General features: G+C 45.7%; 2 protein-coding genes across 5 annotated transcripts; one reads left to right on the top strand and one right to left on the bottom strand.

Moving 5' to 3' along the window:
• The first annotated feature begins 4,183 nt into the window (after positions 1-4,183).
• C2PH19orf33 (chromosome 2p C19orf33 homolog) lies at positions 4,184-41,633 on the top strand. Its single transcript, XM_069644529.1, has 4 exons — positions 4,184-4,590; positions 26,038-26,201; positions 31,502-31,570; positions 41,309-41,633. The coding sequence occupies exons 1-4, from the start codon at positions 4,569-4,571 to the stop codon at positions 41,441-41,443; spliced, it is 390 nt and encodes a 129-aa protein (XP_069500630.1). The 5' UTR covers positions 4,184-4,568; the 3' UTR covers positions 41,444-41,633.
• A 92,555-nt stretch (positions 41,634-134,188) lies between these two features.
• YIF1B (Yip1 interacting factor homolog B, membrane trafficking protein) lies at positions 134,189-239,329 on the bottom strand. Of its 4 annotated transcripts, none has more exons than XM_069644526.1 (8): positions 238,654-239,329; positions 192,181-192,404; positions 173,700-173,804; positions 167,552-167,630; positions 166,043-166,100; positions 153,006-153,161; positions 150,740-150,833; positions 134,189-134,710 (listed from the first exon to the last, which is right to left on the bottom strand). In XM_069644526.1, the coding sequence occupies exons 1-8, from the start codon at positions 238,697-238,699 to the stop codon at positions 134,555-134,557; spliced, it is 918 nt and encodes a 305-aa protein (XP_069500627.1). In that variant the 5' UTR covers positions 238,700-239,329; the 3' UTR covers positions 134,189-134,554. The 4 variants fall into 4 exon arrangements, with proteins under 4 accessions (XP_069500627.1, XP_069500628.1, XP_069500626.1 ...); XM_069644527.1 differs by having other exon boundaries at positions 192,181-192,407; positions 239,079-239,321; XM_069644525.1 differs by having other exon boundaries at positions 192,181-192,407; positions 238,654-238,822.
• Between the last annotated feature and the right edge of the window lie 49,029 nt (positions 239,330-288,358).

Here is a 288,358-nt window from a genome sequence, read left to right as displayed (position 1 = left end):
AAACTGCCAAGGCTTAGAAAAACACTGTTGGCCAATCCTTACTCACTAATAACGTTACCCTACACTATGTTGCATAGGCCAATAAAGTTGATCAGAAATGACATGTTTTCACCTGTAACTTTTTTGGAGGTGGTCTCAGGAAGAGCCATCAGATAGAAAGCAGCCAATGAATCTACTAACCCCTATGTAACCTATATGTAGTTGATTCCCCTAACCAATCCCACCCCTCATAGCACATCAGCTGTGATGTCATTCTCCTTTTTAAATAACTGTCAAGCCTGGAGCCATTTGAGAGTACTGAATTTTCCTAGATATCCACTGCTGTCCGTTTTATGTGGTTTGTTAATAAAACAGGTTTTGTCAAATTCTTTGGACTCTTCAGTTTTTTGCTTTTATGGCATGGGATTTCCCCTGGCCTGTCCTCTTTGCTTACCCAGAGAGTTTCCATGCCTCTTCTTCACTACATTAGCTGCAGTCCCCACTTGTTAGACAATCCTAGCTACGCCTCTGGTCCTTTCTCCAGCCGTCACTTGTGCCTTTACACACACTATTTGCTCAGCCTGTTTCCTTTCTTCTGGCCTGAAAGGGACACCACAGGAATCAATGGGCAATGACTTTCACTGGGGTGGAGGACATCACTTTTATAAGCAGGCGTTCTACATACTCGGCAGACTATTGTTTTCCAAACGTGCATCTTACCCTTTCATAGAAAAAAAAGTAATTTCCAAACTTAAAAATGCTGCTCAAACTTCAATTAACTCGCTCTCTATGAAATGTGTTTCTTTTTTTGTCGGACTACCACTCAAATACCCTGTAATTTGTGTGCCCCTTCCTTTGTGTTTTATCACAGGTTATATTTATAAAGATGTTATATGCTTATCAAACTGCTTAATCACAAATAAATGCTTCTGTTCTGCTGACAGCAGTTATTTTATTTTTTTTTATTTGTGTGTGTTCAAAAAGAACTTTACAAAGGTAAAAAGGCTGATGTCTGAAGTGACTAAACAGGGTGGGACCCTGAACCTGGTAACATTTTCATTGTGTGTTCTAGGATTTTTACAGTCGCTAGAAGCCAGGTTATTCGATCTCCGCCGATCAGTCTCTTCCACCATTTCTCTTCGTCCCACCCTCGTTCATCCACTGTTAAGTGTTTGAGGTAGGCCAGTCTCAGTTTCTGGTTTTTCGGACATGTCAAGAGCAAATGTCGGATAGATTCGGTTTCAGTCTCGCACAAGCGGCAGATGCTTGAATCGGAAAGGGCTCTAATACTGCGGATTTCGTTTGTGTCCAATAAATTCATCCTTATTCTTAACAAAGAGTTTTGCGCCCCCCTACTGGGAAATTTTTGTAAGTATCTCATTGGCTCATTGAGCTTGCAGTAAGAGTGAGGCAGATGGTGGAGTAATTTGTTGTTGGTTGCGGCTTCTTGTGTTTGAATCCAATCTAGATCTTTCAGTTTCTTATACACTCTAGTTGGATTTGCACTGAGGTCGGCTTCCGAGCAGGCTACTGACTGGAGTGATGCCCTGTTTGCTTCTTTCCAGGTTGATAGCATTTTCACCTTTCCAGATTGTAACTCCTTGTTTAGCAGGCCGTAAATTTCATCGCTTTCGTCCGTGATACATTTTTGATATAGCCTAAGGGCGTTGATGCTTACTGTGGCCTTTAACGACAAGAGACTGAGTTCTCACCGAATTGCTGCAATGGACGTAGAGGGAAAGGAAAGGACCACCTTCCAAAACTGACTTTCTAGTTTTGGCCAAATTTTGTTTGGAATCAAAGGCATGGCTTCCGCGCCGTAGGTGATAGAAGGGATTACTTTTTTCTTATAGAATTCTATCACTGGGATGCTTGAAACTTTTCCACATTTTGGGTCGATAGCCTTCCCTTGTGATGCCAGCTTCTTTATTTTATTTTGGAAGTTTACCTGCATGGAAGACTCGTGTTTCGAGCTATCCAGCGAAACACCCAGGTATTTGTATTCGGTGACCCTCTCAATCTCGTTTTTCTCTAGGCACCATTTGTGTTTATCTGTTCTTTTTTTCTGGCCGGCTTCCAGGATCATTATTTTAGTTTTCTCTTTCTTTATTTTTAGATTGTTTTCCGAAGTGTAGAGAAGTAGATTAGATAGCTATCTCTGGAGGCCGATCTGGGTCTGATCAAGTAAAATAAGATCATCTGCATACAATAGGTGGCTTATTTTGACATTGGCCACTGACAGCGGAAAAGTGCGAGACAGATCTTCTGAGACACTATAGTCGCCAATGTAGGCTAGAAACAGCGCTGGGGCTAGGGGGCAGCCTTGTTTCACCCCTCGACCAGTCTGGATTTCACCTGAGAGGTTGCCTAATTGTGACAGGCAGACCCTAAGAGTGGTTCCCGTATGCAGAGCTTTTATTGGCTGAAGAATCTCCTGGGGGCAGCACCACCCCTCTAGTTTTTCCCAAAGGCGGTGCCTATCGACTATGTCGAAGGCCTGGGAGAGGTCGATGAAAGCCACGAAGATCCACCTTGCTTTTGAGGGTGCTGATGGTTAGTATGTTAGCCGCCGTGCCAACGTTTCTTTTGAAACCCGTTTGAAACCTGTCGTTACAGGGAGCTGACTTTGAACAAGATTGAAATCTTTTCCGGAGCAGGCTCCCAAAGACTTTTCCGATACAGTCCAAACGGGCTATTGGGAGATAGTTTAGTGGATCTGTAATATCACCCTTCTTATAAACTGGGACGACGATAGCTTTCGTCCACGAAGGCGGGAGGGATTTCTGGGCAACGCATTTTGTAAAGATGGACGCAATGAGCACAGCCCATTCCACTTGATTTGTTTTCAGATCTATGTTGGAAATTCCATCCGGCCCGCCGCTCTGGAGTTCTTCAGCTTTTTAATGTGGTCTCGGATTTCCACGTGGTCGTCCAATTTCAGCCATTTTGTGGCATTCGATTTCTTTTGGGGTAGGTCCATCACTTGAGGTGCTTGAAAAAGGGAAGTAAAGTGGTTGATCCATTTTTGTTCAGCCATGACGTTAATGGTCGAGCTGTTGTACGATGGCGCCGCTGTTTTTAACAAGGACCAGAATTCTTTCACTTTGTTTCCACATATTGCCTTTAGCATGGTTTCTGCATCCTGCTGATATAGTTGGTGTCGGTGATGTTTCGCCCAATTTTTGTTTTTATTGCCATCTTTAGTTTGTCTTTGTTTTGAGGAAGGTTCCCAAACCTTCTTTTCATCCTGCACAATTCACGTCTTTTTGCTAACAATGTGGCGTCAAAAGTATGACTAAGCGCGTTGAAAGTAGAGGATGACGATTTAGATTTTGCCCTGTATTGGACTAGTAGAGGAACATAGTCCAAAATGTCTTTTCCTTCGGTGCTCCCACCGAGCGCATACCTTGCCGACAAATGTGTAACTGATTGCGCTGTTATTAGGAAATTAAACTGTGGGCTCATGGGGCCACCTTTTGTTTTTCACTACAGGGGCAGAAATACCCCCACCTCTACCATGAATATAAGCAAGTGACCAGCCCAACCCATGCCCTGGGCAAACACATTTGATAGCACTTGTTTTTATAGGGAATTGCAAAAAGGTCATAAGATTAACAACCCAAATTTAATATATAACACCTCAGCAACTGTCTCAAAACCTGCTGAGCTACCCTGGTAGCCGTCTATTGTAGGGCGTGCCTCTTAATGTACTAAACATCACTGCATTATCAACAGTATTTTGGGGGCACCACTGCCATGGGGGTGATTCAAAGTGGGATTGATGTACAGGGTGGAGTTTGGAAAAAAAGCAGCAAGAAAGAAATGGAACCATTTTTAAACATTTCGTTTGAATTGAGTTCAGCTGCCAGTTCCGTTCCCTCAGAACTCTGCCCCCTCCTCCAAACTCTGCCTAGACCCCCAGCCCTTGTGGGATCCTCCTTTAAATGTGTTTCGATTTCCACCTCTGCCAAGAAGAGCAGCTCCGCTATTGTGATATTAAAGGAAGAAAATACGAGCAAGATGTAATTTGTTTTGAAAGTAATACATTTTATATTTATATTTAAAAAAACACGGGCGCTGGCTTGGCCCTACCCATGAATTCCCTGGCTCCCCCAGGTCTAGATATTTGCACTGTCACCATGAAGTATACTGTGCGAGCTGATGTTGTGCAGCCGCTATGGAGCCTCTGGTTGTCATGTGAGCCACAAACAGCACCGGGATCTTGATAGCGGGTATTATTTGCACGCATTTCCAGCGGCTACTCCCCTCTCCGTCCAGGGCGAGCCACGCCCGGAGAACACCTGGGCAGGGTGCAGCCGATGCCCAGGGCGCTGCCCCGTCAGCTGCATACCTGACAGGAGAGGGGGCACCGCCCACTCGGCCGTCCCTGCTACAGAGCGGAGAGGTGGGGGTCAAAGATTGATGCCCGCCCAGCGGAGGCTCAGCCAAGCCTATATGAGGAAGACGACGAGGCCCCCGCCCAGCCAACACCCTGCACCCGACTTGAGCACCGGAGGCAGCGAAAACCGCGGGGCCGAGACAGCAAGTTCCAGCTGCCCGCCACATCTGTAAACCGCCCCGGGAGCAGCATGGATTTCAATCTAGCAGCTGGTAAGGTGCCCGCTTAAAGGCAGCTTTAACGCTGCGACAGGAACCCATTCTTTTCATGCGTGCGTGTGTCGTACATTACGCTGCGCAGCACAGTGTACCTCTGCTTTCGGAAAGGAGCGGAGAGGCAGTGCGTGTGCAGAGCACAGAGGCGGGGGGACGCAATTAAAGGCCGCACAGGATCCAAGAGTCTCGCTACATTGCCCCCCACGGAGTCGTTCGGTGGGATTTGCCCTCATCTTGCTCTCATTTTCAGTCAAATGTTTTTGCTAGCGTGGACCTCCGAAGTTTGCTGTCAGTCCTAGGGTGTAGTGCAGGGCTCTGTAACACTTGTGACGTCTCTCTGGTTGTTTGGACTACGTCGCCCGTGATCTCTAACCATTGACTATGCTGCCTGGGGCTGATGGGAGTTCGAGTCCGATGAAACATCTGGAGAGCCAGCGTTTGCTGGGCTATAACTTTTACAGTTTGCCAGCTCTGCATACCTAGCACCCATTCTCTTACTTGCAACGTCCCAGTCCTAGAACACAAACCTTGTTTCTGACCGTAGCATCGTTACATTTGCCGGAACATGATTGGCCAGATTAGAGAGACGTGTTGCCCTAGCTCTTGAAGGGCCATGATCATTGCATGTAGCTATTGCCGGGCTTGTAATGGGAGCGGTGTCCCCCACAGACACATGGGGCTAATGCTAGGGCACATAAAGGCCAGACAGCTGCCTTGGTTGCCACCAGTTAGGGTGGGGTTGGGGGGCTAGGAGTAGGAGGGATATGCTGAGGAGGCCAGGAACAGACAAATTCCACTTCACCTCTGCACTCAGGGCAGCCTTCCTGGCGTCTAATGCAGAAACTTGTAACCAGTGAAAGGGGCAATGTGCACTGTATAAACACCAGGGAAAGTATTGCCCGACTGCCAAAAAAAATAGGATGCCATGTTCATTTCAAACGTGAGTTTCCAGGTGGGCCGCTTCCATTTGCAAGAAGTCCCATCTGTGCAATGTTCAACTTTTGCACCACGCACTGCAAGAGTGGAGACTAGGAGACAAGCATACTTATGTTTACTCTTCCCTTTTCCATTATGTTTTGTGGAAAAGTCAGAATGCCTCCTGCAATTCATATGTTATGTTATGTTACTTTGCATTTATAAAGCGCCTTATGTATCATTGGTATGATCTCAAGGCGCTTGTAGGTTGAATGCCCTGGGGAACCGTAGTTCAAGTCAGTAGAGAGAGAGAGAGTCATAAAGTGCGTGGGTGCACCGGATATGTGTGCAGCTAGTGTGGCACTTGCATGATAGCTGCTTCTTAGCGGAAGGTCTGGTGGTTTGGAGGTCAGGAATATGTGTTCATTCTGGTGGGTTGATATCCAGACTGGTTTCTGGCTGTGTTAGGCCCGAGGAGACGCTTAGGCTAGCGATGTGTGCTCAGCTAGCTGTATTTAATTAGGATGATGTGGAGTATGTGGAAGGTGTTAGTATGAGAACAGCTATACCGAATGTGTCGTAGTATCGCTGCGTTCTAATTGAGTGCTGGTGTATAGGAGAGAGTAAGCGTGTTAGTGTGATGTGGTGGTTTTCAGTAAGGCGCTTGAGATCGAGCGCTCATCTGTATCATCTATTCTATCCGTTTTATTCACTCTGTCCGTTCACTCAGTTTCGTCTGTTCATAGATTTCGTCTGGTTCATCATTTAGTTTACTAGTCTTTCCATCCATTCCATCATTCGATCCTTCATCTACATAAACTACTCCATCCAATCTGTTGATCCATTCCATCCTTATCATCTGTTTAGTGTGTCCCATCTGTTCTATCCTTTTTATTCGTTTGAACTGTTACATGGGTTTTATTCGCTTCATCAGTTACATCCACTCGATCAGTTACATCCACTCCATCCGTTCCATGCACTCCATCCATTCCGTGCACTCCATCCGTTCCATGCGCTCCCTTCGTTCTATGCACTCCATCCGTTCTGTCCGTTCCATGCACTCCATCCGTGGGAGACATGTTAGTGGATTTCAAGCGCGCCCATAGGAATCCATTGCATTACCACCAGCAAACACACACATACTGGTTGCAACGCAGATGCATGTGCTAGACGGAGTGGGAACAGCAAGTAGAAGTGGTATGTCTGTCCGGACCGATTTCAGAAAATCCAGCGAACCAGAAAAAGTGACATTAACCGCTTTTACTGACGATGTTTGTCCCCGAGCTGATAAGGGGCGGTATTAGCACCAGGGCAGGTTTTTACACTGGTGCAAAAATGAATTGAAAGGCATGTTTTTTGAACTAGAGGCATTTTTTCCCTAGTGCGAATACTGTGGAAATGTGCACTTGTGCAACGTTTCTCTTAATGGGCCCCCTGGAATGAACTGCCCCCGGAGTGCAGTTCTGTGAGTATAGGATAACTCACTGAGAACCCCTTAATCTCCTCTCCTGCGACCCCCATGAATCCCTGCGTGTAGCCCCACATTGCTGAAGCCGCCTATGTTTTTAAGATGATTGCGGGTGCAATGCTGGCCCTGCTTTGGCGCTGTAAATACCACCACATGCAGAGCAGCCCCCATATGCCGGCAGGTCCCCTTTGCCACGGCACGTATGAATATGCCACCCTGCTTCTTGACATTCATGTTCCCAGTTAGGTTCTGTGAGGTAGTCGCTTAATATCCAAAAGGGCTGCTTTTTGCAACCTTTGAAAGCGGGATTATTAATGAGTTGCTAAAGGTGCGGCTCCTGAGTAACCTTTGCACCAATATTGCCCTGATAGGTGCTGAAGTACTTGATAAAAAAAAGGTGTAGCTCGTGGACTTTGCACCACATCTGCTGCCTACAAGATAACCAACGGAAGCGTTATAGGAGGAGGTGGGGGAGTCAGGGAATTCCTAGGTTGGGCCGAGCCAGGGTGTCTGTCCTGGCTGTAAGGGCGACACATGAACTGAGCCATCAAAATGGCTGCTTAAAACATGGCCCATTTTACCAATCACACAAATATTTGTGAAAACTAAAGCTAGTGCTGGGAAGACGTGATAAAGTGCCTACATCTCAGACTGGGCACGCTTACCTTAACCAGCATGTGATCCCAACAGGGCCGGCCTTAAGGTAGGGCCGACCGGGCGACTGTCCAGGGCGCAATTAGCCCCCCGTCACACCAGCTCGGGGGAATCTTTCAAAGTCTCCCCTGAGCTGGCGTGGTGGGAGAAGGTGCGGCAGGCGCCCTTTTGCAATTAAATGCACCTCGCTCTCGGGAACAGGCCATTTAATATTTAGTTTATAACATATAAGAAGGAACAGTATCTCCATAACATTGTTTGCCAACTTGTCTGCATGGTTGATTTGCATGGTACTCCCGCAGAGCCCTCTCTGTTGTGCATCAATTCTTATCAAGTGCTGTGACCCTGGGTTCCATGTGTCTTCACCAGCTCGCAGTGTTGTTGGTTTTGGGGAGCAGATGTGGAAGAGACATACTAAGAGATGGGCCCCAATGAGTGCTTCTTGGATCGCAATCTGTTTTTCATGAGACATTTCAGGAGTGGATGTACCTGATCAGGCTAATCATATATAGGGATTAGTATTACTCCTGGCCTCTGTGCTGAGGTGTTGGAACAGAAGTTTGCGTCTCAGGCGTACAGCACATTACTACTCATGCTGTTTGTGGATTGTAAAAAAGGCTTCTTTAATTATTCTTGGTCTACTCCAACCAAGGCCACATCCCAGGTTCATCATACTAGCCAGCCTCGCATGGCAACTAATGCGATCCAGAATATAAACCCCCACCTATAGTCACCCAACCTGCATGGGCTGGAACATGTGGATGCCCCACACATCTCATTGTCCCATTTCTATGAACACTGTCCTACTTCTAAAGACCTGCTGATCACCAATACCCCTGGTGACCCTATACTGAACGCTCTACCAGCTACAACTGACTTAAACCTGCTGGTCAACGCCTATAATGATTCCATGGCTAAAGCTATCGACATCATTGCCCCACTAAAAATGCGCAAAGGGAAACCAAAAGCGCACCTGAATATGTGGTACACCCCGGAGCTCAAAACTCTCCGACAACAAAAAAGTAAACTTGAAGCACTATGGAAATCAGTGCCCTCAGTAGATAACAGAACTAATCTTACCAATATCTCCACCCTCTACAAAAATGAGATCACATGCACTAAGAAAGAATCTCTTAATTCCAGGATCACTCAGGCAGGCTCTAGCACAAAAGAGCTCTTTAACATCCTAAAGGAACTAGAAAACCCCATTCCTCCTGCAGATACCTGCACAAAGGACAAACCATGGTGCACAGGGATCCAGAATGCCCTTGCTAACAAAATCTCAGGGCTCCAAACTAAAATTGAAAACAAACGACAACAACTCACTTATGGTCCTACCTCCAGACCCACCCTTCCTCCACCCACCGCCACTAGCTCTGGCTTCACCTTCAAAAAGGTAACCATCGAACTGTAAGGGGGATAGTTGCCCCGCACAGATCATAAAAGATGCAGCTAGGGATCTTTCCCCCTTCATTACCAAATTAATACATTTGTCACTCTCCAATAACACGGTCCCAAGTAATCTGAAACAATCTTGGGTCCTACCACTGTTAAAAAAACAAACTCTTGACCCAGATATACCCACGAATTATAGACCCATCACCACTGTCCCATTCCTACTAAAAATTCTTGACAGAGTGGCCTATTTACAAATTCAGGAGTACCTTGAGACAAACCAACTACTAGATACTCGCCAATCTGGCTTTTGTCCTCAACATGGAACGGAAACGGCCCTTGTTGACCTCAAGAGCCAGATAGACGAACTCAAAGATAAAGGTAGGGCTGCCATCCTTCTTCTCCTTGACCTTTCCATTGCCTTTGACCTGGTTGACCACAAAATCTTGTGCAACCACTTGTCATCGGCAGCACACTTGTCTGACGCTGCGGTCACATGGATCCAATCCTTCCTTGAAAACAGGACCATGCGGGTCTTCTCACCACTAGCAGTGGCCGACCCTTTTCCCATTACTTGCGGTGTCCCACAAGGTTCTTGTCTCACCCACTTTGTATAATATATTTACAATGCCCCTATTCGACAAGCTGGACCATCTTGGTGTCACCTACACTAACTACACAGATGACACCCAGATACTCTTCACCTTGTCCGGCAATTACAACTCGGACGCCAACCGGATCAGTGAAGTCTTCTCCATCATTCAGGCATGGCCACACATGGCCTCTGCCTGGATGATGACAAGACCGAACTGCTCCTTGTCGGCTCACCTAACACCATCGGGAATCTTAGCCCTAGTTACACCAGCTTCACCATTGACGGTAACATTATTCCCATCGCTAAAAGTGTAAAAACTCTTGGTTTCTATTTAGACATGAATACCAACCTCGCCAACCAAATTAATATGACCGCCTCAGCCACCGCTTACACTGGTAAACTAATTAGGGCCTGCAGACCTCTGATCTCCCCCAACAACTGCCTCATTTTAGCCAGAGCACTTATACAATCCAAAATGGATTACTGTAACAGCCTTTATGTAGGTGCCAACAAGACGGTAATCAATAAACTGCAAGTTCTACAAAACAATGCACTCTGTGCAGCCCTCAATATCCCTAGAAGAGAACATATCTCGGCTACAAGAACTTCATTCAAATGGCTCTCCATCCAACAAAAAATAGACCTAAAAACCATCTGCCTCACTTTCAAAGCTCTCAACCACCTAGCCCCGCCCTATTTAACCAATAAATTCACCTTAAGACAGAATACCAGATCCACCAGATCCTCCAATACACTACAACTGACGGTGCCTAAATACTCCCTCAAAAGAGCCGGTGGATCCAGCTTCCCAGTTCTAGCCTCACAACTGTGGAACACTATCCCACTGGATATCAAATCCACCCCCACCTTCCAACCTTTCAGAACTAAGGTCATCACTTGGTTACTCAATAAATAACCAATTATGCATGTATGCCTAATGTACGAATGTATCCTGTACTATGTCTGCTTGGTACTATCTGCTTTCTTGTAACTATACATATGTTACACAAATGTACAAATGTTCCTCACCATTGCCTGTAACTTGATGTTTAAGCACCCATATACCCCTGGGTCAGGAGCGCTATACAAATAAATAAACAAACAAAACCATTTCCTTCTGACCAAATGGATTTCCCTCTGTCCTCGCCTAACGACCTCTGGATTCCATGTCCACCCAGAAACATGGCTGCCAGATCAGTCACTGCCCCTCAGTTGGCCTAAACATGTTCCGCCTCGTACTAGAGACCTTTTGACTTTCCCCTGTATGTAATTGTGACTGCCCCCTCACCCCAACCAAACCAGTTCAGCAACAAAATGCACAATTGACATAATTTTGTGAAACCTGTTTGGAACCTGACTGCACAGCTAAGACTACACGGGCCCCGTACCCATTCCACAATTCTGAAGTAATACAGGGCTCGTCACCAAAACACGTTGGGGAGCTCTAAGAAATGATCCGCACCAAGTGTGGACATTGCTCCCCCAGTGCACGCTTTCACCCTCTCAATCAATCAGGTGTCATGGAATGCCTGCCTGAGCGGCAATGTCTTTTCATGCAAATCAGAAAGGAAGTGAAGACCCTCTTTGAAGGAGCACCTTCTTCACTCCCTGTAGGACAGCCCCTTCCGCACCCACCCATCCCAGTGCCCTTCCTTCCGGTTCCACCCCAGACCCTCTTTCAGCGTTCTACATTTTCTCCACTAACTGAACATTTGAACCCTTCCCTGCTGCCCTGAATGGTCTCCTGTGAATAAACACTGTGTTGCAAGGCCTGTTCTGCTTGGCATGTGTGCCAGTAACCCTTACCGAGGTACAAAGCTTCGCTGCTTCCAGAGGATAGGTTGGCGCGCAATAAATATCCAAAATTAAATAAAGATAGATGAGCGATATTTGTTGTTTCCCAACTCATGATTCTCGTTTGATTAACCTTGGTGGCATGCATGAAGGGCAGTGAGTGAAAATGAATAGACTCGAGCCTGTGACCAGAAGGTCAACCACTGATCCTCGCCGTGGAAGCATGAGGCCAAGGACTCCTAAACCCAGCTGTCCTTTAATTGCAACTAAGCAACGCACCTCACAACAGGGAAGTATGATGCCCGACTTTTGTGTTTACTTCAACGTTGTGTTGACTCCTCCGCTCATCAACTGCGCACAGCATGGTCGCCACTAAACTCCTCCCATTTCTGGCGACAACAGCATTCCTATTGTGTCTCACCTAAAAGTAGACGTTGTGTATAAACAACAGGTAAAATAATATGACTTGAACAGAGGATCCGATGAACCTGCCGGGCCTCCGGCCTGGTGTGAAAGCCGAGAATATGAGAGGAGACGCCCAACAACCCATGATCATGTTGACTGCTCACCAGCTCACGTGTCTTGTGTCTTTTTTAGCACACATATTCCCTTCCTTACTTGATCTTCCCTTCTTTGCTGTTTTTTTAGAGTTAAGTTTGGCGTTGTGTATGCCAGCTAGAAAACCTGCGTTAGGGACATACCGGTTTTAATTGAGTACAAGATGTTATCTTGCTGGACATGCCAAGCATGTCTTTGCCCCAAGGCTTCCATTCCACCGCCCCTTTGCGACCAGTTTGCCTAGATTTGGATTCAGTGGCCGCTCACCGTATTCCACAAGGAGGCTGCCCGCGTATGCTGCCTATAGGTGCCTAAACTTGCAACGATAAGCAGAAGCTGGCTCACAACCCACTCAAAGGGCATTTTCAGCACTAAGGCTGAAGACCACACGATGCATGGTGGTGCACTGGTGCACTTGCTCTCGCTCCTCCTTTGCCTGCGCCTCCCTCCTTTGCACTTCACATGGCACCCGCACTTCTCCCTCACACTTCTTGTTACTACACTTGCACAATCCAGATATCACAAGGCCTAGTAGGACCGTTATTGTTATATTTCTCCCTATCCCCCACCCTTGTTTGTCTTGTGGGGCCTTGAAACACCATTTGTTGTATAGGCACCTTACAAAGATCCATTAAATTAAATAAATAGTGTGAGGCCACATTCAATAGCAAAGGGCCGACTTTAACACACTTTTTACCTCTGTGCTGTTGGAGGACATATTTTGGCCAACGTAATGGTTTGGGCAGGTGGTTGGTTGTCTACTATTTTAGACCTCAAAATAAGTAGCAGAGACCTGTTCCATGTAGGGCACGGCCGAGCAAACGTAAGACCCTGCTCTGCACAGGCAGACACTGAGGCCGTCTTAAAACTTTTGTGGCATGACCTTATAGCAACACAGGTAGGAATCCTGGTCTCGCGCTTAGAAACTGGTCTCCGGTATTAAGCGCATTATAAAAGAACAATTCATTATAATTATAGCTTGAAGCCATTAATGAGTTGTGTACCAGTTAGAGTGGTTTGGTGGTGGTTTTGGCTGTGATCCTCTGCTGCACGCCTCTCTCACGCGTATTCTTTGGGGTCTATTTCCCACTTCCTCATCTTCTTATCTTCTGCAGTCCCATGTTCTCGACCGCAGCAGGCAGAGGTTTGGATATCCTTGGTGGGGGCACAGCACGCCACTCCACACACAAGCCTAGGGGCTGGGAGACCACTATACAAGCTTAGTAGCATTACATCAAATATTCCCCTCCGGGTGGGGGTTCATCAACAACCATACATTTCTGACCGCCTGAGCAGGGGTGGGATGAGCCCAGAATGGTCTTCTGAAATTTGTAATCTCCACAATGTACATCATAATATAGAATACAATGGTTCAAGGGGTTTGTTGGCAAGAAAATGGGATATGGCAGACACGGTGAAAGGATTAGATGTAAATTCTCTACTCAGTAATTCATATTATCCCAAATTGGCTATGGCTCGCGATGCCTAACTTTTTTTACCTTATCACAGAGCATGATAAAATGGGCTACCTCGTGGAGCTTCTATGCCTCTCTCTTATGGCGCACCTGACCTCATTTTGAATGGGCCAGGGTGGTTACTTAGTGCCTAAAAGCCAGGTGTAATGTTTTTATACCTCGATTCACCTCTCCACCGCATTTGAATGCAGCGGCAAGGCAGAGGGCTGGCACGGAACGGAGACGTGCCAGTGCATTTTGTTTCAGGCCTTCATGACATTGTCATACAGGCGTGAAAGAAATGGATTCCTATTGAATCCACCTTGGCTTTGTGCCTGGTCAGAACCAGGCGGATTCCATAGGAAATCACTAGTCAACGCGAGCTGCAAAGTGGGTTCTATGTTCTTAAAACGGCAGGTTTTTTTTCTGCTGAGTTTTTGGCGGAATGTTTTTGGCTGTAAAAACTAATTGACATTTTTTTATTGTTCTTATTTGGGGAATCCCCCGCCCCGACCCCTCTTCCCGATTAGCTAGTGCATATATTCCCCACACCCCCTATCCCTTAAATCCCCGTAAACCCCACCCCTGCATATTTTTTTATTCGTTTTTTTTGGCTGAACACCTTCGGAAAAAAAGTCAGCAAAAAAAAAAAAAACCTTGCCAAAATTGGTGCCAGCAAACCACACATCATGCACGTGCAAACGTTGGTGCCTGCCGCTTGCAATTAACATTTATTTTGAAATACCGTTGCATAGCTCTCAACCATTTGAGTCGCAAAAGCGGGTGAAAACACTCGATTTTGTTTTTGGCGGGTGAGAGGCCCATTGAAATGAATGGGGCTGCAGGAGGCTTGGCGGGTGAGTCCACTCTTTACAAGGCGGGTGACACCCGCCAAAAGCGTGTGTGTTGAGAGCTATGCCGTTGTGTCAGTGCTGTCCTGTCGTCCTGTTCGGAGGCCCCTGGAATATCCCCATGGCGATGTCCGGTACGAATTATGTAACTTGCAAAGTTTAGAGTCATGTGATTTCATTTTGAGTCAAATGATGCGAGGAGCTGAGTAATGCTTATGAAACACAAGGCCTTGTGATTTTCATGATGCAAAGTCGCCTTGTTTTCCTTCTGGTTCCTTGTTTTCGCGCCTGTCAATCTGCAGCGTGCAGCAGAAATGGCAAGGACGACGCCTGCGAAACAAAAAGGACGGGACAAGATATGCATGTTTTTCATGAATAGATGTGCATGGCTTCTTAACCTGATCTTTATTTCTTTCTTTCAATAATCGGAGGCGTGGGCGGACCCACGCAGGCGTCTTAACCTGATCACATGATGCTATAGACCAGGTCACACGGTTGCTGGAAGTAGGCAGGCAGTGGCAGCACGCAACTCGGCCAAGGAGCGCTTGGAGACCCCTAGCAACAATATATAGCGCGAAGAACATTTCTCACAAATTATTACGGCTGTAATAATTTTACATTCTTTTTTGATGCACTTTAAAAAATAAATTACTGCTTTTCAAAAGTAGCACTTCTCCAACTACACATTCTTCTTGCACAGGGAGAGTCTACTCTTCGGGACTTGGGGAATGAAATGGGATTCTCTGACAGCACGGGATCGGGAAACAAGGTGTAAAGGCAGGTCTTCCACATTAACGTGCGTCTCTGCGCCTTTTGTCCGATCAGGGGGGGGGGGTTCTTTTTGATCAGAAGTGGGGCAGCGGAACACAACCTACTAGCCATGTCCATCATGCTTCTGTGCTGCGCTTCAAAACATCATATGGTTTGATGCCAGCTTGTATTTTATTGCTGGAGTCAAACCGATGGATTAATCCGCCTGAAGTTTACAAGCAGGCGGATTTGGTAAATGCCGGAGGCATTTACACTTTTTCCGAAATGGAGGTGAAAAATAATGTGCAAACCCTCTAACGCCAGATTGTACACCTTCGTTTTCCAGTCTGTTTTAGAAATGATGAGTATTGCATGGTGGGTGTCCATTTTGCCCATAAGTGTAAACAGAGCCAGTCCCCTGTGTGCAATATCCACTTTAGGCCCTACGGCCCTCAGAGAGTTTGAAATCCATATTTGAAAGGAAAACAAACCTTGGCAAATCCAAAAAGTTTTGGCTGTCATGTGTTAAGAGCAGCCTCCAATGCATCCATCATATGCCTGACACAACCAGCGCATGGCAAGGTGCAGCCATGCATGTGCAGCTGTTGCCATCATGTGCCATTCAGCCGCAAATGCCTTAATGATGCACTATATAAAACTTCCAAACATATAAAAAAATAGCTGTACAGTATTGCCGGGAATCCTCATGTGCGTCGAAGGAAGGCTGCTGATGATTTTTTTCAAGAAAGTATCTTGCCTACAACCTGTGCTATGTTACAGAGCAGTAGTACTCCACCTGTCACACCCGGAGTGGTCTTATGGTGCCAAAGCTTGTCTGCAGAGGTTGCGTATTGTGCACCACCAGCGGTGAACCAGACCTTGGTCTGTAGAGGAAAGTAGTAGCGGCACAGGCGCAGGGAATTCATTTCACCAAAATGCCAAGGGTCACGGGAGTGACGTCACAATGTCACGCCCCCAAGAGTGACATCCCATGAAGGGGTGTCATTTGACCACGCCCCCGCGTGAGTGACACACAAAGACAGCACAAGTGTCCTACTTGTAGAGTGATGCCAAACACTATGTGGCTATCAAACCCAAAAAAAGAAAGGGGGAACACAGTTCACAACCGTGACGGGAGCAGACAGTCAAGCAGATCGCGTTTATTCAGTGCCCTGATAAGCGCCTATTTGCTCTTCCCTATGATGCGCTCTCAGTATTTATAAATTATCATTTAATTATGCTGGCAAGTGGTAATTGTCAAATAAAGCTCAGATAGGCATAAGCCCTCGAGCTGTACATGACAGGAGGCTGTCTGCGAAAGCCGGGATCAGGAAGGAATTACCCCTCCTCTTGTTAAATCTCGCCATCAAACTGCTACTCTGCCAGCATTTCAAAGTCGGTGCGGACGGAGGGGGAAGGAAACCCCGTTGCTCGCCGCCGCGCTGCTCGCCCTTTCTGCAAGCAGACCTGCAGACTTGAGAAACCCTGCCCTGCTGTAACAGGGAAACCCCCAAAACTCAAGGGGCCGCATTCTCGCAGATTGTCTGGTGCAAAAGGAAGAGATGAGCTACTGGATAGGCTCTTCTTTTGGACCATAAACGCGTTCTTTCTATTATCAGATGGCCTCAGAGATCTGCACATTCTGATGCCCCCCAAATCCACTTACATCGCGCAAATGCACACAGCAGTGGGTGGAAGGGGGCATGTTTGTGCATTTCAATGCACATCCCAAATTCATAAATGGGATGTACTTTGAAAGGTACAGAAATGAAACGCATTCTCCTCCCTCTGTTTGAAACAGGGTCGGGGGGTTTTGTAATGCACAAAAGGGTCATTACTGGCCCTGCCACGCCTTCTTATTTTTTCATTTCCCTTTTTATCCTTCAAGCAGGAAGATAATCTTTTTTTTGTTGACAAAGGGCCCATAACTGTGAAATGCATTCCCAGTAACACGTGGGTGCTGAGAGTCTCTACTGAAACCAATGTATGCAAGCAGGGTTGCCAGCATATCACTTACACTGCAGCCCAGCACCCCGGAAATATCCAGGTCACTTTGAGAATAGAGGAATCTAAAATCAGCACATCCACTGCACTATTACTTAGAGAAGCTGTGGCAAGGAATCAGGGCATGTAAAGAGTTTGTGACAAGTGTCTATTATTGGAAAATGTGTTGCTAAAAAGAAGTTCAAGGTAATGCATACTGGGTAAATTGTAAGTATAGGAATACATTGCTTTTTAAAAATAAATATTATTTATGTTGCTAATCACCACACATAGCCTGAGGACGGTGGCACTCAGCAGCGCAGACCAGCCTTCAAGCTCTGCTGCCAGCTGCAGTCATCAAAAGCCAGACAATGCTCTGTGTCCCTGGTGCGGGTGCCCTGCTTACAGAATATGCAGAAAACATAGCAGAGGCGAAGTCGGTCAAAGTTCATGGTTACCAGGCAACCATGACCTCGAGTGCCAGCCTCCATACCTAGTGGAGCCGCGCCTGCCCAGAGGCAGGCATCATGGAGCTTGCCTTGCAAGTTGACGTGCGCGCGAATCAGCCTTCCAATGACTTGCCTCAATATTTTTAGAGGTCGAAGGCACTGGCAGGTTGATTCACACGCACAGAAACTTTGCAAGGCAAGCTCCATGACCTCTAATCTTTTTGCGACCTCTGATTATTTTTAAAAGAATTATGCAGCAAGGCCTTAATCAGAGGTCGCAAAAAGATTTACAGAGGTCGCAAGGGAATTTGCCAGAGGTCGCTGTTGCGCCCTCTGGCGACCCCCAAATGACATCCCACAGGCGTAGCCAGAATTATCTAACAAGTGGGGCCTGAAGCTAATGTAGGTGGGTCCACCACAGTGACATTAACATCTGTAAATGCCCACACAGTGCTGCTGACTGGGCATTTACAGATTTTGGGTGGGCCTTGCCCACTCAGGCCCTACTCTGTCTACGCCTATGAGCTACTGTAGCGGAAAAAGGTAAAGGCAGAATAGGAAAACGTACGTACTGAACAGAAAGATGGCAAGACACAATGGGAATGTGGTGAAGGGGGCATGGACTTGGAAAGTATGAGCGCATGATTAGTCAAGTGGATCGGACATAGCGCTGATCAGAAAAGTGGCTGTTAAGCCATGGTCTGGAAGGTCGAGCATTATGATGAAAGGCGGGTCCCAGTGGATTGCCGAAAAGGCACTGGATCGAGTTGCTGCATGGAAGTATGGTGGACTCAAGATGTGCTTGCGTTGGCCTTGAAGTATTAAGGCTCACCCAGATGACACTAATGCAAAAAGGGAGGAAGAACTGGGGGGTGGCGAAACAAATGACAGGGAAGTCAGGACCCAGGGCTGGTCAGCTGTAGATGAATGGGGGGACACAAAAGGGGAGTGGGAAAGAGGGATATGGGCAAGAGGCACTTTCAAGGGCCATATTTGCTTGGCGCCTTGGAGATGGAGGTGTGTTAGGAGTAAAATATGGATGGCAATATATTATATCACGTGTAGTTCTCTCTCTGCATTATGTACCTTTCATACAGGTGTACCCACAGTATATGTCCACATTCCCACAGTGCATCACCTTAATGCTGCACCCACAATATATATCAACGTGATCACTAAAGACCAATTATTTTATCTGTGCTGTCCATCTCCCAGAGCAAAGGAATTGCATGCAACCCACTTGCACACACATACAAAACTCAGCTGCACCCACACAGCTCATAGTCACAACCTCAACCAGTCGCATTCTCACACACAAACTCACAGACTCACTAATACAAGTGTGCACCCATTAAATACGCAGAGTCTCTCTCGCGCGCACACACACACATGCTCGTACACACTAAACAACATTAAAAACACAGAAGCAAACAAACAATCCATATAGCATGGCTGAGGCAAAGCAATGTTATTAAGCAGACGCATGCATAAAAACACAAATAGTGGTGTGACTGGCCAGGTGTACAAAGTCCACCACAGGTACGCATAAGTGGTGAACCAAAATATTCATCTTAAGCTAATGGAAAAGAAATAAAGAACACATGGTTACGTGACTAGTAGGAGCAATGGCAACTAATAAACACTGTGTAAATAAATAAAACCCACACAGTCAAGCGTATTCAAGCACTCATCAATCCACCCACAGAACCATACTTGCCCACTCATCTCTCCGCCAGCAACCATGTTCCCCCACTCACTTGTAAGAAGTCCACATCTACTGGCTTTGCCAATGTGTGTTTAAAGTCTGTGTCCTCAGAGATAGACGAACCCCAAAAGGTTAACTCTTAGAGACCAGTCAGATCCAAACAGAGAGAGACGAAGGACTCACGCCTGCCGATTCTGCATCGATACCAAACCTCCATCTTGCTTGCTGTGAAAACCTTGCAGCATGTCAGGTTCTAGGCTTCTATTTTCCTTGTGAATAAGAGTTAATTAATGGGATAACTACATATAGATATGTGTCTACCTTGCCTGTGTGAAGAGTCAACATATCAAACTCAGATGTAAGCTTGAAGGTAAAAGGCAGGTTTTATGCATTGCTGTGCGGCCGTTCACAGATGTTAATGTCACTGCGGTGGGTACAACTACATTAGCTTCAGATCCCTCTTGTTAGACAATCCTGGCTACCGCTCTGGCTCTTAAGCAAATGAAGCGACTTTGTACATCCAAGCAAAACTGCCAGTACAACTAACATATCTGAAAAGGCATTTGTCAAAAATACTCCATATACATATAGGTTTGTCAAGAAAGCAATTTTTGTTATAATTTCGAACGTAAATTGGACCATGCGCATAGAGAGAGTCTCCTTTATGGTAGGTACTCTGTTACCTTTGACTCTCCAGCTATTTTGGACTTCAACTCGCAAAAAGATCTAGCCATTATAGTCAATGGTGGGGGATCATGGGATTTGTAGTCCAAAACATTTCTTCAGCCAAAAGTTGAGGAAACCTGCGCAAGACTGTTATAGTTTGCAGCTGGGCTGTGGGACAGTACTGCTACACTACCACACCTCCAGGCACCAGTCGAGGAATGCCAAGAAAGTATAAACCAGCACATGCCCGGACGTGGTACAGTCGTTCAGGTAAAATAAGAAACACAGCTACATCTGTTTGACCGGGTTTGTTAGGAGAAGACCTGCAGCTGTGGAAGCATCTCAGAAACTTGGTATGCATTAATAGATGGGCCCGAAAGAGGTGAAAATATGATAGCAGAACTAGTTTATCTAAACCGCTTGCAAACATCAATTCGAGGTACGTAATGCTGCCCCATCACATGCTGTTAGGATAACTCATCCACTGTGAATAGCTTTGGGAAGAAGGAAGGACTGGCAATGGCCAATGGAATATTAACCTAGGTTTTATTTTTTTTAATTTATTTTCCAAGAATTATACAAGAACAAGATAATATGTACATAATCTAGCAGCACGAAATAAATATAGCAAAGTCAGCAGAACTATATACATCAGAAAACCCCCCACCTCCCCTACGTTGAGTGTAAAGCATCCAGACGCTCTTATTCTAGTGGCAGAAAAGAAATCGAGCCACTTACGCTAACCGCAAAAGTGCGCCAAAACAGTAATCCTAGCACAGTGGTGATTTTGAACAAAGTAGTGCTATGGAATACCAATTAGCATCTGTCAGCAGCATCGGATGCATAAACTGTGGCAATGGTTTGTATGCCTTTACCCTGCGGGTGATATCAGTGGGCCGATATTTATTCCCCAACTAAGTGCCATTTCCCGCCATTCCAGAAATGTACCCGGCAGACCAAGCAGTAACTTGTGTTGCAACCAAACAATCACACACACGTCACTGGTGCATCAGTAGAAGTGACACTGAGGGCAGCCATTCCCAAACAGTGAAATCAGAAAAATAGCTATCACTGTAGCAGCAAACCTACCATTAAACAAGGGCTTTCAATGCCCTACACAAAAACATCTTGTCTTGAACTTGAAGGCTTGTGTTCAGTGGAGGAACTTGCGGAGCGTACTCACTTTTGTGCAACCATTCGGCTTGCTTAATGGTGCCTAGTGGGACTACTTAGTTCCTGAATGGGAACGGGAAAGAGGAAAGAAAAGGAGGGACATGGCAAGGATGGCCACTGAGAGATGATGGGTAAAGACTGAGGTTGCCCTGTTCTGGCGGGACAAGGAAGAAGGGAAACTAAATAAAGCAGATACACCCAGCAGGAAACTGCCATCCTTAAAGACATCACTATGCTGCATGTTTGGGGCACAACAACCTGGTGACCAGCAGGAGAGACAACATTCTACGCCCGCCTTCCTGCGCCTACATCTGCGTGCTCATTTAGCCTACATTTGCTACGGTGGGTTGGGCTGTCACTGTTTGGAGCCTGCACCCCACAACTCCTCTACAATTGAGTCCCCACATACCGCTGAGAACACTTCCTGCTACTCAAGCTTCCCACACCCTGAGAGAGGACAACGATGAACATGCCCCTGCTGCACCCACGCTCCTATGCACTCACATCCTTTCCACGCAAACCCCCCCCATTCGACGTAGCTCCTCACACCGACCGTGGTCCCTGCTAGACCGAATTGGTTGAAGACTTTGAGGACTTTATCAATGCCCTGGGAGATATTAGAGCCTCAGCCATATTGATCACCGCTCATGACTCAAACCGTTAGAGATTATAAGCGCCAGCTACTTCACCAATGCAACCAATGAAATGACCCATGAGGTGATTGACAAATTTACAAAAAATGTTGCTCTATGCCAATCAACTACTTTTCAGGTGGTGCGGTTATTCGCCTATGTGTAATGGAAGGCTCTACGTCCTCAAACTTCCGCAAACACCTCCTGAACTCCTGCTGCGTTTATTGACCTCGCCAGAATTTATGAACAAGTTGACTCCCAAGTTACCACTATTGAAGCACACAACAAATAATACATGAGCCAAGAGACGCTAGAGACTCAAAAACACAATGAAAACTAGGTCTCATCGAGCTCACCCGATGCTTGACGGCAGACAACCAAGCACAACTCTCACAAGGGTCATCCAAGTCATAAACCAAAGACACACTATCGGACAGATTTCCATGCCTTTTTGAGACCCTTGTTAAATTGAATTAGCACCCATACGGCACCACATCAATGAACATTAAGAGTGAGATTCCGTTTACAACAGACATCTGAGTAACTTGACCATCTCCTCTAGGTAGACATCATTGAGAAAGCAGCCAGGCCCACACCCTGGGTTTCCCCAATGATGGGGCTGCATTAAATCATGTGTAGGCATGTGGTTCCCTATTGTGGCCACAGAAATGGAAAGACTCCCATGTCTCAACATAGAGGACATGAACTTAAGCCTTACCAATGCTGTCAAGTTGACTAAAGTAGACCTCAACCAGGGGTGCCACCAACTGAAACTGCACTCTGCAGCCGGACCCATAATGAGTTTCTCAACCCATCGCGGACTACAAGTGGCTCAATTTCGGCATATCGTCAGCTGCCGAAATCTTCCAATAGGCCAAACAGTGCATTCTGAAACATGTGCTCAACTACAGCAACGGCATCCTTGCCTTTGGATGCACACAAGAGAAGCAGGACATAACTGAGTAACGCCTGCAACTTCTTTCTCTCAGCTGGCCGCAGATTCAACACCAATGCAAGGTCAACTAGTGTCATTTGAGATTCCACAGGCACATTTCTTTCTGAAAGGGGGATGGATCCAGATCCCATGAAAGTCAACACCATGCAAATCTTGCATCCTCCACGACAAGTGAAGAAACCTGCTGAGACCCGATCCTTTCTATGCATGGGAGGACACTGTGCCCACTACATCCCCAACTATGCCACAATGAGTGATCCACTACACCACCTCTTGAAGAATAAAGTTATCTTTCCACTGGATAACCCAATGTCAAACAGCCTTCAACAGCATCAGACAATTGCTGGCCAACGCCCAACACTTAGCATACTTTGACCCCTCGTGGCACACAGAGCTACCTGTGGACACTAGCCCCATCAGTCTAGTAGACATTCTTGCCAATATGACAATGGTACACTCTACAATTGTTGTCTATAACACTAGAACATGATCTCACATGGAAATGGCATACTCTGAGCCAGAAAAGGAAAGGGTAGCAGCAGTATAGGCATGGAAACTCTTACCACTTACTGATCGGCAAACACGTCACCCTAGTGACTGAGCTCTCTTATGCCTGTTTGTAAACCCAAAACGAAGATGCCCACCTGCATAGAAAGGTAGTGGGTGAGATTGCTATAGCCGGACTACAATATAATCCACAGACCCGGGAAAGACCTCGACCCGGCCGACTATAACTTGCATTATCCCCTACCACCTCACACTAATATCACTGCAAATGAAAGCGATGACTATCTCAATTACATGGCTGTCAACGCACTACTGCCCACTCTGTTGGAAGAAGCAGTAGCCCATCCACCCAAAATAATCCCACAGTACAAATGGCCATAGCACTCACAAAAGACAATAAATGGAACAGTCCCAAATTGAGAACATCAATCCAACCAGGAGTGAACATCAAAGGCATTGAAAGCTACACTGCCCTGCACACAGAATTGGCGGTATCGAAGAGCTTGTTATAAGTGTGATGCATGAAACTCCTTGTTTTGCCATCATCCTAAGGAAAATGCATTGATGTTGCCCATGAAGACCATCGAAGGATCGTAAAAACAAAGTGACTCCTTTTCAATCAGGTATGGATCCCCCACATGGACAAAGTAGAAGAAGTGATTAAACACTGTGATGCATGCCATTTACAGCAAGACACAGCCCTGTGCTACCTCTACAAATCACAAACCTCCCAGAAAATGTGAGGAACACTGTCGCTATCGAATTCCTCCACTAACTTCAAGACTGTGGTCAAACCCATGACTAAATATTTAGTGAATGGTGTATTCCAGCAGTAGTTAAATCCGACTATAGGCCAACATTTAACAGCCCATATTTAGAAGGTTAGGCATACTTCTAGGATTCAGCTATTGGAAGATCACCACTTTTTATCCACAGGCTAATGGGATGGCAGAACGTTTCCGTGCCACAATAAAAGACAGCACAGAAAGCTGAAATAGAAGGCATATGACTCTAGCAAGCACGGTATAGCATGCAGTGGCACAACTGAATGAAAGCACACCAAGTCACATGAATGACACCAGCAGCCCAAATGATAACACTACCTATGGTGACACACATTTCCATAGAGCCTATCCCATGAAATGGACGAGATACTAAGAAGAGGACCGGCCAAGGAATTTGAGATTGTCAAAGAAATAAGAGTTCAACAACGCCATGCGAAAAAGATGGATTCCAGAAATCTGTCTGAGCCTTTCAGCATGACAGGTCAGAAAGGGACCATGAATGCAGCCAATTCAGTCCACAAACAAATCTGTCAGTTCAGGAGATCAGAAGCCGGGAGAGCCAACGAGACGCAAGAGCAGCCAACTGAAGGACCCAGTAAGGGAAGACCTTCGGACAAGCCCAGAAGGACCCTCAACAGCATCAAACGAAGAGAGAAGTCAAGTAGAATCTCAAGATGCAAAACGAAAGAGGGCAATCAGACCATGTAGAATTGCGGAAGAAATGTAGTTCTACTGAGATCAATGAGGGGGACGAGTTGTGTCGTCACCCTCTTCCACAGCGGCACCCAGCAGGATTACGTAGTTCCTGAATGGGAGAGGGCAGTGCGAAAGGAAGGTAGGGGCTTGGAATGGATGGACCCTCAAGGGATGTAAGGGAAAGAAGGAAGAAGGGAAAATAAGCGGGTAAGGCAGCATGACGGTATCCATGTTGGTATTAAAGGTACCAACCACTACGCTGCAGCGTGGGAGCACAACACACACCAGCCACAGCATCATTGATCCACACTTTTGCACTTCATCGAATTTCGTGAAAATGACATTCAGCTCAGACTGGGGCAATGATGAAGCTCCCATTTTAAATTTGATTTTAAATTATTGTTTGGCAACTCCTAAGCCAAATCCAAAAAATGAAGCATCTAGAAGTAAACCCTGTTTTTTTTTTAAAAAAATCTTTTGGTTATTGGATTACTTTTCAAGGAAGTTATCACCTACCCCACTCGCCCCTCCCCCGCATCGCCTTCCTTTCATCTCCTGTGTGTATTTAAAAGATCATTCAAACTTATTACACCCAGTAATTATAAGAAGCCAATTTTCCAAACTGGTTATTAATATTATTGTGCTTGAGCACTTATTAGGGATTGTTTTTAATATTTGGAGAATGTGTATTGCAAACATTATTCACTGCCAGGATGGGATAAAGTCTGCTTCCGGTCTTCTCCTGAGCTTTGGGATGAGTTTGGCAGACCTTTGAGAGTGCTGACCTCGATAGCAACATCATAGTCTGGACATTGAGCTACTTTTCCCCGCTATGTTTTTCATCGATTTAAAAAATATATATATGGTGTGTGTGTGTGTGTGTGTGTGGGGGGAGAGGGGGTGGAAGTATGAGGTGCAGAAGGGGTGTGGACTAGAGGGGGGATTTGGGGAGAGAGGTGGGGACGGCCCTCATTTTAAAAAAAATCCTGAAAAAACATATCGAGGCAAAGTGCAGTGCACACGAATAAAGGAACAAAGAAAAATAGCCGTAGATCGTACAGTAAAGCACTTTACTAAATGAAAGCCAAGTAAACGGGGGTGAAGGCCAATGTTAGAAGTCCTTTTTTTATATGCAGCTACGCTCAGCGGAAAGCGGTTTCAGAAGGGGTGAATGGCGGCCATCTTGCATAAAAATGTATGTGCATTAATGAGAGGTTTCATGGGTCTAGTTCGCATACTGAGGCCAGATTCCATTATTCTCAGTAAGCAAAATGGAAGTGAGGTCACGGGGTCGACCATGGAAGCGAGACAACATACACAGGCTGTGTGTCTCTCCTCACATCCCATCTCTGTCCTAGCTGTCTTCTGTCACTAGTGCAGGTTGCCTAGGAGGCGCTAGAGCACCATCTAATTGTCAGAAGTAAAAGGTAACGCGTGTACCACATTTTTTCCACTGCAGCTGTTGGCCCAGACCAGAAGAAGGCTGAATGTGCCGCCAAAAAGGATGAGAAGGGAGACTTGAAGCATGGCTGCCACCATAAGCATGGAGACAAACATGGAGACAAACCCCATGGGCATGAACATGGGCACGGACACGGGCATCACCATAAAAAACATCACAAGGTAATATAGAGTGGAATGAGCCTCTGATAACGTTATGCTCTGCTGTGCTTTGCGATGCTATGTCCACACTGACATATGGACACAGATTCCCAGAGTCAGAGAGAGTCTCTACTTGACTTGTAATCATTTTAAAGCAAAATCCACGTGCAAATGATATGATGGTTTAGTTATGAAGCGCCTATACACAATGTGTTTCAAAACGCTTCACAACAAGGGAGAGGGACCAAGGGAAAATACAAAACATTCTTACAGGCCATGAACAACAAGAATCTGAAAATAACTCATACTCTGCCTGACGACATTTCAGATATAGCTGGGAAATGGGAAACAGACAGGCGACTACTGTACTAGGCCTGATGACATTTCTGGTAGAGCCGGAGAATTACAGAAGGTTAGGGAGAGGGGAGGTAAAGTGGTAAGTCTTTAACAAAAGGCATGTTGTGTCAACCACTACATTTCTTTGCATTTCAATGTACTATGGGATCCGCTATTTCCATGTTCTTGAGCTGTGACTTAAATCCTAGATCAGGGAGGGCTCCTCGCCAATCAGAAGATGCAGTCTTGTTCAGGGAGACTTCGGCTATCCTCTATGTTCTGCAGTGCCTGTTTCTGATTGGTGGTTACCGTATCAATGTAAGCTTATAATACATTTAAACTGGCAGTGAGAAAGGGGGGCTTGTTATAACCTAAAAATGCATCATTCCTTTATGGCTCTCTTGCTCAAGTAGTTTTCCGGATGGCCGGTTTAGTTGCAATAGGAAGATGCAATTGTGCCCCACCACACCGCACCTCTCCCGCCACCTGGAGGCATGGGGGTGGGATGTGGCGGTGCGGCAGGTATGAGGAACAGAGGTCACACCAGCATGAGGGTCTGATGGGCGATGAAAAGAGGTAGGTGAGAACGGTGGTTTCAGGGCATGCCCTGCACCTCTCCATGCACCGTGGGCGAGTCAGGGCACACTGCGAGGAAAGGTACCCAAAGGGTCCTGGCTGTGGGGTTGATCGGAGTTGCACCAGGACACTGCAGCAGGCAAAGTGGCGCACCCCAAAAACTCTAGACCTTGTCTATTCTACTCCAGGAATAGCCATGAATGACTATCCATACCTTCCAATCACCCACAACAGCTTCGACTGCCTTGCATTTAGAGATGAGACATATAGATGGTTTTCCAGAATCCTGGGCCCGTGGAAATTAGGAAAGTTCCAGTTCGCAGTCCTAAACACTAACACTAAAATACAATCTGCATTAATTTTGTTTCTCATATGGCAGTAAATGCAGATTGCCACCAATGCTTTGGTCTTTTCCAAATTCCGCCGAAGGACCATCACGCCACATAATCAATAATTGGCCCCAAAATCTCATGTTTCGAGCCATCATAAAAAATAAATGTGTAAATGAAAGGTTACAGTGAACGAAATTCACCTTGTGATATTAATACAATACCTGTAGTTAATTATTTATGTTTAACACATATTCAAAGTGGTAAAGAAGGGACGTGTTTTAATTGTATGTTCTGTGCGGTTGTTCATATAGTATTGGCCCCGTTGATAAGCCCACGGAAGATTGCTGGAAGTTTCCGTGGGGAGGAGAGCGGTTGATGGGGCAGTGAAGAGTCCTTCTACAACCCTATGGGGGTCTTCAATGCTCGTCTGAACTCCACATAGTCTGTTCTACGTCACACAAGGTGGAGTTCCGCAGGGGAGAACCTTGATGAGGGAGGGTCTGGCCCACGCATGACAACTAGAACAGAACACGAGAGGCGAGGAAGTAACAACTTCCTCGGCAACAGCTCTGGCCGGGAAGCTTGAGTAACCAGGCTACTGTTTTGCTTCTGAAAATGTGCAAGTGCCCGGGTACCCGTTCCCTCATAGCCTATAGGTGCGTGTGAGCAATAGCCTATACGTGGGAGCAATAGCCTATACGTGGGAGCAATGTTACGCGCAAAACAGCAGTTTTAGGTCAAGCAAATTAACTTACTTGGAGAACGAGGAAAGACTAAAGAATAGTGTGAAGGAGCCGGTGTTCATGGATGTGTTCAGTTAGCAAACAACTCACCCTTCTTTCAGCTGTATACGTGTGCATACAAGCATAGATATGCCTCCTTACTTTCATAAGCATTTTTTTTGGTAAATTCTCAGATGAGTGATGCTTGAGTGACTGGGGCACAGCCATGGAGAGTGATCTATGCAGGGAACCTTGGCTTAGAGCGCTTTCAGATGACAAAATATCACTTGTGTTGCTGGTCATGACAGATTGGCAGCCCATTAACCTTCTCACCAAGATCCACACTCTCCACGTGGCACCAGAGACTAAGATGTGTGTGGGTCCGGAGGGGGTGCTCTAGGAGGGAGACTTAGTTACAAAAGGGCTCCTTGGGTGGGTGGCGGGTGGAGCTCTAGAAAAGAGATAAAGCAGAGGATTGGGCGAGTAGGTAGGCAAGTCATTATGACCTCACCCCAGCAAGCTCCAGAGCCATTCCGCCCAGTCCTCAGGGGAGGCCATTCGCTGTGTGCTCAGCTCTTGTGGTGTGTGATGCTTTAATGGCGTTCTTGCTTGCATCACCAATCCCAGGAGGGACCTTCATCTTTGAACCTTGCTTACACGTAATTAGATAGATTTCTACCTACCTGCTACTCATTTGCTGCCCATGTCCAACCCTTCCTCCTAGTAACTGCTTGCTGTCAAGCAACACTGTCTAACATTACTCTTTAAATTGGCAATTACCCACGGCACGCCATCAAACGGATCAACCGGCTTTGCCACTGGCGCACAGATCTAACTGCATTTAGGATGATTGACAGTATGATTCCTCCACTAGTACTTAGGGCACGCACGTCAGGAATTATTGGTAATCCCACGTAAATTGGGTAACAGGCTTGCACTGGGGTGTATGAAATTCGCTGCAGGCATTTAGCTATTGTCTTTTGTAGAGGAGGTGTTCGTCACCTGTATGGAAAATAAGCTATTGTCATAGAAAGTATGAATGGGCTTGGAACACTCTCTGGTATTTGTGGAGGGAGGCATATACACTAGTTACATATTCCAAATGTTCTCTAAATTCTTCTCATAATAAGGTGATTTAAAGCTGCCATTTCCGCCAGGAAAAGTTTCTGTCTGAAAGTTAACAGGATCATTTCAGCTATGAGTAAACTTCTTAAACAAGTGAGCCTTCAGCCACTCGAGTTCTGAGCAATACCGCATTTCCATCGCATAACCACGGATGAAAGTGTCTCTTTTCTTTTGTATAGAGAAGACAACGACTAGTCTTAACGTGTTGCCAATTTTATTGGGATTATTTGAGGGAAATTGTGAAACATAAATGTTGTAATGTTCAAAATATTACCGGGCCTTTCAGGTGGTTATTTAAAATTTTGGAACACAATGGGGAGAAGATCAAGAGATGGCACACATAGACATCTTGCAACACACATATCACAAATGAAGTTAAGAGTCTAAGCAGTGGGGACACCTCAGACTATATGTAATGTCATTTCATGTAAAGTGGTCTTGTATGGCATCATTCTGCCATTTTAGTGGCCTCTCTGGGCACGGCCCTATGCAAAAAAGAGAGAGGTGGGGGCTGTTAGTGGGATAGAGGGTGAGGCAGATGCACAATCTGAGGCGTTGATAGGTGTTAGCCGAAAGTACTGGAATCTTGTGCGTGGCTTTGGTTCCATGGATTTGGCAGTGAGAACTGGGCCTGTGTTTTATCTGGAGCGGAGATGCCCAGGATCTGAAGGGATACAGCACTTTGGATCAAAGAAGCTGCTTAGCTTTGTGGCAGCCGCCAGGGTGTAGTAGAGCTACAGAGGTTAGCTCTGTCATAGCTCCAGTAATGTTGACGTGGTATCTGACAGGCATGATCTTGCCACGTGTGTGTAAGGTGGCAGGAGAGTTTAGAGTTGAGTCGGTGAGAAAAGAAGGGTGGAAGGCAGAAGAGGGATATATGTCGTGGGAAGAATATGGGTGCGAGTTTGAGGCATGATAGCAAGGCAATATCCAAGGACATCACTGAAGCAGCTTATGGCATGGTTGCGGAAGAGTGTGGCTATGGTTGTGGTTTGTTTGTACAATGTGCAGGGTTCATTCCAATAAAGCCGAGTGGAGGCCGACATGAATGAGTCCCCTTCTACAATGGCCCTTTGCTGCCGAATTTTACGCAAGTTTATTGTCAGAGCCGGCCCCAGATCCCCCAGCCCCATGTGCGAGATTTTTGGGTTTGCCTCCCCACCGTTCTTGCCCACACGCTCGCAGTAGGCCCATAATAAAATGCCATGCCACAGTAAAACAACAAAAACAGCTGGATTGGCCCCATTAAAATGCCAGTATAGCCATGTAATAACACATACCATGCTTGGTTTATCATAGATGCAGAGGAAAAAGTCATGCCACAGTAAGAAAGGTTTGCTCTTATCATGGATGCCCATTAACAAATGGCAGTGACATTATGGCACCCCGCCCTTAACCTCTCACCAGCCAAAATCAGCTGTTTCAGGGCTGGCCCAGCACAAACACACACACATGCATACACAACATTCACTCCCTCATTTACTCAAACCATTCACTTCGTGCACCCGTACACCATACTACACTTGCTCATTCACAGTCTCTCACACACACGACATACTGCATACCACACATCCTTGCATACACGCATACATATATAATAAACATGCAGCACAAATTCATATGCGCCTCGACACACCAAAAATATTTCTTTTTTTACCTGCTCCCGTGTTTCGACCAGACCCAAACCCTTCTTCGTCTGGAAGGCCTCCCGCGCTCCAGCATCCACAAAGCAGACAGGAAATCAGGAATTTACCATCATGCGCAGTGAGGCCGTACAGAAAGTAGCGCTCTAGTTGCAGCACGGCGCCCCGAAGCGCCAAGATGCAACTAGCCGTTGCTTTCTGAAGTCAGAGTGCATGCGTTCATACTTCAGAAAGAGCCAGATTCTTTATTTCTGAAGTTGGATCACATGCAGGGCCCCAGTGGGGTCGGACCGCTCCATCAAACCTTAAGCTTGCGCTGTTCATTCTAGCTTTGTATTACTTATGAGGGTAGACTGGCCATGGGTTGACCAATCTGCATCTGTTGGCTGAGGTTTGGTGCTAGTCTCGTGCTACTTATTGATTCCAGCCAATATCCCGATTCTTCTCAGCTGGCCTTGCTACCTCGGATCGGGCCATTGTGTGGCTCATGTAACTGCCAGGGTTGTGTAGCGGGCCAGCAGATCTGTGCCCGTCTGCGCAGACAGACCCAGTGGTTTCACAGCACTCTACCTTCTTTCTTGTTGCAGGAAGGGGGCGGGCATTCCAGTGACTCCAGCAGCAGCAGCAGCTCCAGTTGCAGTGAAGGTGAAGGAAAGGTAAGCGCTGCATTACCAATAGCTTCCTGACGATGCAATGCCCCCCCCCCTTCCACGGAACTCATGGAGGGACTAGAAAAACAGATTTGTCGGATTCAGAGCTTCTTTCTTTGTTTCCTTCTTTCTTTTTCCTTCTTTTTCTTTCTTTCTTTCTTTTTCTCTTTCTTTCTCCTTCTTTTTCTTTCTTTCTTTCCAAATCACATTATTGAGCAGTGTAGAGGTCTCAGCCTGATGTCAACTTTTCAAGTCATGCAACCTTTGTTCCTTTAATGCCCTGGTATAAGTAATGTATAAGGCAATCAATATGAAAGCACTATATGGGAAGAACAGACTATGGGCCTCATTACGACCCTGGCGCTAATGGGTTAACGGTGCCGTAAAAGGCTGCGGTGCTGTTAACCCATTAGCACCTTACTACGAGGTCCCTTTGCGGGACCCGACCTGAACGGCTGGTCTAGACCAGCCGTTAAAGTAGGGACCCGCAAAGGGACCTTGGTGCTAAGTACAGTACCGCAATTTGCGGTACCGTACTTAGCGCCTTCCCCAGTCCCATTGAGCCCAATGGTGCAAAAATGGGAATAGGGAAGGACCAAGGTTCCATGGGGAATTACCGCCCCGCCAGCCTTGGAATGGGGTGGTAATTCCCCATTGAACATTGGCGGACTCGTTACGATACCGGCACCAACTTTTTCAGAGGAACATCGGTTGATGACTGGACCTTTCTCATTCTTCAGCTGAGGCCGCATTGGGTTTGAAATTAAATTACCCAGTGGATGGTATTTACTGAAATGAGCATTTCTAGGTAGGTCTCTCTCTCTCGCTGCCTCTATAGAGGTGTGTGAGAGAGATGTACCAACATAGATATTTTATTTGTAATGATATGGTCTGCTGTCCAGCGGTGGGATGACGCAACGTGGCCCTGGTTTTAATTTCAGAGCCGGTGTAGCCTCAGACGCACAATGTCAAGCTTCCAGTTATCAGTCTGTGTCTCTTGCTGCCGCTGAGTTGCAAACATTAATTCTAAAATGGCTCCCACTGCTCGCACACAAGTTCATTGTAGGATCTAACATACATATTGACATGTGTTCGACAGATAATCCTTAAATGCCAGCCATGATTACACCAATGGCGTGAATACACTATAATGCATCATTCCACTGCGTGGCTTCCGGCAAGTCTTTTTACACACCATCATGTTTGGCTGCTATTTGGGTGGCTCAGGGAAATTGTCTCAAATAGCAGTGGGACGGCACTGCTGAGTCAATTTGATTATGAGCAGCCAGAAGCTCTTGAAAACATTTATTTTTTTCTCAGTCCATTTGGAAGAAGCATTGACTAAGGTTGCGGTTCGAACATTAGTTGAGGCGTGGGGTTTCTTTCTCACCCTCCCAACCAATGGAATATGCTATCATGCGGGCTCATTTGGGGGAGAAGATCGTGACTAACTCTTATTGGTTTGGAGAGATTGAACTCGGTCCATTTGAAAATAAAGGCAGTGACTCAATTATATCTATAAAAAGCTGGTTGGCATGGGATGTACGCAGCGTAGACGTAAATCCAACGTGGATCGTGGAAATTCCAAAGCCGAGAAAGGCCGAGAAGCTGCCAGGTGTGCCAAGTTGATAACCTGACCAGATGGGCATTTTCTCTTTGCAGTGGCATCATTATATTTGAGAACAAGTTTAAGTTGTCATTTCAATTTAATAGGGCACCATAAATTAAGCTTTTTAATGACCGCAGCCATTTTTAATAGGATAGAAGGATAGACTTGCTGTGTTACAAAGAATAGTTGGGACGACTGTTCTTTTTTTGGGCTGTGGTCAAGTGAATGACATTCTTTTAAATTAATTATAGCTGCACCATGCTGAAGCCATCTCCCCTCAGCTGCCAAGTGAATCCATGCGCGGAAAGGTCCTAAACAGGTTGCAGCCGGTTATCCAGGTGTGGTGCAGGATTTTCCACACCTTTCTGGCTCCAGGCCAAAGGGTGTTGCTACTAGTCATATCTCTGACTGTCACTCCTTGGCTGTAGAGTTCAGAAGCCTTTTCATGTGCTGGCAGTAAGGCGGGCCAAAGGGCAGGCACTTTGAGAGAGGACGGAGTGGTGCAGGTGGCTTTCCACAGGAACGATGCCATGCCGCAGTACGATGTTCATTCAATGCCAGGTTTTTTTTTTTGCTGCCGATTTCTGGCTGGAAAAAATCATTGAAAAATATGGGGGAGGGCGGGAATAGGTAGTAAATAACTGGGAAGGGGGTTTTGGGGGACCCCCCCCAAATAAAAAAGTCGATGAGTTTTTCAGCCAAAAATCAGCAGCAAAAATGTCCGCAAAAAAACCTGCTGTTGGAACCCTGTGACAAGGGCGACCGAAGGTCATTGAAACTCCACTTTTTTAGGCCGAGGTTTCACTTGACAAAGTAATGCATTCTGGGAGTTGTACTAATTGGTTAATGTCCCCAGAAGAAATTGCATTTAAGCGCCTTATTCAAATGGTTCGTAAAAGGAAATCCCAAGAGTGGAAAAGCAAGAAGGAGTCCACTAGTCACCCGGCATGTGGCATGTCGCAGTGGTAAAAGGTAAAAGGAGTAATTTATCCATTGAGGCCCACTGGCCCATGCCAGATGGATCACTGTTAACCAGTCCCACCATTCGTCTCTTACCACTAGCAATGTGCATTCTGAGACTTCTGCCATCATAAGTGTGGGTGGGCTGGCTCATGGTGACCATCATCACATGGCAGCCATAGCTATTCTCAGGGTGGAGTACTCCAATGGCAATGGATTGTCAGCAGCAGTTGACTGAAACAGGTCTTCCCCAGTGAATACGCTTGGAGTCACTGTTGATGGATTCTGTTCAGCGTCAGCGCATCAGCCGGGGAGATTGAACTGCATGGCGTGTTTTGTAGTACCTGTGTGGGAAGAAGGGCAGTCCCCCTTGGCATGATGGCTATTTGTTTCCTCAGCAGGGGCAGCAATATTCCAGGGAGAGTCCTTGTTTACTTAAGGGGTAATAGACATATTAAGCATGTGATGTATCGAGGGAAATAGTGGCTATGTCGGGAAAGGACGCCCCCTCTCCGCCTCACCTTTGGGCCTGCATAGGCTTTGTGTGAAGATGGCTGTACCCACCGGCAATTTGCTGGTAGGATGATACCTTACATGCTTGCGGGAAATGTCAATGCATGTTGGAAAAGGTATGACCGGCCACTGCAGCAGAAGATGACCCGCCTGTGGCATATTTTAAGGCATGGGTCAACTCGGGGGGAAGGTTATATGTACAGGTGAGAAATGCTAGAACAGGGTCTATTGAAAAGGGCCAAGATATTGATAGCGGCTAAATGGGCTTGAGGAGGCCCCAACCAATCCCCTCGTGAAGGATGCATACACCCTAAAGGCACCTGAAGGGTTACATATCCAGCTGTAAGTTCCAGTAGCAGGTGACAAATCACCAGGAGAGAGAGAGAGATGTTAGGTCTAAGGCTGTTGGGGGGCGGGGGGGGAGACTAGTTAAGGGCAGTCAGGAATTGGTGGTGGATTGGTTTGTAATGGGGTGGTATTGTATTTTGTATATATTTGAATGATGGGGTGGGTGCTTTGACCAGAAGTGCTGTACATAGCAAAAACGGGAAGCAGAGGCAATGCCATTTCTGGGCACCCTGCGTTCATAGCGAGTATGTGCGTAGGGAAAGGCCAGTTATTGATGCTGGTGGTGGGGCGAAGGGTCATAAAAAGGGGACAAATGATAACAGAATTGCAAACGTCCATTTTCAAATTCACAGAATTACCGGGGTTTGTACCTACCACAATGGCGAAGTCCAGTGGTTTAGTCACCGCGAGAGTTTTACTTTCCTCAACCGTGTAGATTAACTGGACCTGGTTAGTGAAGATCACCAATTGTGCGCACAACTCCGTAGAAGGTTGTATGGGATCGTAAAAACACTAGCTTTAGAAGAAAGGTAAGAAAAGAGCAGATACACTGGTAATTTCATCTTTTAAGCTATCACAAGAAGCTTAATCACATTTACACACCTACTCCACGTGTCCTCAAGTATTGTCTGTCAATATTTTATCTTGTCATTTGTGAAGAGTTCCTTCTCTTTCCTGCCTGGATCCACTCTGTTTAACCTTCGATCATGTTGACACTCAAGAAGATTTACACTGGGCGTGCCCCGGCAGAGTATCCACAGAGCCCGGCCACAGTGTGCTTGCATGGCTAAAGTAGATCATTCAAAAAGATGGGAGCTATGGTTCCCTGGTATGGTAATATAACAAAGTATGTACAAGAAAACCGTATAAAATATAACTTGGAGGAAATGATGTTTACAATGCAAAACCTCAAATGCAAGTACATTTAGCAGTTGTTTTAGCAAAGCAAACATGATCTGTCCCCGCTGTGCACTGCTCAGGTTGTGACACAGCATCACCAGTGGTATCACAAATGTCATGGTCGGAGACTATACTGGTGACACCAAATAATGACTTAATCACTGACATCATCAAAGAGATCAGTATGATCAGGATTCACGAAGCCTAGCAAAGGGCTTTCGCTCCAGCCTGCGCAATGCACACTTCCGTACCGGCAAGTCCCAGGAGTCATGAGCACTACATCCTGGGGGTTGGGGGCAGAGTGTAGTTATAGTTGCACTAGTCATCATTACTGGAGAATTTCAGATACATGTATTTTAATTAGACTCTTATATCTCCGACAATCTCCTGACCTACTAGCAACCCGTCTGCTGCCTAGCTCTGCCACCAACTGCATTCATAAGGATGGCTTATTGACGTGGAATAATACGAGCAGATGGCACCTTATGAAAGAAAATGTTTGGGGTCCAGAAGTCAACAATTGGTACTGGTAACAATGTGTGGAATTGAAATCAAAGTATCAAAAATATACAATCTGAGCATCAACCCGTTACACCTGTTCCTTGTCACCAACAGTGAGGCAGTCGGATTAAACCTCCGGAACATCTGTAAAGTCTGCCCCGGTCTCACCTCTCCCTCAACTAACCCTCGCCACCTTTTCCTCAGCAGGCTGGGCGGCTTGATCAGGTTCCTCCTGCGACTCTCTCTTTACACTTTGCCACCTCTTTAAACTCCCTTGCTCCTCGCCCGCCTCTCTGCACTGCGTCTGTGTGGGGTGGCAGTCTATGCACAATCGCTCCCTCTTTCTTCTTATCTATGTCTCCATGCAAGGGCTAGCTCCTCACTATCCTCGTTTTAAGTTTGGTCTGGTTTTATTTTGTAAAAGGGCAATGTTCACCCAAAGGTAGAAAGACTGCTGCGTCCAGTGGACCTCTCAGCCAGCAGGTCCCAACAGTAGAGTGGAGACCCAAAGTAAGAATTGTTAGTCATTAAGCAGAAGCCACATCTCTCCAAAATCAGTTTTTAAGAAAAGGGGGTGGAGGAGCAACTCAGCAGATGTCCACATTCCACAGGTGTGCCCATATCATCTGAGTGTTCAGCCCCCCCCCCCAATACACCAAAATTGCAATGGTGCACAGCTCTCAAGGCAGGACACCATTGAGGCGGCTATGAATGGTGTCTGTCAGGGAGTCACCGATGGTATGTGATGGCAAAATATAAACTCACGGCTCCAAGAGACAAAGAAGATGCCCCAAGACAATGGAACCTCCTCTGCGTCAGCATCAGAATCGCCCCCCCCCCCTCCGCTCCTACAATTCAGAAAAGAATCCAAGACCCAGCTTCTCCTCTTCTACACCCTGGCCATCACATAGCCCCCTCAACGACTGACTTGCGAGACGCAATCCGCCCCTTTCCTCCCCGCCACCATCTACCGCTTTACCCCTCCTCTTTGTCCCTCTGTGTCCTACCCTGTTATATATCTGTTCTGTTCTGCTCTGTTCTGTTCTGTTCTGTTCTGTTCTCAAAAGCACTTTATGTATCTGTACCGCTGTATACTTCAGCGCTGATGCTGCCGGGCCAGAACACGTGGCTCCTGTCTGTGTTCCCACTGCTTCTCTCTACTCAGCTTCACCTGCTGTGCCATTCTCTGTTACTACACAAAGGAGCAGCCTAACACCTCCTTCCTCTGCGTTGCATAGTCTAGCTAACACCTTAACCCGCTACTCGCCCCCTCAGGCGTGGGTGTTGCTAGGTCGGGAAAAGATCTGGGGATACGCTAATGTCGGGACTGTTGGGACTCTATCTAGCCTTTTGGCTGTAGCCCCTGAGCTTCTATCCGAGGCTATAGCCCCCTCTGCTCTCGGGTCTCGAGCCCGACTCAACCTCGCTATTCCCTGTCCACCCTGTGCTAGCACTTGCTTTAACTCCCTTACTCCACACCACTGGAACTCCCTGCCCTGCTCCCCATCAAGTCCATCTTCACTGTTTATTAGGGTTTAAGACTGCTTGTAGAAATACCTCCTTTCCCCAGAAGAAGCCCCCAATAGGTCTATTTTTATCGTGCAACATGTTCACCTATTATGATTATATGTCAGTGGCATCCTTTCTTGCTACCCCAAAGCCTAATTACGACACCTGGCCAATGCATCTGTCCTAGCATCGTATTTTCTAATGCAAGGCACCCGATCTTGGCATTGCCCAATCAGCCACATGTGATTATATAGAGTTTCATACGGCAGCTCTTCTGACTATCCAAACAACGTCTAAATGCAATTCAGATGGCGGGTTTGCTAGCTAGTGTAAAACAGGCTTCAACAAGGAGTCGTCCAGGTGGTGGCTAGAAACAGGGTCCTTTGTTGATGTTTCTGAGTGATTTCCTAGGTGGGACACACCACTTGTAAGAGGCTTCGGAGCACCAAGAGTTAAGAACTGAACTAGGGAGGCATAAAGCAGAAGGCAGCGATTTCCCAGGAACTCTTCACAGCTGTCCCCAGGGAGGCATTCCATGTAGGAAGGGGCAGTGGAGTGTGGCAGAGAATACGTTTAGGAAAATGCATCTGAATCTGCTTGGAACAGTGAAGGTGGGGCAGATTCTTATAATGAAGCGCATGCCTCCCAGTGGGACAAGTGTGGTGTGTCTTTTTGTGGTATAGGACAAGAGGTTGTGAATGATGCTATTGGCTTAAGTGAGGCAATAATGGGTCCCATTGGATTTTAAGGTGCAAGAGCTAGACTAGTTGAGTGGAGATTGAGAATGACCACTGTGTTATATATTTAAGGGGCATGCAGGGAGGCAGGAATGGGAGGTGAAGAGTTCTAGGGGGGGGAGGGGGGCTGTCTGTGGTTACAGATCATTTTTAGTTTGGGCTATTAGGTGACACTCAACGATTGCATTGAAGTTCAGCCAGGAGGGTGCAGACATGTAAGAGGGGACACAGAGCGTGCAGGCATTGTTTGGTTATTAACCCACCCGTTGACTGCCCATGGACATGTTCATGGCTGCGGCCATTCCCGCCCACTGCCTGCCCAAAACACATGCTCCTGTGATCTGTTTCAGCTAGCTGTATCGAGCCGTGACGTCATACCTTACCCTACCCGTGCTATGTCTAAGCAGTGTTCTGAGAACTAATGTTCTAATTGCATCTGTGAACATACTACTATTTTAATGACAATGTCTTAAAGTGTGCCTTCAGCCACTTGATTTAAATCTGTCCCTTGCAATTATGTCCTTTTTAAAAACAAGCATTGGCGAAATCCAACAGTTTTGTCTCGTGTATGGGTATTACATTGCAATTTTCCAGGCAATGCCATCATATGCCCAGGTACTCACACCATTTTCCAGCTGGGGGCATCTTTTGGCAAGGCAGTATCATAATGTGAGTGCCCGGAAAATGACTATCGCATGCCTACACAAAAGTAGAAAGGGTTGGCTTTGTGAATGTGCTTTTTAGATTGACGGGACGTATAGAAAGTAGTCACACTTTTACAGTGAGTAGATTAATCACACTGATCTGCTCAATACAACCAGAACTATATCCATGTACCTAGTACGTGACCTCTGGCGCATATCTCCTTCACCTATATCTCCAAATGACCAACAGATCATTGAAATAGGGGAAAAAGAGTAATGGGGCAGATGGGTTTGGACCCACTGGCTGACTGTGATCTGACAGTATCCTAGAAAATCAGAAAGCTATTTTTGATGGCTTATCAATCATGTGCCACATACAAAAACCTGTTGGCTTTTCTCATTTGGGCTCACCTAAGAGGACAGAAATGCCAACTACCCAGTCTGTATCATTGCCACCATTGGCATCACCCTCTGTTTCGAGTTTTTCCAGAGCCCACGCAGCCTTAATCCTCCTCCAACCAATAAATGGAGTGCTATTAAGTTATGGAAATTAAAGCTCATAGAAGCGTGAGGGGTCGAGCATGAAGCACTGACTACAAATGTGATATTATGATTACAAATTCCCACCCTTTTACCTGCAGTCACAACTACAAGGGTTCTAATGGGCGAGTTAATGACGTTTGGACAGTGAAGTGAAGGTGCAAAGGGATTGGGCTCAGCTCCAAACCCGAGCTGCAGGAGCATGCCCACGTTTGCCAGCAGGCTCCCTTGGTTGCCAGCCAGTGTCTGGTCCCCACCACCAATGCGTTTACTTCACCTGTATGGCCCCTGGGAGGCAAGGTAGTGGCTTCAGTGCCGGTACGGGAAGCCGGCCAGTGTGCCGGGATTACCAGAATTACTGGGATCAGTGCCCTCTCCTTTTAGCACCCCGTGACCAACAACTACCTCACTCCCCAATTTGTCAACCCTGAACACTCAGTACGCCTTAAAAATATAAAGAAGGACGTACTAGTGACTATTCTTGAACTCGATCATTACAGCTTGAACCCGATTGTTACTGGACTGTTTGTTGGTTGCCTTCGGATATATCTAACGCAAAGAAATGTTTTGTTTGTCAAGGCGACACACAGCTGCTTTCACTGCCCTGTAATTGACCTACACGTGTGTGTATATATTTTTACTTCACTGTTCACTTGTTTATGTCTTGAATATGTGTGCTTTTTTTCTATAACCTATACAATATGAATACACGTGAAATGCAGAACTTGTTGGTTCCCCGCAAAAGATCTCTCAATACAGGGGAATATTAACAAAGTGTGAAACTGAGTCTGCACTTGTAGACACTCGCTTTAAAATAATAACCAGTGTTTTCGCTCCCCTACCTTAAATGAAAGTGAGCTGAATATACCGTTTTTCGTATACTACGCATGTAAAATGGTTAAACCTTTACAAAAAATGTGTATGTAAAGAGTTAAAATGTATGTGGCAGGACGCCACCCCCCTTGTTTCCATGGCCAGCCATTACAGCTGGCTGTTGGTAGAAACACCTGGATACAAACACATCACTGGGCCATCGCTTATACCTGAGATTTGGCACTCGACCAAGCCTGTGGGAGTTCCTCGATCCTGGCGCCTGCTAAAACCTGTTTTTCAATATGGGCAAAATAACCAATCCTTCCGAGCGTCTATATCTAGTTCTGCACCTATGCTGGGACATCTCTTCCTAAACGCGCATCTTTCATGCCAGGGCTCTGTCTGCTCGCTCCATGACAGGACGGTGGTCTTTTTATAGTTTCACGTAAGCAGGACGAAGCCTGCAGGGTATTTTACAATATACATTTCAGTTAGAGGCTGCATAACATACTCCCCGAATTCTCTTTTCCCTGCAGTATTTAGAAAATCCACTGGTCGGTGTGGAGGGTGAACAGCCACATTTTTCTGTGTAAACAGTAGCTGGCATGGACATGTGTGTTGATGCAATGCTCTAATGCCAGGCAATGAAAATGCATTTTCTCTTCAACAGGAGCACCACGGTGAAGGGCACGAGCACAAGAAAAAGAAAGAAAAGAAGCTGAACAAAGAGAAGAAGCCCAAAGACGGGAAAGAGAAGAAAGAGAAAAAGGACAAGAAGGATAAAGATAAACACGAGAAGAAATAGAAACTACATATCCCAGAATGCAAGCTTCTTTTCTATGCTACAGCATATTATACAGTAGCAACCAAAAGGCCTATCGGCAACTAGAAATATTGTAATCGCTCTGCTCATTCTGTTTTCAAATGCATTGAAGCGAATCTGTTTACTATGTGACCCGGTCTATGACTTAAATAAATGAATTCGTTATCCAGTTCTTTTAGGATGAGTGTGTGTTTTAGAGAGCAACAATAAGACCCTTTGCAGTTGGAAAAGCAAACATTTAGTTTCATACATTTCTGAAAGAAATATGTGGTTTGGTGAATGGATCATGAGTGAGTGAGTGAAATAATGGAAATCATTTCATCGACTTCTAAGTCAGTTTCAGACCCAAATGAATCACTCACGAGTTGCTGGAATTGCCCAGGTGTCCTCGCCCCCTCCGCCCCCCCCCCCCCCGTCACCACCTCCTTTCAAATGATCCCTGAATAATGTGTTTCTCTCTAGCCGCCTGTCAAGCTAGCCCACTCTCCTGAGGGGCCTGTTCAGAAATGGTGTCTCTGTGCAGAGGGCGTGTACCCCGGCAGCCTGCACCGAGGACATTTCTAATGCATCATGATCAATAGGGAGCGCTTCCAATACCATTCAAAGTTGTACTGATGAAACCCCTCCTGAAGGAAACAAACCTAGGCGGGCCGTGCGTCCTGAAAAATGTAGTCCCTTGTCTGTGCTCCACTGCTGGCTAAACACTGGAGTGGGCAGTAGCCTTATAGCGCCGCCATCGTCTTAAGAATCTCCAACTACCCCCCTAAGGGTAGTCAGGATTTAGAGCGAGCCAGGTGATCATGGAGGCAGCCCCCGAGGCAGTTTGGGATGAGGACCTGCCCATCTCTGATGCCTTGTTTCTACTACATGGCTCTGTCGACTACTGCACACTTGATCCTATGCTATCCATTTGGATCCCCCGCTGAGACAGCATGCTTATACACACAATGGGCTAGATTCTTGCACCTTTCTTTTGGCACAAGTGATGAGTTGCGCTAGTGACAAGAAAAAGTTCTAAGAGGGTGACTTAGATGTCCACATTCAGGGGCCCTTTTCTGCTCCCTTTGCACATTTACACGAATAAGGGAATGTTTTTACACATTTGAACGCGTTCCAAATTCACAAGTGGGATACTTCTTGAAATGTGCAAAAAGCAAAGACCTGCCCCAGGCCTGTTTGCACTATGGGCAGGGAAGGGCGCAATGCATGGGAGGTTCATTTCTGTACCTTTCATGCATTGTCTTTGAAGTGGGGGGGCAGTGGTGTGATCCGCTGCTCTCACACTTGCATGGCTTTCGTCACAAGGAAAAAAAAATGTGTACTTGCACACACTGTCACTATTACACAAATGCACAGCCTTGAAAAAGACCCCAGGTCGAAACACGTGTTGGCATTTCTTGATATGTGAATGGCACATGGTGTATATGCAAGTATACACAATCTTGTCTACCCAACTTGGGCAACCGGTGTGACCTGACCAAATTGACCAAGCACAATCTTCCAACTGTGTCCAGCAGTTATTGGAGAGTACTATAGCACTTGGCAACTGCCTTATCCAGCACCATTGTAACCGAGGTTCCAAACCCCAATCTCTACTTTCACAACCACTGGGACTTTAGAAGCTCTGTCCCACTGGAACCTTAACACCAGGCAACAGGAAGAAATGTGGCCAACCCAGAAAGAACAGATCAGCGCGGGGTCCACCCTTCCTATAAGCTCCAACCCTCCCGATTATCTAGTTGTGAAGAGGGTTTTTTGTGAAAAATACTAGGCTGGGTCAGCCTCTATGGCTCCAATGTTTAACATAGATTGTATTAATCTTCTTTTTTCTTCCCTCACCAAGGCTGGGATTGGCCTCATCTTTTGTTTGACTGCGACTGGCTCGGGCTGTAGGTGGATTTGGTGCTTCGTCTTTTTGATGCCGCCTACCGTTTTGGACAATACTTCCTTGTGATGGTTAATAACATCATCCATGTTTCCCGCTAGTAAGGAAAGGACTTATTCTTCGCTATTGGGAGCCAGAATGTCTCAATTTGCTTGGTCGAATCACCCTATTGTTGCCATACATGCTCTGCCAAATACCTTTGCATGCCATCCTGCCTTGGCGCCTTGCACCACAGTGAAGCGGCTGTAGGCCATAGTCACTCGTCACCAATTTATCAGGCCCAAGTCTGAAGCATGTAAATGGATGGGAAGCAGTGATCACAGGATGACAAGACACATCACAATACTGTGTCCTTTACTTAGGCAACAGCTCACCACAGGGCCTTGAACATCCAGGCCGACATCGGAGCAAGGTCAGAGCATTGTGGCAAAAGCAGGAAAGTAGGGCTGAATAGTGAAGGCTGCGGAACAGTAATAGCAACATGCAGGTGGATCGTATCACCACCATGCTTGGCATCACGCAAATCCTCATTAGTGGTGGAATAACAGAGTAGGGGCGGTGTGCAGGATTCCTTGGGCAGGCTAGCTCACATGGTGCACTTAGTCGTGCCATTGAATGCACGTCACGAGCATTTACAGTTTTGCCAAAACAACAAAATACAACTGGAAAACAACCCAGCATGCCAACATCTGGGTGGGGAGATGCTCATCACTAGTCCCACGAGGGGAAGCTAATGCATTGCACCCCTCAGCGCAGACTCATTGAGAGTGTGAGATCACTAATTTCTCTACAGATGGGAGGACAGCCCACAGGACGCATTGTGCTGCACACAGGTAACTCATTCCACCAGCAGAATTCTCATTGGTCCACGAGGCCCACAGTGGGGAACTAGCGGTGTAGACCTGCATGCAGCACTACGACGCAGGGTCTGTTGATGGTGGTGTGTAGGTCGGCACATGAATGTAACTACTTGTGCAGATCAGAGAAGATTGGTGTGCACATGGCATGAAGAGGGTATGGTGTGTGTGTGTGTAATGGAACACACAGACACATGGCTATTTTGGTATTTTAGTTGAGTTTGTATATGGTCATATAACTGTTGTATAACTATTAATAGATGCTTTTGCCTTTGGTGGATTATTCCCATTTTCCAGGATACACAACAAATGGTGCATTGCTGGTAGCAACCACACTGCACCCTATGAGATTCCACTCAACCAGTGGCGGCCCACCCCACAAGCCCGCTATACTGCCCAACTGCATACCTCAAGTGTCAGCTACAGGGTGCCGTACCACAAGACTCTCACTGCACCCCCACAAGCCACAGTATATTGTACAACTGCATATTATAATATTCAGAACATCACCACTCCTCAACCATTTTTGTCGAACCCAGGAGAAACTACAATATCATGTGAATTAGGTTTGGACTTATAGTGTTGATGGCATGCAGGTTGACAGGTGGAGGGAACTGCTTGTGCAGAGAAGGGAAGATCGCCATGAAAGGGCATGAAGGGGGTTTGGTGTGTGTGTTGAAACACAGAGAAACAAGTGACTTTATTTTATTATGTTAGTTAACTTTGTGTATGGTCACATAACATCTTCAGTTACAAAAAACAGTTGAAATTTAGTGAAACAACATTGTTAAAGGGACTTTATTGATGCAAAATCGAAAAACCAAGGAAATTCGCCAGTTATGCTGAACAATGCAACCATAATTCATACCCCCACAATGCACTGCTCAGACTTCCTCCTAGGATATCAAGGGTGACATCACAAATGGCATAATTAATAACATCAGATATAGCATCACTAATTTGTAACAATCCTGACAGAAAGTCCTTAGGAAGGATTGTGTTTAGGGAATCGCTACCAACATATGAAGGGTGATCAGTAGGCCTCCCATGGACTAGTCCGTTTATCACAAAATGTACTGTAAGAAACTAGAGGGTGTCTCATAGGCTAGGCCCGGGAATCTCTCATCCAGGTAGCCAGGACACGGCCATCGCTTTTGGATCCAGTTCCTGGGGGTGGACCAGTGCGGATGATCACCTGGATGGGGGATCCTTAGGGAGTGGGTGTGGGACACCTAATGGTGAGACGCTGTATCACCTTCCCTTTAAAACATTTACTCCCTCTTTCCCGATCAAGTACTTGAGTTTTGTAACCCCCCCCCTTCCCTGCACAAACACATATACATTCTCTTTACACACTGGGGAAAGACAGACTCGAACATGTCCCGGTGCCATGGTCAAGCAGAGTTCGGCAATTGCCTGGAACAATTTACACCTGAATCCTCTTTACCTTCCCCACCTGGATAAAAGGCACAGCACGGGAGCACACTTTGAGCAAGGCAAGGAACGAGACAGAGCACATGAAGGGGCAGCCTATTCCAGACCGCAGCTGAATCGAGGAAGCCAGAAGGAAAGTCGCGTAACGAAACCAATATAGTAACTGTGAAAGAAATAGGAATCTGAGCCCAATGGAGGAGGACTCAAAGTGAAAGGATTTATGAGGAAGACAATCAAAGTGGTGCTGCGAGGGTTTAAGTCCAATCCTTTGCACAATCTAAAGTCTTCCGTTTGTAGTGAACTGTGACAGTGAAATAGGAGTTTGAGCCAGAGGGTGGGGGACACAAAGTGAAAGGTGAAAGTGGTGTGAATTGAAAATGGAACCATACAGTGGCCTGAGCCAGATGGGGAGAGGCCTATGGTAAATTATAAAATGAAAAGGGAGTCTGAGCCCGGTCGAGGGGGACCCAAAGTGGAAGTAAAAGACTTTTGTTGCTTGAAAAGTACAATCCTGAGGAAAGGAACTTTGAACAATCTCTGTTGAATGCTTATCTTGCGAGGGAGAAGCCTTCCTTCATGAAGTAAGAGACCCGTGGTTGTGGAGAGCTGATCTATGAACTGGAACCATGTCCTTGTGCTTGGCCGAATTAAAGTGTGCTCCAAGCCCAAGTGTACCGCCTAGTCCCGTGGTGAAAAAGTGGGAAAGGGAACCAACTATCCAGTCATCCTGAGATATTGTCTCAGGACATGTGGGATGTATTTACCCATGCATCCTAGCCCTACCTCAAAACTGTGCAGTACTGACATGGAAAACATCATGATGGCCAGAGCTTCCCAGAAAATGCACAGGGAAATGCAGGAAGAATAGGCTGCCATTCATTTTTGCCGATGTTATGGGCACAGAAGGAAACTGCCTAAAACCACCATTGGACTACCCACACAGTAGTCTGAAACCATTGGGAATGGCAATGCTGATTGCCAAATGCAACCTAGAATTGTTGGGAATTCATTTTCTTAAATCCCAAAAATGGGTGCAGTACCAGTACTCACCACTATCCAAAAGCCGGCGTTTTAAAACCACTCTGTTTCCCTGAAGGCAAGTCAAAATGCCTAATTTCAAACATTGCAATATGTGCAAAATATTTACTGAACACCAGCAGACATTTGGCAGAATGGAGTTTTGTGTGCCTACAAAATCTGGGAAATGAAGATCATAAGACAAGGTTTATAACAAGACTGACTGCTATGGAGTCAGCAGTTTAAGTTGCACTGGATTTAAAGACACTAAAATCGAAAATGTTTAAATTGACTGAGTGACCTACTTTTGAGTGTCACATAGGTTGCAATTGTTTAAATGTCATAGTTTTGCACTTAGAATCAGCATTCTAGCTGCATGTGTAAAATTGCAAGTTAATTTAAAAAGCAACAAATAACATGATAGTAGCTGAAAGTCTGGCTTAAGGAACTTGATTCTGCCTGGCAACTACCCCCATCAGGAGTGAAATTTGAGTCACCACTGTGTTCCCAGGCCAACCTTCCTTTTGCTGCCCACACCAAGGATATACCATCTATCTGATAATTGAATTACCTGTGCTCTGCAAGAGAGTGAACAAAGCCCTCTTCACTCAGGCAAAGGTTTTTATTACCGCAGTCGTAAATTGTAGCTTCCTCTTGGCAGGAGCTGGGAGGAGCACTGCCTGTGAGAGCAAGCTGGCTTGGCAGAAACTGGAAAGACTGGTTTCTATACCATGTGACCTGGGAAACCACACCCCTTTGGAGCCAGAACATAACTTTAAAAAGATGAATAACTCATAGAGCGGACATGTGAAAATTTTATAAATGACACCATAATTCTTGTGATTTTTCTGCCCACATTTTAAGAGGTTTTTCGACCCGGTGGCATGTTCAGGGGGGTTTTAGCGGAAAAGTGGATATTACTCTAAATGTATGCATGTTAAAAATCTGAAACTTCATCAGTTAATGTCCCTACTCCCTGCACACATGTATGTAAAGTTGGGTCAATGTCAGAAATTGCAAAATCAGTTAAAAAGTGAAATATGTGCCATTTCTGAATGCAAGCTCCCAGGAAGAGCAGAGTTTGAACAGGGTATACCTCCTGTAATGCATGATGGGTGCATATGATTTTAAAACAATATGTACCTCTGCAAATATGTATTTGTTTCAAATCTAGATTTGTGTGTAAGTTGACAGGAGGAGTGGACTTTCTGCAGGCTGTAAAATGACATCATTCTGACTCACAGTTCATTCCCCAATCAAATGATAAATGGAAGTTTGACCAATTAGAAGCTGAGAGAGAGGTAGGGTCAGTGATGCTAGAACACACCCACATTCTAAACACATAAAAGCAGACAGACAGGACAGATAGGGACTTTCCAAATCCATCTGCAGCGGGACGCTCTGCCGGAAAAATCCATACTTACCTCCATCAACCTCCAGAAAGCCAAACTAGAGACTTCAATCTATCCAGAACTAAGAGACCAGACCAGAGAGAAAGCAGTGCTGTACCCAGAGAGACCCAGACCAGCAGAGAGAGCTGACCCAGATCACTGTGAAGTGCAGAGGCCAGACCAGACCAGACCAGAGTCCAGTCTAAAACCCTGACCAGATCCGTGATGAGGCCCATTTAATTCAAGAATATAGTGTGAGTACCCAGCAGAACTGTGTAGAACCAATCTCTTAGTTTAAATTCATCTAATTCAATCTATTTAACCTAAGTAGAACTGCCTCCTAGCTGTCACCTGTCATTTCTAGTTGCTAGCTGCACTTGTCATTTTGAGCTTTTGAAATTTGCAAACCCAAAAACGACCTTTATTAAATCGCTCATATCTCCGCGACCGTTTGGGCTAGAGACTTGCAGTAACTTTCCTCTGATAGCTTAGAATCGTAGCTTTGAATCGCACCAAGAACCGCATTCCTACCCCTTATAGTTTTACCGCAATCGCGGAACACGCATCCGCGAATTTTACCGCGATTTGCAAATTTCTTCACATGTAAAAACTGCTGCTGCTTGCCTTCCATTTGCCAGAAATTCGTTTAACCTGCTAACTATCCCTGCATCATTGCTAGTGTGAGCCTGGACTAATATTAACTAGATACCACTCACCCTGAACCTCTGAAAGGGAATTAAAAAGCATTTCCAGCATATTTCTCATCCATTGCTAGCACATATCAAAGCATTTGGGCCTGTGTTTTCAAAACTCCTATCTGTTTTCTGTAAGCTTGCTGGGTTGAACTGATTACATTGATTGCATTTTTGAGAACTGCGTGCTTTCCTCCCATTCCCTTGCATTGCATAAAGAGGGGGGGAGGGAATTGCCAGAGAAAAGTGATTACATTGTTTTGTTGAAATCATATTGAGTATTTCTATACTGCATTTCATTCATTCAACCTTGCATCCATTTGAACTCTATAAAGCATTTTGTACCACTTTCTTCTTTTGTTCCTATTTACCAGTGTGCTACCTTATCCATTTCATGTCAACTCATTAGTGATTATAAGAAGTGTGCTAGTGCCAGATTCTCCGTTGTTGATCTTTATCATATCAGATTAAGTGTGCTATTCAATTATTAATTTATTATAAAGCGTGATATAATATATATTGTAAATTATCAAATAAACCTTTTAAACTTGCAAAACAGAACTACTTCTTGGCTCAATGGGGTCAGGGGGATTCCAAGAGAGGGGTGTTATATAGGGGTAGTCATCCAGAACGCATGAACTGGACCTAAAGATATATCAATAAGGGTTTTCATTCAGTATTATAGACTAGGCGTTGACTTAGCTGTAGTGTTGAATTGAATCCTCTTACAGACACACCTTTTGTTATCTACATCATTTGCCTCACAATGTATTGTTTAGAAGTAGGGATTGGCAATAGGTGTTTTAGTACAGGTCCTTTTATTTTGACGTAGACACTACTAGGACTGCGTTATCTTTATTTTGATGGTCGTAGCTTGCTCCCATCCTTAGATTTAGGTTTAGATAGGCGTTTTTCCAACTCCTTTGAAGTTCAATAAACACCATTGAACTGTGAGCACTTGTGTCTGTCTTCACTGTTTGATACCATGCCTTCCGTACAGTACTTATTGAAACAGAAACTGTCTACCAAAGTTCTGTACATACTACTGCATTGTAAACACGCAGTAATATAGACAATGGCTGCAGCATGGACCATAGAAGTAGAGTATTCTTTATCTGGTAAATTTGGTCAGTTGAATTAGAAGTCGAAGCCTGCCTGGAAAAAAGGCGGGGGCATGTACAAACGAGCGGGTCAAAAATCTGGACAACAATTGCGTGACTGATAGTCCGCCTATGGACGGAGACATAAATCCGGAGAGAGATACAGTCAACAAACTGGAAAATTAGACTAAGGAATCAGAGGGAGAACTTTCAAAACTAATACCAAGAGCCTTAAAGAAAAAAAGAACAAAAACAAAAAAAGACCCAAAAACTGACAAAACCGAAAAAAAACAAAACAAAAGATTGGGAAAGGAGGCAAAAGAAGTAAAATCTATACCAAAAGAGATTGAAGTCGTAAAAGTGATCAAAAGGAGAAGCACTTTCACCAAAATCCTACCCAATCCACTCCTATCAAGGCATTTTTCACACAACAGTACAAAAGAAAATTGACCACGGAAATTGAAGTCTCAGGCGCAGAGACCCCCCCAGGGTCAAAGCAGAGAAGTACAGACTCAATCTGGTGCCAAGCACCAAAACCAACAACTGCAGTCGTAGAGCCCCAGATAAACGAAAATAACAGTACTACGGAGCAAACTATAAATAAGAAGGATACAAGGGGGGTCAGCCAAAAGGCCCTGAAACAAGCGCAAAACAATACCGTACCGGAGAATAATGAAGCAAAGGATAACCCCAAAAAAACGAAAGTGCCAGTGCAGACGCAGTCAGCACCCGAAAAGCCAAGTGAGGAAGATTTAACGAGGGAAGGCCCCATTTCAACGCAACAACCGAAAGATGATCCAGGCCGAAGCTCCTCTTGGCTGAAAAGGAGCGGAGGTATGCATGGACAAAGCCCCATCTGTAGACGGGCATACTTAAGATGCCCTTCGGTTTGACTTCGGACGGAGAGGGGCCTATGCATGCCTTCGAATTACCAAAACAAAGAATCTCAACTGGCCGAATAATAATAGACCAAGATCAAAGCGTGCTGATGGAACATTCGGCCCTAGATTCACCGGTACCACAAAGAAGACACAAGAAAAGCCAAACATCCCCAAAAAAAATCGCTGGTTTAGCGATATAGCAGCAGGAATGCAGAAGGTCTCCCCTAACAAAAAAACGGACATGATCGCAATTATGTCGGCAATGTCAGTCGTACTTGCACCATTCTGCAAATTGTACGAAGCTATCAAAGAAGAGATCCATGACAACACATCAATTTTGACAAACATGATCACGAAAGTTTCACATGTGGAAAGCTATATAACAGTGGTAGAAGATCTGAAAAGTATTCACCACCAAACCAGGGATAGCAAAATTGAAGAACTAGAAAGAAAGATTGAAGACCTGGTGCGACAGAACGGTGCTCACACTGAGGGCCAAACCGGCCCATCACTGAGGCCCCTCGAAGACGGGCTGCGGAAAGCAAAAAACAACATACCTTCTCCGGATGTGGCTACCGACCCAAAGCTGGTAAAATCACCTCAAAACAAAAACAGAGACCCGCCAAAGTCGAAAAGAGCACAGCCGGTCCTAACACTTAAGAAACCGGCACCTGCCCTTGAGAGAGGATAGCTCCAGCGGAGGATGAACCAGAAGATACCTCCAAAACAAGATCTCCAAGAACAGCAGAGGAGTTCATGACAGACCCGGTCCTAATGAACTTATCTCAACACTGGGAACGCAATGACTAACAGCAACGAGGACGACAACACGCCATCGAGCAAGAGCAAAGAGAGGATCAAGACAGTTGATCCGATTAATGCTACGTTAGAGAAAGATCAGCCCGTAAGAGACCAGGGCGTAGGACAAGAAAGGCAACACGAAAACTCACCCAGGAAAAAAAAAACAACGCCAAAAGCGAGGACCAAGATGAAATGTCACCGCGGAAAACAAGATGGAGAAGTACGACCGAGCTTCAACATCAAAAAACAAAAAATGAGATCCGTCTATTCAAAATAGAACAACAAGATGCAAAAAAAGATTTCCTCATATTAAACCGACCTACTGTTGTCCAGATAATGAAGAAAACAAATTCTTTGCGGAAAGTCAGAAACGAAGACCTGAACTTAGTAGAACCGTACCACAGTGGGAAAATAGCAAAGGCGTATCTACACGTAAAAGCAGAAGGCATCAAATACATCGAGCAATCAGCCTTTAAGGAACTTGGGCAGATGGGCTTTCTACTAACTGAAATAAAGAAAATGGGAAAGAAAGGAGAGAGTAAGCAGAATAAACACCACACAAGAAAAAAAACAACAACAAACAGAGAAGGAACAGCAAGGTAAAGATGAAACTCCCGTGTATCAAAAGAAGAGTGGGGAATATACTGAGACAAACCAGCGACATGGGCTTGGGGTCAAACTCAAGGAAGGGCCTAAAATTTTGACAACGCCAAGCAGTCCCAGGAAACAGACAACCGTCTGAGAGGGTGGATAAGAAAAATACAGTGAAAAATCGGACCCGTGTATTCAAGTTAGAACAACTGGACCCAAAGAAAGATCATATGCCATTAAATCGGCCGAACATCCTCCAGATAATGAAGAGATTGAAATTTCTAAACCATTTAAGATCCGAAGACCTGAAGTTGGTGGAACCATTTCACAGCGATAAAAGAGCCAAAGCCTAAATACATATCAAAGCAGAAGGAAGGAAGGAAATTCGGCATTCAAAGAATTGGAGCAGATGAGTCTCCTTTTGACAGAAATAAACAAACGGGAAAGGAACGAATGTGAGAGTTCCAGCGATACTGCAAGAAAACAGGTAACCCATTTTGATCGCTGTGATCAGGGTCAACGACAAGTTAGAAGCCGGAGTTCGAAAGAGTTTCACCGCTGATCACGCAGTGACCCCTCCTCGAACTCTGATACACCGAAATATACGGAAAAGGCTTTTGAACTCGGTCAACTGAAAGGCCCTTGGAATTGGCTGACATCAACATGGAATAAGAAAATCAACAAATAGCAGCGAGATGGGCCGGCCCTCGACAATTTCCCCCGTAGTAGCCTTAGGAGAGGAACGGCCCACAAAGGAGTTTTTCTGCTTAGGATCTTGGAACACTCGCGACCACTCACATTTAACAATGGTTGGAGATGTGAACCTGGGCAGATTCAACATTTTATGCCTACAACAGACGTGGCTGATGGCAAAACCGGCGCTTGATGGCTTCACCGTAGAAATCTCTGCAGCTGAGAAAGGTCTGCTAGGAAGACCGCCAGCGGGCTTACTAACAGCAATTAAAACGGGACTAGGCCTCGCGGAACCACGAAAGTGGAAAGAATCATATGAGATGCTGGTGATTCTGACAACTTGGTCCCAACGTGACACAAAAAAGGGAGGAGATCATGCAAATCTGTTAGCTACAATAAGTTGCAATTGGAACCCACAGCGCATGTCATCCAAATCATTCTGCTTAATTGTGAGTACCACGATCGATCAGATATATGAAGAGTTCGAAGATATCGAAATCATCATATGCGGAGATCTAAACGCAAACTGTAATAATCTGACTCGAGTAAACCCTACTAGCAACCAACACCTTGTAACATAGGACTCAACCAGGGAGCGAGGGAAAGCATGGAAAGACCTTATCTCCACAAGAAACATTCAAAACATAGACACATTGTTCCCAAACCAAATAAACATCCCAACCTGGAAACGCAGGGCATCAAAAGCAACTTTAGATTACATCTGCATCTCAGCTGGGCTAATAGATTGCATGGAGAGTTTTCAAGTCGAAAGAACTATTAACAGCGATCACAACTTGTTGACATGCACATGGCAAGGAACAAGACCAGTAAAAACTGGATATCTGCTGGAAACGGAAACAAATAGTCAACGAACACGGCTAAGGCTAACTGAAGCCGACATTTTGAAAATCAAAAATGCATGGGACCAGAAAGTCCTGTCCAACAGGCTGGACAAGCTAGATGAAAGGCCAGACTATATACCGTTACTATTGCCATACAAAAAAAACACTGAAAGGAAGAGATGCAAATGCTGACCATCTGAAACATGCTTTCAACAAAGAGTTGGTTGAACAAAGAAAACTGGGACGCCGCATGAACAAAAAGGGCAAAGAAAACTAATACCAACGAGCACTGGGCAAAATGGCACTGAGAAATAGAAAGGTATCAAAACTGGCAGAAACAACAAAGGGCAATCCAATATCAACGGGATGCTGAGGACATGATGAAAAGATTAGCATCCAAGAAATCAAGTGAATTCTGGTCACTGATAAAAAGCACAGCATCAACACAAAACGTGCCGTTGAGTAACGCAGTCTCGGAGTCCAAATGGATACAGTATCTAACATCGGAATTTGAAGAGTTAAAGGAGCGACTGTCGGTGAAGGTGCGCAACCCGAAATCCTCCTGGGTTAATCTGTCGAATCCGGAAGACATTGAAGTCAAAATCAAGAAGCTAAAAACATCAAGAGCTCCAGGCCCTGATGGTCTGACAAACGTGTTACTCAAACAATTTCCAAAAGAGTGGTTGATTGTGATCAGCAAGATATTTGCCGAATGTGAGGCTAAACAACAAATCCCAGAATCTTGGCAGAAAGCAGTGATCGTCCCGATATACAAAAAGGGGAGACGTGAGGACCCGGAAAACTACAGGCCAATTGCCTTGCTCGATATTATAGGCAAAATATACGCAACCCTTCTGTTAGACCATCTCAGAGATTGGGAAAAAAGAAGCCCGGCGAAGGATAACCTCCAAACGGGTTTCCAAAAAAATGGAAATACTTCTATCAACATCATGATCATCAACATCTTAAAAGCTAAAGTGAAGGAAGGGGCCCCAAAGATCCACCTAGCTTTCATTGACTTATCCAAAGCTTTTGATAAAATTGATCGAAATATGCTGTGGTCCAAACTACACTCATGGAACTGCCCCCAATTGGTGCTTGATCCAATCAAAGCGTTACACTCACAAAACACTGTAAAAGTGAAATCAAGCCAGCAAGGATTGTTATCTGAGGAAATTGAGGTAAACAGAGGAGTCAAACAAGGTTGTCCTCTGGCACCAGCCTTATTCATCGCTTTCTTGGGTGACTTTCAACATTCTGAAGCGGAAGTCAGAAGCTTCCCACCGAAAATGGGTAAAACTACCATCGCAAGACTGTTATATGCAGACGACATTATCCTAATCGACCAGACAAAAATTGGATTACAACGAAAACTAACTAATCTGGCGAAATACATCAATGAAAACTGTCTTGAAATCAACAAAAACAAAACTAAAGTTCTGACGATTGAGAAAGCTCCGAACAAAAAACCTAAACAGCTGTCCTGGTTCCTTGATAATGTCAAAATTGAATCAGTCAAAAACATCAGATATTTGGGCGTTGAAATCGACAGTTCGGGAACAGACATGGCTACCAAAACATTCTTTGGGTCAAAGCGAAAAGACTAACATCACAAATGAGAGTCATTGATAAAAAATTCGGAAAGTTCTCACTAATCCCTGCAATAAACTTCTACAAGGGAAAAGTGGTTCCAGCACTAGTGTATGGAATGGAGGTCTCACTGCACACCCCAACCGCGATCTGGAGCAGACTGGAGGGGCTGGTCTGGAAGGCAGTCCTAGGAGTCCCTAAATCAACATCGATGGCGGCCATTAGAAGAGAGCTGGGCCTAGTATCCCTAGCATCCATGGTGGACCAAAGCGCCATTAGTTTTTTCAGGAAAACAATCCTGGCTGAGAAGTTGTCGGCTGTTAACATCATTAAGGACGAAATGGAAAGTGGCAAATGTGCAGCTCTGAACAGTTGGGTGGAAAAGAGGAAAGACAAACTAGAGGAAATAGCTTGCACAGAAAAAGAGCTGAAAGAGAATCCAGACAGAATTAAACAAAAAATGGAAATGATGGATTGGATACAGACACTTGAGTCAGCCGCAGAGAACAAATTATTAGCCCATCTCCCTGCCATGTTCAACAAAGTGAAATCCCCGCTAAAGTACTGCGTCAAATTCCCAGAAAAAAGAAAAAGAATGTTGTTCATGAAAGCGAGATTGAATTTACTGTAGACACAGGAAATCCTAACCTTCAGGGGCATTTCGGCCAAAAAAGAATGCTGGTTGTGCAAAAAGATGGAGGTGAAGGAAACTCTGAAGCATCTAGTTATAGATTGTCCTAACACCAAACAAAACAGAGCCGTGCACCTACTACCGCTGATCGAGAATCCGTGGATGATCCATGAAAACGATCTATGGAACAGGTTAATATCGGGTGAAACCACAAGATGGACTGTGGCAATGGTGAATTTAATCAACGCAATTTTCCGACGGATTAGGGAGACACCACCACCTCTCTAGGACTACTCCGGAGCCACACACTGTTATTAGAAGCAAAAAGGCGACTGGTTAGAACGATGAGTTAAAAGAGCTTCAAAAGCTCCAAAAGCTTCAAAAGTGTTAAAAGGCAACAATGTTTTGATAAATTTGTTCAGGATTTTCCTGAATAAAAAAAGGTCAATAAAAAAGAAAAATAAATAAATAAATAAAAAAAGAAGTCGAAGCCTATTAGGACCTTCAGTAATGTTAAACTTGGAGCCAAGGGGTAAATATACAAGAATTACAAGACACATGTGTCGATAAGCACAGTCAGGTAACATCTTGCAAGTGGGAAACAAATACTATGACTAAAGAATGAAACTAAGATTAGAGTCAGTCGTCGTACATATAAAGGATACAAATGTTATTGTCTGTCTGGGGCCTGCTTATTATTCCATGTATTGCCACAATTAGCTATATATATATATATTTTTTAATTTGTATTTAATCAAAATTAGATTTTTACAAAAGAAGAAGAAAAGTCTTTCTTTGTTGTTAACTGAAGAGAAAAAAAGAAGTCTACCATTTCCTGTGTACACTGGCATGCTCATACCGCTGGTTGGTTGCGGGTTTCGATTGCTGAATTTTTTTGCAGGATTTTCTCCAAAGCAATGTCTATTAGCTTAGAAGCCGCTATTAGCCATCTAGTTTTAGCTCCCGTGATCAAACGATTCCACCAGACATTGTTGTCGATGAAATATGAAGATTTTAACATAGGGCCGAGAAAGGCCTCTCTTTCGTGGTCAATTGAAGGACAAGTCATCAAAAGATGTTTGATTGTTTCTGTGGATTGGGAATCTCCACAGAGTCTGCAGGATTTATCTTTTGATGCAGCCCGAATTGCCAGAACCTCTTGAGTCGGTAGAAGATTTAAACGGGCTTTGAGTAGAGTTCTCATGAGGCGCTTAGACGGATATTTCAGACAGTACTCCATTGGTTGCTTTAATTTGTTATAAATTGGTGGCAGGTGAGTTAGTAGCTTGTTCGTAGTTGAGTTGTTGTTAGTTTTTATCCAATCCAACCATTCCATTTTAGATTTTATTCTCATGGGATTCTGAATTAATTCCTCTTCAGAGCAGGCTATTTCTTGCAACGTAAGCTTTTGTTTCTCAGCCCAATTTGTAAGGGATTTGTTGGTTCCCTTCAATATTTCTTCAGAGATCATTTTATATATTTCCAAGCTGTCTTTGTTCCGCAGTTTCTTGTAGAGCTGAATCGAGCTCTGTGCAACTACAGCCTCCAGGGAGAGCAGGCCGAGTTTGCGCCTTATAGGAGCCACTGCTGTCGATTTAGGTAAGCCTAGAGTTGTTCGCCAGATGAAACCTTCTAGCTTTGCCCATAGGGTCGTAGGAATGGAGAGATTCGCGTCCATGCCGTATGTCAAGGCTGGAATTATTTTGGATTTATAGAATTGAATTGCAGGAAGAAGACTAAATTTACCATATTTTCTGTCCACTGCGCGTAGTTGTGCTGTTAAGTTTTTGGTTTTACGCCACAGGATTTTCTGCATGCTAAGAGATTTTTTCGAACTATCGATGGTTACTCCCAAATATTTGGATGAGGGTACTATCTCGATTTTTGATTGGTTTAAAAACCACTTCAATGATTCTTTTTTCTTACGACCTTGCTTTTGGAAGACCAATATTTTTGTTTGTGAGTTGTTAATCTCCAGATTGTTCTCCTTTGTGTACTTTTGCAGATTGTCCAGTTGTCGTTGGAGACCCACCTGGGTGTGGTCTAAAATGATGAGATCGTCTGCATATAGGAGTCTAGCAACCATTGTGGATCCTATTTTCAGAGGAAACGATCTGATTGGTTCTTGTGAAGTTTGGAAATCACAGAGAAAAGAGATAAAAAGAGCTGGAGCCAAAGGACAGCCTTGTTTGACTCCTTGATTGGACGGTATAGGATTGGAGAGTAGTCCACTGTTGTTTAGCCTGACTGATATATAAGTATCCGTGTGTAAAACGATGATTGGGTCGAGAATCTGGCTAGGGCAATTCCAGTTTTTCAGCTTGGCCCACAGTTTGGCTCTATCTACTCTGTCAAAAGCCTGAGACAAGTCCACAAAGGCAAGGAAGATTCTCGGTGCTCCAAGCAAGACTTTTTCTTTTAAGATGCTTAGGATCATTAAGTTAGCTGCTGTGCTAGCATTTTTTTGGAAACCAGTTTGGAGAGGGTCCATAGCAGGCGATGTTGTTATCCAGGTCCGAAAGTGGGTCAAGAGGTAAGTGGCAAAAACTTTTCCGATAACATCCAATAGAGCAATTGGGCGATAATTGGAGGGGTCTTCTCTCATGCCCTTTTTGAATATCGGGACGATAATTGCTTGTGTCCAGGAGCTCAGAATTATCCTTCGTTCCTTACAGTGTTTGAATATCAGGCTCAGGGCTGCTGACCACGCCTCTGGGTGCTGCTTCAGGTCGGTGTTAGCTAGACCGTCTGGTCCAGGTGCGCGCGAGGATTTCAGTTTCATGATAATTGACTTTATATCTTCTGTATTGGATAGGTCGACCCAGTCGGATTTGGTTGGTGGATGTGCCCTCTCAGTGTCAGAGGGAGGATTATGAAACAGTTTAGAGAAATGGTTAAACCAGCATTCTTCCGGCACAGCATTTATCATTGGCAAGTTTGGATGAGGTTTCATTTCGTTGATCAGTTTCCAAAATTCTCGGGTTTTCTTGTTAGCTGTGATCGTGATCATGCTTTCAGCATCAGCTTGGTAGAGTAGTGATCTGTTGTTTCTTAGCCACTGTTTATATGCTCTGAGCTCGAGACGGTAAGATTCCCATATGCTAGGGGAGTTCATCATAGTTGCAACTTTTTTTAGTTTTCTTAGGTGGCGGCGTTTGATCACTAAAGTCCGGTTGTAAGTGTGGGTAAAGTTCTCACTTCGGTTGTCTAACCTTTTCCGAGGTTTTTTGTACTGCAGGAGCAGAGGGATGTAGCTACTCCTGTATGTTACATCGTTGGCTTTAGTATCCATGATGAGAGCTTCATAATCGTCACTCAAGCGTTTGATGTCGTTGGCATTCATGCGTAAACGAGAGAGCTGCGTGTTCACCTCAACCGGGACGTTATAGAATTGCTGGTCGTATCTCTTGGTTCTGCATGTGAGGTTTAACAGGTTGTGGTCACTGCTTTCCGTTCTGATTACTTCGAAAGACGCAATGCTTGAGTAAATATTTTCTGCAACGAAGATGTAATCGAGGGTTGCTATAGATTGTTCTCGCTCCCATGTCGGAATAGTGGGTTGGTTATTGACATTTGCGGCATTGTGAAGGTTTTTTGAGTTCATTAGCGAAAGCCACAGAGTTCCTCTTTCTGATGCTGGCGTCGAATCAGTCGCTTTTAGGCAATTGCAGTTCAAATCTCCACAGACAAGAATATTAGAGGTTTTGTGTTCAATCATTATTTCGTCGATGGTGCCTGCAGCTTCATCACAAAATTTAGCGGACGACATTCTTTGAGGATTCCAGTAGGTATTAATTATTGCCCAAATTTCGGAGTCCTTTTCGCTGTTCGTTCTTACAAGCACTACCAAGAAAGCATAAGTGGCTACGATTGTCTTGATGATTTGTAGATTAGACCCAGTCTGGATGGCTATAAGGAGGCCAGAAGATGGTCTGCCAAAAGGCCCCTTTAGCGCCGGCGAGATCGCGATGTTATAGCCATCAAGTGCCGGTTTATTCAATAGCCACGTTTCTTGGAGGCATATAATGTCATGGATTCCCAGGTTGTAGCTGCCAATTTTAGTTAGATGCATGTGGCCTCTAGTATTCCATGACGCTATGGATAAAGTAGCGTTCATTTGGACTTCATTTCTGAATTCGGGTCGCCGGCGTGGTGAATTGGCTCCCCTTGTTTGCTGCTATTTCTTTAGACCCGGAGTGAAGGCATTTCGGAGCCAGGACCACGTATCTTTTGTTGATGTAGGATGTCGGTGTGTCGTAGACTGGTCTACGTCTTGTTTAGGTCATAGATAGTGTGCTGGAGATGGTGGTCTGTGTTCGATTTGGCGCGCTGGCAATGTATGCGATGGCGAAGTTGATCTTCTATGATCTTTCCAATTTCTTGAATCATTCCCGTCTTCCTTTCTTTCATTAGCATAGCGGTAGTGTCTCAAATGAGCAGTTCTAGATGGGACTGTCCCGAACGTTCTAGTTTCATGATAGACTGGTTTATCCCAACGTGGTGGAGTTCTTCCTCGTCTTCTTGATCTATACAAATCTTCAGTCTGTGATTTATATCTATATTTTTTTACTGCCGGGGATTTATTGCTTTCCGTCTGGATCTTGGTGGTTTTTTGAGACGAGATCTCAGTCAGGATGAAGCCCTCTTGGGCCACTTTTGCGTAGGCTTCTTGGGGGATTGCTTGAAGCGCTGAATTCTTAATATGGCGATATGCTTTCGCTTGCTTATTTCTATGATACGGCTCTATGAGCGTAAAGTCGTCAGATTTTAGTGTGTTAAGTATGCAACCTGCTTGAGAATTTTGAGAACAGTTCTTCTATTCAAGATCATGTAGTGGTCTTCTGCCGATTTTTGTTCGATCTTGAAAAGGCGCACTGAATCACGGATCTTGCCATTGATTCTTACTGAGGATTCATGTTGGTATTTGGTGTTCGCCACTTTTTCCTTATAAGGAGACGATTTACTTGAGATGGTAGATTTAGTGGATTTTAATTTTTCATACAGTTGGTCGATGCTCAAGTCACCAGCCTGGTTAGGATCAGTCTCACCCTTGCCGACATGGGTTGGTGCAGGTTTGTTTATTTCTTCTTTTTGTAGGGGCGATTGCGTTTCATGAGGATTTCTGTCGCTGTCTCCCGTCACAGTATCAAGATCAATAATTTCTGCTGGGTCCTCATATTGAGATACATCTATCAGTGAACTTTGGCAGATGAAGTCCTCGACAGATCGGGGCGATTGGATGGGATGGTAGGTGCCGGGTGAACCATTTTCGTATGCCGTCACTTCATCTGTAGAGTAAGTTCTGCTCTCTTTAGAGATTCCCTTGAGAGAAGATGGTGGCTCTATTGTGGGTTCATTATATCTCTTAGACGAATCTAGTTGAGGACTTTTTGTTAACTTCAATAGTGGTTGATTTGACGTTGAGGGTAATATTTTTTTGGAATTGACCTTTGTAAGTCCCGTTTTCGGTGGCGCCGTTTTTCTGTGGGGTAATTTACTTTTTTCGTTAAGAAAAAGCGGTGCTGTTTTCGTGGGTTGTGTTTGTGGTGAGATCTGGGGTTCTTTCTCATCCAGGGGAGCTTTTTTCCGGGTTTGTAGTTTGTAACAGTCTTAGTTTTTCTTCCAAAATCAATAATTTCTGTTCCCAGGTTTCTCTTTGTTTCTTATTAGTTTGCTCCAAGGCAGTAATAAATCCTTCTACAAATATCAGCTTTGTATGCATCATTGCTGAAACTGTGATGCTGTCCTTTAATGAGTCATTAATATTTTCATAAAGCTTCCCAAAAGGAGCTAAGGATATTGTAATAGCCGACATGATGGCTGCGAAGTCTTTTTTAAAGGGGAGTCTTTTGAATTTGGGGGGGGTTATTTCACTAAGTCTCCTGTTCCTTGGCGGCGAACGTGGACGTGGTGAAGAGTGCAGCAATAGCTCTGGAGAGAGTAGATTTTCATCTGTTTGGGTAAGCTGGTCATGTTTTTTCGGTTTTTGCATTTGTTGTTCCAGCGACAATTGCGGCTCTAGCTGTGTCACCAGAGGTTGCTGGTTATTTGGAACTAAAGGAGACAATTGAGCATTTTCGCTGACTGGTTTATTTTTTAGTGGAAGTTCCGCGATTAGGGGTAGCAGTACACCAGTTCGCCCTTTCCCTTTTGGAGGTGTGAAAGATTTGATGTTGTTTGCAGCCTCCGTTGTACCCAAACTAGTCATGTTCGGTGTTGGCGATTGCACTGGTTTCAGGGTGTCGGACATAGAGTCTAGGGTGGGTTCTTTTAGGCTCGGTTTGGTTTTTTCCGCTTGGATTTTCATAATAGAACTTTCCCTATTCTGGACATTGTTTAAATTAGAGTCGTTTTTGTAGGCACTTGGAGAATCCATTACTTTTTTGGCATGCAAGGTTGTTTTTCTTGCCTTGTTGACAGGGGGGGAGGTCCTGAATTGCTTCCAGGATTTCTGCATCCAAGAGTTCATTGGCCTCATCCAGTTTTCTTTTGCATTGTTTTTTAAAGAAGTCTTTTAACGCCGATGATAGCAATGGGCAGGGTTAGAATTTTATTCCCGGTGTCTTTTTTCTTATATTTCTTTTTAGGGTTTTGTGTTTTTTTGTGATGAACATCTCGCTTTAGGTTCTTAGCGGCTATTTGGGCTGCGGCAGATTCTGAAGCCGGTTCTTCAACAATTTCCTCAATATGTTCATTCGATGTGTTGACGTTGGAGGGTTTAGTTGTTCTAGGCTTAGAAAGATTTTTGGGACTTGAATGGTTTCCAGGATTTTTTTCCCTTTGTGGACTTATTGAAGGTAAACGTTCGTTGGTTGCATGAATTTGGGCCAGAATTCTGACCCGTACCTGCAGAGTTTTTTCGTGATTGCTGATGGGCTCTGGTAAATCAGTTGCAGGCTCATCCAAGGCGGAGGGGATTGTCGCTGGAGTAGACAGAGCGTTACCAGGGGCAGCATCAGCGCAGCCAAGAGGAAAGAGTTTCGACATCGGTACTTGAGGCTGCGTCTCTGAGTTCGTGATCGTAATTTCGCCTCCATCGTCCTGTGGCCTCTCCCCCTCGAGACCGTCTGCCCAGGCTGCGAGCACAGGGGTAGACGCCGGCGGTCCTCCGACCGCTGAATCGTCCGCACCTCTCGCCATCGTCGGAACCTGGCGGGAAGGCTGGGCAGGCTGGGTGCCGGTACAGGAAGGGGAGGGGGGGGGAAGACACCCACAAGGCAGACGGCGGAGGAGTTGAGGAAGGCGCCGCTCCCTGGAAGCACGGTGAATCCGAAAGGTCACCAACACAGCGTCCCCTCCCAACTGGGGAAACGAAAGGGTCAGAGGAAGGCGTGTGTTGGTTAGTTGAAGGATGCGAGGAGTTAGCTGCCTCCGCTTCTATAGATTCCGTATGTTTTGCAGCACTGGATAACAGCTCCATAGGCGTCAGGCATGATACATGAGGAGAATGGTGACCCCCGCTGAAGGGATTTTCGAAGTCAAAACAGGTTTTCGGGGATGACAGGGTGCTACCAGAAAATTCGTTGACCGGAGGTGTCAGAGCGATGATCCTTGGGGCCTTCAGTTTTGTAGCCGGATGTTTCATTGACGAACCATGGACACATTTAAAGTTACTTCTTAGAAGTCTTTGCTCCACTGAGCAATCTAGCCGCACTTGTTGCTCTTCTTGCGGACATGTAGAGATCGTTAAGCTTACCTGTGAAGGGGCTTCACGTGAAACGCGAGGCTTCATTTTCGGTAGGTCGCGGGGCGCGGACATGCCGCGGACTGCCGATGACTGCCTCTACCTCGCCTCTAGCTCCGCTCGCCGCTCCGCTCTTGGTACAGGTATTTAGTGGGTCCTCCCACTGTAGAAAGGGTAGATAGACTGCCTCTACCTCGCCTATATTCAGAGGAAAAAACATTGTTAATTTGATGTTATGGTTAAGTTACTCTAATAAAAACATTTGAACTCAAGAGAAAAAACGCTGTTAAAAGGTACATTATCGTTGCAGCGCAAAATTGAAAAACCAAAGAAATTCACCAGATATGGTAAGCTATGCAAACCTAACACACCGCTCCCCCCCCACCATGCACCACTCAGACCTACACCCAGGACATCAATGATTACATCATAAATAGCATCATCAACGACATCACATATCCTGGCAGGTCTTTTTGTTTAGTGACAGTAAGCAGTTTAAGCAGAAGACTTGACCTACATCTACTGCGTTAAAAACATTGCAATAAAGGTTCTATATATGCACACCTTCACCTTAAGCTCATTTTCTTTGGGTGCGGCCTGGAGGACTTTGTTGAGGGGGCCATACGAGCAGAGCAGTAGACGAAGTAGGCCTGCACTGTATTCAAGTTTGCTGAGAACAGGAGACGAAATAACTGTTTTAGTCAAATGATGTAGAAGGTGTGGGGAGATTTTCTAATGTTATGAGGTTGAATCTGGCTGGGAGGCCTGGAAATATTGAACTGGAAGAGCTTAAGGTCACTGTCAAAATGAACCTTAAGGTTGTGAGACCTGGGTGAAGGTACAATGAGGCCATTGGGAAAGACAAGGGTAAGGCAAAGGTTTGCATTGGCATTGGATGCAAGGATGAAGATGACTTCCGTCTTTCAGGAGTTGAGTATGATGCAGCATAGAGACATCCATTGGCGGGTAGCGGCTACACAATTGGTTAGGCATTCAGTGGTTGAAGGAGAAAATCTGAGCCTCTTAAGGAAAGAGGGGATAGTTAAATGCAAAGGTGCAAATAGTTTGTTGAGTTTGGCAGTGCATAAACCAAAGAGAAGTGGGTCTAGGCCTGTTCCTTGAGCAATTTTGCACATATTAAGCACAGTAAAGATGGTCAGCGTATCGAAGGAATTCCAGTGTCACGAAGCAACCTTCAAGAAGGTGTACTTGCACCGCTGGTTTTCAATCCATACAGCAATCTGCTTAATGAACATTTGTAGGGGACAGCTAAGAATGCCCCCTTTGTTGCAGGAGTAAGGCATCCCATTTTACGATGGCACTGTCCTTAAAGCAAGAACTCTGAATGCACTTCAAGCCCTGATATGGGTATATGAAGATGAGAGAGGCATATGCATTATTATACTGAAATCAGCAACTATGGTTATAGGCTCGCGGACACACAAGTACACATGCAGAACCTTTTGGGTAGGTAATTAACTGTTACCGAAAGTGGACTCTGTGTGGGGTCAGAAATGTGAGACAGACACAAAAGGTACAGTTTTCTCAAAGTTTGCCATTTATTCAATGTATAAAGGGGTTCGGATAAACTCCTAACTTTCTCTAACCTAACAGAGAGGTCCCTACCTAGCAAACTAAATCTAAACAAAAAAGGACCTTGTGTCCAAAATACCTCTTGCCCTCACACTAATAAATACAATCAAATTACACAAGGAAAATATGGGTGACTTTTGGTTCAACAAATAAAACCGTTTTGTAATTCTAACTCAAATGTTCTTGGAAGGACTCCTTGCAACCAGGATTGTATTCCCTTGCCCTGGATCAATTCAGGAATACTCAGATTATAGTTCTGTTTCAACAAAGTTCCGATCAAAGAAATAGAAAAGTCTTTTTCAAGAGTTTTTCTTGGAGAAACAACAAATATTCATTTCACCACAGCTGGTTGATAATTCAAACAACTGAATGTCTTCCACAAAGATGATTGTTAAATTGTTCTGTTATCATATAACACTTTCTTCAAAAGAAAACACCTTGTCAAGATAGCACCTTACTCTTTCTCAATACTTCTTCTAGCAAAAGAGACCCTTTTTATCAGGATAGCAAAAAGTAACTTGTCTCATTGTTTCTACTGCTTGTCAATAAATGGTAAAGTACATACAGGTATCATTTATAGCAAGAAACCTCCTACAACTAACTCCAAACTTGATTGCAGTACTGATTCCAATATTCTCCACACAAATCTTTTGGTAGGGTTTCACTATCTCTTGGCCGTTGGCAGGGCGAGATATACGTTTTCCCAAAAGTATATCTCTCAAAAGAGGATTTATACTTCAGTTGCTTTCTTAAGGGTTTTTAACAACTTCTTGGCTGATGGTAAGGCGGATTGTGAACTTTTCCCAGTGGTTGTCTTAACATGGACTTCTTGTAGCCTCTTGGCTGTGGGTAGTATTGGTTAGAGGCATTCTTCACTGGTAGTTTGCCCAAAGTCTTTTGACAGCCTCTTGGCTGCGGGTAATGTGGTTTACAAACGTTCCCCTCTTGTATTCCCTTATGAGGGAACTTTCCCCTTTGCCGCTTAGTTTTGTTTTCTTTAACTATTTGATATTCATCAAATAAGTTCTGTTTTGTTTTATCAGTAGCTCAGTATTCACAATTCTGTTTTTGGGATACATTAGTGCATGGAGCGCCCCAGGGTTAGCATTACCTCTCTGCCAACTCACTGGTTCATTGCAGCCACTCATGCTGGCGCTCTGGCTTCGCAGTGGTGCTTCTGCTATCTGTCTGCTTTCTTCCCCACCTCTGCAAGCCTCAGGTAAGTTGCGTGGCGGTTTCTGGGAGCAATGACAGCTTTGTTGATCGTCTGCTGCTATACCCGTCTGCCACACACTGTTCTGGAAGATAGTCTTCTCGCTGAGCTTCTCCTTAGTACGCCGCCTTCCACTGTGCATACTCTGCAGTCCTTGTTTTCACCCATTGGGGTGGCTCCTACAAGCAGGCTTCTCTCTGTGACTGCCTCTGCACCTCAGATGATAGCTTTCTCAGCTACACCTTCCTCACTGCCATTAACTGCTCGGCGACCTGCTTCCTCTGTGTCACCTTCATAACACAGCTGGGTCTCATCATGGGTTTGAAATATCCTGGTCAGGTGATTCAATTGGCAACAACTAGACAGCACCTTTGCATATTCACCATTCTGAGTCCTGATGCCTCTAGGCTCCTCTTCTTCATCCCAGTACTTTTAGCATTGTGGGAACTGAAGTACATAGAAGAGGGTGTAGCATTAAGTTGTTCCATTTTACAGTAGGAGAGAACAGAACTGCAAGATCTAGGCTATCCACCCCTCTCCTGTGCAGACCAACTTGCCAAGTCTGGAAAGGGTGCAGTGAACCAACAAATACTGCACACGCCCTCTAGTCCAAAATCTTAATGAAATTAATTTATTAAAAAAACATATGTTATGTTATGTTACTTGGCATTTATATAGCGCTCTATGTATCATTGGTATGACCTCAAAGTACTGGTAGGTTGAACGCCCTCGGCAACCATAGTTCTGGTCAGTAGAGAGAGAGAGAGATAGAGTCGTAGGATGTGTGGGTGCACCAGATATGTGTACAGCTGATGTAATTGCTGGGTGGTGGCTGCATCCTAGAGTTAGGTGTGGTGTTGTAGATATCAGTTGTATGTGTGCAGTCTGGTGGGTGGATACCAAGACTGGGTTCTGGCTGCGTTAGGCCTGAAGGACGCATATGTGAGCAACTAGGCCGGAATGTGCTCGTCTGGCTGCATTTTATTAGGGTGATGAGGTGTTCATGGGGTCATATTCGTATGTGAATAGCTAGGCCAAATTAATCAGGGGTATAGCTGTGTTCTAGTTGAATGATGGTGTAAAGTAGAGAGTAAGTGTAGTGAATGTGAATGATGGTTATCTTTAAAGCACCTGAGAACAGGCGCGTGAACAGGGTTGCAGGGAACAGAGCGACACATGGACATATACAGACAGGGGCTGGGATTACAGCGACAGGGGGGGTAAGGATATATAGCAATAACATGGGGAGCAGGAGGGCAGGGTACACAGTGATACACGTTTGGGCCATTCCATCCATCTATTTCATCGACTATCTATTCTGTCCACTCTATCTATTTCATCCATTCCATCCACTCTATCCGTTCCATCCACTCTATCCATTTCATCCGTTCCATCCACTCTATCCATTTCATCCACTCTATCCATTTCATCCAATCTATCCATTCCATCCACTCTATCCATTACAACGATTCCATCCACTCTATTCATTTCATCATTCCATCCACTATATCTATTCCATCTACTCTATCCATTCCATCCACTCCATCCATTCCATCCACTCTATCCATTTCATCCATTCCATCAACTCTATCCATTTCATCCACTCTATCCATTTCATCCATGCCATCCACTCCATCCATTTTATCCATTCCATCCACTCTATACATTTCATTCATTCCATCTGTCGAAATAGAAAGTATACCGTGCCTCCTATTGGAATAAATATATTTAATATTGGCCTACACCAAGCTGCTTGAAATTCGCTTGCGAAAGAAAATCTGTGTTGCAAGGTCCTGATCTTAAATCTATGTAAACCGCCATTTTTAGGTCAAACCGCCATTTTAGGATTCGTTGTGCAAAAGTCACCCTGTGAGCTAAAATGGTGGACGATGTCATTCCAGAATACAACATGGCCGTCTTGACCTCTGTACATAGCTAATGTGTAATTTGCCTGCAGGCCACTTGTTGAGGTCATGAACTGAGACCTTGTCCTTCATTGACCTATGTGTAAAAGAATTACTCGTACAATGAAAACTAATCCACGAGCATATGTTGAGACAATGTATTCAAATACTGAACGAAGAACATCTTATTTAACTACATTGTATTAATGTTTAAGAAGGCCTGCATGGAAAACTTTAGAATACACAGTTAGTGCATACGGTTGTTGATACATGTATTTAAGGCAAACCAGTTATATGCGGTTATTTGAGACTTGGCACGAACCCTAGATCGGTGATATATTAAAAGGAATATTAACCCAAGTGGGGCTGGGCATCGTGCCCACTAAATGTATAAAAAGCGAATGCATTCTAATGTACAGCGTCTCTCACTGAACACACTGAACCACGCTGGAGTTCGTTGTGTCGTACTGAGGGCAGATAGCTATCTGATTTTGCTCTGTTTTTGTAACTGGATTCTGTCATGGCCCACAGGACGCGTCCCTTTTGGTCTTCCTGGTCCTTATCGCAACGGGCCTTGCATTCCCTGACACTCCCAACATGGCCGTCCAGTGTGACACGCGTTCCGCGGTCTATACGTTGGACGTAACGTATTCTACTAATCGACCACACCCCTGCGGCTCCACCCATCTCAATGCTATTGCCAAGCAGCGATCAGACGTGTGCTCCGTAGTTCGCAGTATTTCTTTCCTGGTTCCTAGCTTTTCTACTTCCATACCTTGCCCCTTTCCCTTTTCCTCTTGCTTCCTGGACTCGTGCGCCATCAGCACGTCTTCTTCGTTTCCCGGATCCCCGGATTGCTGCATCCCAGGAATCTTAAATGCACGCTGGAGTCGAAGAGACTCGCTCAGCCTTATTCCAGTCCAGGTCTGTCCGCAAGAAGACACCGCCCACGGAGTCCAGCAAGGATCGGTCTCAGGTGAGAAGGGGGGAACTCTGGGACAGATTCAGTATAAAATAAAGTACTTTGTATGTTCCTTTGTAACCCGTGTTCGGTGTATTTCCTTTTGGGGTACTCAGCCTCGACATTCTTTTTCTGTTTTCACACATCCACTCTATTCATTTCCTCTATTCCATCAACTCAATCCATTCAATCCATTTTGTCTGTTCTATCCATTTCGTCTGTTCTGTCCATTTCGTCTGTTCTGTCCATTTCGTCTGTTCTGTCCATTCCATCCGTTCTGTCCATTCCATCCGTTCTGTCCATTCCGTCTCCTACATCCGTTCTATCCATTCCATCCACTCTATCCATTCCATCCACTCTATCCATTTCCTCTATTCCATCAACTTTATCCATTTCATCCATGCTATCCACTCTATACATTTCATTCATTCCATCCACTCTATTCGTTTCCTCTATTCCATCAACTCTATCCATTCCATCCATTCCGTCTCCTCCATCCGTTCTGTCCATTCCATCCGTTCTGTCTATTACGTCCACTCTATCCATTCCATCCAATCCATTCCATGCACTCTATCCACTCTATTCCATCAACTCCATCCACTCCTTCCACTCTATCCATTTCATCTACTCCATCTACTCCGTCCGTTACCTCCATCCGTCCGTTCCATTTGATCTACTCCATCCATTCCATCTATTCCATCCACTCCACCCATTTCATTTACTCCACCCACTCCATCCGCTCTGTCCGTCCATTCCATCCACGCCATCCATTTCATCTCTTCCAACCATTCCAACTGTTCCATGCACCCCATCCACTCCATCCACTCCATCCGTTCCATAAACTCTAGCCATCTCATCCATTTCATCGGTTTCATGTGATAATATCCCTGCAAAAATATCACCATACAAAAATGTTGCCATATTTTTGTCGCGATATTACCCCATGGAACCTGCGGGGGACACCCCCGCAACCCCCATATATTTTTAAAGGGAGCGAGGGATACCCCAGCAACCCCCCACCCATTTACCCCATAAATTATCCCCACCAAAAATATCGCCTATGGCCGTTCCCGACCACCATATGTACGGCGATATTTTTGGTGGGGATAATATTACCTGATATCATTTCATCCACTCCGTCCATTCCATCTACTCCATCCACTTAATTTATTGCATCCACTCCATCCATTTCACCTACCCCATCCATTCCATCCAGTCTACTCCACTAAAGCATATACTCATTTGCTTAAACAGACATCAGTAACCATTTGCTTAAACAGACATCGACAAACAATACCACTACTTATAGTGGTGTACACAAGTCATTCGCAAACAGTATCTTAATAAAACTGAATTTGTACATGTTCTGAAAGATAAGCGAACACATAATTTGTTTCCTATCTTCACAATACATTTGTGCAACCTTAATCTAGAAAAATGAGGTAAGTGCAAAACAGGTGCTATATATGCAGACAGATAGACTTGTTTGCAGACATTGGGCTTCATTCAGAGCCTGCCGGTCCAGAAACAATGGTGCCGGTAAGTTTACGGCACCATTGTTTCTGGACCGGCATATTATAGGTCTGCCTGCCGGAGCTGCCGTGCCTGACAGGTCTGACCCTGCCTGGCACAGCGGCCACGGTAGGAAGACCATTCACGGAAGCACCAGTAGTATTAACAACAGTGCCGATGCTTCCATGGTCCCGACTCCCATAGAGTCCCATAGGACTCTATGGGAATGGGGACTGTAATCTCCCGGTGGCACCGGGAAGTCAGGCGCCGGAAATATTAACAGGTCCGGCAGCAACCCGCTGGTAGCACCGGTATGGTTTCCGCCGGACTCGTAATGAGCCCCATTGTATATTTTTACAGACGGGATCATGCATACAGATGTAACCTGGAGCCCCTAATAAGTATATTAATGTGTTATTATTCAGTCCAGGGTCATTTAACTATCCCAATATTAATCTCTGTGCACATTTCCCTGTGGTCGTAGTTGTTTTATTATTCCACTTCTGAGAAGGGTATATTATGCAAAATATAGTAGCCGACACAAGGTGTCTCAGCCCCCAAACAGGGATCCGCCCCTTCTTGACGTTCTTCTTAGAGCGTATGAACTAGGGCCTTCTTCAGGACAGAGATTTCTTTGTGGTGCTTTGCTTACATCGCGAACTACCCCTTTGTCTTGTCTTTCTTTAGTCTTGGCTTATTTCACAATTGGGGATGGTGGTAAATGTCTTCATGCAGGAAGTTTGTAATGACTTCATAAATGTGATTGCTTCGTGGTAAGGTGTACTAGGGGGAAATATTGGCCCACCGTCATTCGCCTTTCTGTGGTGACATTCCTTTTTATTCAGGACCGCTGTACTTGGTGCTCAAACTGATCGATATTTCCCTTCAACCGGAATCTCTACTCGGCACTCTGGTGCTCGTGTCCTTTCTTGAGAGATATTCTTTTGGGAAAACATATATCTCACCCTGCCATCAGCCAAGAGACTGTGAACCCCTACCAAGAGATTGGTCTGGAGAATATTGGAATCAATACTAAAATCAAGTTTGAAGTTAGTTGCAGGAGCTTTCTTCCTATTATTGATACATTTATGTACTTTATCATTTATTGACAAGCAGTAGAAACAATGAGACAAGTTGCTTTTTGCTATCCTGACAAAAATGCTCTTTTTCAAGAAGTATTGAGAAAGTAACATGTACGGAAGAAAGGAAACAAGCACCACAGAAAGGCGAAATAGGATGGCCCAATATTTCCCCTTGTCTGCCTTACACAAAGCAATCGCATGAAGTTGTTACAAGCTTCTTCCTTGAAGAAATGTACCACCATCCCCGATTGTGAAATAAGCCAAGACTAAAAGAAGACAAGACAAAGGGGTAGTGCACGATCCAAGGATCGCACCACAAAGAAATATCTGTCTTGATGAAGGCCCTCGTTCATACACTCTAAGAGGAATGCCAAAAAGGAGAGGATCCCTGTTTGTGGGCCGAAACACTTTGGGCCTCATCATGAGTTGGGCGGTATCCCGGTGGTATTACTGCCGGGATACCGCCTGGGCTAATAGCATTACTGCCAAACCCTCTGTCGCTATTAGGATAATGGGTTTGGCGGTAAAAGGTAATTCCCCATTACCCATTTGGTCCATTGGACCCAATGGGGAATTTTCAGTACAATTAGCGTGCGAAGCCAATTGCGCCCGAAAATGGAAAATTTCCCAGTGCATGTAAATGCAGCCAAACCCGTGATTTTGCGGACCCTGACATGTGGTGGTAATAGCATTACCACCACATTTAAGGGTTACCGCCAAACTCGTGATGAGGCTGTTTGTGACGATTACTAGATTTTGCATAATATACCCTTCTCAGAGCGGAATAGTCAAACAACTACGACCGCAGGGAATTGTACAGGGTCGGGCTGGGACAGGAAATAGGCCTCGACACCCCCAAAAAAAGTGTCCCACCCCTCACCCAAACAAAAAGGGCCCTCAAACCATCATCCGCGAATCGCGTCAATTCACGACTTTACAGAAAATGCTACATAGAGCTTTAATGGTGTTTGTTGCATATAATGCTCTGTGTAGGCACTTGAGAAAGTGATAACATTCCTTTTATTATTTTTTAAAAAATTATCATCATCATCACATAGGTAAATACTATACTTAATAAGCAGTACAGCCAAATGATAATACTGGAAACACGCAGCCAACAGTTTGGGCTTTTGTTATTAGGCATGGGAAATGATGCATTTGCAAGGCATCGCCGTAGTTGTAAGTGGCCATAAATGGTAGCAGCTGCCATTGTGTCTAGGTATATGATTGCAGTGTCTGGAAAATGCCTAATGCTTATACACAAGCCAAACCCGTTGGCTTTGCCAATGCTGGTGTTTAACAGGACTTCAGATAAGTACACACAACTGCTTTTAAATCGAGTGGCTGAAGGCAGTGTCAAGGCAACTTTGGGAACGAGACCCCTTTGCCTCCCCTGCCCTGGTTAGGAATTTCCCTAGCAGCAAAGCATGGTACTCAACTTTAACAAGCTAAGCCACCGTTCGTTCAAATAATTGAAAAAAGTGCCATGGAGCCTGCGGTGCTAGCTAGGATCCAGCAGGACACGGGACATCCCACCTCATTTTGCGCACTTAATGGTTTGTGGGCTCGGTCTGAGAAGGAGCGGGAGAGAGACGAGATCAGAGAGGGGGAGAAGGACTGATGAGCAGAGAGAGAGTTGGAGATGTACAGTGTGCATAGAGCGAGGGGCTGAGAGGTGATGTCAGCACTGTGCTTTGCGCATCACTGCAGCATCACTAGACATGTACATTTTAAGGAGCAAATCTCTGCCCTCACCTGTCCTTCGCCTGTCCTACCGAGATCTCACTATTTGGAGAATATTTGCTTTGACTATATCCTCTCCTCCCACCAACTCTAATGCTTTGGATTTAGTGCCCGTTAAATCTTTAGATCCTTCAGTCCCACAGCCTTTGAAATCCTCTCTAACTTCTACCAGAAACATCAAAATCATGTGGGGAATAGTCGCACAAGGCTTTGCTCCTGATAAAATCCAGAGTTACTCAGAGATCTGAAAATGCGGTTAAAGACAACTCTCTAGGATTTTGGAGTAGTGGGAGAAGAGGGGAAATGGGTCAAACGGGGGCAGCAAGCACTAATAGATGCCATTCTCTGTGTACCCCTCCTGTCACCTTAAGAAACAGGGGAAAATGAAAAGAGGCAAAAAGAAGAATTTTTCACCTGGGAATCTACAGCGCATCAGTGCCCCACGACTGAGGGTCTGGAGACCAAAAGCCATCCTTCTTGAGGAGGGTATTGCTCGTGGAGGCAGAGTCATCCAGATAGGGCTGACTGAACCTCTAACATATTTCTTAAATAACAATTCAAAAAAGGATACGTACTTCTAAAATGGGTAGACCCTGCTCAAGTGGCCTGCCCAGACATTGCTCACCCCTCTGATATGAATGCTGAGAGCGAGAACAGACACCTTTTGGCCAAAACCAGAGACAGCATCATAGTTTTGCCAGTTCACGGGGGCAGGGGTACCGCTTTTTGGATAGTGCAATCCATCTCTGTCTGAATAAGGGCAATCAGTACAGGGTAGGGGGTAGCCAGCTAGTGCAGAGAATCGTTTGAGCTAGGGAAGGGGCGTTCTTGCCAGTGCCAGGAGCGGTAGGCGTGGAGTTGGTACACATAATTCGCGGGTTGCAGTGAGGCCTCGAACATGTGCACGACTGCAAGGGCTGGGGACACTCGCAAGTATAAGCTTTTGTCTTCGAGGTGGTAACATGTCATACAGGGGCGACTGACATGCCGAGGGTAAGGTCGTGCAACACGACTCTGCTTGCTAAATATAAAAAATACAGCTCATAAAATTTAAATTCTAGGTCTTTTGGGACGCCGCCAAAGCCTACGTTCATAGTCCTAACATGCGTCCACATCAAAGTTGGCAATGCATTACAATGCATGGATATGTTAAACCTTATCACCCAGTACCAATCAATAACTCATTTACTGAAGAGTGGAGTGGCTTTTGCTAATAGGCACGACTCCACTCATCAAGCTAAGTGACGTGTTAAGTGATTTGGGAGGAATACCCATTTGGTTTAGAGAAAGATATCTGGAATATGGAAACCACAGGGTCCCATTTTTACACAGTATGTTAGTTGGCAGGCTAAGGTTTCGTCTGCAGGCGGCCCTGCTGGGACTTTGTAAATCAGGTCAATACCCGTTAGGCAAAGAACCGTGTTCTCCTGGCATTTTTCAGGTTATTGGGGAAGATGACAGAATTCCTTGTCATTTGTCACAGAAGTCTGCTTAGCCTCTCCAACAAGCGTCACACCCCTCTAACTCAAAACATGCCACGACACAGGCCAAAAAGGACCCCCCAACTCACCTGCTGTTGAGGGAGTTCCATATGTTGGTTTCATAATGTTTCTGACGCAGCAGAAGGTTCTTCACAGGGAGGTCAAAATTAGGGGCCTGAACAGTAAAGGTGCTGGTAGGCTCCCACAATGTTTCCCACACAGCAGGGGGTGCCACAGAAAGCAGCCGCTAAAATAAAGAGGGCTGTAGAATGCGTCTCCTTTGGTAAGAAAGGACAATTTAACAAAACTGCATTTTCAAATTCGCTTTACCATGTGCGAAACTCTCATTGCATTGTTCTGCTCAAGAGTAAAATAATTAACCCTAGCAGCGCAGTTAACTAGGATAGCCACTTCCCTTGCCTTGCAAATGAGAAAAGAGGCTTACAGCCCTCAAGGAATGTTAGGCCTGGCCATGGATTTGGCCTGGAGGTCCCCATTTCGCAAAACAGACTTTCATTGTCAAACACATTTACCCACTATTTAAAGTTGCATACATTTTCGTATGGTTTCTGGCTTGAGTGTCAACGTTGTCTCTGCACAGATTTGCAGTGTGGAAACTGATGCCTAACCTCTCTCCCTGGCTGTTCAACCAATACCTGCCACTTCTTGCCCACTGCATTACCGCGCTCTGCCCCACCTTTCAGTGCTATGCGGATGACACCCAACTCATTTTCAGGCTCTCTTCCGCCACTTCTTCTCCTTCTCTCAACTCTGAGAGTCTTTCTGCTACCCAGGAATGGTGTGCCGCCAATGATCTCTGCCTTAATGCCAGTAAGACCGAGATTCCTCTCATCGGCACACATGCTTCCTCCTTTCCTGTCACTCTCTGGCTGGCCTCCCTAGGCCCTCTTCCCGCTCCCATCTGTGAGACTAAAACCTTGGGGTCATCTTCGACTCCTCACTTTCCTTCTCTCCTCACTTCTCTGACATCTCTAAGAAGTCACATTACCAGCTGCACCTCCTCAGAGGTATTTTACCTTTCCTCCCCTTCCCCCAGAAGCTCACTGTCTCCAGAGCTCTGGTTCTCTCTGGGCTGGACTACTGCAACATCCTCTTTCTAAATCTGCATGCCTCTACTCTCCGCCCTCTGTACCTCATCCAAAACAGGACTGGGAGACTTGTCCTTGGCCTCAAGCCCAGGAATCATACTTCTCCAGGACTGAAATCCCTGCACTGGCTCCCAGTGGCTGCAAGGATTAAGTTCAAAACCTTCTGCATTGTCCACAAGGACTTCTGGGGTCTGGGACCTCAATACATTCAACTCGCTCTTCCTAACTTCCTAAATATCTTCCCTATCTAGCGCTTCGCTCATTCACCTCCAACTCCCTCAGGGTTAGTTGCTTCTCCAAGCAGTCAGTTGGTGGTAGATCTCTTTCTTCGGCTGGGGTACCCTCTGGAACAGCCTCCCGGCCCCTCTGAAACTTTAGGAGAACCACCTCTGGTTCCAGAAGCACCTCAAGACCTTCCTCTTTGCTTCTGCTTTCTCTCCTCCTCTCCCCTGCTGATCTCCTGACTGAATCCAAAACTGCACTGGTTACCTGGCTACCCTCAGATCACGGGCCCAGGTCCCCTCCCTGCCAGTTGCACACCTGAACTGCCCCCCTGGCAACCCTTGCACTCGGGGACTGTTCTGTATCCCTACAGCCCCAACTTGCACTTGACACCTGATGGCTGCACTTTTATTTATTTCATTATTTATTATCTTTATTTATTTATTGTTTTTATTTATTTTACAGTTATCCTATGTACTGCACTATCCCCTCACTTTCTCCCCGCACTTTTCCCCTGCCCTCCCGCCCTGTACTTATGCGATCTCAATGTCACCTGGCCTATTAGGATCGTTGTCTTGGTCTTCCCTCGGTTTCCCTTCCCATGCCTCGTCGCGCCTTGAAACACATGTGTATAGGCTTGTTATGAATGCCATATCATATCAGGCTATGGAATAATAAGTATTCGCCCTGTGAGACCACTTTAGTTATCTGGTTATTTTTAAAAATAGATTGCTTACAAGTATGACTACTATTCCTATGAAGGGCCTCGAAAAGCGAACCACACATCTCAATTTGCCTAGCTTGAATTGGCACATGAAAACACTTGTCACATATTGACATCCCCCAGTCATAAGAAAGCCATCGCACTACAGAATAACCTCGGTTCGCCTCTTACTTTCTGCTTACCTCTGACCCCCTCGGCAGCAGACTTCCAGGCAATGGCAGCATGGCACGAGCCTGGCGGTAGACTCGGGCCACACCACGGGAGAGCGACCCTTCTGGGCTCAGCCACAGGCCCTGCCCTGGTTGCTCCTCAAGTCAAGGCTTAGGAGTCAGACTGGAGTCAGGAAGGCGTGCAGCCCCGGACTAGCCCCACCCCCTTAACAATAGGAAATAATGTATGAGCAAGCTCAGCTAGGTGAACAAGCGCGCAGCTCAGCTGGCCCCTCAACTCACAGACATCCCGGCCCGGCCCACCCCCATCATTGTAACTGACACTCTGAGACTGAGAGAGAAAGAGAGAGAAAGAGAAAGAGAAAAAGAGAGAGAGAGAGAGAGAGAAAGAGAGAGAGAGAGAAAAGCCGGGCCTGCTGGCTCCTGTTCTTGCAACAAGTCTGCAATGTGCACAGTGCACATGCAGGCCAGTCAGCATGGATCCTCTGTGTGCCGCGTGGTGGCAGGGCAAAAAAACAAACAAACATTATTTAGCTCGCGCAGCTAAAACCGGCCCCAGGGTGCCTCATAAAACGGGCCCAACGATATTCCCAGAGTCAGAGAAGGAACTGAAATGGCCCCCCTGCGGCCTCTGCTCAAGGTGTCCATTTGGCAAATGCTAATTCTATATTAACGCAGATGTGGATTACTGTCCGCATTTTAGTTAGAAGGATACTAACATTCTATAGATTGCTAACGTGAAAAATCTGTTATCCTAGGCTCAGCTCTCCAGTTATTCGACAGGACATTTTAATTATCTAAATGTGTGCAGTTAGAGGTTAAAACGAGTTTAACTAACTTACATACTGTAGCCAGATGCAACAATGAGAAAGTTAAGGGTTGTTTAAAGGGTCATATGTGATTTTACCAACAGACATTACAGAGTGTTACATTTCATCGCAGACAAAATACTTAAAAACACTGAATGTAGTTTTTTTTTTTTGATGTGGGGGTCCCCCCAAGCCTCCCATTTTTGTACCCTTATAACGCCACCCCAACGCCATCCCGGCCTATTTCAGCCTCTTTACCTCACTACCCTGTATATATTTATTTAATGTTTTCTGTGTTTTTCGGTATAGCTTGCACTCAGAGGTTTTCTTATTCTCATGGCTGAATTCTCTGACCCATGCTGCCTCAGTGGGAAGGGGGAACCTGGTCCACCACTATGGTACTGTTTATTTTTCAAAGTTAGCTAGACCTTTAAAATGCCAAGCTCCAGATGGGCATATCTTCTGTGACAGGCCTCTGCCATGACTCTGAGGATGCAGGGGTGGTCCAGCAGATTGACCATGTACCACGACATGGGCCAGCATATCAAGTCCTGAGTGGCAGTACCCGACCACCACCCCAGGGACTTCATCACACAGTGTTGAAGATGTGAGGAATTCCCCACCATATGAATTCAGTGACAAAACAACTAAAAGTGTACGTCAACCACTTACAAATCTAGAGGTTCCAGAAAGGGTCTGGCAAAAAGTAGCTATGAGCATTATTAGAACCTCTGAATCATTGGGAGCCACCACTATATTGCATTTTTGGTGTATACCTCCAAGTGGGTGGAGTGGAGTTAAACAGACAATGTGACAATACTTTGGGCCTCATTACAAGTTGGGGTGTGTGTGTGGTAAAAGTGGTGGTAATTATGTTACTGTCACTTTTATCGCACTGTTGAATCAGAGTTATGAGATAATGGGCACCAATTGCACCAGCAGAATTTCTGCCAATAAGCAAAATGGTATTTCTGCCGCATTACAAGTTGATATACTAACAGAATACTGCCAGAAATTGGCCGTAATTCCACCAGAACACAGTGCAGTTACCTCCACCTAAAAGGTGGGAGGAGGAGCAGTGACGTACAGAGTAGGGGCTTGGTGGGGCACTTGCCCCCCCCCGCCCCCCCCCCCCAGTGGCTCTTCTAGAACCAGAACGGGACATTTGGCAATGGCCAGTTCCATTCCATGCATGTGCAGGTTCCGTGCAACGTTAACTTGACAATAACACACTGTCTGCTGCACCCGCTTACCTAGATCCACCCAGAATGCCATGGTCCTCCATAACAGCACCCTGCCTGCGTACATTGAGAGCCACAGAGGGCAACGGACATGGATGCTGGGTGAGTGCAAGTGCCATTACAAACTACAATATTATGGCACAAGTTGAATGCCATGTGAAGGGGGGATGGAACATCACTACTGATCAATGCATGCCCTTCCAAGGCCCCGTACATGCAGGACCTGCCCTCGCACACCATACATGACACCCACCAACACAAAAGACTAGGCCCAGCAGGTCTATGCAGTAGTGTGACAGCAATGCATAATGCCCAAGCAAGTAACTCCTGCACAAATAAATGACTACAGGAACCCCACTGCACAGGGGACACATACCTACACAGCCAACGCAACAGTTCAACACTGCACAATGACAATGCCAGACAGTGATGGCATGTACACTGCAAACCATGTATGGAAATCCATTGTGATAGGAATGCACAAACCACAAACATGCACAAGAACAACCAATTGCCCAGCAAGGCACTACTTCAAAGCACACTTCACCACAGTCCCAACACAGGCAACATGCACATTTGAAATCCTATCACAGGCATGTCTGGTACAACTTGCTTGTGAGCTGTGTGCACAGTGTACCTCTAAATGAAAATGCACATGTACCCCCGTAGCATATCACACATCATTGAATACCTGGGAATTAAAGCCATGTAGTAAAAATGCAACATAACTGCATCAAGAGAGTGTCCATCAACAAGACATGTAACATGCTATGCATACTCAATGCACTGTGACTGACATCGGTGTCCCTTTGCTCTTGTAGGTGGCTCTGGTTACCCCCAGGTCCCATGGCTGAGAACCCTTGTGCAATCCTCGTACGCCACAGGAGCTGGCCTACAGTGAGGCACACATCAAGACCAGGCTGTGCATTTAGTGGACCTTTGGCCTGCTTAAGGCAGGTTTCCAGTGTGTGGACCATACTGGAGGGACCCTGATGTACAGGCCAGAGAAGGTTGGACAGATATTTGTTGCTTATGCCATGCTGCACACATCTGCCCCAGGCAAAATTTCTGCCTGCCCACTGATCTGTACATGCATCCCCTAGCAGACAATTATGCACTGTCTGCAGATGCAGTGTTACCACACACTGAGCGCGATGAAGCCATTGACTGACGTCTGGTATGGAAAGAACTAATAGAACATTTTTTGAATATATCACCTTCACACAAAAAGTATTGTCCTTGCATTTCTTCTAGTGAACTATTTTTTTTATTAACAACTGAGGTGAGCACCCATCCTCAACAGCCCTTCCCACCCACCTCCCCAAACCCCAACAGCCCTGCCCACCCACCTCCCCGATCCCCAAAGCCACTTCCACCAAACTCCCCAATCCCCAACAGCCCTTCCCGGCCATCTCCCTTGTGTTCAGTGAAATAGTGTCAGATTGTGATATCTTTTGTGGCCTCTTGCCCTTGCCATCCTGCTTGGGTACTGTATGGGCCACATTGCGCAATGAGAGCCAATGAGGGATCCCAGGCAATGACCCCTCTGTGGGGGTGACAGAGGTGGGAGGCTCAGATTCCTGGCCCCAGATGCATTGCATGATGAGGAGCATGCTTGCATGCATGGATTCAGCAAAGGCCAACATGCCTTCTGTGTGCTCCCTCATCCTCTGGCCCACAAATGTGATTGCAGAAGTCACCATTGACAACTGCCGATACTGGCGGTCCAATGACCTGGCAATCCTCCTTGAAATAATTGAGGACAGAGTCACCCCTATTGGGATTGATAATCATGTACTGCAGGCTGGTGCCACGTAAAGGCAAGTGCACAACTCACTGAGCTATCTACCTGGCTCATGTGTTCAAAGCCTGGCATGCGGTTGGAATATCTGGGCATGTATTTTCAGGATCTGGCAACAATTTATGAGTACCTGAGTATTTCATGGCATCCCTAGAAAATGATGCGAGTGCCTGAGCATTTAATGTCAAAACCTGAGATATGATGTTAGCAACTGAGTAATGGATGGCATTGTGTGTCCCACTGTGTTAGCAGTCAACAAGGAGGCCGCCCGTCTTCCAAGATTACTCCTCACAGTAATCAATTGATATTAACCACAGACTGTGAAAGCACCCTGGTCTGGTTGAATCCAGGACATCAACAGCAGACCCTGAGCTTCCACAAGACAGCAAAAATATTGTTACCCTACCTCCTGAGAACGAGGAGTACAGAGACATCTTTAGTGAGACTGCTGTGGAGACTCTAACACCCCATTGTTCCTTCAACTGTAGGATCGATCTTGAGCCTGGTGCAGTCCTGCCATATAGTAGGATCTATGCAATAACCAAAGCGGAGAACAAACATCTAAATGAATATATAGAAGCAAACCTACAGAACGGCTTCATCTGGCACTCAAAATCACCAGTGTCATCGCCATTATTATTTGTGTCCAAAAAGACTGGGGATCTCTGCACATGTATTGACTATAGAGCAGTGTACAGCATCACCACAAAAAAAAAGAAAAAAAAGAAATCGGTATCCGTTACGTCTTATACCAGTGTTGCTAGACCAAGTAAGAGATGCCACAATATATACTAAATTGGACTTACAGGGAGCTACCCTCTGGTGCGGGTGCATGCAGGGGACGAGTGGAAGACCGCATTTAGAATGAAGTATGGACTTTATGAGTATCAGGTCATGCCATTCGGTCTCTGCAATGCACCCGTCACCTTCCAACATTTCCTAGACGCAGTCCTTCATGGATACTTGGACATCTTTACGGTGGTATATATTGATGACATCTTGATAAACTCACAGACCCTAGAACAGCACATTTAACATGTGAAGACATTATTGCAATGCCTTAGAGAGCATCACCTCTATGCCAAACTTGAGCAGTGCGACTTTCAACACACCACGGTGGAATTTCTAGGTTTTTTTCTATCACATGAGGGGGTCCAAATGGATAACCAGAAGATACAGGGAATCCTGGAGTGACCAACACCAAATATAGTAAAGTATGTACAAGCAATACTCAGATTTGCGAACCTCCACAGGCAGTTCATCCACAATCTCACAGAAAAAGTCCTCGCAATCACCTGTCTGTTACAGAAAGGCATACCATTTGTGTGGGATGCAGCAGCCAAACAAAGCTTTGACCGCCTGAAAAATGCCTTTACCACAGCACCAGTCCTCTTACACCCCGACCCATCACAACCCTTCCTAGTGGAAACCGATTTCAGCTATGCGTTAGGGGCAATATTCTCTCAGCGGGACACAAACGGCCATTTACACCCATGACTTATTATTGCCAAAAATGAAACACGGCAAAACAAAACTACACTATCACTGACCAAGAGCTGCTTGCCATCAAGGTAGCATTTACTGAATGGAGACACTATATGTTTGGGGCACGACATACTATAACAGTCCTAACAGACCACCGCAATTTACAATTCCGGAAATCCGCGAGGGCCCTTAAACCACATCAGTTACGATGGGCGATGTACTTCGTGGATTTTGATTTTGACGTTACCTATTGCCCAGTGCAAGAGAATAAAAAATCAGATATGTTATCCTGGTTTCCAGAAACCCAGACCCAAGCAACAATGAAGGATACACTGAGGCCAATAGTACCCTCAGTCCAAATCATCGGGGAATGACCAGTGACTTATTTGAGCAAGTTGGTAAGGCTGTGTCAGCCCAGGAATTGGGCCAATGGATGGATCCAAAGAAACAACAACACATGGAAAATGGGCTAGCATTCCATGGATTGGCTATGTACTTGCCTACTGCTACATTCCAAACACAAGTCCTAGAGTTGTGTCACGATTCGACCCTTAGCCGGACATCCAGGGGTCAACAAAACTCAGGAACTAGTCCATCAGTATTACTGGGGGCCCGACAACGAACAAGGACATCCAACACTATGTGCAACAATGTGAAGTCTGTGCACCTAATAAAACAGACCATCAAAAACCCATGGGTCTCTTGCGTCTATTACCAACCCCTGAACAACCATGGCACACCATCTCTATGGATGTTATAGTCCAATTACCACCAGACCAGTAGCATAAACCATTGTAGTGGTGGTGGATTCCTTTACAAAACTTGTCCATTTCATCCATTGCAAAGGTATTCCATCAGCCAGTGAATTAGTCAATTTGTTTCTTCAACATGTAGTATGTCTCCATGTTATACCCCAGCATATAGTCTCCGTTCACTTCAAGATTCTGCTGCCTTTTTTTGCCAAGAAGTAGGAATTACCATGCCACTGTCAACCAGTTACCACCCAGAAACCGACAGCCAGACAGACCAAGTCAATCAGACCATAGAACAATACCTATGATGCTTCACGCACACATTGCTGAAGGAAGTTGGTTGGAGAACGTCTGGCTAGCGGAACGGGCCTACAACAACTCTTGTCATGCATCCACCAAGCACTCACCTTTTCTTTAGCACATACGGATATCATTCGCATATCCAACCGGCCATCGCAACTTCGGCCTGTCCACTCTCCTCCATACAAGCACGCACAGAACAATTGGCATGGGTATGGGAAGATGTGTATGCCAATCTAGAATAAGCCAAACAAATGTACAAGAAACACGCTGACAAAAGGCATAGACCAGTCCCCGATTACGAAGTGGGCGACAAAGCATGGCTCTCAATGCGCTACTTACATCTCCCGAGATCACATAAGTTGCAGCCATGTTTCTTCGGTCCTTTTGTTATCTCGGTCATAATGGCAGTGCTGTTAAAACTGCCAGATCATATGAAAATTCACCCAGTATTCCGAATTGCCTTATTAAAGCCTGCTTCACAATGCATGCGCATGAAGAGGACCCCACGCATCCCTGTTAAAGAGTACCCAGAATTTGAAGGGAAATCAATCCTTAACTCGCATATCAGGAATGGCCACCTATTTTATCCGGTGGATTGGGTGGGATTCGGCCTGGAGGACCAGTCATGGGAGCCGGCTACTAACATCCATGCTCCTCGGGTCATGCGTGTCTTCCGTAACAATTTCCGGGGTAAGCCAGTTCCTTTCCCCAGGGGCGTGGAGGGGGGGGTTACTGTGAGGAGGCGGGCAGGAATCAGAGGGCAACCTGTACAATGGGAGCAGCCTTGGTAAGAGTATTGCATAGTTACGGGGCCCAGGCTCATGGAAGGTGTTGTGTGTCCCCACTGCAGATGTGCACTGCTTAAGAGCAGCAAGAAACACAGTAAACTAAATGGCAGTACTGCCAGCAAAGACCTTTATTGTGCCACCACATTAGACTGCCCAAGAGAAGAGCTCTTGGGAAGAACTACGCCCCTCAGCAGCCTCAGTGCTCAGCCTCGGGAGCCTGGAGACTCCGAGGACCACACCCGGGCTATCGCGCATGCCTGTGCATCACACGCTTGTTCGTGCCCAAGCCTTCGCCCTAATCGGACACATCAGAGGCTTCAGCCACCCAAGGAATCAGCTACCGTGGAGCTGCGCCCAGCCTGCAACCTAATCAGGCCCTGCTACAGTACAGATAACTGCTTCAGGAACCCCCTTTCTACTGAGCGTCACGTCATTAACCTATTAACCCGCGAGAGCGGGTCTCGACAGCACCCAAACTCAGCAGCACACTAACCCGCATGAACAGAAGCATCTAGGAAAGGGGTGCACAACTGATTTTGACAGAGGGCCGAAAGTACCTTACATGATGTCTATAGTGGGCCGAAAAGTAAATGTGGGCGGGGCGGTAGGCGGGGCATGGCAGGAGGCTTTTTGAACCCCAAATGTGTATTAAACACATGGAAAAAGAATATGTAACTATTTTTATTTGCATTTCAAACTTATATTTTGTACTACACATTTTCCATTGTTATAATATATTTCTATTTAGTTATTGTATATCGTCTGTTTAATTAAATTATATATATTTTATTGACCCTTGATTGGACATTCCATTATTTTGGACTGCTATAGTTTGCTGTTTGGGTTGCCCAAGAGGAGTATGGCCTTCGTTGAGTCAGGTTTCCTCAAAAAGCAAAGGATGTACATCTCCTAACTGTGCCTGTTTTAGCTTTATTATTGGGTTCACTCTTGACCATGGACCCCTAACCCCCAACCAAACACTATGCCCCATGGCTCCCACACCCCCAACCAAACACTATGCCCCATGGCCCCCTCACCCCCAACCAAACACTATACCCCATGGCCCCCTCACCCCCAACCAAACACTATGCCCCATGGCTCCCACACCCCCAACCAAACACTATGCCCCATGGCCCCCTCACCCCCAACCAAACAATATACCCCATGGGCCCCTCACCTCAACCAAACACTATGCCCCATGGCTCCCTCAACCCCCAACCAAACACTATGCCCCATGGTTCCCACCCCCAACCAAACACTATGCCTCAAGCATGCACCCATACAGACCTGAACCCCCACCCCCCAAAATCAGCACACACACTCAAGCATGCACCCATAAAGACCCAAACCCGCCCCCCAACTCAGCACACAAACTCTCAAGCATGCACCCATACAAACCTGAACCCCCCACCCCCAACTCAGCACACAAACTCTCAAACATGCACCCATACAGACCCGAACCCCCACCCTCCCAACTCAGCACACACACTCACTCAAACATGCACCCATACAGACCCCATCCCCCAACTCAGCACCCAAACTCACTCAAACACGCACCCATACAGACCCAAACCCCCCACCTCCCAGCTCAGCACACAAACTCTCAAGCATGCACCCATACAGACCCGAACCCCCCACCCCCAACTCAGCACACACACTCCCAAGCATGCACCCATACAGACCCGAATCCCGCCCACCCCCCAAATCAGCATACAAACTAGCATGCATGCACACATACAGACCCTGCATCTCAACATACACCGCACTTACACTCCAAAACAAACATTCATGCACACCCGACACCCACCACCCCCGCATCTCAACAAACACTGCACAAACATACAAAAACAAACATTCATGCACACCCGACACCCCCCACCCCCGTATCTCAACATACACAACACAAACATTCAAAAACAAACATTCATACACACCCGACACCCCCGACCCCCACATCTCAACATACACAACACATTCAAAAACAAACATTCATGCACCCACGACACCCCCCCGCTTCTCAACATACCCAACACAAACATACAGCAGAACAGACCTGACACACAAACAAACAGACCAATTATGTGCTGGAAGGCAGGCTAGCTGGAACGCTGGCGAGGTAAGTGGAGCGGTACTACGGCTGGCGTGGCAAGGCTGAAATGCCTTCCTGCATCAAGCCTTATTGACCACGCCAGCCGTAGTGCTGGCACTCCATTGGTGCAGCACACACTCACTACGTGGCTCGTAGGAGCGACGTGGTGCGTGTGTGCTGAGCCAATGAGGGCCAGTGTTTTGTCCTGCCCGGAAGATAAGAGTTTCAAAGACTTTCCTAATGGAGGGCGGCCGATGCTGCTTGCGGGCCGCACTCCATTAGGAAAGTCTTTGTGCCTCGCGGGCCGGACAAAATGGCATGTCAGGCCGCAACTGGCCCGCGGGCTGTATGTTGTGCACCCATGGTCTAGGACAATGTAGCGTAAATAAACGCATTAATGTGCAATGTGCGACACGATCACTAGGATCAAAGTGTTTCAGGCAAACACCTAATGCATGTATTTTTGACAGTCTGCAGACGCTGTTATCTTGACTCACGGCCAAAGCTCAGACTAAAGCGGAGACCTTGGGACAGCACAGACCACGTTCCACAGAAATCACGAAGCATCGAAGCCAAGTGTTCATGTTTGTGTCACAGAAAAAATAACTAAGAAAGCATCCCAGTTCGGAGTGTGCTCAAGTAATGCTCTTAAAATAAGTTGCAAATATTTGTTCTTGCTGTTTATATCCTGTTATGTATATTTCAAAAAATGACGATGCATCACTGGTCGGATCAGAATGATTTCCAGATTTTTTATATTCTGCTGGCCAGTGTGCACCCACAGATGTATATCTTAACAGCGTATGCCAATGCATTTCAGAACATGTTCCATCTTCAGGGTTAGACACCATGCATCCTAAACAAGTATGATATTCACATATACAGAATATAAACATTTAAATTTGTCAAAGAAATATATATAGTACATACCACAAGGTTTGTGTTTTCATGTTAAGTGAAGAGAACAAAAAGAGAAAAGCAGAAAAAATGGATCTGCGAATCATTTGCACATTCTACTGTCAGAAGGTAGGTATATTTTTGTTTGTGTGTCATAACCAAGCAGAAGTATAACGTGTTATCCTGTTACAATGCAAATCAGGGCTCACAGTCTATTGGGCCACAACAATCAGGCCATAAAAATCATTGTGCTTAGTGGTGTCCAAAGAACACGCGTTTATGTTCACAGGTGTGGAGGTTCTGGGGAACTCAGTGAGGTAACAGAGTTCTGTTACTGTTTATTTCATGTTGGGGTAATTAGCCCATTTGGGCACCTGCACAATGTTCGAAGGCATGACAAGGTAATATTGTATGTGTCTGTGTGTATGTATGCCAGAATGCATGAACGAATCACAGCCTACCAGAACCAGCCATCAGTAGCAAGAGTCAAGGAGCATATCTTTCCCTCAAACCCTCTATCCGATCACCATAACTCCCCCTACCAATCCGTGGACCCTAACCCTCTTTCACTCTGGGGGTCACAGACTACCTGTGTTAATGCTATTGCAGGTGCTAAGATCCACAAGGGGAGGAAGGAGTTCATGCTGCCTCTGCTTAAGGAACCTGGTATCTGACAGTTGGTGATATGATGGCCTATAATCCCCGGAAGGTTCTGGAAAATCTGCCCTTCCCAGATCAAAAGGGCTGCCTTGGCTACTGCAGGGTGCCCAGGGAGCAGGCAGTGTCAGTGTCTTTCTTGATTGCCTGAAGGGTCTCATTGACCTTTTTACTAAAGAGGTCTACTCCAACAAAGGGCATGTCTACGACTTTAGACTACACTTCTGGGTAGAAGTTGGTGGCATTCAACCACCCTTGGCCACGGTGATGGCGTGATCAGATGCAGCCTCCCCTTCACATAGTATGGCAAGCACATCATCCTTTTTGTCATCAGTTAGGAAATCTAAGATCGGGCCCATTTTATACCATAATTCCAGTTGTATCGGGAAAGGAGAACCAAGGAGTTGGTGACTTTGATAGTGGTGGCAGCTGTGGTAATCACCCGTTTTCTGAAATTATCTAGTTGCTTTCCCTCCGGTCTAGGGGTACCATGCATGGAGAAGAAGGGTTGGCTGATTTCTTCCTTGCTGTAGCTGACACAACAGAGCCAGGGGATGGCTGAACGCAAAGACACTTGGGTGTGGCATCTGGATCATTATATTTCTTTTCTGGGCAACTCTTTTTTATGTAGGAGCTGAGGATGGATTTCTGATAAGCAATCCATCCTCCCAGATGTCAAGTACAGGGATGGCCATGACTGATTTTCTTGCGGCTTCACGCCGTTGAAATAGGAAACCCACTTTCATCTGTTCCTCCGGAACTAGGTCAAAGAGCTTCATTGCACGTGGTAGCCATGTATGAAATTTACCTTTTTTGTCTGGTAGACAATCTCTGGAAGGCAGCTCAGGGGTTTCTCCATCCGCTGGCACAAGGTGCTCATACTCATCTCTAGTAGGTGTACCTGGGGATGCGTCAGTGTCTGTGAGAGCAGGCACTGACTGTGAACACCTGAGGTGTTGGGCGAGGAGGCCCAGGCTGCGGGATAACATCCTCACATGAGGGTAATTCTGGAGGGCTCCTACTAGGGGCACCTTGAGGGGCCAGAGGCGGTAGCAGCTGCTGCAGTTCTGTGACTAATGTCTGTAAACAGACAGATCTCTGGGTGCCGATGGTGTTCCCAAGGGAACAGTAGGCATAGCAGTGGGTGGAACAAGTGGTGGCACAGCAGTGGGGGTGGAACTGGTGGTGGCACTGGCTGATGAGGTGCCTGTATAATTGGGTCAGGTTAACCTTCCACATCCCCTTGATTCCAAGAGAAACCTCCAGAGGCTCGGTTTCCGACATGCTATCGTACAGCATTGGGACAAGCAGTGTCTGTCTCAGTGGCCAAAAGCACCACAGTGAAAAGTAGATTTGCCTTTGTGCTCTGTGGTGAAAAGGAGAATGCTGGAGGCATCTCCTTTTCCACCCTTGCACCTCTGGGAAATGAAGCAAGCAGAGGAGCTGGCGACGTTGTGAACGATGTCATAGACGCTGTCCTCATAGACAACGCAACCCTGGAAAAGATGATAGTAATCGTCAACAAGGTCATTAATGAGCGGATCAAAGACAGTGTAGTTATCGATGAGGAGATGGTAGTTTTGGACTTACAGATCATCAACGGGTTGTCGACGATATTTCCGTTGACAAAGAAGATGGTGTCAATAACGATTTGTGCTTTGATGGGATACGGCTCATCGATGGCTTCTTTGACGTTGATTTTGAAAGACATCTTTTCAGTATACAGTGTTTATATCGAATCCTTAATATTGAATGCCCATATAGCAAATATTTTATAATGAAAACCATTATAGTGAATGCATTTAGTGGTGGGGTAAAGGGTTAAATATTTTTGGGAAATGGCTGGGGTTACTTTTTTGGGGTGGGAAACCAGGGTTTGGGCCACCCCCCCAAAAAAAAATTCCCCCAAAAAGTGCATTCACTATAACATTTTTCGTTATTAAATATTTGATATATGGTCTTTCAATTTAAAAGTTTTCAGTATAAAGGCATGTAACCCAACCATCTTTTCTCTGAAGAATGCAAAAACGATTATTTAGTCCTGGTTGTGGTTGTCATGGACGTTGACTTGGCTGTTGGACAAGCAGTCATGGGTGGGACCGTTGATGAAACAGATGAAGTAGACAGCGCTCTGGCAGCCTCCACGGTTGTGGACGTGGGAGGGGTAGTTGAGTTGTGCAACCAATATCCCCTTTTAGGTTTCTTCCCCAAGGAAGTGTCCTCTTGTGATCTCAATCAAGGCAGAGTCAGATCTCGATCGTGACTGAGTCCGAGTCAGAGGTCCGGTCACCTTCCTCCAGCCAAGTGACCAACCTTCAATGGCGATCTTTTTGCATTTTAGACTAAAACACCTGGCAAACGGAGCAGTTGTCTACATCGTGGTCAGGGTGAATGCAATATAGACATTTTCCATGCCGGTCGTCCACAAAAACGTTTGTTAGAAAACACTTGGGGCAGGGCCTAAACAGGCTTTTCTTTCGAGCGTCCTCCATGGCTGCATAGAGAAAGCCTCAGGGCAGAAGACCTCACCTGACAAGATCAGTTGATGATCCGGATCTTCACCGGCTACGGATCCACGCTACCGGCTATCACAAGCATGACAGATGATGAAGGAACGAAGGAAAAAGATTTCTCTGAAATAGTCCAAAAGTCAATATTTTGACAAGCGAAACAACAAGGACTACTAATACGTGAACGTGTGGTAAAAACCTGAAGATGGGGTGGAGCTAAGGAGGACTAATGCCAATGGCTGGGGCAGTAGGACCCAAAGTGACAGCAATCGGCTATATAAATGACAAGCAGTTTAAGCTTTAAAGCTAAACTGTTTTAATATTATCGAGGATTCCCAGCAGGATGACGGGGAATATTCCAAGACACGTGAATCCATGAAAGATCCCTTGCTGGGGAATGAATGGCTTCAAGGCATAAATGAAGGAGAGTGTCATCTTGTGGGCCATTGACTTTTGGGTACAAGTGTGTATCATCTACATACTGGTGAATGAGGATATTGAGGTCATTAGGAGTGAGCATAGCGGAGCAGTTCCATGTAGAGGTTAAAGATGACCGGTGTGAAATTGGAACTCTGAGGATCTCCACAGGTGAGGGTGCAGTGATCTGAATGGAGGGAGCCCTTCTGACAGCCTAGTGTCTGCTAGATAAGAAGGATATGAACCATTTCAGGACAGTCCCTGAGAAATCCATCCTGTGTGCAAGCAGGTTGAGTAGTGTGTGACGGTTGAATACAGCCGAGATGCACAGGAGCCCTATTAGGCACTGGCCCCCTGTATTGATAATCCGAAGGACGTTCTCCAGCACCTTGAGGGTGGCTGTTTTGGTGCTGCATTTGGAGTGGAACCTGGATTGATAATCCTGGAGCAGAAAGAGTTGCTATATTTCTGTAAGTAGTTAATTAGCAACTACTACTCGATGGCTGTTGATAAACAGGAGACTTGCGATTGGTTAGTACTTTGCCAGGTCTTCCTGGTGAAGGGTGGGCTTTTTCAGGAGTGGGTGAATAAGCCCTATTAGGACATCTGGGAACATAACATTGCTGAGGGGTGCATTGACTGTCCTAAGAAGAGCCTTCTTCTGTTTAAGAGGTCAATTTTAATGATGTAAGCATGTATGAAAGGTCCTTGGGTGAAAGGGGAGAGATGTTGGTCCTTGGGGCGAATGGCCCCAAGGAGTGTGCAGGGCGGTGGTCAGAAGATTTGGAGACCTCAATGGGGAACATGATGATGTCAATCTCATTAGGAGCCTCACTCTTCTCCTGGGATTCTGGTACCTCTGGGTCTGTAGTGGGGTTTCAGCATTGTTTGACTGCTATGAAAGGGGCTTTGCGCCGGTTAGAGGCGGCTGTTAATGTGGTGGTGTCATAAGTAGCCTTGGCTTCAGATATCAGGGCCCGACATTTGGAATACAAGACCTTAGATGATAGTAGGTTCTCTCGTTTGTGGGCCCTGCGTCAGAATTTCTCAAGCGCTCGAATGTACAATTTGTTGATGGAGTGCTCTTTACTGTACTAAGGGTTGGATTGTTTGGTTCTGGTATGGCACACATTTTCCAAGGTAAATGTATCTGCCAACTCCTTTGAGGTCCGACTAAGTGTTTCGAACAGCAAGGTGCAGTTCGTAGAGGTGAGGACGTTGGAGAAACCATTTTCCAGGGCCTCTACTGGAAGGTTTTTGAAGCAGCCAGGTGCCACTATGGGGCTTTTATCCCGACCCATGTGGTGAGCTGACAGGTAGTGTAATAAGGAGAATGGGATGGCTGCATGGTCTATCCAGTCGAGCGCGACGGTGTCCGTGCAGTTTAGTAGATTTTGATGGCAGCACCACAATAACTCTGTGGTCTTTGTTGAAGGGTCACAATGAAAGAGCGTAAGGCAACAGTTCCCCTGTGGACTGCATCTACGAGGTTGCTGTTTCGTTTGCGCTTGGTTTAACTGTTTTACTTTATATGTTGAGGTTTCCCGGTGGTTGGTCCTAATCACGTGGGTGGAGATATTTTTCTTAACGTAGTTCGATCTGAAACTCCTCAGCTCGTATACCCTTAGGGATACACAGCCCTCTCCTGCCCCATTGAGGTGCTGTGCCATTCTGTATTCTCAAGTGAAATCCAAGGCAAAAGGTGCTAGGCACGTCCTAATTGTATAACAATATGATGCTCCTGGTTTTACCTGAACAAGACATTGTATTGCCATGGTGGAGTCCAAATCCTGGTCATGGAGAAGATCTAGAAAGGCTTCAATCCCTGGATCTGGTTCATGCCATTCAGGTGCATTTGCAGAGAAAAGGGCATTGTCAGCCCTTTTAATTTGCTGTGGATCCATCAAGACATAAAGCATCTTCTATTACACCAAGTCCTTAGATTTAGATAACCATTCAAGTGGGCCATCGGTGAGACATGAACATTGTGCAAGACAATGAAGGAAAACCCACGGGGGGGGGGGGGGGGAGTGGCAACTTCCTGGGTGTCAATCCAGGTTATCTGTATCACAGCAACTTGGCCATTCCATTACCTCCACGTCGCTCTTCATCGTCCCAGTACTCACCTCCCAGTCTCTGCCTCCAATCCAGGAACCTTCTTTTCTTTCTTCTGATGTATATTACCCCATACTTACCCATAAACCCCAGTTTTAAATTTCCTGACCTCTGGCCAGGATAGTTTCGGGTGCGGGGAACCTGGGAGCTACGTTGATGCTAGTCCCGGTGGATCCTTTGGCAGGGCATTGGTTCACTCCTGCAGGGCACGCTCCTGGTCTCCCCTCTCGGGTTTGGGGGGGGGGGCTTTGTGTGTGGATGTCTCCCCAGACTCCCTAAGGGGACTGGTGGATTGCAGGAGGCGACGCTCCCGGTCGGTTTCAGTCTGCCTCGGGTTATCTGAGGCCCGGGCATGCTGGTGAGTGCTGGGGGTTTGTAGATTACGTCCCCCTTTTTGGCCTGTGGGGCTGGAGGGCACAGCGTGTCGTGGCGCGACGCCTCCGCGCATGCGGTTGTGTATGCTCCTCCTGAATTTTCCATCAGGCCTTCCCGGGCCTCGGAGCTGCAGTTTCCTCTGGTAGGCAGTCTTCAGCTATGCCGCCAGGGGTTACATATTTTGCCCTTCCTCCTCTGCTTCATCGGGCGTGCTGTCGAAGGCGGGGGCTTGTTGCTTTAGTGATGGGAAAACCGGTTTGTTGCTTTGTTTTCCTGCGCTGGGTCATTTTAAAAGGCTGCAGTGTGTTTCTGATGTAACTGCAATGGCAGCCTGTGGTACATTAGCAGTTAAGTGCTCGTGTTGCAGTCCTGGTGGCCTGGGACCAGTTACTGCTTTCAGCACATACTTGTACAGGAATTGTTGGTACTGTGCTCTGCCTGCACTATGGGGAAGCATGTGGTGAAGCGTCGTCACCTGGAGTCCTCTTCTTCTTCCAACTCCCTGGAGCCTAGGAAGGGGCATGCTGCAAAGGGAATGGTGCCTGACCATTTGTCTTTGTCCAAGAAGGGCATTAAAAAGTTGCTGTGGCTGGCTGTTCGCGACAATGGCTATGGGTACAAGCGCAGGCATGCTTCTCCTTCCTCTCCCTCTTCTGGGACCAACGCCTCCTCCTCGGATGCACCTTCTTCAGAGACGATGTAGGAGGGGTGGAGGGGGGCGGGGGGGATACCTGGACCATGATGCTGTGACTGCTGTCTTGACACACGGTTGGGACTGTATGGGGGTATTCGGAGCCTGTGGTTCAGGGCGACTGTGCCGATCCCTCCATTACACAGTACAAGCATACTCTTCATACGGGATTGTCCCTCATTGCGGACATTTGCAGGAAAATTCTTCCGAAGTGGAAGGACCCAGAAAGGATCGCCATGCCCCGGTTCATGGCCAAGCTCTGTCCTCTGTCTGGTGGGGACTCTGGGGACTCCTTGCTCTCGGACTCCGTGGAGGTGGATAATATTCTTGCCAGCCTCGTGGGGCGCTCTGCTATGTCGGCTGAGGAGGCTGCTGTCTGGGACAAGGTGGATCGCAAGGTCAACTCTGCTCTTAAGGTGCACTGGGAAGACCATTTGGCCCTTTGTGCGAATGTCTATGGCTCCTACACAGTGGAGACTCTCCTTGGGGTTTTTAAGACGCTTTGTTGAGCTGTGGAGGATGGTTCTGACTATGCTACTCTTCTGTCTGACATGCAACACCAGGTGGAGTTATCATCAGACCTGGGATATGATGGTGTGCATGGGTCTGACATGGCCATGAGTGCCGGAATCTACGCTCTGAGGCATGTTCATCTGTGGATTGGAAGTCTGAGGATTTGCCGAAGATGGCTGCTCTAAAGCCTCCTTTTGAAGTTGCAAAACCTTTTTGTGACTTATTGGAGGATAAGGTTCACACACTGGCGTAACAGGGGCCCCCGCGGTGCGGGGGGGCCCCCACCAGCACATGGCTGGGAGGGGGCCCCAGAAAAAAAAAAAAAAAAAAAAAAAAAAAAAAAAGTTTCTTTTGAAATTCACTCTACATTCATAAAGAACATTTCTGTAACAGAAATAATTACTTTATGAAGGCAGAGTGACTACAAAAAGAAACTTTCTTTTTGAAGTCTGAGGGCCCCCATACCCCATGACATGGAAGACCCTAGGCTGGAGGCCTCCATGTCATGGGGTGGGGGGGGGAGGGGGGAACCCTATGCCTTCAAAAAGAAATTGTTTGTTTTTGAAGCCACTCAGCCATCATAAAGAAATTATTTTGATTATGGTTCGGTCCTTAACTGAAATAATTTCTTAATGAAGTTATAGTGACTTAAAAAAGAAACAATGGGGCTCATTCTGACCATGCCGGTCCGGAAACAACGGTGCTGGTAAGCTTACAGGCACTGTTGTTTCCGGACCGGCATATTACAGGTCTGCCTGGTGGGGCTGCCGTGCCCGACAGGTCTGACCCTGCCAGGCACAGCAGCCACGGTAGGCAGACCTGTCACGGAAGCACCGGCACCGTTAACAATGGTGCAGGTGCTTCTGTGTCCCCATTCCCGTGGAGTCTGGGGTTTAACGAAATTACCGGCACCTGATTTCCCAGCCGCCGGACTTGAAATAGCACGGTGGCACCGGGAAGTCAGGCCATAGTAATTTTTTATGGGTCTGGCGGCAACCCGCCGGTAGCACCGGCACGGTTACCACTGGACCCGTAATGAGCCCCAATTTCTTTTTTAAGTAATAGGGCCCCCCCTCAACTCCATGAGGTGTGCGTGTATGAGTCTATGGTGAAAGGGTGCACACTCAAATGTATAGCCGGCTGCCTGTGTGTGTATGGTGAAAGGGTGCACACTTAAATGTATGGGTGGCTGTGGGGGTGTGCCTGCATGGTGAAAGGGTGCACACATAAATGTATAGGTGGCTACCTGTGTGAGTGTATGGTGAAAGGGTGCACACTTAAATGTATGGATGACTGGGTGTGTATAAGGTGAATGGTGTGTGTGCTTGTGTACATGGGCACAAGAAAACCTTCATTTCTGGGGGCTAACCCTTCAAATGTTGGGAGAGGCGCTAACTTCACATGCGGTGGGGAGGGGGAAACTTATTCCTGTGGGCGCATCCAAATTATTTACGCATTTTAATGAGACTATTCTAGTGCAGATTCAATGTTACACGCAGTTAACTCTCTCCTATAAGTCTCCTGTTCCCTCTCTACCCTTCCAATCACTCCCCTGGCATGCAAGTACTAAACCCACATCACGATTTCAATCGCCTAAACAATGTGGCATTTGAATGCAGGTACTAACAGTGAAATGCTTTACGTTGGTAATTGCTGGGTTCTTGTTAACAGCAAAAACCAGGTGCCGTTTAAAATCTGTGTCCTGTTCGGTCTGGCAACTGCTCTAAAGGTTAGCCAAGTTGAGTCAATATAGCCCAAAATGTCAGGGGGGGGGTAGTGCTGAAGCCCAGTCAACTTAATGGTGTTGCGCTACTACTTGTGTTTAATGCCTTGCTTACTCCTAGCCCTATTCTTCCTCGTCCCAGTACTTATATACGAGGCAGTACGTGTGTTTGAGGCACTCTGCCTCATACAAAAGTACTGGGAAGAGGTACAGGTACATGGAGGTAATGCCTGATTTAGCTACCTGTAATCTTCATCACTCCTAGTCCCACTGTTCCTCATCCCAGTACTTACCTATGAGGCAAGGAGCCTCATACGAAAGCTCTGGGACAAGGAAGAGGGACGCAGAGGTAATTCTGGGCCAAGGAGCTGATTGTGGAGGTTGGGGTGGTGGGTGGCAGGGAGAGTGGATGTGTGGGGGGGCAGGATTGTGTGATGAATCATAATGGTTGTCCATGTCCAGGCTAAGCAGGCATGATATGTGGTATTAGTGGCTAGAGAGGCATTTTGATTTAGCCAGTCTAGTCATTCCTCAGTTTGGTATGACTTTCTTTTAACTGGACATTTCTGATAAAGTAGTCCTGCTAACTTTAATTACCTGGCTAGATTGGCATTTGGGTGCTGCCAGTCTAGCCATTTCTTACTGCGGCATTGTATATTTTTTTGGGCATCTGTGATAAAATGATATGATGTGATTCAAGTCATTTATAATGCGCCTGTACACAAGTGTACACAAGGGAGGGATGATAGAGGGAGGACAAGACAAACGATCTCACTAGGCCTTATGTCATTGTGAGAACGAGAAGTGCAAGGGAAAAGGGAGCAGGGAAGTGCAAGTGAGAGGGGAGGGGAAAACAGGGCAGCAATGCTCTCAGTAAGTGCAGCCGGGGCAGAGCAGCTATTGGTTGTGCAAGGAGAACAATGGACTGCAGGGTTACAGTTACAGCCCCTAAGTGCATGGTAGGCCCGGAGGAAGTGCAAGGGTGACCAATCAAGAAAGAGCCTGGACTCAGAGAGACTCTGAGGGTAGCCAAGCAGCCAATCAGTACAGCAGACAGGTAGGTCAGGTAGGTCAGCAGGGGGGGAGAGAGAGCGAAAGCAGCAGAGAAGAGGAAAGCTTTTAGCTGCTTCCGAAACTTCAGGTTGTCCGCCTCAAGTTTGAGAGGGGCAGGGAGGCCATTCCAGTTGGAGGCACCAGCAGAGGAGAGAGGTCTACCCCCACTCTCTGCCTGGAGAAATGTCTAAGCCTTAGAGAGTTGGAGGTAGCTGAGTGAAGGGTTAGAGAAAGAAGGTATTTTGGAAGAGAGCATTGGATTTAGTGTTGGCACTGGCCCCAGAAAGCCTTGTGGGCAATGCAAAGGTTCTTGAACTTGATCCTTGCAGCCAGTGGATAGATTTCAGGGCTGGAGAAATACAATCCCAGGGCTTGAGGCCAAGGCTAAGTCTTGCAGTCCTGTTCTGGATTATTTGCAGATGACGGAGACTAGAGGAAGACAGATTGAGAAAGTGGCTGTTGCAGTAGTCCAGCTTAGAGACAGTGAGCTTCTGGTGGAGAGTGAGAAAGGGAAGGGTCCCTTTGAGGAGGAGCAGCTGGTAGTGGGACTTCTTGGTGATGTCCGAGATGTTAGGAGAGAAAGAGAGTGTGGCGTTGAAGATGACACCAAGGTTTTTTGCCTCGCAGGAAGGCAAAGGAAGAGGGCCCAAGGTGGTCTGCTATAGTGAGAGAGGAAACACAGTGGCAAGGGTCCCAATGAGAAGGATCTCTGTCTTACTGGCATTAAGGCAGAGATTGTTGGAGGCGCACCAATCCTGAATCGTGGATAGACAGTCAGGAATGAGCAAGAGAGGAGGATGAGGGGAGCCTGAAGGAAAGCTGAGTCATCCGCACAACACTGAAAGTTAGAGGATAAGGTAGAGATCAGGGAGGCCAAAGTGGCCAAGTAGAGGTTGAAAAACCAGCGTGAGAGGATAGAGCCCTGGGGAATGCCACAGGTAGAGAGAGGTGGCGGAGAGAATGGGACCACAATCGACCTGGGAGCGGAGTGGCGGTCCAAGTGGAAGTAGGTCAGTCACTCTAGGGTCTGATCTGTGATGCCCAGGTTCTCACAGAGTCGATTGATCAGGATGGCGATGTTGAACCTGTCGAAATCAGAGGAAATATGAAGGATGAGAATAGAAGGAATGCTGGAATCAAGGTTAGAGAGCAGCACAGGTGTTAAGGAGAGCAGTTTCCATGCCTATGGCAGCTCTGAAGCCAGACTGATGGTCATGGAGACAACCAACAGATTCAGTGTGGAGAGTAAGCTGGGAGATGGCAAGCTTTTCCAAGAGTTTGCTCAGGAAAGGTGGAGATTGAGCGATAGTTTTCCAGCAGGTAGGATCAGCAGACTGCTTCTTGAGGAGTGGGTGCACAAGGGAGTGCTCAAAGGGAGAGGGGAACATTGCAGTGGCGAAAGAGTGATTACAGAAATCGGCCAAGGCTGGAGTGAGGGTGTCGATATGGGCTTTGATGGTTCTGGAGGAGCAGCGGAGCACCTGTTTGGACGACACTTTCATAGATCGGACTTGTCTAGAAACCTTGTCAGGTGTTGTCAGAGAGAAAGAGGAAAAAGGAGGAGGAGAGAAGAGATGGGCAAAATGGGCCGAGAGAGGAAGAGGACATAGAGGACAGGCTGCCCTGAGATTTAGCAGAGAAATGAGAGGCCAGAGCTGTACAGAGGGCATGGGAGGGAATAGAAGAGGTATAGACCACAACAGGATTGACCAGTTCCTTGCAGATTTTAAAGAGTTTGGCCGTGTTGTTCGAGGCCATGGAGACACATGCTTTATTGTGTGCTCTCTTCTTGATGAGTGTTATTGCTTTGACTGGCATTTTGCTGAAAACAGTCTAGGTATGTCTAAATGTGGCCTGGCATTCTGTACTATAATGTTATTACGTGTTTACACTGGTCTACATTGTGCAGCCAGTTGGAAGCATTAATGTTCCTGTGCACTGTTGGTGACTTGCATGTATTGGATTGTGTTACCCTACAAAACAATTGCAAACACTCTGGCTTTATAGCCAATTTATCTCAGAAAGTGTGCTGTATATTGCATTAAAACACATATTTATATCTTTTTCCTAGTGCAGTGTGCGGCATACCCCTTCAGCAGCACGTTCATGCGTATTGTGCAAGCGTGACAGTCTAGGCCGGCCCAGAGTGTGGCGCAACCCGTGATTTTTTGCCGAGTTGGGGGGCCCCCTCAGCATGGCTCGCAGGGGGGCCCCCACATTTTGTGTTACGCCACTGGGTTCACAAGGTTTTCTGTGCAGACAAGCACGCGGATAAACTGCGTAGAAAGCCTCCACCAGCCTCCAAGAAGTCCTCTGCCAAGTCGGTTCCTGTTTTTTTTGGTTCCAAGTCCCGTTCGTTCTGTAGACCTCGAGGAAGGGGTCGGGGGGTCGTAATCCTCCTCGCACCTCTCGGGTCTTCAGGCCCTGTGATGGTTCTGGGGGACTGGTGGGCGGTCGTCTCCAGCTGTTTTTTCCAGAATGGGCCCGGTGGTGTTCCGACGCCTGGGCTCTTCGGACTGTCCGGCATGGGTATCATGTGGTCTTCCTGTCTCACCCTGGATCTGCCCTTCTTGCTCAGGTTGTCTCTTCCTCGCAAGCTGCCCAAGCGGTCAGCAATGTCTACAGCCCTGTAGGAGTTGTTGCTAAAGAATGCTATTGTGCCAGTCCCTCAGGCACAGAAGGGTCAGGGGTTTTACTCCAGGGTTTTTATGGTTCCAAAACCTTCTTGGAAGTTCCGCCTCATTCTCAATCTCAAGCACTTTGACTTTTTTGTGAGGAGGGAGCGGCTCAAGATGGAGACTCTACAGAACATTCTCCCTCTGGTTCAGAAAGGGGATTGGTTGGCATCCCTGGACCTCCAGGATGCTTATGATCATGTGTCTCTGCTCCCCTCACAGGTCCACTTCTTCTGTTTTGCTGTGGGAAGTCAACATTTTCAGTTCTTGATTCTCCCCTTTGGGTTGCGGTCAGCCCCCTGCGTGTTCACCAAGTTGGTGGCTCCCCTGGTAGGTCATCTACACCTGCAGGGTGTCAGCTTTTCCCCCTATCTGGACAACTGACTTGTCAAGGTCCATCGGTGGGAGACGGTCCTGGCTCATCAACGTCTGGTCTGCCCGACTCTGCAAGACTGGGGTTTTTTGATCAAAGGCCCAAATCCCACTTGTGTCCGTCCCAAGATCTGGTGTTCATTAGGGCCTAGTTTTGCACCAGGGATGGGGAAGTTCTTCTTGCCTCCTGTGAGGGTCTGGTATCTTCAATCTGTTCTCCTCAGGGTTCTCCGGCGGCGGTGGGCCTGGTTTGCCTGTTGCTTGCTCTGCAAGGGCACATGGCCTCTTGTGTGTTTCTGGTGCCATGGGCCCGCCTCCATCTGAGTCTCCAACATCCTGACCCACTGGATTCCAGCCTCTCTAGAATACAAGGCCTCTGCCCAGATCCCTCAGGATCTGAAGGAGGATCTGCTTTGGTGATTGTGGGTTCAGAATCTCCAGGTGGGGGTGGACCTTGTTCGTTCCATGCAGACCTCTCTTACTACCGATGCCAGCGGCCGGGGGTAGGGACCACTCTGGGGTCCCATTCAGCATAGGGCCTATGTGAATAATCAGCGGGGCTTGGGTCGCTCCTTGAATGCCTAGGCCTGTCTGATTGCTGGTTGGGGCAAGAAACATCTGGTATCCCTGGAAGCCGCACACATCCAGGGGGTGGACAACTTTCAGGTGGATTGCCTCAGCAGGGTTTTCCCCTCTTCCATGGATCTGGTCCTCTCTGACCGGGTTTTCAAATGTTTACATTTCCACTTGCGACATTCCAATTTCAATTATAATTTTTTGAGTGCCATTCCAGGTTGTCTTTGAAAGAAAAGACCTTCACATTCTCATTTAGATAATCTCCATTTTATTAATGCATTTGTATACTGTTCATTTTCATCACTCTCTACACGTGGCAGGAGAGTTTGAAAACTCTCCCGATGATCACCTGTGACCTAAACAGGCGTGAAACACGTATAGAGAGTGATGAAAATGAACAGTATACAAATGCATTAAAAAAAGGAGATTATCTAAATGAGAACGTGAAGGTCTTTTCTTTCAAAGACAACCTGGAATGGCACTCAAAAAATTATAATTGAAATTGGAATGTCACAAGTGGAAATGTAAACATTTGAAAGTCTTATTAACTACCATCTATGGCAACCTAGATAATATTACAAAACCACAGCTGACGTCCAAAAAGAATCCACTGGAATAATTTTATTTTGGATCTCGCCCAGGGAAACAGTGCAACAAATTGGTTGCAATCAGTGAGTCAAAAAATACTCTCTGACAGGGTGTTTGCAGAGATCGGCCGCAGGTTCGGGTGCTCAGTTCTGCACCGCTTTGCTTCACCAGCCACGGCAAAGGTGCCCCTCTTCTGCCCCGGGTTTCAGTCAGTGGGTGTCTGGGGGTTTATGCCATGAATCTGGAGTGGTCACAGGGTCTACTCTATACCTTCCCTCCTCTCCCTCTTCTTCCCTGGGTGGAACAGCAGATCCGGGGTCCGGGGCAACAGTGCTGTTGGTGGCTCCGTTCTGGCCTTGTTGGGTTGGTTCCCTTCCCTTCTGGAGCTTCAGGTTAGGAGGCTGTGGTTGGTTCCAAAGTGACCTTGCCCTCTCCTAGCAGGGTTGGGGTGTGAGATTCAGCGGATTAAATTTGCAGTTTGGTTCTTGTGTGGTCTCGGTGGACTTCCCAGGGGTTTTCTGATCCTGTGGTTGAGTCCATTATCTGGGCTAGTCACCCTCGGACCTTGAAATCCTATGACCGGCACTGAGGTCAATTGCTGGCTTGCTGTGGGAGGTCGGGGGTTCTCCCTCTTGTGTGTGGGTTGCCTTCTGTTTCCAGTATCTCCAGGAGGGATTCGACAAAGGGCTGGCTGTGTTCATGCTTCGTTTCTAGTGGGCCTCCATTAAGATCCTGAAGGGGGCCTCTGGGGGCCGTATGGTGGGGTTGCCTTGGTGGGGAGGTTCCTTAGGGGTCTTTCTACTTCTTGTCCCTGTGCCTATAAAGGTCTTCCTCCCTGGGATCTTCCTCTAGTTTTGAGTTTTCTTCAGGTCCTACCTTTGAGCCCCTTGATGTCATCAACATCAGGCTCCTCACGCTCAAGACAGCCTTACTTATTGCAATCACATCTGTACAGCATTAGGGGGAAGTGGGGGCTTTGTTGTGTTGCCCTACCTTTTTGGGGGTGCTTCCCGATTGCATTGTTTTACGTTGTGACCGCAAGTTTTTGTCAAAGGTGGTGACTCGTTTTCATACCTCGCAAGGTCTGGTTCTACCAGCTTTTTTCCAGGACCCAAACACCTGACGGGATGGCTTGGCATGCCATTAATGTTCGGCGGGCTGTCCTGGAGTACCTTTCTATGATGGAAATGTTCCTTCGGACTGATAGCCTGCTTGTCATGTTTGGGGCTGATGGTGTGGGGCGGAAGGCCTTGGTGGTTTCCATCAGTCATTGGATCTGGACGGTCATCTCCATGGCTTATGCGTCTTCTGGTTTGTGCTTGACCATGTGCAGGGTCGTTCCGGTGGGGGTATGGCAGCTTCCTGGGCCGGTGCCCGTGGGGTGTCCCTGCAGGAGATTTGTAGGGCTGCTACCTGGGTGGAGGAGAGCATGTTTGTCAACCATTACAATCAAAATGTGGCGCACCCCTCAGATGGCTCCTTTGGGGTTGGAGTTTTGTCTGTTGGCATGTAATTTTCTGGGGCATTAAAGTGTGTTGTGTTACATCACTTCTGTCTCTGTGTCTCATTGGCTCTCTGTGTCTCATTGAGACCTCTCCCTGTTGGCGGTGCTTTAGTAAACCCCAGAGTTGATTAATGGGATGAAGAAGAGGGACGAAGAGGTAATGCTCAGATTACTTACCACTAATCTTCATTACTCTGAGTCCTCCTGTTTCTCGTCGCAGTACTGCTGACCCTCCTCTCCCTCTCTACAGGGGGGGGGGAGGGGTTCCATGCTCTAGCTTGAATATTAACTGGGGCTTATGGGTAAGTATGAGGTAATATACCTCAGAAGAAAGAAAGAAAAGGAGGTTCCTGGAGAGGGGGTAGGTTTTGGAGGAAAGTATTGCGAGGAGGAAGAGTAGGACTAAAAGTAATGAAGATTATTGCTGAGTAATCTGATCATCACTGCCCCTTTAGGCTTGTCCTTGGAGCACCCTTGCAAACAACCTTCAAATCCAAAATGCTCCATGCTGAGATCAATATAAAAGGTGCAGGTTGTAGAACGCTCATTGGACTACGAATATGTATTCAGATCCTTGCCCTGGACTGGCAGGCTGTTCTGGCGCTGTTAGCTTTGGCGCATCTTGGTTGGGATTCGGCAGGGGGACAATGGAGGTTACTAGGTAAGCAACTGAGCAGTCTTTCTGCTTTGGGATGGTCTGAACCTGGTGGATCACAGCGTTGGTGTTGACGCAGAGCAGAACGATACGAGGAGCACAGTCGTGAGCTATTCAGCTCTTTCAATTTAAGATATGCCTAACCAGAGATAACGAGACATGATCTAATATGGATCACCCATGAGGCCTCCAGTCAACACCCAAGCGCTGCTACATTCATTACCAATCCAGCCTCGATAAGAACCTGTTGCAAGGTCGAAACACGCGTCGGCACCACTTTCTCAAAACCTTGAAAAACTACAATAAAGCAACAATGAAACACTAAAGAATTTGTACGGATCCTACTTATTATGCTCAACAGAGAGAACAGTGTTACATACATATGATGAAATGTACTAGCGCCAAGTAGAAAACACCAACCAAATCAAACAGAAATGTATACGTTTACATCAATTTCCTTGTGTACTGAAGGTGGAGAAGGAAGGGGCACAGAACAAGCGGCACTTGCACATAATTGTATTTTACATGTTGTAACCAAGCTTTGAATATCCTTATGCCTTGCGCCTGAATACCCTCGGGTCTGGAGCGCAATACAAATAATAAACTAAACTAAACAGACTTGACAGCTCGGCTGTCCTTTCCTCCTTGGGTCTCGTGTGTACAGTTCTTTTTACCCTTGCATGAGTAACCCGCCTCAATTTAGCACATACTATAGAACAGGCGAAATTCATTAGGAAATGCAGTCTGCGAGGGAGGCGTAACTTGGTGGTGGCTTTGCTTTTTCTGCAAAGATAGAGAGTAAATCTGAAGAGCTAAGGGGATTTCACCTAACTTTACTCTTCAATTTTCCTCGCCTCTATGTAGGTTTAAAATTGCATGTTGGCGACCCGACAGCATGTCCCCTGCTGAAACGTCCATGTTTTAATAAAACTATCCCTAATGTCCTCTTCCTGCACTTGGTTGAAGATCTCAGCTGCTCCAGTGGGATTATAGACAGAGGAGGGTGAGAGGGGGTTGCCGGGCTTTACCGTCACCCATGAGGTTTTCTTGAATACTGAACAGATTTTAGGTTGCCCGCTATACCACTAGGTGGCAGCATTGTAATATAATGCAATCAGTGCACCTAACGTAGGTCGCAGCAGGACGTTGAACCGCGATCCTTTTGGCGCGGCCGGCAGGGCTGTGGGACATTTCGTCGCGGACAGCATGCATAGAAAGTATTTTTCTGGATATCTATGAATACGTTGCAATTAACGGTGGACAGTAAATCGGCAATTCCCAAGTAACCAGACATCACAGTGAAAGGAGATGCTGCTCGCCAGTGTTTGTTCGCTTTCAATGGTCTTCCCGTGTAAGTGAGGATAGCCCGTGTTGTTCCTAGGCTCTGCTGAACTGTGAAAGTCAACGTGCGCTGCGGTGGCTTCTCATCAGTGTAAAGAAGCTCTCCCTTTCTCCCCGCCCTAACATTTTCACTCCCTAGTCTGCCATCACTAAAGTGCACTATTTCCACTGCTACTAACAATGGCTGCTGTAGCAGCAGGAGAGGCACTGCTAGTGCGGTCAGTAGTGCTGATGCAGTGCTGCTACTACGGCAAGCCTATGCGCTCAGAGACTATTGCAGTGGTGATTTGGCGCACTATACAAAGAGTACTCACGTAGCATAAATAGGGGTATTTTGATAGTGCTACTTTTAGTGTTGCCAGCACTAGTGGTAATGGCAGTATAGTATTCGGTCCAGTTCTAGTAGATGCAGTGGTAGAGCCAAGACTGTTATCATTAGTACCGGTAGTAGCCGTTCAGTTGCACCAGTATATGAGAGAGAGTGAGTGAGAGAGAGAGAGAGCTGCCAGCAGCTCTCTGTTGCCCCCGCATGAAGCGTAACACGGAGTATGAGTAGCCGTGCAGATGCCCTATGCCTAGCACTCCAAAAGATACCACAGAGACTTGGCGCTTCGTCCTCATTGACTGTGATGCCAATCTGGACCACCCATGGCCTCCTCCAACCTGTCCCACCCCGTTGTGGTAGCCCGGCTGTCCCCACCGCTCAGTATTTTATTCCCCACCCCATCGTGAGCCCTTTAGTTTTCTCAATCCTCCACCCTTTTAAGCCGCCACCAGAACCCAGGCTCAATGGCTTATTGCATTAGAACTAGCAGTAATATGGGCAGTGAGACATTAGAGTGGTTGAAGTGGCGTGTCTAGGGAGTGGCGCATGCTACCCATGGAATCTGATTGGCCACCCCATTACCCTAAACTATGATCACTATGTGTGTGAGCGCTCATACTTCATGTCACCCCTGCAGAAGTCAGTGCTCCACTTGGGTCACCCCAGTCAAGGGTCTGGACACGCCACTGAGTGGATGAGCTTCAGATTAAAAAATGTCAAATCAGCAATGCCCCACAGAACAATTGGCACCCATGTTCATGGATTTAACTTTATAGTTGGTGCGTGCCACCATCCAGCGGAAGTCAATCCGCTGCAGAGACTTCCTTAAAGTGCTAACATGGTACATTTAGCAGAAACCCTCCTAAAAAGTTCCTACTGAAGAAGCACTCCTCACCAGAACTCACGGGCATTATAGATGCAAAGACAATCATTTTTTGCCTACCTCAGACTACCACAATTACATTGGCAACTACCCCATGGCAACCGTATTCATAGCCCCCGTTTCATCTACAGAAAACCTCATCTCGGCCCATATGAAGCAATTAACATGGTCCAACTGAGCCCTGCTTTTCTTGGGGTGTTTTTTTGGAAATGAGGCAAGGTTTGGGGGGGAGAGAGAGAGAGGGAGAGAGAGAGAGAGGGAGAGAGGGAGAGAGGGAGAGAGGGAGAGAGGGAGAGAGGGAGAGAGGGAGAGAGGGAGAGAGGGAGAGAGGGAGAGAGGGAGAGAGGGAGAGAGGGAGAGAGGGAGAGAGGGAGAGAGGGAGAGAGGGAGAGAGGGAGAGAGGGAGAGAGAGAGAGAGAGAGAGAGAGAGAGAGAGAGATAAAGCTATAGAGCAGGAATATAGATCCAGTTCACATGCTGTGCATTTTGTTTGGCACAAGGGTGTTTTAGACGCGGCTGCAATGTCAGCCACGTCCAACGGTTCCTTGCACCAAATCGACGGCACTAGAAAGGCTTTTGCACCAGAATGGGTGTGCCAAAATTGCCACTGCACCAAAGCAGTGGCGCCAAAGTAGCCCGCGGCGAAACAGCGGCGCCAAAACAGGGTGTACCAAAAGTAGGTATTCCCGTGCTGCACAAAGGCTTATTACATGAACACACAAGCAGGACATTCTGTTCTTTAAGGGCAAAGAAAGCTACCTTCAGTGTACAGTTTATATTTTTAATTTCAACTAGATGGAGTTTTAATATTAACCTGTGGCACCGTGGCATATGTTATTCCTTCCACAAAGAGGCAACCTGTAAGTAAATGCTGCCACCTGTGAGTGGTAAACCATGGCATTAGCCGGAGCCTGCTCCTCGTCGGCTCACTTGTTATTGGACGCCTTTGGATCATGTTATTGGGTGTTAGGCGATTATTGTCACCAAGTAGTACTTCCATATTCTCGTGAGCCATGTGGTGCCTCCACCCACTTCACTGACTAGTGTCTTCATTCAATATATGGCTTTCGTCAGTATCAAAGTAATAGGCCAGTTAGGAAACGTAGGATACTAGGTCTTTAAGATTTATTATGGATACTCAGAAAACAAGCACGTCACAATGTTAGGCAGCATGTATTAACACCAGTTTTCCAGCAATTTTAAACATACACACAACTAAAAAACTACATTTTCCATTCAAATAATGTCACCATTACACCTTTATGTAATTTTGTGATACGGCACGGAGGATAACATTTGGGAAGCCTCTTTGCTTGCTTGTTTTCAGCAGCAAGAAACAACTACAACTCCCACAATTCACCACGTATTATCCACCAATCAGTACATACCTTACACTGTAAAACAACATCCCACTCACAGAAGGTCCGCTGCTCTGACTTCTCAATTAAGTATGGCCTTCTCTATTGGAACTTGCTGTGCAAGATCTTCAATAAATGTGAGAATCCAGAAGGTGTCTCGCCCACTACTCCCCGGGGATCTGTCATCCAGGTGGCCAGGAAATGGCCATCACTTTTGGATCCAGTTCCTGGGAGTGGACCAGTCATGGAGGATCACCTGGGTGAGGGGTCTTCGGGGAGTGGCGGTGGGACACCGGATGATGAGACGCAGTATCCCCTTCCCTGTAAAACCTTTACCCCATCCTACCACAATACTTAGGAATGAACCCCCAACCCCTTCTCACAACACGAACACTTTCTCACGGACAGCCCGCTATGAGAGAAAACAGACTAACACCTGAGCCGTATACCTGACGTGTCCCAATGCAAGGGTCAGGGAATTACTGACCATCATGCACACCTGACTTCCATTACACTTCCCCACACAGATAAAAGGCAGAGCACAAGAGCACAAGAGCACACTTGAGCGAGGCAAAGCACACGAGCAAACAGCAGTTCCAAGATGGAAGATTAAAACGAGGAGAAAGACGGCAAAACCAAAGAGGGTTGCAAGGAGGGAAGTAACCTTGAACTCTAAAGACCGCTACTTTCGTAACCCTTGGAACGTAAGAAACCGAAGACTAGGAACAAAGGCTGATCAAACCTGTACAGTGTGTCGGAGGTACCCGGGACTCTCCCACGTCGATAACCCAGGCGGAGAAGAGTGATTGCTACCGTGGTACTGTCCTTGGCTCCTATAACAAAGGGGCATAAGAAAAGACAGCACAGACGGTGCGTCGGAGAGACTGATGCCAAACCAGCTTGTGTTTCGAAGCAGCAACTTTGTATAAAGAGAACAGTGTGAGGCATTTACAATAATCGACACAAATATAAATTGGAAACTAACAAGAGTAATTGGACTTTGAGAGGTCAAGCCAAGGTACCATATACAGAGTGGTCTGGAGTAGAAGTTCCCTTGATCTTTTCGACAAGGAACCAGTACCTTCATGAAGCCTTGAGCATAGAAAGTGTAAAACCAGGAAACCAGGCTGAGGAATCCTGCATTGTGTGTCAGAGGTACCCGGGGCCCTCACGTGTCGAACATCAAGGCAGGTAGAATCACCAGCTGCCGTGGTGCTGCCCTTGGCTCTAACAACAGAACAGCGTCAGGGAAATCAACAGCAGGTGAGTTGGGGAGACTGATACAAGACCGGTCTGTGTTGAAGCCAAGGTTGCAAGCGCCAACATTGTATGGCGAGCGCTGGAACAAACATTGTATGAAACACGTGTGATAACCAACACAAGTAAATTTGAACTGCAGATGAGTGATTGAAATTTTAAATCAAGATATACGCTACCTTTGACACAGTGGCCTGGCACTGCATCTGTGCTCAATCAAAGGTCTCTGTAAGGTGTCCAGCAGAGAGTTAACAATAGCGAAAGAGTAGCAAAGGATTGTGAATCGAAGTGGTCCTGCAACAGGTCATGCAAAATCCCAAGCAGAATTCAAAGTCTTCGATGTTGATACAGTAAAAAAAAGTTGATGGCAAAATAATAAAGTTGGACCGAGCCTGGCAGAGGGAGATCAATTGAAAGCTTTGTGTTAAAGCAAGTTTGTGTTACAATAGATACATTGGTCCAAGCCCAGTAGACGGAGACAGATTGAAGTATTGTGTTTGAACGAATCTGAGCCTGGCACAGGGGGATCCAGGGTGAACTGTGAATCACCCTAGAAATTGGATATGTGAAAATCCTGAGAGCTGTGTGTTGAAGTGGATCTGAGCCCGACAGAGGGGGATCCGAGGTGAATGGTAAATCAACTAAGAAACATGTGCATAGGAGAATCCAGGAAAGGAACTTTATTATTTGTTTGTTGCATCAAGCCCTCTGAAAGAAGAGACTTTGAATGGCAAAGAGATGACACAGAAGGCCATGATAGAGTTTTGAACTGCACCCTCATGCTAGAGAAGCCAGAGACTGTGCTAAGCTTCAGTGCTGCCTTATCCTGTGCTGGAAACGTGGGGAAGGGAAGCCAACGGCTTAAATATCCTGACATATCATTTCTTGAACACTTTTCTTTTGCATAACATTGTTTTCCACATCATTTGTATTCAGAGGTAAGGATTGGCAATAGGTGTATTAGTATAGACCCTTTTATTTTGACAAGACACCACTAAGACTGTTATTATTGGATGGTCGTAACTTGCTCCCATCTTTAGATTTAAGATTAGATAGGTGTTTTTCAGAGCCAATTGAAGTTCAGTAAACATCCTTGAACTGTGGTCACTTGTGTCTGTCTTACTGTTGATACCGTGCTATCCTTACATAATACTTTTATATATTGTATTTAATTAAGTTATTGCTGGCCATTTTGCAAAAGGTGCACATGGTAGCATGCTGTTGGGTCTTCTGTATGCAATTTAAATTTTTTAAAAACCAGAGTGGAAAAGGACAGTAAAAAAAACTTTACTCTTTCATTTTACTCCCGCTTTTGTAAAAAACGTTAACGTGACAATTTGTAGATGGCATTTACTGGAGGTAATTTTATAAGACATGTTAATTGCATGCAGGGGACCACCCTTGTTAGCACTTGCATGCGGTTTTCCCGGAATGCAGTTTCAACCGTTTGCAAGTCAGAGTGTAATCATGAAGAGTGAATCAAGGTGAAATCACCTTTACTCCACTTTTATGCTCCATTCTGCAAATAGTAAACACTGCCTGCATCTCACGCATCATAGGCAGTTTACTAATAGATTCCCGATGAATCCATCTGCTCATTAGCAGGTGCACATAAAAAGCAGATTCCATGGACTCCATTTGTTTTATGCCTGCATGAAAATCTAAGGAAGGCGTGAAAAAAACCAAACCCAAGATGGAGAAGGAAAGCAAAGCCTAGATGTACACTCACCTTTGGCCTTTGGACCCCTCCTACGTTGTGGAAGGACATGAAAATGAGCTTGAGCGCACCAAAAAACACATAAAAGCATTACATCTTGCATTTACGTATACATTTTACATTCCGCTCTGTGGAAAATGACCCACACAAAGGATTCCTATCAAATCGGGCTGACTATAGCAGATGCTAAATGCAGGGGGAATTACAAAGGAAGAAATTGGTTTATAGCCAGCTTCAAAATCTAAAGATGCAGAGTGAATAGGAAAGCAAGGCGTTAGCCCTTTACACCTTACTTTTAGACTTCAGGGCCTTTTTCAGCCAGTTGGGGGCAGAGAAAGAGCACAAAACAGAATTAACATTTCCACTGTAATTTCCATCTCCTACTTCAAAGAGCACATGGTTTAACGTCAGCATGTATTTGCGTGTTAGTGTTAAACTAATGGAGCCCTGTGAAATCTGCCTGCATTTATTACATTCTAAAAGCAGGCAGTTTCCATAGGAACCTTTACAAAAAACAATCTCCACATTACTGTTGCCCTAATACCAATTTGTCTCATTCCAAATGGATTTGAAACATGATTTTCAATACAAAGCTGTACTCTATCAATCCACCACTACTACATTGGTGATACCCCTGTGCCAACACATGTTTCAACCGTGCTCTCGGCCTTTATCAAGGCTGAGCACGTAACCCTTCATGTCAATATTATGTATATACCATACTGATGAGCCATTTCCTGCAATAAATAGAGAATAAGTAGGGGTTAAAAGAAGACTAGATGACAAGGCAGATTAACAACATCATTTCAATATCGCTCAAACAAGACACCAGTGTGTATTGGTGTCACGTGCATATGATAGTCATGCTTGATAACTTAGTGCCATAGTCCCTTCACCTTGCATGCCTAGATCACGCTCAGTTTGTAAATAGAACACTCGGTCCACACGGTGCCCCCACTCTGTGCAATGTCGCACTCCCAATCATGCCTTGATGTATAGTTTAACTGAAAATGCATCTTACATTTTAAATATATATCTTATTGCTTTTGGGCCTGTGTTCTAACCTGATACAAGGTAGATCAGGATGTCACTCCTGCCGTTCTAGAACACATTGTCTATATAATTCTTCCATAGCACAGTGTTCTTAAGGTAAGCATGGTCTCTGTATACATGACAATCTTCCAAATGGCCCATGAATACATTCGCTAGCGACCGAGCATATCTAGCCCCCATTGCTACACCCTTAATTTGGCTCTAGTACTCCTCATTGACTAGAAACACGTTATACAATGTAAATTGTAGCATTTCTTTAATCATTTCTATATGGGTCAGATATGACGCTAAATTATATTTGTATGTATGGTCTATTGCCAGGATAGCCAGCTCATGTCCAATTGAAGTGTGTAGAGGCCTAACATCTAGGGTTACCATCAGAAAGCCTCTTTCCCACTTGATCTCCTTCAAAATCTTTAAGACTTGGGTAAAATCCTGTATGATGCAAGACCTTGACATTAGGTCAGATTGCTGTGTCTATATATAATGACATTTTCTCTCTGTTAGCCATCCAATGTCACTCATAATAGGCCGGATTTCTGGAAGTTGAGTGAATGGCTTGTGGATTTTGGGTAAAAAATATATTGTTGTAATAGTTGGTTCTGCCACAAATAGAAAATCTTTCTCTTGATCTGCGAGTAGGCCTTTTCTATACCATTTGTTAATAAGTCACTAGACATGAGTTGAACATAGCATACCAGTGTGCTCAAATGTGTAACTCCCATCTCAATGTAGTCCAATCTATTTAGGACAACAATACTCCCACCTTTGTCGGCCTCCTTAATAATAATGTTCGATGTGAGACATAGAGAGGATTAAAACCCAGGATTAGTAGCAAATGTAAATGGGAAAAAATGCCATTTGGAGGTGGAAAAATGATGAAATGGCATCAGGATAGAGATGGGGAGGGGGAAAGAGGACACCATGAGAAATTGGTTAGTTGGTGGGGGAAGTGGGGACTGGGTGGTATTGCTCTCCCCAGAGTGCACGGAAAAACATAAATCACCAATGCAATTATAGAGCCAATACTTTGAACGCAGAAAGACGCAATAACTCGCAACCACACACTCTTAGAAGATAATCAGCACTTATACGGCTATTTATTCAAAGTTTAGAAGCAACTAGTAATAACAGAAATAACTCACCAAAGTAATATAGACATAAATCACAGAAGAAGCAAAGCAGTCAAAAGGAAATACATCACCGTGAGCGTAACTGGATTCCTCATCTCGACCAGAAGCGGCTGGAAGATCCTGGGAACAGCCAGGTCGAGAGCACTACAGCTCACAGGAATGCCGGACGTAAGCGTCCTCCTCCGGCTGAAGTCTCACCTGACCACCTCTGGGTTTCTGCATATATATACACACTCCGAAAAGGGGTGGCAGTTCTCAAACCTTCTGGAAATGGCACTTGCGCATTGATGAGCAGCTGTTGGTTGCCAGCTGGGTCAATCGACAGCCACCCTCAAGGAGCAGAGTGCCTCCCTCCTCTAAAAACACGCTCCACGGAGAACAGTAACAAATCATAACAAAGTTAGATTTCCCAGCAGAAATGTCCTTGACCGCATACCAGGTTTGGAAAGCATGTTTTTCTCAGCACCGTGAATCTAACACTCAGCAAAATGTGTGCAGATTTTCACTGCGGCATGAAGTAAATATCCATCATGGCTCCGAGCGCTCCCAGAATGCACTGCGCACCAGCGCCATTTTAGTTCAAGCATAACATGGGCCCAAGTTGAGAGCTCGAACATTTTTGCTAACTGGGGTTACACTATAGATAACCATGGTTAAAAAAGAAAACAGGTTTGAGAATGAAAGTACGCCACACAAAAATAATTGTGGTTATTTGCGGCCTTTCAAGGATAACGGGGTTGTTGGTAGTAACCCTGGTAAAAAGAGTTAATAAAAAGGAGATTAATACAAAACAAAAGTGGAATTTTACAATTACAGCTACATTGAGGTGGGGGGTAATGGGTGTGGCTGAGGGATATGGTTACTGGGTTAATTTTAAGGAACCAAATGGTGCACTATGGAAAGTGGACATGGCCAAAAGCCATGGCTAGTGGGCCCCAACAAAACCTTATGCTGCAACATATCAAGGGGTGCAATATGGAAAGTGTACACAGCCGAAGGGCGTGGCAAAAAGCCATGGCTAGTGTGCCCAAAGAAACCCAACGGTGTGGCCATGGCTATTTGGCCTGATTAGGAAACCTATTGGAGCAATATGTAGCGTGGCCATGGCTAAAGACATTGGCTAGTGGGACAGGATGAAAGCTATTGGGGTAACATGTAAATGGGCCACAGCCGAAGGCAGGAGCCAATGGCCATGTGCGAAGGCTATGGTTAGTGGGCAAGAAAGAAAGTTAGTGTTTTAAATTATGCAGTGGGTAAAGCCAAAGGCTGGCCAGGACTGAAACCCTGGCTAGTGGCCCCAAAAGACATATAGCGGCCAAGGCCGCAGGCCATGACCACCTAGTGTCTCCAAAAGAAACATCTTGGGGGAGGAATATACAGTGGACATGGTTGAAGGTTGCGGCTAATGGCCATGGCTAGTGGCCTGTAAAAAAAAAAAAAATGAAATAAAAAAATGATGGTATAACGAAACCCTTGAAATTCAATGAAAAAAAAAAGTTTAAGTTGCAGTTGAGGTGCACAGATTTTACGCAACAAAACCCTTAAGATTAAATGCATGCAGGAAGTCATGACCAGCTTAACTCAGCATGTTCCTGTTGCAAAGCCCATGAGCACATACATATTATAAGAGAAGGGATTCACAATGACATACGAAATGGCATTATGGGGGACATCAACTGGAGCGCGCGGAGTTAAGCTGGTCATGACTTCCCACATACGCTGAATTTCAAGGGTTTTGTTGCGTTAAATACGTATACATAAGACTGTGTGGCAGAATTTGTATTTAAAAGCCTCTTATTCCAGATCGCTCCCTCAACTTTCGATAGAGATAAAGACTTTTTGGTGGCAAGGGCTGCGAAAGCATCATCATGGCATGGGTTTAAAAATAAGCCTCGGCATTGCCTGGGCATGCACTTACTAAGACAGCAACCTGGTGTCTGTATTGATTGGCTGCAAAGGCCGGTGTCTGCACAGGGCATAGCAACTTGCAATGAAGGGAAAGAAAAAGTATTTTACATGGGAAGCAGAGATGTCCTTATGGGAGGACCAAAGAGGAAAGTGCTCTGGGCCCCAATCCTGGGAGGGGTCCCACCTGATGAAGTAGTCTGTGCACATTTCTTTTAATAAAACACAAATATCATATCCCCCGATCTTTTTTTAGTGCTCTGCATAAGTTCTGAACTTGCTGCTGCCTGGCTGTTGCTTACAACTCGGGTCTGTTCTGATCGATTCTTTGCTACACTCGTGTTCACTATGGTAAATGCAGTTTGTGCGTTCACATAGCACAACTCGTATAGCATTTTTACCTTTCTTTTGGGATGTATTGATCATGTGCAGTAACCAAAGATGAAATGCATAACACGTTTGAGTCCAACAATGGTTCAGAAAATAGCTCAGTCTGTTAAGCATTCTTTGCAGAGCTTTGTGTTTACATGCCAGATCACAGTACCATATATCAGCCAGCGGCAGAGGTTGGTGCTGGGGTCAGGGGGAGCGGATGTTTGCGGATAGCTCCCAAAGGAGAACCATGATTCTAAATTATTTTTCGATGTGGTGCATGTTTTCAGTGGAAACACATGGACACAAATCCAGTACACTTCATGACCAGTCATATCTGCTGAATATTTTCAGTGACGGGCCTAAATAGGAGCATAGCAAAGGAGCCCAAAATAATTAAGGTGGGTTTGGGGATGAGGGCAGGGGATCCCCCACCACTGAGATTTTCTTTTAAATTGCTGAAATGATGCATTTTGTGTATAATTTAGAAAAAATGGTTAAAAATCCATACAATTTACAATTGACTCGCTAAAGAAACCTGAAAAATCCAGTATTTTGTAAGATTCATGTACAATCACGACTGGTGAATACTTTCAGTGGAAAGGCCTAAATATTTCAGCATGCTTTTTAAGCATGATTTGGAGGGGGGAGAGGGGTTCCTAGACAAAATGTTTAAAATTATGTGTTGCACTTGCAAAAGTCTGAGAACCACAAAGAAAAAAAAACATACAATGTATTCTTGGTGCTCTATGGTACACATGTCACCAACCCTACACTACTCAGGAGAACTTGAGGCCATTATCGTGAGGCTGCTGCCACAATGCATCTATGCAATATTGGTCACTGTAAACCACATGCATTAAGCTGCTGCCAGAACCTATCTATACCAATAATGGTCACTGTGAAATTCTTGCATGAAGCTGCTGGCGCAATCTCCCTTTGCCTATAATGGTGACTGCAAAGTTAAACGGCTGCCGCTAAAATCTATGTTTCCCAGTATGGACCCATAAGAAATTGTGTGTTTTTATGCAAATCCGCAGGATCGGAGTCCTTGAAGAGAGAGAGAGAGAGTGTTGCTGGACTTGGCTCTGCCGCTTGGCCCCACACACAACACCTTCCTCCAACCAGACAAGGGGGCGGGGGGTCCCAGAGTAATGTTTTTCCTTTTACAGTACTGTGTAGTGGTCAATGTAAAGCACATGCATTAAGCTGCTTCCAAAACCGGTTATCCCAGCAATAGTCGCTAGCATTACTCTATCCCCCACTATGGGGGACAGAGTAAATCCCAGTGCTCCACCTCGAACCCCCACCTGTAAGGCTGAAGAAGTAAAACTATGACATGGAGGGGGTCATAGTTTTGGCTATACACTTTATTAGAAGATAAAAAGGAAAAGGAAACCCTATCTTGCCCTAACTCTAAGAGGGGGTTTCCCTGCCACAACTGAAATAAATAGTGTCAGAATGTCCACAGTACAAGTCCAAATGTCCAATGTCAAAATCCTAAATCTGTCCCTCACACTCTAAGCTAACTAAATCAAAATTATGTCTTCTTGGCCCATGGAATGACTCCCTTCCCCTGGAAAAAGGCAATTCTTAGATTTGTAGTATTTCCTGTGTGGTATCAACTACTCTTTGGCTTTTGAGGGAATGTTTCCCCTTCAATAGCCTTCCTCAAGCTTACAAATGTGTTAAACATTTGGTGGGTGGAATGGCTCCCTTCCCCAGCACTTCTCAGGATTCTGGTTCAGTTCCACAATTGGCGGGGGGAATGTTTCCCTTCCCTCAGTCCTTCTCAGGCTTCTGATTCAATTCTCTGGGGTCCTAGACACTGGTTGGCAGCCCTGGTTCCATGTCACCAGGCACTGCGATGAAGAATGGGCCGGAGGCTTCCCAGGCTGTGGTGGGTAATACAGGCCAGGTTCACTAACCTGCCAAGCACTGTAAGAATTGTTCAACAAGTCCCAGTTCTCTTTATTTGGGTGAGAGTCCCAGACTTGCAAATCTGACTTAGTTTGGTTTTCCCATGGCTTGGTTCACTCCATCCAAGCCCTAGTACAGCCCTGTGCACTTCATTGCATTTCTTTACTTGTATTTGGGTCCCGGCCCTGCTTTCTAAATTGTGCCACAACTTGCTCGAGCCTCCACTGTCTTCCCGTCTCCCCGCGTGCCTTTCCATATCATATGCAGTTGTTGGCCCTGTGGTGATCGCTGGTTTCTTCTCAGAGCTTTCCCTGCTCTGCAGCGGCTCAGCGGTCCTTCTCCGTTCTGGGCCAACATAGCCTCCGGCTCCAACGCTTAATGGGTCACTCTTCTACTTGGCATCAGCACCAGTCTGCCTGTTGGGTTATTCCTGGCTCTCACGGCTCCTCCAAGCCCTTCTTTGTTTTTTATCCTGTTTCTGTCAATGTCCCTGAACCACTAGAGTGGTAAAAGTCGTTCCAATGGGGATTCGATATTGCTGTGCACCTCCTCCTCATCTCAGTACCAAAGGAGTGTGGGTGTGGAAACTCACCAGGAATCTTCCTTTTCTTAGTGCTACATGAGTACTGGTGTGGTAACTCGCTAGTAATCACCCTAGTCTCAGTACATTCCACATGAACTGCTTTCACAAAGTACATAGGGTATTAAGATAGGAGAGAAGAGTAGTAAGGTTACTGAGAAGAACAAGTTACTTACCAACTGTAACGTTCTTTCGACTGGATGTTCCTCCCACGTATTTCTCATTTTATGATAATTCGTTATCTCCAGCTTCGCTGCTTCGGCAAAAAAAAAATTCTCAGCAGAGGGCACTGTGCTCGAGGTTGCAGCGTCGACTGTCCCTCGACGGACTCCGTACTCTGTCGACGTCACCGATGGTATAAATAGCTCGAGCCGCACCCATTGCTTCAGTTCTGTTTTTTCGATGAACTGTAGGAGGAACACCCAGGCGTGCCTCATGACTGATGCACTCTTCGTGAGAGGAAAGTGTAAGAAAACGTAAACTGTAATGCGGGGTAGGATGGGAGGGTCGATGAGGAATACGTGGGAGGAACATCCAGTCAAAAGAACGTTACAGTTCTTAAGTAACTTGTTCTTCGAATGGATTGTGTCCTCCCACGTATTCCCCATTTTATGATAGACTCCCATAGCAGTGGTAATTTTGGAGGTGGGAGTACTAAATACTGTTTTCATGGACAGAGTGAAGTACCGCCTTGGCAAATAACCCCTCATTGGAGGAAGCAGTATCTAAACAATTATGCTTGATGAAAGTATGCATTGATTTCCAAGTTGCAGCTGAACAAATGTCTGCTGCAGGAACTCCCCTGCAGAAGCGCTGCAGAAGTAGCCATTCCCCTTGTAGAATGGGCTCGAAGCCCATCTGGTGGGTTTTTTGCTGCCAATTTGTAGCATTCAATTGTGGCCAGAATGATCCAGCGGGATATGGTCTGTTTTGTCACTGATAAACCCAGTTTATGACCGGTATAACCCACAAAAAGTTGGTCATCTTGGCGTAATCTTGACATCCTTGAAATGTAGAAACTAAGAGCCCTCTCGGGGTCTAGTCTATGTATTCTCTCCTCTTCTTTGCCCAAATGAGGAGGAGGAGGATAGAATGTTGGTAAAACAATTTTTTGTGACGTATGGAAGTCGGAAACTACTTTTGGTAAAAAAGGAAGGTTTAACTTTAAGAACTACCTTGTCCTTATAAAAAGTAGTATATGGAGGTTTGCATGAGAGAGTCTGTAGTTCACTAACCCTGCGGGCTGATAAGGCTACAAGAAGAACAGTCTTTAATGTTAGAAGCCTCAATGGACAGGAGTGCATAGGCTCAATTGGTATACAAGTCAGAAATGTAAGTACTAGATTTAAATCCCAAGTCGGGACATGAAAAGCTACTGGAGGGTATACGTTAGTAAGCCCTTTTAGGAATTGAATGATTAATGGTATTTTGAAGTATGAAACCTCTTCCGAAGTGTGCTTAAAAATGGATAGCGCAGCAAGATATCCCTTAATTGTTCCTATCTGCAGCCCCAGATTGGCTAGATGTAATAGAAAAGAAAGCACTATTGGGGTGCCACATTGAAAAGGGTCCACATCCTTATCCTTGCACCAGTTACTGAACTTGTTCCAACGACATCGGTACAAAGACTTTGTTGCTGGCCTTCTGGCCGAAAGCAAAATCTCCATTACATCATCCGGAAGATCCCAATCTTTGCATCTCAACCTCTCAGAAACCATGCATGAAGGTTGAGTGTCTTGACCACTGGATGGAGAACTCGACCTTCCTCTTGCGAGAGAAGATCCTCTCTTTGCGGAAGACGTATTGGAGGGCAGATGGACATTTCTAGAAGGTCTGGGTACCATGTCCTCCTGGCCCAATCCGGGGCAATTAGGATCATGGTTTTCCTGAACTTTCTCAACCTCCCGATTACTTGAGGAATCACGGGGACTGGGGGAAACGCGTACAGCAGTGGAAACTTCCACTCCACTACGAATGCGTCTCCCAGAGCTCCTCTTAGAGGAAATTCCCTTGAGCAGTACTGTTCGCACTTCCGGTTGATCCACTTGAGGGGTTCCCCAAAGGGCGAAGTTCGCCAGAAGGACTTCCTGAGCTAGCTCCCACTTGTGTAAGACTGTGCTCTGCCTGCTCAGAGCATCTGCCGCCGTGTTCTGCTCTCCGGCTAGGTGAATTGCCGATAGAGAGATTCCGTCTCGTATTGGCCAGAACCAGAGCTGCATTGCCTCCTTGCACATTGGTAGTGACCCTACATTACCTCTCTTGTTGAGGTAATATATGGCCACTGTGTTGTCCGTCATTATCAGGACATTTTTCCCCTGTACAGAGGGCAGAAAGGCCTTCAGCGCTAGTCTGATTGCCCTCAGCTCCAATAGGTTGATGTGTAGTTTGGACTCCGATGGAGACCAACGACTGCTGATTGTCAGATCGTTGGTGTGTGCTCCCCACCCCGTGAGTGAGGCGTCCGTTACTACTGTTATCTCCGGCCATGGTTGCCAAAAAGATTCTCCTTTGAGGATATTGTCATTGCAAGCCCACCATAGAAGATCCTGAGCAACAGCTATCGGGACTTGCAGAAGATCTGACATATTCCCTGAGAACTGGGATCACTGAGTTCTGAGTGCCCATTGAAGGGATCTCATTCTCAATCTGGTCTCTGGCATTAGGAAAACGCAGGATGCCATGAGGCTGAGCAAACTCAGAAAATCGAAGGCCGGTAGATGCTGGGCATTCTGGAACTTTGTTACCATCTGCAGAATGTGGAGAGCTCTCACCTCGGGAGGCGAGGCTTTTCCCGAGGAAGTATCCAAGACTGCTCCGATAAACTGGAGCTTTTGGGATGGTATCATGTGGGACTTCTTGAAATTGAGGGAGAAGCCCAATTTGTGAAGGAAGTGGCAGGTGACCTAAAGAGGTTCCTGAGCTTGTTCGGGAGAACGTGCTCTGATCAACCAATCGTCCAGGTAGGGGTAGACGTGAATCCCCCCTCTCCTGAGACTCACTGCCACCACCGCCATCAGTTTGGTGACAACCCTCGGGCGGAGGTCAACTCGAATGGCAGAACTCGAGACTGATAATGAGAGTTGCCAATCATGAACCTCAGGTACTTTCCGTGCTTGGGATGAATTGGCAACATGAAAGTAAGCATCCTGAAGGTCCAATGATACCAACCAGTCTTGGAGTTGTAGAGCCTGAAGGATCTGAGAAAGGGTCACCATCTTGAACTTGTCCTTCCTGAGGAACTTGTTCAAGTCTCTTAAGTCCAAGATAGGTCTCAATTCTCCGTCCTTTTTTGGGATGAGAAAGTATGGGGATTACCAACCCCTGTTCCTCTCCGCTACAGGTACCTGTTCTATAGCACCTTTCTCTAGCAGGGTTAAAATTTCCTGCAAAAGGAGCGTTTCTGGAATTTTGACAGAGTTGGCTCCCTGTGGATGATTCTGAGGCCTTTTTTGGAAGGGGAGACAGTAACCTTGAGCTACTGTTTCCAGTGCCCAAGCATCTGAGGTAATGCCCCGCCATTCCTTCAGATGCTGAGAACTCCCACTGGAGTTTTGTGTAATAAGGTCTCAGAGAGATTTGGAAGCGGCTGCAGGAGCGGCTGAGGGCAAAGATGCCGTTCCTGAGGCCGGTTTCGCATCTCACATCTCTTCCTCTTGCACCACGAGGGAAATTTCTTTTGCCTCTTTGAAAAGCCTGTCCTCTTCCTTACCAAAAGAGGAGTAGTATTGAAAAGAACGACCCCTCCAGGAAAATGAGCTGGAATAGGGTTTCTGAGGCTGGCGCATGGAGGCACTAAGATTTAGCTGCCGCTTTCGAGGTATGAAGTTTTTCTAGGCTTTCATCAGCCTTACTGCCGAATAGCCTTGAGCCATCAAAGGGCATGTTGAGAAGTCTGACCTGCACATCTGGTGCAAACCCCGACTTCCTCAACCACGCAAATCTGCGTAAAACCGTGCTTGCAGCCATGGATCTGCTGATACTATCAGCAGTATCCAGTCCAGACTGGAGACATTCCCCCATTGCCTCCTTTCCGTCTTTGACTATATTCAGGAAGCCTTCCCTTTCCTCGCCTTCCGAAATATGATCAGCCGCCACCGGAATACAGTCCCACATGGTATGGGTGAACCTGGCCAGGGTACAGGTGACATTTGTTGATTTAAGGGCCATGCTACCTGAAGTGAAAATGTTACGGGCCCAAGCATCAACTTTTTTATCCTCTCTATCCAGAGGGATAGTGGGATATGCTGTTTGTTTAGATGTAGATGCTGCCTGAATAATTAGACTTTCTGGAGTCGGATGCCTGTTTAAGTATTCAGGATCAGAACCAGCTGGTCTGTATTTCTTGGGAAAGTTACTGTTTGCAGCAGCAATACTTTCAGGATTCTCCCAGTTCTTCTCCACTGTCCTCTGGAGAGCCCTATGGAAAGGGAGAACTGGATCTTTTTGAGGACCTCTGACAATTATGTCTGTCATATCATCCTGTTCGAAAACAGGTGAAGCATTATCCCAACATATATATTCAATTACTCTGGTCATAAGACTCCTGTACCCGCAGTCTGCATGTTCTGCAGGATCAGGTCTGCCAATCTCTAATTCTGGCAATTTGTCAATGCCACTAGCAAAATGTAGAGGGTCACTCAGGTCTCTCAATTCAGATTCAGATCTATGAGTTCCTCAGGAACTTGTTTTGTGCCATATTGTACTCCAAAAGGAGAGATTTCATCCTCCTCTGAGCCAGATTCCTCATAACTTGAGGACATAGACTTAAAAAAGTCTGATCTGGGTAATGGAGTAAATCTCCTTTCTTCCTCCACAATATTTGTCGAAGGAATGGAAAAATCCTTCGAAGTTGTCGAAGGAATCTTCGATGACTTCGATGAGGACTTTGACACAGGCGTCGAAGACGGTTTTGGCTTCAATGCCGAAGCGATCGACGTCGATGGCGACGACAAAGTCGTGGAAGTCTTCGAAGCCGTATGTTTTTTATGTGGCACCGGAGAGGTACTCTACTGTCTAAGAGGCCTCGACGACTTGGCGTCGACTCGAGTTTTTCAAGTATCCTCGACACTACTGGCTTTAACCATAGTAGTTTTCGACTTCCCTTTGTCGTCCAATGGAGCGACTTTAGGGGTATGGCTCTACTGAGGTTTATTCGAGGGGGTCAGGCCGCATTCGCAAATACCTCCATCTTTTTTTGAAATTCCTCCCATTTTCTGGGGGAATCCGATTTTGTCAGACATCGAATTTCTTTAGTCAATGACTCGGAAGATGAGGGAGATCTATGTCTCCTCTTCCCTTTTTTAGACGAGGAAGACGAAGAGCGTCTCGATCTGCTACGAGATCGAGATCTCTTGGAATGCCTATGGCGATCAGATTCTTTCGAATCAGTCGATTTTTTATGTTTTTTGGACACAGCCTTAGCTTTAGAAGCTTCCCTCCCCACTGACAGTTTACCTCTCCTCTCACGAAGGGCCTTCTCCGTCATAGACGGACAGGAGCCACAGTCGTCGGTTCGATGACTTGAACCGAGGCACCAGAGACAAACTCGGCGAGGATCCGTAATCGACATTTTCGATCCACAGTCAATGCACTTTTTAAACCCAGTCTTTCGAAGGTGTAGAAGAAGACAACATTTTCCACAGAAAATCTGGAAGCGTGCCATTCTCGATAGCGAAGCGATCGGAAAAACAGAACTGAAGCAACAGGCGCGGCTCGAGCTATTTATACCATCAGTGACGTCGACAGAGTATGGAGTCCGTCGAGGGACAGTCAACGCCGCAACCTCGAGCACAGCGCCGTCTGCTGAGAATTTTTTTTTTCCCGAAGCAGCGAAGCTGGAGATATCAAATTATCATAAGATGAGGAATACGTGGGAGGACACAATCCACTCGAAGTGGGTTTATGGTCATGCGATTTGTGGAAATACCACGTTTTAATGATGTAGTCATCAGTGGGCACAAAGGGGGTTTCCCTTCCCATGACATTCTCCCGCTGAGTACCACCGCCAGGAGGACTATCGGGTAGCAGCCTCACCTCCCTGGCCTCATGGGAAAGGGCTACCCCATTAAAAGCAGTGACGACATTCTGGGATTCACCACACAATACAGACACATGCACCATGCACACACTCATTCCCAGATACATGTGCGCGCACACACACACACACACACACACACAGACTCACTCAACTAGCCTCACACACATGCACACACTGCATTACATTCAAACACATTGCAACACATATGCAAGCATACATACACAACACACAGAATCATTACAGCAGCTGTTGAAGTGTGTGAAAAGAAGTAGTTGAACTATGTCTCTGCTGGCCTGCCCCCGCTCGCCACAAACCCCGATCACCAAGGCCCCTCCCACACGCAATCCAATCCCCACACAAACACACCTGCTATTTAAGGGAATGCTCAGTGCAGTAAACTGAAGTGCAAGTTTCAACTTCTTCCTACAGTTTAAAAACTGAACCATTCTGGAATGGTTTATTTTTAAAATAAAAGTATCGGAACAGTAAAACTTAAAAAAGAATAAAGTAGAGGAGCACCGCTCCCAACCACTGCCTTAGAGTCTTCTCTAGCATCTTCACATGGCAAGGGCATGGGCACTGCACAGGAACATCACTGGGTGCCAGGCAGGAGGACTAGAACACCTGGAGCATGCCAGTGCTCTGTTCAGTGACACGGTTGCTAAACAACCTCTCAAAGTGGCATGCTACATGCACATTTTCTTTAAAAAGCACCAGACCTGCAGAATCAAAGGCAGCAAACCAGGCTCTAGGGAGGGGCCGAAGTTAAGAGGTGGTTGACCCTCCTGCTTGACTAACCCCTGGCACTGCCACCGAGCCCAAACTGGTCTACAATATGAAGAGTCTTAGGCTGGAAGCAGCGCAGGTCTTTCAGAAAAACAATTTCTTAATTTATAAACAGCTTGCAACTTGTGCCTGTGGGGCCCTCGTGATCAGAGGGCCCAGGTACAGCCCCACCAATCAAGAGGTGATGGAGAACCCACTCAACTTTGGATGGGAGGACTACCAGGGTGTTTACCAGAGCCATTCCTACCCCAGAGGTGGGGTGTGGCAGTTGGAGGAGCCAGTGTCTGTCCCTTCTACCAGTGCCTGGCTAAGCGAACAAAGTACCTCCTTTTTGCTGCTCTATGCCAGTTCAGCGAAGGCCTGGCAGTGGATGAAAGAGCCAGCAACCCAACCAAAAGCTGGTTAGGAATCGCAAGCCTGAAGCATCAGCCACACATCCAATCAGTAATTCAGACGCTCTGTGTGTCAAGAACTGTGAAAGGGATTATACCTGCAACCACACCATGGAGCAGTCCACATATCAAACCAGAAATCCAGATGCTCCTTTTAGTCCCAATATGAACTCTAAAATGTATTATACTTTGAGTGGGTCACGATCAACAAATGGCGGCTGACCCATGTACGAAAAGTGGCTGGGGCTAAATGCCTTATATATGTGCTTGTGGAGAGGGGAAGCAGCAGAGTGGAGAGTAGAAGCAAAGGAGAGTAGAAAGAAGAACATTGAAGTGGAAGACAGGTGAGTGGGACAAGGAGAGGGAACAGAGTAGAAAGGGAAAGGAAGAATAGAATACCAGGGCAAGTAGTACAAGAGCATGCAAGGAAAGGGCCGAGAGACCTGGTTTATTGAAGGCACTTTTTCTTGATCGCATTCTTATAGTGGGACTCAGGTTAGGATCTACATGGATGGATCCCAGATTTGGTAAAAATAGAAAAGGCATCTGCCTTTGGGGCATCAGTCAACCAGCCAGTCAACTACTAGACCGTAGGGGTTATCGATCTCTAGTGATCTTGGGGTTTTGGGAAACCGGGACTAGGGAAGGCGCTGCCCTGGGGAGGTGGGAGACTGACGGCCCATAGGAAGCCCCTTCACATTAATTTCAACACTAACCCCTTAACTGTCGTCGAGAGTTGGTGTGTTCTTGCGGCCATCTGAAGCAGGTGGTCATCATGGGACATCCAGACCCTGATACAGAGGTCCCCTACATCCAAGTGAAATGTTGAAGCAAGTGTGACTGTCCAAGAGTGCTCGAGTCCCCACCATAGCAACACCCAGGGTTGTTGGATGTGACCTGTATCAAGATCAGGTAGCGATAGTTCCACCAAAGTCAAATTCAAGACCAGTCTGAAGGCAGAAGTACCTGAAGGGACACATGGGCGACTATGCACCCAAGTCAGGATTGTCCCATAAACACTCCATGGATGAGTGAGCTGGAGTTGGCAATCCGGACAACCAAGGGGATGTGAAGGTAATCCTTTTCAATTTGGGAAACTTCACCTAGATCTAAGCCTGGCCATCCTGTAGCCCAGTTGGTGTGCAAGAAGATCTAGTCCCAGGGGTTGAAGATCGTGACACCACAGAGTGAGCAAAAGATGGGTTTGGAGAGATGACCAAAGCACAGAGAAGACATCTGTGTCCCCTCAGTGACCGAGGCCCTGCTTCAGTAGAATTTGCTGAAGCCCAGAGAAATAATAGAACAGGCTCATAAGAGTTTAGTCTCCAAAGCGGAGAGCCAAACTCTGAAGGCAGACGCATTTCATCAACTGGAAAGGGCTCTTGTACCAAAGGCATTGGTGGAAATAGCCCGCTCCATCTTGATGGTAGGCACTTGGGTCTAGAAAAGATGCAAAACAAATTCAGCCGATTCTCCTGGCCCCATGTATATGCCCAGGCTGAACGCTTTTGCAAGGCTTTCCACACCTGCCAGAAGAAAACTGAGCAGATGGGGTACCAATGGCCCCCTCCAAACAACACCCATCACAGAAATCCCATTTTACAGAATCATCATCAGCATCATGGGGCCACTCGCACCCTCCAGGGCTGGAAACAAATACATCCATGCGATATTGTACTCTGCCACCAGGTACCGGGCCACCTTTCCATTGAGGAGCACAACACCAAGCCGATTCTCAAAGTGCTCCTATCATTCGTCACCTGAGTTGCCTTACCCACAGAAATCCTCATTGACCAAGGCTGCAGTTTCATGTCTAAGCAGATGGGTTATATGAAAGACCTCAAAAATTAAGACAGTGAACACCGGTATCGCGACCTCAGTGGTGGAGAGGTTTAACCAGATTCAAGTGTATCCTAATAAGGTTGGTCGCCAAAGATGGAAAGAACTGGGATGAAGTAATTAAATGGGTTCTTTTCTGTGAGAAAGATGTCCTCTTTTTGAGCTGGTGTATCACCAAAACGCAAGACGTGTTGTATTTTATTAGAGGGGAGTGGGGAGGACCTGGGAGTCAACAGAACAGCGATCACATCATGTTATGGCACAGAAGGGAATACATGCAAATGGTACAAATCCTGGTCAAGAATCATCTTCAAGTAGCCCAGGCCTGCCAAGAGCAATCATACAATAAAGACGCCAAGCTACATACCTTTTGTTTAGGGGGACAAAGTTATGGTCACAATACCTACAACTCGGAACAACTTACTGGCCATATGGCATGCGCCATATGTTTTAGGAGGTTGGATCTCGCATCAAGTCCAGCAAGCTTACAGAAAATAAATCTCAGCTCTACCATGTCATTTGAAAGCCTGGTGAAAAAATAGCAACCCACACCTCCTATAACTCATTGAAAACAACATGGAGACTCCTTTACCAACTCAAATTCATGGTGTCACCCTGCCATCAGTTCTCCCCTCATCGAGCCACAAATAATTGGTAGAATTGCTAAGAAGATACCCAGAGGTGCTCACCCCAAAACCAGAACAAGTATGAGTGGTGCTAAACAAAATCCATACACCACCCAGAAGAGTCAGACAAACCATGCCAGCTACCACACTCTAGGAAATGAAATAGACAAGGAAGAATAGAAGAAAATGCTATAACTAGGTGTAATTGAAAGATCTGACTGAGTGTGGTCCTCCCAGATTGTGCGTGCACCCAAGCCTGACAATATCTGGAAGTTTTGTAGATATGACTGAAGATTAAATGATATGCCGAAGTTGAATCAATACCCCATTCTCCGAATAGATTACCTAGTGGAAACGCAAGGATGGGTGATGTTTATTTCAACAGTGGATCTTTCTAAAGGGTATTAGCAGGTGCTCTGGGATGAAGAGGACAAGCGAAAGACAGATTTTTTTCTACACCTGAAGGTCTCTTTCAATTCACTGTCCTCCCGTTTGGTCTCCATGGGATGCTCACTACATTCCAAGGATTGACGGATCACATCCTGACCCCCATCCGACCTTCACTGCGGCCTATCTGGACGACACTTGAGAAGCCTGGCAGCAGTCTGATCAACTCAGAAAGGCCCACGTTATGGCCAGTCCAGGGAAGTGTGGTCTGTCAAATACCTCAGATTTCAAGTGGGGAATGGATTGGTGTTGCCCCAACACAGCAAAATGGAGGCTGCTCAAAATGTCCCTCGGCCCCCAACAAAGAAAGATATTCAAGCTTTTCTGGGACTGGTAGAATACTGCTAAAGATTCATCCCCAATGTTTTGGAACTGGTAGACCCCTTAACAAACAAACCAACCAAGGCTAACCCTGTACAGTGGGATCATGAAGTTGCTTTTGGGAAACTAAAGAACACCATCTGCAAGAGCCCAGTGTTCGCTATGCCCAACTTCTGCAAAAATGTTTTGCTACCGACCGATGCCTCTTAAGTGGGGCTGTGAGCAGTCCTATCACAGATCTCATGATCGGGGCAGAGAAGCCCCTCTTATTTATCAGCCGAAAAGTATTCCCTAGGAAGAAAAACTATATGGTGGTAGAGTTACTATGTTTAATGGGAAAAGTGGGCAAAGTGGGCTAGATATAGACTTTGATATGACCCAACACTGCCAAACTGGTCACAGACCATGCACCCTTTGTGTGGATGGCCTGGAACAAAGACATCAACCCTCACATCCTGAGATGGTTCCAGGCACTCCAATCATATTCATTCAAGGGTGAACACCAGGTTGGATCCATGAAATCCAATGTAGATTTCCCCTGCCGACATCCCCCCGATAGTTAGATGCCTAGGGAAGCATGAGGACTTGGAAAAAGGGGTGTGTGTGACAGGGTCAGAGCCCTGACTCTGTAAAAAGGGGATGGGGCCAAACCTCAACCTGGGCTGGAGACCTACCAGGGTGTTTACCAGAGCCCTTTTTGCCACAGAGGTGGCGTGTGGGAGTTGGGATGCAGTCTGTGTCCCTGGCTAAGTGAACTAAGTACCACCTTTTCTTGCCCCATACCGGTTGTTCACAATGCTGGTTAGTCCTTTTCTGTTTGTCCCATAGGACTACATTACCCAGAAGAAATGGCGGTGGAGGAAAGAGCGAGCAGCCCAACTGCAGGACCATAGAGCAATCCGCACATCAAATTGGCAATTCAGGCACTCAGTGACAAACTGTGGAACGGTTTGTCCCTTCAGTAGGACTCCGGAGTTGTCCACATATCACCCTGGCAATCCATGCCCTGCCCACCGTTTAGTCCGTTTTTGGGTTAGTTATAATTGAGCAAATTGAGCCAGAGAATGTTCACCTTAGCTTCTGTGGGCACTGAACCAGCTTATGATCAGGAAAAACTGGAACAAATATTTTGTGGCACACATTTTCCGGACTCCACAAACAGTCTTTGGGCTCCCCTGCCTTTGTAGAAGTTCCCCTCATTTCACTTGTCTATACTTGGCTGCTGCCAACTAATGCAGAAATCAGTAATTTGTCTGCTACTCCTCTACCCTGACAAATCTGCTCAACTCATGACAAAATCCTAGATTTAGGTTTGGGACTCGTGCATATTCATAAGGCAGCAAAAATATTTACTCGGGACCAATGGATTTAGAAAAGGTGGACTAAGTTTTTGGTAGAAATGTGAGAGTATCTTTTTTGAAAGATGTTCTAGCCACTGGTTGTAAGGCATGCCCTCCCTTCGGGCGAGGGCTGCCTGCAGGAGAAAGAGGAGGCAAACTCGATAATTTGTTTGAGCAAAGCACATTGTATTTCTTTCCAGCAATTCGCAACCCTTCATCACCCACGATAGGGTGAGAACTGGACTTCTACTGCATCCTCATGCTCGAGGCAGGTGCCGCCGGAGCGTCATGGGGGGGGGGGGTAAGTAAGGCGGGGAGAAACGAGGATCATTGGGAGGACTGGATATTGTCCTGGCCACCTGTATGACAGATCCTCAGGGACTAGTGGGTGAGACATCTTCAGGTGTCTCACACCCTTCCTCAGTTTCCCAGGTCACCTGACATCTTACGCCATTGCTAGTTTCCCAGATCTCCCCAACGAACGTACTCCGTTTCCCCCAGTCCATCCCCACCTCTTCGTCCTTGCTTATTTCCCAGGTCTTAGACCCCTTATGCCATTGCACAGTACTCCCAGGGCTCCAGACCGGTTACACCATTCCCAGTTTCCTAAGCCTCGCAGCCTCTTACACCATACTAGGTTTCTGAGGTCTCTGGCCAGCTTACCCCAAGTCCTTGACTTCTGATATCCTGCCCCATTATCTTCCATTTACTTAGTTTCCCAGGTATCTTGACCCCTCACACTCTCACTTGGTTCCCCAGACCTCATTGGCGGTCCGCTTGTTTCCCCCAATCCCTTTAAGTTTACCAATTTCTATTTTCCCAGCCCATCTGACCTCCTCGATCCACAACTTCCCTCCCCATGCCCTTTCCTTCGTTTGCTAGATTTCCTGCTCTCTTCTCCAATTTGTTTTCCCTGTTCACCCCAGGCACATGTGTTTGGCTTTGGTGAGTGGGAGGCTGAAGGGTGAGACGTGGTACCCCTCCCTTACAACACCTTTTCCCCATCCTACCAGATAGGATACCTAGAAACAGAACCCCCTCACCCATCCGACACATACACTTTCTCACGGACATGTCATTGTGAGCGAACACAGACTAACACCAGAGCGGTATACGTGACATGTCCAAACACAAGGGGCAGGCAGAGTCAGGCAATTACTGATAATTGCACACACCCGAATTCCATCACACTTCCTCACATGGATAAAAGGCGCAGCACGAAAGCACACTCTTGGCAAGGCAAAACGCAGGAGGAAGCAGCAAGTCCGAGATGGCAGTTTAAACCGAGGAGAAAGGCAGTGAGATCAGAAAGGATGACAAGGAGGGAATTACCTTTGCCCTTTTCAACACAGAGCTGAGACTCAAGAAGCCTCAAGGATATGAGACAAAAGACCGGGAATTGTAGCTGACAAACGGTGTAGCGTATGTCAAAAGGTACACAGGGCCCTCTTGCATCGCTGCCCAAGGCGCGAAGAAGCAATTGCCACCATGGTACTGTCCTTGACTCAAACAGCAAAGTAACACCAACTAATTCAGCAGAGCCGGTGAGTTGGAGAAATTGATAACAGACCAGACTGCGTTATGCTCAAAGTTACAAGCGGCAACATTGTATGAAGAGAACTTGTATACAATTGAACTTTGCGAAAACCAAGATAGGTACCCGATACAGAGTGGTCTGGCACCACTTGGGTGCTCACTCTAAGGACTCGGTTTGGTCCCCACACCTGAACGGGTAAGAAGTATTGAACTGTGTAATCGAAGTGGTCCTGCAGCGGGTTACATTAAATCCTGTGCACATTTGTAAGTCTTCGATTGTCTAGAAACTGAAATTGTTCTGAGCCAGGCTGAGTGGGACTAATTGTAGAAAAGGTGTCTGAGCCCAGAAGAGGGAGATCCTGGGTGGTAAAGACACCCAAGAAGATTGTTGTGCCAAATGTGAAACCGACCAAGGAATGCCTAAAAATTGAAGTTGGTATGAACCCGACTGAGCGAGGCTAATCGTGAAAGAAGGATCGGAGCCTGGCTGAGGGGGATCCAGGGTGAAGAGTAAAACGTGAATATTGAGAAAGGAAGTTTTCTTTGGCGTTTGTTGTACAGCAGGTCCTTGGAGGCAAGAGACTTTGCACAAATGAGTTTCTTTCACCTGTCTGTGACCTTGTGTCAAATAAGCCCAGGAGTGTGCTGTGCTTGAGTGACGCGCCTTGTCTCGTGCTAAAAATGAGGGAAAGGGAGGCCTAGGGCCTAAACATCCAGACTTATTTTGTGAACACTTTTTTGTGAACATTATCCCACACGTTTTTGTACCATAGCGGTAAGGATTGGCAATAGTTTATTTTTAGTATAGGCTCTTTATTTGACTAGACTCCACTAGGACCATTATTATTTGATGTTCGTAGCTTGCTCCCATCTTAGATTTAAGTTTAGATAGGCGTTTTTCACACCCCTGATGAAGTTCAATAAACACCCTTGAACTGTGATCACTTGTGACTTTATTACTTGGATACCATGCCTTCCTTACAGGTGCAAGCCAGGCAGAAATGCAGGTAACATAGGGTGGGGGTACAGTAATTGTATGCTCAGTGTAGAACTCTGAGTTTGTGAGGTAGAAATCGATCACCTGTAAGTTACTGCCTGCCTAATAAAGCAGCTGCAGCCTTTCCCAACTACAAATAATTGCATGTCCTGTTATTGATTGCAAGATAATGCACAAAGGGGGAGGTGGCTTGGGAGATTCTGGGGCGGGAGCTCAGAGGGAGGTTGGGAGGTGCTTTTTGGAGATGGGGGACACAGGGGCAAAGTGTGGGCTGTCGCTGCTATGTCGGGCGATGCGCCAAGCAGTGCAAGGCTTTGGTGTACGCAGCATTGGCAGCGATGCACACCATCCTGGGGGTCCAGCTCGGAGGGCATGGGGATGCCCCGAGACCACAGCAAAGGAGTTGTAAGGGGAGGGCTGGAGCTGCGCGGAAGGAAAAGGAATGTTTGGGGTTGCAGGGGTAACACAGAAAGAGCCGGGCTAGGTAGGGTGGGGCACTCGAGGCCGTGGCCTGCCCGGAGACCTCTCCCCTTCTCTCCAGTCTCTTGCTTTTCTCCCTCCTTTTCAGTATAACCCCTTATCTGTACTTCCAACTGTTAATCTTTAACATCCTCCGCAGAATCTTTTTCCCAGGTAAGTCTATTCTTGTTGGCAGGGGATTCCCACCTATAGTCCTCAGTCACAATGTTCTGTTTGTCACCCATGGTGGGGATACTTAGTACAATCAAGTCCTTATCGTCAAACCACAAACATTTAATAAAGGACTTTTAAAGGAATGAAAAACCGACATAGACCCTTCCTGTAACCCTCCTACCTAACCGGGCCCCATTTGGGTTAGAGGTTACCCACAACACTGCATTAGGGGCACAGGAGAACTGGGACTGCTCACCATATCAGACTGGCAGCACCAAAAGGAGAATCATCAGATTGCTCCAGGACCAGTGGTCAGAAGATGGATAGCGGGAAGTGCAAGGTGGGCTACATCCCTCTTTGAAGTCGAGGATACACGGACAAGGCACTGGCAGGCCAGTTGACAGTTGTAGAGGACGGCGCAGTTACTTGAAAAACAGCTGCATAGGCCAAATGCTAGGCACATGACAAAATCACCTCAAAAGTGAAGAGTTCTGCCTGCAGGGGAAAGATGAGGCCAACTCGATATTGTGTCTAAGTAAACTCATCCATCGGCATACAACCCTTTACCACTTAGCATTTGGCATTTGGCAGGAATTGGACTTTGTCTGCAACCCCCTCCTCTGTACATTAATTGCGCGTGTCCAGCACAAAGGAGGGGGTGGGCAGGCAGGAGTGAGACACAGGAGTGAGACACAGGACCCGACAACCTCCACCCCAAGTCCTGTAGAATTTCTTTTCAGGAATGTCCCAATGGTCCAGAGCAGACCTACTCTGGTGGTTCTTGGTACTACCAGTATATACAGACAGGAAACTGGCTGAAGGCTTAACCTGTCCAGAGTTGCTTTACCTGTTTTTTTGACCTTACAATGATCAATCCCTTGCCAGAGTAGGGATCCACTTTTACATGCTTCGGTACCTCCCCCAGTCTCTACAGGTGACCAGGAATTGCTCTTGTTGGGCTCTCCACACGGGTCCAGGCTATGCTTGAAGTAAGAAGCACATTAGGGAATAATGTTACCACATTATTGCTGGGTATTTCAAATTAACCCATTGTATGTGTGTAAACTGACAAACAGGAAGACCTGAAGGGTGCACCTTCAAAACGATCTTTGCTTAGTCTTTAGTTATGCACTTAGGTGGACAAGCGTCTGCTCCAACTATGTTTCAAAAGACCTTAGTGACTCCGAAAGGGTTTGTGTAGGGGTACGGGTACAGCAGAGTATTGTGCTCGAAATTCCAAGGCTCAAGCGCACAAACACAGCTGTACTACCTTTTCCTCTCTCAGAGTAGGAAAGGGTTAGGAACAACATTAAAATACTAAATGTTGCAGTGTAACTGGAGACATACTTCTTAAATGTTGTTTTAACATATGCATACTATACAGACAATCAAGGCACTTCCCGGCATTCTTTGCACACGCATTGACAAACCTGCACTTCAGAAAACATCTGTGGAGGTTGGTGTACATTTTGCCTAACCGACTGGCATGGGGCAAGCAATGCACATGGGTTTCCAAGCAATAGGGACACAAACAAGATTTAAATTACGCGTTTTATTAAAAAAAAAAAGAAAATGAACGGAGTAAGCTTTGCCTGAACAAAGCTCTGTAAGCAGCAGAGGTCTGCATTCCTTCCTTGAGGGAATTGTCCATTCGGATGTTCATCACCAGAAAAAGCGAGATTCCCAAATTTGTTAAATGGGAATTTTCTGAAGTCCGATGAGATAGTTCTGAAACTCCCATAAATGGGAGGGGATGGGTATAACGACTGTTAAAAACCAAATGCTAGCCTCCAAATTCAGAACCCAGTGGTGCAACCCAAATGTTGTTCTCTTCAGATCATTCGAAGTCCCAGTCTTCATGAGTGGTTAAAGGTAGCAGGTTTGAGCTCCTCAGAGATCTCCATCATCTAACCAGATGGAAGGTTAGCCAAAACATAAAAATGGGCTGTGCTGCCGCGATGGCCATTGTGAGGTACATCCGCAGCTGGTTCCTGGCCACATGCACCACCACACCTTCTGCCGCGGCTTCAGACAAGATCTTCAGACGCAATGTCCTGATCTGTGTGGGAACAGCAAGAATTAACAGATGCTTAAGACAAGAACCACTACTGGAATAACGAGGCAAAACCGTACTTTCCTCTTAACTGCACAGTGATATTCCCAAAGATACAATGTAACCAATGGAACACTCGTTAACTTATCTCTCATAGAACAACGTCTGTTTTTGATTTGAGAAGGTTACGTTCACTTCCAGCAAATACTTGTACTGAATGACAACTCACTCGGTCAATGGCCATGTCAAACCACGAGGTTGACGTAGATTTGGGTAAACTCCATGACACTGCTGAGTTTTAACATCTTAAAATGGTATATAGGTTAATGGTCCATTCCCTTAGAGCATCCACTAATTAAGGCATCCAGGACGGAGGCTACAATGCCTGCCTCAGCAAAAGTAGAATATGTGGATTACATTCTGGCCCGGTTATAGTTTTATGCTCTGCCTGGGTTTGCCATGTCATTCACTTAGCAAAAGGCAGCCAAAATAGGAGGCTAGAACCAAGAGAGAAAAATGAGGTGTGCTACAAAGAGCTAGAAAACCATCTAATGATTACAGGGGATGATCTAGTAAGTGTATGGGATGGGCTGGTGAGTTAAGCAAGCAAAGTGCCGTACCAACAGGAGCAATAGCATCAAGAGACAAGATAAAACTTTATTATTTCGGTCAATGCCTATAGAGGTACATTAAAACCCACAGCACAATAGCTAAAAATATATCACAATAAAATTACATATACTACAATGAAAGCGCTCTCAATTCCAGCGCATACTCAACATAGACATCTATTTTTTGCGCACAGTTAACACTTGGAGGGGACAGAATCATGTTAAAGTTGTACGTGCACTTCTTAACCCTTGATCTCTAAACAATGAACAGAGATATTTGCGCCACAGTTTCGTGTATAGAGGGTATTTTAACAAGCAGTATAACAGATCATTCACATCAAGTTTATTACAGGTGCACCTATTCAAACTTTTCCTTCTTTTGTCCTGCAAGGTGCATTTTGTAAAAAGTAGCTTAGATCTCAAGAGAAGGAAGACGGTCCTCATTCTTGTATCATTAAACCAAAACATTTATTTCGATAGTCCCAGATCGTTGTTCCTGCTAAGATAACCCGCATTGCTTCTTTTATTAGATTCACAGGCCTCTCTTTCGATTTGTTCTAACTTGAAAAAGGTCTTGGTCAGGGTTTCTGCTGCCTCATCCCCCCCCGGCCTGATCTGCCATGAAAATAATCCACCAGACCAAGCTGTTTGAAAGTCATCTGAATATAGTTTAACCATTTTCACTTATATTGTATGTCCGAGTCAAAAATATCCCGAATTAATGACCTGGTCAATGATCGAGCTGGGTTACCCCAGAGGCGTAGCCAGTACAACAGTAGTAGGAGCTGAATAAGATCTAAAGCAAACGTCATACCACATTCCTAGTGTAATATGTAACTGGGAAAGCCTGAATTCACCCCAGAACTCCATTTAGCAACTGATTTTCTGTCATTTGAATAAAAAAGGCACCTGATGCCCCCCAGACTGCTGCTCCATACGTAGCCAATGTAATATACTCTGCTTTATAAACACGTAGGGCATGCTCAACTGGAAGCCCGCCCATACTATTTCCATAACGCAGTATAGAGCCATTCATCTGGGCACATTTATTGGCCTGAGAATCAATTTGCATACGCCACTCAAGGCCTTCGAAAATGTCACACCCAAGTACATAAAAGAGCTAACCCATTGCATGGCATGCCATGTCCTTCGGCTAGTATGGTTATTGTTTTACTTTTTATGGTCCCAATACACATTACTTCTGAATTTGCCACATTTATTTTCAGATCTCTTTCGGACATGTAACTACAAAAGCCCTTCACCACCTGTTGGAGGGCCCTTCTCATTTTTGCAATAAGAACAGCATACATTAACACGGGAGGCACCTTCCAGCTATTTTAGGTACATCACTCTAAAGGTAAGTGGTAGACAATGAATTGATATAAAAAGCAAGAAGGCCAACACACATCCCTGTCTAATGCCACAAGTAGAATTTATGGGGTCTGATATCTCCCCTAATGCGTGAACAGGTACTTTTACTTCGAGGTCTGTGTGAATAGCTACCAGGAGATCCAGTAAAAAAAGGCGGCATGTCGAGGGATTCCAGGTATATCCACAGTTTCGCGTGATTTACACATTCGAAAGCTGTGCTTAGGTCCATAAAGGCTACATAAATGGGGGCCCTATAGCCATGATCATATTTCCCCAAAATATGAGACGAATTCAGGATTTGGTCAACCGTCCCCACGCCTTTACAGAAACCATATTAGATCTCTGATAAAATAGCATTCTCCTCTACCCAGTCCATGATTTTTCCCATGAAGTGCCGGCCAAACCATTTAGCTGTTTTATCAATTAAGGAAATTGGACGGTAATAGGTTGGATCTGCAGTATTCCCCTTCTTAAAGATCGTCAAGACGATAGCCTGGTTCCAGTTGCCTGCAATGGTCTTACTCCATGAGATAATATTACACATTCGTGAATAATGGTACCCTCAATTTCCCATTCATATTTAAAGAATTAAATTGGGACCGAATCCGGACTGGCAGCTTTCCAGTTAGATACGTTTTTAAGTGCGTTATCCATGTGCTTTATAGAAAAACTAAGATGATCATCTTGCACTGGGTTATGAGGTGCTCCATTTGTCACACTTGGGGGAGGCCTTAATGCTGCAATAGGTAAAGGGTCAACGGAGTTATACATTCTTGAGTAATGATCCAACCAACTCTTTGATCACTGCAGCCCCCCCTCTATCTTTACTGGAATTGTTATTTAAACCTGCAGCAATTGTCCTCCAATATAGTTTGGAATCAGCAGAGATGGCGGCCATTTCCAGGTCCTTCCATCTCTTTGCGGCCCATTCTGCTTTCCCATTGTTAATTGCATTTCTATATAATAGCCTAAGGGCGGCAATTTCGCTGCTGCACCTAATTGGCCGCTTCAAAGCTATGAGGAATGATTGTTTAGCAGACCTACACTCGTTCCCAAACCACCCTAGCCTTTTGCAGTCATGCCTTAGCTTCCTTTAGGACCCACAAAAGCCTCACCTGCAATCCTCATACTGCCCCATTTATTCAGCACCCTGTTTGAATCAATAAGGTTATTCAGGCACTCTTCAAGGCAAGGCAGGGTATTACGAATACATCTCAACATCACATTTTCATGATCACATTGAGGAAACAATAATGGTTTACAAATGTCTTCAGCAAATCATTTCTAATTGCCCTGAACAAGGTTTTTTTTTGTTAATAGTTTTTTATTGATTTTTACAACAAACAAACCATAACTTTCACACCTGACATTTTCAGTTTCAAGTATCGTAGCATACAATACACGTTCTTCCTTAAGGTCTCCCCCTCCCTCCCCATCCCCTGAAACTTGAGCTCTCCCCCCTTATGCCTCTGGCTCACATTGCTCTGGGTAATTCTCTTACTCATTCTCGGGCATGTCGTCGTCACTGGGGTCACCCTGGGTGGGCCCGTACAACAAAGCTATCATTTGTCGCCATTCAGTCAGTGGTCCCACATCTTCCCCTCCCCCCTCTGTTGGCCGCCTCATACCGTGGCCACTGTCTCAGCGTCTGCCCATTTTAGGAGGTCCCTCCACCAGATCTCTAGTCTGGGTCTATGGGTGGCATTCCAGCTCATGGCAATTTTCCTTTTGGCCAGGATATATGCTAGGTCTTTGAGTTTGCATACGTGTCTCAAGTTGCGTGGCCTGGAAAATCCCCCCAACATGCATGCCCATATGGATTCCACGCCTAGTTTGATTCCCTTTTCAGACAGCTTGTGCTTAATTTCCCCCAAAATTTCCCAAACTCCGGGCATGCCCAGAACAGATGGATCATCCCTACTCCCACCTCTCCACATTTGGGTCATTTTTGTGCTTCTGCATTTCTGAATTTTGCAATCATCTGGGGGGTCATGTATGCTCTGTGGGTGAAGTATATTTGGATCTGTTGCAGCCTTGCATTTCTGGACACCTTGTGATATCTTTGGCTCTCTCCCATTGCCCATCCTGCATGGTCTCTCCCGCCTCCTCTTCCCGGTCCCGCCGCAGTTTGAGCAGCTCTTTTCCCACTCTTGACATTGTTAGTTCATATATCCTGGATATTTCATGCCCTCCCTCCAACAGGTCATACATCATTTCTATGGCTGTATCCGGCTGTTCTGCTAGTGCTATTTCTGACCACGTTTCTTTCACCCTTTTAACTATTCTGCTGTATGTAATATGCTGTCCCGCATGTACCCCTCTCCCTCTTGCCAAATATCCCCCAGGGTGGCCAGGCCCACTGGCTCCCAATACTTCTGGATTCCTTTCCTTAGTTGGGCATCTGCGCCGCATAGCGCGAGTGGTACCTGCGGGGAGCACGGGGTTGGGCCCCACATGGCCTGGCACGCTTTGTGCCAAATCTCCCAGCCCAGTGTTAGCAATCTCGGTCTACCCCGCATCTCTGACTTGGGTAGCCATATAAGTTCTCGTAGGAAATATGGGGCACTCTCTTCCCTCAACAGCCTGGATTCTGCGGTCTCGTCTTTCCGCCAACCACCTGGTTACATATTGCAATTGTGCCGCCAGGTGGTATCTCTCAAAATGCAGAAGGTTTATACCCCCCCTCTATCGTACGCGTTATGCTTTTCCACAGGGCCACTCTGTTTCTTGTATTGTGCCATAAGAAACCTCTGCACAGGCTGTGTAACCTGGTAAAGAAGCACATAGGCACCATGTGTGGGATGTTTGTAAAAAAATGCAATAGCCTAGGTAAGACCACCATTTTCAGCAGGGCCGCCCTCCCAACCATAGCCAGGGGGAGCTTTGCCCGGAACTCCATGCTATTCTTGATGCCCTCCACTGCTTTCTCTGTATTGTACTTATGCTCCTCTGCTACCATGTGGTAAATATTGATCCCCAGGTATCTGAACGTTTTGGTCTGCCAAGCTATCTGCAGGGTGGGTAAGTTTTCCTGTGGTATGCCTTTGTATCTACCCAATGGGAACATGCTCAATTTTTTTGGATTGACCGCTATCCCGGAGAGAGCCGCATAGCGCTCCATCACTTCTAGAATGTATTGTAGGTTCTCCTCCGGGTATCGCAGTTACAGGAGCATGTTGTCTGCATACAGTGATATCAATTGCGGTCCCCCTTTGGTGCGCATTCCTATCTCCCCGTATTGTTGTCTTAGATAAATTGCCAGCGACTCTAGTGCGAGGATGTACAGCATCAGAGACCATGGGCAACCCTGTCTTGTGCCTCTGCTTAGTTGCCACCTATCTGAGATTATCGCTCTGGTTTTTACCCTAGCTGTGGGGGAGCTATACAACATTTTCACCCACCTCAGGTACCCAGGTTCTATCCGTATTCTTTTAAAGCCGCCATCAGCCATGGCCACCTGACCGAGTCAAAGGCTTTGACTGCATCTAGCAAGACTACTGCTATTTCGCTTGGGTCGCCCTCTGTCTGCTCTATGATTTGGTGGAGCCTCCTGTGGTTATCAGATATACTTCTGCCTCGGACATACCCAGTTTGGTCCGGGCGTATCAGTTTAGTTATCACCTGCTTAAGTCTATTCGCTAGTACGGACGTGAGGATTTTGCGGTCTTGATTTAGCATGGATAGTGGTCTGTACGACCCGCAGTCTACACTAGGCTTGTCTGGTTTAAGTAGCAGCATGATTACTGCCTCTCAGGGATTCCAGCAGTCTCCCTTTCTCGTATGCCTCATTCAGCATTGCCAGTAGCGGGGGGGAAGAATCTCTTGCCTGTATGCTTTGTAAAACTCGCTGGGAAGGCCATCCGTGCCTGGGGCTTTGCACGTGGGTAGGTGCAGCACCACTGCTTCCAGTTCTTCCAGTGTAACTGGGGCTTCCAAGTTCTCTCCATTTTATGCGCTTAATTTGGGCAATCCCATGTCCTAGGATCTCCTGGGTGTCTCTCTCCATATTCTCCCCCGTAGCTGCATACAGGTGTATATAAAAACTAAGGAATCTCCCGTTCACCATCTCCTGGGTATTCCAGACTTGTCCCGCCTCTCACACTATCTCTCTAATTGCTGGTCTTGGTGCCTCGTTTTTATTTAACCATGCAAGCACCCTCCCTGGTTTGTCCCCTCCAGCGTGTTGTCTTCCAATGCATTGCTTGTCATTCAGGTTGCTTAGTCTCTCCCAAAGGTCCTTGTCAGCTAGTTGAAGCTGGCCTACGCATTCTGCCTGCCCCTGTGAGATGCCCTCTTCATTCATTAGTGTTTCCAGTCTTTTCTCCTGCAGCTCTCACTCTATACCTCCCTGGAGCCCTTTAGATTTGGATATGGCCCCCCCTTATTACCACCTTAAATGCCTCTCACAGAGTTGCCTCCGATTTCGTGCTTCCAGTGTTGTTCTCGAAATATCCGATTATCTCTTCCCTTAGGTCCTCTCGGAATGTGGTATCCCTCAGTGCCTCGGCCCGAAGCCTCCATGTTGGGATTCGGGCTCTAGGGGGCTGGTGTCGCCACTCCAGAACCAAAGGGGAGTGGTCTGATAGTACTCTCGCTATTTCAGGCGGGGCGAACACATAATCCAGCCTTGTGGACAGATTGTGGGGCCACATAGTGTGAATGTCTTCCTGTCGGATGTTGCCACCTCCAAATGTCCTCCGGTCCAAAATCACAGGGCTCGTAATGCTCTCGTTGTGAGGGTGGGTTTATCTAGTTTTGTGTCCGATCTAGTTGGGGTCTAGCGTACAGTTGATGTCCCCTCCCCATATGATCGCATCTCCTGTGAGGGGGCTGATCTTTCTCTATAGAGTTTTATAGTAGGTCACTGTGTCCTGGTTGGGGGGATATGTGTTTATAATGCTTAGTTCTCTGTTCTCTAAGAGCCCCCGGAGTGCTACCATCCTCCCATCTGGTTCCACCGTGGTCTGTAGTAGCTGGAGAGGCACCTGTGGCGCCACCCAAATGATCACCCCCTAGCGTATGCTGAATAAGTTGCTCCTATAGTGGTACCTCTCCACTTTTTTTTAAAAAATTACCTCTTGTTTCTCCTTTGTGAGGTGAGTTTCCTGCAACAGAGACATGTCTAAATGTTGCCTTCTCAAGTACATCATCACCTTATTTCTCTTCAAATAGGTGTTAAGTCCCCTGACGTTCCAGGTTATTATCCTGAGGTCACCCATTGTCCTTTAGATCCCCCCTTTCCCGTCCGTCCGTCCCTCCATATCCTTCAACCCGAGAATACTTAATGTGGGTCATATGCAGAGGTGCGTGGGTGCATGCTCGTTCCTTACCTACTATCAATACAAACTCCCCAACCCCCTCCCCGCTCCCGTTCCAGCCCCAACTTTTGCCCAGCTCCATCCCTGGATCTCAGGCGATCCCACATTTGGCCCCGTTCACGGTACCGGGAACCCAGCAGGTGGTTACCGCTCTACTGGTAACTCAGCTAACCTATCTAAGGGAGTGTGAGATCGGGTGCTCTGTATCTCCCTGTTGTGTGCTACAGTTCGCTTGCTTCCCCTTTGTGTGACACGACTATATTCAAATCCCATTTTCTCGTCTTATACAGCACCTCATTCTCCAAAGTCTCTGCATCATTTCTCTGCACCGCTTTCCTTCTGGCCGTCCTTTCCTTCTGGGCAATTTTGTGTGTCCAGCCAATCTGATGCATCCTCTGGGGGTGTCAAAAAATAGTGTCATATTCTTGTGGAACACCTTCAACCTTGCCGGATACATCAGCATGCATCTGTGGCCCGCTTCCCGCAGCCTCCTCTTTACTGCTCCGATGTTGAGTCGCCGTCGTTGCACCTGGAGTGTGTAGTCGGGGTATGCCATGATTGAGGCGGATGACCTTCGGATCGTGCCTCCCTTGCAAAAGAATTCCAGGATCCTTTCCCTGTCGCGATAATTTTGTATTTTGGCTATGATGGGTCTCGTGGGTGGCCAAGGCTCTGTGCGCCCTCTCCACTACAAATCCCAAGGTAAGGGTTCCCCCTTCTATTTCTTGCAGTTGCATAGATTCAATGTACTCTGTGGGGTTCGATCCCTCTTCCCCTTCCGGGAGCCCCACAATACGTATATTGTTCCTGTGTGCCCGTCCTTCGGGCTCTTGGCCCTGCTCTCCAGGTTGCCCACCTGCTGGCGTAGCGTGTGGGTCTCCAAGGCGTGCATGGCACAGCCAGCTGTGTTGGCCTCCACTTCTTTTTCTAACTCTCCTGTGCGGTCCCCAATTGCTCTTACATCTTGTCTCAGGAGGCTTAGGTCTATTTGTACCGTGTCAATTTTAGCTTCCAGCGCCACTTTGTGTGGCCATGGTCGCTTCTAATTTAGTTTCCCACGCCACTTTCAGGCCTGCGATGGCTTCCAGGATTTGCCGGTCTCCTCGCGTTGGGGATGCGTCCAGCTGGGCGTTTTTGTCTTTGCTTCTAGCTCCTTCCGTTGATTGCAGGTTTTTTGTGAAGTCCTCCATTGTAGATTGCTTCCCTTTTGTTTGTTTTGGGCAGGCCTCCTACCTCGGATGGTGTGTCCCTTGCTGCTACCAGGAACTCAGCCTTACGTGTGTGGGCTTGTTACAGCCTCCCTCTCGTGCTCCAGCACAGTGGTCTGTATCCCAGGCTGTGGTCTTGTGTGGGCTATTTCGTTGTGGTGCTGCCAGGGTTGGTCTGTCGTGTTTCTAGACCTCACCTGGGGTGCCCCGGCTTGCATTGCGCCGACCTGCACCACTCCTTATGCCTGGCTACAGTCTAGCGCAGCCTCAGGGCAGTGCTGTGGGTGCCGTAGTATTTTCCAGCGAGGTCTTCTCCTCGCCTACCGCCCAAAAGTGGGGTGGTGCCTCACCTTCTATGGCTGTCCATGGTTGTGGTGCAGCTTCAGGTGGGCTTGTCTCTCTGCCCTGTAATAATTTCCCGCGTGGTCTTTTACAGCGTGCCCCACGTGCTCCTTGCCTGGGCCCAGTCCATCAAAGTGTGGCCTGGCCGCCGCTTGCCCACAGCTAGTGTCTGTTCGAAGATATGCCCCGTGCCATAGGTCATATGCAGGCTTATTACCCGCTGTGCTGCCTTCCCCAGGGATCGGGTACCCTTTTCCTGCGGCCTGTGGTGGGGCTCGCCTTTTATTTCCTCATTTCCCCCCCTTTATATTCCGTTTCTTTGGGGGCTGTAGCAGCATAGTGCAGCGGGGAGCAGGCTCATGCATCTTTGTCTCTCTGCGCCCCCGGATTGCTGAAGTATGGCTGTGGTCCGTGGGTCGTCCAGCCTACCAGGCTCTGCGCCGTAGCTGTGGGCACAATGCCGTGCCCGCACCGCCTTTCGCGTTCCTCTCAAGTGCGTGCCGCGGGTCGGGCCCCTCTGAGGCTATGTGGCTTGTGCAGCTGGGGTGTGGAGCCACCCGGTGTGCGCGGCTCCCGCTCATCCGCGGGGCGTGATCACACCCCGCAGCTGCCCAGCCCGATATGCGTTGCAGTGTCCAGGGACCCCGCTTCGCTCCAGAGTGTTCCTTGGCGTGTCCTCACGCAGTGCTCCGGTCCTCTGATATCCACACATTGCGTCTCGGGTGCTGTGCCCGGCCTGCCTCTTCTTTGTTCCTCGGCGGGGTGGCCATTTTTAAAGAGGGTGCCCATCTGGTCAGTGGTCTGTTAAGATTCCGATACTGCTGCTGCTGTCAGGGTCGGATTACAGTTTCTTCGTGCGGATTGCACTCTCCTCATATTCCCACGCATATACCTAATTTTACAATGTGAATGCTACGTTGGGGGAAGCAGGTATTCATAGGATCATCAACGGATCTCTGGGAGCTCCGGAATTTCCGTCCCTCTACATGGCCAGTAGCCACGCCCCCTCCCCTGAACAAGGTTGTCTACGATTGAAGGGTAATGGCAATTTAATAGCTAAAAATCAAAGGGCCGTGGTCACTTTCCAGACGTGGAAGTACTTCAAAATCATGAATCAAGTTCCAGCTATAATATATATATAGATATATCCACAACAAAATAGTCAATAATAGAACGATATTTAGAGTTACTAAAAGTATACCTAGCAGGAACATCAGAGGGGCACCTGCCATTCACTGGACGTAAGTAAGCCCAACTCATAACCTTAATAGGAATTCCCGCCAGGGGCATCCAGGCTTAGATCAGACAAACCCGGAACGGGGAGATGCAAAGCTGTATCTTCTTCACTTTGTGAAGCCATCTTGCATAATGCATTTCCCATTTTTAGGTTAAAATTCCCTCCTATATAATATAGGGGTTTTCCTCGGGAATCGTCACCAGTAGGCATCAATCCAACTTTGTGAAGTAACACCTACAGCAGGCCTCCCACCCCGCCCAACATGTCTTTCCCTTCCTTTATATTGTAAAAGTTAAACATACGAATTTTGTTCCTAAGAGACAATGTAATATCTACAATCAAAAGGGTATAAGACGAAAAAAACATTATTTATACTTACACAGCCCATTCGTGCTGAATTATAAATAGCCAACCCCCCTCGCTTCCTCCCCAGTCTATTAGTAGTGGCACCAATAAAAAACCAAGACGTAATTCATGAAATCTAGGGAAGCAACAGTCCAAGTTTCCTGAAACATAATATCGAACTGAATCAAAAAGTCCATCAATTCAGGATCACTTAATCTACTCTCCAGGACTGCAATGCTCCAAGACAATCTTTAAAGAAAATAAGGCTTTATGGTCACTAGGAAGAAGAAGGTGGGACGTGTTTCACACAACCATACACCAAGTCCCTTGCACTGGCTGAAGTGACAAATTAAGTAAGCTTCGTCTCCCCTAATTTAGCTTCAAGCTGTCCCGAACTCCGGTCCATTACAGTCAGTTTGTTTGTCTGGACGACTGACAGGATGTTGCAGTTCTGGCTTGTATACTAGGATCAGGGCCATACCATTTAATAGCATTTAGTGGGATCAGCCAAGTACCATGTAGATGGCAAACCTTATGCTTGGAATCCGGGTGAACTGCAATAACTTTTGCCACCAGGGTTGTGCCATAATTCAAAATGCACAAACATTAACCCATTTGTCAGACCGAACCGGATGTTGCATCCGCCACAAAACATACAATCAGACAAAATGCGTGTAACAGTAAACATTCTAAAAGATATGTCCGAGGCCCCTACAATTTCACTCAATGCTTTAACTAATGCTCTTTTATACACATTTTTGTTCCCATGGTTCATAACCTTAAAGCAGCAAATAATATTCTGCACACGCCACTCAGCCAAAGCATCAAGTGATGGGACTCCCACACTTGGGTCTCTAGACCAACTATTTGGACACAGGCAACAAAGTGCAGCACACACACATTACATGAGAGAATAGGCTCTCGGGGATGCTTTCTAGGAGATTAATTATGACAAATCGCTGTATGTCATTTATGCACAAAGCAGGATTCTCCAAACAGCAATGTGTGATTGGCCAAGTGATAACTTTAAAGTGCCAGATTTGATCTTGGGCCAAAGGTCACCAGAGATAACAATCCCTTCTGCCACAGGAAAATATTGGTGCTGCTCCTTACACCACCAATCCGTCCATCACTTGGACAGAGCCTGGCTGCTATACCATAGGATATATTTCAACTTTCCTATAGAAGTGGCGTGGGAACCTCAGAAATCAATGATAAATTAACAAAATAAAGAATGGGTAAAAAATATGTTCTGACAGATTTGCAAAATTAAGTAGAGAAGATGGTAAGGTTCTGGGCCCCCGTCCCTCCCAAATGTGTGCGTTTGCTAGATCGGTATACCCCGTTCAGATTTACTGTATTAACAAAAAGATCTGTCCTCTTCACATGCGATAACCAAGCAACACAATGCTATAAGGCATTACAAATTACTGGCTTTACTTATAAAAGTCTAAACCATGGTGCACATTTTTAAACTACCCACTAGTGCCGATGCAAGTCGTCACTGTGCTTAAATTTATCAGGTAAGGGTTTGTTACATTGAAAGCCATTTCTCTTGAACGCCATTGCTTCCCATAGGGATAACATTGAGCTGCAAGGTGCTCGGCGGCATGATTCTTGTATTCCGTTTCCTTAACACAATGGTCCTCCATCCACACCCTTGATCTTGAAGTTCAAATGCCAATCTACTTTAAATTGTTGCACAGTTCAGGCAACTCTTGTGGTAGATGATAGCATTCCCGTATAAAGTCAGCACAGAGGTTATTGCAATTGTTGCTCATCAATTATATAGCAATTATGAAGCCCAAAAGTCACCAACATACCAGTGTCTGTTTTAATTGAGAGTTTGGGTGCAGAGACGGTCAGGGCCAGGTTCTGCCACTTTAATCTCTGCTAAGTATTTTAATCCCACAAGTCTCCCTCAATAATCACATCCTTCCTCTCCTCACCCTCACGCTCTCCAACCAAACTTGCTATGGCCCGTTGGAATGCCAGATCTCTGTAATAACACTTCCATCCTCACGGGCCACTTTGACGTCCATTCCACGAAAGTCTGATTGCTGTCACTGAAACTTGGATTATTCCTTTCAACATTGCCACTCTGGCTGCTCCCAACATGGCTTGCATCAACTTCTACTTGCCACGTTTAGCAAAAAAAGAAAGCAGCGGTTTTAGGCTCATCAAATCCCCCCCGCACCCCACTGACTTTACTCCCTCCTCTTTTGAGCACATCCCTGTCCAGTCCCTTGCTTCCACCAATATAGCGCCAACCTGCACACTCAAATCACTTCAACCTACCACTTGAAACTCTTCCGATGTCCATACGACCAGCATGTGTAACTGCAACTTTATCACATGGCCAAGATCCGTCGATTACAGCTGAACTGAATTCGGAGATCAATCTTTGGTCATCCCATACAGCTTTCAAATCCACACTCATGGAAACCCGCTGGATCCTGTCTTCCTATGCTCCTCGCGCCTCTACTCTCTTTTGTGCCACCAGCTCACTCTCGCTCCACCCTTGCCCACAAATTATCATTAAAAAAAATGCAAGACAAACTCCTTCCCACCTCCTCTGCCCCCTATCACGATCACTGCAGAGTTCAAAACAGCTGAGAACACAGAGAAATGAAAGCTGGATAAAGACAGACTCCCCCCCCCCCCAACTCACAAAACCATGGCTCTACCCAGGTATTGAACAGCTTAGGGTAACCATTTGGCTCCACATTCGCTGCAAAGCTTAATACCCTGCTCTCCTTGCCGTTTCACAACCTCTCCTCTGCTCTAGGCTTCTTACTATGTAGACCTCCAAACCGCTCGCCTCTCAAGCTCTTGCAAGCGGTCCATGACTCTCCAGGCCATGCTTGCCACCATGCCCCCAAAAGTTACACTTCCTACTCCTTTTACGCTAATCACTTGCATCTGGCGTCTCCTTCTCCTCCAAAATCACCTAACCCTATCCAACTTTCTATCTCTCCTCTCTTCACTATCACACTTCCATCATGCCTGTCATTCTCAGCTAATTCCACTCAGCCAACCCGTCATGTGCTCCTACCAATCCTTTTGAACCTCAAAGAGCTTGCACCTGCATCTTGCCCTGCTACAAGGTGATCATGACCATACCAATCTTGAAAAGCAAAAAAAAATAGAATGTTGCCCCTAACATTCCTTTCTACAGACCCGTCTAGTCTGTAGTGAGTCTATCCCACTATTCAAAAATCTTCAACTGCATTGTCAACTAACAAAAGGTCATTCTGACAGCTCCTACAATCTGGGTTCCACAGCAATTACTCTGCAAAAAGTACCACTCACACCTCACCATCTGCATTATATTGCATCTCTTTCCATCTTGCCTCCCTCCTCCAAACTCTACTCCCTAGGCTTGAAGGACACTGTATTCAAATATGTGGCCCGTTAGCTCGGACCCCTCTTTCCAGAGCTCCTGGAATGTTAACATCTTCTCCAAACCCTCTCCAAGTGGGCATCCCACAAGGATCAGTCCTGGGCACACACCTCTCTGCTCTATAAACCCAACTCATATTTCACCTTCTCTTACTACAACTTTGCTGAGGACGCCCAGATGCTATTCTTTCACCCAGTGACATTTCAGAGTGAACCATGTATTGCTTCAGCAGGATTCTTCATTAGATGGCACTACATTTACAGGAGTTGAGCATCAGTCAGACGGAGGCAATATTTCTTTCATGATATAATGACACTCTCCTATGGCCCATATCATAACGTGTATTTGTAGAGGGCACATTCTCCACCCTTGCCCCGCGAGGGGCATCTTAGCGCTGTTGACAGACAACAGGGGTTTATTGTTACCCAACTTCATGGTACTCATTTTATCGACTTCGTAAGGATGAAGGGCCGAGTAGACCTGCCAGGATTCGAACCTGTGACCATGAGGTAAAACGCATGCCCCTGTAGAGGCTGCATTCGAACCTGTGACCATGAGGTAAAACGCATGCCCCTGTAGAGGCTGCATTCGAACCTGTGACCATGAGGTAAAACGCATGCCCCTGTAGAGGCTGCATTAGCCCACAGAGCCACTGATCCGGCCCATATCAAGACGAACCCCCACACTGCCCACTAGGCTGCATGACGGCACATCCCCTCCCTCCCTCAATCACACAGCCAAAACTCTGATCTCTATCCTGGCACTCAAACTGGGTAACGGCTTCAGCCTCCTCTTGGGCTTGCAAAACTCTTGAAACTCTGCCAGCTTAGACCTGATGCAAAACAACTAATTATGCAACTAAGTATTAATGTAACTACCGGCACAAGATCTAATATGTACAATATATTTATGTATGCAACTTTGTCCAAAATGTATCCCTACTTTGTCCCCAGGCGCTTACCCACCCTGAAATCGGACTGCCACTCCTGAATGTTTTCCCTCTGTATGGCACTTCAGAGGAAATGCCAACTTCTGCAATCAAATCAGTAGAAATACAATCTGTTAGGAAAGACCAATCTGTTCCGGACCAGGTCACAATAATGGCATTGACAATGAAGCAAAAAATAAAAATAAAAGGAGCTGCGTCCAGTCTTCGCCACACTTTGTTCAGCAATGCGATTCCCGTAAAGCTAAAGTGGAGTTTGTACAGACCGTAGTAGAGCTCATTTGCTCAGTGAGCCCTCGCCTCCCACTGCGCAGCGGATACCAAAGGTTACTCTGGGAAATAATCCTGTGCCATGGATCTTTGCCCTTAACTAGAGATCACTGTGCACATAACATGGAAATCATCATATTCAAGGTAAGAAAGCGCAAATATCGTTGCCTGTGCAATACGGTTACATACAATATAATCGTTATTAAAACCATGAGATGGCAACTAACGATCTGAAAAGAACTACGGAAAAAATATCGAGATGCCTTTTTCAGCGTGCATTTACTTAGAGATGCTTTTACGGTCTATGGTGTCAGAGTGCCATCTAGTGGATTTTGCGGTAATTCTTACAAAGTATCTGCACCAAATCCCAAACCTAACTTTATTCTTCCTACACGTTGTCCATACAATTATCTTTGTAACGGGTGATTCCCCCATTTGACCCCCCCCCCGCCCACATCTATCTCTGAAGCCACCCTTTATCTTTTTTTGCAGCGTTTTAAGCTGGAGTCTATTTTGCCATTTTATCGAAATGACGGTCACACCTGAAAACTGCATTTTTCCCTGAAATTCAAAATGTTTACATCGATTCGACTTTGAATACCTTCTTTGTTTTTGATTTTCGATTACACCTTCGATTATTGCATCTTTGTTTATTCCAGCAACGTTTCCACTGGTTACAACCCAACACATGGCTTGAAAATTTAGAATCATGCTTAAGGGAACTTTTTTTAAATTATAATTTATTTTTCCACAAACATTTCTGGGATGCTACCGATTCCAATACAGATTTGCAGAGTTGCCATCATTGGTAAAACAGTTTGTTGTTTCCCCCTTCTGGCCAACTGCCCCCAACATTCCTGCCGGACCACCCCCAAAATACATACACAGTTAATCTACTTGCCATAGTGAAATGAAGCACTTGGCGAATTAAGAATGCAGAACATTAAAGCGCAATCTGACGTCGGTTTTGAAGAACATCCTTACCATGAAAACTACATTGGCGATACAGCACCAACTCAGCATTAGGTAGTATCCTGTTCTTCCAAAGAGCAGCCCAGATACAACCCCCACGATCATCCTATCAAGAAAGATTGCATTACACATGGTAGTTAAGAAACAAGGTGCAGTGGGATAACAGTAATTTAAGGGAAAGGATTTTCACATAGAAACGTGCCTGCTCATGAAGGATATGGATTAAAACACAAGACCAAGTATGGGTTTTCTTTTCCTATTCTCGATTTTTCTGATCAGTGATTTTTTTTTGCAGACCTCTGGCAAATAAGGCAACAGAAATAACATCTCCCATTGTAGCCTCCTACCATTTGGCAAGTTTTTAGGTATGGTGTCTGTTCCACATTCCCCGCTCACCTTAACAGGTAATTTGTGAAAATATTGAATGTTCCCAACGCCCAATGTTCTCCTTAGAATCTTCAGGATAACCTCGGTCTCTACTCCAAAGTTAAAAAGAAAACAACAACCAAAGAGCCTTTCTCCAAAACCAAATGTTGAAAACATAAATCTTTGTATCGGGTTCTTGGGTTTTCACCTCCTTGGTCACTCACAGTCTGGATAAAGGTCTCTTCTCTCCTCCCCGGAAATAGATTTCCTTCAGAGGATACAACCATCTATTTAGTTGTTGGTAGCTCAGATGCGGTCTGACCCTCCCAAACCCATGGAGTTGGGGTGTTACCAGGTGTGAGCCACCCAGTTTTACTCCTAATTGGCGTTGGCAGGCTACTAAGCTTTGTACCAGCAACCCATCATAACAATCTGTTTCCACACGCCTCCACAACCGATCTTCACCTGCTTCTCCGACACCACATGCACATTCCTCCTCCCGCTGTTGGCTCCACTGCTTCAGATCAGGGTCTCAATTAAACTATGCCTAGTGCCAGACGTTCCCCCTTCAATCTTCCTGTTCTTGAAAACTTCCACCCTGCTAGCTTCCTGTACCCTTCTCGGATACTGTACTCCAACCTACTCTTTCAGAAGTCCAACCCCAACCACCTCCTCCTGATGTTCCGTAGCCTCCTCCTGATAACACAACCCCCACCCTCTCCAGGCTCCAGCACGCCAAGCTCCATTTACAAAAACATCCCCACACCACTAACTTGCTCCAAACTCATGCGGCAAACCTTTGCCTCTAAACACCAACACCCCCATCACCTGTGCTAAGACTTTTTATACTGTGGTGTTCATCTGCTGGCAATACCCTACAGGTTTGTTCGGTCATTCACGGTGGCTGATAATTGGTCCTTCGTAGTGGGCACTTTCCCTCAGATCGGGCAGGGAGGATAGCTCAGGGGCAGCGTGTTGTCTTGGAAGCAGGACAGCGCATAGCAACACCGGCTTGAATCCCTATCTCACGCTTAGAAGCCGGTCTCTGGTATTAAGCGAGTTATAAATGAACAATTATAAGAAAGACAATGTGTGGTTCCTCCCCGTAGCGGGGACGAAGGCTCTAAAAGCCCTGGCCTGCAACATGGCTTGGCAGATCTTGTTCTGGCATGTATAAGCCAGGCCCCCTGAGCAGAGTCACAACTGCTCCTACGAAGCTGCCCCCCCTGCCACACCATAATAAGGGACTGCATGTTCCCATCCTCTGTGCAGAATGTACGAGTGCTGGCCAAGTTTTTGTTTACAAGTGGTCCCACATTAGAGTCTTCAGCGTCTGTGGTTTGTTTGGGTAGCATGACCTCTTATTTGCAAAACAGGTCTATATAAAGGGCCAGTGTTGTGCGTGTGCTACATGTGACCATCTGCTGCCCAATAATGGTAATTAGTGGATCATCCCCATACCTCACCTGTGCCCATCATTCACCATCTCAGAGAGGACCCTGGCCGCTTTGGTTAGCCCACTAGAAACCTCCGGAGCCAGGCAGGGGACATGGCCAATCTTTAAGCCTTATGTTTCTGTCACTTATGGTAGCAATTATTTAGAGGGTGGTCAAGACCACAAACTGATGGTTGAATATATGGCCTTTCCCAAACACTCATCTATGTTGGATTTGAGCACCAGACACAAAATACAGCCTCCGTACCACACATATACAGTGTAAATCAATAGTTTTCTCTACAACACAATCTCTCAAACTCTACCTTGCATGCAAGAGAATTTTCAACCAGGAGCTCCCAGTTGGACCACCATGTAATGGGTCCAAACGAAAGGAGCAGCAGAGAGCTAGACCCTGATGGCAACAAAGGCTTTAATGATACACATAAATCGCCCCATGCAAGTACCTCCACTTACCCAACATATTTGTAGCCGGAGAAAGCAAAGAGATCCACCATGGTCAGATCTGTGTTCACAGTCACCAAGTAAAGCGCAAGTAAGATAGCCAGCACTTCCACTATGAGCCATGCAAATGCAGAACTGGCTTGCATGCCGAGGATCTCGGGAGAAAACCTAAATATTCAGAGGAAAAAACACACACACGATCAATGTTATTCAATGTTTTCAGGGAGATGACAGAGCTGAAGCGGGAGACTTTAGCAAACTCTTACGATGACCTACTAGAATGCCAAGATTGCCTTGCTACACAAGATCTAAAACATCTCCTACCTTTTGCCTTGCTACACAAGATCTAAAACATCTCCTACCTTCCAATAGCAATGTTCACCTGAATACACCTCGAGTCCTCATCCATCTAACAATGCAGGAAGTCCTGTCAGGGAACACTTTTTGTTTTAAACCAGTTTCCCTTAATTCAGAAAGCAGCAGCTTCATTTGCTTTTGCTGCTCCACCCCAGAGCTAACCCGGACTAATCACTTAGGTAGTTGTCCTCATGGGCAAGTCAGGTTTTGACTAGAACCAGTTGTGAAAAAAATGAGGGCGTTCTGCACAAATTGTAAAAAATATTTTGCTGGTACTAAGATTTATCATAGAGCCATCCAGGTGTTCGAACACAGTCCCCTGTCCCCCCACCCTCCCTCCCCCCACTGTATATTTCATCACATCAGTAAGTTAAGAGTTGAATTATCTGGTCCTTGAAACCCACAGTAAAAGGTAGGACCCACAGTAAGAGGTAGGACCTTTTTCTTGTTTGATAGGTCTTGGAAGCCCATGCTATTGGAGTTGAAGAGACTACTTGTAGCGTGACCTCTGTGCCTAGTGACCAAGGGAAGCGGAAAAGAAAACGATTCCTCCAGTGGCAGGCGCTAGACACTGACATCTCTATCTCATGTAACACCAAACTAATCTTGCAGAGTAATGAATCCCAAAATGTAGCCCTTATGTGGCAGGTTGTGAGATGCAACCCCAAACAGGCAATACTTGTTCCTAAAAAAGTCCTTGGTTTCATTTACATAGGAGCATCTATAACCTATGGCAAGGAGAAATGCCTCCAATGCAAGAAATAGTGAAGTTGTGCTGCAAGGTTCATGGCAGGCCCGTCTTTCCAAACATCACCGAGGTTCAAACTTGAGGCCATTGCACAGTGACCAAAAAAAGAAAAGAAAAAATTAGGTTTACAAGATGTTTCATAGCTAGAGATCCAACATTTTACAAACCCAAATCTATCATGATTGCAATTTGCGAAACGTTCTACATTGGTAGGTCTTTGTGGATTACTCCATTTGGAAGTAGAAATGACAATTTTGCCCTACAAAGCACCTGTACGGCATGAGGCAGGTGTTGGCAAAATTAGATAGATTTTGTTTAAACACTACAGACTGGAAACCGTCTTTAAAACCGTTTAAGGCACATATGATTTGAACGATGCTCCCTTCATATGAATAGGCACTACAAATGTACTGTGGTTTACACTACAATTTTCCCAAACCTTGCGGTCTGTATTATTTGAAAAGGCACAGTGGCCCTCATTAATTGGCTTTTAACATGAATTTGATAACAACTTAATTTGCGATTTCTGCAGAGCAGACCTGAAGATCAGTATGGTCTGAAGGTCCACTTTACAGCCCAACCCAGTGTGCCTTTTAGATGGGAAAATCAAAAGTGGGCCTAAGTGGCTATCGACTCTGGGATTACAGTGTAACCTCATTTTGGGACTGTGCAACGAGGAAGAAAATCAATAATAAAAAAGAAATCTATATTATATATATTCTCTGGTCATCTGTTTCGAATGGAAAAATGACTGCAGGTTCTTTGTCGCTATATAAAATTCTACTACTTGAAAAGCTTATGTACACGGGCTAATGTGCGTAAAGGAAGACATTTTCAGAGTTTAAATATATTATGTGGTGTAAAACACGTTTTTTGCAAAGATCTTGCTCCTTTTACATAACCTCAAACAAAATCTCACAGAATCCGTTGAAGTTCAACAGAGTACATATCGCCAATTGTTGTATCTGCTCCTCATTGTCTTGGATTCCACTCACATTTTTTACTCAAAAATATAATGTTGAGGTGTGTCAGAGTAACACAATTCACGTGCAGCAGGATTCGAAGTAGACATGATATGGCATTAGAATGCACCTTTAACCCAAAAGTTTCTAGCCACCACAAGACCAGTGCGATCAGGGCAGCATGGCTCGGAGTATGTGCAGCCAGGGCAACGCAGCTCTGGGTAAGTGCAGGGAGGCGGGGGGTGGGGGTGTAGGGGTCAGTTACATCTCCTAAGTGTGCAGAAGGCCAGGAAGCAGTGCAATGGAAAACTGGTTGTGAAGGAGCCTGGTACCCAGTGAGACTGAGGGAACCAAGCAACCAGTTGGTGCAGCAGACAGGTATGTTAGCAAGGCAGCGAAAGAGAAGGCAGAGGAGAAAGGGAGGGTCTTGAGCTGTTTCCAAAACTACAGGTGGTCCGGCTCAAGTCTTAGAGAGACAGGGAGCCCCTTCCAGAGGGAGGCACCTGCAGAGGAGAGAAATCTACCCCCAATCTCTGTCTAGAGAAGCGTCTGACCCTCAGAGAGATTGAGATAGCTGAACAAAGGGCTCTAGAAGGAAGGTATTTCAGAAGAGGTGGATGTAGTGAGGGCCCCGGGCCCAGAAAGAGTTGTGGACGATGCAGAGGGTCTTTAACTTGATCCTTGCAGCCACCAGGTGCCAGTGGAGAGATTTCAAGGCTGGAGAGATGCGGTCCCTGGGCTTGAGGCCAAGGATAAATCTCGTAGTCAGTGGTGTTGCTAGGTCCGGAAAAGATCTGGGGCTATGCCAATGGCGGGCCTGTTGGGACTCGGGGCTAGCTATAGCCTTTTAGTTGTAGCCCCTGAGATTCTATCGGTGCTACAACCAAAAAGACCTGGGGCTATAGCCCCCTAAACCCCCCCCCCAGCAACACCTCTGCTCGTAGTCCTGTTCTGGATTACTTCCAAGGGCCAAAGAGTAGAGGAAGGCAGTAGAGGAGGGCAGATTGAGAAAGGGGCTATTGCAGTAGTCCTGCCTGGAGAGAACCAGGGCTCTGGATACAGTGAGCTTCTGGGGAAAGTGAGAAAAGGTAGAATACCTCTGAGAAGGTGCAGTTGGACATGGGTCTTTTTGTCAAGGTCCATGATGTGAGGAGAGGAGGAGAGATTGAAGGAGAGTGCAGTGAAAGTGGACACCAAGGTTTTTTGCCTCACTGGAAGGCGAGAGAAGTGGGCCCAAAGGGGGCAGCCAGAGTGAGATAGGGAAAGCGGGGAGCAGGGGTCCCAATGGGAAGGATCTCCATCTTACAGCATTAAGGCAAAGATCGTTCGTGGCACACCAATCCTGAATCATGGATAGACAGTCAGAAATGAGCAGGAGAGGAAGCTGAAGGAAGCCTGAAAGAGAGCAGAGTGTCGCTGAAGGAAGCCTGAAAGAGAGCAGAGTGTCGTCCACATAAAACTGAAAGTTAGAAGAGAAGGAGGAGATCGGGGGGGCAAAGGGGCCAGATAGACATTGAAGAGTCAGGGGATGAGGATAGAGCCCTGGGGGATACTTGTGGAGAGAAAGGACCAAAGTTGGACTTGGGAGGGAACGGTCCAGAAAGAAGGAGGTCAGCCATGCCAGGGCGTGATCCGTGATGCCCAGGTTCACACAGTCTGTTGATCAGGGTGGTGTGATTGGCAGTGTCAAAAGCAACACAGAGGAAAGGTGAAGGAGGATGAGGACAGGTGTAGAGCTTGAGTCAAGGTTAGACTGCAGATCTTCACAGGTGTTCTGGAGAGCAATTTCAGTGCCTCTGGCTGCTCTGAAGCCAGACTGATGGTCACAGAGGCAGCCAACAGATTCAGTGAGGAGAGTAAGTTGGGAGATGGACAGCTTTTCTGGGACATTAGATCATAAAATAAAGTAAATTGAAGTCAAATGAATTTTTTTTAACATACATGAAGAATATTGATATAATAATACATTCCAAGAAATATTACAACTAAAACTCATCCTAGGTCTGAACATTATCTGCCACACGCCTAGGACTAGCATATCTAGGCACCTGCATAAAGTGATTTAACCTGAATCTGTATTTCTTTGCACTTGAATGACGGTACTCATATGCCCTGACAAGTGTCGTCACATGTATGCAACTCCCTTTGTAACTATGATTGCCACAAGTAACAGTGCCGCAATGCCTTTGGGCTGTATGTGCGCTATATAAATATAAAAAAATCATCACAATACATAGGAACATTTAAAAAAGTGGGATTTAATTTGTTACATTTAAAAAAGTGGGATTTATTTTGTTAGAGAAATGGTACTTAATCAAATGAATTTTGGTCATATATATTTTTTAATGTATATACATTTTCTTAGTGTATGATATGGCAATTCCCTTCCCTTCTGAACTGCCCATATGGGCGGGACAAAGACTGATATGCATATGGATATTTCCCATCTGTGAAAGGTACATTGAGCTAAAGTGTGGCTGCAGACTCTCGAGTGGGTACCTTCCCAAAGAACAGGTCAACGGACCGTGTTCGTTCTCGCAGGGGGGCACCTATGGACTATTTTTGTTCCCAAACCCGCCCCACCGAAAAAATGCTGCAACCTACCCCCCTCCCAAAAAAATAAATAAATAAAATAAAAAAAGGCAGGTTCCTCAAGATAACCAGTAATTACATACTCTCATGCAAAAGTAACTTTCGGTGCTCAACTATAGGGGGTATGTCGATCTGATTTAGGGAAGAAGATATGGACTCTGAGTGAATAGGTTGGAGGGAACAGGTTTTGCGATGCCTGGTTTTTGTAAACACCCAAATATGGGCAATTGGGACTTCCCTCGCCAGTAAAGGCTTACAAAAGGCAATTTATCTGCATCTGCTTTTACAGGTCAGGCTCTTAGGGCTCTGGTGGCTCGTTGTCCAGCTTTAGAGCTGGTTTGGAAGTTAACTTATTGCAGTCTAGTCTTGATATTGTTCGGAAGGACTGGAAGAAGAAATGTAATACATTAAACAATTATTTTAGGAGATCCATAAGATGTTGGAACATTCGTATACATGTTGGGTCAAATCCTCTCGACAGCTAGGTGGGTATTTGACCTTGCAAATTATACAGCAGAACGTTTAGAAAAGCAAATTATTTAATTGAATTAGGTTTTGCACGGACAAGAACATTTTTTAATTTGTGATTAGGACACTGGAAATTACTCTGTCATACGGGGAAAATATCAGAAAGAAAGATTGAGTTTCCACACTGCTTGAGCATCCACATCATTACATGTTTTAAATAAAAAGCGCTTTTTTATAAGAAAGAGAACACACTAGGTTTTTGTGGGTACTTCTTGATATGTTAAAAGATACTGGAGGAGTGGGAAACCTGGGTCTGGCTAATACTAAAGAAGGTTGCAATAAAATACGAATTGCAATGTTCAAGAAAAGGTTTTAAATAGGTTATGGATAGATTTTAAAATCTGTGTATTCTTCTGCATACAATGCTACTAATTGAATGGTTTAAAACGAGGGAACAGTCCATTAATTAGGTACAGTAGTTTATGAAAACCTTTGTAAAAGATAGCAATTTTGTAAAACAAAGTGGATGGTGAAAGGAATTATTTCAGTTACTGGATAGAAGAGACAGATGTATGGTCAAACAGGTAAGGTCTTGCCAAACATAAGGGACAGATTACTCGCGCATGGAAATTAATAAGAACACTCAAGCAGTATACTTAGGAACTAGATAGTCATTCATCACCCATCACTGAGGGTCCAACTCAAAGCAAATACCCGCCGGGACTACAATTGTGCATACTAAAACCAACTGAACATTTCTGCAGCCTGGAACATTTCTGCCAAGTGGCACTGCAGAATGAAGAACCAATACACAATTGTCATGTCATGCTGAGCTAAAGCTTGCACAACATCACTGCAGAACACGACCAATCTTCTGAACCCAACATTACAGGAATTTTCTCAAGTCACACAAACATCAATAATATTACAAATGCACACTTTCTACCATTTTAATTAACAAAAACGTTTAATTATAGTCTCATGTTGTCTCCTGTCTGACCAAATGTTGGTGAATAGAATAACCAGGAGAGCCAGGTGCGAACATAAGTGACGTGGCGCTGGCCCAGCAGCAGCACCAGGAGGATATATCCCCCCTTTCCCCTCCCTCCCAACTTTGCCACCCATGGTAGTGAGGGATTTGTCAAGAGTTCAACCAAAAATGCTCCTGGCCTTTTAAGGGAATTGAAGAGCATCAGCACCTCCATGATCCGCTTCCCATGCTAGAGTGCAGCATCTACTCCTAAATCCACCAAGATAGGAGCAGTGATAAGCCACGCAATCTGAGTGCCAGCTAGTCCTCACACAAGGTCCCCACTCTCACAACTTAAAACAGGCTAAGGGAGTGCACCCCAGAAGAAGGGCTGGAGTGGGAGAAACAGAGAGACCATCCAAAAGGATTGACTAGCCAGCCCAAAGTCGCTCGTCAGAACCAGGCGCCATCCTCGGATGTGGAAAACCACCAGTCAGTCCCTATACCAGTGCTCAAATGTTCACTTGCCACATCAATGGCTAGTGGACTGTGCATGAAGATAACCGGAGGGGCAATTGACTTTTTAGACCATTTAGCAGCTAGCAACTTGAAAGGATTCCCCCTGCCTGCAAAAATGATTTGAAGAGGGAGGAAGATCTCCAAGATGGTGGACAAGGTTCTTGAAACTATGGTCAAGCAGTTTAGTAGAGACCTGCCCAGAGAACTAAAACTCCCAACCTCTTTATACAAGCCTGAAAACCAGAGTTCCTTTAATCGTCAGAGTGCAGCAGGCAGAAAGAACCACCCCAAAGGTGGGCTGAGCCAATACAGAGACCCACACCATGGCTGTAAGCCATCTTTAACAGCTAACCACCACCCCAGCTACCACACCAGAGAAGGCAAGGCCAAAGCCCTATAAAAACCCCATGGGCTCAGTTAGTTGGAGGTGGAGTTAGGAGGAAGAGCTCATTCTGAGCTCTGTGGAGAGGTGAGCAGAAGGAGCTGGACACAGGAGACGTACCTGGAAACTGAAAGCAGGAGTGTTAGAGCTCCAGCACAGACTTTCCTCTTACTTCCAGGAAGAATATGGCAGCCCATGTGGACCTGCCGCTATCAGGGAGCCACCTGGAGTCCCTGGCAGTATATGGCTTTAGTTGGGTGTTTTGAGTGCTTGTGTAGTCGCGGATATAGGAAACACATTAAAGCGTTGCTTATGGCCATCGCATTATGTCAATGTCATTACAAATGGCTGCCGCGTGTGCCAGGTCCTCTTGCAATAAATCCAGGTCTAGTTGTTCTAAGATGGCCGCTGGGAGACTGGAGTGATCCAAATGGGACTGCTAGTATAAAGCAGGCGAGGAGATTAATGATCCTTGTCTTGTAAACTGCTAAATGTCCAGAAATCCCAACTGATCCTTTGGTCTTCATGTTGCTGCATTTTTGTAGGTATTTAGCAAGGTAAGGTAAGGGCGGGTAGTTTTGCCATGTTCCATCCTGGAATTTCTTAGGGCTACATGTATCCAAACACCTAGTTTACTTCTACTTTACGTCCTTATAAAGTACTTCTTTTGTCAATGCAGTGAGGGAAGTGATTTTAGTTAAAGAATGTTCCTCAACTCTTTTGAATCTGTGCTAGTACTTGTTCGCTACCTTCCTGTGCTATAACCCAGAGTTCACTAGCTAGTTCTGGCAAAACAGAACAAGAGGACAGCTAACACTATACAGCGATAGCCTATGTGAAAGCCTTATTATTTGCACACCCATTGGATTGATCCTAAATGCCTCTTTATGGTCACCCTGTTCAGCTCCTCCGTTGGTGATCCAGGATTGGGGATAAGAAAGAACACAACCAATAAGTCAGCCCTGCCATTGTGATCGTTCCCTTTTCCTGTATTGTAGAAAGAGAGGGGGGCGAACGAGCGATAGTGGCAGAGGTGGACATATTCCATGTTTTTTTAAGGACATTCTCTGCACACCCAGAAGTATGGGGAAGTGCACATCCTAGAAGTGGGGAATTAAGAGACTTAGCAGGCTGAGACAAGCAAAAACGACAAGGCGTGGAAGGCAAAGGAGGTTTGGAGAAGACATGACCAGAGGGCTGGGAGGAGACCCACCATCTGGGCTTTTCTTCTCCCAGCCGCCACAGTTGGAAACAGCAGAGAAGTGGAGGACTGACTGTTCTAGGAGTGGTGCCCAAAAGGGTGAAAAAGGTGGGAAGGAGAATAAACCATTGATGCAATGAAGCTCTGATGAGGTGAATAAAAAAAACAGGGGATGGAGGAAAGAGTTGGAAGATATGTTAAGAGGCAGAGGAGTGGGGAACAGGAACAGGTAGGTGATGGAAAGCAGTGAAGTGGAAACCCTAAGCAACATCAAGGTAGTGAAGGGGGTGGGAGAAGGGCATAGATACAAAGGTTTACACCAACGTGGACCTCAACACTTGAGGTAAGATGTGGGCAAAGAAATTGGAGCAGGTCTCTGGGGAAGCAGAACCAATTGAGAGAGGGACATAAGGAATGCATAGTGATAATCCAATCCAGACATTAGGGCAGCCTCGGGTCCTCCTGGGCCAACTCTTCCAGCAAGGACCAGAGCCAATCACAACCCCACTTGCAGAGCCAATCCACAGGCTCCACATATAGAGCTTAAACCCGGAACAGAGAATCAAGGAGAAGAGGACTGTGGGAGTAAAGGTTTATGAACTCTTTAGCAAACTGAAACCTTGCAGAGACCCAGAATCCTCCGACAATCCCACTACTGGCACTGATGTCAAGTTTTAGCTGAGGCCTGTGCCTACACTCACCTTCAATAACATTTGTTTCAACACTTAAATCCCTGAGACACTTTTGTGACATTGGTCTGAAGCATTAACCCCATCCTGGAGAACAACGATCCTGAAAACGTAGTTTAATCCAGACACTGCCAGTTTGTTATTTTTGTCCCAGCTTATTGTATATTGCTAATAAAACCTTTTAGTAACCATATACGCCTCCTGGTGTCCTTCGATCAATGTTAGCCACCTCACGGTAGTGACAGAAGATCCTCTCCCAGTACTTTTCTGTCTTCTTTCCTGTACACCACCAAATAGCTTATTCACACAGTGAGAGCAATGGGAATCTCCTCCATTACCAACCTTCAATATAGCTCTTTTGAATCTTCCAAGGAACGTAAAAGCTTTCGCATGTTTGAAGCCAATACTCTCCCTTAAATAAAGCCAGCTTGGTTTGGCTGTATTAATCTCAGGAGAATCTTTTCCAATCTATTTGCCAGGATTTTTGATAATATTTTGCTATCTGAGTCAATCAGACTAATAGGTCTATAACTGCCTGTTTCTGACTCTGGACAACCTGGTTTTAGGATCAGGGAATTGTAGCATGCTGCAACGCTGGAGGTAAAACACCCCGGTTTTTACTATGTGCAAACATGTCCCTGAGCTTTCCGGCATTGCTCTATAAAACTCAGCCGGTAGACCATCAGGCCCTGGGCACTTTCCTAAATTCAAGCTCCAAATTGCCTTCTTAACTTCTTCTAAAGATACTTCTGCATCTAGAGCTACTTTCTCTTCTCTGTAATGCCTTTCACCTGCAAGTTTTGAAAGAATTGCTCCATCCGGTCTAGATCAACTCCCTGGGATTCATTGTATAGATCTGTATAACAGTGCTTAAATATGTCATTTATTACTCATAGGTCCCGAGACATTCCTTGATCCACATTTATTGCACCGATTGTCTGAGGGTAAGAGAGGCGAACAGAACAATGAGCCAGCAATCACCCGCATTTCTCTACTCCTTCATAATATCGACATTTCGTTCTGAAAAGTGCAAACTCTGCTTTTTCACTTATAATTTTGTTCAAATCATATTTCAACTTCATTAACCTCATCTGTTTCCCACTATCTGCCGATCCCATCAGCTCCTTTTCCAATTCTTTAATTGAAACATTCAGTGCTCTCATTTCATAGTCTCTCTTCCTCTTTTTAATTCCAGACACTCATAGCTACCCCTCGCATAACACTTGAAACTCTCCCACACCATATCAATTTCCACTTCCCCATTCATGTTAGCTTTGATATATTGTTCTGCTTTCTTCACCAAAATATTCATCAGCTCCTCATCGCTCAAAACTGTGGTGCTCCTTCGTCTTTGTTTTGCCTAATGGATAACTAAGTGAGAGTTCCAATCTAATGGGTGCATGGTCTGAGATGACGATACTTTCAATCTCAACTCCTAAAGTTTTGCGTCAATAGATTGTCTATCTGCGAATAGGTATGAGCCCAAGAGTGAAAAGTGTACTCTCTCCCTGCAGGATGTTTCAATCCCGAAACATCTGACAGTCCAAAATCCTGCATCAATAATCCCAAAGCTGCTCTATCTTTTTTCCTTCCATCCCTCAAAATACAAATGAACTCAGTGGCCCGGTCACTAGACGCGGAAAAGGCCTTCGATTGAGTTTGATGGGAGTTTTTGCTGAGAACTATGGAGAAAATGAATTGCAGTACTGAATACTTAAATTGGATTAGAGTGCTCTATACAAATCCTACAGCAGAGATTAACACAAACTGAAGAATATCAGGCAAATTTGAGTTGCAGCGTGGGACACGGCAAGGTTGCCCATTATCCCCTCTGCTATTTGGGATTTCAATGGAACCATTGACTGAAGCAATAAGAGCCGACAATAAAATAATTGGAGTTAACTTTAACAGAGTTAGTCAAAACCTTTGTTTGTATGCTGATCCCAAACTGGAGCGTTACCATCACGCATTCACATTGCAACATATCATTCTGTTCATTGTAAAAGAGATGGATGATTGGGCGGTCGCAGAGACTATCATGGTGGGACCGTTAAACACATGGGAAGTCCTATCAACTACCAATGCAGACTATTGCAATCGCTCTATTCTGACCGAGTTTCTGAGAAATACATGGAGGGCGTTTGAAGTGGCTTCGCAATTAATGCCAGGACGAATAAATACTTCTTCAATATGGTTGAATCCTGAAATTAAAATAAAGAACAAAACAATATTCAGGATAAATTGGCATCTAGCAGAAATAATAAAACAAATAAATAAATAAATCAAAGACCTATTTGAAGGGGAAAGGTGGAGAACACAGAGAATTAAAAGTAAAATACAGCTTTTCTGACTGCACTTATGGCGAGTACCAGAGTTTGAAACGTGCAGTGAATCTTCAAAAATTAGATAATTATATTCATTAAATCTGAGTTAAGAAAATAGTCTGTCAAGAGACTATGGCATCGAAGATGTACAATCTGTTAAGCAGGAATTCGGAGGGAAATGAAAGGATCCTGACAGCATGGTCGGAATTCCTAAATGAGGAAATGACGCAAGGAAGGTGGGAGGCTCTCTGTGAAAATATAAACAGAATGTCATTTAATATAGGGGAGAGAGCCCATCAAGTGAAAATCTTGAACAGAGTTTTTTTGGACATCTGCTAAAATGCATAAGCAAGGCTTAAGTTGGACAGACACTTGTTGGGGCCGTGGCCACACTCTAGGTACATTAGAAGAACATACGTTTTGGGAATGTTACAAGGTGAAAGATTTTTGGAAAGAAATAACCAAATCGATGAATAGAGTGGTGAATGAAGATCTGGATTTTGACTGAGAGATGGACTCTGGGAGAAGATAAGATCCTGGAAGAATTGGGACACCATCACGCAACCTGGATTTTGAAAGGGGCTTTAGTGGCAAAAAACTAATATTGCGATATTGGAAGTAGACTGGGTTTCTGACATTGGCCTCATGGTTGGAAGAAAGGTTTTCACTATGCAACATTAAAAAACTGGTGTTAACGATGCAGAAAAAGGATGCTGCTTTTCTGAAAATTTGGAAAAGAAAAAAGGGGGGAAAAAAAAGAAAATAAGGGAGCTGGATTGAGCTTGTTTCAAGGGAAGAATGTATTTGCTGAAATTATGCTGCATTATAATTATATAAAAAGGTAGGTTTTTATTTTCTCCTTTCCCTCTCTTGATCTTTCCTCTTTTCTTCCTCTTGTCCCTTCTCCCTTCTCCCTTTCCTCCTAGAACTTAAGTTTGGTCTTTATTGTGGATTGTTTGATTGGTGGGGGCTGGGGGGTTGGTTAAATTGCTTTTGAATTTAGAAGGGTTAAGTTTATTAAGTTGAAGTTTATTGTTCGTTTACTTGCTTGTTGGAAATAAAAAAGAAAGAAAAATAATATTGAATCAAACTAGTTCCATATTTAATATAGCGCTTTCTGAAACGGTTGTACTGTATCCACACTAACATAGCATGAATGGTCCGCCCTACCATAGACAGGTTTACTGATGTCGTTCTCCAATAAAAGGAGGAGCAAGCTAGCGTGCAAACACTCAAACAAACAAGATCCCAGAAAAGCTCAAGAGGCACATATCCATGGCTAGTACGGACTAGGCCCTTCTGTCACCATTCAACAAAATGTAACAGGAAAGATAGGCTCATTGTGCAAACATGTTGCTTTCTAGGAATGGGAGGCATCTAGATAAACCCTCCCCCACTTAAGATGCAGATGTACAGCACAAAAAAGAACAGACCCCCAGTATTTATGAAGGGACTCAAATCCCCTCTGCGTCTATGATGCTGCCACAGTTACAAAGCCTCCAGGTCATAAGAGCTTTTCTGGGTCAAAAACGCGACACTAAATGAAACATAAGGAACGTCGTGGAAAGGTGAGCATGGTCTCAGTCCAGGTAGGCAAAAGGGTTGAAAAAGGAATGTGTGCATTTGCCTCAACTGGCAACAACATTTGCAGGGCATGTGGTTGCTAGGATTGTAATATTGTTAACATTGCTGCAGATTGTCTGGGGTGTGCTAATGAGCTGAGCACCTTTCTTAACGCTAGTCATGTGACCATCAATGTTCTACCATTCCAAAAGTGTTCGTTTACAACAGCAATAGTACAAATGCTACACTACGGTTGCTGATCCCTCCAGCTCACCTGTCCTGTGTCCCCAACGCCAGGCCAGCCACCAGAATGTAAGTAATAAAAGCCATTGCTGAAAGGAAAACAAATTGTTTCAAACTACATCAGTGATAAACAGCTTGTCACAAAGATAAACAAACGACCACCAAAATAAAACAAGCAGACATTATTGCAAAGAAGTTTGTCAAATAAAGATTTTCAAATGGAGCATACATACTTCACAACCTAGTACAAAGAAACATTAAGGTGCAGTCAGCAGCTTAGGGTCAGGCCTTTGAACTGCTACTTAGGTCGGGCTGATGTGGCTTGCAAGGGCATCTCAGCCTGTACGCAACACCCCAGGAAGGTGCTCTTCCACCTGAACCCTGTTGTCCTTGTCCTCCCAGCAATCCGTCGCACTATGAAAAATGAAGGGTTGGGCACCTGGCACCCACTGTTTAATATTTCCATCCAAGAGCACAAGGGTACAGGGATAGTCTGTCTGCAGACACTGAGGGAAGAGTGACAAAAGTACTGGCGCTGAGAGCCCAAGTCAAATTCTATCATTTTGCGCTTAACTAACCTCCAACTCAATATCCAGCCCAGTTTCCCTTTTCACCCTCACCACCCCAATTCCTCTTGTTGCCTTCACTTCCTCCTCTTCCCACATCACCTTTCCAGCTCTTGTTATAGAGCCTTGACCTACAGGGCTTGGAAGTATCCTGAAAGCAGTATGAAGTGCTATATGAGAAATGTACATACTACAATCAAACTCTTACCAGCGATCCAAACAAACTGCACCAGGAAATGGCCTTTGCATACAGTGGCACTAGTGTTCACTTCTATCGCAAGCAGCTGGTTGCATCACATTATTTGATATGGGCAAGTTCGGAGGAAACCCATTTTAAAGAGACAAGCTGCCAAGGTTGCACTTTCATACTAATCTTCAATTTTATGAAGGACCATTAGGCAGAATGGAAAGTAGATCCAGTAATTGCTGTCGGTCTGGATCAGAACTATTCCAGATCACACTAAATGAGCCAACATCAGAGACAACAGACTGCACAATAATATATTTGCAGAAGGATGGCTGTACAGAGGAAGGCGAATGAGACGGCACAACATAGGAGATCAAACCCAGAAAAAGTGGAGAAAAAAAGTTATGATTGGACAAGAAACACTATTGTTGTACAGGAGATACAAATCATCTAGCAAATGTGTACCGGGATAGTTATTTTGGAGAAAGTGGTTGCTCCAAAAATGTTTTGTTCTTAATGAGTGCAAAACGTTGTTACAGAGACCGAATCAATGTTACTTGGATGGAAGATGGCAACAATCTACAAGGATTTAAACCTGCAAGTTACACCAATTTATGTTGGGAGCACGATCCCAAATAGGTTTCCTACCAATTTGAAAGAGACTTGGCTAAAATAGTTCACACGTATAAAATGCTTGGCTTTTGACCAAAGAGGTAATATGATAATTGACTGGCTTTGATACTTTCTGGATGAGAACACACACACAGACACACAGACACGTAAATACCTGGAATGTACAGGTCTGGAGCATTAATATCAAACCGTGGGGCCACAGGTGTGTCCTGCTTGTACTGCACCTCCCAGTCCTGGCAGAACAAAAAAAATGAGTTCAAGTAAAACAATTACAAATGCTGCAGACCCCAGATGTGGCCCTGCAACATCAGTGCAATGTGTATAGCACCAAAAATATGAAGCACTGCTATCACACTACAATCCCTCACTGCTCCCTTTACAGGAGACTGCACTCCTGCAGGTCTCCAAATTTCTCTAATGCTCACCACTCCAAACTCTTCTATACTCATTATTTTGGACCTTGTTGACATTGTCAACCACTCCTCATTCCTTGGGTTTCCCCAAATCTGCTCTGGATCGCCTATTACCTTGAAGGTGAATCCTTTAAAATCTCTTGGAACTCGCAACCCTCGGACCGCCACACCTTTCCCGGTCAGCGTGCCCCCCCCCCCCCCCAAGGATCAGTCCTTGGACCTCTGCTCTTTACCCTCTATACCTGTCCTAGGAAGACTAATATCTTTTGACTTTCACCATCACCTTTTTGCTGATGACACTCAATATTTTTCTTCTCCTCTCCCTCGTTCATCCCAGCCATCTCGGCACAGACTACAAACCGTCTCATTGCAATTCGTCACTGGAGGATTTTCTGCTACCTCATGCAGAACTCTTGAAGCATAAGTCATCTTTCTCCCAGCTTCCAAGGCCATACCCCCCCCCTCCCACATCACCTTCCAGCCTGACAGTCTTGCTCCCTCACGCAAGGCTTGCAATCTTGGTGTCCTCTTTGATAACGCCTTTAACAAGTCAAAACTATCACTGCCTCCGCTGTTCATATTAACGCTCTCAACATTAGGAAACTGCGTCCCTGCTTCCAACTAACCACTCTCAAAAAATAATCTCCACTTTTGTGCCCATCAAACTGGACTACTGTTCAAGCCCATTCCCTGGCCTTCCCCTCTACTCCTTCCTCCCTTTAAACAAAGTGCTCCACTTTGCTAACTGCACTCTCCAATCTACCCATGCACAACAACTCTTTTCAAGTTCTCCTAGTCTACAAAGTTATCAATGGTCTTGCTCCTCAGTACCAGTCTGATTGTATCGCAGTTTACTCAGTCTAGTTTGGTCCGATCCTCTTCTGCACTCAACCTCACCATCCCATATCCTCCCTGCGCCTCCTCTCGATTGTGCCCTCTCCCTACTTGCCCCAGCCCATTTGAACCCACTGCCCATAACAGTTAATGTTAACCCATCTCATCTGACTGGATCTCTTCAAAGATTGGCTTAAACTTCACTTACTTGCTAAGGAGCTCCCTCTGCCCCATCCACCCTCCCTGATCCCCACCACTGCCTCCAGTGTATGTTTAGTTACTACTCTTTAGTACGAAGCACTTACAAAGGTAACCTTAACCTCAGGGGGTAAGTCACCTGTTCTCTCACAAACATTTTGTTTCGGTGCGTTTTGTCCCTAGTATATGTCCTACTATTTCTACACAATCATAGACTTGTTCACTCATCTTTATGCTATTGTAAAGCCTATCTTCATTGCAACGCCGCCACCATCTGTAATTGTGTTATTGTAAGAAATTTCTGTTTGAAAGGGACATCCTGGTTCTCCAAATGCATACAGAAAAAGCCAAAGATTTGCAAATCTAGTGACACAGGTAATCCCCAGAGAAAATAGTTTCAATTTTAAATCGAAATGTGGATGCAAAATCCAAGAGGTCCTCTTCGAAACAAGCCTCCAATCCACCAAAATGAGGAAAGGTGTGCACTTTGGTAGAAAAGGGTGGCAAACCAAATAGAAATTGGGTGGGGGTGCATGAATCACAGAAGGAGGAGCAGGGTAAGGAGACTCCCAGGCGCTCTGTAATACATTCAAGCACATGTGTATCATTTAAATTCAGGGAATGCTATACATGTGTATATTTCATATTTATTGGTAGCGTTGATACAGCCCATGATCCCTCTGGGTTGTACATTGTGTATTCCTACCTTCACGTGCTTCTCAAACCAGGTTTCAAAATAACAGAGTGGCCCTATAACTAACAATGGAGCGTCTATGTGTGCTTTGCTCCGCCACCAGAACGCTGCGTGGAAGCCTCCAACCCTGCTGCCCTCACCAGCTACTCCCTGCCTTCATACAAGCAGTATATACAGAGGAAGAAGTGTGTGGGAACTAAAGAGTACGACGTTCCCATACGTTAAGGAAACACCATCATTCCCTTACACTTAAATGGAGAACTGTTCCCAGACGTGCACTTCTTGAAAATGTAAACACATCTTCCCTACTGGAAATTCAAACCAGGGAACTGTCGGTAGCAATCAAGTGTCACACCTCACTGCACCATCTTGTAGGGGGCTGGTTTAGGGTGGCCAACTATCCCGTATTTTGCGGGATTGTCCCGTAATTGGGGACTGTCCCACAGTTTGCAGAGTGGCTGTGCGGGACGCAGGTTGTCCGACTTGCTTTGTGCCCTGGAGTATGACTCTCGGGAGACAGCAAGGAGGGACAATCTGCATCCAGCACAGCCACTCTGCAAACTGAAGTGGCCGTCTACACACCACGGCGCTGCCGCCTGCTGCTTTCTTTCTCTGGGCGGCTCTGCGGTCCCGGCTCCTTTTGAGCTTGCAGGACGAGCTGCTAACGCTCTCACACCTGTCTTCATTCCAATGCTAATGCCTGGGGTCGTGATGGTATGTTTACAGTTAAAAACGTGACCATCACCTCCCAAGGATAAACCCTTTGCATTGCAATTAAGCAAGGTGTTATGAGCCATTAACAAATTTCAATTACAAATGGGACGGGCCAAAAGGTAATGACGCTGTGACGTCATCACCACCTTGTGGGCAAGTGTCCCGCCAAAGGATATCAAAAAGTTGGCCACCCTAGGCTGGATCTAGTTGGTTTTATGTGAACAGACTGCCTGGGACATGACTCTCATTGACAGACGTAAATCCATTCTCTGCAGTGGTCTTCCTTGGTCCAATGCAATTGCACTTGAATTGTGTTGTAGCTTGCATCGAGGGTGCACTTTGTGTATAGTAAGGTGAGTGGAATGCGGTCATGTCATCTTGGAGTGTTGGAATGAGTGGCTGTGTAGTGTGTTCCAAAAGTGTCAGTTGGAACTAAAGGCTGCTGGAGTGGATGTGCCAGTGTCCTGTACCTTTGTAACTACCATCTTACTTAACTTGCATTGCACTTACCTGCTGGGAAGCACAGACAATAAGCCTACCGAGAAGAGCGAGTCCAGGCGTCTTCTTAACCTGGTTGGACATTTCAAATTGCTGCAGACACGGGGGTCTAAAGGGGTGTGAGGCACTATTATCCTGGCCATGTCCCTTAAGAGGTGGGAATAGTGGGTAAAAGGGGAGGGTTAATGAAGCTGTATGCTGTCGGGGACAACGACAGACACTAGAAAGGTGGTCATGTAAATGCATTGGTTCTTGGCAGAACGGTTGTAAAACAGTTTTGTGGAGGAAAGGCAGAACACAGGTATGGGGTTTGCGTTGAGTGGGTGAAGGGGAATATGGGGTCTGCGTGCAGTGGTGGAGGGGGTGGGGCAGATGAGAACATAGTTCCATATTCTCACTGGTCAAAGTGTAAATAAAACAAAAATAGTGGCACACATAGCCCGAGGTTCGCGGATTAGGAGGGAGCTCCACTGGTCCACTGGCTCCTCTTCCCATGCCTGCATCCAGGAGTCCGGGAACCACAAACAGATGCTGCCTTTGATGCAAGTGTCTGCTTTTCCTAATGAGGGCAGCCCTGCCTTTGAGGTAGGGCTGGACTGGCTTTGACTTGCCATATCTCCACTGCCAAGAGTCACCTGAAGGAGTCATTAACTGGGACAGAAAGCAGCTCTGGATCGTCTACCAAGTCAATAAGGCGGCATTTTCTAGGATTCAAAGTGCATACTTCAAGGTATTTTAGTCTGCTGTAGCAGCAGCACGTGGGTTGTTATATTTAGATCTTTCTTTCTATGGGTATTTGGACATTCTAAAAAGACAGTTCATTACGGCACATGTAGTATGGTAAGGGACTTTGGACTTGTGTATAGCTTCCTGCAGGGATTAGTAGTGTCTGGGCTGTGTGCGCCTAACCTTTTCATCCAACCTCAGAAATACAAAAAGGGTACACCAGCACCCAACCTGTTATTTATTTCCCGTGAGAATCCACCAATATACCTGTGTGTATAAAGAGGTGTATAATATTTACACCTACAATTGTTCAGTTTAGGGCAGTGTTTGGTTTTGGCCACGGCACACCATTCTATGACCTTCCCCGCACCTATGCTTGTAAAACCGCAGGGCTATATGCAGGAAGGTGTGGCAAGGACAGTAGATAACACTTGCTGTGCTGCAGCTTGTGTGGGATTATTACAGTACCGCTTGCAAAGCACCAACGCCCCCACCCCCCCTTTGTCCGGCTCTGCTACAGCCGCATAACTGCAACCCCTGCTGCCAAGTCTTCCCTTTCAGCTGCCGTCCTACTCCTCCATCTCGCTTTCTAGCCATTCTTGCCCGACTCTCCTCCGCTAGTCTTCAGTGTCATGTTCTTTGTATGGTTTTGCAATGTCTTCATGTTTCGACTCAACCATCAGTCAGTCAGTTCTCGCTCTCCATGATCTTGCTCCCTGCCCTACTTGTGCCCAGTACCTTTCCTGTTCTCTTGTGGTTGTAGCTTCTACATTTTTGAAAACTCTTCCCTTCCCCCACCCCTTCACTGTCCTGCACTCTGGCTGCTTTCTGCACCTCGTAATCCTCTCGCAACTTTTACGGTTGTTGCATCATGCAGATTGCATTTTTTTCCCTAATCATTCATTTTCGGTTTCGTTTTGGTGAAGTGCTTAGGCATAAACACTGTATAAATTAAAATAAGGTGCAAGGACATTTTAGCTTAAATTAACATCAATGCAAGCATGAGCTTGACATCGCCGTTTTCCTTTACATTTCTAAGTGGAAATTACAATTTCGCCATTTGCAATATTTGTTCTGTTCAACCCCCCGCCAAACTTTCTTCTGTGCCATCTATTTTAAAGGGGAGATCCCCCAGTTATGCCCCTTGTCCCCCATCTGCCACTTTACTATGCAAACTTGCTCAGTTTCCCAAAAAGCTCTTTTGCGCATGTTGCACTTTTACTGCCATCCCTCACCTCAATTCACAGTGCTTTTCATCACCAGAAATAGAAGTTCGCATTTCTCCTCATGAACAGTATTGCTTTTGGGAATGCACAAGGATCTATGTGATCACTGCGAACACATAGAATTGCAACGACCGAAAATGCAGACTTTTTTTTTTTAATTAAACCCCCTCTACACCACAGATATGCGGGGGGGGGCTGGGAGACCACCAGAACCCCCCCTCCCCCAACCCCCATACTACTATAATATCCCATACATACATATATATATATATATATATTTATTAAAAGGTATTTTTTTTAAGGTGGGCTTTAAAGGACGTCGCAATTGTGAGGGTGACATTTTGGGACATTTCCATGCACAATTGTAACATTGATCCCATTCTATGTAATGTAGGTTTAGTAATGCAGCATGCTCAATGTTGGCATGTAAATTACGTACGCAAACAATACGTCACAAAAAGTACATGTACCATTAGAAAATGCAGATTCTGTTTAATAGTACAACTTCGCACTGCATTATTCCTGGAAATAGGTGTAAAGGATACCGAAAGTCTACTCGGCTGATCTCAGCCACAGAGCAGGCAACACCAGCGCAAGGGAGGGCCTTTTTAGTAATATCTGGGAAGAAATGAGGACGATTCAGGTAAAAGATCAACGTTAATTGTGTGGGTATTGGAAGGCACAGAATAATGTTGGAGCCCTTGGCCGATAATGGGGTTAACAAAGTAACTTGCCATTTCTAGCAGTGCGGACTATGGTGACCAAGTGGTCTGCAGCTCTTTGTAGTTCATTCTCTCAGAGCAGAGAGGCCTGGGTAAGAGTAGGGAGACAATCCCAATGCCGAATGCACATGTCAAGGTCTTTTTATTTAGTGCCATCCATTGCTAGTAAGTTGGGGGATTTGTGGGGGAGCATTGGGAGCACTGAGTGGCTGAGTTGCAGGTCTCGACCCAAGCCACTGAGCCCTGCGCTTTAGATATACCCATGTTGGAGCCTTACCTGGTGCATGTACGGAAACACAAGAAGTCCCAGCTTCTTCCCCACATAGACTGTATCCACTGCAAAATAGTACTTCAGCTTGCTCACTGGGATAAAGCGATCCATCTGGTGAATAGGAGCATAGAAAAGAAAAAGGGACACATTAATATATTTAGAAGATTTGACCAACTGTCTCCCACCATTGGTTTTCCTTTGGTCCCCAGTGATCGGGTACAATTCCCCTCAAGAGAGACAAATTGCTCTGGGATCCCTTAAGCTTTATCAAGTAAGCTACAACAAACCCTCTGCAATCAAACGGAAGCATTCATCGTAATAGTTAGTCTACAACGGTCTTACATGAACTAGTATGTGTAAACTCCAGGCAACCGGCCTTGCACTTTGCAAAACAATCCCCAAACAGAAATGATGAAAAAAGCAATACAAATATAGCCCAGCCACAGAGCTAGATTGGGTCACCTCCCCAATTAACGGAGGTGATCTTTAACCATTTGCCAAAAAGGTAGGGAAGGGCCTATTGCCCTATACAGATATCTAGGATACTCTAAAGTACTTGCACTTCCAATTTTTACCAGCTTAGAAATTGTGCTTTGTCCGAGGCTACTGCACAATTCTATGTCAAAACCGAAATCTTTCTAATAGGCACTGTTCTTTTTTTACTCGTCCAGCAGCAAGGAACATTAAATAAATAAAAGTTCTTAAAGTGAAACAGAATATGAAATGTCGTTCCATAAGGAGCTGGGTCGATGACCGCGATCATCCAGTCAGAGCAGGACACACTACATAAAAGGCTCCTCTTCCTTCATTGCTGTTCGTCACAGCTCAGTACCAAGCATTTCTCTAGATTAAGAGTTAGTAATTATCGCGTGAAATGTCACTGTAAAGTTTGTGGCTATGCCGATTATACAGAATATAGCTCTTTAGACCTAGGGAGGGGTCAGTATTGCGGGATAATGGCCCTCCACCCATCGCCAAGGGCCATAAATTGGGGAAAGGTCCTTGTACCCAAGTGATAATGACATCTGCCCAAGGTCTATTTGGTTAGTAACACATAACAGTAATAGGAATACGTATTTTGAAGTTTGTGGTGAAACAATACTTTAATAGTGAGTAAAGTAAAGAGACATAGTAAATTAAAATGAGTTTTGTAGCATTTAAAAATTAAACTCAATACTCAACATCCCACTTATTTGATTTTGGATTTCCAAAGCCTTGCTTTCAGCATCTTCCTAAATTCTAGGTATGCTGGGATTTTATGTAATTGCGCCAGTAACAGATTCCAGAAGTGAATGGCAGCACATGAGAAAGATCTTTTGGTTGATTATGTGCATTTAGGCGGATGAACTTCAAGAGTCTTGACTGTGAAGACCTCTCAACCCTCCATAGATTTATAGGTGAGCAGCCAGATATGTGGGGGTATGAAAGTGAATGCTCTTTAAAAATCATCCTAATCTGGTCGAATTTTCTGCATGAAGTACTGCTTTTTTGGAGGTGCTAATGATAACTGTGGAATTCCAGTTGAAACTGAATTGACAATACCAGAGTGATCAATCGAAACATAGTTTTTCACTGCCTTTAGCGTAAGAAGTTGGCAGACTTAACAAGCAGATTAATATGAGCAGTAAAGGAAAGGGTTTCATCAATATAAAAACCTAAAGATTTGGCTACAGAGGCACGCTCTTTTAATGACCCAACTATCCTGGAATTACTAAACCAACTTAACAGTAATGTTAGATTTGAGGAGTTAGTAAATTGTCTTTGAAGGATTTCGTTTTTAACAAATGCGAGGACATCCAGGATTACATCTCAATTAAACAATTAGTTAACTGCTGCAGGTCATGTTCAAATGAAATTCTAAAATATACCTGGTGTCATCTTCAGATTGATAGATATCAACTCCATATTTAGTCGTTAAGCTCCCCAATGGCTCCATATACAGGTTGAACACAGGAGAAAGAATTAGCCCCCAAGGGGTATGGAACCATAAAGGATTCAGAGCTAAATTTGCCAAAACAGAGTTTCCCCATTAAATAAAAAGGAGCAAACTACTCAAAAAAGTCCTCCAATCCCCATTCAACATAATAAAAGATCAATGATCGGGTCGAATGCTGCAGACAAATCTAATAAAACCAACAAAAAAGAAACTCCCACATCTAAAATCTGATAGATATCATCCAGGATATGTAAAGTTACAGTTCATGTACTACAGCCTGCACGAAAGCCAGACTGAAATGGGGACAAGATTCCGAATAAGAATCCACACACTTAATTGAGCAGATACAGCCTTCTCCATACATTTCCCTAAGAATGGCAGAGAGGCAACTGGCCTATAATTGGACAAACAATGCATGTCAAGGTCGTGCTTTTTCAATAAATGGAAAACCTGCCCCGTTTTAAGGAATCCGGAAAAACCACCCAATCTAAGAGAATGGTATATCAATTGGAGAAAGCCAGGCAGAAATATTTCCAAATGCTCTTTTACAATAGGGGCTAGGCACGGATCAGCAGCAAAGTAAGTAGCTTTAGTCTTCTGCATCAACCTGATGAGTTGAGCTTCATCAGGAAGTGTACAAGAATCCGATGTTTTACAAGGTAAAGATATATTATTAATGGGTGTAAAAGGGATCTCTTTCGAAATGAGTCATCTTCTCAGAGAAGAAAGCAGAAACATTTTGATATATAATGTCCGGAACATGTAACTAACAATTGCAATGTATTTTTCATTACCGTCAGAAAAAAAGGTTTTCGTAAGGTAGATGTAGATACAATTGAATCATGATAAAATATACGTTTTGCTTTTACAATTCTCATTCTCCTCGATCTCTCCTCTGCCTGACACCGTCAATCATTCCACCCACATAAAATGACTCCGGGACACACAGGCATTGGATTGGCTGACCACTTTCCTCACTAAATGTCCCTTCCCAGCTGCAACTGTGCCCCCTTCTTCACCACCACCACCCTCTCAACCTGTGGCGTCCCCCAGGGCTCTATCCTATCAACATGGCTCTTCGATATCCATCTCGCCCCTCTTGCTCCCCTGATCTCCTCCTGCTCCCCTCATTTCCAGTGTTAAGGCGATGACACACAGCTTTACTTCATACTTCCCTCTACCCCCCCCCTTGCTCCTCTCTCATCCCTGACTGTCCGCCATTCAGGCATGGTGTGTAGTGAACGATCTTGGTCTCAATGCCAGTAAGACTATCAACAGGACACCTGCACCCTCTTTTCCTCCTACCTCTGGACACCCTCTGCCCCGCCATCTTGTGAGGCAAAAAACTATAGGGGCACCTTCGACTCTGCTCTCTCTCTGACCCCTCACATTATGGACCTTATTAAGAAGTCCCACTTCCTGCTCCCACCTCCTCAAAAGCATTCCTCCTTTTCTCACCTTCCCCCAGAAGCTCAATCTCTCCAGAGCCCTGGTACTCTCCAGGCTGGACTACTGCAACAGCCCATCAATCTGCCTCTACCCTCCCATTGCCCCTCCAGCTAATCCAGAACAGGGCTGAAAGACTTATCCTTGGCCTCAAGTCCAGGGACTGCATCTCTACAGCCCGAAAATCTCTCCACTGGCTCCTGGTGGCTGCAAGGATCAAATTCAAGACCCTCTGCATCACCCACAAGGCCTTCTGGGGCCTGGGACCACACAATCTCCAACTTTCCCTTCCTAAATACTCCTCTGATAGAGACCTACACTCCTCCAATTCCAACTCTCTGACTGTCAAATGCTTCTCCAAGCGGAGTGTGGGAGATAGGTGTCGCTCCTCGGCTTGCGCCTCCCTTTTGAACAGCCTCCCTGCCCTTCTCAGGCTGGAGCTGAACCTCCTTAAGTTCAGGCAACTGCTCAAAACTCTGCTTTGCTCTACCGCTTTCTCTTCCCTGCTAATCACCCCACTGCCACTGGTGGCCTGATCCTTATGAATCTCAGAGTATCCCAGGCCCTTCATCCCAGTCAATACCAGCACCCTCTCACCCCCCCCCCATTGCATTGCCCTACGGGCCCCTGCTTTTTGGCGCCATATCCCACCTTCGGGGCTATATGGACCAGCACTTAGCCTGAGGTTCTCCTCCTTGGCTCCCCTTAGCACTTCCCTCCCGGCCCTCCAGCACTCGTCCACTCCTCTGTTTCCCCACCCCCATCCCCTTCCACTGCACTTCTCAATGCACTTGCAAGCTGAAAGCCACAAGGCCTAGTAGGACCACAACTGCATATTACTGTTTTGCCATGGTTTTCACTTCCCGTCCCCTTCCCATTTAGACATGTGGCGCTTTGAAACACAATTCTGCTGCATAAAGCACCTTACAAATGCTCAAACACAAAAATAAATGCCAGTGTATGGCCAGTATAAGGTTTTCAGTATTAACAATCGAGGGCAGAGCATGACAACTACGTTCTAGACATCCAACGGTTTGACGATGAACATGTCATGCTTCCAAAAACCAAGGGGCAGAGTCTTTGATCGAATAGATTTCCTTTGGAAAGGAGCAATGGCACAATTTAGATCCTTTAAATAATTACAAATAATATTTGTCCACTGAAAGATTATCATCATTCATGATAAGGATTCTTTCCACGAGGTATACCAGAGCAGGGGCATTCAATGCATCAACATTTCTTTTCAATGTTGTTGGTTTCTTGGACAGTTGATAATAGAATCGTCATATGGACCAGACCATCTGTTTGAAAGTTACTTCAAAGTCAGACTAATAATCCAGCCAAGTAGAATTCCCTTCTCATGCATACGAATCTCACACACTTCTGTTGAAAATGCAATGAATCAAAGGATGAAGCTAGAGCGTTCAAATAAGAAAACGCAGTATTACCCAAAAGGTAAACTAAAAATTAAATCGCTAACAAAAAAAGCAGGATAGGGAAAGTAAATGAGCATTGGTTAGAGTATCCATCAATTCCCTAGTAAAAGCCTCATTATTCCCAGCAGGATTATAGATTGCATACACAAGAATCGTCAAAGATGCACAAATAAAAATCTTCAAAGCAATGCATTCAAAAGAAGATCAATAACTAACATTTAAAACAATTGTAGCAATTCCCCAGCCCCCACCGCAATCCCTCACCCCACCAGGTTTGTCTAATCTGTCTTCATGCAAGAATCATCCGGAATAACATCTAAAATATGATGGTAGTTGGGCGCACTCCAGTTTCCAGCTCTTCAACCTCCCACAGCCCGGCTGATGTTCTCCTCCAAGCGCTTTCGTGCATCTAGCACTCATCAGGGAGTATATGTGTATAGGAAATGGCTTCCTTCAGCTCTGTTCCCTTCTCTCCACATACTCATTTTGCTCCGCTTGGCAACGCTCATTTATATTGGCATCTTCAGTGATCCATCCATGTTAATCATCCAATGTTCCCCTTCAGTCGTCCCACCCAAATTCTGTCCCCACACTAATGAATTTTGTGGACATTGCCAGCACAGGTAGCAGTGTAACGGACATCAAATCATCTGCACAAAATGGATGCTGGGGATAAGGGAAATCTCATTAGAATATCGGTTGTTTATAGGGTTCAGCATTCACACACCTAACCAGTTCTGTATTCGTTTATACTCATGCTTACAACTTGCATATTAAGGCGCCTGCAGTCTTGGCATAAAATGTGGCATTCATGCCCTGCCAGTCGCGCTGACATGGCCAGTAACGGCCCGCCAGCTCGAGCTAAAGCAGGACTGAGTAAAGCGATTGCCTCAGCAAGGGCGCTGCACCGTTACCAGCCATGTCCCCATGACTGGCAGGGCATGAAAGCCATTCACACCCCAGGGTGTGTCCGGGGTGCACTTTCCTCCTCAAGAGATCCGTGCTGCTTGCACAGCCCACCTCACGAGGAAAAAAACATTAAAAAAATCATGTAAAAAAAGATGCCCATTGCCCACCACCATATGGAAAAGGGACAAAGTCCCTTTTCCATTGCGGCCAGACGGGTAAGTGTGTGTGGGGGGTGTTGGGGGGTCGGGAGGGGAATCTGGCGATTTGGGGAGGGGGAGCTACCTGTTGCCTCCTCACATTAAACACAAGAAAGAAAAAAATGGTGCCACCTGGGGTAGGATCTCGGGTGGCTGGAACAGCGGGCAGAGATTGTGTATTCTCGCCTGCTGTTCCAGCCACCCGATTGGTTGGCTCACCCTCCTCGGGTGCGAATTGGCAATAGCCCCTCACCCTAGTGAGTGGAGGTTTAGAGTGCGGTAGTTTAGATTCTAGCAAAGACACAGAAGTATTATCCAACCCATCCTCCCACAGAAGTATTTTTGCAAAACAGCTTCACCACTTTTTGAGGATATATCCGGGTTAACTCTATGGGTCACCCTTCTCAAGATCTGGGGCAAATTATATAAATCTAGATTCCTCTACTTCAGTGAATTTAGATAGCACATACATTGTGTGTTACATATCATTTTCTTGCACAGAACCTTTTTTCTAGAACGAATGTGCCAACAAAGCAGCTGCTTGCTCCAAGATGGCTTACAAAGGGAGACAAGAGTTTACATATGGTTGGAGGTTTTGTTGTCACATTACAACATGAATTTTATAATTGTGACATAGCAATTATGTGAAATAAAGCACAGATCAGAGTGTAAAGAAGCTACTCTTGGTATTCTCCAGGCTGTTGGGGCATATATCTTACAATTATGCAGTTGAATTTCCCAGCGGCCATCTAGGCTCATGTTAACCTAATAGATGCTTCCTTTCCAAGTTGGCCTAAGTGTCAGTAGGACCAGCACGGTTAAGTTGTCAGTGATCTTTCACTCCACCTCCAGCAGATTATTCCATCACAGGAGCTAGGGGGGGGGGGGTGTTGTGGTGTGGCCAATTTCTTGCACATCGCATTTGTTTCGGTCCATATAATTACCCCCCACCCACCCTTCACCCCTTTTCCTTGAAGTCTATTCATGGTCATACCCTCAGGTTCTCCAAATATTGTTCTGCACTTTTTTAATTGTATTTGTATACTGTACCCTTAAAGGTTCTCCGGAGAGGGTGAAAGGCCAATTACTGTATAGGGTAGGATGCTTAAGGTCCCCAAAGGGTATTGGTTAATGTAAGAACATTTAGAACCACAGGTATTTAGCTCCTCCCTGTAGCCTAGGAGAGCTTGGTTAGCTTAAAACCAACAGCTACCAGGAGCTATATTTGGCTCCTCAGGCCAAATGGTGCCTCAAATGTATAAGTGACATTCATTCTGAGTATTTCAGAAGGTTAATATAGAAGAATTATAACATATCTAATATACATTGAAGCACAATGCATCATATATAACGGGCAAAAAGTTAATGTAGCATCTCCTGGTTCCACTGAAGTAGCTCCTTCCTATAGGGTAATGCCCGACACCCACGAGCTGGCTTTACCACCTCCTAATCAAATCTTCATGTTGAACCTTGTGACCACGTTCAACGGTTTGTTGGGAAGCACAGGATTGTGCCTTACCCAAGAGGCCATACCCTTACCTGGTCAAAGTAAGGGTCAGATTATCCTCCAGTCAGTGCAAGGGTGCCCCCCACACCCCCTTTCCTTTATGGTTTTCCAACTGTTTCTTTGACGAGTCGCCAACAAATTATTTATTTTCAGAAGACCGCAGACCATTATTACCTTTAAAGTGCCCTTTATAATTACTATACATATTTTGGGTTTCCCCTTCTATATCTAGTATGAAATTAATAAAATATTATTCAAGGTTTTCCACAGTATTACTATAACTCCCAACACCCTTTCACAAACTCCCAGTAATAAGGACGTATAGATTTTTTTCAGCAGAGTACTTCCTGCTGTTACAAGAGTTCTAAACTATACAATTTGCTTTCCGGCTATGTTAGTTCACCAATTTGAATGGAAAAGGGATACATCTTGATATTTCACATCGCCTTAACATATTAAGCGTGGATCCGTTATGTGTTGTATAATTTGTTCCCCTGTTTATTTACTCTTTGCTCAGCTTTCAGTGAATGGCGTGATTGGGAAGGACCTTGGTGAGCAGCTTTTGATCTTCCATGTTGGAAGGGATTTGGACATGGGTTTCAAAGATACCCCTTGGCCTGGGTCCTAGATGTGGCGATTCATTTAAAGAAAGTGCTACTGTGGCGATTCATTTAAAGAAAATGCTACTGTTAGCACTAAAGACAACAAAGTGTGTTGTGCTGCGATTGGCTAGTATAGGTCATGGACCCAGCTCATTATGGAGTTCCATTTCACGTTCCCTCTGAAAACGGTTTCACCTGGTTATAGAACAATTTTCCTTTGTTGCTGGTCGAGTAGCTTAAGAGGATAATGTAGAATACTCACCTCTGTGTCATTAATAAACACTCACTCATGACAGGGAGGGAGTTTAATCATTTTTTGAGCAGATGGCATCAAGTGAGATGCACTTTATTGCTAGAGAGACCGACAAATTGATCCACAATCCCATCTGGTAAGAGCTTTCAGCGAGCTGGGCCTCAACAGGACAGTTTTTTATTCTGCCTCAGTTGAAGAGTCAGACCAGTACTCCCGCCATCAGAATATTTCCCCATCCTTTCTGGGCTGCCCGAAGATATCACCCTCCTCTCCATACATGTGGCACTGTCTGCGTGGCAGGACTGAACCGTCAATGCCTGAAAGCACTGAAACACAAGGAGCCAATGGGATACCTAGACACCATTTAATTCATGCAGAGTCAGATAGCACAGCAAGTAGAACGATCACTTTGATATACGTGCAGAGCCTGCCGACGCAGGTTCGAATCCCAGCAGGAACTCTTTCATCCTTCTGAGGTCGATAAATAAGCACCACACCCCGTGGGCAATAATCAGCAGCGCTCAGATACCAGAGGGTATGTAGCGCTATATAAAAATGCGAATTATTATTAATTATTAGAGTGTTGCTAAAAGGGAACAAGTTCCCCTTTTGGGGATTGATGATGAATTGGAGAATATAGGTTTCAGTTTTGAGGAAAGGTTATGGACTAAGAGTGTGACCATAATCCTTCAGTTTGTGACATGGCGCAGCCACCCTGGAAGGGGGGGGTGTTAGGGCACCTGACAGGAGGATTTTAGAGCCAGCAGTTGGCCATGAGCAGCAGTTTATGCAGAAAGTGGGACACTGCAAAGGCACCTTCAGAAGTATAAATAAAGACTTTTTTTTTTTAAACTGGAAGAGAGTAGAGATAGCGGCCGATTATAAGAAATTTAACGAAGGAAAGAAGATGAAGAAAGAAGAGATAGCTGTGAAAGGGAACAGGGGCTAGAAAAGCAAGAACAATGGACACTATGGAGGGCCCAGAAGTAGCAGTATTACTGAAACAGATTAGGTCAGCCACGAAGGAGAAAGGCATGGACTGGCTGTTCACACAGGCAATGACAACAGAGGAGCAGCAAGCGGGAGTAATGGTCGTGGAGGATGCAGAAGAGGACAAATGCATCCCGGACACACAACCGCAGCACGGCGAAGAAGAGCCTGTGATTGCAATGACGAGAAGTGGAGCACAGCAGAAGAGAAAGAGAGAAAGTATGAGAGACCCCCACTGACAAACAGACCGCAGAGTGGAGAAGGCCACAAGGAAGGTGGCGGAAGCAGCCGAAGAGAAGGTAGCAGCGAGACAGAGAGTGGACGAGCTCATGGGACTGTGAGGAGCAGACCACTGCAGTCGCTTGTGGCCTCAATGGTGGAGACGGACACCAGTGACTTGGGTGAGCAAATACAAAGTTTATTTATGACCCACGTACAGACTGCACTGCATAGCAATAATGACTAGATGTATGTTGCTAATGTGAATGAATTCACAAACAATTATGGGCTGCAAGCGGGCACAAGTGCGGGGGGCATTACAAATGCAGCAACGAGTGCTGGAGAAAGGGGCTCAACAGGCAGGATTGTAGAAGGAACCGCAATTGGGGCCGAGGATGCTCAGCAAGCCGGGGCCAGTGAGTAAAGGGAGAACGGGGAAGAAAGAGCAAGGAGAACTAGAAGCAATGGCAGGGGCGTAGAAACGCCTGGTGCCCTGGAAGAGACATGGGGACTTGAGAAAACAAGAACAAACAGGGGATGTAGCCCTGGCAGTGGGTGTTAGGAGCAGTTCTGGTTTCACACCTAGGTCCAGGAGTGAGGCTGGGCTGGATTGGCACGTCCCCATTGCAATTAAGGAGAAGATTTGGAACAAATCTATTCTTCCTGCTGCAGCTGGAACAGGTAGGTTTGGTTTTGGTGAAAAAAGGGCAAGAGGATGAGGATAGGTACGAGGCCAGGAAGAGGGTGAGAAAGGAGCATAACACCACAAACTGGCTATATGCCTTCAGGAGGTACACCACTATAATGGTTGAAAAGTACCTGGGAGGACGCAGCATCACTGATTACGTAAGAACAGTGCATTCATAAAGCACAAGAGAAATATTGGGGGTTGGTGGGGGTGCGGGGGGGGAAGGGTGGAGGACGCATGGCTACAATTCGAGAAGGCTCAGATTGAAAATGATGATGTTCTCCAGTATCAATGTGTGTCGGGGTACATTCACAAAATTCTATCAGCGAATGCCTTTTGAGGCCAGCCAAGTGTTGAGCGTCAGGAATTCCACAAACAGTTTGGCAGCTTCCAGGGAAAGGGTTACAATGGTAGCGACTGGGGAAGGTAACCCTCCGAGCAGGGGTGGTGGTTGCCCTAGATGAGGAGAGGCAAGTAGAGGCACCACCTACTGGAATTTCGAGAAAGATGCTAACTGCATGTTTAAGCACGTGTGCAGTACATGTGGCAGGGAACATATGACTGCCGTTGCGAGCAAATGCAGAAGCAGGAACCCAAGCAGAGAGACCAGTCAAAGCAGAAAGGGGAGGGACCTAGTGATTTTGAGAAAGCCCAGACACCAATCAAGCTTGAAGTTTTGCAGCCATTACTTAACTCCTATCATAACAGGGAGTAACAGAGATGCTGCTGCAGGGTTTCAAAGAAGGTTTAGAGATACACTGCTGCAATACTTGGAGTAGGAGGATGTTGTGTAATCTGAAGTCAGTGATTTGCAGAGCGGAGACAGTGGGGCAAAAAATAAAAAAAAGGATAAAACCTTGGGGAGAATAGTGGGGCCATTTACCTCACCACCCATGGAAGAATTGATAGTGTTGCCACTGGGGGTGGTTCCACACGGGAAGGAGCAGCATAAACTGTCTTATGAGATCTTGTATCCAGAGAGTTGTTCAGTGAACAGCGGGATAGTCCCAGAACTATGTTCCATCGGATATACATCATTTGATGAGGCTTCAAACTTAGTAAAGGAAGCAGACAGAGGAGCATTGATGGCTAAGGCAGACGTCAAGTCAGCCTTCTGTCTCCTCCCAGTTCACCCAGAGAGTTTTAAACTCATAGGTTTCCAGTTTTAGGACTAGCTGTACTTTGACAAATGCATGTCCTTGGGTTGCTGAACATCGTGCCACCATTTCAAGCTTTTTAATTCCTTCATGGAGTGCGAGGTGAGGGAGAAATGAAAAAGAGGGAAGGTGGCACATTACCTGGACGACGACTTCTTTGTTAGTAAGGAAGAGGATTGTGGGGGGAGCATTGAAGAAGTTTGAGCAGCTGCCAGCAGGAGACAAGGCAGTAGGGCCAACAACAGCATTGACTTTCTTGAGAATAGAGATAGACTCTGTTGCTGGAGGCTCCCAAAAGAAAAGGCCAACCAATTCCAGGGAGCAGTGATAGCAATGAGAGACGGCGGAAGTGACACTGGCAGAGCTGCAAAAGTCAGACCAACTCCACTTCGCTGGGAGAGCCACCCCGGCAGTAGAGTGTTCGCAAGAAGAAGCATTGAAGACTGCCGGCCTAACAAGGAAGCACCACCACGTCCGTCTGAGTGTTGGGGTGAAAGCGTGCCTAACAGTATGGGACGATTTCTTGGAATCCTTCAATTGGGTAGCAGCCATGGCAATCTAGCAATCAGTTTGAGCTTTTCATGGACGCCTCTGGAGGCATCAGCTTGGGAGCCTTTTTCAGGGGGGGGGGGGGGGGGGAGTTATGTGCTAGGGCGTGGCCGGGGTCTTGGAAGGAACGCCAGTTGACTGGGAACATTACGTTCCAAGAGCTTTTTCCGATTGGAGTCAGTTTTCACATTTGGCAGGAAAGACTAAAGAACCAGACGATCACCCTGTGGTGCAACAATCAGGCAGCAGTTAAGGTGGTGAACACTTTAGTAATATTGTGTACTTTAACTTGGCTGAAGTTGAACATGGAAGTGAAAGCTCGCCACATACCAGGCTTGCAAAAGAATTAGTTTGCAGTGGCAGAGATTCAGAGAGATGGTGCCGCAGGCAGACAAGGAGATAACCGCTTTCCCGGACTGGATATGGGGCATAGTGGCAAAGTGCTAGGGAAGCTCGTGGAAAGTTCACTGGCTCTAGGTACGTTAAAGCGGTATAGGGAGCAAAAGGGCAATTTCATAGCGTTGACAAAGCCGTTGGGTGCCATAGGAGAGAAGTCAGGGATTTCATACAGAAAGCATTCATGGACAAAAAAGTCCAGGGCATGTGTGGCTTCCTGCCGGTCAGCGGTATCTTCCTTTAACAGGGTAGGCGGAAGTAGGGATCCGACGAAGAATGAGACAACAAAGGCAGCCATGAAGGTCGGGGGGGAGGTTGTAAGGTGGGCAGCCTATTAGGTTTTCAGACTTGAGGGAATGATGGAAGCGGTAACAAGGCTTTGCACAACGGGCTACGAACAGTGGTTTTTTAAAAATAGCCTTCACACTGGCTTTCTCTGGGTCTTTGAGTGAGTGAGTGAGCGAAATTGTCGCAGCCAGCAAAAATGGAGATGGCCAAGGCAGGTTGAGGGAAGCTGATGTGATGCAAAGTTTGCGAGAAGTGAGGTTACTGGTGAGAAAATCGAAATGGACCACAAAAGAAAGGGACAATGCATACGATTGCAGTTCTCATCAGATGATGAGTGCTGCCCTGTGTATCTGTTGAAGGCTTTTCTTTCACACTGGCCTAAAGGGCCCAAGAACTTGTTGGTGCACGAGAACGGTCTGCGGTTGATGGGATTTTAGTTCTGTGCAGTCATGAAGATGGTTTTTAGAAAGGATGGGTAAAGAGACGGCACAGTATGGAACTCATTCATTCATTCAGGATTGGAGCACCCACTATGGCGGCTGGGGTAGGGACAAGTGTGCAGGGAATCCAAGCCATTGGTCGGTGGAAGTCGGCAGTGTACAAGAAATACATCAGGCATGGGGAGAAGCAAGATCACGATAGTTATGTTTTTCCTCACTGACCAAGTGGACAAGAAAACGGCGTGGGTGATTGGTCATTCATTTATAGTGAAGGCAGCAGAATGGGCAAGTTTAAAAAAGTAGAGCGGATGAAGCAAATTTAACAAGTCCGAGATACGTTGGTTCGGCAAGCGGGGAATTAAAATGGGGCGAGCTCAAGGCTAGGGTGGAGGAACTACTTGGTGACGAAGGACCTCCTCATGCAATAATATTCTACCTGGTGAGAATGATTTGGCACAGCTGCTTAAGGAGATATGCGCTACAGGAGATATGTGTTAATTTCTGGACATTGAGCAAGGATGTGGGCGCTTGTGAACCCCCGATTGGAAATTATTCCCAGGTTCACGTGGAGGGGTGTGAATACACACATGGCCACGGGAAAGTCCTGGAAAGAAATTGAATATGGCCATGGCGAAGTTTTGCAGGGGAGCAGGCTTTTCAATGATTAGGCATGGCCTTATAAACTTGGGAGTGCCAGGATACTATGATCAAGATGGAGTCCACCTGTCCCAGGTGGGCTCACACTTGTCCAATTTAGAAGATTAATTTAAAGAGTATGATTTTGAATTTAGTTTTATTTTTTTATTTAACAAAGATAGGATGGGATGGGGCTGCAACCCTTTCTTGCTGTGGCAGTCTAACAGACAATGGAGTTAGGGAAAAAAAACAAAGCACAGATGGAAAGTGACCAGGAGCTATTAGACCCTTGTTTAGCCTAACAAAGTGGGGGAAGGAAAGATCTGGAAAAAGGGGCACCTTGTGTGAATGTATATATTTATTATTAAAGGGCCTGTGGTAGCGGCCCTGTAGCTAAGGTTAACTTGCTCAAGCCATAGGAAGAGCACTTTTTGGGTGGCTTATACCTTCGACCCCCCGGACGAAACCTTGCAAAAGAAGTATATGGCCCTGTCAGATTGATCCTGTGGTGAGGTTTTGTCAAAAGGGGGTCCCAAAATGTGTGTTTGTTCCCATAGATGCAATGGAAAATAAATGTTGCTCACGCCTACAGCCCAAACTGCTGAGGTATTTTCACCAAAATTGCAGCAGGAGCAACGGCTTGGTCCCGAAAGCTTGCTTTTGTAGATTTGGTGTAAATCCGTCCAGTCTTTTTTTTTTTAACGACCAAAAAGTAGGTGGAGAAAAAAAAAAAAAAAAAAAAAATTTTTACTGATATTTGGGTTCAGTCTGCAGACTCACTTCCCTGTTCAGTCCGCGGACGGGCCTCCGATTGGTCTAGAGAGCGACCTGATGTCCGCAGACATCCGACGCAGCCACTGTTTGGTCAATAAAAAATGTGAGGTGCGTCTTGAAAACTCCGGCTATGATGGATTCGCGGACAGCAGCCAGTGTCCGTCCACGGACATCACAGTAAAAACATTACATTGCATTCAAACTAATGAAACGATCTGCGGGGAGTTGAAGGGTGATGAGGATGGGATGGGATATGGCCTTACAAAGCCACAAAACAGGCGTTTTTCTTCTCGGATGTCCGCGAACAGTCTGGGGCAGTCCTGTGATGTCCGCGGATATCTTTGTTCGGGGGCATTTATGCTTATTTGTGCATTAGAGGGTTGGCGAAAAGCCGTTTTTGGAAGGCTTCTAACTTTGACGCCATTCAATGAAATTGCATGAAATTTGGCAATTTCATTCTCAACCGAGTTCTGAATGGTTTCAGAAAGTGTCGTGCTGTTTTGTCGAGGGGGAACAAAATCAGAGGACGGTCCCAAAATATTGTTAAGGCTTATAAATGTGGTGCCATTTGAAGAATCTGCACAAAAGTTTGCATAAAGATTTTAGATCTAGATATACATGTGTTTGCAAAGTTTGGTGGGAGTTTGTCAAGAGGGGGCTAAATTAGAGGTCATGGGCAGAGGCTAGATTGTCCCGGTCATGGCATAAGGTCATGACCTGGACAATCTGGCTACTGGTCATGACCACAAGGGAAGACCAATGGGGATAAAGTGGCCATGTCCACCAGGGACCGGCTATGTGGTAAAGTTTTTCGAAATTGGGATAGGTTTGAAAGGGAAATAAAAATGTGTGTGATAATATGGTCATAGGGTTCTCTCCTTGCCTTCTGCAGGCCACCATGGAAAGGGAAGAGGGGCTCTGTACGGAGCCCCACCTTCCCTTTCCATGGTGGACATCTTGGAAAAGGATTTTCCTTCCTACAGTGGGACGCAGCGCACGCTCGGTGTAGGAAGACTTTCTTTTTTTAGCTCCCTGGGTTACTGCTTTGGCATCCCAGGGGTCCAAATGGCCTTCATCCCCCCATTGCAGGGGCTGGAATGGGGGGAATGACGGTCCAGAGCCCTAGTTATCTGCCCTTGCTTGGGCTAGAGGGCCGTTATCCCCCGTTCAGTTCCTGGAAAGGGGGGGATGAACACCACATTATTTCCATTAGCATAACACAAAATGCGAATGGAAATAATTGAATCTATGTACTTTACTGAGAAATGTAAAGTAGATGGAGTCATAAGATTTTGTTTCTTTTAGTTCTTAACTATGAAAGGTGTTTTCTTATTTTTTTTTGCAGGACATGTATGTAAGGTGGGGAGGGAAATGAGGGAAGAGGCACCAAGCACTAATATGGAGGGGCAGGTGGACAGGGGAAAATGTGCGTTTGTTACATCTAATTTAGGGGGCACTGTTTCTCATGCTCCTCGATTACAGCTTCAAAAGCACTTTGCTCCCCCGTGCAGAGTGGTGTGTTACAGTATATACAGAGGAGTACTGTCTTCGAAAAATATGGATCAACAGCCTTTTAATTGCTTGCAAGGTAGCTGGTGGGATTTTGTGTGCCACAGAAGTAGGCTGTGTGGTTACAGTACTGGTCGAGGAAGATGAGGTGGAGGAAAACAGCCTACTACTTGCCAAGAAAGGAGCAGCCTTTACGAGAGAATTGTGGTGGTTGGATTGGGTGTGGCGGCACATGGAGGTGGTCCTGTAGGAGTACTATCCAGGTAGTCCGTGACTGAGCACAACGTTGCACTCAGTGCATTTCACTTTGGTAGCTTTAGCCTCTGATACATTGCCAACAGTGGTAAAGAACTGCCACACCCATGATTCTTAAGTGCTAAAGGTAGGCACTCCCTCCACATCATCTTCTTGGTCCTCTTCATTGTCTTTGGAAGTAGTGCGCTTTATTTGTTGTGTAGGTCCTCCAGCTGGTGGTGGTGGTGGTGGTGGCTAGGGATGACACTAGCATATGCCATTTTTAAGATAAATAGAAGTTTTGCTAATAGTCTTCCAAGAATGTGCTCTGTACTAGTTTGTTAATGGATAATGAGTAAGAATAGGTGTAGGAGCTGTGCAAGATCAGTAGAAAATGCAGTTCCGAACTGTCCGCGAAGCACGGGCCTGATCGCGAAGTGTGTTTGCGAACACGTCATGTTGCGCGCGAATTCACGTGACACTGTCCGGAAAGTCTGCCATGTCAGAAGTTCGCGAATGTCAACGGACACAAAAACGGTAGAAAAAGTGTATAGAAGTGTTTGAAATTATGCTTGAAGGTGGAAATGGCACTCTGTAAATTGGACAAAAATGTCGATATTGTGGTAAGAATGATATTATTAAGTTGTTGATAATTAGCATGCACTGGTAAAAACCCATGAAATTCACTGAAAAAATTAAAATAAATAAACCCACCTTTGTTAAAAGGGACGTTATGGTTACAAGTAAAACCAAAAACCCCCAGAAACTCGCCAGTTATGGTAAGCTAAGCAACCATAACTCGTGCCACCACCGTGCACTAAGACTAACAGCCAGTACATCAAAGATGACATCACATATGAAATTAATTCTGATGAAAAGTCCCTACAAGGGGTTGCGTTCATAATGTTGGTAACAAGATGTCCGGGGTGATCGGGAGACCCATCATGAACTTAATCTATTAAAGAACGTACTCATCTAGACAAAACATAATATTGGAGTGTTGTTGTTAATGCAAGTACCCAATCATACATAAACAAAGGCTGTAGCGTGCATCATAGAAGTACAATATTTATAATTTTGTAATTTTGGATAGCAAAATAACAAATGCTACCTGATCAGAGTTTTGAGTAATGTTAAACATGTAATAACTAGCTAACAATGCAAGCCTTACTACACACTTGTCCTAGTACAAACAATGCATATGAAGACAGACAATGCATAGAAATCAGAGGCACATACAGGGAAACTAAAGTAAGGAAGAAACAACCAGCATCACCAGAACATTTTCTTAACATTAAAGTTTATCATCATGTATACAAGTCATTTTCATAACATTAAAGTTTATCATCATGTATACAAGTAAATTGCGTGTTTGAGGCCCGCTTATTGCCCCATGTATGTGCAGCATGAGCCGAGACCAAACCCTAAGGAAAGTACTTTTAAGAACATATAACAAGGTTAAAGTCTAGATATATAGCACCATTTACATTTTAATATTCTGACTGTCAGTGAACAAACACAAGTGGCCCAGATATGTGATGTCATTAACGAGATGTGCGATATCATCATCTTTGAGGTGTTAGTCTTAGCAGTGCACAGTGGTAGCATGAGTTATGGTTGCTTAATTTACCATAACTGGAAACATTCTTGATGGTTTTCCCTTTAACAAAGTGTTTTCAGTGAATATGCATGAGCCAATTTGCATGCACACAATGCCTTGATGTTGTGGCACAGGCCTGGAGGTGAACAACCAGCAATGGCTACTGGGTGGCGTTGTGGAATGTGTTATTTAGCTCAAATGAACTTTCCTAAACACCTAGTACTTTGCTGGAAGTTCACCTCCAGTTCTGAGCCATAACAACAAGGCATTGTGGGTATGCAAATTAGCTCAAATGCAAACCTTTTTCTCCAAGAAATTGTCTTTGTCTAAGAGGGCAGTGATACTTTATATGTAGCTTAATCAACCAAAACAGACATTTGCAAGGCTGCCAGGACTCCCCTCAGTTAAACCATTGCTTCATTTATACCGGCTACACCTCAAACGTTTCTAAATAGTTGGGGCTCTTAGGCTGTGCAAGATATTTTTTAGCTCCTCCCCCCCCCCCCCCCCCCCCCCCAAGTATTGGTTTTGGACTCAATAGGGGCCTTTCCCGAGTTCCTCCTCAAGCCCTGCCTGCAACGGACACAATCTAGGAGGTTATCAATAAAAGTAGCAAGAGAATAGACAACATTGTCAATGCCATTTATTGTACAGCTGAAATAAGCTCAAGAAAAAAAGAAGCAAACAAATGAAGGTTTTTAGTCCATGAATGTACACTTACGTGTTGGTCCATCATTTCCTTGCCTTGCACGGCCAAGCTGCTGCCATATGCCATGGCGAGGTTAGACATTGGGTCTGCAAAGAAGGACTGTCCAGAATTGTTGGGCCCGGCCGTTCCTTGGTTTGAATAAACGCCATGTTGGCTTACAAAACCAGAACTCGTGTCATCAAATAACTGATGAGGATCCGCCATGGGAGGCCCCGTGCTGCGAAGCCTGCGTTTTGCTGCTATGAGAAAATGTAGAGGGGGGGAGGGGGAGTCAGTTAGAAGGTTAAATAGTGACAGACAATCCACTTACTTTCCAGAACAGCCCACTTAAAACTCGCACAAGAAGTTACGGTTGGCGTCAATTGCATGTCCTGTTAAGTACAGTACAGCAGTTTGGGCTGGTTTATCCCTTTAAAAAAGCGGCTAGAACCGTTTTCCAAACAGAGTGAAACAGTGCCCCTTACTGTAAACCATACGAATAGTTCTAAAGGGTAGACAATTAAATGATCTTATGCTCCAAGGGATGACACAGTACCCGCGACAAAATCATGTGCCCCACGAGCAAAGCGTTTACGTGCCCAATAGAAAGTGTGAGCCCGGGAGAACCAATATGTGCACTGTAGACAAATCGTGGGCTGTAGAAAAATCATCATTAAGGCTGTGGCAGGAGGAAGATCTACATTTTAGATACTATGCCAGGATGCAGAATTCCCATTGCAGGTTTTTAAACGGACGATAGCAGACTTTTTTTTTTTAAACACATTTATTTTAAAATAGATTTTCCAGTGTAGAAAACCAGCAGTAATAAAGAGTCCAATAAGGCAAGTCATAAATTCATTAAACAGTAATCAACCCCCCCCCGCATCATTTAATAAACCCAGTTCATAGTCCAACTTAAAATCATGCAATCATCATATAAGGGTAACAATGAATTCTAGCATAGATTTCCTGCATTGTAGATATTTATAATTCATTGCTTTCCCCAATTCTACAGCAGTCACCTTAAAAAGTCATTGAACCTAGAGCAGCGCCTAGAGGGAGGGAGGGAGGGAGTAATAGGAAGGCACTAGAAAAAGGAAGACCAAAAAGGAAGGAGAAGAAAAGGAGAAAGAGAAGGAGGGGAAAAAAAAAAAAGAATAATCAAAATTGCACATTGTCAGTTACAGGAAACAGATGAGGGCTTCAATATGCTCGTCAAAGCTTCAAAAAGTGCTTCAATAACATTGGCTGAAAACTGAAAAAACATTTGTCCCTCACAAAGTCCAGAAATGGTCACCAGATGTGTGTAAATCTTAGCATTTTCCCATCCAACATAGCCGACGGCATCATCAGACTTTTTTTTAAAGAAATTGTAATATGATCAGGATGGCTAATACAATTATCCAGCAGAAACGCCCCATTGTATATCTGGTTGTGCCATTTGGATAACTCCCTCCTAATTAAATAACGGCCCCTCTCTGCTCCCCTGACAGACACTCTTTCCACGAACAGCCCAATTTACATAAGCAGAAGGATCGTGTAGAATTAGTGCTGCAACAATATTACTAGGCCTTGCCCCGGCTGTCCTATTGTTTATTAAAAGACAGAGGTGGTGGTAAGGACTGCGAAAAGGCAGGGAGCTGTGTTAGCTACTGAGCAGAAATGTTTGGGCATTCATACTTCATGTCAAACTGCTTCACACAATAACCACACACATCAGTATACAAATAAGACACTGGTCTATTTTGTACTCTTCCATGTCATTTGTGGACAGGGATTCCTCTTCCTCTACCCATCCCCTTTCCCCGGTGTTGGGTTCTGTCTGGTGTGCAGCCCTTCCTTCGCAAGGAAGGGACTGCTAGAATTAAAATGCTATTAGTAATCTCTCTCTCGGCCTCTGCCTTTTCGTGAAAATGCAGCCCAGCAACACCTCAGTGTACTTTTTGACTTCCTAACCAAAAACGACTCCTTTTATTCGCTTTACGATTTTAGGCAATAGCCCCATTACAAACGCAGAGGCCAGTGCTTACTGCAGTTGATGCAGCATTGGGGATACCAGAGTACTGTACAACACCTCTTTTAAGAGACAATCTGATGGGTTCTCGCTCTTTTTCCCGCATGCATGAATTGATCTTCATCCAATTTGCCTTTTTGGGGTAGGTCGGTTTACTGGCCGATTACGCCACACCATTACAGTTTTAAATTAGCACTCTTCTTGCAATGGCCATTTACATTTTTGTCCCAATAAGGTAAAGGTTTCATGAGGGACGGTGGTGGTTTGGAACAATTGATTAAGATTCCCAAGTACGATTACAACAATAGTGTGTACAGACTTGTAACGCCTATTGAAACTTAACCCGATCATCATCATATATTATATACATATATATATATATATATATATATATATATATATATATATAAAAAAACAACATGGTTCCAAGTAAAACCGGAAAACCCTTGAAATTCACCAATTATGGTAAGCTAAGCAACCATAACTCGCGCCACCACCGTGCACTAAGATTAACACCCAGGACAAAGATGACATCACAAATGTAAGAAACTAAGTATACTACATTTATTTCATATATTTATACATTTTCTGTATTAGGTACACTAAAATATATATATATATATATATATTTTTTTTTTTTTTTAACACAGAAATGTCCAGTACTTTGGTATTGGCTGGAAGACAATTTCCCACAAGATGAAATGAGTGAAGACCGTGATACTAATGGTAGACAACATTTCTCTATATAAGCCAATTAATAACCATTAAAAAATGTGTTAAGTACACATAAAGTAACAGACCAGACAGACAAATAGAATATACCAAGAGAGACATTAGAAGATCCTCTGAAACGAATAGAACTAAAAATGGATATGTTAATGAAAATGTTGAATCTTTAAACAGTTTGTCGAGGACCACATTAAAGAAAACATTAAATATCACTGTCCCACATGTACCTGTTCCCCCTCTCCATGTCCCAGCCAACTATCCCCAAACTCTCCTCAGCAAGAAAAATTTTACGAGACTTCCATCCCTTCCTCCCCTCCCATACATCCTGTCCAAACCCCTAATTCCCCTGTATTTGTTTCAGTTTCTGCTTCCCCCTCTCTTTCGTAATTGTTATACAATAATAACATTTTAAGTGTGTTCTTAGTATATGCCTGTGTCTTATTTTTTTTTTTAATAGGCAGTTCGGGTATCCGCGGACAGCGCGGGTGTACGTTATGTTCGCAATTAACCAAAATGAGTGTGTCCTAAGGACAATATACCTGTTCGTAATTAAAATGGCGGGTTTCTTAGAACACACAAGATGTCCGCCTGACCGCAATTACCCAAAATGGGGGCATCCTAAGGACATCATACCAGTTCGCACTGTTAAAATGAAGATGCCCGCAGGACACTATATCCATCCGCATGGCCGTAACTATTCAAATTAATTAAAGTGTCCTAAGAACACCCTCCCTGTTCGCAATGTCTGCAACCAGAATCAATATGTCCTTAGAACACATGTCCCGTCCGCAAAGTTTTGACGCACATCTATTTTATTCGGGGACCCGAACACTGTCCGTATAACACTGCACGCATGCGCACGACAACCCCGCTCATTTGTTGTCCTACGGACAGCTGTCCCATTCGCAAATGTGTTCCCAACGTCATCGTGTGTCCTTATTTGCAGACACTGTCCGGGCCCGCGAACATTTAAAAAGTGCTTTTTTGAGCAATCCAAAGTATTTTCCATTAAAAGTTCACCATTGCACATGTCCCAGACAATGTCCCTAGCGATCTATATTCTTTTTGGAACTTCAAGCCCTTTCTTGGTGTTCGACGTGTCCGTGGACAGCGCGGGTGTTTGCGGAGCACGCTCCTGCACCCCTATAAAAGGCTACACCCCAGAGGTGATCCTCATTGTGCTACTGGCTACCTGACAGAGCATTGTTCCGGACTTGCATTGCCTTTATTGCTAGTGACTTCTGCCTGCTGTTCTCCAGATGGCAACCATGGCTACTTCAGCTTCATCAGCACCCCCACCCCCTCCATGTCCCAAAGGGCCTGCAGAGGGGAACAGGTGTGAGGATGCAGAGGAGAGTGATGAAGAGGATGAAGAGGATGATTTAGTGGAAGTTCCTACTACTAGCACTAGTCGTGAGTCTTGGGTGTGACAGTTATTTACCACTCTTGATGGAGTGCCAAAAGCTTGTGCGAAGAAGGTGATCTGCACTCAGTGCAAGATGGTGCAGACTTGTGGAAAGCCTGGTTCGTATAGCCATTGTACTACATGAATGAAGCGACACCTAAAGTCATTCCACGGTGGGGCTATTCGTAAGGTTGTACCTTGCGATAAACGTAGTAGGTGGAGTTCCCCTGCAACATCCTCCGTTTCCTCTCCTACCACCACAAGAGACACTCCTGTGGGACAGCACATCCCTCCAGCTGCCTCGCAGGCCATTCAGGATGCTGTTGACCCTTACCTTTCGAGGGTCACAAGATTGTGCATGTACTGCAATGCAGTACTCTGCAGGGGGGAGAACCTTCAGAGTGTTTGAGACTGTGGTCAAGGAGCATGAGAAGGATTGTCCACTACCTCAATAAGGCCACCCCTACATCTTCCTTTCTCCAACTGCCCTTTCATATCCCTGTGGTTGGTGTCCCTTCCTTACCCTCCATTCCTTGTGTGTCGCGTTTAAAAAAAAAAGAAAACAAAAAATGGCTTTTCAGAGCCGCCTTTCAAAGTTCAAAAATAAATAGTGCAGGGCCCTGTGCATTTTTTAGAAGTCCGCAGACATTCAATTTTTTTTTGGGGTACTGTCCTATCAGAACCATTGCACTTTTCTCTGGGAGGAAGTGGTGGCTCTGAAAAGAGCCTTTTTGTGGTGTTTTTAATGTTTCAAAAACTTCAAAATGGTCAACACCTACTACAAAATGGATTACTGTAATTCCAAGAAAGGTTGCAATGCATTTTGTATATTTCGCAGAACAATCTGATTACTGGCATAAGTAAGATGTACTCCATCTCTGCAAAAAATGTGTGTACTACGAAACATACGGTTTTCATTCTGAAAAGATGACATACCAGCATCTCTCAAAAAGGCACAGACAACCGTGTTAACATTGCGCCTTGCTTTCTCCATTTGTGGACCAAATGAAAAAGAACGCAGCCACATTTGTCTCTGCGCAATACGGGACAAAATTATTCTGGAGTTTGGATACATGTCCATGACTTTCCCCAAGGCCTTCTTTCATTGCAAATTGCAGGGAGAGTGCAGACACATGTCCTAAACTGTGCCCTCCATAATGAATAAAAATGTCTGGATGACGCTGGGCCACCAAAGTAGCACAGAGAGGTACTGAATCTAGCCACTTCATTCCACGCACTCCATGCCAGTGCACTTCCACATGCGGGAATCCAAGATGTGCAGCCACTCCACAGCGATCTGCATGCACCTCCAACTAATTTATCCATGAATCTCCCAAAATCAAAAAAAATCTACTTTCTGAAACACACATACATAGCTATCTGCTCTCCTCTCAGGAAAAATACTTTGACAAACTGTCTCCTTACACAACACACCCAGTAAACCTTCTTGACCAACCCCTTCCTCTGCTCAGTCTCATTTGCATGCCTCGCAGCGTCAAATTCCCTGTGTGTAATACGCGCTATCCGTGGACAAATCGTAAAATCGGAGCATGGGGAATGAAAATGTATATAGTGTGCCCCATTTCCCCTTTGAGGTTGTCTCTGAAAAGAGCCTTTTTTGGGGGTTTTTGAAGATGTTTCTTAAACACCTTTTATTTTATATTTTTTTGGGGGCCGGGGGGGTTCTTACTTTCCTCCAAAAATCTTCACATTAGCTTCTCCAAAGCAACCCTTATGTTCCAAAACAGCATGGCATTTCCCATAAAAGATAGACATGCCATCTTCTTTAAAATAAACAACATTACCAGAGTCAATGTTCTCATTATTACAAAAGAACATACTAGCTCTAAGCATGAAAGCAAACATGCCTCGGTTGATTGCAAATCTAGCAATATTTTGCTGAGGACAAAAAACAGAACTATTGTCCCATATTGCCCTAGGTACTAAACCAGAAAAAAAATAACCTTGGCATTCGGAAGTATTTTCATTACTGCCTGAACCAAGTGTTCCAAACCTTCCAAAGTGTGAGCACTCACATAGCCCAAATGCAAAAGCACCACAGTGCAAGACAACTACTGCCCATATCTCCACAAACTTGTACAATTCCCTGCACATTGAAACCAGGCACAGTGCTCCACACCACCTCCACTCCTTTAACATCAAAATTGTTTGCCATATTCCTGCATTTAGCATACTGCTCCAAACCATGCACAAACATATCTCCAACCACCAACACGCTGACTTTCTCCACCTCTGCCATCTTCACTACACACAGCCGCTTTCAACACAAACCACAACCTCAACATCTGATTGGCTGATCCGACCAGTCCCCTTTACATGCTGGATTTGCTAAGAAACCCGTGATGTGGCACGCCATGTCCGTGGACAGCCACAGTCTCCGTGGAGTGCGTAACACTGGGGCATCCCTTCTACCCTTTCCACTTCACTCTCTGCACAATTTCCTCATTGGCTACTGTTAAGCAGTCACACAATCATCCACCAATCGCATCCAAGAACTCTACATCTAACTCCATCATCTCAGATCAGCACTTCAGATGTACTATTGATGTCTCTCAGTCCAATGTGACTGCAAAGGACCTACAGCAACAACTACTATAAAACTCGATTTCTACTTGCAGATTCATGCACATCCATGAATATTTTCTACACAGTAAATGTACAGCTCTTCTAGGAATACATATAAAACAGTAACTGCCACTTACCCTGTATAAACTGTAAAATGAGCTTAATGTAATTTCTCCCATCTGCTATGATGAAGTGTCACTTGCAAACCTGTCCGCTCTCCAAATTTTTGTTTACACACACAATCTAAAAAAGTATTTCATATTAAAAGATGGGCGAAATAACCGTATAATTATGAAAAAGGCTGTCTAGTGTTTTATAAAATTACACGCAGCCAGGATGAGTACATGCATCTTCACTCATGCACACACACAATATGATTAGAAAGGCTCCCAGCTGAAACACCACTGCCTCTATATCAAATCCTTCTGCTTCATTTCCCACACCTTCACAAATGCATACTTGCATGCTTTTCCGTACAATCCCTGCCATTTACCCTGTAAAAATGGCACGATTATTTCTTCTCTTAACATCCAATAACATAGCCTTAAAAAAAAAAAAATAAAATGTGCTCTATACATTTACTATTATACTCATTTGTAAAACAGATTCAACTAACAGATTCTAAGTAAAATATACAGGATGCACATAAGCAAAGGAAAGTGCATGTGCATACTATGCTCAGTTATAAGAAAACACTACTACAAAAATAAATAATCAATATCTACATTAACAAAAGTGCTATAAACACACATATTCACTAACTTCTTCCTTTTACAATTGCAGTGAAAACCACTCTCCTGAAAAGCAGCAGTGTCTGAAGTACGAACGAGAACTCAGAAGAAACCTACATTTTCCATCCAAAAAAGTGCAATACTGCCATAATTTTCTGTTACTCAAACACAATAGCATTTTAGTATTATACAACAAACATGTGCATTAACCCTCTACGATTAGATGTAGTATTGGTGCTTCCCCTTACCAGCTGCATACTTTATATGGTCATCTGAAGCCCAGTAGAGTAACACACCAATACAAAAATAGCCTTCCCAACTTGATGTAGCTGCCCATTGCACAATCACACACCTCCGCAAACATCCTTATCATCATACTCAGACACTCGTGCAGTGTATGCGTGCTTTGTGCATAACGGCCTAATTCATACTTTCTTTTTTTCTCCAACAGACCCCAAAGAATGCCTACCAAAAAGCAACTCTGTAGGGAAGCAACGCAGTAGTAGAGCAAATCGAAATAAAAATGTGTCAGAAATAAGCAACCATCTCTAGAATTTGTACCAAAAATTCAAACAAAATAGCTCATAGTCATTAAGCAAAACAAAACAAGCTTCCAGTAAAGAAACTTTCCCTCCTCTATCAAAATGTAAAACGGAACAGAATGTGATTTCAGCTACCACTACTGCAAACGCTGCACCTATAAATCTTGATGTAGTGGCAAGTAACCATACCCAAAAAAATATTTTTTTTAAAACAAAGATTCCGCCAGAGTGCTTCATAACCTTATAAAAACAGGAGAGAAATCATGCGCAACCCTTAAAACCTACCGTAGAAATTAATCCTAGAAGCTCTCAGACCGTGCAATCCTTCTCAAAAGGAAGTTATTTATTTTAGTTTTAAACAGAATGAAACCACTAATAAAACTAACTACTAAACTATAAAAAAAGACTTGTCAATAAACGGAATATCAACAAAAATAGCTTCTTAAACATCTGTGGAGGTGAATGAAGTCACACCACAAGCAAAGAACCATATTTTAATGAAGGAGCATATAAACAAAAAGTAAACAAAACCAATTGCCATACATAGCAGTGGACGAGGGTATGAAAAACTTAACACCATAATGGAGCAAGAGACTCTGCTCACATAAATATTCCCAGAAAACTCAGTATCACCTCTCCATTCTACTGCACCAAAACGTCCTGTCTACAAATGGCTGTGCACATCAATGTGTAACATTGCCAAAAAAGCTTTCAAATCTTTATGCCAGTTCCTCAATCAGTTTGTAAAAAGCGAAGGCAAATTCAAAATGAAACTACTACAAAATATGGATGCCTGTTCAGTGCGCAGATACACAGGACTACAAGGACATTCATTAGCCTGCATTTCAGGACCTATTTGCAAAAGCACCTTCCATCATATCAAAATGAAATCAACACATCATTCAACTATAAGAAATCTGGTCCATAAACTCTACTAAAGGTTCTGCTTTAGCACTAGCCAATTTAAATAACAATCTTCTACATGGTACAGCCAAACAAGTACTCGAAGAAATAGAGAATATCCAGAGAAAATATTTTGGAAGTGAAAGCCACTTACAAAATGCAATAGCTTTCCAACAAACTAGCAACTACTGTACAAATAGCAACCTTCTATTAAACACATACAAAAAAGAAATACTAAAGTTTTAAAACTACCTCCGCTGAAGTACCAAACCATGTGTGTGTTGCTGCAGGACTTTAAAGAAGCACATAAACTGTAGACATAACATACAAAATGGAAGACAATGAAGATTCCAAATGGTTCCAATTAGCTCTCTACCTTATAGCAGAAAACAAATAAGAAATTATTGACCCCTTAATACTTTGCAATTACTGCACTGCAAAACTTGACAACAACCAAACACTGTCACGTGCTATCACAAATAACTTAGAATTATTTCCACTAGCAAAACCCCTGCAACAACTAAATTTATATGAGAGCATCATAATTCAAACAGTACACCCATTTCAAGCAATAATACGCCTTCAACCAAAAACAGCAAAATTACCTCCCTCTGAATTAGTGAAAGGCATTCGTGGCAAAGTAGTTTATTTACCATAAGATCTCAAAGAAAAATGTACACAGGAGAGCAACAGCCAATAGATCAATCTTTAATTGTCTTAGTAAATGGCGTACCTACAAAAGAAAATTGGCAACAACTTGTGGATTTACATAAAGTCAGACAAGCCCTGCAATATCCAAAAAACAATGAATACCACAAAGAAATTAATATTGAAGAAAACCTGAGAGAAGCCATTGAAATAATTCATGACTCACCAGAAACTGGTCAATTTCAACTTCTAAATCCTGCTACAGAATCCAATATTTTAGACCATTATACAATTCATCCTTTACACTGTAAAGACACTATAGATTATGCACTGGAAACGTACCAAATACGACAAGCCAAAAGGATCTCCAATCAGCATATGGTAAAAAAAGTATAGAAGCACGGGCCTTTCCTCTACTCTTTCGGACTGGAAAAGGAGGAAGGTCGGATGATTGACCCACACAGATAACAGAATCAGAATATCACCCTTTACGAATGTATTCTGATCTCCCCAGGTTCAGACAAAACGTGGAATACATATTCCACCTCCTCCTTGAAAGTGAACTCGCAACTCTATGCTACAGAGCTGAACACATTAAAATCAGGTACCCATTTTCAAAATGTCAGCTACGCAATTATTACAAAAAGTGCAAGAAAAAGATGAGGTATTACAAATCTATTAGCAAACATGCGTGGTACAAAAGAATACTGGTTCCGACATCACGGAGATGTACGCTGTATGATAAGAAACCTTAACCCACCCACTTGGTTTGTTACATTAAGTTGTGCAGAATATGCATGGGACGATTTCCACGATTTCCTATGAATAGCAAACAAAAACAAAACAAACAGGTATAAAAAACATGAGAACTCTGCTCTCTAGGTCCTATAAATGTATCAAGATATTTCCATCATTGCTTCATAGCTATGCTACACTTTATTTGTAATAAGACTGTTCCTCCCCTCGGAGAAGTTCAACACTTCTTTTGCAGAAAAGAATACCAAGCCAGAGGAGCACCACACATCCACATGCTATTATGTATTAAAGATGCTCCTAAATTTGGTCAGGACAGTGATGCCACTGTTTTGCAGTTCATCCAAAAATATGTCACTGGTGAAATCCCTTCACAAACAGTGACCTTCATGCACACATATTTTACAATTTCAAAGACACAAAATGTGGGAAATATTGTTGTCGCAAATATATTTTAAAAAAATAAATAAAAAAGCAGAAATACTACACTAAATGCCACTTTGGTTTCCTTAGACCAGCTTCAGCAACAGGTCAAGTAAACAACTTCATATCTTCAGTCAGACATAGTGTCAAAGGTAAATCACCTAAGAACACATATTACATAAAAAGTACAGAAGAATCAAAATACATCAATGATTATAATGCAATCATTGCACTCCTATGGAATGCAAACATAGATGTGCAGTACATTGCAGACAATTCCACTGCAGTTGCACAATGTCACAGCACACTTAACCAAAGCAGAGAAAACAGAGCTTCAGGCCCTCTGCGATGACATATCATCTGACAAAACACAATCACAGAAATTGTACAGCTTAGGCATAAAAATGCTCTCTGAGAACGTGGCTGCTATGAAGCTGCAGACCGTTTAACCGGTACTGCCTTGTATGGAAAATCTGATAATATAGTATGGCTAAGTCTTGGTCCTGCTAAATCTGGAATAAGAGTTCTCAAATCATATGAGGGCATAGAAACAATAGCCAAAAATGATCCCAGCCAAAACATTTTGAAAAACAATTTACTGGACACATACTACCCAAACAGGAGTACCACTTTGGAAACCATATGTCTCTACCACGTAGCCCAAACTTCACATACAAAAATATTAAATATTTAACCAGATGAAAAGAAAGGTAGATACAGAGTTGTACATTGTGAAAGCAGCTTAGTGAACCTTACCAATCACAGCTTAATCATATCAAATTGTCATTAAAATCTCCTCAGCATAAAGAACTGTATTACATGTCCCTGCTACAACTTTAAACCATGGAGAAAAGAAGAAGAGTTACTGGATACATATGACTCCTATGAAGACGCTTTCAAAGCAAATGAAAGCTGAAAGCACTAGAACAGACGTAAACTTTACACAGTACCAAACAATGTTGCACAATGAATAGCAACACGAAGAAGAGCTCCAGGCCCAACTAGAAGTGGACACTCCCGACAGTAGTCAAACTTCTGTAACAGGAAGACAAGAACCACTTGGAAAGCCACCAATAGCAAATTAATCAGAATTAGCCATGACAGAAGTAGAAATCACCATGTGTCAGTATGAACAAGCTACAGAAGACTTCGCTGTACTGAAATCACAACTGAACAATGAACAGCGTAGCACTTTCCAAGAAATAACAAAACAAATTGAACATGGCGTGCAACATGAAAATAAAAACTGTACCTGCCAAGACTACAAACCTATACTGCTATATGCGAGTGGTCAAGCTGGTTCAGGAAAAGCATTCTTAATCAAAATCATCAACAAGTTCCTCCAACAATTGACAAACAACAAACTGTCAGCTGTTGTAACTGCCCCCACGGGTCTAGCTGCCTACAACATAGGCGGTGTCACTTTACAATGATTACTACTCCTTCCGGTAGAACACCAAAACAAATTAGACTATTATAAACTTTCTACAGAAGCTGCAATGGAACTACGCAGAGTTTTGAAAGAAATGAAAATGCTACTAATAGATGAGGGGAGCATGGTCTCCAACCTAATGTTGGCTTTAATTCACCTCAGATTACAAGAGGTACTCAAAACAGACTACGAAGAGTTCTTGGAGGAAAACACATTATTGTTTTCAGAGATCTTCAATTAACACCAATGAAAGGTGAACCTATTTTTAGAACCTTAAGCCATAAACTGTGCGCAAAAAACTTTGCAGCATAGGAAATGTCAACCTTTGGCGACATTTCCAATACAGAGAATTAACAGAAAACATGTGCCAGTCTGCAGACCTCACATACGCCAACATTTTAATAAGTATGAGTTGGTGTACTAGCTCAAGAAGCACAATCAATATTAAAAACCAGGCACATCCATGCACTCTATGGCCATAATTCATGTGCTACTGATGTCATGGAACAATTAGCACACACAAATGTCAATTGTATGTCCTTGATGCCAACTCTTGCAAGCTGTTCAAATCAATGAAACAATGTTGAAAAAAGAAATGCAACCAATAATTGAAATTTGCTCCACAGATAAACTGAACCTACATGGTAGGACACTACCCATGTCTCAACAAGCCACAACAAGACTAAATACCTTAGAAAACTATCTCCAACACAGCTGGTTTGGATAAAATATGAAATGTATCTTTAAACTGTAGAGTAATGCTCAAACGTAACCTTGACGTGGAGCAAGGACTCGTTAATGGAGCACTTGGTACATTTGTTGGCTTTCAAACATACCCACGTGACAACATTCAGTTTGTCCATATTCTCTTTGACAAACTATCAGAAGTTAAAAGGATAGGACGCTCAACAGCCCGCTTCCTTCTTTTGAAAGACATGTATGTACGCAGAGAACAATTTTCACTAACTCTAGCATACGCAGTTACCATTCACAAATCACAAGGTCTTACCCTAGATAGAGCATTGATAGATATTGGTAGCACAATTTAAAGAAGGCATGAGCTATGTAACACTATCACCCTTACGTACACTTCACGGGCTATTTCGAATCAACTTTGATGCAAATAAAAGTAAATGCTGATATTCCTTGCATTCTAGAATACAATAGACTGCGTTCACTAAACAACCCCCCCATCTAAAAACCTATCCTGTTCCGCAAAAAGATGGAAAAGAAAACAACTTCAAACTGAAACGATACAGGATCTCACTGTAATTCCACCAAAGAAAGGAAAAGAAGATAATACTTCATCAAGAACCACAACCAAAGAAGAATCTACTGCTCAAAGTAACTCAACTACTTCTTCAAAGAAGCAACACACACTCCGAACAAATGACTTCAACACAGAACTGTCAGGTCCATTCAAATACAACTGGTGTAAATTGCTACGCAAATGTAGCAATAAATATTCTATTCCAATTGCCACCAATTATTGACAACATTTACTTACAATACAGACCAATTGTGTTTGCAAATGTTAGTCCTTCATAGAAATGCAACCAACAAAACTTACAGCGTTCATGGAATAAGACAAGAATAGGACTACTATGCTGGAATGGTCGAATTCACCATAATCTCACAAGAAGATCCACAAGAATTTCTAATGTACTTCTACAAGTACTGGAAATCAAAAACATACCTATAAATGAAATCTTCCAGATTTCATACATGTGGAAACATGCATGCACTCTCTGCAGCCATGTGGCACAGGAACAAGTCCCTAATGAACGCTTTGTGTATGTATCCATATCTAACTGTGAATCCATTCCATTTCAACAACTTGTACAAAATGCAAACCATGGCAGATTATGTACTACCTGCAATTCACATAATCACTCCACCTTACAAATACAGACACATAGTAAATATGTTATAGTAATGCTTTTACGTTACAATGCAGATGGTACCAAAAACAACTGTAAGCTGAATGGATTCACATATGGTCAAGTATCATGTCAAGTCTATATGTAATGAAAGGGTATCAACCCACCCTGTCCCGAACCACAGAAGCCGAATAGACCGACCCTCCCACTGTGGTTGGCATGGGCATCTGAATGTAAATACACAGATAACCACGTGGCAGCCAATGGGGGCGGGGGGTGGAATGACAAAGGAAAGGTAGGGAAGAAAGAACATGCATATCTAACCCATAAACTTAATACTGACTCTTCATAATCATGCTCTCCATACTCGGTGCTGCCTGTCCTATCCTACTCCTGTGCATACCTATATAAGCACCTAGTGATCTCGATCATATTTTACCCTACCAAATGACCTGGTCCATGTATTGTAGAACACATAGCAAACATGAAGCAACACAAACTGTATGGCACAAACAAGGGAATCTTCCCTTCATGAAGCAACATGACACATGGCCCATTGGGCTGACATTTACCGTAAGCAAAACATAAATCATGGCTTTTTCTGTGGCTATTTGCATGGAAGACTCTGCCCCTTAGATCCAGTGAAGATTCCACTCTTTACTGCGAGTATTGCCTCATACTCTGGGTATTAGACCATGCTATCAACAACCTTGCCGTGCTGGACAATGACAGTAGTTCATAAAATACACTTGGAACTTAGAACTTCAGGCACCATGATCGATGCGTTAACGTAAATATTTAGATGCACTTATCTTCGGGTCCGGGTGACTCTAGAGCTCACCCGGACATCAAGACATGCTGCCTTTGGAACGCCGTGGCTACTTGTAGCCACCACTGTGCGTAGCCTGGAGGAGCCGCTCAGACGGAGGACACCCCAATGTGTCCGCTCGTGTACAGCAAATTCACCGCCGCAGCCAAGGGAGAGCTGGCAAGTTAACCGTGTTGTCTCCTAGAGTCGCCGCTGCAGTCCGGAAAGAGCTGCAGGTTCAGGCAGTCAAACTCCTCTCTCTCACCGCCATGACTGCAGACCACCTTCAGTTCCTCCGGAGCCCCATTCACGCCGTCCTGGCAACCCGTGCTGCACAATCAGCACCTGTGCACGGGTGGTCAACCCTCCTGATGGCCTCCAGCTGTCTCACGGCGCAAATCCCATGGACTACAATCCGCCCCTAAGCAGGCTGGGAATAGTAGGTTTACCCTCATTTTCTAATATACTGTTTCCTGGGCTTGCCCCAGAGCCTATTCCTGACATATCACTTGGTAAGAAAACCTTCACAACAATAGGTATAACCTACCACGCAGGAGCCACAACCAATGCAGGTCACTACACTGCATATATAAAAAAAGAATTGTGGATGGTTCGATTGTAATGATAGGACCATTACTCTAAAGCAGAGATTACCAGCAAATCTTGTAAACGCTTACTTAATATTCTTAAAACCAAAATTTAATACGTAACCTGTGCATGAACATGAGCAAAACTTCAACCTCCAATCTATGCACAGTTAGAATACGCCAACAGGTATTAACTGCCCCAAGATTCTGCAACAAGCAAACAGATAGAAGATTAACAAGAAATAAACAGTAAAATAATGATAGAAATATATTGTACCACAACATAGGTTATTTTTTTTTTTTTTAAAATCCAGCATGGATTTTTTTTTCCCCACAGACCCAATGATTTAGAAAACAAACACAGAAACTGAGCAAATTGCGCAGTACACTGGTTTGAACTATAGTACTTGTAAGGTACTAAATATGGGGGTAAAAAGAAAATAAAGAAATGTCTATTATGCAATGCAATAACTCATTATGAACTACCTACACTAACATATGATCTTTTATGACAGAGATCGAAAAAGAATGTCTGGTCCAATTACCCCTATCATGAAAAAACTGCATACAACCACAAAAAAACTCAACCAGTAAGTATACAATAAATGGACTCACAAACACTGCTGCATAACACACACATTCAAGCAAACATCTAACCATACACCACAATCGAAAATGTTTACTTCTAGGGGTATCTTATGCCACAGTCCTGGTTACAAACTGTACAATCTTAACTGCATACCCTAGCCAAAACTTCACATACAAACTCTACAAACGAACGAAACAGTACACAAACGTTTGGGTTGTGGATATTTGATGAGTGTTTGATTCTATGGGTGTATTATGCTGTGGTGGTTGTGGCCAGGGCCTAGAGTCTTGGGTGCAGCCATGCACCTAAGACTCTAGGCCCTGGCTGAACCCATGACTCTAGGCCCTGGACACAACCACCGCAGCTTAACACACCTATGCTACCATGTGGGCTGCTTATAGGGGATATTAATTACAATCAATGCTCTACTAACAACCTAAAACCAACATCATACTAAAGTAAAATAGCTAGTAGTGCATTTATTATGTCCGCAGACAGCCGCGATGACCACGGACATGGCGAACACATCAGGGGCACCTGCCACCTAAACAAATACGGTATTTGACCTATCTCTTACTCCCCAACCCTCCCCAAGCACTCCTACACACAACACACTCCCCAAAATAGCATTTTGCCTCAGTTCGCCGCCGCGCTGTCCGCAGATCCAAGATGGCGGGCACATTGAACCAATGTGATGCACCTCACTTCAGCCAATCAGCGAACACGTTGACTTTCCGCGGACATGACGCAAGCCGATGAACCAATCAGTGTCCTGTCAGCGGAGTGCACAGAGAAATGTGTCAGCGGAGGGGACATGGCATCACTAATATTTTTGCCTTACGTTTTGAACTACTGGACAGATTTACACTAAATTTAAAAAAGCATGCTTTCGGGACCAAGCCGCCGCTCCTGCCGCAAATTTGGTGGAAATCCGTCGGGCGGTTTGGGTTGTAGGCATAAGCAAAACTTTTTCCCCCATTATGTCTATGGGAAAAATAGAAATTTTGGGACCCCCCCCCTCTAACTTTACCCCCTAGACCAAACCTCATCAGCCTTTGCAAAGAAATTCAGAGCGGGCCATATACTTCTTTTGCAAAGTTTGGTGAGGATTCGTCCAGGGGGAGTGAAGTTATAAGCTGCCCAAAAAGTGTTCTTCCTATGAGATATGAGATGAGCAACTTAACCATAAGTACATGGCCGCTACGCCGGGGCGTGTAATATATATATTTTTTAACCATGTAGTTATGGTTAAGTTGCTAAACTCATAGGAAGAACACTTTTTCGGCGGCTTATCACTTCGCTCTCCCTGGAGGAATCCTCACCAAACTTTACAAAAAAGTATATGGCCAGTTCTGAATTCTTTCGTCAAGTTGGGTGAGGTTCCATGCAAGGGGGGGAGGGGGGGAGACAGAGAGGGGGGGGAGGAGGGGGGAGGGGGGAGGTCCCACATTTTTTTTATCCCCCATAGACTGAATGGAAAAAAACTTTGTGCACGGCTACAGCCCGAACGGCTGGACGGATTTTCACCAGATTTGCAGCAGGAGCGGGGGCTTGGGTCAGAAAGCGTGCTTTTGTGTGTTTGGTGGAAATTCAACTAGTAATTTTTTTGCAAAATACTGAAATGTACATCCCAAAAAATGTGCGCCATCTGGGTCCGCTCTGCGGCCCCATTCCCCTGTTCACTCCACAGACTGAAGTGTCATTGGCTTGCGGTACGCCGTGCTGTCCGGGGAACAGTGGACGCGGCCGGTGGTTGGCTGAGGGAAGCGTGCTGTGCGTCAAAGGTTTTGGGAAATGCCGCCATGGTGTATCGGAGGATAGTGTGGCAAGGCTCTAAGCTATTGTGTGCATGGCTGGGCCTTTTGTACATAGCAGTGTGCGTACTAAGATTAGTCATATCTGGCTCCACTCCAGCGTCCCATTTCCCCGTTTGCAGCCCCATCAAAACTTTGATCTGCAGTGTGCGGTGACGGGATGTGTAAAAAAAGTGTTCCATGACAGCAGAATGTTGTATCGGAGGACAATGCAGCGGTAAAATGATCTGAAAAACCGTGTACGGCATCTGGTGGCGGGAAGAAGGGATGGAAAGGGTTCAGCAATGAGAAGAGCGTCACGTGATATATATTATAAAAGAAGACAGAGGTCTGCCAGCGCTACTCGTGCATGCTCCACCAATGCGCAGATACCTCAACAGGCAACTATCTTGTGTGGTTATTGTAGGCAGTCTGCATTATGGCATGTGAGCTACAGCGGCGGTGTGTTTCTGTCATGAGTGGTGGCAGGTACATTTGCAGAAGGGGAGTACATTCCACGACACTATGGTGTGCTGTGTGAGGTAAGTCTGTAGCCCCTTGGATGCATGGTTGCAGCCCTAGCACAGACACAATGCATAGCATACAAAACGTTGAGAATTTGGACTTTGATCCCCAAACTCAATTCTTGGTTACTATGAACATTAAGTCTCTATACATGAGCATTCCTCAACCGGCTGCCATTGACTGTGCCTACGAGCATCCGATAGCCACTAATCTGCAATCACGGGTTCCACCATCATTTATTATTGAATTAATGATATGGCTCTGTGTAAGAATGTCTTCATATTTAAGAAGCAGTTCTACTTGCAGACGAAGGGGACGGCCATGGCTGCCACGTTTGCCCCAAGTCTGGCAATTTTCTTCATGGCCACATTTGAGAACAAGTTCATTTACAGCCAACTAAATCTTTGGCAACGTAACATCAAACAATGGCTTTGATATATACACAATGTCATCTGCATTTGGGAAGGATCTGAGGAGTCACTTAAGGCTTTCCTGGCTCAACACATGTAGCAGTGACATTCAGTTCACTATTGTCTACAGTAACTCCTCCATTCACTTTTTAGATCTAAGAATCAGTCACTAAGGGCAAACTTGCTTGCAGTCCATTTCGGAAGCAAACTGATCGCAGCAGTCTGCTGCATTTTTCCAGCAATCATCCTAAACATATTAAGGATAATTTGCCCTATGGGCAGTGTCTTAGAATTCATAGAAACAGCACCTCCTTGAATCATTTTTACCATAAGGCTACACTTCTTAGCGAAAGATTACAACAAAGAGGATACCCCAAGAAATTGATATCCCAGTCTAGCAAACGGGCCCGTTTTATATGTCAGAATTCTCTATTGATCCCCAAAAACCCATTACCCCAAGACCAAATGGACCAAATTACCTGTGTTGTCACCCATGGCCAGTACATATTTGACATCAAAAAGATTATTCACAAGTACCAGCCGATAGTCAGGCTGTGCATACCCGATCAACAAAAACCACGCTTTGCACGTAAAAGACCCCGCAATCTAAAAGAACATCTGGTCCATTCATTATTTACCAAGAGGACCACACGAACAAGCCTCTGGAACCTTCGGACCACAACAGGACATTATCCATGTGGTTCATGCTCGGTTTTCCAGTTCACAAGCAAGATCCCACAGTTCCAAGTGAGAGAATGGACGTGGACCCTGCGAAGTTTGTCGAATTGTAAAACAAATCAAGTCGTGTATTGTGTGGAATGTCTGTGTGGGTTGCGTTATGTGGGGCAAACTATGCGCAATGTGGGCATCTGGATATCGGAAAAAATCACTCACGGATCAGTTATAAAAATGTGCCCTCTCCACTCGTGCAACACTACATTGAGAACCAACACAACCCTAATGACTTGAAATGGTGGGTCCTTGAATGCGTCCGCACGGGTCCAAATATACAAGGTCGGGTTGTCGACCTAGAGGGTCAATGGATTCACGGGTTGGACTCATTTGAACATGGTCTTAATGAACAATTTCCTCCCTACCGTTAACTTGGGCTCGGTTAGATCATTTTGAGCCTCTAAGGGTTTGATGACTAAACAATTGGGAGCAGTAGATGGTCCGTGTGTCTAGAGCCTTGCCCATCCGATGAGGGGGTGACAGCACCAGCCTAGTCACACCCAGAGCTACATTTTGGTATCTGTTGTAGTCCCTCCGCAGGAGCACACCTGCCATAATGCTTATTCATTGGCTCCACGGTTTTCCGTTAGTGTTTATTTGCTTCGATCCCTTTATAAAAGCCACATTGCAAAACACTCCAAGCATTTGACAGGCGATCCTGTGATTGGACAGGACATCTTTTTGCAGTACCACAAGAGTATGAGGTTCCGCCTAACGTCGAGGAGACAAATGCTTTTTTTCCTCATTTGCTATTTTCCACCATGGGATTCTTTACATTTACCCAGTAGCCTGGGCAACTAATGGGGCTGTGGAGTGAATTGTCACGCATAAATGTAAGTGATGTGGAATAGCCCAGCCCATCCTCCAGGTGTCGCTCTGAATACTGCACAGACAGCTTGGCATTCTGAGACCAAGTCCATCTTGTATTTGCTTCTTGAATCACAACAATTTTGCCGCCGGAAAGCAATTCTGGCAAGGGGGAAATACGTACAAACTTTCTAATTGGCGCGCCTGGGATCTACAGCACACTGCGCCAGTATTGATGCTGCGTCTGCAGGAAATGTTTTCTTTCAAAAAATCTTTGAAAGCAACACCAAGTCTGGATTTGAGGCCTCTGCTCACCTCCAGAGAAGGATCACGGAGGATTACTTTGCAAGGACGTTTGGGTATTATATTATGGCACTCTTTATATATGCCATATCCCTATACGATGAGAATGTCTCTAATGACAATTTTTCTAGATCGTGCTTAAATGCCCACATTGAATTCGCTTTATGAAGTAAATGCTTCTTCCTGGTTTATTTATGTTATTAAAGTCAATGTATTCTTTATCTCAGGTTAAATTCCCGTCTTTAGTATTAAATGACTGTAGTTTGAAAATGACCAAATATATGGGTATATGGAGAAATGTTTTATAACAAAGATGCACGAATGAGTAGATACATGAAAAATGCTTCATGAATAGTGTGTTCATTCCAGTTTAGCATGAGATGTGATCCTTTTTCTTCCTCAGAAGATATATGGTGAGGGCCAGACTTCCCTTAACTTTACTTGTGAATAGCAAAAGATCTTTCTGACCACTTGCCGCTCTACTTGGTGTTTAGATGAATGATCCATTTCTTCTTTTTTCTTTCTTCTTGTTGCTTATGTATATTGCAATTTAAGTGTGCCATTATCTTTTAAGCCATTGCAATCATTTGAGTCCTTATTTTGTCCATCTTTGTTGTTTTAATGTCCAAAATTGTTCCTAACATAAAATCAGAGTTGTTCCTGTTGGGGGTCTTCTGCGCGTTTCCTTCAGACATTTCTACGTAATATGATTCATTTGCTTTTACTTGTCCTTTGGGTTAACCAAATAGGCTTGGACTAATGTAGCCATTTTGGCTGTAACCCTTTGGTAGCAGTACCTTTCTTTTGTTGATTGTTTTCATAATTGCCCTGTCTGCTACCCGTCACCCTGGGCAACCAGACTTCCCCCCCCCCCCTTTTATGTTGTATACTTACCCTTACCCTGTGTGGTTTGTTTAAGCGATAATAAAAAGCATACCCCACTAATTAGGCACTGTGAAGGACACACCTAATTCCAGACTACCACTATACCCAGTCTCGCTCTATTCTATGTTTGTGTTTTGTCTGACCGGGCAAGTATAATTATTAGAAAACCCACGTATGGACCACTTCAAACACCACAGCAGATCTACACACTTTAACTGCTGGGTTATCCACTCCTGATTAATGTACACTTGAACTGAAATATGTGGAGTATACAAACTGTATATTAATTTACAATGTTAAAATGATCAAGAAGAGCACAAAGGCTCATGTATGACTTCTGGTTGGAAATGTAGGAAAGAAACCAGAAGACAGTGTTAAAAAGTCATTGTACAATTGTTGTAGGTCATTGTACCCAGGCCACCCCTTTGGAAACTGTAAATGAACAGGACCGGTGAACAATTCCTGGTGTTTTTTTTATTTTATTTTTAAGAATATCATGTTTTGATTTGTGTATGGATTTTGAGGATTATATTGTTATTAATGATACTGAAAGATCCATGTTGTGAAATCTTTCAGTGTTCTAATCTGACAGACCAGTATCCATCTCATGATTGTTAATAGTAGCGCAAAGCATGGCCATAAGGACAGGGGTGCATGCGCCGACTGTGATTCTACACGCAGGCAGGCACCAGATCACAAGTCACCACATCATTAAACAGGCAGAGAGCGACCGTGCATGTGCTCGGAAGACATGTGCAGACCAGGAGCTACGCATGCAGTCTTTATTAGTGATGTTGGGATAGGTTTTATCAATCACTCGAGAGTTGCTATCTGCCCTCATGATCCAGTGGCTCACAACACACCAGTACCATAGATTAGAGGTGGATCATTATTTCTGGAGGATTTCAGAAGACGAAAAGGGCCTGTTGCCCCAGCTAGGACACAACACACTCAAGGCTGCACTCCTTAAGTGAAGAAGTGGGCAGGGCCTAGAAAGGTTGCTTATGGGAATTCAGAAGGTAGGGTACGAAATTGAGGGGAGCTGGGAGCCATTTATCTCCTGCTTGTAGCCTGGGTTAGCTAAACACCAACAGCTACCTTTGGCTCCACAGGCCAACTGATGCAGAGCAAACACTTATGTAATTTAACTGTGTGCATTTGGGACAATCTATAAAAACGTTAGGACACATCTATTCAAGACTTCAAGCATATGTGGTCGTAAATAAAAAAAGGACAACATTGTATTTTGTCAATTCATGTTGAAGTTGGATTTACAGAACGCTATGTACAAGCTCCTTGTCCCACAGTGGTAGCTCCTGGTCACTTGTTACCCAGGAGCCACTTTTAGCTCCAACATATAGAATCTTCCTTTTGATCCCTGGAACGAACATACGAAACTTGGCAACAAGTGCTAGCACGGAGGAGATTCTAGTTGCAATTTAGCGCACATCACCCTGCGTTGTAGTTTTGGGTACACTTCTGGACCAGAATTCAGAGCATCTTCGGTGTTACCAAGTATCTAATATTAAACACAGTTATGGTGAAGTTGAGCAGCCTATAGATCCACCTATACATAACCACCACCACACCCTGATACACAGATAGGAATAGTAGGGACATTTGTTACTGTGTGCAATAACCTTCATAAATGTAAAGCAAGAAAGAGTATGGAGAACTACAGAGAAAAAGTCCCTGGTCCCAGGACGCTGTAAAGCAGAGTCTTCCAGAGAGACCCCCGGGATGCTGTGTGCATTTAGATTAGCACACAGCGGGTCTCTGGGTGACTCATATTATAAGTACATGCAAGTATTGCCAGGCGCCATGATGGACTCATACCCTTACTGGTGGAACTAGGCTAGTTACTAAGCTATGCAGAAAGCCTTCCTCAACTGTCTGGAGATTACCAATCAAAAAGGTAGCCTTCCTGGCTATTAACAACAAACCCCTGCTCGCCCAGCAGCTACTATAATGCCCCATGACCTAGCCCAACTCAGTACAGGTCTTTATGTAATATTGCATATTACGGCCATTCTGACTGCAATATTCCTTCGCTGTATAAGAAAATCCCATAAAAAGTTTCAAAACAGATATCACCAAGCCCTGTTACTCTAACCCAGGGGAACACCTTTCCCCGATACAGAAAGGATCTTCTTTGTACAAGCACCACATGGAACTTCAGACACCCACAACTTTCATAAATGCAAAAGCCCTTTGTTGCCTCTCCATTCTCATTAAGAAAACTTCGCCACAGCCTACTACACTTGCTGATCTTTGGTTTGGAAGTTCCAACACACATTTGGTGTGGAAAGCAGTTTTTTGCAGCACCTCCAACCCTGTATGCAGCAGCCAGGTTTCATCTTAGGGCAGTGCTCCTCAAACTGTTTGCAGCGGCACAACCGTGTGCCTGCAGGTGGTGCAAGGTGCGCCACGCCGCCACGCCTATGGAAGTTCCTTCATTATGAATCAACGGAACTCACAATGTCGAACTAGTAGCTATTGTGCAATTTGTTGGCAGGGTTCCATAAAAGAGTTACTTTTTTTGTAAAGAATTTTGAAAGCAAACAACTGGTGAAGACAATTTTCAAGTGTAAAAATGTCCATCTTAAACATCAAACTCATTGCTTTATTTGTGACGCACATTTATCCAGAGGAACGAGGAACTCACGTCAGCATTGGAGCAAGGTGGAAAAATGGTTAATTAAAAGCTCTACATTCTCATACATTTAAAATACTTTGTGAATTAACGGGAGCAGAACATTCTCTACTACTTCAAGCCAGAGGGTTGTCAAGGAAACGTTTAGCAAGAATCATGAATCCGTAACGAAATAACAAATAATTTGATGTTAAATATTTCATAATATTTCATGATCATCTCTTGTTTACTGAGCTTGCTGATAAAGCAGATGTTTAGAAACTCCTTCATGAATTAAACATCAAGATTGAAAGTATCAAAGAAATCTTGCAACTGTTTGAACAAATTAATAAGGCAATAAGTCCCGAGCCGGTGGCCATTACCGCGTAAGGTATTGCCTTGGGGCCCATAGTTACGAAGGCCCAGGGGCATTACCTTACTGGGTAATGGTCCGCCGGCTCGGGGATTATTGCCATTAGTACTGCGGCCAGTTAGACCGGTTACTAATGGTGTGTTTTTTCAGTTGCGAGACGAGTCTCGTTTCACAGCCGAGAAAATGGAAAAAATAAATAAAGGCAATGATTACCGCGGACTGGAAAACATAGTCAGTTATCCCTTTCCGTGGGGGGTCATGGTAAACGAAAAGAATGATGGCCGCCAGGGAACGGGAGAAGGGGCTGCATGTAGTCCCTTCTACTTTTCCATGTCGGCCACTCGTAAAATGGACGGGAGTGGCACGCGATTCACGTCTCTGGCCTTACCATAGGTTAAGGCTCGGAAACGCACCAATCGGTGAGCAGCTTTCTGGATTCTAGCGGCGCGCCGGGTACGGATTGGATTTAAAATGTAGATGTAGTTCTGGTATGAGAAGGTAATGCTTGGATTACTTGAGATATTTGAACGAAAAAATAAAAAAAAGTGGGAAAATACAAGTGAGCTTTTACAAGTGGCAGGGAAACAACGCTTGTTGATTCAGGAAAAAGTGCACATTGTTTTGGAGGAAACAGTTTCAACCTGAGGGCCCAAACTTTGCGATCGCCACTAGCCATTGGCGAACGATAATGGACTCTTGGCAAGTAAGAAACTGTGTGCACGTTAAAAGTGAATTGGGGTGAGTGACGTATTCCTGGCTAGCAGACAGCCAATCACTTTATAATTTTGACAAATACAGATTGCTGCGATTTGATTTGCAATCCCTTGATGGTCTCTGCCAAATCCGCAATTTGTTTTAAAATTAGAGAAACATTGACCGACAGCAATTTAGCGTTAGCATTATACCAATCAAGGTTTTCTAGCTTAATGTAATAGCAGAATATCCAATAATTTCTATTAAAGCCATTTCAATTTTGTTCCCATTTTCCACGGCTTATCTGTGTGAACCTACCTTTTCAATGTTATCAACTTTAAAAGAGCAAGAGGGCAGGTTTGAAGAAGTACTAAAAGGAGGCCCTCTTTCCAATATGGAGCCAAGCAATCAGCGTTTATGCTTCAGAAAAGCTATGCACAGACCTCAACTAAATAAACTATAATACAACAATACATTTTCTATGTACTATGTATTTTTCCAAGCAAGAATAAATAATATGAATACATTGTGTAACAGCCAGACTACATCAGAGGCCATGGGACGCCATGCAAACACCAAATACCCAGAAACAACGGAGGGGCACGCGGGAAGAAGTGAGGTGGACACTGGAGAAGCAAAACTCAAACCTGGACGTACGAGCCGAAAGGAGGAGGAGGAAGACACTGAAGGAAGCAGTCATTTGTGGTCGGGGGCAGACCTGGGTGCCATCCGCGAATTGTGTTGCCTGAATGCGGATAGTGGAAACCCTAACGCACGGCCGGTAGCAGGGTTGAGAAATGGTGTGGATCCTATGGGCAAGGAACGCGGAAACCACGACACAGGCAACCAGACGGAGCAAGGGTCTGCCTGCATGTGCCGCGAGTACCACAGTATGAACGACCAACAGGGGGGCGGGGGGGGAGGTTGTTGGGCCAAGACGACATAAACGGGAACGGAACAAAGAAGCAAAAGAACCGTATAACTTCACACTCGTAAAACAGAGAAAGGAGACCAAAAAGAAGGATATTAGAAAGTCTTTATCCTTAACAAAGCTAGGGACCTCCGACTGTATAAACCCCAATCTTCACCTCGTGGCACATGGCGGAGAGACATCATGGCGACTGGGAGCAGGGAAGGAAGGGAGCGGGGCTTGGGAGGGTTTTTATATCCTCGGACATAAGGAGAGACCTGATTGGGTCAAGAGTGGCCGGCCCCTATATAAAGCAAAGAGAGACGAAAGACTGATGGGGAGTTCACTTTCTTCTTTCAGAATCGGTTTGGAAGCGAGGAGACCACAGTCCATACCAGTGGGCTTACGAAGATTAAACAGAGATTTCGGCCTTACACTCGCAGAAACCCCATCAGAGTCATCTCGGCTGGAAAGAGAACTGATACTCGAATTAATATTTTCTTTTCATTTCTTAAAAATAGTCAATAAAGACTGACTTTTGTTCAACTTACCTACCTAGTCGGAGTGGTCTGTCACAATTGCTTATAAACTGTTGGTCTGCACACGGGTGTGCCGCAATATTAAAATGAGTCTTCAACAGTACCACGAGTCAAAAAAAGTTGTAGAGTACCATCGCTCCACTATTATGGGCCCTTCAAATGGTCAATGCTGGGCATTGCATCAATTTCAAGCTGTGTTATATCACATTTACCTTAAAGAAAAAGGTGTGTTCTAAGCGCAGGATTTTCTAAAAGAAGATGCATGCTTTGCCTAGACTGAACTCAAAAAGCTGCAGATTCAAATATAATTCTCGTGCAAGAACCTGGTGTGCCGTGTCTCCCTTCTTTACAGACGTGGCAGCCCGGGGCTTTTCTTCACTGACCTAACTGCTCCATTGCCTCCTCACCTTCTGGTCCACATGGTATACACATACCGGGAAGACTTCTCTTCGGGGCCCGAGGTGAGCCAACAAGGGGCATGACCTGGTCACCTGGTTCGGACCACACAACGCATGCGGCCCAGATGTCTTTCACCCAGACTGCCCTGCACATGCCTAATTTGGGCCATGTGCTACACAATTTGATCACCCAGCGATGCAGGAAGCAGCTAGAGAAGCCCACTTTGAGTTATCCCACCCTTTAAACTAATTTATTAAATATTTCCTTACCTTTCTTTCCCAAACACCCACAGGAGGTTTACTGAAACCAAGATTTTATGTTGTGCATCATAATAAACCCTTGTTAAATAAAGTTTGCATTGTACGTTGTGTCTTTCTCCTAATAACCTCCCCTAGCGTTATAGGTCTATGATGTGATTTGTTGCTAGATCTTTGCTAAAAGCTTCCACCACAAAACAATGGTAGGCAGCTGAAGATTTTTCATCTTTCACCAATTACCAGCAGGAACCGCCAACTTTGCAGTGCCGTATCCAGGGTGTCAGACTTGCACCTTCTAGAGCAGTCTTGGCCTCAAGCATAGGTCTGCCCTGTGTGGTGAACCAGAAGTAGTATGATTAGAAGTCATTTTCAAGGAGTTCTTAAAATAAATGCAAGCAAAAAATGCCTAATTAACCCCATTGCTATGAGGAACGTTCCCTTATGTGAAGAATCCTGCATATCCCTCACTGTAACCCTGCCTAAAGTCTCTGCCAGGTGGCATGGGGAAGGCAGATTCTTAATGATCTCAACCTTGGGGGTTGTGTTCTGCTGGAGGATCACCCGAGTGGAGACGAGGCCCAGGGAAGTGAGGGGAATGCATGGCACGAGACACAGTATTTTTCAGATGTATGCGATTACACCGCGGTGTGATATTACAAATTTCGAAAGTCTTCGCTGTGTGCCGCTGACTCCCCCAGTCTTCCTGCAACACCCGTTCCCTTAACTCACGTGGATGGGAACCGGCGCTGCAGGGTCCCTTTTTTAATATCTTTATTTTATAGAAAGCAGGGGACCCCCCGCCCCCGCATCCTCGTTCGCTATAATGGGAACATATGGTATAGTTGTTCTGAATTTCGGCTGTATGAAATTTAAGTACAGCCTAAAGTTGTACATTTATACCTTATTTTTCCACCTCGACATTTTCTATGGCAACAGTATTTTTCCTCTAATGGTGAGACTCTTACCCTTGTACCAAAGAGGTTATGGCTTACTGTTATTTTAGTGGGTCTAAACCTCCTTTTAAATCTAAAGTGGTAAACTCTAAGGTTGTAACACCACAAAATATATCAAAAGGTGGTCTCTTTTTGCTTCCTAAATGTCCTCCTCAATACTAAAGGTACACTACATTGAATGGCGGAAATGGTTTCTTTTCTTATTCATTTTCCTTCAATGCTGTTAAAACGTACAGCCCCTCCGTTACAATTACTAAGGAAATAAAATCTACCCTTAAAAATATTTCACAAGTAGATAAATCTTAAAATAAACTATATTTCCCAGAATTCCAATTAACTTTGACAGACCCCAGACACCTGTGCTGCAGAAGGGTGTGGGTCCCAAGCGGGCCAGAAGCAGTAGTAACAGTTGAAGGAGTCCGAACGTGAAGCAGACCGCAAACTGAGTGTTCCTGGAGCTGGTGAATTAAGTTCAGTGTTCAGGTTGACCTAACAAGCCTTTGTGGTAACTGTCACCAGCTCAGAAATAACTCTTGTGAAATTTAAGCGAGTATAAACGGTTTGTCGTTGTGGAAATTCTTCTTAATAATGGAAACATAGCACGCGCAGTATTCATGAAAGCAACAGTGTACTCATAAGGAGAGCCTGTTCCTTCCATTGTCGAATAATATACGGTTGCTGGAGTGGTCGCACGTCTCTCATAAAAAATGGAAGGCTTGTTAAAGCCACTCTGAAAACCTTACTTTAACTTCCACAAGTGTTAGACGAATATTCAGCATCAAAGGAAGGTCGCATGTGACCGATTTTATTTCCTTACAGGAGTCAGAAACTGTCTCTGTGAAATTAAATAAGAAATACAATCACTGGCATCTCTTTAAAGCTAAAAATCCATATGAAAGAGTGATCACGTATACCTAAATCTTGTTTTCCTTTGAAGACTGAACCTTGCAGTAGTTGAAACATTTATTCTTGAAGTCCTGAAGTTGTTCCATTGACTAAAAGAACAATCATTACCCAAGCCAAGAGGCGAACAATGTCCACATTAAAACCAGCCCTATTAAGAACTATCCCATCTGCTTTACGAGGATCTTGAAGGTCCAGTGTACTCCGATATAAAAGTGTGGCATTAGTACCGGAAGCTAGAAGAGTGGCAATAAAGCTTAAGGGTAGTTACTGGAACTAAGAAGGTGTGAACGAAGCTGGGAAAGGGAGCTGGGTACTTGTAAAGAGTCAAGCAGAAGTACTTAAAGTGGAAAGAGGGCAGACAGAAAGAGCAAAGAGGTTACCTTTTCTTGAATAGGGAGAAGAAAAAAAAAAAAAGAAAAAAGTGCCTTGCCTATCGGTAGGTCGAAATGTCTTGTCTTTATATGCCTAATAATAATGCTGAAGTACCAAATTGTAGAAGTACCTGAACTGCAGTGTGTAAATAGTGGATGTAACATTGGAGTTGCTTGAAGTAGTAATATACTGTGGGACAAAGGACACCGGTACCGGGGGAACAGTAGTAGAAGGTTGGTTGTCAAGCGTAAGGCAACAAACTAGACAAAGCATCATGACAATTACACCAAATGTACTGCAGAGGTCTTAACCAATTGTAAAGTTGTGAAAGAAGTCGTTAATCTAATCTTTGAAGTGTGGCTATTAATGTTCGAAAGAACATCCAGGATTATCACTGGTACCATTTTCTTGGCTGAACTTGGAATAGGATCTTTTCAACTGAATGCTGAAGAATGGTTATCAGTGGATTTTTGTTTGATGAACTTTTATACTGACATGAAACTCATAAGAGCTGGTTCAAGACTTGTTTCCTTTCAACATCTGGGAGAATGGATTCAAAAAAACCCTGGGAAAGGGATTTACCCAGGACAACTGAAGGTCATCCAAATACCGTTTATCCTTTTTATGTTGTTAATGATTTCCTTTGAATGTTTTAGTGTGAGGGCCAGTTTGTTTTTATGTTAGGAGATATTCCCTTAGCTGTGAGATCAGGTAGGGAATTCCCCGATAGAGTAGGATTAGCAAGGATTTATTTGAAAATTGGTTTCTTCTAGAAATAAAAGATAAAACGCTTAACAGCAAAGACGATTGGCTTTTGCACAGAGACTTCGGTAGAGATGATTCACCATTTCAAACAATCTCAGACTGAATCCTTAGTACAAAGCACCATTTCACACACATCCAAAATCCCGTTTCTCTTATTTGAAGAACGACCCTAACCAACCCCTCAATAGCAAAAAACTAGCGAACACATCAACGCCAAAGGCCAACATCGCTACCAAAACCCGGTCAGCTCCTGCTTGTATCCTGGAAGAGCACATTTAGCATGGCAAACTGCAAGGAGCTACCCCAGGCAGGTTGGCACCATACTAACATACCTATGTTAAATTAGAATAAGTTTGGAGATTTAAAAAAAAAAAAAAAAAAATTGCATTAGGACACGTTTAAAAGTCACTTAGGAGCACGATTAGTCCTACGCAATGTACAATAGGTTATAAATGGCATCTCATGCGGGAGTTAGATGTGCGGCATGCTTTTCTCCACGAGGGTCCTGCTAATCGTTTGATGCCAGATTCCAGAGCCATTTAGCCTCTACTCAAATGCTTACTACACTCCCACACAGCCTGACACTCAGAACTGATAGGATTTTGTAACAATATACAACACTCTAGTGGGGCACCACAACTTCCCCTGGCGTGAGGTTATTACTATAGCAAAATCTCTACCCAAAAGTGCTAGAGCCCCATTATCAAGAACGCATGACCTGCAGTTCCAAAACACTTGTCCACAAACAGTCTCGAGACAGAAAAAAAGAAAACCTGCACTCAGCCAACAGCAATAGTCAGTCAAATGCCTTGAATCAATAACTCAGTGACTCTTCAAATCCAAGTGATATAAGAAGCTGCTACGATTCATTCTAGCACACCATGCCATGTGCGACATTTCCACATAGAAACATGGCAGTGAAAACCCTAGTATTCTCTCAACTGGGTTATGCCAACAGCCTCTACGTAGGACTTTTTGGAATTTTTGGAGGAAAAAGTCTACAAAAATGCATGTTATAAGGCTGAAAGATAGGAACACCATCCCCCGGATGTCCAAATGCTAGACTGGCTCAAAGTCAATGGCAGAATTAATTCAAAACCCTCTGTATCCGCCACATGCCTTTCACAGAAGAGGCCCAGAATCCACCAAGAAGAAATTTCTACTATCGCCTGTCACAATTCTCCAATCCAGCTATATGGCTCTAGTTACAGTACCATGCTTTAACAAAAAACACCAAGGAGGATCCGCCTCATTTTTGGAAAATAACGTATGCATCAGCATGTCCAGATAACTCTGCACAACGGAAGACCATCCAGCATTCAGAAATGCACGCAAAATCCAAAATCCGTCCATTCTCCAGACCATGGATAAAGTGGCGCAGATAAATACACACCCTCAAAGGACTCCACCTAACTGGGCTGGTGCAACACACACTAGGCACTACAGACTTGGAACTCCCAGAGCCAACTTAATCGAGTGTCACAAACAAGCACGCACAATAGGTTCTTTCTCACCCACATGTAAGTGTCACCTGAAAATGACATTCAGAACAAGAGCTCTCAAGGCCAGGCAAAATTGGGCTACGTCCTCCTTAACAGACATGGGACATTAAAACCCACTGTACGCAAAAGAGTAAACCCAGGAAAATGATAACACAGATACTGCCTCAACATAGCGCCGTGCCCTACACAACATGCACACTATGTGAAGCTTCACTGCAACATAACCCAATTGCATGCCCACAAACAGAAGCTCTACCAGTTCCATCAAGCCCATCAGACGCAGAATTCTTCAAGACCCTGACAAATAACCACCACTCAACAATCATAAAAACAGAAAGAAAAAGGCATACTAACCCAGCTGTCTTGATTAATGCCAGCAATTTAGTGTCTGCCCCTATCACAATAACACCCCATCCCAGACAAGTGCCGCTTCTGGAATCCAAATGCTGGAAGCTAATCAATCTTGGTTTCTCCCTTCTGGAGACAGACCATTTTCACACACGACCCTAGCCCCTCCTCCCATTAACCCTCCTGGCAAAAACAATCCACCAGGAAGCCACCAGAGAGTCAAAAGTGTAAAATACGCAATAAATTGTCAGGTTCTGTATTCTGAATATCCGTAGAGCCCCAACTCCCCTCTTCTTCCTCCTCCTCACCTGTGTAACAGTGGTCATTGTCCTCTGGGCTGAGGGACCTCTGTGATCTGTAATCCTTCTTCTTCGTAGGACCCGTGTGTCCCACACGAGAGGAAGCCAGTAGAAAAGCACCTCACTGTGACCCCGTTCCCGGGAGGGACAATGAGGGGAAAAAGCTGTTGGCGGCAGAAAAAACCCCTGCTGATGGCAACGGGATCCACTTGGAAACTGGGCTCCTCTTGAAAGGAGTGAGTTGTACAATGAGAATAAACATCAGAGAGATGTCATAGCAATGGGCTAGCAAAGCAGTAGGTATGCAAAGGAGATTCCAAGGAAACAGAGAAGTAAGCAAAGCCATCAGTACCAGAGGAGGTGAAGCCGAGAAAAGAAAGAACGGAAGGCGAACGGGAATCAGGCTGAGAAAAAGTTAAGCAACAGTAATAAAAAGAGGCGAGCACCAACCGAGGTGGCGGGGGCAAAGAAAGAGTAGGAAAGAAAAGTAAACAGCGTTACGCAACAGCGGCAGCAAAAGCTGTAGCTGACCGTGAAGGGGTGCAACGCGAAACGCTGCAGGGGGGGGGCGTGGCTATGAAGAGCAGCACACATCCGGGAGCGAAAGGCTAAACCATGCGGATGTACGCAGCACAATACGTGAAGTGCTACCTAGCACTAAAACGGAACTTCGGCCACACACGCAAAGATGGAATGCGGCGCATGACACAAATAACAGAGAGGCACAAACACATGCTTTCTACTTTGGGGGGGGGGAAGCTCACTTGAATACATGTGCACGTGTACTCAAGCAGCAGCAGAGATACTCAGTCAATAAATCATGGTGCAGCATTAGCCTTTAACCAGAACAGATAGACAGCAGCATCCCAACTAATCAGTTGGGATGCATTTCCATCGTTACATTATACAGAATGTGTACTGTTGTATGGTCAGTGTGACAGTAGTGAGCAAATCAGAATGTAGCAGGGATTTGGATGCGAAAAGCAGCTCCTGGGTACCCAGCATTAACCAGTGACCAGGCGCTACCACTGGCTAACTAGTAGATAAATGTTCCTCAAATTCCATACAAGATGCAAACTTAACATTGTGTCCATTATCTATGTCCCCTTATGCTTTATGTCATATAGATGTGTCCTAATGGTTATTTATAGAATGTCCCAAACGCACACAGTTAATGTCACAGAGGTTTGTGTCCTAAGCATAAGTTGGCCTAGGGAGCCAAAAGTAGCTCCCGTTGGTGTCAAGCCATCCAGACACTTTTTTACTAGAAGCAGGCACTAAGGCTCCCCTCCATTTCGAACCCTCGGATGTGGTCATACCAACTAGCTTAAAAGAATTTTATTTGCATTTATTAGACAGTTTATTACAAACTTGTATCTATGCATCAATTCACATCCTCTAAATCTAAACAACTCTATTTTCCACCTCTAATTCCCTCTTAAAATTAATTCATTCACATTTCAAGACCTCATTTAAAAGTTTAATTGCCGCAAACATTTATGAGACGTTCTCTCCTATAGTCCAAAATTCTTCAGAAGAATAGTTTGGAGATAGCAAATCAGGTGTGAAATGTTTAGTGAGTTCTCCCTTTTGAACGCACATCAATCTGCACTATCATGGAAACGATGCGTACTAATAGGTCACGTCATCAATATAGGGCAGGGGTATCCCAATTTTCGTAAACTGATCCCCGACCTCCCATGGGTAACACGTAAAAACACTACATCTAGAACAAAAAACCATCGGGATATCTGGACAGTACAGCTGAGATTCAGCCAGAATGAGAACGCACCATTTTATTTTTAAAACGTAGTATGCTGTGGTCACAACACTTACCGTTAGCACCGATATACCAGAATGTAATACCACATACCTTGGTATAAGGGCACTACTACTGGTAACAGACGGCATAAAACGTCATTTCAGGTAAAACCAGATAGAGCATCTATTTCATAATGCAATACACACAGCCTGTTCAAGATCAGGAAAATGATGCCACGATCACATGCACGCTCCAGATATATGGGATAAAGTAGGTACAGCAGGATATTGTATTCCTTATCATACATGGCCCGACACTGTCATCACTTTTCAAACTATGTCTCTGGGTCATGCTGATACATATAATCAATGTATAATTTGTTTGGATTACAAAATAACCAATATGCAGCTTCTGTGTTGCCGAAAAACAGTTTAATGAAATGCATCTATGTGAGGACCTATCACATAGATGCCCAGCCGAGATTTCGTGTGGCAAGCGCACAGCGGGCCGGAAAGCTGGCAGAGTTCGAGCCAGGCACCAGGACGACAGTTGGGCCTCAGCACTCCTCCAGGATGAGGGAATCTCTCCAACTGAAGTCTGCTCTACCAGCAGATACCTGTAGCTGCAGAGCATAATTCCCTGGCTTAAGACTAGCCTTGTGGGAGCTCTAGCAGTCAGGGGATGTAAATACTATCCGGTGCATATTCTATGCAGTGAAGCAAACTGTGCTGGGGTAAAAGGACTGAACTGTGAGTACTACCCCCGCCCCCTTTTCTGGGCAAATCCTTTCCTACCCTGTTTATGCAAGGTGTCACAAACACCTTCACCTCACTCAAGTGTTCTGTGTTCATTGAGGGCTACCACATAATTGGCAACGAGGACCAGAAAGCACCCAGGCTTTAATCATACAAGGCGCCACGCCACATCCTGCTTTTCTCCAGTCCCCCGGCACACCTGCCATTCCCTGGCAACAATGGGAGCCACCGTTTTCCTCATATCTGGAGGCTTCAGGTGGAACAGGCTATTTTTGCGGCCAGAAAAAAGGCCATGCTACTAAATACCATGGGGGTTGAAGGGCAACGCATATTCACAGGCTTGAAGGCTATGGCCACCGCAGATGAAGGCGATGAGGTCTACAAAGGAAGCAATATTTAAGAGGTTTTCCAACAAAGAAAATGCAGTCCTCCACAGACTCAAGATCTATACGAGGATAACATGAAGGTACCGAACCGGTCGATGATTGCATCACCAGAACGAGAGAACTGCCAGCCTTGTGTGGATTCAGGGACAATGTGGAGCAAGTCATTTGTGACATGTTGGTGGTCCACACCAATTCCCGCAAAATCCAGGACAAGTTCATCCAAGAGAAACAGCTGGACCTAGATAAGGCCATACATATAGCGAAAGTCGAGCAAACTTCGAGCAGATACAGAGAAGTTAACGGACCGTCGCCCACACCCAAAATAGAGGCTGTGCAATGAAAGGGGTGCAGAGACAGGTCGCCGCGGGAAGCAACCAGAGAGAAAGGACCCAAGTGGAGAGATTCCCCAAAGTGTTACAGATGTGCCAGCACCAAGCATCTTGCTAATGATCGAGAATGTCCCACAAGGTACAAAGAGTGCTCCAAGTGTAGGAGATTCGGTCACGTTGCTGCAGCCTGCATGTGGCGGGAAAAGAAAGTAACCCATATCGAAGGAGATAGAGGAACCAGCGATGAGGACGAACCAGACGATAGGCAGAACCAGACAATAGACAGATGGTAATCATGGTAAACTCATCTCGAGCCAGAAGGGAGAAACCCCCATTGCATAGCGAAGGTGGACACGCGTCATGGCCGGTTCAGGGTCCAACCTGACCATCCAGACATACAAAAACATGGTGGGACGTGAAGCACCAAGCAAAGGCCCACAGTCTTCCGGGGAGCCACCGTAGACGTATTGGGCTACATCAAAGCCAAACTCGAATTTAAAGATAGATGCACTACAATGAAAGCCTACTTCTCGACCAAAGGTCCTGAAATGCTGGGATTGGATGACTAGCACAAACTGAGCATCTGGTTAGACCCCAGCACTGCTGAGCAGGTGCTGCTGGTCTCCTCAGGAGGAGCGTCAGATCTGAGAAGTGAATTCCCTTTGCTGTTCTCCAAAACACTGGGAAAAATAAAAAATTAAATTCTAAAAAAGAAAACTAGTGCACAAAATCTGCTTAAAACCCAATGCTGTGTCAGTCAAGCACAAGGTCTGGCCCAGTCCAGCGACAGAGAGGTCGGCACTGGAATTCCAGCTTTGCAAAATGGTCAATGAAGTTACAATTGTGACCGTCGAGTCCACAAAATGGCTAAGCCCGGTGGTTCTGATAAAGAAAAAATCCTCCAACGACTTGAGAGTGTGCATAGATCTATGCAGCCTCAACTTGGAGGTGGTCATAGACAGTTTTCCTTTGCCCAGCATCAATGAAATTATACTGATAAAGGAAGCATAAATCTTCTCAAAACCCGATATGCATGATGCCTACCATCAGATTGATCTACACACGTCCCCTCACAGCATTCATCATGCCATTCGACACATTCCAATACACACGAATGCCAGTCGGGTTATCATCCGCTGTGTCAGCATTCTAAAGAATCATGAACTCACTACTGCACAGCATCGACAATGTGTCATACTTAGAGGACGACATCCTTGTGTATGCCAAAGACGCAGTAACCCATGACAGAGTGCTGAGAGAAGTCCTTGGCAAGCTACAGAGCGCAGGAGTTCACCTTCACCAGGAGAAATGTATAATTGGAGCAGGTGAAGTACCTGGGTTACCACATTTTGAAAGAAGGATTGAGCCCAAAGAAAAACCTACTCCATACTTGATGCCCCAGCCCCGACCTCAAAAGGCGAGCTTCAGTAGTTCTTGGATCTCGCAGAGTATTACGTGAAATTTGTTCACAGATTTTCTAAAATCACGACCTCCTTGAGAGAGCTCTTGAGGAAAGGAGCGGAGTACATGTGCGAATCACAGCAAATTGAGGCCTTCACCGAAATCAAGAATCCTACATGCCAGTGTCTGAAACCGTTCAATCCCGAATACAGACGCCAGTGCGTACGGCTTGGGCCCTACCCTCACCCAAAAAGGGGGATCTACTGAAAATAGCACCGTCTACTTCAGAGAAAAACTACTCCATGGTCAAGAAAGAGATGCTGGCGTGCGCCTAGGCCGTGGAATACTTCAGGTCGTACATCTGGTGAACCAAGTTCCACCTGGTCACCGACCACAAATCCATTCAGCACATGTTGAGCCCAGGGGGCACACAAAAAGCAACGCGACGCCTAGCAAGAATTGACGCCAAACCGCAAGAGTACACATACGAGATGACCCATATTGCCGGCTGGAAGAACACCCAGGCGGACTGCATGTCCAGGTTACTGGACCAAAGTACAGCGGGCACCACATTCCTGGAAGACGAATGCGTGGTAGCATCCACAGGAGACTTAAGAAACAAGGACTTTACGGAAATGAGCGAGTCTCATTGGCAGGAGGAAATGAGATATGATGATGCCCTGGCCCGCGCAGCAGAATGGGCCCGCAAAGGTCGGCCAAATGAGAGCAATCCCAGAAGGTCTCCGACCGTATTGGAAGGTCAACGATGAGATCACATAAATGGATAGCCTAGTAATGAGAGGAGACCAAGCAATTCCCCCAAGAGACATCCACAAAGTGATACTATGTAGAGCGCATGCAAGTCATCTAGGCAGCAATAGGACACGACGCAGAGTGTATGATGCATACCGGTGGCCCGGAATGGACCAAGAAGTGAGGGTAATGATCGAGCAATGCCATGAATGCGCAAACAGCAACAAATGGCTAAAAGTGAGGAAGCACCCATGATGCCCATAGAAATTCCACCCGGTGTCTGCCATAAAATAGGTGTGGATTTCATTGGCCTGTTGGACGGCACGTCGAGTAACAGCAAATATGGGGTAGTCATGGCGGACTATCTTTCCAAGTGAGTCGAAAGTTGAATTTGTGCCGGATTTGTGCCGGACATCACCAAGGGCACAGTCATTGTTGAAGTACTCAGTTCCGTCTTCCAAAGTGAAGGTCTGCCCAAAAAAGATTGTGACGGACAATGGAGTTCAGTTAGTTTCTAGAGACATGGAAAGCTTTCTCAAGAAGAATACCCAGCAATTGAGAGCCAGCCTGTATCACCCACAAGACAAAAGGGGGTTGTTAGAAAGGGCAAACCGATTTGTTAAAGGAGCCTTACAATTGAAATGACCATCAGGCAGGAATCCCTGCAAAACGGTCAAAGAGGCGGTGGCGGCGCATCGCTTGACGCCAAATGCCATTACAGGACTATCTCTGTTTCAGATTTTAAGAGGGATAAGGGCTGCATCCACACTGCAACCACCGTGGCTACACATGTTCAAACAGGATGAAGACATAAACATGAGCGAGATCATGATCAGATTACAGAAGAGCAAAGAGATCTTGAAATCTCAAGGAGACAAGCACAGAGCAGCATATCGCACAGAGGGCAACGAAGGGGACTTGGTGAAGCTACGCTTAACGGGCTCCAAATACAGCCAAAAAAAGTAAATTTAGATGTCCACCTTACAGGCACTGCTTCCAAGGTTATGTACGGGCGGCTGTTTGCACGCAGAGTTACAAGTGGCAACCAAGTAGAATACATTCCAGAGGTATGAATAGACAAACATTAATGAATGTAATTACAAACATTTAATGTTAGTATACTATTGCGCACATCTAAATAAGTGTTGATTGAGATTCTCTTTTGTTTTAATTTTGTTGACGAGTTGTCTGAAAACAATGGGCATATTGTTACGTATATAATTCACTGTTTTGTTGTAAACCGATTGTCACTGTTTGTATGACTTTATTTTGTTTATATATGAATCATATAAGTTTGCATTGCCCTGAAGATGGCGTTTTACACCAAAATGCATTGGCTTTGTGCATTGGACTGACCACTGTATTTTTTTCTGCCTAGAAAAATGCCACATTTTTGTAATAATTTAACAGGAATGTGGAATAAAAACATTACCTGTATTTTACATAATAACTTTTGCCTACTTTTGTTTGAAAAATGTATATTTCGTATGAATTGAAGAAAAGAAAAGTGATTAAAATACAGCACTTAAAATGCATCAATATATATTTTTTGCTCTGACTGAGCTAACTAAGAGGGCCAGAAACTATGAGGTAATCTTTCCTCATTTTGCTCATTTGTTCTGTACTTTTTATGATCTGTGTGTCATGGGATCATTACCTTCTGACAGCCCCAGGCTAAAGTTGCAAACAAATATTGTTATATAGAAAGAACTGATCAAATTTGAAGGAAGAAAATTGAATGTGGTGCCCACCCCTGCTCTATCTATATGCATTTTCGTTCTTGACACATTTGAGGTGGAGGCATACCAGAAAACATTGTTTAAGATTTTTTTAAAAAATTGGAAACATTAAAGATCTTTTTAGACAAAATATGTCATTTGCAGATATAGAATCTTTGACAACGAAAAAAGCGGAAACCCCAGGTTTTACCGCAGAAGATTAAACACAGATAAATCAACCAAACAGGATCCAGCTAAAACAATCGAACAGTTGGAATATTTGATCAGCAAACAAATTAATCGTAAACTTCACGCTATAACTTTGGGCAGATATTATAAAAATCAGTGCATCCCAAGGCGACTACTCATACAGCTGCGTCCCACGCTTTGCAAAGAGTAAAGAAATTCTAAGGAGATGGGAGGCGATTCTCAACAAGTGCTCCCTTGATTTAATTTTGCTTACAAAACAAGAGCTTGCTAACAACTCTGGACAATGAAATGCAAGAAATAGAAAAAGAACTGGTGACAGGTTTGAACAGAGAAGAAGTATATTTTAGAAGATATCAACACAAAGTTAGCCGGATATAAAACTGAACTAGAAACAAAGAAGTTCAGAAAGTTTACAAAAGGATACATAGGATTATCTCAATGATGAAATTTACAGTTGAATGGACAAGTACGGCCACCAATAAGAAAACCAAGACAAGAGAACACAAGTGAAACATTAAGTTCTGGCGGAGAGACTGAGAAAGAATCTGGAAACCAGGAGAGAGAAAATCCACCAAGTACCTCAAGAGCTGAAACAACGGTACTTCAAACACAAGAAGAGAACCTTTTTTAAGAGGTGGGCAGAGGAGAACAAGGAGGGGGAAGAGAAAGGCAAAGAGAAGGACCGAAAACAAATTACAGCAGAAGAAAACTTAGTAATTAATCTTTCATCAAGAACATTGTCAGATAAAGAAAAAGACTTTACAAAAAGGATTACGTTTCGTACCTACATACAACAGCTCCTTGGTCGACACAAAAAGGCTTGTACAAATTACTAAGAAAGATGAAATTGAACGTTTTTTTTCTGTGAATTAGGCGATACCACAGAAATCTGGTTTGAAGGAATTTAGAAGCAAGAACAATTTTATACCTCCAATAACGGTCCCGTCAGTAGACATTTTCCAGAAACAAGTCACGAGAGACCTAGAGAAGGTCAAATTCAAGCATACTGGATAACGGAACCTGAAACCTCATGAACTACAACTGATCAAGAACCTATATTGTGATGAAACAGTGACAATAAGATCAGCGGATAAGGGTGGAGCATAAGTGTTACTTAACACCTCAGCTTATGACCGTGAATGTGAAAATTAAGTGATGTGAATACATACGCTAGACTAGATGGGGACCCAACAAGTCAAATCAAGACCTCCTAGGTAAAGCAGAAGAACTAGGATGGATCAACCATAACACTCACAAATTCCAGACTAACCACCCCAAGATACCACACTTCTACACATTGCCCAAAGTGCATAAAATGCCTTGTAATCCACCGGGAAGACATATCATGGCTGGAATTAATAGTTTGTTACAACCTTTAGGGAAATACATAGATTTCTTCCTCCAACCATTAATCCAAAAAAACATGCACTTATATTAAGGACTCATGTCATTTCCTACAACATCTAAGAAAAATACAGTTCAATCAGAATTATATATTGTTCACAGTAGATGTGACAAGCATATATATCTCGATTCCCCAGGACCTGGGAAGAGAAGCTGTAGGATGGATTCTATTGAACGAAGGAGAATTACCAGCACAGAAAGAATTATTCTTGCTTCTGTTGAAATTCATAGGAGAAAACTCTTATTTTTTGCTTCAAAGAGCAATGTTTTTTACAGTTTGCATGCACTGCAATGGGTGTCACTATTGCACGCCTACGCAAATGCATACATTTGAAATGGATCATGTCTTGAAACACCCAATTTGGCAACACAAGTTAACAATGTGGATCCGATACATTGATGATATTTTCGGAATATGGACAGATAGAGATCAAACTGCTAAAATTTTTCAAATATCTAAATGGAATAGACCAACGGGTTCAATATACATATGAATATTCTAAAAGAGACAATACATTTTCTGTATGTGAATATTGTTGCCACAGACAAGGAATATAAGACCAACATATTCCGCAAGAGTACAGACAAAAACAACTTGCTGCACAGAGTTTCCATCAGCCCAGTTTGATAAAGAATCTACCGTATAGCCAGATGTCACGAGTGAAAAGAATAGTAAGGGACTCTAAAGACTAAGATAAAGAAATTGAACAAAACTGCAAAATTCATTGATCATGGTTACACCACAGAAGAAGTGGAGGCAGCAGAGAGTCGGGTAAAGATACAGAAGAGAGAGGATCTCCTGAAGGTGAAAGAAAAAAGTAAAACAGCGCCACCTCTTGTTTTTGTATCAAAATACTCAAAACAAAGCAACAGGATAAAAAATTATCAAGAAGAACTAGAGGACGGTCGCGTGTGACCAACGAGTAGAGGATCTTTTAAAAGAGTTTCCACCTTTTGCATATCAACGTAGCAGAAACTTCAAAGACAGATTGTGAACACAAGACCTCCCCAGAAGAAGAAACTTAAAGATAGAATTTGAACTTTTCCCTGACTCAACTGCAGCAATTGTGACTACCTTATGAAAGGAGAGACTGTCAATCATCCACATACAGGAGAACAGATCAGGTTACAGAGTTACACTACTTGTGATACACAAAGTATCATTTATGCAATAAAATGTCCTTGCAGTCTTTACTATACAGGACAATCAAGGAGGTCTGCAAAAAACCTGATAGAACGAACACAGGTCGTGCATCCGCAATCACAACTCGAATTCGGCAGTTGCTAGACATTGGCACAAAAAGAAACATAACTTGGCACAAATCAGGTTCTTAATTCTTGAGATTGTGAAGAGAAGAGACGCACGTGAGAACATTCAGAAGAAGCTCGATCAGAGAGAAACTTACTGGACAGACAGAATGAGAACACTTAAACCAAAAGGACTTAATGAGGAAATTAACTATATGTGCTACTTATGAGAATGAGATGAAGGAAATTAACTATATATGTGTTACTTATGAGAATGAGATGAATTTTCTACTTTTTGTTCAATAAGGTGCTCTACACAAGAAATGAAAAGATATACTAACCAGTTACGTGCACTGCTTGGAAGATTTTTTTACTGTCTATTTTGCCTTTAAGAGCGGATCTATGACATTCACTAATAGAATCTAGGAACTTCCTAACGTGTTAAGATACCTTAAACTAATAATGCTATTATATGTTTTTTGTTAAGACACTATCTGGTTCCATAAGATGTACCACATAAGTAATGAACATGTATACTGGTTCACTATAGCTACACTAATAATCACAAATTGACACTCAATAAGGAAACCTATGACAGAAACTAGTAGCGATCAGGAGGACAACTACAGAACTTTGCATAGTTTACTGCTTAGGCCCACACAAGAAACATGTGTTCAGTTTCTATTATTTTTTAACTAATTTTTAAAGATTGTAAACACTAAACAAGTGTAAAACATAACGATATGCTCAGCAGTAAGATTTCATCACGTACATGCTGGCTTTCGATGCTATAAAAATACATTAGCCACAAAAGTGAATATCAACTGGTGCAAAACAGTAAGTTGGAATCACGCAAACTTCCTGACTGAGTCTGCTCAATTATGTTATAACAAAATGAACAATATACACATAAATTGGTGAGTACTGTGACATATTGTGTTGAATTGCCGCACTTGGCTAACTTAGACGTGAGCCACTAACTGAGTTTTCCTTTTTTTGACTCTAGTAATTAAGAAGGACATAGTATACTTCATCTTGAATTCCCATTGACGCTCCTGATTATGCATGACAATACGATTGTTTTGAAGTGCATTTGAATTACCAAATCATGAGAAGCTTAACAGCTAATGTGCAGTTGTAGTTCAATCAGCTCAACTGTTTTTATGAAATCAGATTGATTTGCCATAGTTCGGCAGGTAAACGGAATCACACATCCACAATAGCAGAGACTCACAAGAGCCGCGTTGCCATGGAGACTGTCCCGCGCTCCCGTTGCCATGGGAGGGTGGGACGCGAGGAGTACATGCGCCGGAAATCGACGCCTAGCGCTTGTCTCCATGACAACGCTTAAATACAAAAAATAGCCAGAGGACCTTGCGGCTGTCCTTTCATTGTTTCCCGATAAAATAGAAAACAGCAAAGGTAAGATCAGATTGTGTAAGGCTATGCGTTCAATTATATTTTAAACAAACGCGAAGAGTAACGTTAGATGTCCACCTTGCAGGCACTGCTTCCAAGGTTATGTACGGGCGGCTGTTTGCACACCGAGTTACAAGTGGCAACCAAGTAGAATACATTCCAGAAGTATGAATAGACAAACATTTAATGTTAGTATACTATTGTGCACATCTAAATAGGTGTTGATTGAGATTCTTACTTTGGTTTTAATTTTGGTGACAACTTGTCTGAAAACAATGGGCATATTGGTACGTATATAATTCACTGTTTTGTTGTAAATGGATTGTCATCGTTTGTATAGCTTTATTTTGTTTATACAAGAATCATATAAGTTTGCATAGCCCTGAAGATGGCGTTTTACACCGAAATGCATTGGTTTTATGCATAGCACTGACCACTATTTTTTTCTGCCTAGAAAAACGCCACGTTTGTAACAATTCACCAGGAATGTGGAATAAAAACATTACCTGCATTTCACATAAGAACTTTTGCTACTTTATTTGAAAAACGTATATTTCATATGTATTGAATAAAAGAAGTAAAGAAAAGTGATTAAAAATACAGCACTTAAAACACATCAATATATATTTTTTGCAGAGCTAACTGAGAGCGTCAAACTTTGAGGTAATCTTACCTCATTTTCCCCATTTGTTCTGTACTTTTTATGATCTGTGTGTCATGGGATCATTACCTTCCGACAGCCCAGTCTAAAGTTGCAATCAAGTATTGTTAAATAGACATAACAGATCAAATTTGAAAATATTATTTTAATGTGGTGCCCACCCATGCTCTATACAAATACAGCCAAGCGAGTCACACAGACAGGCCCCAACCAGGTCTATACCAGTGACGGGAAAAGGTGGAACCTTGAAAGGGTCGCTGTGTACAAGAAAAGGGCATTGACAGCCCCCACCTCCATGGGAGTAGGAGATGGCAATGACGCATGGAAGTTAGCCAACAGCCTTCAACAGCAACTTGAAGAGAATCATATTCGGTTCCGGAAGCACCTCAAGACCTTCCTCTTTGCTTCTGCCTTCTCTCTTCCTCTCCCTTACTAATCTCTTCTACTTCTGCACTGGGCACCTGGCTACCCTCTGCATTCGGGCCCTGATCCCTGCCCACTCAGCTGCATACCCGCACTGCCCTCTGGCAATCCTCTGCACTTGGGTCAGTATCTGCAACCCTACAGTCCCCTTACCTGCACTTATTGACACCTGGTGTCTGCATTTAATTCCTGCACTTGCCTCCTGCTGACCGCACTACCTGTTTTGATCTTGTGTTCCCACTCCTCCTCTGACCCATGCACTTTACCGCCCTCCACCTTGCTTTCGCATTCTCAATGTCACTGGGCCTGGTAAGATCATTTTATTTTGTACTCCCTTGCCTCGTCGTGCCCTGAAATACTTATGGGAGCGATATGAATAAAATAGATCAAGAGACAGAGGTCAGGGAAGAAGAAAACCAAAGTGAGGGTGTCCCCATGAACCCCACACCCCGGGCAAGAGAACCACACCGAGAAGCAACCTCAGCAGACCAAATCTCACGGGACACACCCCGCATAATCACCCATTCCCCCATGGCAGCCACTGACCAGAACCAACCACAACGTGAAAGAAGGAAGCCAACCAGATTCACAGACTTTATCATGGACTAGGAACGAGCTTTTCCAATGAAAAGAGGTGTGTGAGGACCAGAGGCGTTGCTAGGGGGTGGCTAAGGGGGCTATAGCCCCTGGTCTTTTGGTTGTAGCCCCGGATTGAATCCCAGGAGCTACAACCAAAAGGCTAGCTAGCCACTAGTCCCGACATTAGCGTAGCTCCGGGTCTTGTCCAGACCTAGCAACACCCCTGGTGAGGACCATCACGAGAGATCTCGCCCAGCCGAGATCTCACGAGATTTCGCGCACAAAGCGCATAACGACCCAAAACCTGGAGGAGCTGGAGCGAGGCACTAGCGGGACAGTTGGGCCTCTGCGCTTCTCCTGAATGAGAGAATTCGCTCTTCAACGTAAGTCTGCTCTACCAGCAGATCCTAATTCCATGGCTGAAGACAAGCCTGTGGGAGCTCTAGCAGGCAGCAGATGTAAATACCATCCAGTGCATATTCTGTGCAGTGAAGCCAACAGTGGTGAGGTAACAGGACTGAACTGAGTACTACCCCCCCTATTCTGGGCAAATCCTTTCCTACCAGGCAAACTGTCACAATAAACACCTTCACTGCATTCAAGTGTCCTGCGTTCATTGGGCCACCACAATCTAGCAAACGTTTTCAGTTCGTGCTTTATATTAAAGATGTAACATGCAGATTCTTGCACTCGTGTAAAACTCCAGTAATGCACACAATAAACACACCATCATTAACAATTCCTGATCAGTTAATGGTGACTCACACGGGATCTCATAAAAACATCCATCTGTTCTGTAATACTGCTCAGACATCCCGTGCAGTCATACTGAGATGACAGCACCATGAACGATGTAGCCTACCCAATAAGCAGACATTATTTGTTGTGTCCAAGATTACACACTAGCTACACAGTTACAAATTACCAAACAATGCATTGCTCAGCCTTTCCGGCAGGGCTTCCCCCAGAATGTTACAGTGCCTGGGGGTAACATGAACCCTCCTCTCTAGTTGCCCTCCACTTACGCTGTCCAGAAATAGCGGAAGAACCAGGAACTGTATGGAACTGCATGGCTCCAGCTGTCAGGAACGGGAAAACGAAACAAGGGGCGCTGCTTCTTTAAGTGTCAAGCCAGCCAGAATGGCTCGGAGCGCAGCCCTCATTGGCTCCTCCACCGGCATTTCAAGAACTTCCGGCCACGGACATCCGACCCGCCTCCCTGAACCGGCGACGCCTAACTGACTTGCGAAACTACAAATGAGGATCTGGCAAGGGTATCTGCGCACAGGACAGCCTCTGAATGGCGTGCAACGCAGCCAACGAGGATTAAGTCAAGGATCTGTGCGAGGTTTCTTGCGTCTCTCTTAAAATTATAGCTATAAGCGCCTTTCGCCTCATTATGATAGGCAATGTCGAATAGGGAATTACAGTATGCTGCAATTGATCTTACGTTTTCAGTTTACTTTCCGTTTCGTACAACACGTAGCACCATCCTACCAGCTTCCCAGCGCATTAATGAATGACCCATGTTACGTTCTGCCAGGTGAGTGTGTTCAGACACGATGAGGCGCTATACATCATTCATCGGACATCGATCTTCACAACAGACCTGCCTACACTGGAAAAACAAAAACCCTGAGATTTGAGTCACACGATGTCACGCCCATATCCGTTTGAACCCTGAGATTTGAGTCACACGATGTCACGCCCATATCCGTTTGAACCCTGAGATTTGAGTCACACGATGTCACGCCCATATCCGTTCGAGACTCCACCCACTTGCCCCGCCTACATGTAAAAAAACCGCTCCAAACGCTGGTGTTGAGTAGGGTGAAGGGCAGGTGGATGTTTGTTGTTGGTGGGAAAGTGTTGGTGAAGGTGGATGCAGGGAGTCTGGAATGGAGGAGGGGGAGGGAGGTGATGCTGAATCTGAATCGTTGAGGATAGGGCATGCGGGACTGAATGATTGTTTCAAGTGGGGAAGCGTGAGTCGAGGGATTGTGTGGGGTGCCTGAGACTGGGACATTTTCTGCTTAGGTGTGAGAGACATGTTGAGGAGAGAGAATTGATGAGGGTTCGATTGTCTGCGCTGGGTGTGGCTGAGCTGAGTGGGAAGATTTTGCTGGGAGGTGACGGGGAGAGAGGCAGGAGGAGGAATAGTGTGATGTTGGATTTTGTGAGGCAAACGGGGCGGTGGGAGGAGTTGTGAGTTTATGTAAGCTAAGTATTGATTGGTGGGTCTGGTGCACATCATCCTTTAGGATGGGGAAGCGCCTGCGTGGGTCCGCCCATGCATCCGATAATTAAGAAGAAGGTTGCATGTTAATCTATCCCAAATTCTTGTGAGTGAGGGTCATGTGCACTATCTGCACTCCACCCTACAATCGTTTCCAAAGGTGCTTATTTAATTATTTAACAACAAAACAATACATATCCGTCCCTACACAACAGACACGTTGCAAACTCTTTTCATATGAGAAATGCCAAAAAATATGTATTTATATGCATGCTTTTATTATGCAGGGAGCAAGCAACTAGACGTAAATCAATAAAATGACAAGCATTGGCAATGTCAACAGTTATGGCTTTTGTGTAGGGATGGGATGACAGAGTCACTTCCATAATGGTTCTAACTGGCCATTAATGGTAGCAGCTGGAAACCGGTGTAAGTGCATGGGCATGTAGTAGCAGTGTCTGGCAAATGTCTATATAATACATATACATAAACTGAAACTCTTGGCTTTGCCAATGCTTGTTTTTATCGGGACTTCAGTCAAGGACACACATACTGCTTATACATCAAGCTCAAGTGGCTGAAGGCACACCTGGATAAGACATTTGTATTACACCAGTAGCATATTTTTTTAAAGCGTGCTTACTGCATTTCACAAATTTATAACGCATAAACCATGACAATGGTGGAGCATCCATATTGTAACATGTTTTCACAGCAATGAATCAAAGGGTTGCATTATCATCAATAAACCATTACATACAGAGCACCAAAACAACATGTGCTATCAGAGGGCAAGTCCGAGGACGAAAGCATATATTGCACACATGGACCCCAAATGTCGGAGTGGTCACTCATGAACAGGCATGGTGTGTATAAATGCCACCTCCAGCTCATAACAATAAGCCACATCCTCCAGCCACACTGAGAGGCGAGGTGGTGGCCCTCTCCTACTACGCTATAGTCACCCTCCTATGCGCTAGTATCATCAGAAGTCCAGCTAATCAGCGAGTGTGTGGGGGTAAGTTCCTCGTACATCCCAGTAGAACCATCAGTGGTTCCAGCACAATCTGCATCCCTACAGTAAGAGAAGCCTTAACAAGAACGTCCCCCAAGAACCTATAAACGTGCAGGCATTCCCATGATATGATATGGTATGGCATTTATAACGCGCTTATACACAAGTGTTTCAAGGTGCACGAGGCCAGGGAGGGGAACAAAGGGGGGAGGGGAACAAAGGGAGGACCGAAAACGATCCTACTAGGCCAGGTGTTATTCAGATCGCGCAAGTGTGCGGGAAAGGGGGAAGGGACAGTGCAGTACATGGCAAAAGATAATAACAATAAGTAAAGTAATGACCAGCAAGTGCAAGGGTAAGTGCATAGGTAAGTGCAGACATCAGGTGTCAAGGGCTGGGAGGGGGACTGTAGATATACAGAAACAGTCCTCAAGTGCGTGGGTTGCCAGGTGGGCAGTGCAGGTGTGACGCTGGCGGTGAAGGTACCTGGGCCAAAGATCAGAGGGTGTCCAGGTAGCCACTGCAGTTCCGGTTACAGCCAGGAGGTCAGCAGAGAGAAGGAGAAAAAGCAGAAGCAAATGGAAAGGTTTTGAGGTGCTTCCGGAACCGGAGATGGTTCTCCTCAAGTTTAAGGGAGGCTGTTCCAGAGGGAGGCACCAGCCGAAGAAAGAGATCTAGCACCAACTCGCTGCTTGGCGAAGTGACTGACCATGAGGGAGTTGGAGGCGGATGAGCGAAGAGCTCGAGAAGGAAGATCTTTCGGAAGAGAGAGTTGAAGGTATTGCGGCCCCAAGTCTCACAGTCCTGTTTTGGATGAGTTGCAGAGGGCGGAGAGTAGAAGCAGGCAGATTTAGAAAGAGGCTGTTGCAATAGTCCAGCCTAGAGAGAACCAGAGCTCTAGAGACAGCAAGCTTATGAGGGAAGGAGAGGAAAGGAAGAATACCTCTGAGGAGGTGCAGTTGGTAGTTTGACTTAGAGTTGTCAGAGATGTGAGGAGAGAAGGAGAGTGTGGAGTCGAAGATGACTCCAAGGTTTTTAGCCTCACAGGTGGGAGCAGGAAGAGGACCAAGAGAGGCCGGCCAGAGAGCTACAGGAAAGGAAGGAACAGGTGTGCCGATGAGGAGCATCTCAATCTTACTGGCATTAAGGCAGTGGTCGTTGGCGGCACACCACTCCTGGATAGCAGACAGACAGTCAGAGATGAGGGAAGGAGAGGAGGAGGCCGAGGGTAGCCTGAAAATGCGCTGGGTGTCGTCCGCATAGCAATGAAAGTTGGGGCAGAGAGCAGCGATGCGGTGGGCAAGGAGTGCCAGGTATTGGTTGAACAGCCAGGGAGAGAGTTAGTCCCCTGGGGGACACAACAGGTAGAGAAAAAGATAGAGGAGAGGAAGGACCCAAGTTGGACCTGGAAGGGTCGGTCAGCGAGGAAAAAAGTCAGCCACGCCAGAGCCTGACCAGTGATACCCAGGTTATCACGGAGACGGTTGAGCAGGATGGCATGATTGACAGTGTCAAAGGCGGAAGAGAGATCAAGCAGGATGAGGACACAGGGGGTGTTAGAGTCAAGGTTGGAGAGCAGGTCTTCACGGATGTTCAGGAGAGCAGTATCCGTGCTTCTAACAGCTCTGAAGCCAGACTGATGATAATGAAGATAACCAACAGATTCAGTGTGGAGATTAAGCTGGGAGATGGCCAGTTTCTCCAGGAGCTTGCCCAGGAAGGGAGTGATGGAGATAGGGCGATAGTTAGTCAGGCCAGAGAGGTCGGCAGAGGGCTTCTTAAGAAGAGGGTGCACAAGGGAGAGCTTCAGGGGGGATGGGAAGACTCCAGTGGCAAAGGAGTGATTGCAGAAATCCGCCAGGGCAGGAGCCAGGGAGTCGATGTGGTCCTTGATAGTTTTGGAGGAACAGGTGTGAACCTGTTTCGATGAGACTTTCATAGATCATACTTGTCTAGAGACCTTGTCTGCGGAGAAAAGGGGAAAGGCAGAGAAGGAGGGATCCATGTAATAATTTCGCAGTGAAAAAGTCGTCAGGTCCTGGCGACTTTTTCCTGGCTACCAAAATTCTTTCCCCAAATATTCTAGGAGGGGTATAATTATATATTATTACCTCCAGTCCTAGAATATTTGGGGAAAGTGTTTGATAGCCTGGAGGGTGCATCACTAATGCATTTTCTTTTAAAGTTGCCAACCTGGCGACTTTTTTCATGACAACATTATTGCCTGATAGCAGAGAGGTGGCTGCAGAAGGACCAGAGGAGGAGCAGGGAGTAGGGGGATTGAGGGGGTAGGAGGAGAGTAAGGACAGTGCCAAGTGAAGGAAACAAGCAGGACTCACATTGCATCACCCACGTTCATCTAGTGTTGCAGGGTAGTATACATGGAGCTTGGCCGGAGTGTGATATGTTTGGTATACGAAATTAAATTGTATACGTTTTTACCTGGAGTTCAGGGAGACCTTGATCTAAAGTAATATATACTTCCAATCACTCTCACAGATCCCCCTTTCAAGACACTTCTCCAATATTTGGTTGGGACCCTCTTCAACCCTTCCATCTCGGGCATTAGACTGATATATAATTGGGAAATAAGTCGACCCTCAACCTGGGATTGAATAACTGAGTGTAACAGAGACAACGTTGGAGGTTGCAGAGAGAAATGGGGAAACCTTGCTTTAAAGTAATTCCTAAGTACATGAAGGTATCCAGCAGAGCCAAACACCCCCTTCTCCCTGAGTTGCTCCAAGGACATAATTAGCCCATCTGGATATAGGTCGCCCAACATATTAACCTCTACCGCGCGCACCATATTAACCTTCTCAGACGCGCGCACCTGAGGAGTGCCCTGGCGAATGCTGTTGGGCTGCGTATGCTGTGGAGGATCTCTGAAAATCATTCCTGAAGAGCCACACATTTTACAACCTTGGTGGACATTGTTTGGACTTCTAAATGACTTTTTAAAATTCCAATTAGGCCACGGCCCTGCCCACCAAAAACACCATAAAAACAACGGGCCACGTGCAACTGCGCGCACGCACCTGAGGCGTGCCCCGGGGGCGAGTGCTGTTGGGCTGCATATGCTGTGGAGGATTTCTGAAAATCATTCCCGAAGGGATTGTAGTCAACCACCTCTGTCGCCATTGAAGTTGAAGCTAACACCCATGGACAATGGACTAATAGCACTGTCTTGTTTCCTTTAACGCCACACATTTTATAACCTTGGTGGACTTTGTTTGGACTTCTAAAGGACTTTTTGAAATTCTAATTAGGCCACGCTCCCTTCCCGCCGAAAACTCCATTAAAAAAAAACAGGACGCATGCACCTGCGCGTGCGCACCTAAGGAGTGCCCTGGAGAGTGCTGTTGGGCTGTTCGGCTGGCGGCGAGTGGCGATTTGTGAAGGTTCTTTCTTTTGGTGGTAGGTTTGGGATAATATAAGGAGATGTATAACAACTTGTTGACAGTAACATCATAAACAGTATTCCTAATAGAAATCATTGTAGTAGGATTTCCATCTCTTTTAAAGATCTGGGGCATGCCCACAACAACAAGGAATTATAACCTAAGAAGTGGGGCTAAAAGCGCACATATAGATAGATTTGTGGTAGCAATGAGAAGCATGAATAAAAGTGCTATAAGGAAAAAAGATAAAAACAGCCAGTTAAGTCCCCAATTAAAAAACAAGGGAGCCAACATTATCAAGACAGTTTGGCAGGAGAGTGGCGACCCAAAGACAGGCCAGGAAAGAATCTCAACCTTCTTGAAACGTATTGGCAAATGAAGCATTGCAACAACAAAGCCCCCAGTCATGGAGGATATAGATGCCTCTGAGATGGTGGGAAATGCAGAAACGAACCGTATTGATAATAACTCCCTGTTAAATATGGTGCTAAATCTTAGGGAAAATACTATGGAGGGCTCACGCAATGATATTGTGGGAGAAGTTGTGGCTTTAAATGAAGAAACTGTCCCCCTGTCAAATATGGAAAAATCATCCGACCTCACTGTGTTACTCACCACACTGTATCTGCTAGGGGCGTTGAATAGATGTCACGAGATCAGCGAGGAGAACTGATGAGCAGAACCTCTTGCACTCGACAGCTAGCCTGACTTCACCAAGTCCTCCAAAAAGTCAGGCCTCCTCAATTTATGGGAACTCTTTTTTTACGATACGCCCCTCTGCTGTTCTAACAATAGACAGGCAGAGGGGTTGATCCCACAAAAGAGCGTGGCCTGGCCATTCCTGAACCGCTCACAGCCGAAGCCGCAGCGTCAAAAACTCATCACTGGCTAGGACCGCCCGACATTCCGCCTGTGACAGAAAAACATCATTAGAAACATAACTCGAAAAAACACAATGCACAATACATATGGACAAATTATTAACCATTATTAACAGTTGAATGCCTGCACTTCCCTTGGTCATGTGAATGCCTCACCAAGCACTGAACATCCTCCTAAAACAGATCACAACTCTTCATACTGCAATATTGCTCAATTTCTACCCTATTTAAAAACGTGTGCTAGCCAACATAGGGTGAGGCTGGGTGGGGATGAAAAGGTGGGGGGGCTGCTGGAAAAAGAGACTGACTCGCTGCAGCCCCCGCCTTATAAGCGCCCTCCAAGTGCCTGCTACCAGAAGTCAGGCACTGGGGGACGCCTCTTCCGCTTCGAAGGGGAGGAAGAGTAGAGTAGGACCACCCCAGAAGCGGGTGGCCAGACGGGACAGCCCACTATGTAAGCTGTACATCTAGCACCCTCTTCAGGGGCCGGTCAGCCTCTTAGCAGCGTGATCCCCCATTGACTGCCCCCCCTCTTGTGGACACAGTCTGTTATATATTACATTACACAATAACGACAGACAACTTTGTAAAGTATTTGGAAACACAAGGTCACAGTTTATTTGGAGCAACAATAAAATGGCACGGTCCCAGCCACATACTAAGTAATATAAATATCCAGGATGACCTGTGTCATTCCCTGTCTGCCCTGGGGCATAGGCGGACATACGCTTCTGGTTGTGACTGCCAGTCAGTAACATTCTCGGTACCACTGACTTGAGATGCTGTAGCTTAAACTGCCCTGGATGGGAGTCAGTGCCAGTCACTTGGATTTGGCTCGAGCCCAGCCATTCCTGAGCCACTCACAGCCTAAGCCGCAGAGTCAAAACTCATCATGGGCTAGGAACACCCTGACACTCCACCACACTTTGGGGGTGGCTACCCCGCTGCCCCCAGTGCCCCCACAAAACTAGGCCATACTCACAAACACTCCTATCTGCTGCCAACCCTTCTCAATGCCCTTCTGTATTGCTGTGAGGAAGACATCCATTCCCTTATCAGACAGGTGTACACCGTCTGCAGCAAAATGCAATGGGAGAGAATTCAAACAGCAATTTCCAATAAATCCCAGACCCTCAGATTTGGCACATTTTTCTATGCTCATATTCAAGTTCCTCCTAGACTTCTCCATTCCTTCCTGGGAAAGGGCGCCATGCCATAGCTGCCTCGGAGCAATCGCTGATCAAACAATGTCTGTGCCAGCTAGCTCCTGAACAGCTATGTGCAGGGCCACCTGTACATGGGCGAGCAAGCGACTACGACCCAACCTGGCAAGGTCATTACCGCCCAGGCGGATCACCATCATTCTAGGTGCGGGCCTCCATTGCAGCTGCCAATGTATCGTGGTTAACAAGGAGTGCCACCTCATACCTGGGGTACCCAGCCATATCACTTTTCCCCCTTAAATCCCAAGTTGGGGCCAACTTTCCATTGCACAGCCTTTTTCTCTGCCCGTGTGATAAAGGAATGACCAATCATCCAAACTGAATCATCTGTTGGTATAAATATGAGTGTCATCAAAGTACTTCGCTCCTGCCCCCCCACACACCCCTGACACACTTCAAGACCTTGTTACCTGGAATGGACACACGCTGTTGGGGTCTGCATCTGGTTTGCCAGTGGGCGTGGGGCCCATTTGGGGCCGTACATATAGCTTGTTGCAGCCGGATTCCAATCTGCCCACCCTTCTGATAGCTGGTGCTGACATCCCTTGTAAAACGCTGTGGTGGCTGCCCCAATCTGAAAACTATCCAGAGACCAACCCTCACAGTGGATGCCTAATGTCCCCAGGGTTGCCAACAACACCTTCCTGAATTGATACACTGTGAGGGGGAGGCGTCAGCATGGAGTAGTACGCGGCCACTCTCTCAGATCCTAATTGCTAGAAAGATCTTAAAGAGGTGTACCAGGCAGCTGTCCTTTAGTGGGGACCCATGCATCTCTATATTTGTACCCTTACCTAACTGGTCAATTTTGGATTTCCTCAACCTAATCATGACCACTTTGCCCGCACCCTTGCTGAACAAGTAAAAATCCCTTAAGGCAATGGCCCCACCTAATATGTCTTTCTTAGAGGCTGAGACCAACTCGCTAATCCTAAAAGCCCCCAAAAAAAAGCCCATGAAAAGGCAAGCCTAAATAGCCACAGTTCATATGCATCAAAATACACTCTGACCAAGGCGGACAGCAACCTTACAAGTAAATCAAATTCAATGGGTTTTCGCCCATCTTGTTTGGTAAGGTCCATCCTAGCCCAGCCTTTCAATGCAGTGTGCACTAAAAATCCTTCTGTGGGATCGGCTTTCCATCCCAATTTGCAATAAAAGACCACTGCTGCTAGATGAGCTGCTATCCAGCATCTAGACGTTCCTCCCTTGTGCGCACATGACACAAATGCGTGGACCTGCTCTGCCAAAGTGCACTCAGTACATTGCAATGCCACAGTTACCCTCAGGAATTTACCGTAGCTATTCTGATACCTGGACCCGACGCCTGGTATGAGTGATCACTCCCCTAATTTACAGAGCGCCCTGTCCATGCTACCAATTGCCACCACTAGGCAGCTGGGGAGCAGGTGTAAGTGGATCTAGGTCACCTGGCCTAAACCCCGCCCACCTGGTGCCTTCCTGCTTGCCGCTCCTTTTCACCACTTAGCAAGCCCCGCCCACCTGGTGCCTTCCTGCTTGCCACTCTTTTTCACCACTTAGCAAGCCCTACCCACCTGGTGCCTTCCTGCTTGCCACTCCTTTTCACCACTTAGCAAGCCCCGCCCACCTTGTGCCTTCCTACTTGCTGCTCTTTTCCCTACTTAAGGAGCCCTCCAGCCTCTTTTCCTTGGCAGCTAGGGAGCAGGTGTAAGTGGATCTAGGTCACCTGGCCTAATCCCCACCCACCTGGTGCCTTCCTGCTTGCTGCTCCATTTCACCATTTAGCAAGCCCTGCCCACCTGGTGCCTTCCTGCTTGCAGCTCCTTTTCATCACTTAGCAAGCCCCGCCCACCTGGTGCCTTCCTGCTTGCTGCTCTTTTCCCTACTTAAGGAGCCCTCCAGCTTCTTTTCCTTTGCAGCTGGGGAGCAGGTGTAAGTGGATCTTGGTCACCTGGCCTAAACCCCGCCCACCTGGTGCCTTCCTGCTTGCTGCTCCTTTTCACCACTTAGCAAGCCCCGCCCACCTGGTGCCTTCCTGCTCTTTTCCCTTCTTAAGGAGCCCTCCAGCCTCTTTTCCTTTGCAGCTGGGGAGCAGGTGTAAGTGGATCGAGGTCACCTGGCCTAAGCCCCGCCCACCTGGTGCCTTCCTGCTTGGCGCTCCTTTTCACCACTTAGCAAGCCCCGCCCACCTGGTGCCTTCCTACTTGCCGCTCCTTTTCACCACTTAGCAAGCCCCGCCCACCTGGTGCCTTCCTGCTTGCCGCTCTTTTCCCTACTTAAGGAGCCCTCCAGCCTCTTTTCCTTTGCAGCTGGGGAGCAGGTGTAAGTGGATCTAGGTCATCTGGCCTAAGCCCCACCCACGTGGTGCCTTCCTGCTTGCCACTCCTTTTCACTACTTAGCAAGCCCCGCCCACCTGGTGCCTTCCTGCTTGCTGCTCCTTTTCACCACTTAGCAAGCCCTGCCCACCTGGTACCTTCCTGCTTGCCACTCCTTTTCACCACTTAGCAAGCCCCACCCACCTGTTGCCTTCCTGCTTGCCGCTCTTTTCCATGCTTAAGGATCCTTCCAGCCTCTTTTCCTTTGCAGCTGGGGAGCAGGTGTAAGTGGATCTAGGTCACCTGGCCTAAGCCCTGCCCACCTTCTTAGCCCTGCCTCTTCCTTCCTGCTCTTAACTCTTAGATGAAGGCCGTCTCTCGCCCGGGCGTCCAAAGTGAAGGGCAGTCAAAGAAAAGGGCTATTGCTGTTTGGACCTGTTCAGACCAGGAGGATCCAGGGTCCGACCCCCTGCTAAGAGAGCAGGTAAGCATGCACCAACATGTGTTTACACCCTCTGTTCCAACAGGCCATCCCCACCCTCTCTGGTCCCCCCGTGTTGTTCCCTTGTGCACCCCCCCTTCCTGCACACAGGAGTCTGTCCTGATAAATTCTGGTTTCACCATCACCGTCTTGTGGCCAATGCTGGATTTTACTTTTATGGACTTCATTGATTCACGGTGTGTCACCCTTTCTCAACTCTCATGCTGGACTTCCTTTGCATCTTGTACTCATGGTGGCCCTGAATCATGCTGTTCCATCTTCATCTTGTATCCTGGCTTGCAACATTATGTGTTACTACTGACTTCTGCAGTTGTATTCGCTCTCCTCTCTTGCTTCTCCACTCTTTTTGACTGCTTACTCTCTGTTCTCTCCTCCCCTCCCCTCTCCCTTTTCCTATCTCCTCCCCTCCTCCCTTTCGTCTATGCACTTACTCTATCAGAATTGTCCCTGGACCTACTATGATAGCAACCTCATCTGTCGCTCCCCTACCTCCTTACTGTTGCCCCCCCTCCCTCCAGCACTATCTGAAACGTCAGTCCTAGTACGATAGTCACTTGCTTTGTTCCTCCCCTCCCTTTCTGCACCCCTCTCCCTCACCTTTTGTTTTCCTCCAGCACTACCAGAAATGTCGTCAGGCCTAGTACGGGAGTCGCCTGTCTGTTTCCATTTCCTTCCCACTCGCCCCCTCCCTTCCTTATCTATGTCTTAGCACTTGCACTATCTGAAATGTTGTCAGCCCGAGTACGATAGTTAATTTCACATCCTTACTGTTCATGGCCTGTAAGAATGTCCTTGTATTTTCCCTTGTTCCCTTCCTTGCCTTGAAGCGCTTTGAAACACATTGTGTATAGGTGCTATATAAATAAACTATCATATCATATCACTCCTTTTTGCACTCCCTTCAGCTTGGCCGGCAGATGGGCTCTCCAAAACGTGGTCCACTGAAATTGAGAAAGCGCGTCAGCAGCAACATTTAGAGTGCCTGCACATGCAGGGCGCCAAACTCAATATTACTGTACAAGCACACCTCATCCAATTTCCTCAGCAGGCTAAGTACCGCCGGGCACGATGCAGACTGCAAAAGGCCGGGGGCTGCTAGAAAGGAGACTGACCCGCCTTATAAGCGTCCCCCAAGTGACGAAGGTCTGGTCATGGGGGACGCCTCTTCCGCCTCGAACGGGAGGAAGAGTAGAGTAGTACCACCCATGTAAGAAGGTGGCCAGAGGGGACAGCCCGCTATGTAGGCTGTCCCTCTAGCGCCCCCTCCAAGAACCGGTCAGCCTCTAAGTCTTTGTGCAAATCCCAGAGGGTAAGCAGGTCTGGGAACAATGCTTCCTGTGCTGTTGAGGGCCAGGCATAGCTGTTAAGTCTCCCAGTTACATACGTGACACCCTGAGCCAATTCTGGTTTTTCCCATTGTATGCTAGGATTTGTAGGCCCATACTTATAATGGAAAAACCAAGTGTTGTGGGGTAGGACATGGACATCAACGCGCAAAAGCTTTCATAGACCTCTGCAAGGCGAGGGACCTAATAGGAACTTACTTAATGAATAGCTGCCGTGGCCTAGTGAAAAATGCACAGCGTCAGCCAGCAGGGCTGGATCTGGAGAGTCACTCTGAGACGCCAATGAGTGAGCAGAGCCTGCGGTGTATGAAGCAAGTTAAAATCTGGGTGAGGAGAAGGCATGGGACTGCCAACCTGGCAAATAAAATGAAGGGCCGGCTGAACCCTGGAAAAATTCTTACTGGAATCGGAGGCAAGGGGAGAAAGTGCCAAGCGCCTCACATGTATGTGGGGAGCTTAGGCAGATCAACACGGCAGTCAGCTTCCTTTATCGAAAGGAACCAAAACAGGTTATTAAGGTGCGAAGAAGGCACGCAGGATTGGGGAGGAATGTTTGTTGTGCAGAGAGGGTAGCCTTATTGTAAACCCTCTCCAGAACAAGCAAGGGATACAGTTGCCAGTCCTGCTGTCAAGTTCAAAATTAGCACAGGGAAGAGAAAAGCAGAATCACAGGGGAAAAACCTCTGTGAACTTCTGTATTCCAAGAGAAGAAAAAGAAGTCACATGGGCAAGTGCCACAAAAGGGAACTGAGTTACTGAGTTATGTGGTGTCTAGGAAGGAAGTCAAACAGATAGTTAAAAATGCACTGCAGGCAGAGAGTGCAGGAAAGAAGCAAAGAATACTCTCCTTTAATTCTTCATCATCATGCTCATCTTCATCAGAATCCTCATAATCTTCCTGCATATATTCCAGGTACGGGGAAAAGCAATCATATGGGGAAATGCTGGAGAGTGAACATGTTGAGACAGTACAAATAAAAGTCCCTGAATGTATGGGTTTTCACAAGAAACAGTAGTTCATCCACCCCCTCATCCCAATATTAGGCAGTGCCAGGGTACCCCTAAAACCAATCTCCCCTTAATCGAAGACAATACAGAAGGAAATTGGAAAGAGTGAAAGGACAACAGTCTCTCAAGTCCTGTGGGAAGATCCTTGATGTCTGTTGAGAAAGCAGCTGCCATAGACTGGTTGGACAAGGACATGGACTCAGCGTGCAAAAAGGCCTATGCCGTGGCCTCGCTATCTATCCGAGTCAGACTAATGTCAGATGACTCCTTTGATGGAGGTGCAGAGGTTCTATGTAATTTTGCCGGCAGTAATTACTTCAAAGGATGGCCATAAGGGCATCTATTTCAGACAGGCGGCATGTCCGTTTAAGAGATTGGCGTGCTGAGGAGTGTGGCAACAAGGAATGAAGAGACTGACCAAGTGGTCCCATGATGATTGCTATAAACCTTTACTCAAAAGAAAGATAAATCTATCAGTCCTTAACTGTAATGGTATTTCCATACCCAAACTAAATAAACTCGGGTGTATATCAGGAAGTCCATTAAAGTCCAAATCAAAAGGCACCGTCCCAGTCAAAAGGCTCCCTTGCTATCCCTGTCACTACAATAAACAATAATAAAGTTCTGGTTCTGCTCATGACCCAAGAGAATGACTCCCTTCTCCTGGATGTAAAATGTCCCAAAGACGCCAAGTTTTCTCAAAGTAAATGTTCCATAAAGTTCCAGTCGTATTGTAACACACAAAGAAAACAAAGCAGTTCTACAGAATACTCGTGGGGCTAGGAGAATGACTCCCTTCTCTGAGATGGTTCCCCAATGTTCCTTATAGTTTTCAGCAAAATGTGTAATTCTTTTGCAGAGGTTTACACACATTCGACTTTCTTTATATTCTTTATTCTGCCCCACATGGGACGATGAATATGCTCCCCGAGTCCCCCCTCTGCCGACTCTCCAACACCACACTCTTGTGGAACTGTCCAGGGAATTGCACTATAAAGTGATTCACTACTTTATCTGCTTCTTCACTGTTTACAGTCTTGCATTTTCCCAGCCTTCTCCCCGACTTATACCTGTTTCCGTTACCTTCTCCCGGGGAACTTTTCACCAGTTTCGTCACGGGTCCACTCTCTCTACTTTTACTTCTTCTTTCATGCTACTTCTGTGGCCTCTTTCTCTCTACGGCCAATTACTCCTCCTGGTCTCGGTGCAGTTGTCAGACTCCTCGGTCCACCCAGGACAGGTCATACCACCACCACAGTCTCTTGCACTCTCCACACATTCACATAGACTACGGTAGGCAGTCTCAACACTGCTGTCAGGACCGGTGGTCCACCCACTACAGGTCGCCCCACCACCTTTCCATGTCTCTAGGTTTACTGAGCCGGTTGCCAATTGACTCGTAAGATTCTTCTCGGCGTCCCGCTGCTTGCCTCTTCAACTTTGGAGACGTGCCTTGTGGCAGTCTCCCAATGCCCAAGTTCAGTCTTAGAGGCTTTGATGCAGCAACCTTGCTCGCCAGGTTCCCTTTCTGAATGTACAACAGCTCTCAGCATACCAGAACTGCACGGGTCACTGCCGGATGGGCCAGAAGACAACAAGGAACACAGTTTGCTGTTCAGTTTTTATAGTGGGGACAGCCCCAGTGTAACATCAGTCCAATTGACAACAGCTGATCGAGCATTCCTCCTGCTCGATTCTAGCATTCTCAAGCTCTTCTTCATCCCTGTACCTATGACATCAATGTGGTTGGATATTCTACAATAACACATTGTTTTGGACGGGAGCTTATCTGTAGAAGATTTGGGCATTAGCATCAGCATGGGGGTGTGGGTTTAAAGGGCCCCTGTCTCCCAGTTTTGTCCTTATCCCCAGGCGAGGAGTTCCTCTCAATGAGATCCTCCCACATGTGACCACTCCTAGGGGGACTATTGGTTAGCAACCTCAACTCCCTAGTCTCATGTAAAAGCGCTCCTCCTGGGGAGAAGTGACGCTATCTGAAGATTCACAAACTCTTCCCCTTAGGCTTTTGTCTTCCCCATCTTCTCTGATCGGAAATCGAGACAAGAAATCAAATTTCCCTGTTCCATTCAGAATAGCTGTAAGTCCAAAAACCAGTACATAATTCAGAGGTTTGTGCCTTTACGTATAAGCCAGGTCAGGGAGGAGTGGGCTGTCAGCAATTTAAACTTGCTACCGGCAAAATAATATTGCAGATGTCACACATCCCACTTAATAGCAAGGGCCTTCAACTCTAGGGTGGCATAATTGTTTTAACGCGGAAACCGTTTTCTACTCGTATATAAGACTGGATGTTTTACCCCATCATAGATTTGTGATGGGACTGCCCCAAGACCAACCTTCAAAGATTACATCTGCTGAATAAACTCTTTATTAAAAGTGGTTAACTTAAATACCGGTGTTTTGCAGAGGATGTGTTTAAGAGTATTGAAACTAGCCTGGTCTTGTTTGTCCCACCATATTTTCTGTGGTTCATCATTCTTCAGTTTATTGATCAGGCAAGATGTAATGCTTAATTAATTCGGAATAAACATCCGATAATAGCCTGTAAAGGCCAAGAATGCTCTTAGTTCCCTTTTATTCTTAGGGGGAGGTGTTTCACTAAATGCTAAATGCTTTAACTTTCTCCGCTTGAGGTTTTACCAAGCCGTTCCCCACAAAGAAACACAGATATCCTACGGCTGACAGGGAACTGATGAAGCAGATGTGTATCCTGTTTTTTTCAGGAGGTAAGTCCAAGGGTATCAAACTGTGTTCTGCGGTCTCTTCGGACAAATCTCATACAGGCCGTGCCACATGAGGTTGGTAATAATACCAGGACCTTATGGCCGGAAATACCTTTTTACTGTCTTCTGGTCATAATATGCTTTTTGGGCTCCCTGTGCTTTCTCTAGATGTTTATGCACCAGGTTTCGGACCACAGTCATGTGTTGCTTCAGACATTGGACCATCTGAGATAAAGGAAGGACAGCCTCATCACGTTCTTCCCAAGTTCCTCGGAGCATATTTAGGACATCTCTTGGGTCCCGACAATACAAAAGTTAGAAAGGAGAAAAACCTAAAGAAGCTTGGGGTTATTTGCGGATTTCAAAAAGGGCCCAAGGCATCCCAATTTTGGCCATCAGCCTCAACCAGCTTCTTAACAATATCCTTTAGGGTCTGATTAAATTATTCCACAAGCCCATCTGTTTGTGTATGGTGTACAGAGGCACGTAGCATGGGAATGTGGAGGATTTCTTTCACTTTCCAACCCACGGCCACCCACAGTCCAATGGCCAAAACCTCCATGAACACTGCAGCCAACAATACCCTCAGCCCATTCGAAAGGATTCAGCGCTTCGCTACTCCTCCCATGCCACTCATCCCATTATCGGTCCACACCAGGAATCATAGACTAGGCTCTCGATTCCCAAACCACAAAGCCACATCTAAGCTAAAAAAGCATCACGCTCCACCTGAAACACATAGCATCACAGCATGCTCAGCAATCAAACCTAAGTCTGCTTCCCCACCTAATAGGAGTTCTAAAGAGCCCAGACCCTCCACACCAACCAACATTAAAAGAGCACTCATTAATGCTTGCTCCCTTGTAGCCCATGCCACAGAGATTGCCAACATCTTTACATGCAATAGCCTTGTCTTCCTGGCTATTACAGAAACCTGGTTACACCAGGCATCAGGCCCGGCACTCTCCCTAGCCTTACCACAAGGCTATACCATCATCAGGGCACACATAAACACAGGCAAAGGTGGAGGAGTGGCCTTCATCGCAAAAACCCATGTAGCCCTCAGAGCCACACCCCCCACCAGCCTCCCCTCTGCAGAGATCTTAACGGTGAAACTGGCATTGTCACCTACTCAAATGATACTCATGCACCTAATCTATCGGCCCCTGGCCCCTCGCCCTCCTTTGAGGAAGACATCACAAAACTCCTATCTACCAACACCAAACTCGGATCCCAAACCATCCTTTTAGGAGACCTCAACCTTGGCCTTCAAGATCCCAATTATGTGCATTCCCTAGCTGTGGAAAATTCCATCACACATCTAGGCTTCAAACACAGAGTCTCATCACCAACTCACTCTAAAGGTTGAATATTGGACTGGGTGTCAAATCTCAATTGTTCCATAACCATCCTCCGAAATATCCCAGTAGCCTGGTCAGATAATCACCTCATCCTGTTCTCCATCCCAGGTTCTTGCCCTTCTAAGGCCACCTCAGCCCACCATTCACTATCTAGAAACTGTCGCAACATCTCCATTGATAGTCTTGTAAGTGACTTCAATCCAGCAATCCAACTAAGTCAATGCCTAGTCTGGGATGCCCAATGGAAGCCCTTATTTATAGATTTTATGTCAAGTTCTTAAACCTGTACGATAAACCCTTATATAACGCCCCTCTCTTTGTATCCCCCTGACCTCACTGAGCCAAGAAGTAGCTTTGTTTTGCAAATTAAAAGGTTTATTGGAAAAATGTAAACAATATATATATATATATATATATCACACTTTGATGAATAAATTAATATTTGATAGCACACTTATGAATATGAACATTGATCAGCATTGGGTAATATTACAATAGCGACAACTGTTTAATCAGAAAGGAGTAGGAATAGGAAGGATAAAGTAGCAGAGAATACTTTTAGGGTTCAAGGAAATCGAGATGGAAAGAATGCAGGCACAGAAATAAAACTCGATATGGATTCAACAAGAGATAATATGATCACTGTTTCCCTTGTGACAAATCATTCCCCCCTATGCAATATGAAGAGATGGAACAGGTTTTCAGGAATACAATCAGAAGCAGTTCAGTTCCCGTTCTCCCCCAGCAAGCTTGGAGAAACAGGGATGATTTTAAAACACGGCCAAATACTTTTAAATGTGATTGCAATGAAGTGAAAAATATGCTAAAAATGATTTTAATTCCCTATAGGAGATTCAATGTAGGTGACAGCTACTTTGAATTAGTTCAAGTCAACACTAGCATTGATTCATGAATGATTATCAGAGTGAAAACGAATTTCAGCAGTGGAAAGCAAGAAGCAGCTATTTTTACAAGTGGTGAAATTGAGCCAAATTGCAATTCACGGCATTTTTTCTGAGTGTGTAAACCACGATTACAGAAAAACTATAAGCTCGAAGGTTTGTTGGAAAGCTGAGGATCTTAGCTTTAAAATGACAGTTAAATCATGCTTCTAGGACATACGGTTCAAAAGATACAGACGTTTTTGTGGAGGTAGATTTTCAGAAATGAAGTCAAGATTTCAGAATGACAGATGACACTTTTGCAGCTTTGAAATCACAGAATGGACACACGATTTCTATGCAGTTCTGGACAGGTTGAAATGGTTTGAATAAGATTACTTTAAACTAAGAGATGGGTTCTGGACCGTTCTAGATATTCACTCGTAGTTTTGGAAGGGAATGGACCTCGTCACAGATCTGGTCAGGTTTGGGCTGCGGTTCTCTCGCCACGGGACGGTCTCTTGCACTGGTTCTGCTCACAGCGGGGCCTCTGGTCTGCTATCGGCACTGCACAGTGGTCTCTGCCGGGTTCTGGGTACAGCTCTGCTTTCTGGGTCTGGATATGGTACTGGCACAGGGTTCTAGCCAGAATCAAACAGCTCGCCCGGCTGTTGAATAGTTTGGTTAGGTTGCTGGATTCTGGGGCCCCCGAAAAGAGTTCAGCTTTTGGGTTTGGCCCCTGCTTAAGGTTCTAGAGTTTAGTTCTAGAGTTTGGTTCTGGAGCCTCAGGAGTCTGGGCATGGTCGGGCAGCGTGCTGCACAGGAATCGATGAGTAGTGGAAAAATGAGTGTGTCCATCTGGGTCTCAGCAGTCTCTTTTTATGTGTTCTCAAAGGGGGTGTGGATGCTGACTTCCTATGCCCAACCCTCTGAGAATCCTGATAGGTTAAAGGATTTACTGTCCTCTGACTGGAGAACAGAGTTGTGAGTCAGAATGAGCCATCAGGTATCATCTTTATGGTTCAAGGAAAGGACACTCCCCTTTGTGTCTGTACAGCATATCTTCTTTTTCATAAAACACATATTTACAATATACACAACTTGTTAATATTACCTAAATTGCATGACAGATTGCTTAAGGTACAGTTCGGTTCAAGTCACATGTTTCTACGAGCTTGGGTTTAGAAATGACAACATTTTGTGCTTTTAGTGGGTTTGCCATATTGGTTTTGCAACAAATTGCAACGATTTGCAACAAATCGTACACGGAGGTACACCCCCTCTCTGCGCATATTACAGTAAGTTTTCATTTTCCTAGCATAAACACTGTGTCTGCAATATTAATAATTACGGGGCTTGGCCTCAGAACATCCCACAGCGTCCAGCTTAGTCTCAAATTGTGAGTGAATCTTTCATATTAAGAATCTCCAAATTGTACATTTTTGTCCGCTTGGTATAATTAGTTATCAGTATTCTCATAAAACATATATTTGCTTTTACTTCAGTGCACCCATTGGTTTGTCCCCGCCCCTAGAAACATGGCTTGACTCAGAGATCAGATGTCTTGCCTTCCCCCAGAGCAGTGTTGTTCAGGCACACCCAAATCTGCATATTCTATTCAATTGCAAGAGTCTATTGTTCCTTTCTCCAGGCTGCAGGGAAAATCTCCTCCCTATTAATCAACAGGACCATGTGATTTCCTGTGCTGTTGCTGAGAAGACTAGGTGTGAAGGCTTCCCGGGGACAGCCAGCCTTTGAAGTCTCAGCTAACTCAGGTTACTGTTTAGCTCCTGAAATACAGGTCTCCTGTCAGAATTTAGATCGCTAGCGCAGATCAATGTCAAGCACCGGTATTGCACCCATTTTTGACAGCTGCCTTACCAGTCAGCAATCCTCAAAATATACGTGGTTCAAATATAGATGCACTTCTGTGGACCTCAGATTCATGTAGATTCTTGCGGGAGAATGATGTTGACCCCCCAACAAGGAGGTGGGATCTTTTTAATTGTTTTGCGAGCCATGATTTTAGCAATTTTTGACATCAAGAAAATGAATTCCCAACAGCTCTGGGTTGCTTTTGGCAATCAGTATTGCTATTCCCAAATGGTTTCAGGCTACTGTGTGTGTAGCCCAATGGTGGTTTTAGGCAGCGACCTCCTGTGCTCACTGATATAGGCAAAAGTGGGTGGCAGCCTATTTTTCAGATTTTTACTGTGCATTTTTGGATGATTTCTGGCAAGCAGCATGCTTTCCGGTGGCCACTCTGTTTCTGCTGCCTGCGATGTTGTAGGGCTTGGATGCGTGGGTGAAAACATCCCACAGTCTCCATCCCCTTATCTACAACATTCTTGACAAGGTTAAGTTCAAGAGCCTGGACCCTAACAAATTAGTAGACCTTCACAACAACACTCTAAAATCAGCATTAGATATCGCTGCACCACTTAAACCTAAAAAAGCGGTACCCATCGCACACCTCAATAAGTGGATCACCTCAGAATTAAAAATCCTCAGAAACTGCAAAAGATCAGCAGAATCCACCTGGCAGAAATCCCCTACCAACACCAACAAAATTGCATTCACATCAGCTTCTGTAACCTACAAAGTTGCTATCCTCTCCGCTAAAAAAGTAGCCTACAACTCCAGAATCCATAACGCTAAATCAAGTACCAAGGAGCTCTTCAGTATCCTAAAAGAGTTAGAATCCTCAGCACCTCTCTCGCAGGACTGCATCAAAGATGCAGAATGGTGCACAAAACTTCAGCAAGCCCTCCCTGATAAAATTACTCTTCTTCAAAATAAGATAAAATCCAAAAAGGCTAGTCTCCCAAATAGCTCCCATGCCTCTTCGGCCCCTGCGGACAATCTACATCATTGTACCCCTTTGCCTTTTCGCAAGTAACTCCTAAGGAAGTTGAGGATATTATAATTAGTCTAAAACCCTTGCACTGTTAGGGGGACATTTGCCCAGCTTCCAGCATCAAAGAAGGAGCAAAAAATCTAGCCCCCTTCATCACCACCCTGATAAATTTCTCCTTCGCGTCCAATCAAGTACCAAATAACCTCAAGGAAGATTGGGTGATGCCCCTTCTAAATTGAAAACAACCTCGATCCAAACTTCCCCACAAATTACAGGCCCATCACCACAGTCCCATTCCTTCTAAAAATCTTGGACCGAGTGGCATATTTGCAAATTCAGAAACGTCTAGAGGAAAATGAACTTCTAGGCCCCAGACAATCAGGCTTTAGGCTCAGACATGGCACTGAGACAGCTCTTCTTGATCTAAAGATCCAAATAGATGAGGTGAAGGACAAGGGTAAGCTAGTGATCCTCCTCCTCCTAGACTTATCAGCAGCCTTCGATCTCATCGACCACCAAATTCTTACAGAGCACCTCACCTCAGCGGCAGCATTCTCCTTGAATGCAGCCAAGTGGGTCAACTCCTTTCTATCTAATCGGACTACCAGAGCCTTCTCTCCCACAGCCTCAGCAGACTTAAAGCCCATTCTCTGCGGAGTTCCACAAGGCTCATGCCTGTCTCCCACGCTATACAATATTTTTACAAAGCTGTTATTCGATCGCTTGGATAATCTGGGTGTCATCTACACTAACTATGCGGATGACACCCAAGTCCTTATCCCCCTTACCGGCTGCTATGACCAGGAATCCAAACTACTGAACAACATCTATCTTGAAATCCAATCGTAGATGGCTACTGTTATGAATCAGGGGGCGTCGACTCCTCGGGGGACATCTCCACTTACCCCTTTTAACTCTCGGAAATGTCCCGCCAGAAACGACACTTTTTATTTTCATAAAATACGGCGCTGGAAGTTGCTGTAATGTGGGCAATTACGCGGTGGAACTACATTTCCCATCAACCTTGAGTCACCATTCTGCTCCTTCCAATGGGAAGCCCTGAGCCTCGTTTTGGTTAATATTTCAGGCTCTGAAGGATGTGGGTAGTTGCTTCTTATTGAAGTTACTTTGTTGGATTCTGCTCCTGAAGCTCCATCTTCATTCATCTACAGATCCTCGTTTCCCCTGTTTACTTTCCTACTCTCCCGAGTACCTTAGTTCCTACTTCCTCCCAACTCCTGTTGTGTTCCAAATTCCTTGCCCGCCCCAAGGATTCATTTCTGTGTACCAGACCTCCCGCATGCTTACGGACATCCCTTTGTGATCCTGAATTGGCTTTTGGTTTCCTTCTCTTGTGTATTAGGACTTTTTGGCTTGCTCACGGACTTCCTTTCGTTTCTGATTTTGTCTTGGATTCTATCGCCAGTGCACCAGACCCCGACTTCCCCTTTATGGACTCGCCTTCGCTGTCTCCCTCTGCACCAGCTTAAAGAAACATTGCAAGTATATTTTTACTTACCTGGCCATACCTGGTGTTGTTGTCTAGTTACCACATACACCCTCCCGTGTTTTATAACATTGCTAATTAAAAAATTGTGACTTGACCCATATTGATACTTACAGATTCCGCTTGTGCAAACTGGGACACTATGCTGAGACGTGCACCACCCCGGCTCTAGTACGTTCCGCGTGCCGTCGGGATATAATAGCACCCATACTAACAAACCCTGTTTGTTGTTTTGTACCAGTTGTTTTTGGGACTTCACTTCTTTTGTGCCTAATTTACCATCCTAACACGGTAAGAACTGTGATCTTTATTCTAGATTATTATTCCTCTCCATATCTGTCCTGTCTTTGGGAATATAACATTTAGTCCATTTTCTCTCCAGGGTCAGGTTGTCCAGAAGAGGATTAGCTGTTATTTAGCTCAGGTATTTTATTATTGCAAATACTGTGTTTTGGCTGTAATCATTATCTACTATTAAAACACTGTTGTTTCCTTTACAGCTGGTGTTCATAGCGGTGTGTGTTCCCGCTCTTTTGAGTGATCGGCCTCCTTGGCAGTCTGTTCCTAACAGTCTGGGGGCATATCGCTAAAAAGAGTTATATTCCCTCATCAGAGAGGAGGCCCTGGTTTAGGTCTAACTAGGGCTCTACAATGAAGTCCAACCGGGTCACTGCAGTACCACCAAGAATCTCACCCGGTGAGTGACAGCTACCAATAGTTTATGTCTTAATGATGATAAGACTTTGCTAATGATCGTGGGCACCCAGGCTCACTTGAATAAACTTGACCCTAGGTACTCATCTTTTGACATTGATGGTAAAGCCATCAAACTATCCAAAGAAATAAAAACATTGGTTGTCTATCTAGACTCCACATTGACCCTTAAAAAATAAGTCAGCAGCTTAGCGACATCCACAGCATACACCAATAAACTGATTTACTGTTGTAAATCATACCTATCGACTAACAGCTGCTTAACTGTAGCCAGAGCTTTGGCATTGTCTGAACTAAACTCTAAACTATTGCAACACACTTTTTTTAGGCTCCTCCGAACACAACCTAAACAGATTCCAGGTCCTCCAGAACAATTCTCTGAGAGCTGCACTCAGTCTACCTAGATCCAGCCGAATCTCTTCTCTTAGACAGAACGCCAATTGGCTGCCCATTCGAGAGAGAATCACATTACGTACCTTGGCTATCACAAACAAATGCCTCACAAACACAGCCCCCAAATACCTGTCCACCAAAATATGCATACACCAGTCCTCACGCAACACCAGATCGACCCACTCTCTCAGCCTGGTGGTACCAGGGTATAACCTTAATACAGCGGGAGGAGCCAGCTTCCCTGTCCAAACTGCCAAACGATGGAATTCCATTCCCGTCCAACACAGACAAGAACCCTCCTTCCTCACTTTCAAAGCCAGAATGAAAAACTGGCTCAGTAACAAGACCTCTAACTAACCTGCCTCTACCGCACAGCACTTCTACCTCACCGCCTGAAGCATTGCTGCTTACTTGTCCATTCTTTATGTCACTGTTCTACTGCATTCTGCTGCCTGCCCCAGCTGTAACCGGGGATCTCTTATTATGACTCTGTATATTTGTCTCATGTGTTAGGACCTACCTGTAACCTTGATCTCTTATTTAATTTTCATTGTTTACTGCCTATATGTATGTAATTTCCAAGTCGATCAATATGTATGTAACTCCTAAGTTTCTCAAGCACCCAGTTACCTTTGGGTTTGGTGTGCGATATAAATATTAAACAAATACAAAAAAATAAAAAATACTTCTGTCATGAGTTTAGACATAAATGTACTCCCTTGGTTGGTTAGAATTTCCTTAGGAAAACCCACCCATGATAAGAAAGCTGTCAAGTATTTTATATTTGCTGAGAGGTGTTACTCTTGTGATAGAACAGATGGTATAATCACTCCCAGGTCCCCTGGATCCTCTTCTCAGGTGGCCAAGGAAAGGCCATCGCCTTTGGATCCCAAACCTGGGGGTGGATAAGTGAGGGAGGATCATTACCCTAGGAGAGACATAGGATCCACCTGATCCTGTTGAAAATCAACCCAACTCTTCACAGATTTGTATAGGTTACTGTAAGGCTGTTCCCCTTATTTCCCCACATATGACACTTGACAGCACTGAGACGAAGAAGAGTTGATTGAGAGTAATAAACACTATACCATTCCACCACTTTAGTGCTGAAATGAAGAAGAAGCAACTAAGAGTAATGAACACTAACCTTTTTTACCACTGTAGTACTGGGACAAGGGAGATGCCTACAAGGAGTTATGAGGGTCCCCTTAATCATGGTCAGGCAAGTCTCATTAGAGGTCCACACCTGCAGCCTGTCAAGGGGCTGCAGGTGTATAAAAAGAGACCAGCGGATCAGAACAATGAGCAAGAGGGAGGCATGTGTGGAAGAGACCAGCAGGGAACCGTGCTTCAGAGAAGGCTGCCGTGGTGGGACCGGATGAGGAGCCAAAATGCATAAAGAAGTAAGATGCTCCACACAAATAAGTTTGCCCCTCCCCCGCCAGCCGTGATGTTATCACTTCTCCCAACATTTTAAGGGTTAGCACCCCACGAAATGTAGGCTTTGTTGCGCTCCTGAACATAAGCGCACACACACCATTCACCATACACACACACGCACACACAGCACCCATACGTTTAGGTGTGTAACCTTTCACCATACAGGTGCCCCCAGGCAGCCACCCATACATTTAAGTGTGCACCTTTTCACCATACACTCACACAGGCAGCCACCTATACATTTAGGTGGGCACCATATCACCATAACCTCCCACAGGCAGCCACCTATACATTTAAGTGTGCACCCTTTCAGCATACACTCACACAGGCAGCCACCTATACATTTAAGTGTGCACCCTTTCACCATACACTCACACATGCATAGGTCAAGGGGGGATGGGAGCTCTATTACTTCAAAAATAAATATTTTCTTTTTGAAGTCACTCCGACTTCATAAAGAAATTACTTCCGTTACGCTCCATGTGGTAGCGGGGCACCCTGCACTGCGTGGGCTACAGCGGCCCGCATTACGCTGGTGACTGGTCCTCGTCATCTGAGCTCTCGTCCTCTTCACCTTCCTGGATGCACAACACCTTCTTCTTCCTACAGCACGTGGCTGCAAAATGACCCTTTAGGCCAAAATTCAAACACTTTTGATTGATAGCAGGACACAATTTGGAGCCCGCAAAAGGACCCATTCAACCACATCTCTAGCACTTTCCTTTCTCACTTTCCGAGAAGGTCAACATTATTTTCTTTTCCCCTCTACTCTCGGCATTCTTCTTTGGGTTCTCCTTCGCACTGCTTTTCTTGTTCTTTTTTGTGACCAAGTTTACCTGGCCCTGCTCTTTACTTGAGTTGCTTTTGCATGCTTCTCCGATATCCCCTTTTTTCTTCTCCTTTATGGTCCGGGGGCACAACTGTGTGTGCGCTACCTTTTTTGCGATCACTATTGCTTCTTCAAGAGTCGGATTCCCACACATTCACAATCTCTCTTGAACAACCGGGTTGTTTGTATGCAGAATAATTTGATCTTTTATAAGTTCATCTGTCCCTATCCTGACCGTGAATTCACAAGAGCTCGCCAATGTCCTTAGAGCACTGACATACTCCTCCACCTATTCGTTGTCTTCTTGCTTCCGAGTGTAGAAATTGTAACTATTTATTGATATATTCGTCTTGGGCGCATAATAAGCGTCCAATTGGAGAAGAGCCTTCTGTTACTCATCCAAGTCACCTCCTCTCTGAGCGTCAGTTATTTGCAGTAACTCTCTGCATTTATTCTGTCCCAAGGAGAGTGCAATAGCAAAATCTTCTTCTTTGCTGGGGTCATCCCTTTGTACTCAACTGCACCCTAATAGCTGTTCCATCATTGCTTTCCAGTCACTCCTGGGTGTATTTGTGCCCTCGGGTTTGTCAGGAAAGATTCTGGGGGATGTACCATCACTGACATCCTCTCCCCACTGCTAGAGTCCAGGATTCGGACCCTGCACTATCTCACAGTATGACAATCTAGAGAGTGCACAAACTACCATTGCCCCCACAGTCAAGGTTCCTCTTGTGCCACCTGAACAATGAATGTTCCTGTTGATAAACAAGGATGCAGTTCACAATGAAGAATATCTCTGTAATGCAGGTCACAATTACACTTTATAAATTGTTTCTGTCAAAGTTCCTGTTGTGCCACCTCAACAATGAAATGTTCCTGTTCATAAACAAGGAAGCAAATACAAACAATGATACAATCACACTGCACATATGTTCTAGATCATTTTTGAATGCTGTTTGCACAAGGTGAGTCTGGTTTGAACCAGCCAACACGTATGTTGAGGTCTGCTCTTCTTCGAGGGCTTATGATCCCTTGTGTGGAGGATCCAAACTAAATAATTGCAATGAAGGGGCATTCACCCATCACCTATCTATATATCCTAGCAATTGCGGTGCTTCAGTTTTCTGTGCGAAGCCTTTCGGCAGCAAAGTCTGGGCTTGTAAAGAGGCTCCAAGACTGGATAGACTCACCCGCTGCTGTTGTTTATCTATTATCAGATTGCATACTATTAATATTTCGGTACAAGCGCTTGAGCTTTCCAGTTCTTCTCTGCTTCTTGGATTTCTTATTCATAAACAAGGATGCTGCTCATAATGAAGAATATCCCCTTATGCAGGCCACAATTATACTGTCTAAATCGTTGCTGCAACAACCACTACTGGCATGAGGAAGATGCTGCCCAGTGTAATGAGGATTAGTTCATGTGGGCTGTAGCAGTCCTCAATGATATTGTTTTTTGGTTGCCGCAGCAACCAAGATGGCTGCCATGCTTCTTCATGCTCGCGGATCCTTTCCTTTAACATGCGCGCGTTCCTTGCACTCTGATCCCTTGACTGTACTTCACTGTACTTGCCCCTTGCAGCTCGCACACTCTCCACACCAGGGGCCCACCAAAATGGCCCTAGCAGCATGAAGCAAGAAGAGACATGCCGTGGGGTCTCTGTTCCTGCTTCTTGTGCTACCACGCGATTTGCCACCTCCAGATGCCGCTCACCTCGCTGCAGTAGCCTGCTCCGGTCCAGCCCTCAGGTCCTCCTGAGGTATCCGCTTTCTTTGTTGCCAAAATGAAGTATTGAGGCGGAGGCAACGTGGAATATTGTAAGAGACCCTGCAGCTATACACAACACTGTATCCCTGTAGCTGTTATGAAACTGTCCCTCCTTGCATTCTCAACCCCCACATTCCAATCTAGAATGGCCGTGGGTCTGGGTCCAAGCCAGCCACTGTTAGATTCTGTTCCCCGGCCGATGCGTCAGCGGGAAACAGGATGACAGGGCCCCCAGGCTGCAAGGCCCCGCTGCGCAGCTCCGGCGGGAGCAATCATGATACGGACACCAACGTGTTGCTGTCATGCCCGAAACTGCTCTCCCTGAGCGGGGCGGGGCTTTTATTTGTAACGCTTTATTTGTTATTTGGCATGGGAGACATGTGTTGATGAGTTTCTTTACTTTCCCATCGATCTGTGGGAACCAGACACAGTGTCTTGCATGCTTGCAGGGATGACGATTCGGGTCCCTCTTAGGATGAGCCCTTACTCTGTGATTGATAAGTCTTGTCTTACTATGAAGATGCCAGTTAGGAATTCTTTTGCTTCCGCCGTTCGATTGTGGAAATTCCATAGGAAAGACTTCCATTCCCCCGAGATGATCGTGTCTTTCACTAAGTCACAGCATGGGTCGGCTTGCGTGGCCTCCACAATGTCTTCAATGACGATGGCTCTTGGTTTGATTGTGTGGATCACCTGGCAAATGTGTTCCTCCGTTTCTTCCGCTGTGTGTATTTCCCCCGGTGTGGCCGCTCTCGGGTGTCTCGACAGGAAATCAGCTGGTTTTCCACTGCCTGGCTGATATGCTAACTCAAAATCATATTGTTGTAGGTGTAGTAGCCACTTTACGATCCTGGCTGGGGGATGTGAGGATGAGCCAGTGAAGATGGGTAGTAGCCGTTTATAGTCCATGTAGGCCTTGAACTTTCGGCCGTACAGATACAGATGAAAATGGCGGCAGCCCCACAGCACTGCAATCGCTTCTTTTTCATTATGGGAGTATCCTTGCTCCATCGGTGTCAGGGCGCGGGTGGCATATGCGATCGGCATTGACTCTCCTGTGTTGGCCACTTGTATGAGGATGGCTCCCAGGCCCACTGGGCTGGCGTCAACGTACAGTTCGGTCGGTAATGTTGGATCGTATATGCCATGGTGGTGTCTGCCGAGAGTGATGCCTTGATTTGTTCGAATGCTTCTTGGCAGGTGGGGACCCACACCCATTTCGTGCTGGCCTTTGTGAGTTCTCTTAGGGGTTCTGATAGTGTGGCCAGGTTGGGGATGAACATTCCGCAGTAGGTTGCCATTCCTAGGAAACTGCGTACCTCTGTTGGTGTGGTGGGGGGTGAGGCAGCCTGGATGACTGCTACTTTTTGGGGGTCCGCTGAGATGCCTGCGCTGTTGAAGGTACACCCAAAGAAAGAGATCTCCTCCTTTAGGAACTCGCACTTGTCCTTTTGGATTGTTAGACCTGCACTCTCATGCTGCTGAGTATCATGTGGAGCTGTTGTATGTGTTCTTCCTTGTTCTCTGCGTGTATGAGAATGTCATCACTGACATTTAGTACCCCCGGGATGCGGCGTATCACCTCCTGGATCGTTTGCTGAAATACTTCGGCTGCAGAGGAGATCCCGAAGCTGAGCCGCTTGTATCTGCGCAGGCCTATGTGAGTGGAAAATGTTGTGATGTACCTGGAATCACGGTGGAGTTTCAGTTGGTGGTATCCGACATTGAGGTCGACCTTCGAGAATATCTTGGACCCTGTGAGGTCTGCCACTATCTCATCGAGGGTCGGGGTGATATGACGCTCCGTTTTATCGCCACATTGGGGAGGCGCATATCAATGCATATTCTCACTTTCCCGGGTTGTTTGGGTTTCTTGGTGACGACCATGGGCAACACCCACGGTGTTGCTCCGGTCACTTCCTCAATGATGCCCGCTTTCTCGAGTGCCTGGAGCTCTTTCTCCACCTGGTTTCGTATGTGGAACGGCGTTCTTCGGTGTCATACTGCTTGTGGTTGGACGGACTCCTCGATGTGCAGTTTGATGGCCTTCCCTTTGAGACATCCGATCCCCCTGAGGAGGTTCGGGTACTTTCTGAGAATTCTGTCGATGTCTTGTGACTCGGTCACCTCGCATATGAAGCTTATGTGTCCGAGGTCCTCTGCCGCGTCTCCGCTTAGTAGACACTCGATACCGGCGTTTACAACATAGATTTTGGACTGCAGCAACTTGTCACCCTTGCTGAGTGTGGTCCAGAATTCACCTACTATGGGCAGTGGAGTTTTGCACCCATACGCAAACAACAGTGTGTCTGTTGTTTTCAGGACTGGTGGGGGGCGTAGCCTTCTGAATGCGGTCAGCCGCATGACATTAACAGACGCCCCAGTGTCTATGGTCATTTGCGTGTCTTGTCCTTGGATGGCTATTTGGCATTTCCATCTTCTCAGTTTTCTTTTGGGTGTGGTGTCTCCGTAGTTCAGTGCTGAAACCAGGTATACTTTTTTTTCCTTTTTTCCATTGCTCGTTTGCAAACACTTGCTGGGATAGTGTCACATCGTCCCCTTCCTCCTCGATCGATGAATTTGCCGTCTCAACTCAGCGAGCACTGGCTTGTTTATTCTTCTTTCCCAAGGTTGATGTCCTGTCTTGGGGAGTTTGGGGTTGCCCTATGGGACTCAATGGGAATGGGGATTTACCGAATCACGCCTCCGGAATTCCCGGGACACCACGGTCGTAATGCTTTGGTAATTCCGGGAGTCACAGAGGTGGAATGGTAATACGAGTCCGGCGGTAACCGAGCCGGAAAAAACGGCTGGTTGCCGCCGGACTCGTAATGAGGCCCATAGTCTGCGTAATAAACCCAACAACACGTTTATTTTTCCTTTGTCATCAGCAGCCGAGGCTTGCTTATTCATAATGGTGACTTTCCAACTGAAAGACCATCCGTCATCTTGCAAATCTGTTACAGTTAATTTGAGCAACACAATAAAGCACCCTTTTAAAATGTGTTCACACCCATAACGTCTAATAGCTTGATATCCTAAAATGTAAAGTATGCTTTCATGTCCTCAGGTGAATGTTCTTAAAACCATGCATAACACCACGCTGGAGGTTTGTGACAAATCTCCAAACCATGAGTTTTTTAGCCTCTTTTATTGTGTGTCTTAAAGCGCTGAAAATAAAGTGAGTACATAGATATTTTGCCTTTTGCATCTTATAGTTTTCCATTCAGGATGTGGAAAATAAAGGTACACCGACATTATTTTGGCTCAACATGCTGCTATATAAGTATTTAGATGTTGTCATGATGCTTTACTATGCAATTTGTGGATTTTGCAAGTAAACTCTATAGGACAGTATTATTGTAGGTCTTGACACCCAAAACTTGAATATTTATTCCAAGTAAAGCGTGGAAGAAGATGGCTGTGCCCAAATTGAAGAGTGGGTTAAAATCCCTGCTTAGCTGTTTAGCATAAATCTGTGATCCTGGGCAAATAATGTAATCTCACAATGGGCCTCATTACAAGTCCTGCGGTAAGCCTGCCGGTGCCACCGGCGGATTGCAGCTGGACTTGCAGTATTTAGTGGCACCTGGCTTGCGGGAAAAAATGGGGGATTACAACCCCAGTGTTCCGGGAAGTCAGCCACTGATAAATGGTAAATCCCCATTCCCACTTGAGTCCCGTAGGACTCAATGGGAATGGGAATGACGGAAGCACCAGCACCGTTAATAACGGTGCTGGTGCTTCCTTGAAAGTCTGCGGGCAGGTGCCGTTCCGCCCGCCAGGTCTGACCCTGGTGGGCGGGATGGCACCCGCCCGCAGACTCGTAGTGTGCCGGTATGGTAACAATGGGCCCGATTCATAGATTCCAGCGCAGAAGCAGCGCCGCACACCACGAGGGAGCGTGCGCCAGCTGGGGCACAAAGCAGCATCTGCGCGCTACGCATATTCATGGATTTCCCGAGCCATTACCAGCCGTGGAGCAGTGAACATCCATCTGTGCCAGTAACACCCCCAACACCGCCCCTTGCGCAGGAAAAAGCAAGTGAAAAGGCCAATACGGCGCAAGGCCCCGCGCCATCCGTGGGCTAGCACACAGCCCCCTCCATTGTAATCGCATAAAAAATCGGAGTGTACCCCGCTCGCGACAGCCAAATCACGTGAAAAGGCCCTCACGTACCCCTGTGAAATCGCCTACACCACTCACACAAGCCAAATCGTGTGAAAAGGCCCTCGCGTACCCCGCTCCCGCCTGCCAAATCGCGTGAAAAGGCCCTCGCGTACACCTGTGAAATTGTGTACCCTGCTCGCAGCAGTAAAATCGTGTGAAAAGGGAAGCGCGTGCTGCCATCAGCTGAGAACACACCCCACAGGCAGCCCACACCACAAGGGACCCCCCATAACCCATGACCATACCCGCAGGCAGCCCGCACCACATGGAACCCCCCCATCACCCGTGACCATACCTGCAGGTAGCCCACACCACAAGGGATCCCCCATTACTCGTGACCATACCCGCAGGAAGCCCACACCACAAGGGATCCCACCATCACCCCTGACCATACCCGCAGGCAGCCCACACCACATGGGATCCCCCATCACCCGTGACCATACCCCGCAGGCAGCCCACCCGTGACCATACCCGCAGGCAGCCCACACCACTAGGGACCCCACCATCAACCCTGACCATACCCACAGGCAGCCCACACCACAAGGGACCCCCATGACCATACCCGCAGACAGCCCACACCACATGGGACCCCCCATCACCCATGACCATACCAACAGTATCCCACACCACAAGGGATCCCCCATCAGTCGTGACCTTACCTGCAGGCAGCCTACACCACAAGGGATCACCTGTGACCATACCCGCAGGCAGCCCACACCACAATGACCCCACCATCACCCCTGACCATACCCGCAGGCAGCCCACACCACACGGGACCCCCATGACCATACCCGCAGGCAGCCCGCACCACATGGAACCCCCGATCACCCGTGACCATACCCACAGGTAGCCCACACCACAAGGGATCCCCCATCACTCGTGACCATACCCGCAGGCAGCCCATACCACAAGGGATCCCACCATCACCCCTGACCATACCCGCAGGTAGCCCACACCACAAGGGATCCCCCATCACTCGTGACCAGACCCGCAAGAAGCCCACACCACTAGGGGCCCCACCATCACCCCTGACCATTCCCACAGGCAGCCCACACCACATGGGACCCCCCATCACTAGTGACCATACCCACAGGTAGCCCACACCACAAGGGATCCCCCATCAGTTGTGACCATACCCGCAGGCAGCCCACACCACAAGGGATCACCTGTGACCATACCCGCAGGCAGCCCACACCAAAAGGGACCCCACCATCACCCCTAACCATACCCCGCAGGCAGCCCACACCACAAGGGACCCCACCATCACCCTTGTGGTGTGACCATACCCCACAGGCAGCCCACCCGTGCCCATACCTGCAGGCAGCCCACACCACATGGGACCCCCCATCACCTGTGGCCATACCCTGCAGGCTGCCCACACCACAAGGGACCCCACCATCACCCCTGACCATGCCTGCAGGCAGCCCACACCACAAGGGACGCCCACCATCACCCGTGACCATACCCGCAGGCAGCCCACACCACAAGGGACCCCACCATCACCCTTGTGGTGTGACCATACCCCACAGGCAGCCCACCCGTGCCCATACCTGCAGGCAGTCCACACCACAAGGGATCCCCCATCACCCATGACCATACCCGCAGGCAGCCCACACCTCAAGGGACCCCACCATCACCCCTGACCATACCCGCAGGCAGCCCACACCACAAGGGACCCCACCATCACCCGTGACCATACCCGCAGGCAGCCCACACCACATGGGCCCCCCATCACCTGTGACCATACCCCACAGGCAGCCCACCCGTGACCATACCCGCAGCCGGCCAACACCACAAGGGACCCCCATCACCTGAGACCATACCCGCAGGCAGCCCACACCACATGGGACCCCATCACCTGTGACCATACCCCGCAGGATGCCCACCCGTGACCATACCCCCACAGGCAGCCCACACTACAAGGGATCCCCCATCACCTGTGACCATGCCCGTGGGCAGCCCACAACAGAAGGGATCCCACCATCACCCCTGACCATACCCGCAGGCAGCCTACACCACAAGGCACCCCCCATCACCCGTGACCATACCTGCAGGCAGCCCACACCAAAAGGGACCCCACCATCACCCCTGACCATACCCGCAGGCAGCCCACACCACAAGGGACCCCCCATCACCCATGACCATACCCGCAGGCAGCCCACACCACAAAAGACCCCACCATCACCCCTGACCATACCCGCAGGCAGCCCACACCACAAGGGATCCCACCATCACCCCTGACCATACCCGCAGGCAGCCTACACCACAAGGCACCCCCCATCACCCATGACCATACCTGCAGGCAGCGCACACCACAGGGGACCCCACCATCACCCATGACCAAACCCGCAGGCAGCCCACACCACAAGGGACCCCACCATCACCCATGATCATACCCCGCAGGCAGCCCACACCACAAGGGACCCCCCATCACCTGTGACCCTTGGGTACACCCGCAAAATTGCGTAACCCGCTCGCGCCAGCTAAATTGCGTGAAAAGGGCCGCGCGTGCTGCCATCAGCCGAGAACACACCCCGCAGACAGCCCACACCACAAGGGAGCCCCCATCACCCGTGACCATACCTACAGGCAGCCCACACCACATGGGACCCCCCATCATCTGTGACCATACACCGCAGGCAGGCCCCTGGCTAATGTCCCCCCGTAGCCCCACCAGTGATGGCAACCTGCAGGCAGGCTCCGACTCGTGCCCCCCACATCTGTACACCATGCAATCATGTAGCAAATGTCCACCAAAATGCCACCACACACTGCCCCTCCCACAGTGCAACTCAACACCCATCCTTTGGTCCTACTCCCCAGTACATGCCCCATGGCATGTGAATCACAAATACACACATGCATGTTTGCAAACAGATGACCAACATTGCTCAAGAGCAGGAACACGTAACAGAGCCAATGAAGAGTGACACATGCACCAAACCATTGAGAGCAGACACCACTTTGATTGTACCAAAAAGCACACCAACTGAAAGCTAACCATGAACATGATAATGAATCAAATGCAACTGAAAATGAAATTTGAAACAAAAAGAAATGTGTTATTCAAAAAGTTGAAACTCCAAAAAGTTGTCTATGTCCAATGATTGTCTTCCAATTGCAATTAAAACATGTCCAACTATGTAAAAGGCTGAAGGGTCCATGATCCCTAAATCCAAATATACATCCTAAAAAACCCTAATAGAAAACTATTCACAAGATGTGGGGCAAAGTCCATGAACTCCAAATCATTTAAAAAAATAAAGGAAACCTACCACTAAATAACTATTTACAAAGGCAGCGGGCTAGTCCTACAACTCACCATTTCCCCAAGTGTTTCGGCGAGGGCATCATCGAACTCTATGTCTATTTCCCGGAGGCGGGCCTATGTTCTACCCTTGATGGCCCGCAGGGTCTCCTCCGTTATCCGCTCAAACTCTCTGCGAGTCTCCTCGAGGAACTCCACCCGCCTCTCTGCCCGAAGCAGGGTGTTCGACGCCGTGGCCATGGTGAGTCATGCCCCCGCTGCCACTCTGCCCCGATTTGCTGGCCAATTTGCTGCAACACGGAAGACATCCTTGTTCCAAGGTCCACGTTACCCTCCTGCCCAATGGCCGATACCTGCCCCTGTGATGTTGAGGACCCCGAGTCCTGTCGCCTTCTACATCGAGCCTGCTGCTGCCGATAAGCCCTGTGCCTGCGCCTCCGAAACTGCCTGCGGGATGATGACAACCCCCGGGGCAGTCGTGCACCTGCCCTGCTGCAAGATGCCTGCACTACCTCCATTGCCACTGGTCCTGTTGCTGGAGGGTCCACCTCTGCTGATCCTCCGACTCCCGACTGTGACATGGATGTGGTCTCCACCAGACTGGCTGCCGTGGTTGGGGCAGGTCCACAGGGGGCCCTGGTGTTAGGGGATCCTGATGTTATGTGGGCTGGAAGACGGCAGGGAGTATGACTGGCGCACAGTGGAGGAAGAGGAGGAGGGGGGTCACATGAGTGGCCAGCACATGTAGTAAACCCGCGACAACGAGCTGAGCTAGCCAGTTCATGAGGCTACAGACCTCTTTGTGATGACGTGCAAGCCCCCAATTGGAAGCCTGCACGTCAACCCGAATTGGGCCTGTCGGCCTCGCGATCCTGCCTAGCATGGGCTCCACCCTGTCACGAATTGCTTCATCCGCAGGTAGTGGAAGATCAGTTGATGTGGATACATCCGCTACCTGCGTACGGGTCTGGCCTGAGGCATGCCCGGAGGTGCATACTGATGCAGGCACAGATTCAGGGACAGCATTAGGCACAGGCACCTCTACGGTGACCTGAACTGCCTTCTGCCCCTGACCCTGGACTACATCAGTTGCACCTACCTCATCACCCCCGCCAGGCCCCATGTGCTGGGCGGATGTGGCCTCCTGCTCCTCGCCCACCACCAACCTGGCTGACTCCTCACCGTCTTCTGCATCGGATTGCCCCAGTGGGGGTTCACCTGTCCCTCCCGCTGCCGAGAAACCCACAACCAACTTCACCTTCTTGGGCCTCCCCTCAGCAGCTGCGGCTGATGACTCTGACGCAGCACCAGCGTCCTCACTCCTGGCCTTGCGTTGGTCGCTGGTGGAGGCATCCCTGCCGCGGGGCTCCACAGCGCCACCTCCGCCCTCTTCCTCTGTTGTCGCTGTGGATAGGGAGACATTGAACACAAGCATCAGTGTACCGAACAAATGTTTGCTTGGAACAAAGCAAATGCACATGAGTTGCACTGTCAAACGTCACCACCATCACCCCCCCCAACACACAGGTCAGTGCAAGCAACACACATGCACAATCATGCATGCCATGTGCAACAAACATACACATGCATGTACAAGGCACTGCGAGCACATCAGAGGAGGGGCTGAACCTCACATGCATCATGGTACATGCACATCACATACACACACATCACCTGACAGTCATGCATCAGGCCATGTAGACCTCCCGTCACAGTGTACTTGGGGACAACTGGGCCGCATGAGTCAATCACGCATTGAGATGCTCATGTGTCATGCATCCATGGGGTTGGCCAGTCACACACTCACATGTACACCATGCATGTCCATGATGGTGACATTAGCACCCATGTGTCACACCTCTCGCATGCCCCAGTCCAGACACAGGTATGCAAACATGTGCACATCACGCATTGCAACACAGACACCATTGAAGTGGGTCAGGCTTGAATGGACTCACATGCAGCACTGTCAGGGACATGCACACAGACACCTATAAAGGAAGCATGCCAGACATGAGGCCAAGGTGCACACTCCGGCCACACGTCAACATACACATGCACTATGGCAGACAAGAACACAGGAACACTTACCAGTCGACTCCAGACGGAGCACCAAATCCAAGACCTGTGCATGCAGCGCTGGGTAGATGCACTCCAGGACCCGCATCTAATTGGTGGACAACCGGCCCCGGCGCCTCGCTCCATCATCAGCAGCCTTGAGGAGACGCTGGGCCTTGTTCAGGGTCCTGGATCTGAAGTCTTCCCAGCGCTTATGGACATGTCGGTAGTCGCGGGATGCCAACCCCTCGGCGTAGATGGCACCCACGATGTCCGCTCAGATCTTACTCCCTCCTTCATTGTCGACGCGGGATGGTCCGATGAAGAGGGCATCATAATGCCCCAGGACTTGCTTCACCAGGATGCCAACTTCTCTGGAAGAGAAGCTGACAGGCTTCTACCTCTCTGCCGGGGGGTTGCCACTTGCCTCAGATGGAGATGGGTCAGACATGGCAACCCCCGAGGCAGGAGTGGGGGGTCAGGTGGTCCTGGGGCTGGGCTGTGGAGCGATGGAATGGCAGTCAGGATTCTTCAGGGTCAGCAGAGGTGGTCACAGCAACAGGATCACTGGCAATGGCTTCAGAGCAGGAACCAAAATGCAGGGCATGTGAGTAGCAGGCACAAAGAGTTGGCTGGCAGCAGCAGATGGCTCTAGGAGGCAGCTCGGGGCAGTTGGAGGCAGGTAAATGGCTTTGTGGGCAGGAGCATTGGTCTTCTGTGTGCTTTCGCGTGGCCAGCGGGATGCAGAGTGACCCCGCATGTGCGGAAACAGCGCATTAGCGTGTAATCCGAGGAAAGGCCCTAAGCGTGTAAGTTATGTGACGCGTGCTGGACGGTGGGCATTGCCGTTCAGTACGGGTTAAAGGTCCACGTAGGACAACAGTGCACTGTACGTGCTTTTCGTGGAGACCGACGCGTGAGATTCTTCTTTTTGTGGGTTCACACGCGAATTGATCACTACTGTGGCAGTGCGTACTTCTTGTTTTGGCGGGGGAGTTGCCTATGCGCACATGCGCATGTGTTTTTCTTCATTTTTCCATGCAGAGAGTCGCGCATGCATTTTCCCACTGTGGTTGCCCCTGTGTGTCACGTACCCCATTTTCAAGGTCACTGTAGCCTACGTGTTCCCCGCTTATGCATGTTTTGGGTTCCTGGGTGCCACAGCGTAGTGCGGGATGTTTTTTCATCGCACGTGGGCTACTGAGGGGTCACGTGCACATTTGTTTTTGTTTTTGGGGTGCCTAAGCGTTGCGTGACCTGTTATTTTTCCCCAGGGGTCACATACAGCCTTGCAGGAGCACAGGGGTACGTATTCCATCACGTACCCTGCCCCCTTCACCCCAATTGCCCAGGACAATTGTTGTCTGCACCTCCTATTGTGCTAGTACATCAGTGCCATGACTGGGAGGGCTACAAGTGTGGTCCACGAGGGCAGGGTGTCCAGGCACATGCACGGACAGCTATGCCCCCCCCCACAAGTGGGTCAGGGAGATGCAGCTGCTGCTGCAATCCCCAGCACCCGTCAGACCCGACAAGCAGTGCCATCTGCTGTCACGAGCAGGCAGGGTGTGGAAGCTGCAGGGGAAGTTGCAGCTGACACCACCCCGGCTCAGGATCAGCCAGCCCGGACTGGATTGGTCCCGGAACAGGCACAGGATGACTCACAGGCCGATTTCCGTGTCAGGAAGGCCAAGCCACATGTGGTGAAGGTTGCTGTCACCAGGTCACGTGGATCTGGGGCAGCAGTGTCATCTGCTGCCCCGAGTAGCCAGGGTGTGGAAGCTGCAGGGCCAGCTGCAGCTGACACCACCCCGTTTCTGAGTCACTCAGCCAGGACTGTGTTGGTCCAAGCCCTTGGCACCGAAGTAGGTGCGGCGCAGGGTCCTGGCAACAGCACCCAGCTGCCAATACCTGCAGTCCGCCCTTCGGTCCTCATGTCATTGCCTGCTTCCATTGGCCAGTCCACCTGCGCTTCAGCCCCTACTGACCAGAGTGGCACAAGCCACTCAGGGTCTGCACCAGCTCCCAAGAGGAAGAAGCGTGCTCCAGCAGAACAGGCTGGGACCCGAGACATGGCTCAGCCTTCAAACACATCAAGAAAGCAAAGTTTCTGTAATGCGGAACTGAACGCGCTTGTGGACTACGTGTTTGAACAGGGCTTTACATGCTGGTGATGGCAGGGAGCAAACATACGCCTGCTCAGTGTAGGGCCCACTGGCAGTGATTTGCAGATGATATTAGCGCCTTGGGATATGAGAGGCGCACAGAAGATGATGTGATGAAGCGTTGGAATGACCTCTGACGCCGAGCAAAAGACAAGCTGGCTGCAAAGTCCGCCTCTACTCTGGTGACTGACAGTGGGACACCATCAGAGGACGAAGAACTCACTCCACATGATGAGATCGCTGGTGATTTTATCGCAGTGGAGCAGGTCCAAGGCGTGGGAGGGCTTCCAAATTATGAGACAATCTCCGGTGAGTGGTGATGCGTGTGTGTCCAGGCCATCTGTATGTTGCTTGGGTGATGTGTTATGATTGTCTGCCAGTTCAGGCTACATTGACATGACTGCCATGTGTGACCCATGTGATGTTGGACTGATACATGCTTGTTGTCATGCAGACTACAGACAAACCATGTCCTGCACACAGAGGCAAACCTCATCACCACACCTGCTCCCTCCTTCCATCACAATATCTGTGCAGCCTCTCTTGGCCCTATTCTTGCTCCGCTCTACAGTTGCTGCTGAATGACTTTGGGTTAGAAGATGTATGGAGGGTGCGCCATCCTAATGAGAGGCAATACTCGCACTATTCCGCCCCGCAGCAACTTTGCACAAGGCTGGACTACGTCTTTGTTACTCCAGAGATACTGACCGAGAACACCAAGTTGAATATAAAGCAATGGTCCTCTCGGACCACTTGCCTCTGATCCTTAGTTGGCAATGTTGCCCCCCCAAGAGCAAGGATTCCGACATGGCGCCTCAGGGCAGAGGCGCTCAGAGACCCCCATTTCAGGGAGCACATGAGGGAGGAGATAGTTAGCTATTTTGAGACGAATACGGGTAGTGTGGATTCGGCGGACACATTGTGGGAGGCTTTCAAAGTTGTGATGAGAGGAACGGCCATAGCAAAATTTAAGGGATTGCAGGGGGGGATCCTGGTGGACCTGCAGGACACTGAGGGAGAGCTGGAAAGGGCACTTAGGGAAGAAAATAGTACCAACCAAGACGCAGATCTGATACCATGGCTGCAGCAAAAGTGCGCAGGGCACTGGGAAAGATTGTGTAACCTTAACTACAAAAAGTATGTAGAGAGGCAGCATGCGGGAGGAGACAAACCAGGAAGGCTTCTGGCATGGCTATATAAGAGTGAAACCCCTAGACCCCCGATTAGATCGATAATAAGAGAAGACGGGACAGTGGCGGACACCCAAGAAGGAGTTAATCAGGAGTTTGCAAACTATTATGGGCAGCTATATGGGGTTGATAGTGAAGATGATTGCACAATGATAGTGGAAACGACATAGGATTGCCGCAGATCAGTGCTGAGGAAAGAGAGGAGATGGACGCACCGATTACTTTGGAGGAGTTAGAAGAGGTGGTAAGGCAGTTGCCAACTAGTAAGACCCCGGGAGCTGATGGACTACCAAGCAAATTTTATAAAATATTTAAAGATCAAGTGCTCCCCCCGTTGTTAGACATGCTGAATAAGGCGTATGAGCTAGGCAGACTGCCAGAGTCACTCCGAGAGGCGATTATAATACCACTCCCCAAACCCAACAATCTGGGGCATAGCTGCAGCTCTTATAGACCGCTGTCGATGTTGAATCAAGACAGTAAAATTCTGACTGCCGTTCTGGCAAACAGATTAAGGAAAGTCATAGGCAAACTGATACACCCGGACCAGACGGGCTATGTCCCAAATAGGAACATATCCAACAATCTTAGAAGGATCCACAGAGTCATAGAATATGGAGATGAAAGCGAAGACGAATTGGCAATTGTATCGTTGGATGCAATAAAGGCCTTCGACTCGGTCAAATGGCCATGGTTGTTGGTGTCCCTTGCAGGCTATGGGATGGGTCCAGGATATCTACAGTGGGCAAAAATGTTATATAGTGAACCGCTGTCCAGGGTTAAAACAGGGTCAGTGGTATCGGAAAGGTGGCAGCTCCGTAGAGGAACCAGGCAAGGTTGCCCATGGTCCCCTATGCTCTATATATTGTCCTTGGAACCCCTAGCTATCTAGTTAAGGCAACAATAGGCATCCCTGTGGGTGGTGAACGACACCTGATATCATTATACGCAGACGATATACTATTGTATTTGCGATATCCAGAGGAAAACCTCCAATATGTTTTGGAGGTGATGGGGAGATATGTGGAAATGTCCGGAATAGCGGTGAACCCTCAGAAGTCTAGTATGTTCCCGTTGGGTGGATATAAAGGGATCCCTCTGAAGCAACTGCCCGTGTTGCAGGTGCCGTGGGCGGCCAGCACATTTCGCTACCTGGGAATAGATATATATCACGCTGTGGAAGATGAGCATAAGCAAAATACAGAAGTAGCCATCGCGAAAATTGAGAATTACATGCGATTTTGGGTAAAGCTGCCCTTAGCAATGATAGGACGTAGTGCAATGTTAAAGATGGTGGTCTTGCCCAGGCTCCTGCACTACTTCGGGAATATCCCGTATTGGATACCAAAGAAGTTTTTTTAGCAGATTGGCCAGCATGTGCAGGGACTTTCTGTGGCAGGGCACAAGGAATAGAATGGCGCTCTGGAAGCTACAGAACTTTTATGAGAAGGGGGGTATAAAGCTGCCTAATTATGAAGTTTATTATGTTTCAAGTCAGCTGCAATATGTGGCCAAATGGCTCTCGGAGGAGGTGACCTCCAAGACCTGACTGTTCAGGCAGAACTGTGCCCCATTCTACCTGAAGGAGATTATGTGGTTGCGTCAGGCAGTAATGGGTGGGCGCCCCAAGATGATGGTATTAGGATGGAAGATGTGGCGCAGGGCATGCCAACTAATGGGGAACCCATGGCCATGCTCCCCTCAGGTACCATTGGCTGCATTGGCGGGTGCAGAAGAGCAACTGAGGATAATAATTAGGAACAATTGGGAGCCGGCCAGCATAGCGACAGTGGGGGATATTTGGCAGGAGGGGACCATAACGAATTTTGGGGAGTTGACGGCGGAAACTGGGCTACACACTGGCCAGTATATCACGTACCATAGACTGGTGCAGAAGATTAAAAGTACGTGGTCCGAACTGGTGCTTGAGGAAGAACCAGATGCCACCATAGATATAATATACGACATAGCAGAGGGGTGACACGAGATATCCAGAATATACAAGATGATGATGACCAAAGTGGGAAAGGAGATGGTGCACTTGAGACTAGAATGGGAGGAGGAAGTAGGGACCCCGATGGGGGATGGGATGTGGGAGCATGCCCAAGGATATCACAAGAAGGTGTCAAGGAACGCAAGACTTAAGCAGATTCAATTATATATTACGCATAGGGCGTATCTGACACCACAGAGGATAGCCAGGTTCAAGAACGCAGGATGACAGGCATGCCCTAAGTGTGATGAGGAAAATGAGGGCATGGTGCATATGTTTTGGTCATGCCCAGTTATCGAGCGCTTCTGGGGCGAGGTTGTACGCAAACTAGCGGAAAAAGGTATTAAGATCATGGTGGATACTGTGTGGGCTTGCCTGTTAGGGGGGTTCCCTAGGCCACGGAAACTTAGGCATTTAAGCAAACTGAAAGATCTGGCATATGCACTTGCAAAGAGAATTGCTATGGAGTGGAAGACGTGCCACAAACCACGATTGGAAGTATGATGGAAAGACCTGCAGAAATGGGTGGAGGCGGAAACCACAGTATGACTAGAAGCTAGCGGTGCTGGGGGGGGGGGGAACTGAGACCCTGATAGCCTGGAAACTATTGATAGCAGACCTATTTGGGTCAATAAATGCCCGTTGGATCCCACGGAAGGGGATTCCCCATCACAAGTTGCAGCAATAGAACACTAGTGAGAGCAGGCTCGTAACGGGGGGTGGGTAATGGGAGGCAGTGAACAAGACTGAAAATGTATAACCGAAATGTTATTGTGCACACTGCAAGTTTGGTTTGTATTGTTTGTTTAAAAATTCAATACAATTTTTTTTTTTAAAAAAGGATCTGTACCTGTGATAGGCACAGAGCACACAGACTCGGCTAACACATGATATCCTTGTGCATAACATGTTAGATACTACTTAAGGGCCTGGCCTTCTTCTCCCTTGCCGTGCTCTTCCCCCGGGCTCAGTGTCAGATTGCCAGCCCAGTCGCCTCCAGCACACCAGCCAATCATAAGCCACATGTCTTTCCATACATCCAGCCTTCCCTGGGTGTTCTCATCGCTGGCATCCTTCGCAAAGGACAAAGACAAGAACATTACCTGTTTGTAATGGCTAGGGAATGGACAGGAGAAAGCCCTGCTTTTCCAACCGGCAGACATTACAATGTGTCTTCAACAGCCACAGTCCATTCCCAAGGTCATGAGGACACAAACTCACAAACTCTTGCCGCTTCATTGAGCCACAAATCATCTCAATCTCAGCCACATTCTCTTTCCCTCGTTAGGATAACATCTGCACTATCCTGGCTCTCTCACCGCATAATGCTTATTAATTCAAACCAGTCCATCCACCATGCTGTTGACATCAGCAACCTCATCACCGCAAACAAAGTCAATGCAATATCTATCTCTGAAACTTGGCACTCCCTCTACCAATGTTTTTGATGTTCTCCACTCACCTGGGTACAGCATTCAAAATGTTGGTCGCACAGAGAAGGTAAGGAGAGGTGTGCCAGTTATCCACAAACCAGACTCAACCTATACCATGCTCAGTTAAACAGCCATGAAATCCCCATTGCTTCTCTCTTGCCACCTTCTAGCACCGCATATAGATATAATTACATTTCATCTGATTTATCACACACCTCCTCTAAAACACTTCTGACGCCATCACCTCAGCATCAATCGCAAACATCTTCCTTGGTGACTTCATTAACATCACTAGGGACTCTAAGCTCCACCTCATGGATCCCCTGGATATAAAACAATGAATGCTAAACCCCACAGACATCATAGGATATATGCTCCACTTTGTCATCTCAGCATCCTTCCTATACACTGTCTTAACCCTATCCCACATGACTGGACAGATCACGCTGCCACCCTCATCCGCCTTACTTCAAATGTCCCGTCCAATAAGGGTTGTTGTCAAACGACCATGTCCTTGAGTTTCTCCTTTGAGGACTTCCCCTTGGAAGCACTAGACACAAACTAGCAACTCTAACTCCACCACCCTCCAATGCTGACAGTCCCTTATTAACTCTCAAACAACTTGTGCAAAGTGTCAATTAAATAACATTAATAAAAGTCTGAGCCAATAGGTAAGTGTTGTGGATTACAACGAGAACCCACTTCCTTTATTAACAATTATACTTTCTGTTTCAGGTTTACTGGTAAAGGATACATTTTCTTCTGTCTCTCCACTCCCCTTCCTGGACCAGGATGTCTTTCAAAGGTAGCTTCAGGTAAGTTTTGTTTTGTCCTTTAATGTCTTTTCCCTCTTGTTGGATCTTTTCTCTTTCTTCCTTTTTTCTTTAATAGTCTATATTTGTATACTTCTCATTTCTTAATATCAGTTCTGTGGCTTTTCTCTATTCCTGGTCTTTTAACATTCTTTGTTTCTCAGCAATTCGGTAAGTCTTTTGTAGGATGTATCGAGTTGATTCCCTCTCTTAGTAAACTAGTATTCTTAGACAAATGTCCTTTTAAACTCTGCATCTCTACCTTTGGGTTATAAGAGTGAGCCTTGGTCTGCTTCTCTAGGAGTGTCAACTCTTTTCTGTAGTGTTATTTGCTTGACTCTGTGCTGGTTAGCGCTCCCTTCTTCATATAATCTTCTCTTTTCATCCAATAAGCCATTTAATCTGAAATGCCTGGGCTTACATGTCTTTCTATTGAGCAACGGTGCTTCTACAGGAACTATTAACAATGACAACGGTCGTTTTCATCCATTAACTTCCCTTATCTATAAGCGCAATGGCGTCAGTTTCATTAAGCCCATAAAACAGCAACAATGATTGCTTCCGACTACGGCTTCATTTTGTTGAATACTGCGTTGTCAGTTTCATTACATTCATGCAGCCGCAACAGTCACTTTCATTCGGTGGGTTTCTCTCTCAATAAACGTTGCAGCGTCAATTTCATTAGCTTTGTGTAGCAAGCCATGACGATTTTCTCGTTCGGCACAGCTCCGTTACCCTCTCTCAGTCAAAGCGGAACCACATACCTTTTCAGAGATGCTGCAATGGGTTTTCTCTGTCAGCGATTCACTCCGTTTCATACGCGTACACATACACATTACACAGAACAGTTTTTTTCCTTTGCCACAGGTAACGGTCATTGACTTTCTTTGTTTCGGCAACGGCCGTTCCGTACTTGTCTTGCTCACTCTCGCTCTCTCGACGAGTTGCACAGCCCAATAAATCATTGGCTTGTCATCACGAATGTATAATCTGCTTTTTCTTGTGATACCTATCTTCCTCATCAGCCGTTTCAGCGTTACAGGATAACCGCTGATGTTTGTCAAACCTCCTTCAGTTACTACGCCCAGCTAAAACCGTCGTTCTCCGGCTCTGATTCCACGACGCCCGTTCCCTAGGCAACCAAGAGAAAAACTAAAACATTAGAGGAAAGTCCATACATGCAGGACTCCCTGAATTGATAACCTAGGCATTAAGTCTGCAATTTCCGGACACACACATATCTGCATTGTCACGCCCCCTCTACTAAGCCCTTACGCTCGGGAAGGGTTTCAGCTCTGGATAGATAATCAGCTTGCGTTAGTAGTTTTCCAGGTTTATGGACAGTCCTAAAAGAGAAGGGCAGGAGGGAAATAAACCACCTGAGTACTCTCTGGTTTGAGTCTTTGTTACGGGCAAGCCAGACTAAGGGAGCATGGTCTGTTAATAATGTAAATTCTCTTCCAAGTAGATAATATCGAAGAGCATCTATGGCCCACTTGACTGCCAAGCATTCTTTTTATATTGTTGGATAACTCAATTCATGAGGTAACAACTTCCGACTTATAAACAGTATTAGTGTTTCCTCTTTCGCCTGGTTCTGGAACAATACTGCCCCGATGCCTGTGCCTGAAGCATCCGTATGAAGAAAGAATGGGGCCTTAAAGTCTGGACAATGTAGGACAGCCTTATTAGTCAGGGCCTCCTTTAAGGCATTGAAGGCCTGCAGAGTTTCACTGGTTTGCCAACTCTTCTTTGTTAGGGAGGTCTTTTTGAGTAAATTTGTTAATGGAGCGGCCAATGTAGAAAAATGTGGGATAAACCTTCTATAATATCCCACAAATCCTAAAAAAGCTCTTAATTGCTTTGGAGTTTCCGGGAATTTCAATTGCTAAATAGCTTTTACTTTCTCCTCTTGAGGTCTGATTGATCCTTGGCCCACATAGTAGCCTAGATATTTAGTGTGGAAGGTAGCCACATGGGTTTTCTTTGGATTTATGTGTAATCCGGCTTGTCTTAACGTTTTGAGTACATTTTCCAAATGATGTAGATGTTCCGACCAGGTGTGACTGTAAATTATGATGTCATCAAGATAGGCTCCGACATACCGTTCATGAACCTTGGTGATGTAGTTCATTAGTCTTTGAAATGTTGCTAGAGCCCCATGTAAACCGAAGGGTAACACCGTGAACTGATACAGCCCAGTAGGAGTGGCAAATGCTGTCTTCTCCTTATCCGATGGTAACAACGGGATCTGCCAATAACCTTTGGTTAAGTCAATGGTGGTTAGGAACTTGGCCTTTCCTAGATTAATCAACAAATCCTCGATTCTTGGCATCGGGTAAGCGTCGAATTTAGATATTTCATTCAATTTTCGGAAGTCCATGTAAAATCTCACACTGCCATCTGGCTTCGGGACTAGGACTACAGGCGAACTCCAATCACTATGGGACGGTTCAATAATCCCTAAATCTAGCATTTCTTGAACCTCTTGGTTAAAAGCCTTTACCCTTGCCTCCGGTATTCAGTATGGTCTGAGTCTTATTATGCTTTCCGGCTTGGTAACAATTTTGTGGTAAGTCAATTTATTTCTCCCCGGTAGAGAGGAGAATATTCCCGAAAATTCTTGTAATACGTGGGACAACTCGTTTTTTTGAATGGAGGTTAACTCCGAGTTAATATTCAGGCCTTCCAGTCCTATCCTTTCCTTGAACTTTGGAAAATGTTCTTCCTGAGGTACATCTAAAGTTATCATGGCCACCGTTTGGACAGGAGGTGTCCATTTTTTAAGTAGATTTACATGATACGTTTGACAGGGTATCCTACTCCCAGGTTGTCTCACCTTATATGTTAAGGGTCCTAATACTTCTTGTATCTCAAACGGTCCCTTCCAGGCTGCCAGCATTTTGTTTTCTGACGTAGGCACTAGTACCAGCACCTGTTCTCCCGCTTTGTAAGTTTGTAATTGGGCTTTCTTATTGTAATATCTCTCCTGAATTACTTGAGCTTGAAGAAGATTATCTCTGACTATGGCCTGTAGTTTCTCAACTTTCTCCTGTAGTTGAGAGGCATACTCCGTCAGGGTTATTTCACGCTCCGGCTGCTCTTCCCAATTTTCCTTCAGTATGTCTAACAAAGTCTGAACCGGTCTTCCGAACAGTAACTCAAATGGTGAAAAGCCGGTTGATGATTGTGGGGTGTTCCTTAGGGTCATCAATATCCATGGCAAGATTCTATCCCAGTCCTTATTTGCATGAGAAGTGGTTTTCTTTAACATTTGCTTGATGGTTTGATTGTAGCGTTCTACAAGACCATCAGTCTGTGGGTGATAAACTGCTGTTTTTAGGTGTTCAATTTTCAGTGTTTCACAGACTTGTTCAAGGTTATTAGACATGAAGTTCGAACCACGGTCGGTAACAATCTCTCTAGGAATTCCCACTCTTCCAATAAAGGGAATCAGCACATCACAAATTTGTTGAGTATTCGTGGCCTTTAACGGAAAAGCCTCTGGATATCTGGTGGCATAGTCTACTACTACAAGGATGTATTTATGGCCTCTCCTTGTTGGTTCCATTGGTACCATGATATTGATTCCTATCCTGCTAAAGGGTTCTGTAACAAGGGGCATAGGTTGTAGTGGTGCCTTTTTCACATTGGCTCTATTCTTCTTTTGGCACTCCTCACATGATTGACAAAATTTAACTACTTGATTATATACTCCTGGCCAGTAGAACCTATCCAATATTTTTTTAGTGGTCTTTTCCGATCCCAGATGTCCCTCTCCAACTTGTACATGGGCAACTTCCAGAACGGTCTTGTAGTATTTCTTGGGAATTAACAATTGCTTCAGCTCTTCCCCATTCCGAGATTTGCTTACTCTGTACAACAACCCATTTTCCTTTACGAAGTGTGGCCCTTGTCCTGGTGGGTCTTCCAATGCTCGCTCTCTGGCATATTGTAGTAACAGATCTAGAATTTGAGCTGATCTGAAGCTGTCTCCGTCCTCCTCTAATCTCCAGTCAACTCTGATAGGGCACACATTCTTGGCTTTCCACTCTTAACACTCTTTTTTTATCTTTTTACTTTTTGGTGTCTTAAAATTTGGGGCAGGTATTTCCTCTTCATGGAAAGGGGCCATTACCAACCAGCTCTTCTCAATTTCATGTACTAGTTTAGAAATTTTTGTTATATCTGATCCAATTAGTAAGGGTTTGGGTAATGTGGGTAATACGGCCGCTATCACCCCCAGGGTTTCCCCGGCCCTCTTTATCTGGATCTTCTTAGAAGGATAAGCCTTTATATCACCATGGACACACTGAATAGGTATTTCCCCAGAGGAACAATAACCTTCACCTACCAGCTCTGATGTTACCACTGTCTGTAGGCTTCCTGAATCGACCAAGGCCATGGTGGGCTTTCCGTCTACCTCAGCATCACAGGTATAAAGATATTGTGATTGTCTTCCTGGTATTTGTTCCGAATATTCACTTTCCTTTAAGGATTCAAGAATGCCCACATCCATTGGTTCAGACTTTGGCTTCTTCGGGCAGAACCGGGCGAGATGTCCCCATTCTCTGCAATCAATGCACTGGGGACCTCGGACAACTGTCGAAGTTTGTCGATAATTAACAGGACCCTCACTGTTGGGTCTGGAGTGTATAACCTCTCCTTCGGGTTTCCTCAGCATTGAGTGTGGCCACCTTGGTTGAGACACAGTTCTATTCCCAAAGGTATGAGGTCTAGTATTTGTGGTATAGGACAACACTTTGCCTTGTCCAGCCTTCTGATAAGCAGAGGCTACATCCACAGCTTCAGATAGTGATAGGCAATGGTGTTGTTTAACCCATCTTTGTACAGGGCCAGGAAGAGCCTCGATAAACTGCTCTAATATCAATTTCTCGGTTATTTCAGCAGGAGAAGACATATTGGGTTGTAACCACTTCTCAGCTAAATCTTTTACTCTGTAAAACAGTTGTCTCGGCGTCTCTTCTCCCAGTAATTTAATATCTCTGAATTTAATTTGATACGTTTCCTCATCGTGTCCCATTCGGTCCAGCACCACTTTCTTCATGTCCCCGTAATAAGTGTCTCCAGCGGGGTTCGCAGCCTGGTATGCGCACTGCATTTCACCGGTCATTAATGGTGCGATGTAATGACACCATCTCTCGGCGAGCCATTGTGCGTTTCGGGCCACCCTTTCGAAATTTACAAAAAAATGAGCCGGGTCTTCACCAGCCGA

Source organism: Ambystoma mexicanum, chromosome 2p (assembly GCF_040938575.1).
Source record: "Ambystoma mexicanum isolate Mex_15411 chromosome 2p, UKY_AmexF1_1, whole genome shotgun sequence".
In the NCBI taxonomy this organism is placed as follows: domain Eukaryota; kingdom Metazoa; phylum Chordata; class Amphibia; order Caudata; family Ambystomatidae; genus Ambystoma; species Ambystoma mexicanum.
This window is presented reverse-complemented; position numbering and strand designations above follow the sequence as displayed.

Coding starts and splice junctions, on each gene's coding strand:
- C2PH19orf33 (XM_069644529.1), top strand. CDS start 4,569: ATGGATTTCAATCTAGCAGCTG. Junction 4,591..26,037: donor GGATTTCAATCTAGCAGCTG/GTAAGGTGCCCG, acceptor TTTCCACTGCAG/CTGTTGGCCCAGACCAGAAG. Junction 26,202..31,501: donor ACCATAAAAAACATCACAAG/GTAATATAGAGT, acceptor TTCTTGTTGCAG/GAAGGGGGCGGGCATTCCAG.
- YIF1B (XM_069644525.1), bottom strand. CDS start 238,699: ATGCAGTTCCATACAGTTCCTGGTTCTTCCGCTATTTCTGGACAGC. Junction 167,631..173,699: donor TGTTTCCGTACATGCACCAG/GTAAGGCTCCAA, acceptor TTGTTCTGCCAG/GACTGGGAGGTGCAGTACAA. Junction 153,162..166,042: donor GCGTTGGGGACACAGGACAG/GTGAGCTGGAGG, acceptor CTGAATATTTAG/GTTTTCTCCCGAGATCCTCG.